Genomic DNA, 280,832 nt, shown 5'->3' with positions numbered 1-280,832 from the left:
TAGGGGGGGGCAGGAGAGAGTCTGGAAGTGCTGGTGAATGTTGCCGTTGTTTGCAAGTCAACCACGTGAATAGGACTAGAGCAAGCCTGGGGCTGAAGGACACACCGTCAGATCCTTGCCTTGCTACTGATCTGCTAAGGGCCTTGGCAAGTGATTCCACTTGTAGGAGACTTGGTTTCCCCGTCAAGGAAATATGAGGCTTAGACCTTAGTGGAGCAATGTGTAGGTAGCTTTCAGGGTGAACTAGTCAGTTTAAGGGTCACACTCCTGTCTCTAACACATAACAACACTTACTCAAGGGTTTCCACACCGCTGTATTTTTGAAATATCTAGTTCCTTGAAGGATATCTAGATATAGAAGCCTGTGTTTTAAATCTACACGAAGGCTGCTGTTCTATTATGTCATTGCTAACCAGTTCCTAATTAGATGTCAATTCCATCACGTTATAAAGCATACAAACATTTTAAAGGATTATTTTGTGGCTCTGTGCACATGTGCTTTATTTAGTTTTCCCTTTATTTTCTTCCCCAACCCTGATGAATCTCTCTGCACAGCCACCCCGCTGAAGACCATGAAAGCTCTCCAGGAACTAGATAAAGAGAAGCACAATGGTTTAAGAGTGTCACAGGCAAACAGCCAACCTAGCAACGAGCATCTTAAACTCACAATGCTGCATGGCACCCAGTGATACCCAAATACCAAGCAATGCAAGGTACTGTGCCCAAAGAAAAGGTGGATGATAAGGGAGGAAGAGAAATAAGAGGAGAGGGAAAGAAAGAGAGGGAGGAAAAGGGGAAAGTTGGAGGGGGAGGAGAAAGGGGAGAGGGGGATGGGAAAGGAGGAGAAGAAGAGGAGAAACTGAGGGAGAGAGAGACTGCTTTTATCTTCCCGTGAAAGCCTATCTCCACTGTGTCACATCAAAAGGAAGCAGAATGTTTTTAATGAGAACATCTGACAATCTTCAGTAAAAAGTAAAAGGTAGTTTTAAAAAAATCTTTGCTAAAGGTCTCAGCTGAAGGGAAGAAAGTCACCGATCCCACGAGGAGACTTTATCCTTTCTGTGGAAATACCAAGCCCCCCTCAAACCTCTCTCTGAGCCTTTCAGACCAACACTTCACCGGCTTGTACCCTGGCATCCTCTCAGCCACTGCCCTTTCTACTAGGATGACTCAGCCTGTCCAACCAGCCACCAGCCCTCCATTGTCACAGTGTTACCGACCTCTCCCCTCAGCTTCTTCTACCATCTGTTTCACCAAAGAGAAAGCTCAGCCTGGGATCTGCCTTCAGTGAGAAGGAACATGGAGAGGTCATAGTGATGCCTAATGGATGTGTAAGCATGGATATCAAGAAAACGGGCAATGAAACCAGGTCTGAGAGTGTAGGCCTATGAAGCCAGCGACATGTGAGGTAGAGGCAGGAAGGGCACACATTCAAGCCCAGCTTGGGCTTCTAAGTAAGTCCAAGGCCCGGCTGGGAAGATTAGTGCGACCCTTTCTACAAATACACAGTAAAAAGAAAGTCGGGTGTAAAGCTCAGTGCTAGAGCACTTGATTGGCATGGGTTCAGTCATCAATATGGCAAAAGAAAATAAAGAAAGCCAGGATGAGGTGGGGTCAGGTGGGGAGTAACCTCAGGCAATAAATGCAAGTAGCCAGAGGACTGGAGTTCTACACGTTCAGAAGGGGGAAGAGAACCCTGGTCCAATCACCAGAAGAATGTCTGGGGAGAGAGGGGAGCCGAGGAATGACAACCTGAAGAAATCATCGACCGCTGGACAGTGGGGTATTTCTCTCTTTCAGGAAGAAGATCTTTTCTACAAGGGAAGGCCAGATCCAGCGACAGTACCAGATGGCTTTCATAAAGGCAAAGAAGAATGAGAGACGGTTACAAGTGGGTCAAGAATAGAAGACTGAAGGTTTAGGAAAATACACATCACTAAAGAATTTGGAGAGCTGGGGAGATGGCTCCCTGAGTAAGGGTGCCTGACGCCCTGACCTCAATTCCCAGGACCCACATGGTAGAAGGAGACAACTGATGTCACAAGTTGCCCTTTGAGCTCTGCATGCATGCCACAGCATGAGTGCACACATACGTGCATACATACATACATACATACATACATACATACATATGTACATACATAAAAATAAATGAATAAAGTATATTTTTTTCAAAAAGAATAGGATAGGAGAGCATGGTGGAATATTGCTTAGAATCTCAGCAGTTGGAAGGTAGAGACTGGAAGATTAGGTGTTCAAAATCATCTTCAGGTACAGAACCAGTTGGAGAACTGCCTGGGCTACACAACAATCTGTCAGTAAAAACAATGAATGAATAAAAATGTGGATATATGGATAGATAGGTACATAGATAAATAGAGACATATAGGTGATAGATAGATAGATAGATAGATAGATAGATAGATAGATAGATAGATAATACACTGGAGAACATTTATGCACATATCCCACACAAAGAAAGAAAAAGGAGAGAAAATGAATCCAGCATCTAGTCTTAGTGGTGAGAATGTCCTCCAAGTATGTGACAGCACACAGGAAAAAAGAATGGGAAATTATAGTTCAATTTCACAGTAGAGCTGTGACGCCTGAGTGAATAATTCGAGCTGAGAAGCTACGGACAGGGGAAAGCCAATGTTGACACAGATTTGAAACTGGCTGTCTAGGGAGCGGACAACAATGGGGAGGAGATGGAGGCAGAAAAAAATTGAATTTGGAAGGAAGACTATGAGCCTGCCTCGTGCTCCGTGGCTGTTCTGAGGAGATCCCAGTGAGGAGACTCAGCAGGCACCCAGAGGTGTCAACTTTGCCAGTAGACAGAGGCAACGCTGTGTTTGTGGAGAGGCTCGGGGTTTGGCTGTGTGAGCATCTGTAAATGAATTATATTTACCAGCTCTTTCTAGTTGTTTTCCGCCATAGTTTGATTTATATTAGTCCTACAAACTGACCTGGAAGAGAGAACCATCTTGACAGCCAAAATTTATTCTTTGAGTTTCAGATTCTCATGGGAAGGGGTAGAAATTTTGAGTAATTATGAAGGAGGGACACCCTGCAAATACCAGAAACAGACTGGACTGCTGGCAGGGACTAGGAGAAGAAAGACAGACATTTCTCCCCCTGGCACAATAGAACTGGGGGAGGAGAGGTGATAAGGGTTTGTTCTGTATCGCGTCTGGGTAATCTCTGAATGAGAAATAGGACAGCTGCGTGTGGGTACCCAAAAGACTAAAAGCAAGATGCTTGTGTGTTTCCTTTGAACAGAGAATTGTTTGTTTAAAGCCAGCCTAAAACACACAATCACACAGGTACATTTTGAGTTCTTAATTTAAGATTTGCATCTATATTGGGACTACTGCTGAGGGATTGATGAATGTGGTCAAAGGATGTGACGAACCCATAGAAAATGCTCCTAATGAAAACCTCTGCTTTGTACAATGAATATACACTTAGAAATTTTAAACAGAATCTCTGCTGGTTTGGGTACCTAAAAATATACTTCATATTTGTAGAGTACAAATGAACACAGGCCTGGTGGTGGAGGCGGTGGAATCACGCCTTTGATCCCAGCACTCAAGGGCAGAAGTAGGCAGATCTGTGAGTTAGAGGCCAGCTTGGTTTACATCTCTGAGTTCCAGGACATCTAAGACTACAGAGGGAAAGAAACCTGTCTCAAAAAACCAAAAAGAAGCTGGGCGTGGTGGCGCATGCCTTTAATCCCAGCACTTGGGAGGCAGAGGCAGGCGGATTGCTGTGAATTCGAGGCCAGCCTGGTCTACAAAGTGAGTCCAGAACAGCCAGGGCTACACAGAGAGACCCTGTCTCAAAAAACCAAAAACGAACAAACAAACAAACAAACAAAAAGAAAAAGAAATAAAAGAATATGGACATAGTGTAGGCTCATAATTTCAGCTACTCTGGAGGCAGAAACAGGAGAATTGCAAGTTCAAGGCCTGCCTTGGCCATGTAAGGGGTCCCTATCCTTAACTAAGTATGAGGAGGTGTGGGGACGTAGCTCAGTGGTACAGCACTTGCCAAGCCTACACATGACCCAGAACCAAAATCAACCCCCAGAATCAAAAGGGAAAGAAAAAAAAAAAACATTTGTTTTTACTATCTAGGAGCTTATTAGCAGGAGATAATGGATGCTGACCCAGGCAGCTGGTGTGGTTAGTTTGGGAGAAGAGTCACTGTTTTTAGGATCTTGGGCCCTTTTTGCTTGCCTGGCGGCAGTTGGGCCCTTTACAGGGTTATTTCTCTGCCCCACTCTACGACTCTACAGATCCCTTCTGCTCAGCATCCGCTTTTACTCGAGCCTTATCTCACACTCAGAATATGTTTTCTTTCCTAAGTAGATAAGGCGGTTCTTTGCCAAGATCTGCTTGGCTGGGCCTGTGAGCCCATCCCCCATCCTTTGGGCTATTAACTACTAACAGTTCCCAGCTGTGTCCCTCACTGAACACTACACTGGCCACAGGGAACTGCCTAACCCGAGATGATGCCCTGAGGGTGCCGCCCAGTTTTTTTTGTTGTTGTTGTTGATTTTTTTAACATTCCTAAAAGCCTGTTATGGATAATTCAATGCTTCAAGATTAAAAGGAGATAAAAATTACCAATATCAGATATATGTGAGATATATATATATATATATATATATATATATATATATAGAGAGAGAGAGAGAGAGAGAGAGAGAGAGAGAAAATAAATATGGCAACTTAAATGGAATGAGAAAAATTTCTTGAAATTATTTTGAAATTACCAAATGGATGAAATCATAGTAAAAAGGCTAAAGAGACCTCTAGAGGGGTAAAACTTGTAATTAAAAATATTTCCACAAAGCTGGGGATGTAGGTCAGTGAGAAGGAACTACCACAGCAAGCATGAGGCCCTGGTTCAATAGCTTCCTGGCCACTTAAATTCAAAAGATAGGAAAAAAAAATTCTAAAGACGGGAATAGTAACAGCTTCACAAAGACTCATTCAGAAAACAGGAGTAGATCGAATATTCCCCAATTGGTTTGAATTTATTTTATTTGAGACATTGCCTTACTGCATAACTTGGGGTAGCCTTGAATTCAGAAAAGTATAAGAAAGTATACTAACGAAGGAGAAGATAGAAAAATAAATGCCATAAAAAGAGCCAGAGGCAAAGTCTAGAGCGGTTCCTACAAGTATGGTAACTTAAGAGTTCCAGTCGAGCTAAATGGTAGACTTGAGATGACAGAGGACAGAGTCAGGGGCCCGGGAGGTGGCTCAGTGGGCAAAGGTGCTGCCACCAAGCACAGTGAGTTTGGCCTCCAGGTCCCACATGCGGAAGGAGAGAAGAAGTGTCTCCCACAAGTTGTCCTCTGACTTCCATATTCATGCTATGGCATGCACGCATGTGCCACACCCTCCCCGACCAATTAGTAAACACGTAACTTCAAACAAAGGGGGAAATAGTGAGGAAGCTTGAGTATCAATCAATAAAAATTATCCAATATGAAGACAGCACAGAGGAAAAGATCAAAGATTAAGGAAGGAGGGAAGGAGGGAAGGAAGGAAGGAAGGAAGGAAGGAAGGAAGGAGGGAAGGAAGGAGGGAAGGAAGGAGGGAAGGAAGGAAGGAAGGAAGGAAGGGCTTCCCATGCCTATGGCACCATACCATAAAGTCTAGCATACATGCATTTGAAGTTATAGTGAGAAAAGAAGGAAGCAAAAACATAAAAAGTTTCGAATAACTTCGTGAAAAAAAAAAAGCCCTTGTTTGGAAAGCTCTGTATATTGATATTCACCAAATGGAAGACAAATAACTACAAGGAAAATCCCACTTGCATTTCAATAAAACGGATATAAAAATATTAAAAGGCGCCAAATAAATGATAAATTACATAGACAAGGACAGTGATGTAAATAGAGATTGTCCTCTGTGGTGTTTTGAATAATAATGGCCGCCATAGACTCATACATTTGAACGCTTGGTCCCAAGATGGTGCAGCCATTTGGAAAGGATTAGGAGGTATGGTCTTATTGGAAAAAGTATATCACTTTTTGGGGTGAGCTTTGAGGTTTTAAAAGCCCAAACCCATTTCTCCCTCCACTCCTCCCCAACCCCCCACCTGGTAGTTTGAAAAGCTGGCTCCCATATGAGAGACTGGTGGTATACCTAGTCCCTAGTTGATGAAATGTTTGGGGAAATTTAGATGTGGCCTCGTTGAAAAAGGTATGCCACTAGGGATGGTTTTTTGAGATTTCAAAACCCAAGTTCCCCCCCCCCCCCCCCCGCTGCCCCAACCCCACCCCCATCTCTCTTGCTCCCTTCCTCCCTCCCTTCCTCCTAGCTACCAAAAAGGATGTAATCTCTCAGCCATTCCTCAGGAAAAAAAAAAAAACTAGGATCTCTCATCAAAAACTAGGAGCTCGGAGCTGGAGAGATGGCTCAGAGGTTAAGAGCCCTGGCTTTTCTTCCAAAAGTCCTGAGTTCAATTCCCAGCAACCACATGGTGGCTCACAACCATCTATAATGAGATCTGGTGCCCTCTTCTGGTCTGTGAATACTGTATAATAAATAGATAAATAAATCTTAAAAACAAAACAAAACAAAAAACTAGGAGCTCTCCAAAAGACTAAGCAGGCTGGTCAGAGGGATCCACCTACCTCCACCTCCCAGTGTCACCACACCAAGCTGTTTAACACGGGTGCTGGAGATCACACTTGCTGTGCATCAAGGGCTTTATGACCGAGCCATCTCCCAGGCCAATGAAGCAACATCTGTAGACTGATGAACAATAACAATACAAAATGCATTAGTTGAGGGAGCTGGGAAAATGGCTCAGACAGCAACAGGCTTGTCAACCATGGGCCCTAAGTTCATCTCCTCTGAGCCCACATTAAAATAGCTAGGTATGATGGGATGGGCACATGCCTATAACTCCAGTGCCAGAGGGCACAGATAGGCAGATCCCTAGAATTTACTGGTCACTTAGTATGGCCAGCCATTGAGTTCCAGGGTCAGTGATAGACTTTTGGCTCACAAAATAATGACAACGAAACAAAACAAAAAACCATGACAGAGGAAGATGCCTGGCATTGACTCCTGGCTTCTGCATGCATTCACATACACTGTACTTGTACCAACACATACAGTCACATGAAAGAACACACACATTTAAAATACTATTTTTAAGGTGTGAAATGCTTAGGGAAAACAATAAAACTTGTGTAAGACCTAAACATGTAAATAACAAAATACTTCTAAAAGAAGTGAAAACCTATAGAAAGATGTGTCTGCAGACTGAGTGACTACATGCATATTGAGGTCACTTTTCCACAAGCTGATCTATAGATCTGTAACCCACAAACCAACATAATCCCAGTTAGAGCTACAGCGAAGTTTTATGCAGAAATAAAGGACTGAGTGTCATGGCCACCGTGGTTGTCAACTGACATACCTCAGGAGAAGGGATCCTCCTAAAGAATTAATCCCTGTGAGCATATCTGTGGAGCATGCTCTCTGTCTCTGTACGTCTGTCTGTCTCTGTCTGTCTCTGTTTCTGTCTCTATTTATCTTTGTTGGGGGAAGAGTTCAAGACAGGGGTTCTCTATGTAGCCTTGGCTGTCCTGAAACTTGCTCTGTAGACCAGGCATTCCTTGAACACTCAGAGATCTGCCTGCCCCCGCCTCCCAAGTGCTAGGATTAAAGGTGTGAGCCACCACTGCTCATCCGCAGAGCATTTCTTGACTGCCAACTGACCTAAGAGGGCCTACTAGCCCACTGTGATCAGTCCCATCCCTAGACAGATATTTAAACGGGAACTGGAGTACAAGGCAGTAAACAGCATTCCTTCAGAGTTCCTGCCTCGGTGAGGAACTGGCTCCTGTGAGCTAAAAGAAACTCTTCCCCCTCAATTGCTCTTGCTCTTGGTGCTTCTATCAGCAACAGGAGTGCACAGCAGAACTTCTGCCTTAATTTCCAGGTCAACCCAAATCATGCAGGTTCTTCCTCCCAGCCTCTTCCCCTTACAACTAAAAAGTTGTGAATGTCATAGCTACAGGCACACACAGTCTCTAACATGTAACAACAATAAAGAAAAAAAAGGTGGACTTCATAAACTTCAGAACATAAAGGGAAACATGGTGGTGAGCTCTCCATGAGTTTCTTTACTGATCTTATGTGGAACACGTGAGCCTTGTACTGCAGAGGGCTCAAGTCCAGAGGTAAAAGTCTAAAAGACCCTTCATCAAAGAACAGGGGAATGGATGGCCTAACAACAAAAGTCCTGTTCAGTAGGACCCACTGTGGTGTTTAATCTTGATTGTCAACTGGATGGGACTTAGAATCACCATAGAAACAAATCTTACACGAGGGATCAGCTACATTAACTTAAGTACAGTAGGAAGACCCACCTTAAGGAAGCATTCCTTAGGTACCGGGCACTGGACTGCATAAAAGGGGAAAGCCAGCTGGGTAGCAGCGTTCACCACTCTCCACTTCCTGAGCAGGCAGACAGTCTGGCCAGCTGCCTCCTGCTCCTGTCACACACGCTCTACCGAGGTGGACTGTGCCCACTGGACCTGTGAGCCAAAACAGATCTTTCCTTTTTAAAGTTGCTTTCATCTGGTATTTTGTCACAGCAATGAGACTAGTAACTATCCCACCAATATTACTCTTTCCAGATGCCAGGGGGAAACAGACTCCTTTCCTCATCCCTCAGGCACAAGTAGAGTGCTTTAGCTCAGGTGTCTTCAGGCTAACCTAGATGCTGACCTATCAAGTGAATTAAAGTGTGCTGTGTCTCTCATACCAGGACAATATCACCAGCTCCATCAGTGAGTTGATCTCCACACCTATTTGGAAACAAAAAAAATTAGTGAGGCAAGAATCTCTGTACGGCCAGGCGGTGGTGGTGCACACCTTTAATCCCAGCGCTTAGGAGGCAGAGGCTGGTGGATCTCTGTGAGTTCGAGGCCAGCCTGGACTACAGAGCAAGTTCCAGGACAGCCAGAGGTGTTATACAGAGAAACCCTGTCTTGAAAAACAAAACAACAACAACAACAACAAAAAAATCCCTGCACCAAATGCTGTGATCTGTAGTCCTAGCACTGAGTGGTCAAATGGCAGGGCTAGGAACATTGCCATGAGTTCGAGGCCAGCCTGGTCCTCATAATGAGCATTTCTTGGCCTCCTTTGGACTAAAGAAAGATTCTGTCTCAAAGTAAACAGCAACAACAAAGAATAGTTAGGATTCAAGAATACTTGAAATTCACTTAAAAGAATTCTTTAAATGTACAAAATATTTCTAGTTCACAACAGAGCCTACGCAAATGGCACACAAAAAGGCGAGTAACATCGTGACTCAAGAGCAGAGTCAGACAAAAGCCAGCGTGAGATCACTGCACACGGGAGGAGCCTCGTTTCACTGAGCGGAGCTGTGAGACACTCAGCTATAACGGGAGAGATACAGTTTCTATAAGCAATCCAGGCTGGAAGTTTGGGGACAAGGCTCTAGTTCTCCCGACCCTCCTGCCTAGCTTTCAAGGCCTCCAAATTCTACAATCTGAAGTTTTTAATAATAATTTTCAACATTCACAAATGCCTTTTAAAAGTATTTATTTATTCTTGCATGTATGAGTGCTTGGCCTATAATGTATGCCCGTGTACCATGTGTGTTCCTGGTACCCAAAGAGGGCGGGACAGGGTGTCATATCCCCTGAAACTGGAGTTGCAAACATTTATGAGCCTCCATGTGGGTGCTGGGAATTGAACCCAGGTCCTTTGGAAGAGTAGCTAGTGCTCCTAACCTCTGAGCCGTCTCTCCAGCCCCATAAATGCTTTTCTTGTGCGAGTGTAAGACTAGATTTTGACCAGGAGATTCTTGATAAAACACCACAGATGGACCTAGCTGGGAGAAAAGGGAAACATGACAGGCACTACATATAACAGAGGCCGAGCATACTGGGTGTATGTTTGAGCACTTCCCTGCAAGCTTACTTAAGTTTGGGAGCTTTTTAAAGACTTGCTTGTATGGGTATGAGCTTTTTGCCTGCATACATGGCTATGTATTATGAGCATGCCTGGTGTCCTTGGAGGTCAGAAGAGTGAGCCCAGACCAACAGTTACAAATGCTTGTGAGCCGCTAACTGGGTGATGAAAGTTGAACTCAGGTCCTCTGCAAAAGTAACATGTGATCTTACCCACTGCGCCACCTCTCCAGCTCCTAGCTTAAGTTTTTAAAAGTTTTTGTGTTGCCTTATTTTTTAAAGTACCATTATCAGAGTAAAGAACTCTTACCAATATGAGTGAGTTATAAAACTCCTGGCCATTGCTTAGGTTTTTCATCTTGCATAAATTACTTGTCTATAAACCAGTTTCTCCTAGTTTGAAAAAATGAGATTGTTGAGATTGTTCACTGCCACAGCTACTCCTAGGGTGGAGTGGAGCCTGTAATCAAACTCAGCAGCAATGTCTGACCCTAAGGATTCGGACCAGTGTGAAAATAGCTCAAGTGAGAGCTCTGGAAAAGAAGGGAATCCCAGCAGGATTTGCCTTGCGTACTGGAGAGAAACCTATGACATCCCAGCTTCACAACTCGTGGAAACGTGGCAGTGACCACAAGAGAGCTGTGCGTGCTACGCAGGGAGATTTAGAAAGCACACTCCGGGCTTATCTGTAAGAAACTTTCCTGAGAAGAGAAGATTAATTAAAGGAGAGAAGCTGCCCTGAATGCAGCCAGTGCCATCTCACAGGCTGGGGGCCACACAAAATATCAAGAGAGAAGGATGCCCCAGCCCACAGAGGGCTCTCCATCTCTCTGCTTCCTGGCTGCGTCCAGGAGCTGCTCTGCCCACCATGATTGGCTGAAACCTTAAGCCAGAAGCAAAATACATCTTTCCTCCCTAAATCTCTAGAAGAAGTCATTAACACACCACGCACATATGTTCAACAGCAGTGCCTACACATATTTATGCAAAGTGAACAACAAAAGTACGTGACAAAACACTGTCGTTGTGATGAGGGAATTATAGCAGGTCTTATATTTTTCTCATTTAGATCTAAATCAGAAGTTCTTAACCTGTGGGTCACGACCCCTTTGGGGATTGTATATCAGATATCCTGCATGTTTACAAATGTTTACATTATGATTCATAACAGCAACAAAATTATAGCAACAAAATAATTTTATGGTCGGGCGGCACCACAACATGAAGAGTCCTGTTAAAAGGTCTCAGCATTAGGAAGGGTGAGAATCACTGATCTAAATGATTTTTCTACAGACCCTATGCACTGAAGATGAATTAACAGAAAAGTAATGATTTATTAGAACTTATGCCTGTAAAAGCCATAGCCGAGTTTCTTTCATTCTAGAAAAAAAAATCTTTTGACCACTATGATTGCTAAGCACTGTCCCAGTTTTTCTCTGTCACTTACCAGATAAAATAAGCAGTTTAGTTTAGTTCGAAAGTTTAGTTCAAAAGAGAGATGATAAAGTTGGTTAGAACAAAACTATGAGAATTTGATATTTGAGGGAACTTTCTGGAAATGCAATGTGTGCAATAAGAGCAAATAGCAACTGTCCACCCATGTCCATGATTGTTGATACCTCAATATTGACTTGAAACCACCGAAAAGATATTTTATATGTTCCATTTCTGTGAATTTTAGCTTCATGATGAAACCGAGGAAAAAGCATTGTTCAATGACAGCTGCTTCAAAAATGTGTCAGTTATTGTAAACCCTGGGAGGCAGAGATATAACGTTTTCTGGGGAAAATGAGTTCATATTACAAGAACTTGTCATTAAAGGGCAAAAGTTACAGCTCAAGCTGGCAAAGTCTCTCAGCTTTTCTTTGCTTTGGTCGCCTGGGAAGGTTCAGGGCCTAGCCACCCAGAGACTGCGCATTTTTCTAGCAGGCTGGACCAAGATGACTTTGGAGAGAAAAGCTGCTCCATGCAAAAATGCCAGAGACCGTGCACGGGCCACTGGTTCCTGGATGGCAGCTAGTATCCCAGGAAAGACCTGAGTTTCAGGATGGTAGACATTTAAGTCCTAAGCAGAGGTACTAGTGACAGGAAGCCTGCAGCCTTGCTTTAGTGGCAGAACTGAGAAGGCCTCTAAGGAAAAGGGCTCCTTGTCCCAGCTGTTTGTTTGTTTGTTTGAATGTGACAAGTTCTGGAAGGCCCTCTGATTCTTCCCTGGCAGGCAAGCAGCACAGAACTCTTCTGGACACAAAGTATCTCAACCCCGGGGGCAGGGCATATGGTGAAGGGATGTGTTTGTTATGGGGCTTAGGCCTTGGAGGATACAGGCTGTGCACAGACAGGCATGGGCCAGAGCTCGTGATCTCTTGCCTGACCTCGGTGGGTACAACCATCCTGCACTGGGAAGAGAGCGATGGCCAAGCCATGCCGTTTACTCTTCTGTGGCCTACCAAATTCTGAGTCTGATGATCTTCAAGGTCATGTAAATCTCAAAATGACCAGATGTTTTAGCGTGCCTTAGACATGCAAAGAAACCGAGTTTGATGGGGGTGGCGGGGCAGGCTTTTCTATCACGCATGGATATTGGGTAAAAAGGAGCATGCTTTCCCTCTGCCCTGAGTGGAGTCTCTTGGCTTTGGAGAGCAGCGAAGCGAAATGAAAACTGGCCCCTGTGCAATAACTCGCATCTTGTGAGTTAGTTCAGTGAAAGGATTGCTTTGCACATCGTTCATTAAATTGCTCCAAAGTGATATTAAAAATATAAAAGAGACAAAAACTATCTAAACTTAAATTCAAAGAAAATCAATAAATGGCAGTGCTGTTATTTTGAGAAAATATGCAAATGTTTAGATTTCTTTCTTATTTCTGAGGTTTGCATGTTCTGTAAAACAATTAGACTTGGACGGTTTTGATACCTAGTGGGACACTCGCGGTGTGGTTTCTGTATCTCATATGTGACACATAATGATGACAGCATATGAGGTAATGTTATACAATACATAGCGCACACAAATGAAGACAGAAATAAACACATAATCACTCAGTACTCAGACTCACGACAGTCAATTTATATTCACCAAGGAACAGACTTTTTAGCTCATTGAGTTTGAAGCTAAATATATTGCCAAAGGATTAGAGCCATATTGCATTTCTTCTAGGCAAATCCCTCCTCATGTTTACAGCTGTGACTCTTCTCCGATGTACACACATGTGAAGTCTGAGCTCTTGGATATAAAAGCACCTTTTTGACCTGAACTTCTCCAGGAGACTAGTTGCTTTTTTTCTGAGAAGACAGGATTACTAGACCTTTTTCTTTTTTAAGATCCAGCTTCTTTCTTTCTCCCCCGCTTCCCCCCCAACCTCCCCCCCCCCCCCCGCCCCCGCTGCTCTGACACAGTCTCACTGTGTAGCCCTGGCTGTAGCTAGCCTGAAACTCACTTTGTAGATCAAGCTAGCATCAGTATCAAAGAAGCCACCTTTCTCTGCCTCCCAAGTACAGGGATTAATTTGGTTAACATTTTCAAGTGACTAAAAATGATGTGGTCAGAAACACCAAAGCAAAGCTGGGCCTGGAAAGATACGATGTATCCATGCACACAAATGTGAATCCTCCCGTTCAGCAGCAGCAGCAGCATATTTGATGGGGGATGGGTGGTAGTAGAGTCTCTGTCAGCTTGTGTTGCTATAACAAAGTACCCAAACCTGGTCCTTGTAAAGAAGAGAATTTTATTTCTCCCACAGGTCCAAGAGCACAGCACCAGGACACTCTCAGCTTTAGGGAGATCAAACCACATAGTAGTGAGGAGAGAAGAGACCCTCGGGAGACATGCAGGGTTTATTCAGAACAGCTCTATCTTATTGGACTTCCCAGGAGACTAACAGCATACCCATAAGGAGAGGATACCCTCTTAAGAGTCCAGTGATGTCTCTTGAAGGCTTACCACCTCGACCCATGGCATTGAAGAAGCAAGCTCAACCTGAGCTTTGGCAGAAACAAACCACATGCAAATCATAGCATTACCAGAATACAGGTTCTTTATCACAAACCTAAAGGCTTGGGTACAAAAATGTAGGGAACAGTGCAGTGTACAGAACTGTACAGTGTAATACAGCAACCTGGGAAAGCTCACAGGAGGCCCTTGGACAGCAAAGGTCCAGGGAGGAGGTAGCAGTTGAAGTCTCCTTCATGTAAGTATGTGATCTATTTGGGTTAGAGAAGGAAAGACACCCTCAGGCTGGGAGGAAAGGCATGAGCATAAAATGAAATTGCTTTTGTGCCTTTGAAGGAGATCGACCTTGCATGGTGGAGATAGGAGAGCAGTGTTGGACCGGAGAGGAGGAGTCTTGGAGAGCAGTGCCTCTGTAACCTGACAGATCTGCTTGACAGAAGCAGGGAGCTGCAGGGTAGATGATCTGAGTTCAATCCCTGGAACTCACACGGTGCTGGAGAACACTGCTTCCCCATATACGCTGTCCTGTTACCTCTCCATGTGCCATGGCATGTGCGCACCCGCCCATATGCACAGATAAAAATAAATGGATGTAAGAGGCTCGAATGTCAACAAAAGACTGCCAATAGCTTAGAAAGTAATGGCAAAACCTTAGACCTTTTCAGAATCCAGCTAGAATGTAGGTCCCATGAGGCCAGGGGCTTTTCTTTTTTTTCTACCAATCCCAAGCACTAGGATGTTGTCACTAAATAAATCTTTTGGTAAATAGGCAAGTAAATGAATGCGCAGACAAGGAGGGTGGGCATTCCCTTACTCAGAGCACACGGGTCACTTTGCAGGACTGGGTGGCCTTTCACACCTCTACTCTAGAGAATGTGGAGTGAAGTGTCCTGTATCTGGGACCAGTGTCCCACTAATAGGCTCCTGTGCGGCTGGGAAAGGAGAAACATCACTGGAGGGCGAGGTGAGGACTGACTGGAATTTTGACAGTCCCCCTTTCCAACCCTCTGTTACAGATAGCAGGCTGGTGTGTGAAGAGAGCCCGGCACAGCGGGGTGACCTCATCCTCAGTAGAATTCCCTGAAGCATGCATAGTCACTGTTTCAATCCAGGCCAAGGCAAGATCACCCCTCCCAAGGCTGCGCTTCAGCTGGGACCCAGAAAACCCCACGTTCCAGCTTCACATACTTTCTGCATGTGTGATACGAGGGTCTCCCCCAAAAGGGTGGAGTCTTAGTTAAAAGGGGCCCTTTATTCCCAGCCCTTAAGGGGGGGGTCACCATCTTGATCTAGTCGGGTGGTTTCCGAGAAGTCACATTTAATAAGCTGACTCTGTCTTTACTCAGACGTTGGCCTCTTTGAGTTTAGATGACTAAACTCGTGTGATTTCTTACTCCCATCTGGTTTGATGGGTGGTGTTCCTGCCAGAAGGAGGTAAGTCTGTCCAAAAGGTTCTCTCTCGCCATCAGGAATCCTGTCTGTTGTCCAAGTGCCTGATGAGAAAAGACCTGGGGTGAGACACTGGGAGGTTGGGAGGCATCTTGGGGACCTTCTGTCGTGAGAGTCTTAAACTCATGCGAACAATGGCTGGGCAGAAGAGTGCCGACAGATAAGATGCGTTCATATCAGACCTGATGCTGCACCCACGGCGTTCACAGTGGAGCATTTTACAGTACATTTTGGTTAAGCAAAAACACATGTGTGAGCTGATGAAACTGTAGTGCACCAAGAAAACGCACCACACTGGGAATTATGAAGCCCAAGTTTCTAGATACTTACTATATACATCAAATGACTTTTTGCTCAGGCTGATCTCTTAGAATCCCATTTCTTTATCTGCACAATGGTTAATTTCCATAAGATCTTCCGTTCTCTAAAATCACAAGAGTTCTTCATCTTTACTTCTTGGTGAGATTTCCTCAGTACGTGGACATGCTGGGAAAACAAGGCGGGGGAGGGGCCCTGGAATACCTTGCAGCTATGTATGCGGCATTTTTTTTTTTAGCCTGCCTCATTTGAGTGTGCACAGGAGAACTTCCAAAGGTGGGGTCTCAGAAGTTCTCAGCATTTCTGCTCTTCCCCACTGAGTTTGTGTCAAAGAAAACACACACACACACACACACACACACACACACACACACAAGACAGAGAGAGACAGAGAGAGAGAGACAGAGAGAGACAGAGACAGAGAGAGACAGAGAGAGAGACAGAGAGAGAGAGAGAGAGAGAGAGAGAGAGAGAGAGAGAGAGAGAGAGAGAGAGATCTTTGTTTCATTTCTGTTGTTTGTAGATGTTCCTGTTGTTGGACTGTAGAAAAATAAATGACTACTCATGAACATCTACTCCAGCCCAAAATACATTCTCACTTCCAAGATTCACACTCCCACTGTCTCATCTTATCCTCCTGGCAAATGTTACTCTATGCAAAGCCAACGTGGACACCCTGGCACTGAAAAGCTGGCCACGTCTGCCTCCATACAAACTCGTTTCTATCTCCTTTTGTACTTTCTATTGTTCAAAATGTGAAAGTCACTCCTAGGCTTTGAGTTTAGGTATAACACCACCTCAATCCTCAGAGGTTTTCCTTGCCCTCCCCCTCCCCCAGGTCACTGTGTAAAAGCTCTTCCCTTGGGTCTCAGCCCAAATGTCAAGGGGAGTTAACTGCCATGGTGGTTTGAGTAGGAATGGCTGCCATAAACTCATGTGTTTAAATGCTTGGCCCATAAGAAATGGCACTATTAGGAGGTGTGGCCTTTTTGAGTAGGCGTGGCCTTGCTGGAGGAAGTTTGTCACTGTGGAGTGGGCTTTGAGGTCTCAGATGCTCAAGCTAGGCTTAGTGTGGCATTCACTTCTGTTGCCTGTGGATCAGGTTGTTGAATGCTCAAGTAAGTCCATCTCCAGCGCCCCGTCTGCCTGCATGCGGCCATGCTTCTTGCCATGGTCTAACCCTCTGAAACTGTAAGCCAGCCCCAACTAAATATTTTCCTTTATGAGAGTTGCCATGGTCACATGCTTCTGTTATATGCACCATTGGGATGGTCCTTTCAAGTGGAAATCATCCTTTATATTTATCTACTTGTTAGCCTCTGTGCCACCCACTTATATGTGATTCTGGTGAGAATTATACCATGTCTTGTCTTGTTTACCATAATATTCTCAGTGCCGAGAACAGCACCCAAGTGCTGAGGCACAATGAACAGTTGTTGAATTAAAAATATCTGTGAAAGTTTCCATAGCTCACTTTGTGTCAAAATTCCTCAGTTCTCCATTTCCCCCTGAGCCAACCAGCCTGGGATCAGACGTGTCACGAGGACCACTGAGAGAAGAAACTACTAAATCTAGGCTTCAGGATGGCGTGGGCTGAGGTAGCAGTTGGTCCAGCTGTAAACCAAGTTCTATTACTCACCAACCTGCCCAAACCATTGAATGTTAACTTTAGACAAGAGCCCATCTAGCCTATGGGCTTTTAACAGAGATGCAGCATCAGAAAATTACAGCAAACACAACCTACACTGAAGCACAGCATCTGAATAACACAGAAGAGTCCAGAACCTGGTCTCCAGGTACATTCTTCCCATCTGACCAGTGTCTCTGGAGCACTTCTGTAAAAACACAGTTTGAAAACCACTGAGCAACCATCTAGTGCAAGAGCCACTCAGCCAGGGCAGCCTGTTCTCTTTGGGGATAGTCGCTAGACAAGTCAGCTGCTTCTTAGATTACATATCCATCTCACAAAAAGAAAAACCACTCCAGTACAGATCTACGTCATCAGTTAGAAGACAAAGAACAGTACGTTAGGGCCTTTATCCTGAACAAGACATGGGTCGGCTCTAGGACCAGATATAAGTTGATCCTCAACAGCCCTAAGTACCTGCTCTGTGAGCTGATGCTGACAGGACCTCACAGAGCCATCATAAGGATGGTGAAGAGTTCTATCACAGGGACCTGCACTGTTTTTCTTAGACTTACTATTTTTATGTATATGTGTGCCCGTATGAGTGTATGAGCACTCAATGTGTGCAGGAGCCTGCAGAGGTCAGAAGAGGGCAGTTGGATCTCTGAGAACTGAAGTTACTGGGCTTGTGAGCCATCATGGAATTCAGGCTTTCTGCAAGGAGGGTGGAGTTCTCTTAACCACTGAGCCAGTGATTGGGCCTTCAAGCTATCATTGCTTTATAAACAAATATTTTTTCTTTGCACTTCAGAGATTCTGTTACCATGGTTCTTGTCTCAAAAGATAGACATGCCCTTGAGCCTCCCTGGTCTCTGTGTGGCCATCTTTCAGACTTCAGTCTGACCTATAGTTATTAGTAGTCCTACTCTGCTTCATGGAGGGCTTTCAGCTGGCCTCATGATTTAATGGATTTAAACACATCATTATTGCCATTATTTCATAGCTCGTGTGCCTAAAATAATATATGACACATTTTTAAAGTGCATCGTAGGGCTTATTTTTATGTTTTATTATCTAGGAATTAATAAAAACCTACTCATTAAATCTTGCCACCTAGGATATTGATGCAGTCTAAACTAGCAGTTGGGTGGTCAGGACACAGTTTAAGGGGGTGCGCTCTGAGGCATCCCAGAAAAGTTGAAGCCAGATACCCCCAGGAGGTCAGGAAATGCTATGTATCAGCAGAGCCAGGACCCTCTTAGGTGGCCCAACACAAAAACAAATGACCCAATAGCTCAAAGCCCCCAGCTGACCTCATGAAGCTGAAATATGTAGGCACAATTATTAAATACTTCTAACCATCTTTAGAGGGTCTGTTGTGATTCATATGTTATTCAGGAAATATGAGAGAAGTGGAAAGAGTCAGGAGGTAGCCTTGGAAGGGAGAATTACAAGGAGCTGTGGGATTCACCCAGTCTGCAGCACACCATCCCTCTAGGTACCTAGGTAGGATTTATCAGCTATTTGGTCTCCGTTTGCTGAGGTGAAGGAGTTGCTGAAGGAGAAGCAGTGATACAAATGCCCAGTAGTGAACCCCAACACAACCACTCTCTTCACTGCCTGTGGATCCCAGTTTCTATTATAATAACCCCCATTTTGTTCAGTAGCTTCTGAGTATGGCCCATTTCACATATGGATTATGCTAGAGCAAGAAAGGCTGGGAAGAAACACGAGTATTAGGTGTAATAGAAATTTTGGGTTCTTTGTAAATTCAGTTATGTTATATAAATGTGTTTTTGTTTTAATCCCAAGTATGGGGTTTTAGTTTGGGCTTTAGTCTGTCCAGAGCTGATAATTGCCTCCTGCGGGGCATGATCTTTGCCAGCTGGTAATGGTCAGCCTCTTGCTGCACAAAGAGGGGTATGATCTAGGACTCTGAGGGAGATAAATAGGAGAGACTGGAGAAAGTGAGTGTGGCATGGAGAGACCAGAGACAGACGGTGTGGCAGCTTGGAGATAGATGAAGAGAACGTTTCAATGCAGTGGCTTGGAGGAGGCTGCTTGCTGCATTTGCTTCTGATAGAGATTGGTATTGGCCCAAGAGAGTCCATTGACCCTAAACAGCCAGAAGAAGAAAAGAAGTCTGTGTCTCTCTACCCACTAATCTTCTTCCTCTTACCCAGGTTTAAGGGGTTGGTGGAAGGGAGGTAGAGGCTTCAATTCCCCCAAATAAAATAGAGTCAACTAGCATCAACACTTGGAGCCATGAATAAGATCGCTGGTTGGGCATGTAAACATTGGCCTAACACCCATGTACTCCAACAAGAAAGATGATGCCTATCAAATTAAAGTTGGCAGCAAACCCAGAGGCAATAAAAAAAATCTAGGCATAAGAGCATTGCTGGAGGGCATGGCTAGGACTGCCCTGAACCTTCAGAACTGTTCTTACTTGGCCTTCCTTCCTGAGATAAGTTAGAATGGCTCTTTCAAGGCAGGAAGCATGCCTGCCCAAAAATGACAGCCTGGGAAAACAAGTGCATGTGGCCAGGAAGCCTGTCTCCCTGTGTTGAATGAAATGGTTTCATTTAGAATCTGAAGGTGTGGTGGGACTGTGAACTGTTGGGACTATGAGCTTTCAAAGAAAAAGTTTGTCTGAAGACTCAGTAGAAAAGACAGATGATCATACAGACTGAGGAAAAGGGCTTCTGCATCAAATGGTCAAGTCTATCTGTTGCAGCCATTTTAGTTGTATGAGTCATGGAAATTTCAAACTGATATGCTACTTAGATATGTCTATAAGTCCGAGAGTCTTTTAGTCTCTTCATATGAGCTGACGTTTCCAGTTAACAGACACAGTGGGTGGGAAGATCTTACTGAGACTGGCAGTATCAGCATTTTATGATTGTCTTTCTAAGGGAAAAGTGTCCACGTACACATTTTAACAAACAGTTGTCTGTATGAAGCATTCATAACTGTAATTCAATAATCCATAGAAATCCCAAAACAAACATTCCAGGTCTATATGGTGAAGTCTAGGCCTGCCTAAGCTATAGTGTGAGTGCTTATCTCAGAAAAAAAATGTTTCAATATATTTTAAAACAGATCTACACATAAATTCTCCAAGTACAAGATAGATTAAGTTTTAAGGTGAGAGGTATATAAATATCTTCTATGTGTTACTAATCTAAACAAAGGCTATGACTAACTAGTGCCCTACTTTTCTGGTGCATGGCTTTCCTTCACTTCTAAAAAGTTTGTTACTTAAAAAATAACTGGGCTTCTTCATAGGAAGGGACTTGTGTCTGGTGACAGAAGTTTGGACAAGAACTCATGAGCAGGGGGCCCTGGACGCTAGGAGAACCCTACTACCATTATCCATTAAATGGACATAGTATCAGACTGGCCTCTAAAGTGACATCTCTGTACCCATAGGTCAGTGCAACCCTCAGACCTCTTCAGAAGAACATCTTTGTGCAATGGATGGCATTTCATATAGACTCACAAATAGTCAAAGTATAGAGAATAAGTGTCTATATAGACTGCTCAGCCATAAATGGGGTATCTGCATCACACCCCTTTCCCTCAGGGCTCATGGAATATTGGCAAAGAGGAAACAGAGAGAGTGTGAGCCAGAGGTTAGGGAGAACCCAAGTGAACGGTATCTGCTGGACATCACGTGACCACAACTCAAGAGCTCAGAGCATCTGTGGTTACCTGCACAAGATCAATCCAGTCAGCATTGCAGGGTGGGGAAGGGAGGGGCTTATGAGGCTCCACCCTTAGCTGAGGTGCTATTGACACGTGGTGGCTGTTGGGAAAGAGAGAGTCAGTTTTCTTTTGGGGTGTGTGGTCTCTGGTAGTTTTACTGTGCTGCAGTGGATGACCCAACATCCAAGCATATACAGGCACCACTAATTGGACTCTATGGATTATTTTTTAAAAGTGGGGGAGTGCACTTGAGGTTTTCAGAGAACATGGAAAGGCCACAAGGAGCTGGAGGCAGTAAATATAACTTGAAATGCATCGAATGATGTATGAAATCCTCAAATAGTAAATAGACAATATTTTAGAATAACTGCACTTCTTGTTTCAACTTTAAACAAAGCTCAAGCAGAGACGCTCAGACATTCTTAAACTTCATTAAGTGGCTTCTAAGTGCAAATTTTTATTACAGACAGTATTCCCATTTCAGAAGAGAAAACAGTTGTGTCCTGAGTGACATTCTGGAGTGGGACTACAACACTTTGACTCAAAAGCCCATCCATTTCTGGTGTGTGCCTATTAGCTTCCTTGTCAGAACTGACCCTCTAGGTAAACAGCCACTGCCACTGCAGTCGCACAATTCACCCTTGCAAACCAAGATGGCAGCTTGATTTTGTATCGGCCGCTTTTCTTTGGAAATGAACCAGAAGAAACGGCATTCCTGCTTCCCACCTGTGGGTTCTATAGTTGTCCCTATTCCTCTCTGTGTCACCACCAATGGCCATGGAGGTGTCTCTTCCCCCTTAGGCTGTGATAGTGAGATTCTGTAAATAGCCAAACACTTTTAACAGCCCCTTGATACTTCGGAACAAGAAATGAGCATCACTGCTTTATTCTTTGTTGTTTTTGTTTGTTTGTTTGTTTGTTTTTGAGACAGGGTTTCTCTGTGTAGCTTTAGCTGTCCTGGACTTGCTTTGTAGATCAGGCTAGCCTCGAACTCACAGTGATCCACCTGCCTCTGCCCCGAGTGCTAGGATTAACCACCATGCCCAGCTAACTGCTTTATTCTTATGTGCCTTCCTTACCAATCCAGCCCCTGGACTTCTGCACAACTAGAGGGATACCATTTCCTTTCTATTTTTCAACTTCCAGATTGATTATCAAGAATCTGCACATGTCTCTTCACCCATCTTCTTACTCTCTATTTGATTTGCCTCAAGAATCTGTCTTGATGGGTGGTGATGGCACACACCTTTAATCCAAGCACTCAGGCAGCAGAGGCACGACATATTTGTAAATCCAGCCTGGTCCACAGAGCTAGTTCCAAGACAGCTGGGTTACATAGGGAAATCCTGTCTCAGAAAACCAGAAGAAAAAAAAAAGAATCCATGAGTCTCTTTGGGCTTTATCCCCATGTGATTAGCAATTACCTCATGCACACAACATAAAGTAGACCACTAGGGTAGCTTCCTGTGTGTTCAGATCTCTAGATCTTAATATATCACCTTTGCTTTCTTAAAAATCTCTGCTGAAAGTTAGTAACAGACATAGGTAATCAAGGGTGGAAAATATAATACACATAAAGAAAAAAAATCATAGAAGATGGGACTCAGGACATTTATAATGAAAATTTCAAACAACTATCAAAGACCTAGAAGATTGAGAAGGGCAGGAACCCTGTACTAACTCAAGTCAGAAGACAGTAGGGTAAAAGCTCCCAGAGCAGGGGAATATTGGAAGAAGGCATCCTTGAAGTGCATGGAGATGCGCATAAGACAGAAGTCAATCCACAGCCCCATCTCCTGACGATCTCGGGGTTCAGTGAGATTCTCTGGATGCCATGCCCTCAGGCACTTCAGTGCCTGAACCAACAGAACTCTGGCATATCAACAAACAAGTCAAGAAAACGTAACACACAAATCTTTGAGGATTACAGGTTGTTAATAGTACACAAATGGAATTGTACTTTTTAAATTAATAATGAAACTAGCTATTGATAAGTTCACCATGCTGGAGCCTGCAGAAATGTCCTAGTCGACACAGCCCAAGTGTTTAATAATGTACCCTTTTAAACCATACATGTAAGGGCTGGGGATGTGAGTCAGTGGGCAGAGTGCTTTCCTAAAAACACATATGTTAACATATGAAAATATTTTTATATAATGCAGTTTCTCAAATTTTAGCAAGAAATGTTTGTGCCAAACTATTAGCATCTGTGCAACATCAGTTCAGAAATGGTGGAATGACTGTATGAAATCATCTAAATACTTGAAAATGTGTGAAACACTGAATGTCCTCTTGGGGACTTAAAGTTATAGTAACTTAATAGAATACTGAAAATTGTTCCTGGATTTATGGGGGCAAATGAGCTGACCGACATTTGTTGGGTGTGGGAAGCGAAGGCAGATGCTGCTTAATGCCCAACCTTCTTGTGCTCACTAGGAAAAGCGGCAGGACAGTTCCAAGGATTTTGTCACTCTGCCTACTGTCTTCCAGGGCAGCCATCTTTCTCTACTAGATATGGTGCTGGATTCATTTCATGTAGTTTGAAAAGAATGGACTCAGCTCAGTGACAAATAGTTATTAAAAAATAATCCCATATTGTCTGCACAGTTAGCATGTTGATTCCTCTGTGACAATTGAACTAGAAAGCTCAAACAGGAAGGTAGGTTGGCCAGGCCCCATTCAGAGGATGTGCATGACAGAAGGCAGAGAAGGCTCTAGAATACCATGCACCAGTGACAGCTCTTTAAAACACCCCATAGCAATCTTACAATTTGACATTATGTCAAACTGACTCCTTCTATCCAATGGGGGAAGTCAATAGCTGAGTCTTGAAGCTTTTCGGCATAGGCGTTTACAATTAGACTATTCCAGTAAGTGTGGTGCAAGCTAGAAGTGGCCAGGTATTCGTGTGAGTTGGTATCCTAGAATTCCAAGACATAAACCAAATGATTCTTTTCCCTCAAAGGTTTATTATCAATGCTACGCAATGGAGAAGAAGAAAAAAAAAAAAAGAATGAGGCTGAACAATTAATGAAGTCTGCCTGGCAGGAATCAATTGATCCCTGAACAGTCAATGCTATGTGGATTCGATTCCAATAACTTGTGCACAGGACATTGGTGACAAGGAGTTACGTGTATGGACCTAATTTGAAAATTGGAGGATTCAGGAGAGCCACCCATTCTGCACTTAACCGAGTAGGAAAGTAGAGCGAGTGTCATCACTCAGAGAACAAAACTCTGAGGTCTAAAAGCAGCAGATTCCATGGTGCATGCATCATGCTCCTGTGCTGCAACACACTTTGCATTTCCTGGGATGCTGGGGAATAGCGGAATGCTAAAAACATTTGCTTGGCTCTATCCCTGGGGGATAAAGTAACAGAGCAGCCATTAATGAAAAAACAAAACAAACAAACCCCAAAACAACAGTGGAACTGGAGATTCTTGGGATAAGCCATTTTAAAGGCAGACAATCCACACTCCAGTCTAGGGGAATTTTTCCTCTCTTGGATGGGTCCCTTCAAGAAGTCAGCAAACACACCGTCATCCCATCCCAAATAAAAACATACTATGTGACCAGTACACACCATACACCAGTTCAGAAATATCACATTCTAGCCCACAAATCCGCACAATTTATATGTGTCAATTGAGAATAAAATACATTCTAAAATCAAATTTAAAAAAATTTAAAAGCCAAGTGTGATGCACACTCAAGAGGCAAGGGGATCTCTGTAGGCCCAAGGCCAGCCTGGTTTACATAGTGACTTCCGGTTAGCCAGGGCTCCACAGTGAAACCCTGACCCCTCATCAAAAAAAAAAACTAATAATATTTTTTAATACTTTACGGTTACCTTTGTGTTGAATTTCTCTGTGGAACATTGCAGAAAAGCCAGCACTGCTGTAGCTGCCTAGCGCTGCTATTTGCATAAACATCTTGTTCAAAGTCGCAAACCATTTCAACATTATCAAATTCAGTGATGGTTCCTGGTTTATTCAACTGCTGGACCAATCTCCGCAGCAACCATCACAGTTGATGGGTAATGGTGATAGTGCCCTCCATCGCCTTCCCTTTGGTCTGGCTCTCACCTTGTCTTTGCTTCCTTACATTATGGTCCCCAAAGCCACAGTGACCTTCCAGGAAAGAGATCCACATCATATAACCCTGTCAAAATTGTCCCTCGATGTCTTACTCTGAATCAAGTTTGTCTTTATCAGGGCCTATGAGACCCCGTATGATCTTGCCTTCGTCAACTCATGCCATTCCTAACCCAGCCCACCTTCATATCACTGCCCTATTGGCAGCCTCCTTGCTATTTCCCAAAGGACCTTTATACCTGCTCGAACCCCTACCCAGAAAGTGCTACCACTTTTTTTTTTAAGGTCTTTGCTCAAAGGTCACCTGATCCTAAAGTTTTCTGGAACTGCTTTCGTAAGATACCTTACACACTCGTGAACACAGGAAGCTGCTGAGGTCTGCAACACTGCTCTCACCGCACTTAGGCCAACGTTTCCCACCAGATGTGCCTGGTTGAATTTATTCACGTGTCCCTTCCAATAGGAATGGAAGCTCCATTAAAGGAGGGTCTTCATCAATATCCCCACTGTCTAGAACTCTGCCTGAAATGTACTCAAAGGATTTTTAAAATAAATGAACAGCTAGGAATAACTAGGAACATTTATGCCTTCCAACTGTAAATATGAGCTTGCAGTGTAAAGGCAAATGTCTTGAGCGATTGTGACCCAAAGGGGAAGTTTTTCTTGGCCATCCACATAAGCATTTTGCATTTACAGTATATGACTGTGGAATCTTATGTCATGGACCATCGACCACAGAAAAAATTAAAGTAAATCTCTGGCCACAAGGAAGCAGAAAGCAACAATTAAGGGCTAGAAACATGATTAGACAATTAGTCACCACTGGCTTTTGCCAGGGTAACTGACAGCACTGCCTGGGAGCAAGACAGAGCTGGGCTGGAGTTGTTGCTGTGTACTGCCTTACTCTGAAAAAACGGCGTTCTTTACTCTCCATTGCTCTGAGAACACTGATTTGTAAAATTCACCTAAAACACCTAGAATGGCAAGAATTTCATGGCATGATGTCCCCGTCACAGTTCCTGGTACAGAACAAAAATTTAATATACACTGGCTTTCCTATTTTTTTATTTGTTAATTATTTACTTTACATCCTGATCATAGCCCCCTCCCTCCTCTTCTCCCAGCCCCACCCTCCCTCCCTCTTCCTACATCCCCCCCCTTCCTTATTCTCCAGAAAAGGGGAGCTCCCCCACCATCTACCAACCCCAGTTCATCAGGTTGAATCAGGACTGAGTGTATCTCTTTCCAGGTGACCTGGGAGGCAGCCCCTGCCAACAGGGAGTAATGGGGTTGAAGACCAGATAGTTTAGTCTTACAATTAAGCTTAGTGGGTTAGGGGTTAAGATGTTTTTAGATCAAGATAGATGTTTTAAGTTAATAGAGATGATATATGATAGATATTGATCTTCCTTCAGAAATTCAGACCCAACAAGATAGGAAAGATGTTTACTTCAAGTTTTCCAAATACAAACAGCCAAAATCATTATGAATGTAACATTTATATAATTCCTGATTGTCTTGTGGTTCTTCCTGCTGTGTGTAGTTTATTTCATTTCATGTGTAATAAAATAAATATATGCTAAAAAGAAAAATAAATAAATAAATACCAAAAAAAAAAAAAAGGCAGACAACTGAGTCCATGTCTGAGACAGCTTCTGTTTCCCTTACTAGGGGACCCACATGTAGATCAAGTGCCCATCTGCTACATCTGTGTAGGGAGCCTAGGATCAGTCTATTCATGGTCCTTGGTTGGTGCTTCAGCCTCCACAACCCCCCTGGGCCTTGATTAATTGGCTCTGTTGGTCTTCTTGTGGCACTCCTATCACTTTCAGGTCTTTCTATCCATCCCTCAACTTTTCGACAAAACTTCCTATGCTTCACCCAATGTTTGGAGGGGAACATCAACCCACTCACAAAAACTTCAACCCAAAGTTCACTATGCCTACAAAATGTGCAGGGATAAAGATAGAGCAGAGATTGAGGGAATATACAACCAATGCCTGCTATACTTGCAGACAGGAGCTTAGCGTAGCTGTCCTCTGAGAGGCTACATTCAGCAGTGGATCCAAACAGAGGCTTTACTATTCTTTAATATATCATCCAACCACTACCCTGCTCACTTTCAAGTTATTTTAAAATAACACAACTGGTGACACACATCTCCCTAAAGGAAGTCTCTGAGGGGAAAGTGTGTGTTTATTGGCATTGCTCGTGAGATTTTTGTTTTTGTTCTTCATGCAGACATATTTTCACAGAAACCTACATGTAGCACTATTAAAGAGCTACTCCAATCAAGACAGTAAGGACCATATAGAGAGTCACTGAGGGCTGGGAGGCCGACCGCAAAGCAGATAAAGCTCCTGCCATGCAGTCATGGGGGCTGGCTATGCACAAACCACCTACAGCTGGACAAGAAACTCACAGGCAGGCAGATCTTTGCGAGTTGGAGGCCAGCCTTGTCTACAGAGCAAATTCCAGGCTAGCCAGGAGTACCTAGTGAGATCCTGTCTCAGCAAATAAACAAATTCAAAAAGTTTGAGAGCAACTGAGGAAGACATCCTAATATCAAACTGTGGTCATCACAAGTGCATGTACACATGCGCACTCCCACTCATGTGTGCTTATACACAAATGTATGCATAGCGCACTCTCCTCTCTCTCTCTCTCTCTCTCTCTCTCACACACACACACACACACACACACACACACACACACACGTGCCAGATCTGTGGCCAATCACCAACAGATAATTTTCCACTCAAAATGAGAAAACAGAATACTAAATGTTCCTGAAGTGAATACATGTTATTTTCTCTTGCCTTCTGCCACTGGGATTGATTAAGAGAGACTGGGAACCAGCTTCCAAGTCCACTTCCTCCTAAGTGTTTTCTTATAGTGCATGGACAGGAAAGGAAACTGTTTCCCCAAACTCCCTTGCGGGGAGGTTCTACACTTGAAACGGGACCAGCCAGTTAGCTGAGTTTGCAAGGGTAAGTTGGAACCTACCATGATGCCATCTTGCTGGGGCTTCTGGGAGCTTACAGCTGTAGACAAGGTCTCCACATCAGTGAGCACATGCATGGTTCTCCCACCACTCAACAGCTTGGGATACTAGACATAGATGTGACCATCGTGACAGACACTTTCTGACCCGTGCTTTGTGACTGTGGTATTATAATCTTAAATGTAATGGTGGCTTCTGGTTCTTGATCCTTCTTAGAAGGACCTGATTCTCTGTGTCACCCCATTTCTTCTTAAGTCACTTGAGCCATGCCTTGGGACCGTTCACCCAGAACAGACTCTGAAATGACAACTTACATGTGATTTATGGAAGAGGTGATTCCAGAAGAGACCAATAAGGTGACAGGAGACATGACAATGCAAAGGGGAAACGCTGAGAGAGGTTATGACTTTAGGCACAGCCCGGCCCCAGCCAGTACCATGGAAATGCCCTGGAGGGTAAATTACATCTCGAAAGTAGAACTCAGTTGAGCCAGTCTGCCACTGGCCACGGGCCACAGAGAAGAGAGGGAAATGATGCTGTGTTTTTACAGAACCCTCCAGGGCTCCAGGGCAGTTCTCTGGAGAAGCTCCGACATTTCAAGACCTGAAGGCATGAGGGGAAAAACACACAGAAACATCCCAGTAATCCTGGGGAGTAGGACACGCATCAAACAGAGGGGCTTTGGCAGGGTGATGTCTATGACTTACACATAAGCCATAGATCCATCAGTTGCTGCCATTGGGTGACAATGACAGGTACCACATATGCTACTAAAGTGCATGAAACCTACAGTTAGAGTGCGTGTCCACAGATGCCATGGATGTGTGACCAGGACTAAGCAAAAAGGCTTGCTGAAGCAAACCCTTTGGGCTCTAGATTTCTACCCCTTATAAAGGAGCTTTTTGAACATGTGGGCATTTTCTTTCATATTTGTGGGAATCCAGCAGGGAAAAATCCCAAAACAATAGCAACCCAACATTGGCGGGGGTCTTGGCACCCTACCCGTAGTGGGGAATGCAGCCATGTTAAAGCCTCAATCAAACGCCACCTTGCCAAGCAGACACCAGGCATGGGTTGTCCAGTGATTTACTCTGGGTCAGAGTGCTTCCTCTACAACAGAAATCAGAAGAATTTTTTTCTATTTATTTCAGAATCTGATGCAGATTTACGGTTACACAATGTACTTATTTACCCAAAACATTTTTCCTTTTTCACATCATCATTCTGACAAGCAATGGTTTGCCCTAGCTGATCAACAGACCATCACTAATTCCCTTTTCTTCCACTGTTTATTAATTTCCAAACCTAGAAAAATTGGATAAGGCATGTCAACAAAATTTTTTATAAAGTAATTATATTACCGATAGTGGAAAAGAGCTGAAATTCTTTGTGATTTTCTGATGAATAGTCACATCAAATCTTTTCTGGCAAAGATGCACTAACAGCAGAAACGCCGGCTGGGATGATGTCTGCAGAAATCGGGAGCCCAGCTTGCGTGAGAGGCGGCAGTGTGAGTGCGCGCACTGCTGGGAAGAGAAGGAAAAGGCATTTGTAAGACAAGTTGCTTGTATCAAAGGACTTGAGATCATTAATGCCTACACAATCTCATTAAGAAACACACACACACACACACACACACACACACACACACACACACATACACACACAGTCTTAAACTTCTGCGGACAAAGAATAAGCATGTGGGGGCTTGGGGAAGGATGGGATAATATTCATTATATCTTTGTATAAATCATCATGTTCTTTGTGGTCCTTTGCTCGGCCTCCACTTCCCTTGTACTCCGCTGAGACATCAGTGAAGTATTCTAAGGGGCGGCACTCCCCAGGACATCTCTACCTCTGCTTGCTCCGGCCAAGTCCATGGACATCTTTTGACCGTCTCCTTTATAGTTCACCCTGTAATATTACATTAACTAACCAAAATATGTCTGTACAGTCAACCTACAAAGGACCTCATACTTCACTGACTCAGACAGCTTTTGATTGAAAATCACACTAAGTTCTCAAATTTATAACTGAGTGTTAGGTTGAAAAGTAAAAAAAAAAAAAAAAAAAAGACAGGAGGAAAGAAAGCTTTAAATTTTTATTTTCTGTAAAAATATAAAATGTGTTAAAATATAAAATGTAGTGAGATGGAGAAAAGAAAATAACTTTAAGCATGAAATTCTGCCATAGCTGAACTAAACAAAATCTATAGTTTTAATGCACCTTAATATAAAAAGTTATTGTTTAACCCAAAACTCTAGGGAAAAAAATAGCAGCAAAATAAATCAGAAAAAGTAAAAATGACAAATACATTCTTTCTAGAAATTTTATCTATTACATAAAATAAAAATAATAAACCTTAAGAAATGGCAGGCTTATATTCTAGAAGTGTACATTTAACTATAGACAAGTTTGGTTTTTTTAGAGATTAAAACCACACAAAACATTGTTGAGATGAATGTGTGTTCACACAAAGCTCAGCACGGGAGAGTGTTAGGCACGGGGAAGGGGTGTTAGCCCTAAAATAACAAGAACTGTAGAAAATCATAAGAAAGCACATGTGAATATGTCACAGTGCACTCTTAAGTCTCTTTGTCAGAGCTTTTTCTCGAAGAACACAGAACTGCATTAGCAAGCCACTGCTGAGTAACAAATACAGCGTAGAACAAAGGGCCTGTATGTCAACAAAGGCTCCTGTGTGCCAGGTGATGTGTTCCATGCTGTCTCCTCTGCAGTCCCCACTGGCTAGCTGTGCTCTGCTGGCCCTGCCTGGGACCTCCTATAGGCACTGTCTGGAGCGGTCTTGGATGGCCTACTGGCTTTCTCCAGGTGGTCTCTCATTTTCCAGCCAGCCAGCAGGGGGTGGTTCACGTAGAGACAGCCGATTTCCAAGAATGAGAAGAAATCGCATGGGCTATTTTAGGCCTGAGCTTTATAATACACAGATCACTCTCATCCAAGTCTATTGGACAAACCAAGTTGCAAATTTGGCTGAATTGAGATGAAAGTTGTGAATGGCAAGGATCCATTTGTTCATCAATGTGATCAAACTGCTGACTCATCAGCCGCGAGAAACTCTAGGTGGGCTAGGAAGACTGGGGGGCTTCCTACTGTCCACTCCATGGTGAAGACCACTTACCTCTTCCTCTAGTCAGCGCTTTCAAACTCCTCAGAAATTTACACAATTTTCAAACTCCCCCCAAAATACCCCAGGATATTGTAAAACTATAATTCTTGTCAGGGTTTCTGCCAACTATGAAAAACTCTAGTTCATTTTATGAAGCTGATGGTATGAGCTGATATTGATATTGATATATCAGAGGAAACTAGAGATTATTATAACATCTGACTATAAGAGTTGAAAAACTTTATCTATAATAGTAGCAAACAAAATATGGAGGAACAGTAAAGGAACAAAACCCGTAGCCATTGAATGGTTTCTTTTAGGAATTCAAGAATGGTTTAATAACAAATATATTAATATAACTCAACATATTTGGCAAATGAAAAAATATTCAATCATCTTGATTAAAAACTAAAAATAAACATCAGGCATGGTGGCGCATGCCTTTAATCCCAGCACTCGGGAGGCAGAGGCAGGCGGATCGCTGTGAGTGAGTTCTGGTCTACAAAGCAAGTCTAGGACAACCAAGGCTACACAGAGAAACCCTTGAAACCCTTGGTCTTGAAAAACCAAAAAGAATATATATATATATGCTAAATTTAGCATTTAATTATATTCAAATAAGAATCAAAGAGATTCATCTAATTTTGTCTTAAAGATGATTTTGAAGTAATAATAGTCAACAGAATGCTTAAGCACGCTGGAACTGGGTCAGGTAAATAGTACAGACGAAATGGTTGGGCGGGTCATGATTACTGAACACATTTAGGAAGTAGAAGCAGAGATAACTGTGCTTAAGCCTCTTTTCTACAGAGATTTCAGACTCTAAGATACTAACATAAGCCAGGCATGGTGACACACGCCTGGAATCCAAGCATTCAGGGAGGCAGAGGCAAGCAGATTGCTGTGAGTTTGAGGCCAGCCTGGTCTACAAAGTGAGTCCAGGACAGCCAAGACTACATTGAGAAACTCTGTCTCAAAAAACAAGCAAACGAAACAAAACAAAACAAAAGGTACTAATATACTTCTGTAAGAAGCTTCTGTAAGGCAGGAGACACTGTTAAGAGAACAAAGCGACAGCCTACAGACTGGGAAAAGATCTTCACCAACCCTACATCTGACAAAGGTCTAATATCCAAAATATATAAAGAACTCAAGAAATTAAACACCACCAAACCAAATAACCCAATTGAGAAATGGGGCTTGGAACTAAACAGAGAATTCTCAACAGAGGAATATCAAATGGCTGAGAAACACTTAAAGAAATGCTCAACCTCCTTAATCATCAGGGAAATGCAAATCAAAACAACTCTGAGATTCCATCTTACACCCATCAGAATGGCTAAGATCTGCTAACATTCTTTTTAAGACAGGATCTCACTAGATAGCTCTGACTGTCCTGGAACTCATATTTGAACCAGGCTAGCCTGAAACTCACAGAAGCCCACCCTCTGCTTCCTGACTGCTGGAATTAAAGACATACACCCCCGCATCTGGCACTGACTCTCCGCTTTTTTAAAAAGTGGCTTTATTGTATTAATGTATATTCATATTCATTGCACATAGATATGTTGCACACAGGCAAATTCTTCCAATTACATCATTATTATCTTGTCTATTTTCATCCCTCACATTCTCCCCTTTGTCCCCCGACCCGTCCCAATTTTGTTCTTTTACCTGGTCTCCTTTCTGCCTCTGTATCATTTATAGATTTGAATGATTTTATATATCTATATAAATTTAAGATCCAAAATACTGAGAGAAAACATGATATTTTTGTTACTCAACCTCCTTAAATTTAAAATGGTCACCTTTAGTTGCAGCCATTTACTTGCAAATGACATAATTTAACTAGACTGAATAAGTCTTTTGTGTATATGTTGCAGATTTCCTTTACGTGATCATCTGTTAATGGACACCTAGGCTGATTCTGTGACTTAGACGCTGTGAATAGTGTTTCAGCAACCATGGATGTGCAAATATCTCTGTGGTAACTTGACTTAGTGTCCTTTGGGCATATAACTAGGAGTACCACCGCTGGCCCATATAGTAGGCTTTCCGCCTTTTATTGAAAATAGATTCTTTTCCCGTGCAATATATCCTGACTACAGGTTCCTCTCCATTAAATCTCTGCTCTCAAGCTCAGGGAATGCCACAAAAAAAGAGGCAGAAAGAATGTAAGAGCCAGAGAGGATGGAGGACACCAAGAAAACAAGGCTCCCTAAATCAACTGAGGGAAGCTCGTAAGAACTCACAGAGACTGGAGCAAGCACACGGCCGCACAGGGCCGCACAGGGCCGCACAGGGCTGCACAGGGCCGCACAGGGCCGCACAGGGCCGCACAGGGCCGCACAGGGCCGCACAGGGCCGCACATGGCCGCACAGGGCCGCACAGGGCCGCACAGGGCTGCATCGGCTCCTCTGTGTGTATATTATAGGGTTTCAGTTTAGTGTTCTTATGGGTCTCCTGATGCTGAGCGTGTGAGCGGGTGTGTCTCTAGTTCTTGTGTCTTCTCTTGGGGCTCTTCTATTTTTCTGTTGGCTTGGCTTGTCCATCTTCGATGTGATGTTTTTATTTGGTCTTAGTATATTTTATCTTGTTGTACTTTGCTGTTATCTCTTAGAAGCCTGTTCTCTTCTAATGAATGGAAGGAAGAGAGTGGACTCAGCTTGGAAGCGGGGTGGGAAGGCACTGGGAGGAGAAGAGGAAGGGACAACTGTAGTCAGGGCTCTTCACTTTTAAACCAATACCTTAAGAAACTCTGGGAAACACTGCGATAAAAAAAAACTTCTCTTTTCAGTAAGGCAGGAATGCTCTTGCCATCACTAGGAGCTAATGCCATTCTAGAAGTGCCAGCCAGTACAACCGGAAATGAGAGGAGGGGGGCAAGCAGGCGGGGGAGGAAGAAGAGGAAAAAAAGCAAGTAATATATGTGGTGTCTGGGCAAGAAAAAGCCAACTATTATAATGACATACTGACTCCCCGTGCGGCTCTCCAAACTTCCGGGAACACCACTTGCAGTAGCTTATATCTAGAACTTCCCCCAGGTGCCTCGTCTTAAAGACTTGGTTTCCAGCTCATGGTGCCATTAAGTGATGCAACCTTTGAGAGGCAGAGCGTAATGGTGGTTTCCAGGTCACCGGAAGCATGTCCTCAGAGAGAACATGAGGGCCTGGAGAGAGGGCCCAGCGGTGACCAGCACTTACTGCCCTTGCAGAGGTCCCAGGTTTGGTTCCTAAGACCATGTTGGTCAGATATTCAAATTTATTCTTTCTGTCTAAATTATCGTCTTCTGTAATATTGTAGTTCAACACTCTGAAAGTTAATAGAGTAAGATAAAAAGGTTTAGGAATAGCTGTATTTTAGAAATGACTCTGGAAACCAGAGGGACCTTTATATTTCTGAAGAAAGAACTGGCCATTCAATAAAATGCACTGTGACCACAGGCTAACTCCTTGGGAATAGATTGACCAAATCTATTCCTAAGGGGGAAAGTGAGGGACCTGAGTCAGTGGGTAAAACAGTTGCCATGTAAGCACAAGGACTTGCATTTGGATCTCCAGTGGCCACGTAAAAGCCACGAGTATCTGTAACGCTGATATGGAAGGCAGGCATGCACATGACAAGAAAACAGGACCAGGGCATGATGGATGATGATAGACAATGCAGCCTCACCAAAATGGTGAGCTCTGGGTTGGATGAAGAGAGATGGCCTCAAAAATTAAAGTGAAGAGAAATTGGGGAAGATGCAAGGGTACTGACCTCTGGCTTCCATAGGCTTCCACACAGACGTTCCTGCATATACCCAAACTCACAAATACACACACACACACACACACACACACACACACACACACACACACACCGGCCCATAGATGCATGCACAGAAAACAATCACATCAGACAACCATAGAGTAACAAAGCTTCTAAGAGCTGAGGGATGGCTCAGTGGATAAGGCACCTGTCGTGACCCAAAGGGCCACAGTCCCAGCACTTCTAACAGCAGAGTGCATATGGGGGTGGAGTTGTTCTTGACACACTGACTCCCTGAAAATTGACAGATGTATAAAATCATCTCACCCTGAGAAGCATCTAACATGCTCCTGACACGTACAAACATGATACGCTGGCAGTAGTGGAAGGGGAGAAAGTGCTGTGGGTTGGGTTTATGTCATGTGGCATCCTCTGAGGGAAAAACTAGATACAGCCTTGACACATCTCAAGAGTAGCCAGAAGCCTACGGTATCTTAAATAAAATGCAATGGTATCAAGGGGCTGCTTTAAAAGACCACAGGAAATGAAGCTGTGTACAAGGGAGGACAAGACAGACCCAACAGCTCATCTGCGTTCAGCTCAACAGGAGCATCTCAAGCAGACCCCAATTCTGACTAGCATATTGCCACCAGGGCAACCGTTCAGCTGCCCACAGGCAGGCCAATTGTCTCATCCAGTGGACAAGGTGACCACCGATTCCTCGGTGACTCTCAAGCCACAGGAGGAAGCTGTTCAGGGACCTCACCAAAAGATGCCCTGGAACCAGTATGAAGAGGTTTGGTCTCTTTGCTTTATTCCATTATTTCATGGAATCATTCATAGAACAGGCAGCAGGGGTTCCTTCCTGGTGCATCTCCATGGTGATGCATCCCTCTGGATCTTATTTCCCCCCAAGTGCATCCTGAACCTTCCAACTGCAGCCAAGCTGCCCCTCTGGGAGTCCTCTAAGAGGCAACTCCAATCACTAGAACCTGCTTTCTCCCAGACAAGGTACTGACACAGCACTACTTTGCATTCCGGGACTCTTCCGGGCTTCCACCTCCACCCCTCCTGTATGTTTCCAGCGTTGCCAAGCAACAGGTCATGAGCCCACCTAGCCAGATTTCTAGACCATTAAAAGCAAGCCAGCATGGCTATGGGAATTCCATGGGTTTTATCGTCTAAGTCAGCGGCCTTTAAGTGGAAAAGGCACTAGATCCAAAGTGCCCAAATCACTATCTTTATTTCCCCTTTACTCTAGTTTTCTCCAGAGGTCATTCGAATTAAAGAGCCTCTGGGATCTTTGACAAATGTAAGTTTTATAGTTGCTGAGAGATCCTTGGCCCCGTCCTGTGGCTGCAGGCCTGCCAGTCACCCAGCCGCTATCAATTAACATTCCATCAGTTTCTCTGTCAGTTTGGGTTAGGCTAACTGAGTCACAGGTACAGTCTGCTTGGCAACATTCTGACCTCACAATGCGCTCACCGCAGAGCTGGAATTTCTAATGAAGTTTCATTCAAAAGAAAACAATTTAATGAGCAGTTATTACGTGAAAATCATTACTCAACAAATGTGATCTAATTCCAATGGCACTGAACCTCATTGTCCTAGTTAGTGATAAAGTTTCTAAATAGATATTATTAAATCATTTTCTGTATTAGACAAAGAACACTTTTAAAGCCCGTGTTTAAAAGGTCAACTTTTTAAAAAAATAAATAAAAACCATAAAGGACGGCAAAGGAAAAAAGAAGCAAAATAAAGAACAATAAAGAGAAAAAAGGAGCAAATATCAAGAAGAAAATTTAAAAAATAGAATGATAGGAAAGAAATATATGTACATCTCTATAAAAAAAATCAACTGGCTATAGATGTGGGCTTTTGCCTGGGTCCTACTCTATTCCATTGATCCATGCATCTGTTTTTGTGCTACTACCATGTTGGTTTTATTATTATAACACTGTTGTAAAACCTGAGGTTAGGAATACTCATATCTCCAGCAGTACTCTTTTTGCTGAGGGCAGCCTTGGCCACCCATGGTTTTTTGGTGCTTTCATATGAATTCTTTGTGTCTTTACTTCCTTTTTGTATTTGTTCTTTCCTTCTCTTGTCTTATTGCTTTTGCTAAGACTTCAAGAACTCTATTGAATAAAAGTGGAGAGTTTTGGAGCCATGTGATGGGGTGGGGGTGGGGGGTGGGGGTGGGGTGGGGGGAGTGGGCAGCGGGGAGCTGGCCTGGATTAAGAGTGAAGTCGAGGCATGTCCAAAAATCTTGTCCTGAGACTAGCAGGAGTAGAACTTCCTGTTCTGGGCCTCTATGTCCCAGCTCACGTATCCTTACGACCCCCACCTCTGCCACGCTTGACGTGGTCTTGTAGCCTGCCTGCCAGGTTACAAGTTAAACTTCCTCTCCTTATAAAGTCATGTCCAGCAAGCACCTGAAATTCCTTCTCATGGAATAAGGCGTCCCCAGCACCTTGCCCCTGGCTAATGATGTACTCTCCCTGAAAGCCTCCCAAAGGTTTAAATAGCCTTTGTTTCCTGCCCCTCCCCCAATTAAAAGGGCTGTCTCACTGAAACTGCTTCTCAAATGCTCGCTATTGACTGAGGTCTCCATCCCCCTGCTGTTCCTGCTTTGCTCCCCATCCCAGGACCTATACTGGTTGTGATAGCTGATGGTCATGGTCATGTCGAAGTGAAGCAGGACCAGGAAAGGCACAGAGTGCCTTTATGACCTTGGTGAAAAATCCTTCAAATTTTTTTCCCATGTACCTTGATACCGGCTTTGGGTCAGTTACGTACAGCCTTTATTAAGTCAGTGGCTTGAATGAGAATAGTTCCCATAGGTTCATATGTTTGAATATTTGGTACCAGTTGGTGGAACTATTTGGGAAGACTTAGGAGGTATGGCCTTGTTGGAGAAGATGTGTCACTTGGGGCAGGCTTTCTTCAAAAGCCTTCCTCCATCCCCATCACTAGTTGAGCTCTCTGTCTCCTCCATGTGGTTGTGACGTGAGTGCTAAAGCTGTTGGTGCTGCCATATTTTGCACCATCATCATGAACTCTAACTCTCTGGAATCTTAAACTCAATTAAACTCTTTTTAGAAATTGTCTTGGTCATGGTATTTTTTTATAGCAAGAGAAAAGTAGCTAGTGCAGATAATGTCCCCTGTATTCCTCATCTCTTCAAGGTGTTTATTACTAGTTTTGTTCAATTATTATCTTTATTTTCTGTATCTGTTGTTGAAGTGGTTGAATGGTTTCTGTCACTGAGCCCATTTCTGTGATGTACCACATTTATTGACTTATGTATGTTGAACCATACTGCATGTCTGGAATGAAGCTGATTTAAGTGTGATGAATTATCTTTTTGTGTGTGTTCTTAAATTGAATATACAAGTATTTTATTGAGAAGGTAGTAGGAGGAATAAAAGGAGGGAGAGAGAGAGAAAGAGAGAGAGAGAGAGAGAGAGAGAGAGAGAGAGAGAGAGAGAGAGAGAGAGAATATATTTCATGGTTCTGCCTGAAATTGCTACCTGAGGAGTGTGAATCAGGCATGTTTCATTATCCTCTGGCTCCTCTGTGGGCCCTTGTTTTCTATTCTGTATTTTTCTAGTAAGGTGCTGCCTGCCAGGGTCCTTTATGCTGTGTGCAGGCCTCTGGTGTGGTTCACCTCTGACCGCCACAGATATATCCTCACACATGCACCAACACTATGCATACATTTATACACACACACACACACACACACACACACACACACACACACACACACACAGCGTTAATTTGCTGTTGGCTTAGTCAGGATTGTTATTGCTGTAATGAAATACCATGACCAAAGCAACCTGACCTTTCAATATTTACTCATCTTTTAAAACTTTTTATTGATTTTCTGTGAGTTTCATATCATGCACCCCAGTCCCACTCATATCTGCCTTTTGCCATTGCAACCTCCTCACAAAACAAACACATGCATACATACAAACAAACAACAAAGACAAAGCATAGAAAACATCTCATGGTAGAAACTGTAGTACGTCACAGTGGGTCTCACAGTATATGCCCTTCTGTCCATACATCTTTCCTTGCAAATGTCCATTGCAATGAGTCATTGGTTTGCTTCAAGATCTCTGGCTTCTGTGACACCATCAATACTGAATCTTCACTGGGCCTTTTCCCAGGGAGAGCTAGCCCTAATCTGTTGCCCAGTGGCAATGCCCATCGCCCCCCCTCCTCACCACTAGCAACAGTTGGGAGAACTGGCCCTGGGGTCATGAGAGCAGAAGAGCTATCCCTGCCCTTTCAGTGGCTGTAGCACTCAGGACAGTGGAGAGCCAGTCCTGCACCTCACCTGGGCAATACAGTGGAGCTGGCCCTGATGGCAAAGGCATAGCTGAGGCAGCCCCAAGGGTAAGAAAGCAGGAGAGCTGTCCCAGCCCCTCACAGGTGCGGCACTTGGAAGAGTGGGCCCCACATCTTGATTGGGTAGCACAGTGGAGCTGGCTCTGAAGGCATGGGTGTCGGTGAGCAGGCCCTGAGTGCATAAGAGCAGGAGAGCTGACCCTGCCTCCTGCCAATAGCCACACTGGGTGGCCTAGCTGGAGCACTGCTGGAGAGCTTGCCCTGGTTGTGTGGATAAGGAAGAGCTGATAGGCTGACCAGCTCAGCTACCACCCCGGCCCAAATCCAGAGCTCTAAATTGACTGACTCCAACATCTACATTGTCTGCAAATGGTTGGGGTGTGTGTGTGTGTGTGTGTGTGTGTGTGTGTGTGTGTGTTAAAGATGTTGGGATGAGACTCAAGATTAAACATGAAATTTACTTAATGTTATTATTGTTAGTTAAGGTTACTATTGCTGTGATGAAACAGTGTGACCAAAAGCAACTTAAGGAGGAAAGGTTTATTTTGCTTATGATTCCCACAACACTGTTCATCATCAAAGGAAGTCAGGGAAGGAACTAAAATATGGCAGGGGCCTGGAGGCAGGAGCCAATGTGGAGCTGCTTACTGGTTTGATCCACATGGCTTGCTCAGCCTACTCCCTTAGAGACCTCAGACCCAATAACCCAGGAATGGCACCACCCTTAATGGGCTGGGCTCTCCTCCATCACCACTAACTAAGAAAATGCCCTACAGGCTTTCATATGGTCCCAACTTACAGAGCATTTTCATAACTGAGGTTCCTTCCCCTGATAGACTCAAGCCTGAGTCAAGGTGAGATAAAATCAGCAAGCACTACTGTCTCTAGTCCTACTATTTCTGATGAGATTTAAGTTACTTTCCAGATCATTATTGCCTCAGAAATAATGTTTTTCTCTAGGTATTTGCAGGAGTTTCCATGTATTTTTAGCTTTCGGAAATCTCATTGTGTTATTTGCCTTTTAAAACCGTAAATGTAGTTTACACAAAATTTGGGTTTTTGCTGGCATAACTTAAAATGTTCTATTACCTTTTTCTTCTCCCCTCGGAATTTACTGTTTGTATTTTAAGCCTTTGACACAGTACTACAAACATCCAAGGTTCTGTATCTTTTAAGTCATTGATTACTGTGCTAAAGATAATTCTACAGATCTGTTTTCAAACTGAGTGACTTTTCCTGTTATTCCCTCCTGTTTAGTTAAGCCCATCAGGTGAATTTTATATTTCAGATAATTTAATTTTCACTTCAAAGTTCTGGCTATTTTAGGGCTTATTTCATTGTTGAAAGGACCTATCTTTTCATTTATTATAAGCATATTTTCCTTTACATCATTGTGTATAAGTATTAAAAGCCACCTTGAATTTTTTTTTTATCTGATAATGTCAACAACATGATCAGCTGTGTTTGCTCTGTTTTGCTTCTCCTATACTGGGCGATACTGGATCACAGATGGACCCAGTATCCATCTGTGGCCATGAGCAGGGCAGGGCAGGGCTAGGCTCTGTTACATTCCCCCAAAGAGCATTCATAACCCCTTATTTTGTTTTATGTCAGCAGTTTGTTAGACTCAATCTGTAAAGTCCGATTTCTTATGCAGCACCCTGAAGTGTTAGTTTCTGGTTTCTTTGAAGACTCAGTTGTATGTGTTTTTTGTTTTGGTCACAAGTGTGAGATGTGGGAGTGTTTTTCCACCCCTGAAAACATATTCCTGATCTTTGTTAACTGAAAACAGACACATTGCGGGGGCATGTGATGTTTTGCTGGAAGCTGTCTCTTGTGAGGGGCATGACTTTTGCCAGATGCAAAACTTCCTTGTGTGGGCTCTGAGAAGGGATAAATAGAAGAAGCCCACAGACAGTGAGACAACGCTTTTGCATCAATACACTTCGCAATGGTTCACATTGCTTCACTGGTCTTCGCTTTTTTCCTACACTTCACTTTGCAGAGAGAACTTCTGACGCTGTGGCTGAGTCCGCTGACCTGTGCCGATTCGGCAGAGTCTGCTGTTTCTGCTGGATTGTGCAGCTGATACTGATTCGTGTTGCTGCTTGGTGTTTGCTGTTTGATTGGATGGGTGGTATCCTGACAACTAAGAATGAAATCGCCCCAAGGATCTATCCCCTTTCTTCCCTCCTTCCTCCGCTACTCTGATCAGTGGGTTAGAAGGGAGGTAGAAGCACTTAAGAACCCTAAATAAATCTAAGCCTACAGCAGCCCAAATCCCCCATCTGTTACTTCACCTTTAACTGAACCACCTAGACTCTGCCCTGAGATTCCCACAGTAGAACTATACTACAGAATAGGGGTGGCAGGAACTGAAAGTCTTCACTGAGCAAATACTGCAATCAGCAGAGGCTAAGGAGGGCCAGTGCAGAGCCCTCCTGGTCAGTATTTTCATCTCTAAGAGTTCCTGATAAGTCTTTACTCTTTCCTTACTGGGACAAGGCCCTCCCCTCTGAGAGTAGCAATACCACCAGATATACTTACTAAATTTGATTTCCAATTTCCTCCAAGGTATATGCCTCCCCTGGGTGAGTTGGTGAGCATCTGAGTGTAGACGTTCTACATCTGTGGGCAACACATACTTGTACGTTAAACACTGAGATCTGCTGGGAGAAGAGCAATCAGATGCATATTCAGCCTGGGAAAGTCATTCCTCCTCTAATCATTTACCTGAGAGTGTGTGTGCCGAGTGGGGGCGGGGGGCAGAGAGGCGAGAACTAAACTAATGATGGTGAGGAGGGAGAACTGAACCAATGATGGGGGAAACTGAACTAATGATGGAGGAGAGAACTGAACTAATGATGGGGGAGGGAGAACTGAACTAATCATGGGGGAGAGAACTGAACTAATGATGGGGGAAATTGAACTAATGATGGAGGAGAGCTGAACTAATGATGGGGGAAATTGAACTAATGATGGGGGAGAGCTGAATTAATGATGGGGAGAGAACTTAACTAATGATGGGGAGAGAACTTAACTAATGATGGGGAGAGAACTGAACTAATGATGGGGGGAGAGAACTGAACTAATGATGGGGGGAGAGAACTGAACTAATGATGGAGGAGAGCTGAACTAATGATGGGGGAGAGAACTGAACTAATGACGGGGAAAGCTGAACTAATGATTGGGGAGAGAACTGAACTAATGATGATCTTTGTTTTTTGTACTGACATTGTATAGACTTGAAGAGAATTCTACAAATATAAGCAAGCTTTAAACGCATTTTAAAATTGCTCCTCTAAAACCTGCCATCCTATGCCCAGGATATCATGTGCTGTATGAGACCACTAGAGGGGAGTAAAACATTAAATGAGAATATAAGTCTGTGTGGCACAGACTTGCAGGTGTTGCCTGTCTGCTGCTTCCAATCAATTACGTAACTGCTTCAAAACACAAAGAAGTGAGGGAACCCCACTTCCGTATGGAAATCGGCCTGGTGCTCTCTGAGAGCACACATTCCCCAAGCAAGAACAGTGCCTCAGACACATATCCTATCTTCATGGTGACAGTAAAGCCTTCTCCAAAGAGCCCGAAGAACAGTGCCTCAGACACACATCCTATCTTCATGGTGACAGTAAAGCCTTCTCCAAAGAGCCCGATCTTGAAAACAAATCCTTATGGAAAGCAACCACGGCATCGCAGGCCTTGTTTGCAGAGCTCTTGGAGCGCTGTCTGAGTTCTAAGTTCTTCCCGTTAGCACAGTGGTCCTCACTCTTCCCGGTGCTGCGACCCTTTTACACAGTTCCCCATGTTGTAGTAAGCCCCCACCAGAGAATTATTTCATTGCTACTTTGAAACTGTAATTTTGCTCTGTATGTTTTCTGATGGTTTTAGGGGACTCCTGTGAAAGGGTTGTTTGGAACCCCCCACCCCCACCCCACGCAAGGGGTCAAGGACCCACAGGTTGAGAACTGCTGCCCTGGGTGCTTATTCTGGGAAGCCAGTCTCAGGGGGAAGAGCAGTGGGTAGAGGAAGATGGCTGCCCTGTTGGGGTTGCACTGAAGCAGCTGAGGGGGTTCAGGTATTAAGAGAATCCAGGCGCACATGTATTCTTTGGTTTCTATTACTTGGTGGGGGTGGGGTGGGGTCCTCGCTTAGGTTCCTAATAGTTACAAAATGATGAACTCAAGACACCATTAACTTCTAAGTCATTGGCCAGGAGTTTGATCAATTAGTTGCTTTCTAAGGTGTGTGAGAATAATGCAGTCCTCTTCAGTCACATGTGACAAAGGTATGGATGGCTACAAGAGGCAGGACCATCAGGTCCCCCTCTCCTCACACCTCCTGTACGTGTATGCTTCTTCCTCTCACTCTGTATGTGTGTGTTTCTCTCCCTCCCTCCTATCCCCCTTCTTCTCTCTATGTATGTATGTATGTATGTATGCATGTATGTATGTATGTATGTTTCTCCCTCCCTCCCTTTCTCAGACAGCAGTGGTTCCCTATAGTCTGAGCTGTGAACTGGCTCATGAACATTTAAAATTAGAGTCAAGTCTGTACATTAATCTCACAGATGTCCACCATGTTGATAACTTATATATTCTCAATTTGTATGGGCAAAACGATAGATCCTCAGAATTCCCCCTTTTAATATGTTTATCATTAAGAAAAACTCCAGATATGTGGTCTTACAAGATTTGGATAGAAGGGAGCAGCAGCCATATTGTACTCACATGCTTCTGTTACTCAAACCTGGGGTTTCTACAGGTGAAAAGGTCCCACATCAATGAACCCAGTTACGAGCATCATCTCATGTGAGCCTCAGCTCCCTGCCCAGGTCAGAGCACAGGCTGGTAGAAGAGCTAGAGGTGAGACAGGTGAGCGCAGAAAGTGGGACAGGAAGAACAGGATAGTCCAGAGGCTGAAGGGCGGTCTGGGAACAGCAGCCGGAGTGACAAGGACACTTGCACTCACCTTTGCTCTCACCAGCTACCCTCCCTGTGAGTCAGGAAGGCTGCCCACACTTGGCTTATGAATCTTTTGTCTCTGTGTGTAAAATGTGCAACTATATGTGGGGAAATAGCTCATCTGTGAATCCAACTTTTACTATTTCCAGGTTGTTTTATTTCTTTTGAGAGTCTCTAGCTAGCCCTGTCTGTCCTGAAACTCACTATGTAGACCAGGCTGGGTTTGAACTCACAAAGATTCACCTGCCTCTGCCTCCCTAGTGTTGGGACCAAAGGTTTACACCATTACACTTCTAGGTTCTTTACTAAAAATTGTGACCTGTCACTCATTTACTGGCTTTAAAGATACAGAACAGTGACTGTAACACGCTACCGCTTATAAAGCACAGCACTTTATGTGTACCTGTGTGCACAGACTGAACACAGGCTGTGCTTCCAGGGTGGGCTCCAGCTGGGGATTGGCGCAAGCAATGGGGCTTTCCATGCACATCTGCTTATAGCTCCTATTACCGATGTTAATTCCAGAAACATGGACTTGCTTATCAACTTATCACAAATGTGATTCTAGCTGCTGCACATGCAGCCGGCTGGATGCCACCATGCATTGAAGTGACTGCTGCCATCTGTGCCTCCAAAACTTAAATCTGTGGTGACAACGACACAGCCCCTCCCCAGGAGGCATTTCCACTGATGATTCTATCTAACCCCAGCTAATAATGACATCTGTCACTCACACACCTGGGCACAACCACTCATTGGGAAAGGGAGAAACCACAGAGCACAGAATCAAGGTTTCTAGACTAGAAAAAGAACACAGCTGTGTACCCACGTAAGAGGAAGCCAGGCATCTGTTATGGGGGTGTATCTTAATGAAGAAAACAAAGTCACACTTGCCCCTAAGGAGGCAGGGTCCTATGGAAAGATCTTCCCCAACAGAATAGCATGTGAAACTGGGCCTGAACAGTTATGATCTCTAGAATCACGGATGCAAAGGGCAAGGAAGGTAGATCAACTAATGTTGTATTCTTAAAAACCCACAGAGAAACTCTGTGATTGCAAACTGAAGGATCCAGATAAGAGTAGGTTGCCAACAGGAACCACTGAGGGCAGGGGAAAAGTAACTGCATGTCCTGAGAAAGCGAGTATGTGTTGTAGACTCAGTGGAATTTGCTTAATAAGTTGCACATTTGACATTGTAGGTCAGCTCTACGGATGCCAGGAGACAAGGCTTATTATATAATCGCATACTTGTCCTTGCTGGGAATGAGCACTGAGGAAAGACAGTCTCTGTTGTTTCCAAGCTTTCTCTGCTCAGCCCGTTGCTGAGGTGAGCAGCCATGAGAGGCATGTTTTGAAAGCTGAGTCTTGTCTGGGACATCTGGCCCTCACTTACCTTATGCTTTCTCTGTAGGAGCCAGTGCAGGTCCTGCCTGGGGCAGGCTGTCTGGGGGCAGGGGAAAAACAGGCCATTCGATCTTGACCTAAGCCAGGGGTGAGAAGCTAATGACTCCAAGTTTTTCAGCTTACAGATTTCTGGTTGTTTGGCCACAGATTTTTTTTTCCCCCAGCTACAGTAACATGTTCTGTGGGACTAAGGACAAAAGCCTCTCCAGTTCTGGCAGTCTTTGCTGCACATGGTGTCCATATCCAAAGCACATCAAACTCCTGTGTTTGTTTCTGAAGTCTTTACAGACTTTTTAAAAGGACAAAGCTTTAGCGCTTTACTGAAGGGAGCCACAGGGTAGGCCCGGTATTTTCTGAGATGATTTTCTTTCTTCCAGTACTAAGTGTGTACTTGGGAACAGGTAAATAAATGTAAATAATCCCTGGAGGAAAGGTCGTGTGAAAGTCAACTTGGTTGATGCTTACTCAGGAGGTGGCTGGAAGCAGCTCCACTGGCTTGGAGCAGGTGACACTCTGATCTCTAGGTAGAGATGCTGCCACCTGTTCTTGGCAACGGGCCAGGTACATACCAACCCAAGAAGGAAAGAGTTCTCTTTTCTCAGAATTTAAGATTAGGTCAACCTCTGGGCATCCTGGGAACACAAGTTTGCTTGGCCCAAAGTTGATACACTCACATGTCTTTTTTACCCAGTGCTAAAAACGTGGATGAAAGGGGCCAGGGGGGTGGGGGGGGATTTCACATCTGGAATCTTGAGGAAACTAATGCCAGCTTTGCTTTATTCACTCAGAGCTAAGATGTATCTGAGTGTCATCAGGCCCTCAAGATCTCAGTTGAGCTTTCAACCCCACGAAACATGCCAAGCCGCAGGTCACAGGAAGGCTCCAGTTTTCCCACCAAGGAGGGTGTGTGGCATCTCATGTAGTCTGGGGACACTCAGCAGAATTTGCCCCTCCTCACTGGTTGGTTTCATCTTGAGGTGACGTGTAGTGCAATAGACGCAGAACACACAGCTGGACACAGCAGCCTGCAGCGTGCACTGTTCACGAAGCATGCCTGTCATGTGCCAGGCCTTTTCAGTGTGGAAGGGCTCTTACGTTTTCTAGAGCTTTTCAGCCATTCCCAGGCTGCATGAGGGATGTGAACCATCCTAAACCAAGTAGGTAGGCATGAGGAACTGAGACTACTATGATTAGCTCAAGCCAACAGACACACTCCTTCTTGCTCTAATAGACAATGCTTAGTTTGGCAGAGGACCAACAACATTACCAACACATCTTCATTCCTCTTGTACGCAATCCAGGTGCTCCAATAAGTGATGTGATACAGAGTTCAGATATGTTCCATCCCAAATTATATCCAGAGATTTTGAAATTATATTACCAGAAAATATCTAAATTCCTTTTAATTCTTAAGATGAAACAAAACAAACTGAAGTTTAAAATGACAAAGATGTTTACAACAGGCTTTCCTGCTGGCTGGTCAATTTCTAGTCACAACATAGCCCACACATAACCTCCTAGTCCATAAGTTTAAACACCATGACACATATAGCCATGTGACTGCTATCAAATGAATTCAGGGGTCAAACTGAGGTCATCAAGCTTGGTGACAAAGCACCTTTACGTGCTGAGCCACCTAATTGGCTCTTAGTCCATCAACCTTAAACACTGACTAAAATCTCCCCACAGCCCTGGCATCCTACAAAGAATGGTTCAACTGATCTCATACAGGAAGGCTGCTGAACTCACTGTCTTCTTGAGAACGTGGGGAAGAAGAGGAAAAGATAAAGGGCCAATGAGACATGAAGGCAAACACAAACAACCCGGCAAAACAACTGGGTAAAACACCAACTCCAAAGTTGCTGCGAAGCCATTAGTGTTCAACAACTTCATGAAATGTGACTAGGAAAAGGTGACCTAAGATAGTAGGAAAACCGGAAAACCGAACACAGGTTACTCACAATTAACAAATAGTGGTAAACAAGACAATAAAGATTTAAAAAAAACAAAAAAACAAAACCTCATGGCACAGCATGGTATCACATATAGACAAGGAAGAAGAAAAGTATAAAACACACACACACACAAAAACTGCATATATTTCCCCAAATCGCCTTAAAAATTTTTTTAAATATCAAATTTTATTATCTGGTAGGATACGCGCACTACTTTGATAGTGGCACAAACGCTATAGGAGCAACCACGAGCTTCTGCGTCGGACAACCAGCTACTTTTGGGTTGTGACAGCATGTCCAAGTTCTGCACAAGCTCAAGCCAGCTAAAACAATCCCAGTATTGGGATGAGGCAGGAAGTCCTACCCCTCATCAAGGAGCCACTGACATCTGCAACCGCTGGGCGAGGGAAGAGGTAGTCTGGGGTGTGACCCCTGGTGGGTTGACAATGCTCTAGGGGGGTGGGGCAACAGGAGATACACACTGACTCAAACAGAAAGGAAGAAAGGAGGGAAGGAGGGAAAGAAGAGGTGGGGGAGGAAGAAGAAGAGGGAGGAAGAAGGGTCTGGAATAAAGCAGGCTCCAGGGATGTGCTTCTGGAGACTCTCATTACATTAAAAGGTAGAACAACAGGGTGAAGGGAAAGGAGCAGAGGAGAGACACATAGCCGGCAATAATCATGAAAGAGCCCAAGTGGCTACGGTCATTACAGTGAAAACCAACTTAAGATAAATATTAAATTTTCCAAATACATGAAATGAACAAAAAAAAGACAGAACGGAAAGAAAAGCTATGTAATGGTTACGGTCGGAAATTAACAGAGGCCACGCAGTAGGAAAGTGTGTTGTTGTACACTGACATGTGTTTCTGCGTGGGCCAGAAGGCAGCTTTGGGTCCCTGGATGGAGTGAGCATTAGACAAACTTTACATGGGTGCTGGGAATGTAACTTGAGCATATGAAGCACTGAGGTCTCACAACAGCCCTCCATGTCCTGTGCTTAACAGAAGAAAAGGCAAAAACATCAGCACAGTCATGGCAGGCTTGGCAGCGCCACTGACCAAAAGCCTAATGCATGTTGAAAACTATTGGTGAACAGGAGATACACTCTTGTCAGCTAAAAAGGGCTCCTCCACAGACCATAAAACAAGTCTTAAAAAAAAAAAAAACAAAACAAAACAAAAAAAAAAACAGTATCTCCCAAAACAATGGGAAAATAGGGGAAGACTTGTGTGTGTGTGTGTGTGTGTATGTGTGTGTGTGTGTGTGTGTGTGTGCAGGAGTCTCAAATTCTCAAAAATAAAATATTTCCCAACTACTCATTGATCAAAAAACAAGTCAAAGAAAAAGAGTGAAAACTAATATGTAATGTATTAATATTTATGAGTTGAGCTTAAACACTACATTTGGTTGGTCATATGCACAAATAATCTAAGTCTATATTTTTTTTCCCCGTTGGAGTGGATTTCAAACAAGATATCAATATAACATTTTTAGATAATAAACTACAAAATAATTTGAGGGAGAGATAAGCATGTTTTTTGTTTAGATAACAAGTGGGGGATGAGAAAAAGACTTGTGAGAGAGCAGATGATGTTTATCTCCTTAGAAGTTGAACCACCCTGTGGGGAAGATTGGTTATTAAGTAGCTGAAAAACATCCTTGAACAAATTCTGAGAGAAGGTATAAATGTGCGTCAAAAACAAGAGGCAGGGCCTTTGGAGACTTGGGATAGTTTTGGCTTCGAGAAGCTCCTAGAAAGAACCGCTCAAGGGAAGGCGTCAGAGCTCCTGGCTCTGGCTGAGGTTCCGGGTTCTGGTTGCTCCAGGTTCCAGCAGAAGAAATCCTGCTGATTGTGCCAGGACAAACGTTCCTCAACACTGATACCTTACAGTTTCATTATTGTATTCTTGAATCTTCTTTTCCTATTGTTTACGTTTGTCGAGTTATAAGTGAGGTATTCTCGGTTAATAAGTTCATAATAAAATATATTTGTTAGGAAAATTGAGCCTCCAATAAGTCATGACAAATTGGCAGATTACATACAATTTTATTAAATACTTTAACACTGCAAAATAAGTTGGCATATAAATATAAAAGTAGAGAGCTGAGCAACCAAAGAAAGCACCACACAGTAGCAGACCACACAGCGTATCGCTCAGGCCTCCAATGCTAAGGCAACACAAATACCTCAAGTAACTTCATGAGAACACTTCCCTCAGGAACAAGGGTATCAAGCCCATGAAAACTGGCAGGCAGACCTCATAATGGTTTTTTCAGCATAAAGTATTCCTGTCCAGTTTCTTGTCCAAATAGCAATGATTCTTCTGAAATATGGCACGTGATTAGTCTAGACTGGCAAAGGGGCTGTCAAAGCCACTATCTCGCTGGCTAGTCAGGGGAGCAGTTAACTTTATCAAGGGCTTCTGACACACTGAAGATGGTCCTGTGCCACTCAGTTTCCCGAAATCTGGCTTTAACTCCTCAGTGTTCTGCAGAGACAAGTGTCCGAGAGTTGAACCCATCTTCCCTTGCTGGGTATGCAGGGTTTCCTTGGGCAGATCTGGAGCGTAAGTACTCCGACGGACCACATTACTCTTCAGGGCATCCGGAAGACAACTGGCTGCTGAGAACTGTTTCAACTGAACAGAGTCACCCAGCATGTCTAGAGTCCTTTGTGACCTATCACCAAGAAACTGCACAGCACGACTGCCACAGGGTAAAGTACTGCCGGAAGGCCAGCCTGGAGAGCTGCTGGGCCCACCTCCATCTTTCACTGGGGTGTCCTGAGTGCCCACAGCCTGATTCATCTCCAATGCAGCACTTTCTGTTTCTCTTAGAGAACCACACATAAATGCACTTAACCTTGGTGTTTCAGTGGGACATCTGAGAGCTGGGGGTGTGGACTCTGAGATGTACTTAGGTGAAGATTTCTTTCCAGCAGTTCCGAGGAAGGGGTGCGCGGCTGGAGTAAGAGGGGACACAGAGGCAGCGCCACCAACGGTGTCTTTCTTTTCGTGCAAATCAAAGCCTCCTTTTCCCTTGCATGGGGCAAACTCAGGAGCAACAGTCTTTGCCAAGATGTCTGGGGGCCTGCAACTCCCATCCCCTGACTGACAGTCTGATGGCGAAGCTCTGGAAATCACAGGCTTTGTCTCTCTGTGTTCTGAATCCTCCAACCGCCTCTGTGAATTAGACCCAGCCCTCCTCCCAGGAGCTTGCTCACACACACTTCTGGAGATAGGTTTTCCACTGTTTGCTTTGCTTTCAACGCAGTGTGGAATACTCTGACTCACACCGCTCCTTTCTGATCTTTCAATGCCCATCGGCATCTCTGCAGTCAAAGGAAAGGCTACTGTGTGCAAAGGAACACAAAATTAGAGGCACCAGAGTTAAGAGAGAATTTACACTTTAAAGAGAACGATATGTTTATAATTGTGTGTATTATCAAAGAAAATGCATCAGTGCTACACAAGTAAAAAACATTGTTTTACTCATATGCATGGAAATGGTAGTTTTTGTGGCTGAAATGTTAGTTTGACACAAGCTGGAGTCACTGGAGAGGAGGGAGCCTCGTTTTCAGCTACTCCATCTCTTTTCTTGGTAGGTACTACATTTCAAGAGCTGACTGCAATGCAGCATTGCTGGGTCTGATGTCAAGCATGAAGGATTTGACATCTGTCTAGTGCTCAGGGCAAACATCCCTCTGTAAAGGCCAGGACATGGTCCCAGATCAGAGGAAATCAGCCACAGCATGAAACTCAAAGACGTGTACCCCTGAGTGGGGATCTTGTCAGCCTGAGTGGGGATCTTGTCAGCCTGAGTGGTGATCTTGTCAGCCTGAGTTGACAGACAGAAGCTGGTGCTAGCAGAGACATGATTTGGAGGGCCTTGCCCCAGACAAGAGGACTGCTTTCTTGTGACATACCACCGCCCTTTTGTACCTCAAGTGCACCTGTGACATATGTCTCAGGCCTGAGTAAGCTCTGCTTCCAGGTGACCAGAAGGTCAAAAGCTGAATTTCCACACACACATGTTAAGTGTCCAGTTGAGAATTTGGCAATTTTCTTCTTGTATTTCTCCTACCAGTGCTTAATTTTTCAGTAGTTTCATGGGAGGCCATGCCATTGTCATCTGCCCCTTTAATGTGCGCTCTGCTCTTGCCCACTTGTGTATTTACCTTTATAATCTAACAGCCGCATTTCACCTGCTTATTGTCATTCTCTGTCACCCTGAGCATTTGAGTTCTTGTAAAAACACCAAGTATCACAGACCCCACACACAGCCAGTGGCTGCTGATGTTGCACAGATAGTGATGCTGCTGTCTACTTTTAGTGTCCATTTATGTATGCCTTCTAGCTTTTCTGCTCTTTTGATTTTATTAGACTAAACTTTTTCTTAAAAGGCTTCCCTCTAGTAGCTGGGCAGTTCTATATTCATTTCTACTTCCTTGTGGTGTCCCTACAGTTTACATCTTTCTAAGACACTCAGTACACTTCTCTTTTGTTTCTTTATGTATTCTTTCGCCTTAGGTACATATTCTGTCAGCTCTGATCTGTGTTTGGCCTCTCCTTCACAGTGATGATGTTCTTAGCATGCAGCATGACTGAGGAGCTGGCAGACGGGAATGTTGCAAGGAAGCGGAGAGACCTGACAGCTGACACCATGGGCACAGAGGCTAACAGTGCATCCTTGACGTCCTGGTACCCAGAACACTACCCTGGGCCCACTAAGCCAAACACTAGGGTTGGGGAAGGAAAAAGAGAAATGGGAGGGGGGAAGGGAAGGGAGGGAGCTGGAGAGGAGCAGAGGGGAGGAGAAGCGAGGGGAGGAACTAAAACTGCCTCCACATGGGCACTGTTCCACCACCAGCTCCTCACCCACAGGCACACAGATGATCCTGCAAGTGAAATATTGCTGTTGCTCCTACTTGTACTGTTATGGGACGGTTTTGAGTTGAGGTTTCCCATTTCCTTGAGTTCTACCTTCTTTGTTTCAGGGGTTCCCTAGTCTAGCAGCTGAAATTTCTCAAAAGCCAGTTAGTTATCTTTCTGCCATTTCGCATGCTCTGTCCTCTAAAGTCTTGTCCATCACTCCTGGGGATGGATGCAGCAGTGGCAGCTGGCAAGGCTGTGCAGTCTACCTTCTCATGCGTAGACTTCAGAGAGGCAGATAAAGAGGACAGAGAACCAACCTGAGCGGCCTGCCGGCGCACACCTGACTCCACAGTCAGCCTCCGCGATCGTTCCCAGCAGCTCTGCCATGGCGGCGAGTTTGCTAGCAGCGCTCATTATCTTCTTCTCAGCTCTGGGGGAATTCCAGGATACACAGTTAAACCAGTTTAAATGAAAACCATGAGACTCCTTAGCCCTGGGATTGCCTCCACCAGCTCTGCCAACAGTGAAGGAGACCCGGCCTAAGCTTCTCTTGTGATCACATGAACAGCTCTGTGGCTAACGAAATGACAGCACCCTGTCCTGGCGCATCGGGACGCGCAGTGGACACTGAACTCACCCCTCTTCCCTTCCATTATCTTGCAGGATCTGCTGAAGGCAAGTCAGATAATACTTGCGCATCTTCCGGGCAGTTTCCTGCCGTTCCCGCAACACTTCGTATTTTACCATTTCCGCAGCTCTTTCCTTGCTCTCCTGGATGTATCGAAGCATGTCACCTGCAGTGGGTGAAGAAACCCCACAATTTTCACCGTCTCTCCAAAGACAGGAGGGACAAATTTCAGACCAGTTTTCTGGCAGATGAGGTGAAGGAAGCATAGTTTAAACATACTTTCCATGCGCTTTAGAACGGAACCCTTCACAGTGCCAATTGGGTAGACTCAGGAAAAGCACTGTCAGCTAAGCTGGTGATGGCTGCACATGGGAGACAAACAGGTGTATCTTGTCTTATTCTAACTGACTCAGGTAAGAGAACAGGGAGCAGCAGAAAGGCAGACCCTGAAAAGGAAGCAACCGCTGTATTCTTCCCTGTGCTTGAAAGTCTCCCGGCTGTTCTTAGCCAATGCTCCCAGTAGCAGTTACAGAATCATAGTATACTCACAATGGGGGCCGGGAGTGGGAGGAGTCATGCCCCTCTCTGAAATTCATGTAAAATCATAATACGTACCTTTCTCTTGGTCAACATGGCTTTCATTTGTACTACTGCCGGTTAAAGTCAACATTTATTTATTTGTTTATTTATTTATGTATGTATGTTTTTCAAGACAGGGTTTCTCTGTGTAGTCTTCTGTCCTGGACTCACTTTGTAGACCAGGCTGTCCTCAAACTCACAGCAATCCACCTGCCTCTGCCTCCCGAGTGCTGGGATTAAAGGTGTATGCAACCACACCTGGCTTAAAGCTAACTTTTAAAAACTAAGTCAGTGACTACATTCTATATCTAGAGTTGGCCATTCTTGCTATATTAAGAATGCCCACCCACACAGGCCTTGCCCTGTCAATGTCAGTGAGCATCTGAAAATCAGAAGCTCTGTGTACAAACGCTAACTGGGGTCCACTTTTCCTTCTTTGAGATAGGAAAAATTGAGATTGTATTGCCACATGACCTGCGGCTAGCCTTCTAAAAGGTAACTAAAATATAACATGCACGTTGTACTTCTCTCTGGAAGCTTGTAAGAGGTGTTTGCTGTATCTATGCCCTTTGCTGGCACGAAGAACAACTGAGAAACAAACCTCACTGCCGATACTGCAGGGCCTTTCACATCCACAAGCCACTCTGATACCCAACAGCTTGGAATCTGAGACCTTTACTGCCTACTGTTTAAAAGTGAAAGCAGTTATAGGAGGAAAGTATGTGTCTCTACATAAACCATGACTACTGTACTGAGACACACCCATGCCATGCACTTCTGTTGTTAGAATGCAGGAGTCTTTACTCTAGAAACACTCTGGAGATGCTCTACAAGGCGGCTAGAACGGACAAAGTTGTTTGGAATAAGGAGAAAGAGTACTAACTGGATTCATCCCCACACTGCTCATCTGACTTAGGTCTGGGCCCCACTCTGCCCTTCCCTCTGCACCAGATGCCCAGGCGCTCCCTCCTACTGAGCTACATTCCAGTATTCCCAGGACACGTTCTTCCCTACAGGCTACTCATGTTGTAAGCATATTACATTTTAAGAGTTTGAATCCAATGTCTAAACAAAGACTAAAAACTAACAATCAACAATATAAAGTAACTACTCTTGAGAACTAGAGAGATGGCTCGGTGGTTAAGAGCACTGACTGCTACTGCAGAGGACCAGGCTTTACTTCCCAGGACCCGCACAGTGGTCCATAACCTCCCCTAACCCCAGGGCCAGTGCCAGGGCATCTGAAACCATCTTCTGGCCTCTACAGGCAACAGGCATACACACGCGCACGCGCACACACACACCAAACAAACAAAAACAACCCTACTCTTGTGTCAAGAATAATCTATTACTGTGTATTGAGATGGCATCAACAGTTTCTTCTAAGGCTGAAGAAAAAGGCAATTTGGAAAAGTCACTAAAATAGCAAACCCTGAGTTCCCATTTCACAAGAGTACGAAGGGCTTGTACCAGCAAGGATCTTGACAATCTCTTTGGGACTTACGTTTAATTTTTTTCACAGCTTTAATGTACTGCCCTCGGAGTTCTTCCAAGGCCTGCCCACTGCACGGCAGCCAAGCGCTCTCAATGGCTCCTGTAGACTGTGACCTAATAACAAAGCAGACCGTAGAACCAGAGTTTATGGGTGAGGAGCTGCACTCGGAAGGCTAACGTGCATTCATGTAACCAGTAAGACGACCTGAGCTGTGGCCAGGACGTCCCCTGAAGGAACACCAGTGTTCAGTTATTTCCAATCAGAGGAGGATTAGGGAGGGGGCTCAGGGGAGAGGGGGAGAGGTGGGGGGGGGGCGGGGAGTGCTTGCTTAGCACCCAGGAAGCCTGGGCTCCATGAGGCTCAAAGTCAAGGCGATCCTGAGCTACATTTGAGGCCAGCCTTGGGAGCCATTACACCTTGTTTCAAAAAGAAAGAAAGTCAACAAATGACCATTATGACTGCCTAAGTAAATATCAGCAAAGCCACATGATGAACAAGTACCGAGCTAATAAAGAGCACATGGTAGGAGGTTCCTAGAAACACGGGAAAATGCTTGTGTAATCATATTAGCGAAGGGTTACAATAATCCCCAAATCCCAAGTTTCTGAACACTGTACACATGACATGTATGTACAGACAGCCTAAGTGATATAAAACAAAATAATACACAGCCCTTCCTGTGAATATAATTTATGTGAAATAACACAATTCAGGGCGGCATTTCTAATCTTAAGGTACTTAGAAAATGAACTGATCTTTAAACTGTAAGTTTACCGTGGCGGTGCTCTGCAAAGGGCCTTCAGTGCCTCCAACTTATTCTTCATGTCATTGTTTTCTTCTATTAACTCCTCAACCACCCTGCTGTTCTCTTCTGTAACAGAAAGTCAGCATTAATCTCCTGCCTGTCCTTGAGTTCCTCCCATACAGGCGCCTTTGAGGGGGGCCTATTTCCACCCTCTAGTGTCCTTGTTCCTTGGTCAGCCCTGTGCTGAACCTTCCCTTATGCAGCTTTCTCAGCATTTAAAATCTGCTTCATCTTTCTCTCCGCCTCAGACATCCTGAGACCTGTGCCCAAATGTCTGTGTGTATGTGCTGAGCTCCAGCTAAACAGAAGCTCTCCAGAGAGAGTCTGCTTTGTCTGGTTTTCTGCAGTGCAACGGCTGGACCTCAGCAATGCACATGGCATGCAAGAACTCCACTACCAAGCTGCATTCCCCATCAAGATCTAGTGTGTCTTCTAGTGCTAAGTAAGCTTGGCTCCTAGCTTAGAGTTTATATTCGTATCCCTGAGCAAGAACCTCAAAATAAAATAAAATAAATGTAAAGTAGGGACCATTCAAACATTTACTGTGTAGTCTATTGTGGGTACTATGACTCTGAAGATAAATAAGATGAGGCGCATGCTGTATCCTCAAGAAACAGTCTGAATGGGTCTCTGGCAAGTAGAGTGCAGAACAGCAACAGAGTGAATGGAGAAACCCATGCAGAAATACAGGACCCCATGGCTGTGCCCACTTACCTCAGTTGGGAAAATCAAAGAGATTTTGGCAGAAACGGCATTTTGTGAGTTAATTTTAAAGCACGAAAGTTACACCAAAAGTCAAACAGCATGGCAGAGTGATAACACACAGGCAAGGCCCAGGGGCAAAGAAAACAACTGCAAACATTTCAAATGCGCAGTCAAGAGCACAGGGTAGAGGTTAGTGGTGAGGATGTGGATAGCAGAGTATATAAGGCCAACAGCTCTGAGGAGCAAGAGAAATGACAGCTGATAACCTTGAGAGCATGCATGAAGGGACCGGAGGGAAGCTGGCCCAGACCCACATGCTTTATCTGTGCTATTTCCACCTCTAGAGCAATGCTGTACTTGACAGAACTTCCATAGCCAGTGCAAAGAGCTCTGTCTGGAACTCAGGCCTTCGATGTCTGATCAATGAGGAAAGGAACAATAAGCTCCTTAATCCGAATAGTAAATATTGATCCAAACTGGTTTATATCGACCCCAAAAGAGAACTGGTGCCCATGTTAACAAAAACCAGCCGTCTGAGTGTTTCAGCCGGGCCTGGCCAGCCTCCTACAGTAGCAGTGAGCCTGAAGCGCTAACCTCCAAGTCTCTCCGCTGCAGCTCTGTGCATCTTTTCTAAATGCTGAAGGTGCCTATGGCACTTCTCTAGTCTCTTTTTCAGATCTTGACACTCCTGCTTTTCCTTTTCAAGTTCTTGCAAGCACTGTCCACAGCATAAATCTTTAATTTCAAAGATCTTTTTATCTGTAAAAAAAATTAAATGATACAAGACCTTTTCATAAGACTGTTTGGGTTAAGGGCAAGCAAGGAAAAAGAAACCCAGATGGCAGACGCATGACCAAAGGCCACAGCAGGAAGAAATGGGGTCTAGCTGCAGCCCCATTACCTGCCCAGATCTTGATATTTAATTCCATTCTCCATAAAGGGAACCAGAATTGTCTAAGAAATGACTAACTTCAAAAGTAGAAGATGATAGATACAAAAGGAAACAGAAATATCTTGCCAAAGCAGAAAGTAAGAAAAGAACTAAAAATCAGAACAAAAAAACAGAACAAACAGCAAAGACACGGGTGATAAGCTGAAGGCCTCCCTAGATGGACCTGGGCACTCCGAGTGCTGACTGAATTATAAAGTATTGGAAAATAAGAATATGAATAATGACACAGTAGTAGGAACAGAATAAATAGTTAAATGGATGATCCAGCAAGCAAGGATGTTTTTAAATTATAAAAACATGCTGAATGCCAATTGGTAAATGTAGAGAGATGTTTAGAGTGGAAAAAAATTCATTTTACAACCAGTACAGTAAAGACAATCAGGCAAGAATCAGCAGTGACTACCACATCTAAGAGAAAGCTTTAATGAGAAGGCTGTTTGCACGGTCCTCAAAGTGCCTCTCTGCTGACTGCTTATTGGTTGCAGATGAAGGGAGGGCAGAAATTATATAAAGAATAAACTGGACACAATTTTGACCAGGTGATCAGAATTAACTTCAACAATAAAAGGAAAATGGCCACTATGTGCTTCCAGATGTGACAACACCACCAGTGTGGTCTCCAGCAAGAAGCCACGATCTGAATGGACTCATGAAGAACAGAAGATAAGGGAAGAAGTTCTGTTTTTAAAAAAAAATGAATAGGAATAAAAGAGAATATTAGTCCTCAACATTTCAAAGTGATACAAGACAAGAGAGGTGTGGGAAGGCTCTATGTCAAAGGATGCAAAGGGCACAGACAAAACAGTGTAACGTACAGGGGGAGGGAGGGCTAACTAGACATCCTCTGGGTCAACTGACAAAGTCAGAACGAAACAGCAGCTTGATTCTTTAATGTTAAATATACTGTGCTAAGAATATGCAAGGGGGAAAATCCATATTCTTAGAGAACATAGATTGAGGCACTTAGGCATAAAATACTACAGTGTATATCCCACACCCTCAGATAGTTCTAGAATGAATACTTCATATATATACACATAAGGAAACAACAAAAAAAATGTCATCAAAAGGTATAGCTAGCTAAATGAGAGTTCTATGAAACTATTTGTATTCTTGTAACTACTTTTTTTGTAGGTTTGAAACTATCTCCAAATTTGAAAATTTATTTAAAAATTTGGGAGCCATAAATAAAAAATCCTTTGGCAAGAGAAAGAAAAACAAATCTTTGTACAGTGCTGCTAGTCTTCAGCCCAGACCAATTTCTCTCACAGGAAGCCAAGTCATATGTAAATTTTATCTCTACCATTTATCAGATTACAATGCAACTCCCAAGCCACTACCTATGGGATACAAGAAACAAAATATAAATCGGGGTCTAACTGTCCACCAAACAAATGGCCAGTAAGGTACTTCCAGCCACCTAGAGGCCAGAGGTAAAGGGAAAGGTTCTGATGAGGACAATGACAAAAACAACTGCCAACTCAAGGTCAATGTAACATGTCTTAAGTGCGTGCGGATGTGTGATACAGCAGCTGCCAGTTCTTTCCAGGCTACAGTGAAAACAGCAGTTATGCAGCAGGAGGCTGTGCGCAGGACAGGAACACTACAAAGGCTCCACACACTGAAGAGGATCTTATGAGTTTGCCAGTTCCTAGCTCAGAAATCTCAGTGACTAAGCAACAGCCTCATATTCCCAGGTAAACTCTTGACTATAAAGAGCCGCAGCATAGTCTAAGAGGATCTGGGTTCGATTCCCAGCACCCACACAGGGGCTCACACTGTCTGTAACTCCAGTGACAAGAGATCTGATGCCCTCTTCTGGCTTCTGTGGTGCACAGACAATAAAAGCAGGCAAAAATATTCATACATATAAAATTAAAAAGCACTCAGAGGAAGGACAGCAAGTTACCAAGAAGAGACTTGATACCCTATGAGCATATACAGGGGGAGGTAATCCCCCTCAGGAACAGTCATAGGGGAGGGGAATAAGGGGAAAATGGGAGGGAGGGAAGAATGGGAGGATACAAGGGATGGGATAACCATTGAGATGTAACAAGAATAAATTAATAAAGGAAAAAAATAACAAATAAAAAAAATAAAAAAAATTTAAATCTAAAAGATGCTATTTTAAAAAGGTAAAAGCTTACTGCATCAAATGCTTATGCGTTACACATACTCTGCTATGTGTTAGAACCTAGTAGACTAGCACCACTCCTGCCCTAAAATCTACGCAAAAAAAAAAAAAGAAAAGAAAAGAAAAGAAAAAAAGAAAAAAAAGAAAAGAAAAAGCCCAAAATGCATCAGAAAGATTTCCACGGAAGTCTCACACGGTCCCGCCCCTAAACAAGACTGCGGGAAACTAAGGAATGCAAAAGAGAGGGAGGGAAGGAGAGAGGAGAAGAGGGAAAGAGGGAGGGAGGGCGAGAGGGAGAGAGAGAATGGTCTGTCCTGAAATCATACACATAAATAACACTAAGCAGATTCGACAGGTGGCATCTATCTACACACACATATACACACACACACACACACACACACACACGCACACGCACACGCACACAGGCGTGCACGCACACACACAGTAATAATAAAGACACCATATGTTTAGGGAATGGATGGGAGGAGTTGAAGGGGAAGCGGCTAACTGATGTGATTGTATTTTAATTATATAAAAGAGAGAAACAACGGAAGTGAGTCTCGGTGATTTGGATGTATCATCTCCACTACTCACTCTTTGGCAATTCTCTAACGTGAAGCCCTTGACTTCTCAACAGTTAGGACTAAGTGTGTGACCGGTGTCTCTGAGCCTCATTCTGTAAGAACCACTTGTAAGTGGAGGGAAGCACATCAGGCTGGAAGAGGCTCCAAGTGAACTCTGCCCCCGGATACAAAGCGCAATCTAGACAGGAAACAAAATCAATACCAGCTTCCACTTCTGGCAAGGCTGAAGACCGAGCGCAGTGTCCGGAGGTGGAGACAGGAAGGGACGCTGGGACCCCAGGGTCTCCTTGGCCAGTGTTCCAGATGACCGCATCTGCAGAGGTCTTGACCACATTTCTCTGAAAGAAATTGTCTTCATACTTAATGCCTGGAAAAAATGTCTACAAATATTGTTTAAGATCTTAATGTTCGCCTGTAGTCCCAGCACTCTGGAGGCAGAGGCAAGTGGATCTCTGTGAGTTCGAGGCCAGCCTGGTCTACATAGTGAGTCCAGGACAGCCAAGGATACACAGAGAAACCCTGTCTTGCAAAAGCAAAACAAACAAACAAACAAACCAAAATAAAATAAATAAATAAATAAAATCCAAATGTTAAAGAATAAAGAAATACAATTCTAGTATTAAAATTACCAAAAGAAAGCAGTGTCTGCCAACAACCTTGCTTGAACTAGAGCAGTAAGTGACATTTAGAACGGCATTTGAATGGCATCCTATATGCTAATGGTCAGGCCTCCCTGGCTGGCTATAACACAAGACAGGAGACAGGGAAGAGTGTCAGAATTATTCCCAAAATCTAGCACACTTTCACTATAACAGGAGTCAAGTTCACTAGCAACTATGATACAAATATTTTACTTCCTAACATATTCAAAATAAGTATTTTAGCATAGTCTGCTACTAGGTAAGAAAGACCAATTGAGTGCCAACTAAAGACAGACTTGGTCTACAGAGACGAGCCTGCTGCACAAGGCGCTTTCTTCACTAGCACTGATGGAGGCTGTTAGTGCCTGTTGCTCACGCAGCAGGTGAACTTACTAGTTCACTGCTTCCTTTATCCTGATGCTTTCGGATTTCACAAAGCACGTGGCGTTGCTATCTAGCTTTAACTTGTCTCTGAAAGGGGACAGAATGCTCTGCCTTAAGTTTGCATGAAATTCTCCCAATAATATTTCCATTTTCTCCTATCCATTAAGAACCATTTTATTAACATCTTTTGATAAAACATTTTTCTTTAAAATTGTCTTGGTCTCTTCCTGCATCCTTTCCATCTTAGCAAGGTTTTTGTCTACTTCAATCTCCATGAACAACTCTAAACCCTATGGGTTTAATAAACGATAAATCAGTCTTTCATATTTATGGGAGGCGTACTGCCAACTTGGAATCCCTGAGTGACCCCCAGTGTTCTGGGCTGTGTTGGCTACAAGGCGGCAGGTCAAGTGCTGCTTCTATGACAAACTGGAGATTAGGCGTTTCGAGTCATCTTCATCAGGAATGGAATGCGACCCACCCAAAGACAGCTGTGAAAGTCTAAGCTCTTAGCTGCGTTGTCTCACGTCCGCAGGCCGGAGCCAGCGAGCTCCCAGAGAGGAGCGTACACTGCTTGAGCAACCACAAGAGCTTCAGCCTGAGTCTGTACTGACAGAAAATAAGAATGCCTTGAATATCTGCATTTTCACCAAAGGAAAAGTCAAGCTCTTAAGCAACTAAACTAAGAATGTTAATAAGCATCTATAATAAACAGTCGGAGAAAAGCAGTGTCATTCTTTCATCTGTAAAGCATCTTTTCTAGACAGATTTGGAAGCATCAGTGTGATTTCTTCATCACCTCTATTGCTAAAATCCGCTATTCTTCTTACTTTTCCCCAATATTGTCAATGAAGTATTAAGCAATGCTCATGGGAACTGATCTTGCCAGTCGTTTTATGGATGGCAACTATGTAATAGGAACAGTGTTGTAAAATCAGGGATAACGTATGAACTGGGATGAACTGGAGTGAAGTGGACCGACCAATCATCTTGGTCCATCTGGCTCTAAGCGTCTGTCCTTTTTTGTATGTAGGATGCAAACAGGCCAACAGATACCACAGTTAGGAACCGGGCCAAGGAGTTGGATTCTCTTTTTCTGGGTAGCTAACCATAGCACAGGTTTGCCCAAAACAACTTCCTAGTTTGTCTCCTACACTGGAACGCCCACCCCCAGCTTACAAGTATTTCTAGTAGACATTAACACCAGACGCTCAAAAACTCTAGTGCCTACACCCTCCTCGGAGAATCTTATCAGGCACTTCCCCATTTCTGGTCCTAAACACTGAAACAGGCCGGCCCCACACTAGAATGCAATTCCAAAATTTTCATGACTGCTCATTCCTTCAATCCTAAATTAGTCAGACTGGTTTTATCTGGTTTCAGACAGTAGTATGACCAAAAGAACACAGGGAATTCATTCTATAAGCACAAACAGGGGGCATCTGTGAAACCGGACTCCAGGAATTTCAGCAGAGAAATCAAACCTTTTGTTTGTTTGTTTTTTTAACAATTTTGAGACCTCATTGGCACTTTTTGTATTAGACAGATATAAATTCATTGAGGGCCAGAAATCGACTTCTAACATCTTCAGAAAAACAAATAAACAAACACACCAAAAAAACCATAACAACGTTCTATCTTAATATGATGTATACTTCTTGGAGCGGTTGGGGACACAATTATTTATTTCTAAAATGTTATGTGTCTACACAAATTAACTCATATATGTTTAAATAAAAGATGTCTAGAGGCTAAATGCCCTGCCTCATAGTAGAGGGGCTATGAAGCAATTAAAAAAATATAATAGCAAATGTAATCCATTAGCTCTGCAATACAGCTTGTAAAATCATTGGTGAAAACACACATCTTAATCTATTAATCATGAGATGGAGACAAGAAAAGGCCACCATACTCACCTTCTGCGATCACAATCACCCTGAGTAGCCTACAGATCCCTGTAAGAACATACCTTTTCCAGCTCTGAGGTAAGGCTGTCCATAAGCAAGGATAGCAAATCTTGAAGAGCTTTTTGTATACAGGCTTTTACTTTCTCAAAATACTGCACAGACATCCATTTTGACGAACAAGCTGCCATGACTTCTGAAAGCTGCCTGTCCTGTGAGTCACCAGCACAGTCCAGCTGGGTGTCCCTCAGGAGGAAGTCCAGCACAGTGAGGATGTCTTCCTCGTACTGATGGACTTCCAGTTCTGTCCGCTGGGCCTCTTGCAGGGTCCACTCCCTGCGACTCTGGTCCAGACAGGCCTGGAATTCTGTCTCCTTCTGAAGAAGCAGCTCAGCCTTCTGCTTCACAAAGTCCTCTTTAGCTGCCGCAAGCACCTCGTTTATCTTGTTTCGATGGTCATCTAAAAACTGCCGATAATCTTCCTCGTTTTGTTCCTGAATCCTGTGGATTTCTTCCTGTTTTTCTCTGTTCCACTCAGTTCGGGCCTTGGCCAACTCAGCCCTGACAATGGCGGGGGCTTCCTCATCCCTCAACTCCAGCTCCTTCTGCAGAGAGTGAATTTTCTCTTCCAGGTCCTTGACACCTACTCCATTTGGCTTCGTGTTTTCAAGCTCACTCTTCCATTTCTCCTTAGCTTCCGAGAGTGCAAGCGACAGCTAAAAGGTACAGCAGCACATATTTGAAAGCCTGACAGCTTTATTATCAACACATCCTGAGTATCTGGGCTAGCCTCCCAACTAAACAAGCAATTAAAAATAAAGGAGAAAATGGAAAAATAAATCTAGATGTGACATTTCTAAAATATGCTTATGCTGGAATTAAGGATCTTCTCTATTTTAGTGTTGGGGGGTAGTCTGTGTCGTGTGCTCATGTGCGCTGTGAAGGACCCAGAGGCTGCCACTGGGGCTCCCTCCTGTGTCCATCTTATTCTTCAGAGGAAAGGCTCTTACTTAGCCTTGAACCTCAGCATTTCCACTAGACTGCTGGCCTGCAACCCCTTGCTCCTGCCACCTCCAGCCAAGCCCAGCACTGAGGCTACAGGTGCACAGGCATGGCCTCCAGGGCCCAGGCTACAGGTGCATGGGTGTGGCCTCCAGGGCCGGGGCTACAGGTGCATGGGTGTGGCCTCCAGCGCTGGGACTACAGGTGCATGGGCGTGGCCCCAGGGCTGGAGGCACTTATAACCCCAGCACTCAGAAGGCTGAGGCAGGAGGTTCGCACATGCTTCAGTGGGGAGACTGCTTGCTGTGGAAGCATGAGGATCTGAGTTGGAGTCTCAGAGCCCACATAGGCCACGCCCATGCACCTGTAGCCCCAGTGCTAGAGGCCACGCCCATGCACCTGTAGCCCCAGTGCCTTCTGTATTCTTAAAGGCCTTTAGGCTATCTATCTGTGTTTTACGTTCTACCCAACTTTATTATTTTCCTAGACTACGGGTCTCATCATCATACTGCTTCCTTGTTCTCTTCAAATATTTCCTTTGAGATATTTCAGACACATACACACACATACATACGCACGCACGCACGCGCACACACACACACACACACACACACACACACTCCTCAGTCTCCAGCTCTGAAAAACATTGATAAACATTTACTCCTGGCTGGGTCTACCCCTCTAGCATGTCTTATATGGACTGTGCCATGATCAAGGCAAGTTTTGCTTCAAATACACTCTGTTGTGTGGACTACAATACCTCTTCCAGAACAGTGGGGAAAAGTGTAGTCCTTTATTTTTCAAAATAAATAATAGAATTACTGGGTCAAACTTTAAAGTTATTTTCAGTTTGCTTGCCTTTTGATTGGCATTAGTTTAAGACCCATAAATTAGGGGGGGGCATATAGTTGCACATCTGGAGTTCCCTTTGAAGAGCATGAAATCTCTAGATAGCTGGGTATTTACACACTCAGCATGCTCTAAGACGGCAGGCAGCTCAGGGAGTCTTCACACGTATGAAAGGATGATGAGAAGCAAGGACCTGTTCTCGATCTCAACCAACAGTTGGTGATAAGATGGGGTTAATTTCTAAGTACAGCCATCTCTCTGATGATGAGAGACTTAAGGCGCTGAGATATACTGTCTTCTCCTCCAGTGAGATAAGAGCAGATTCCACCCGCTTAAGCTCAGTGTGCAGTATGATGACTCAATGCCAGGAGCAGGTGCACATTCCAGCGTGGAGGTGGGAGGCCGGCGATGGAGCTGAGCAGCACTCACCCGCTGGGCCACGGCCTGCTCCTGCTGCTCCGCCCACTCCTGCCGCTGGGCTCTCAGCAGGGCCTTGTACTCCGCAAGCGTGGGCAGCTCCTGTAGCCAGCGACTGCGGGCATTCTGCACAGCTGTTTCCACCTAAGGAGATGACAAGAGAGGCACAGCAAGGGTAACATTTCACAGGGCTCAAGCTCACAGCAACTACGACCTCGTACATATTTTGCATTATGTCTCCCTGTGTTACAACCACACTGACTTTATACCAAACAGTAAGGAGCAATGCTTCTTTCTAAATTTACATTTTGCCCCCTGCAAACAGCAAAACAGGAAGTGGGAATCTGTTTCTGACAAGCAATGCAGGCATCAAAAGCTTCACACAAAGTACTATCTGTCATTTCCAACCAAGTTCTATTTGTCTTGGGAGAAAAAAAGACTAGTACACACTGCTGCTGTCAAGAATGAATCTGGACATAAGAATGCACATGACCGTTTGGGTTCAAACAAAAACTTTAAGTATGATGAACTTCTTTTTTGTTTGTTTGTTTTTTGGGGTGATCTGGCTGTAACCTGTCACCAATCACATGGGCATGGCTTATTAAACTTTTTGCTTTCTTTCTTTTAAAACAGATATGCACATACCAGTGCAGAGCGGACACAAACACTTTCCAACAAAAGCCCAGTTGCACGTCAAGTAACCTCCAGGTTATTAAACTGTGGCAAGAAGGTAAGAGTTCCTAGAGAGGCTTCTGTCCTTCTGGAGACATTTTCTCCACACTGCTAGCTTTTCTTAGATTTCTTCAAATGATCTAAAATTTCATATGTACCAAAGAAGCACTCTTAAACACTTCTCTAAGCAATGTGTTCTTAACTGCAGTGAAGACTTCAGAAGACACCTGGCTTGGGGACTTATTACGCAGTTCTGGCCAGCCTAGGACTCACTATGTAGACCAGGATAGCCTAGGACTCACTATGTAGACCAGTCTGGCCTGGGACTCACTATGTAGACCAGGATAGCCTAGGACTCACTATGTAGACCAGGATGGCCTGGACTCACTATGTAGACCAGGATGGCCTAGGACTCAATATGTAGAGCAGGCTGGCCTGGGACTCACTATGTAGACCAGGATGGCCTGGACTCACTATGTAGACCAGGCTCACCGGGAACTTGTGGTAATCCTCCTATCTCTTCAAGTACAGCACCAGGACCAAGTTCAAGAAACTTTAGCTGATGGAAGGTGTCCTTGATATGTCACATGTTTATTTGCCTAGGTTCCTAACTATAAGACAGCCTGCACTATGAGGAAAAACAATTCCTATGTACAACCTGCTGAGTATTTATCAACAGAAAGGATATTTACATGTTTTACTTTGGTTACTATTTTTGGCTTTTGCTTTTTTTTAGCTCTGGGACTGAAATGAGGGTCTTGTTGTTCTAGGCAAGTCTCTATCACTAGTCTGCACCACCAGCCCCAGGTAGCCTCGCCTCCTATTTAAAGTCGAATATCTGAAATAATAAATGTTTAACAGGTTTTTAGGACGCTACCTGCCTTTTGTATCCTGCTCTCTCATGCACAGACACTGCAGCTCTCCAGGAGAATCACTACATTAACTAACCTAGATACAGGAGGATAAGTCATCTTTATCCTGTTAGCTGGATTATGCTTTCCTAAGTATGGTCTTGCTTTGCAATGTTTCACCCCATTTAAAGTGAGGCTGTGAATGCTTCAAGGGAAAGGCAATGGCACCCCTTTTTGGCCACTGATGGGAATTACAAAGCTCCACCTCAGGGCATACCTACAGACCCAATTCTGCACAGAAGTTCAACACTAATGCTGTTAAACATCTTAATCTAAAATTACTATTAAAAATTCACTAGTGGAGTATTTTCTATAAAACTAGATGTGAAAGAGTCTTAATTTGGAATATTAAAAACTTACCCAAGACAGAAACACAAATAGACACACAACTACATTCTACACTTAGATCTGAGAAAGCAAGCACTTTAAAAATGCAAAGAATACAGAAAAAGAAAAAAAAAGTTTTATAACAGAAATGAAAAAAGCTTGAGATAACTGCAGTTCCTTTTCTATTCTAGAAATGGTAAAATGTTTAAAACATATCCAGTTACAATCCAGTTCCAGGCAGCATTTCCCGGAGTTTCACTATTAAGCAACCCCAATTTGACAGTGTCTATCACCTGTCGTGCAATGCTCTCACAGTGCTTGAGCTCTGATTCGACTTCAAGCCTCCTCAGAGCCTCCTTGACAGCATGTTCCTGCTCCTGCTCCTGCACCTGCTGCGGCTGGTCTTGGCGAGCCTGCTCCTCTCCTAGGACTGCTGCCTCTGCCTTAGAAATGGCAGCAGGAAGGGCCACCTGGTCAGTCTGGCTGCCGCGGTCTGACGTTGCCTTTCTCAAAGCCTTTACGCCGTGATCCAGTTTGGACAGCCACTCCTTTTCCAGCTGTTGAATGAGTTTTTGTTTGCTCTGTTTTCAGAAGGAATGAAAAGAAAAACACTGATAAAGTTAAAAAAAAAAAAAAAGAAGAAAAAAAAAAGCAAGTACAGGTGTACTTAAAAACTGTGGAGGTGTGGAGAGCCTTCTGACAATGTGATGCACGCTGTCATTGATAAAGTTCATGGTCCAGAAGCCCACAAATTATCTTGTGGTTTAGGTAAGTTTAACGTTCTGCACACTGGGCAGATGTGTCCTGCCGCAGCCACTGAACACACATGATAATTACTGCATAGTAATTATATGAGGGTTAAAAATGCAGCCCAAAAATACATTCCCATGCAACACTTGAAATTTTCTCTTTGTCTTTAGCTACAGGACAGAATGCACACAAAGACTTAATTATTGCACTGAGGGCAGACTACCTCAGGGCCGTATGTGACCGAGAAGCTCTGAATCTGCCACTGTAGAGAAGCCATGACGAAAGCTAACAAAATTATTTCCTATTGACTGGGAAGTTTCTCATTAATAATAACTATTTCCACAAAACAAGTGCTGAGTAAATCTAATCAACAAGTTTAAGTTGAGTGGTGTAAGAAATAGTCTCACTGGCCAGAACACCCTGGAATCTTACTTACTCCTATAAACTGGAGTTTACCAGGTAGTAGACTACACCCAAGAGGGAGGTGTTATGGAGAGAACCTCTTCATGGTCCCCCGCTCTCAGCAATGCAGTGGAGTCTGAGACAAAACTCTAAAGTAGCCTTTCCTTTTCGCCTGTTCCCTGTTGACTATATGGAGTTCTGAAAGGACTTCCTGGCCACCATATGAACATAACAGGCAAGCTTGTGGCAGACTCCACCTTAGACAACTAGAACTCCGGTTTTGTTGTTTTGCTTTTTTTATTTTTTATTTCTCCATGTTTAAGATCATACTTTGGTTCCTCCATTTCTATGAAACTAGGCAGGCACGGTAGCGAGGTGCACCTTTTGCCCCAATACTTGAAGGTAGAGGCAGATGGATCTGAGCCCTAGTCTACATCACACATTCCAGGCTACAAAGTGAGACCCAATCTCAAAAAGAAGGTGAGGAGACAGAGAAGTTAAGTAACACATGCTGGCAAGGATGCAGACAAAAAGGGAGCTTTATCTACCGCTGCAGGAAGGTTAAACCCAGTCCAGCCACTGTGGAAGCCAGTATGGAGGATCCTCAAAAACTACAAATGAAGCTATGAAAATGCCCAGCCATGCCACTCCTGGGTGTTTACCTAAAAGACCCAAAAACAGCACAGGGCAGAGAGACACTGACACAGCGATGTTTCACTGCCTTACTGCATGTGACAGCTAAACGTAACCTAGACATCAGCATCAGGGTGACAGACAGGCAACCAACACACAACAGAGCTCCACTCAGCCATCAGGACCACTGGGTTCCAGCATTGGCAGGGAAGCAGATGCAGGTGAAGATAATCATACCCAGCAAAATCAAGTCCGTCTCAGAAAGATAAATACATCACCTCTCATTTGTGGGCCTCAGATGTGTTCCACAAGGACACATCACATAAAGCAACAGAGGAAGCATGACAGTACAAGGCGAGCTGTCTAGAGAACAGAAGGGGATAATGGGATGGGCCAGGCGAGAGGAGTTGCGCAGGGCCTGGCACTAGATGCTAAGTACATTCTTATACTTGTAGGAAAATGGCCTAAGTAACACACATTTTTAATTAATTGAATTAATTTCTTAGTTTTTGCTACTGAGTCTGCCCATCTTTTCTTTCTAATCCAACACATGAATTATTTATGCCTGTAACTACGTAACTAGAGACATTGGTGTAGACTTATTAGAGTCATTTCATTATAGAAAACTAGGCCACAGTTTCATTTCTAGGAATCAAATAAATATCCAAAAACCCTACCTCCTGAATTTGGATAAAGATCATGGAATAATTTGGAAAAGTCAAAGTGCTACGATGGGTGCTAACAGCCAGATTACGAGAGAGACTGACAGCTATCTACATATGTGCTAATTAAGTATGAGTCACATAGTCAGGAAGAATGATCTAGAGTTATTAATCCATAGAGTGACCAGAAGCCAGGTATGGTGTCTCCTTCCTTTAACCCCAGCACTCAGGAGGCAGAGGCAGGCAGAGCTCTGTGAGGTTAAGGCCAGCCTGGTCTACATGGCAAGTTCCAGGCCAGCCAGGGATGGGAAAAATAAGAGTGACCAGAAAAGAAACTTTGACCCATCCCCTTTTCCCCAGCCATGCTGCTGTGCTCCAGCTGACGTCACCTCTTTCTCAGCCTGCTGTTTAACACCTGCTTCTTGTTCTTTCAGCCAGTTCTGTTTTTCCATCTTAAGAGTTTCTTGGTACTTCTCTTCAAGTTCTGACTTCAGTTTGCTTACATGCTCTTCTCTGTCTTCCAAAAGCTGTCTCTGTAAATAAAGCGCAAGTAAGTGGCTCTGTAGTACTAACAGCTGCCAAGTTAAAATGTTTCAGTGTGGGGGGTGGTGGCCGGATGAGGTGTTCAAGGTCACTCCTGGCTTTTAGCAGGTTCAAAACCAACCTGGGCTACAGTATAAGCCTGTCTTGATAAAATAGAAAACAGCATGCATGGCACAGATCTTGGTCCTGCACGTTTCCTAAGTTCTATATCCAGGCTGAGTTCCCAACCTAACACTCGAATCAGAGACTGTCTCCCTCTCTTAATTTTTATACAATCACTAAAAGGTTGAGACAACGTCTAAATAACTGTAACTCCTCTATGGCCAACACTGATTAAAACTGCTCCCTTTAAGACTTCATTTTCCATTGAGTGACATGTACACACAAGGCATGCTTTCCATCAGGTTTATCTGCTGAAATATAGCTAAAATATTACATGAGTCAAACACCCCATCTGCTCACTACTGCCCTTTGCACATGTGTAATGGAAAACCTGCTTTAAGATAGCATATTCTGAACGTCAGGACAGAATCTTCAGGCAAGGCTCTGCACCTGGTCTCTAGCTTTGAAGCTTTCAAACTGGCATCTGCAGGCTCATCCAAGCAAGGAGCCAGGCCTCCTGGACACGCAGCAAGGGCAGCAGGGAGGACCATTCAGACAGAGAACACACTGCTCTTTCTCCAGCCCCCCCCCCCCCCGAAAGAGCTGGAGAAGCACACAAGCCTCTGCAGAGCCTCCCTTCCTTGGCCTGAGAACACATTCAAACCATCCTTCCCCATGAAACAAAATGACCCTTGTCTACTCGGGGTGCTACAGGTGTAAAAGGGAAAGCCACTGAAGGCACACTCTGTGCAGCTCACAGCCACTGAAGGCACACTCTGTGCAGCTCACAGCCGCTGAAGGCACACTCTGTGCAGCTCACAGCCACTGAAGGCACACTCTGTGCAGCTCACAGCCGCTGAAGGCACGCTCTGTGCAGCTCACAGCCACTGAAGGCACACTCTGTGCAGCTCACAGCCGCTGAAGGCACACTCTGTGCAGCTCACAGCCGCTGAAGGCACGCTCTGTGCAGCTCACAGCCGCTGAAGGCACGCTCTGTGCAGCTCACAGCCGCTGAAGGCACGCTCTGTGCAGCTCACAGCCGCTGAAGGCACGCTCTGTGCAGCTCACAGCCGCTGAAGGCACACTCTGTGCAGCTCACAGCCGCTGAAGGCACACTCTGTGCAGCTCACAGCCGCTGAAGGCACACTCTGTGCAGCTCACAGCCGCTGAAGGCACACTCTGTGCAGCTCACAGCCACTGAAGGCACACTCTGTGCAGCTCACAGCCACTGAAGGCACACTCTGTGAAGGCACACTCTGTGCAGCTCACAGCCGCTGAAGGCACACTCTGTGCAGCTCACAACCACTGAAGGCACACTCTGTGCAGCTCACAGCCGCTGAAGGTACACTCTGTGCAGCTCACAGCCGCTGAAGGCACACTCTGTGCAGCTCACAACCGCTGAAGGAACACTCTGTGCAGCTCACAGCCGCTGAAGGCACACTCTGTGCGGCTCACAGCCACTGAAGGCACACTCTGTGCAGCTCACAGTGGCTGAAGGCACACTCTGTGCAGCTCACAGGCACTGAAGGCACACTCTGTGTAGCTCACAGGTGCTAATGGCACTACAAAGGTTTTAATAATAATTTCAATATTTTTTTAATTTTGTGAGCTGTGTCAGTTTGATATAACCAAAGGAGCAGGCCTCTGTGAGCACCTTTGCCACAGTTCCCCAGAGCAGGTGTCTTCCTGTGAAGGATGGAGGCCTGAGAAGGAAATGGTGGGAGCATGTTACCTTCTGCTCCTGAGCCTTGTCCAAGGTCTTCCTGAGAGTGGATTCTAGCTCCTCCTTCTCCTTGCACACTTCCAGGTAACACTCCTGCACAGCAGCCATCTCCTTGTTCATCTTATCAAGGTCACACCTTTGAGACACAGAAGTGAAAGTAAGGCAGTGTGTGCTTGAGGCACATACATGCACATGTGCGTAAAAACACACACACACAACTTCTGCATAACAAGCCATTTCCTCCAAGTTACTGAGCAAACAGGTGACAGAGGCCTCTCCTACCTGAACTGTGACTGGGTGGCCTCATAAACCTCAAAGAGGTGCTGCTTCTCCACAGCATGCTTGGCTAGCAGGCTATCTCGGATCTGGGCTTTCATGGCTTCGTGGTGCTGCTGGTAGGTCCTCTCACACCTGGCAAGAGAGGGACGCTAGAGCCATGAGCATCAGGGACAGGACAGCTGTCCAGCGGGTCTGCCTGGCCACTGCCTTCCTCTCATTTTTCATCAATGTGAATTATAATTAGGTCAGACCGCTTTTCCCCCAATCAAAACCAAGAGCAATTCATTTAAAACCAATGACCTTACAGGAATTTTTAAACTTTTCTTTCTTCGTGTTTTTAGAGAAAACTGGACACTTGAGTGTGAGAATATCCTAAGTAGGATGTCTTCAAACAGAACAGTCAGCCTATTCAGAGGACTGTTGCTTATAAAGAAATAATTGTTTAATTGAAATAACTTAGAAATGGTCCCTGAATTCAAATCATAATGTCTAATATATGAATACCAACAGTCTCCAACTTACAAGTCATTTTCCAAAGCGTTACCTACAAATGTATAACTCCATGTTGGGAGGACAAAACCCTTATCCTATTTCCCAGATGAGCCTTGGGAGCACTCAAGAATTTCAGTGAACTGCAGTGGTGCTAGAGTTGGGCTACACCTCACACTGTCTCAGCATCCCACGTTATAACCCAGCAAGTAGGGGCTGACCTCTGCCAACCTAAAACCTTCACAAGAACAGTTCACTCTATTTCAGGGGAGGAGGCTACAAGGATAGAAGACTGGGCTCTCCAGGGAGTCGACCCAGGAGACAAACACAGACTCACCGATCCACAGCCTCCTGTTTGTCGTGGTCAAAGTCCTGCACCATCTGTCGCATCTGATTGCATAAGTCTTGGTTTGTACGTCTCAGTTTTTCCTCAGCTTCTTTAAGATCCTAGATACAAGAAAACAAACACCGCCTGCATTGATCAATCTGACATCTTAAGACCCTTGGCCTTCTAGCATTATCTGATACAATCTCTCACTCATAATTCTACAAAAGAAAAAGTGTTTCCATACTTAATAAGATAGATGTATTTCTGTGGGAAGCAGCATTCTAATAGGAGCAAACAAAATCTTGTATTTGTTTTGAAATGCATTAAGTGGAAATATTTAACCAGACTCTTCGAATTCAATAATTGCCATCTAAACAAATGAGGTTTTACATTTTGGGCAAGAGCTGGCTAAGAATAGAGGAGCAGATCTACTGGTCAGGCTACACACGAAATAGGCCTCGCTTAACCTTCTAATAAAGCTACCACCCAAAGTACCAGTAAGGGGAACAGCTGGAAGCCACAAGCACTTCCTGATCATGTCCACCCACTAACCCTGCCAGCATCTGTTACGGAAGTCTGCGCTACCCCTGTAGTCAATAAAGGCCATGAAAAGTCTCACTGAAAGTCAGGATGTTTAGTCACCTGATTCTGTTGTTGCAGAGCCTGAACTTCATTTTTCAGTTGCTCAATGTCTTTCCTGACAGTGGCCTCAGAAGAATCAAGCCATAGCTGATCAGATGTTTTTTCAGAGGTATCTGTTTTAGCCTAAAAGTTTAAAGTGATTTTAAGTTTAAAATCAAACACACAAACAAAGAACTATACACTTTGAAATAATTTCATTTATTTAAAAAAAAAGTCTAAATAGCACGAATAATTTCTACGTCTTTTTCTCCATCTTTCTTAAACGCAATCAATATAGTCCTCTGAGCAGGAAGTTAACACTGGTGTGTGTATCACCCACTCTACAGACTTTATATAAACGCCTCCACTTTCCTCTAAGATCCCTTTCTGCACCAGGATCCCACCTACACTACACTGCAGTCAACTGCCATGTCTCCTCCCGGCTGTGGTAGGTCTTCAGTCTGTCTTCCATTTTCTAGGAGTGCTGGTCAGTCACTTTGTAGGATGTTTCCCTTCATTTGTTTTTTTCCAAGAATGTTTGTTAAATTCAGGAAAGGCGTCTTTAGCACGAATGCTAAGAAATGATACGTTCCTGGTAAAAGCCTTGGAACGAAAACATGTCTCATCGTCCAGGCCCCGCCCCCAGCGCTTGCTGGCATCATGCAGAATTAGTAGGGCGTATCTCAGCAGGAGGTTATTTTGAGAATAGGCAAGATCTCATTTTTGGTTACACTTCTACTCAGTAGGATTAGCACATCTTCTATTTATGTATGTGCTTCTTTGTACTAGCATTGCCTCACGTACGCACCTGATTGAGTAGACACTATTTTTAAGACGCATGATAACCTTTGGTACTTTACTTTCTAGACAAGCCATGAAAAGGAACACACGGCTAGGTGATGCAGGATCAGACCCAATTCTAGGCCTCTAAGGGCAGCAACTGTTTTCAGTTATTGAACTAGATGGGAAGGCGACGCCGACAGTTTTTTCACCTGCATTGTGCTGCCACCAGAGTGGGTCCCTTCCATCTGAATGTCTCTAAAGGACAGTCAACACAGCTACTCAGCTTATGACAGTACCTGAAGTCAATCCCATGATGCTATCTGGCCACAGTCGTGAGAAGACTAACATAGATTGTTACAAGGGGCACTGTAGCCTGGATACATGACCGTGTGGCTAATAGGCTTTTTGGACTGGTTTGCCAGAGAAACCTGAGAGGCTTTTGAAGCTGTGAGCTGGAGAACTGCTGTAGGCAGAGCTCACCGGGCTACTCTGGTAGAATCATGGGCAGGCCTGGAGGCGAACAGAAACCTCGACAGGGGAGTCTGGCTCTCCGGGTTTCAGCTGGCAACTGGACTATAAGGCCACTCGTGTAACATTCTAGAAAAGAACCCGTTTGCATTCTGTTGTGGCCTGAGAATTTGAGTGAGGCTCAACTTGAAAGTAATGGCTAATCGATTCTGGGGGAGAATTTTTAAGAGATCACAGCATCTGGGCTGAGCCACGGTTCCTACTCACGGACCTGCTCTGTTCTCATTCAAGTGCCCAGTGAAGAGCAGGCGAGGCAGAAAGAGACAAAAATGTAGTTTGGGAGGAAAAGGAGTGTGAACAAATTTAAAGCTTGGCAGGTGCGGGAAAAACAACTGTAACCGTTACAGATTATTGGGAGGACCTCACACACTCCTCACCGAGTGTATCTGAGTGAGAGTTTAACAGAGATCAAAGGTGGAGCTTACGGTTAAAACTGGTATGTTTGGGTATCAAGTTGAGAAGGGTGGAACCATGATTATTCATCGGAACCATCAAGCTCAAAGTATCTAGAATCATCTAGGAGGCATGCCTCTGGGTGTGCCTGTGAGTTTAACTGAGGAGGACAGGAAGCTCCACCATGAACATAGGTGGCAACATTGGTGGACCACAGACTGGGCATGAACTGAAAGGAAGAGGAAGCCAGATGAGGGCCAGCATCCATCTCTCTGCCTGCTGTGATGGCGTGCCATGGCCAGCCGCATCACCTCTCTCACCTCTGCCTCCTGTGATGGCGTGCCATGGCCAGCCGCATCACCTCTCTCACCTCTGCCTGCTGTGATGGTGTGCCATGGCCAGCCACATCACCTCTCTCACCTCTGCCTGCTGTGATGGCGTGCCATAGCCAGCCGCATCACCTCTCCCTCCTCTGCCTCCTGTGATGGCGTGCCATGGCCAGCCGCATCACCTCTCTCACCTCTGCCTGCTGTGATGGCGTGCCATGGCCAGCCGCATCACCTCTCTCACCTCTGCCTGCTGTGATGGCGTGCCACGGCCAGCCGCATCACCTCTCTCACCACCTCCATCCCTTCTCCATCATGATGAGCCACACCCTTTACCATGAGCTAAAACACATTTTTCCTACGTTGCTTCTTGTCAAGGATGGTACCGATACCCTGGATATTACGGCTGATTCCTCAGTAGTCACTTTCAGTACACTGACAAATGTGCACATCCACATGAACACAATTTACTGGGGATCAGATACAAAGAGCCTTCTGTGTTTTATGTTCACAAAGAACTCAATATATGGACTCTAACTGTTGGTAGGTTTTCCTAAGATCTTTACACATTCTATCTTTACATATATATGCAATGCCAAAGGAGTCCACAGGAGGGCACTATATCCCATGAAGCTGGTCAACAGGAGTGCTGGGAACCAAACTCTGACCCTCTGCAAAAGCAACTGCACAGCCTTGACCACTGAGCCATCTCTCTAACTCACTGCAGTCTATCTTAATCCCCCAGTTGGTCAACTGGAACGAACAGCATATCACCTGATCTATACTCAAACACTGCCTACTGCTGTGTATGAGCCCTCTCCTAATCTCTATCATACAGTAGCCTGGAAGTGCCATAGAACAGTATGCTTTGACTGTTTGTTTTGTTTGAGACAGAGTCTCACTGTGCAGCTTGGCTGGCCTTGAACTCTCTAGGTAGACCAAGCTGGCCCAAAATTCAGAGTTCATCTGCCTGTCTCTGCCTCCCAAGTACTGGGATTAAAAATGTGCACATCCAGCTGAATGTTTTAATAGAAACAGTTTTTAAAATGTAGATGTGTAGTGACAATTATGTAATTTTGGATTACTTAAACTATTATACACATTACAATTGTAATTATACATCACATACACAAATGGTAATTATGCATTACATATACACATACACAAATTATTACAAAAACACAACATATTATAAGAATATGCTTTTGTTTTAATACCAGGTTTGGAATATGGAACTGCTTTGAAGCAGCTGGCTATGATTTGCCTCAGGCTCCAGCAGAGGCATGGTTTAGCCGGCTGCAGATAGTTTCTGCAATTGTGTGACATTTGAAATCCTGGGGACTTCTCAGAGACTATTTAAATGCTAGAGGCCCAGTAGGTGGGTTGCTGGTTGCTGTTGGTCATGGTTTGTTAAGTCGTCATGCGCAAAGATGAAACAGCAAGAAGAAATTAGATATCCTGACAGCCAAGATGGGACTTTCCCCAAGGAGCTCGATGCCCCTAATCAGCAGGAAGTGGTCTCATGATAACGCTGCCCCCCTTTCTGACCCCTAACTTTCTTCAGGGATCCCTAACCTTTCCCCTCTCTCCTTCTTTCTCTCCTGCCTAGTGACGGGGTGGGGGGTGGGGGGAGCCATGGGGACAAGGAACAGAAGAACAAGGGCAGAGAAGGCTGCAAGAAAGACGAACCCACAAAGAGGCAACACCGGCCACCTACATGTTCCATAGTGCTACAATCACACAGGGCTCTGCATACCCAAACTACCGTTTAAATGCTAGTGCGCACCTTCTACTTCTATTATCAGTGAAATCTACAACATCTTACACAGATATATCTTTTCAAAAACAAAAGCAAGTACCAATTGTTTTCTCTCTCTCCATAGTTCTGTTATAAAGGTTCGGGAGAGAAAGAGTCTATGCAATGTTTGAAGGGGAGCTACTCGCCATATAATACAGCCCGAATGTGAACATTTAACAAAAACAAACCAACTTTATGGCGTTTATAGTAGCAGAAGATATTACGCAGGGTAGAGGAAGGAGAGTCAATCAACAGTCCCATCAGCTGCAAACACTATCAACTACAATATTGATTAGAATGGCAAGAGACGTCCACGTGTGCAATTGTGGCACAAATGTCATGGAGGGTACTAACTTTTTTAATGTCATAATAATTGGCACCTTAGAACATTTTACATACTTTGGCAGGATTTGTCAATGAACAGGGCTCCCAGCATAAGAACCAGGAGATAAAAAAGCAATGGTCACATTAAAACTTACATCCCTTCAGGAGAAAAGGAATATACTCCCTACATTCCTTTTAACCTTCCATTTCCTTGTCTTAATTATACATTCATTTCTGCATTATTTTTCTTGGCAGTACAGATGATAAGTTTGTGAAGATGAGGGAAAAAAGGTTGCTCACAAGATCTGGGCAGCCAACCGTGGTGGTTCACATCTTTAATCCCAGCACTTGGCAGAGGTAGAGGCAGAGGCAGGTGGATCTCTGTGAGTCGGAGGTCTACAAAGCAAGTCCATGACAAACAAGGCTAAACAGAGAAACCCTGTCTCTAAAAACAAAACAAAACAAAACAAAAGTGCTGATGGGAGCTCCAGCAGTGACCCTGACCCCTGTCAGTCACCTAGCGTAACTTCAATTTCCTAGGATTGACTATGAAGCCTTAGATGGGTCACAGACTCCCCCACCTTCATCTTCCTCATCTATACAACCCACCAAAGAACACTGAGGCGGACGGCAGAAGCTGGGCATGCTAGCACACGCCTACAGTTTCACTACTCAGGGGCAGAGACGGAAGACTACAAGCTGAAGCCTAGTTGGGCCTGCAAAGTGAAACCCTGTCTCAAAATTTAAACGACACAACTCAGAAGTAGGTATCAACTAGTGTTGTGTACCCCAAAATTCCTCACAGAGACCAACTCTTGTACAAAGAGAACAGGGAGAGCTGGGGAGCCGAGCCTCTGAGGGGTCTCACTGGAGATGACTAGTAGCAGGGTTTGAAGGAGTGGGTTCGAGCAACCCTGACAAATGCCCACACCCTCTTAAAAAGCACTCCTTTCATTTGGAGACAAAGAATTTACCTAACTGGTATCTCACTTACTAGGTGCCAAGAACAAGCAAAAAACCTCCTATCAAGTGGCCTTTTTCCTGTAAGCTTTACTTCTAAGAGTTGAATCAACGCAAGGAAACCAAAACCTTAAGTAACATCTACAAAGAGTAAATGCTCTCTTTAGTGTATGTTTCAAAGGGGCTTCTGAACTGCAGGTTCCGCCGACCTCACCTCCGTGCCTTTGTCACCACCCTTTGATTGCAGAAGAGCTTCCGTTGTCCCCTGGCGGTCTTTGAGATCTCTCTGTAGCTGAGACACCAGATGACGCTTCACAGAGTTGCTATTCAGCAAGCGCTGAACTTGTGTCTTCAGCCTCAGGATGACCTCATCCTTCGAAAGCTCTTCATCTGGGGCTTCTTGCTGTGCAGTGCTGATGGGGAAACTCGGTTTAGCACTGAATCAAGTAACAAATCAAACAAAGTTACTCCTTAAAGCCCTAACCTCGTGATCATGTTTTTATGCCTTTACAGTCACGGCACTTTGAAACAACTTCCTTTTTAGCATTTTCCTTCTTTGGTTTCTGGTACCTCATACATGCTAGGTGAGAGGTCTAACACTGAAACACACACAAACTCTGCTAAAGGAGCTGGGCTGGAGAGATGGATAGCTCAGTGATTAAGAGCACTTGCTGCTATTTCAGAAGGCCCAGATTAATTCTCAGCACCTACATGGTGGCTCGCAACCACCTCTAACTCCAGCTTTGGGGACCTTATGCCTGCTTCTGGCCTCCACAGTTGCCAGGCACTGATGTGAGCTGTATGCCAGCCTTTAAACTCAACTCTATTTTCAGTAAGCGTAAGGCTTAGAATGAGAGTCTAATTTTTTAAGTCGTTTTATTATTTTTGTGCATGTGTGTGTGTGCGCGCACTCGCACGCCTGAATCCCCCCCCCCACCCCGCCCCGTACAGGGGGCAGATTCGGAGTCCCACAACCAAACATTAGGCAGAGTTCACGGAGTCCTGTGAAAGGGGGAGGAAAGGTCGGAGGAACCTGAGGGGTCAGGGACACCATAAGCACACAGCCCACAGAAATCAACTGATTGGCACCCATGGGGGCTCATAGAGATCAGGGAGCCTGGAAGGGTCTGACCTAGGTCCTCTACATATGCGTTATGGCTGAGTAGCTTGGTGTTCTTGCGGGGATGCTAACAGTGGGAGTCAGGGATGCCTCAGAGTCTTTTGTCTGCATATGGGACCCTTCTTCTCGTCCTGGGTTGCCTCATCCAGACTTGATGTGATGGTCATGTGCCTGGTCTTATCATAGCTTGTTATGCTATCGTTGGCTGAAGTCTGTTGGGGTCCGTGGGAGGCCTGCTCTTTTCTGAGGGGAAGTGGGTGGAAGTGTGGGGGAGGGTGGGGGAGAGAGAGGTGATGGGGAGAGGAGGGCGGGGGGGGGGGAGGAGAGGAAACTGCAGACAGGATGTACTACATGAGGCAAGAATAAAAAAAGACGCAGTTAGGAGGAGGTGGGGTGAGGGGTGGACATGGGGAGAGTTAGGGAAGGAGTGAGGATGCGTATGACCAAAATATATTGTACGACACATGAAACTCTCAAAACACTAATAAATATAGTATGTTTTCAAGGGAAAAAAGACCTGCACAAGATCAAGGTAGTCACCACTGCAGCAGGAAGAAGAGGGGTGCTTCTGAGGTCCCCACTCAGCTGATGGCTTTTGGGGACAGAGGGTCAGTTTTCCTTAAGGGTACTGACCCATCCTTGTCATCCATGCTTCAGTGCACAGTCCTACATCCTTGAGTATATGGTCAGCACAAACTGGACTCAGCAGGTTATTTCAAACAAAAATAAAAACACAGGGCAACAAATTGGAGTGGATGTAGGCAGCACTATGAGGAGGAGAAGGGAAGCCAAATGTGATCAAAATACACTGTATGTAATATGAGAGTCTCAATTAATACAAGTGTCTCTATTTCCTAATTGGAAAGTCACATAAGTTTCTATACAACAGTTTCATAGTGGCTGGTATGTACTCTAAAATCACAGACGCTGGGTTCAAGCTAAGGACAGCCACGTAAACCTCAGCCCTTAGTGACAATGCAAACATATCAGCTCATTAACTTTAACAAGCAATGTAAGATGTTAATAAGGAGCATGGGAACTGTATATACACAACTGTGTAAAATCTAAATCTCTATTTCCGAAATCTCCTAAAAGAGAAATCTACCTTAAAAAGACACAATGGTATCTGAATTAAGGTTTTCACTCTTGGAATTGAAAGATTTCAGATTATTTTAAACGGGATGTTAGAATATAGCTCATTTGTGAAGAAAGAATGAATAAATCATTTGTTTTATTTTTAAATTTATTTTTATTTTTTTAATTTTAACAATATAAATGAAACTCTTTAGGATGGACTGTGTGTGTGTGTGTGTGTGTGTGTGTGTGTGTGTGTGTGTGTGTGTGTGTGTCTGCGTGTGTGTAACTATAGATAAATATATTCTGTGTATGTTTGCACATATAAAACCTTACCTATTTAAATCATTTCCTTTTCAACAGAAATAGAATCCCAGAATCATAACTGTAACAGATGTAGTTGTGTACGAGACAAAATAGGTAAGAAAGCATCTGCTCCCTGAGGAGGTGACTGTGAGCAATCAGTTTACTCAGCTAACGGACGAGGCCCCTAGTTCCTCTTCTAGCTGAAGGCGGGCTGCTGGAATAGCACACTCTGTACTCCTCGAGGAAGCCAAGCCATAGTGCAGAGAGAGTGCATATGAAATAATCTCTCCCCTTCCTCTAAAGGAAAAAGTCAGTGCTGACCACTCTGCCCGTGGGCCACAGCACCCCATGGAGACTGGTTCCCTGGAACCCAAATATAACTGTAGTCTCTTAGGAAGCCTGCTGAGAAGAGCAAAGGAAAGGGCGTTCTACTTGTTAAATGCTTATTATTTGAGCTTAGCAGCCAACTATAATAATGGAGAGAGGAAGCCGTCTGCAAGCTGTGTACAGATTTAGCCTCTCAAATTCCATTAATGTAAAATAGAACATTAAGGCTAACCCCTTCTACTAGGCAGTAGCCGGAGAGGGTGGTGGTTGCTAGTAAAGGCTGGGAGCCACTGACACCTGAGCCAAGGGATTCAGCTCTCTAGGCTCTAGTAAAGCCAACATTTGTCACAAGATTAAGGACAAGATACTTTATACAGTATATGTTGAATTCAAAGTAGATTAATGTAAAATCTGATCAGTGGTGTATTTTAAACAATTATCTATAAAATAACAGAAACAGCTATCCTTTTTTTTAGTACTTCATAAGTGCTAGGACATATCTCTGGAGATACACATTCATTATCTATTTTAATTATCACTTTAAGTTCCATGAGAGAGCAAGCCTGATAAAAACAGAAACAAAAAAGCAGCTCAGAGAAAGTTTACAAGTTGGCACAAGGCCATTTATCTAGCACTAAAAGGCAAAGCCATTGTTCAGACCAGCCTGGATCCCTCACTAGTCCTGAAAATTCACTTGGCAGTGACAAAAAGTAAAGCATTCCCAGCAAAGCGTCTTCAAGATGATCACATGCAAGTTCAAATTCTGGGTTTCCAGGCATAGAAATAATAATAAAAGACTTCCAACCATAGTGAAGCCTTTGTTCAGCATCACGTGATTGGGTCAAAATACTCGTACTGAGAGCCACTTTGTTACTGCTTGGTTTGCCACACTTGTCGCCCAGCTAAGGCTGGGTTGACCACAGTTCTCCCCACGGGGCTCAGCCATAGTGGCCTCCATTTGTAAACCAGGTAAGTAATGGGATGAAATGAAAAGAAGCCTGGGGCAACATGCCCTAGATGAGAGCCGGAGGAGCGTTCCCGCCAACACGGCCATCTTGTTACACTGCTTTTTCTTTGCTTTCTTCCCAGCACAGCTGCTGTCTGTAGTGACGAGAGTCCCAGAAGACAGACACTCAGGTAAACGGAGCCTTGCTAAGCTAGAGAACAGCATCTTCCTCTGTAGCATCACTTCATTCCTTCAGATTCCAAATGACTAAATCCCACCTTACAGCTCTAAAACTGTAATGGCATCTGGGTGCGGTGGCACGCACCTGTAATCCCAGCACTCAGAGAGGCAGAGGCAGGTGGATCTCTGGGAGTTCGAGGCCAGTCTGGTCTAAAAAAGTGAATTCTAGGATAGCCAAGGCTACACAGAGAAACAAAAAAAAAGCAAAAAACAAAAAACTGTAGTGGCAGTGTTAAAATATAGTCTTCCCACAGGCCTTTGGAGAGTGAACTTGTCAGGAGATGTAGGCTTGTGCTTGGTTCCTTAATACTTTACACAACATGCATGAAACAATGCAATAAAGACAGTGAACACAGTCAGTGCTGGTAAAGGCCAAATGCCTTCAAGAAGGACATTCTTCAGAGGTGGAAATACAGGTCCGTAACACGGCACCTTCTCAGAGCGAGGGAAGTCCTAGGCTCTGTTCCTCAGCAAAAGCAGCTCTTGCTGCAGCTAAACCCAATCTCCTGACAGGGTCCCCTCTCTCATCCCCTAGTGCAAACCAGCATGAAGAGTGGATAAATCCTCCTGGGGCATGGGTCAAGCCCAGCACTGCCCACACAGCACTTTGTTGTTTACTGGGTGTGACTTGTTTCGTCTAGCCAGGGAACTGTGAACTCCTTGGGGAGGGACAGTTTCTACTGGATTTTTTTTTTTTAATTCTATTTCAGGACCTCACAAAGCACCTTCCATGTAGCAAGGATGCAAAGTTCACCAAGTGTCTAGAACAGTGGCTGAGTGCCCAACTCAACTCTATAACTAGCTCTTCAAGCCTTTCCACTCTCTCCCCATCACTCTCACCCATATGTCTGAAAAAAACTATCTAAGTAGCAGTAGCATAAAAGGACCTCTGTTTTAAAAGTGAGATCTCAGGGCTAGAGAAGCAGCTCAGTGGGTTCTTGCAGAGGACCCAGGTTCAGTTCCCAGTTCCCACACGGCAGCTCACAACCATCCATAACTCCAATTCCAAGGGATCTGACACCGCCTTCGAACTTCCATGGGCACCAGCATGCATGTGCATATGCATGCATGCAGGCAAAACATGCACAACAGAAATAAACAAATCTAAAAACGAATGATTTAAGATCCCAGTACGGTTCCAAAGAAAGTGTAATGATACTGATATGCTTATTTTCTCACAGATGACTGATTAATGCAAGATATCTATTTTTAACACACAAGGCTAACATATTAAAAATAGGCATTCACTTCAATAGTTCAAACGCATCCATTGTCTGTATATTTGTGTGTATGTGTGTGTGTGTGTGTGTGTGTGTATGTGAGTGGAGTATGCGTGTGGTGTCTACCATGTCTGTACACAGATGTGTGTGCCCACACTTGTGCATCAGGTGTCCTGTCCTACCACTATCCACGTGAGGCTCTTACTGCGCCTGACGCTAAGCTGGTGGCAGCAATCCTTAACTATCCTCCTGTCTCAACTTCCTACGATGCTGAGATTATAGGTACATGTAGCCAAGCATACCTTTTAATGTAGGTGCTGGGGATTTGAACTCAGGTCCTTATGCCTACATAGCAAGCTCTCGTACGAACTAAGCCATCTCCCCAGTCACATAATCTATGTATTTAACTATATAAATAAACCCCTTCTCAGCTTTCTGTAACTGGTACCTATCTGCATGATGAGGACTACAGCAGTGTTAATACTTCAGATTTTCAGGCATTTATAACTCATTAAGAATTTCTAAAACCCACCGTCCCCTAATCAAGTCTTTATCTTATGCATGGGTCCACTGCATCCCATGCCTCCATCACCAGCTTCATTAACATAAATTCTTCTATAGTAAACTATTCATACAGTACCTGTTAGCTTTGGTTTGCTTCCAACTGGCTTTTTTAATGCCCAAGTGCACACATGACTCAGTGAGCTCTATACTCGAGTCCCCTTCTGAGTCCCCCGGAAGGACTCCGAGTTCTGCAGCAGATTCATAGAGAGAAATCTCATCCTTTAGCTCTGTTAGTTCCTCCTAGAGCAAAATATAAAAGCTAACTATTATTTTCTTGGATAACAAAATCAGCCATTCTATGTTTCAAACCTTATTTTAATGATCAGTAGAATGCAGAAAAGCTCTTTGAAACTTTCTTAACATTCATTCTAAATAACTTCATAAAGGCCACTTCCTGCTGTATGTTCAAATGAATGTATTTTTGAATGAATGAAGAAGCAAAGGCAGACGGTTCTTCCCACAATGCTATTGTTTATTTAAAAAAAAAAAACCTTAGCTGCGATGTCTCTGGTGTCTGGCCTCACTATAGCAGAGGACGAAACAGATAGCCCAGCCAGGAGCGTGCTACGCTCTCCCTGCAGGAGCGTGCTATGCTCTATCTGCAGAAGCATGCTATGTTCTGCCTGCAGGAGTGTGCTATGCTCTGTCTGCAGGAGCGTGCTATGCTCTGCCTGCAGGAGCGTGCTATGCTCTGTCTGCAGGAGCGTGCTATGCTCTGTCTGCAGGAGCGTGCTATGCTCTCCCTGCAGGAGCGTGCTATGCTCTCCCTGCAGGAGCGTGCTATGCTCTCCCTGCAGGAGCGTGCTATGCTCTATCTGCAGAAGCATGCTATGTTCTGCCTGCAGGAGTGTGCTATGCTCTGTCTGCAGGAGCGTGCTATGCTCTGCCTGCAGGAGCGTGCTATGCTCTGTCTGCAGGAGCGTGCTATGCTCTGTCTGCAGGAGCGTGCTATGCTCTCCCTGCAGGAGCGTGCTATGCTCTACCTGCAGGAGCGTGCTATGCTCTCCCTGCAGGAGCGTGCTATGCTCTCCCTGCAGGAGCGTGCTATGCTCTCCCTGCAGGAGCGTGCTATGCTCTCCCTGCAGGAGCGTGCTATGCTCTGTCTGCAGGAGCGTGCTATGCTCTGTCTGCAGGAGCGTGCTATGCTCTCCCTGCAGGAGCGTGCTATGCTCTCCCTGCAGGAGCGTGCTATGCTCTGTCTGCAGGAGCGTGCTATGCTCTCCCTGCAGGAGCGTGCTATGCTCTCCCTGCAGGAGCGTGCTATGCCCTCCCTGCAGGAGCGTGCTATGCTCTCCCTGCAGGAGCGTGCTATGCCCTCCCTGCAGGAGCGTGCTATGCTCTCCCTGCAGGAGCGTGCTATGCTCTCCCTGCAGGAGCGTGCTATGCTCTCCCTGCAGGAGCGTGCTATGCTCTGTCTGCAGGAGCGTGCTATGCTCTGTCTGCAGGAGCGTGCTATGCTCTGTCTGCAGGAGTGTGCTATGTTCTCCCTGCAGGAGCGTGCTATGCTCTCCCTGCAGGAGTGTGCTATGCTCTCCCTGCAGGAGTGTGCTATGCTCTGTCTGCAGGAGCGTGCTATGCTCACCTTGCAGGAGCGTGCTATGCTCTGTCTGCAGGAGTGTGCTATGCTCTCTCTGCAGGAGCGTGCTATGCTCTCCCTGCAGGAGTGTGCTATGCTCTCCCTGCAGGAGCGTGCTATGCTCACCTTGCAGGAGCGTGCTATGCTCTCCCTGCAGGAGCGTGCTATGCTCTCCCTGCAGGAGTGTGCTATGCTCTGCCTGCAGGAGCGTGCTATGCTCTCCCTGCAGGAGCGTGCTATGCTCTCCCTGCAGGAGCGTGCTATGCTCTCCCTGCAGGAGCGTGCTATGCTCTCCCTGCAGGAGCGTGCTATGCCCTCCCTGCAGGAGCGTGCTATGCTCTCCCTGCAGGAGCGTGCTATGCTCTCCCTGCAGGAGTGTGCTATGCTCTGTCTGCAGGAGCGTGCTATGCTCTGTCTGCAGGAGCGTGCTATGCTCTGTCTGCAGGAGTGTGCTATGTTCTCCCTGCAGGAGCGTGCTATGCTCTGTCTGCAGGAGCGTGCTATGCTCTGTCTGCAGGAGTGTGCTATGCTCTCCCTGCAGGAGCGTGCTATGCTCTCCCTGCAGGAGTGTGCTATGCTCTGCCTGCAGGAGCGTGCTATGCTCTCCCTGCAGGAGTGTGCTATGCTCTGTCTGCAGGAGTGTGCTATGCTCTGTCTGCAGGAGTGTGCTATGCTCTCCCTGCAGGAGCGTGCCAATGCTTTCCCTGCAGGAGCGTGCCAATGCTTTCCCTGCAGGACCAACAGGCAGAGCACCTCCTTCAGTGGAGCTCCTTTCCTGCATCTTCCTTACCCTTCAGGGAGACTAATGTGGTGGAGGATGTGAGAGAACCAGAGCCCAGTTAAATATTCCCCACACCTGTAGATGCCCTGCTCCCCAGGATACACCTGCAGAGGCAGGAGAGACAGTAGACAGAGGAGGCAGAGGCCTGGCTCTGCAGCTCATCAGAACTGAGCTGGAACACCTAGGTCTAACTTATGGTGCTGTGGGGAGACATCCTGAAAAACTTCCCTGGCTGGTCTGAAGACGGTCTAGCCACTTTTATTACACAGAGAAACCCGGGGTTCAAATGAGGGGCCGTAGCACTGCCTACGTCTCTTCCCAGAGATAGTACTCACTTGCAGGGCTTTATTCATGCTCTCACTTAGGACGTGGGCCTTCTGGGCTTGCTGCAACTGTAGCTGTAGCTGAGCCACCTCCTGCATGGAGCCTGCAAGAGAGAGTCAGAGGCTATGTAACTGAGAGGAGGCGCAGAGTCCCGTCTACAGGACTGGGACCCACCAAAGCTGGAGACGGAGTCTGCTTTATTCTTATGATTTTAGGGCCACACTGATCGGTAGCATGGGAGACCACAAAGACCTAAGTCTGATCTGCATGTGGCGCTATCATCACTGATCCATCTACAGACCACAGCAGTCATCTAGAGGGGACACAGGTGCCAGCTCACAGAAGCTGAGAAGACCTACCCTTTCAGAGCATAGCACACTCCCTTAGTTAAACTAGTAAACTGTTTAAACGGTGTCTTGCTATCTCGTAAAATGCTTTTATCTCCAACATCCATCTCCGTATGGAACAGGTGTACATTACAGCTGTACTTCTGAGGTTTTAGCAAACGACTACTAGTTTAAAGATTTGTGTGTGTGTGTGTGTGTGTGTGTGTGTGTGTGTGTGTGCGCGCGCGCGCGTGCGTGTTCCCCTGGAGCTAGACATAAGAGGCACTTGTGAGCCCCATGGGTGCTGTGACTGGACTCTAGTCCTCTGCAGGAGCAGGAAGTACTCTTCACCTCTGAGCCACCTCTCCATCCCCAACAGACTCGTAGGTGAAATGTACTGAGAGACTCTACTCTAGTTCAAAGGGCCCTTTGAGGGTGTCTCTAAATGAGAACAGCCCTCTCAGAACAGCAGAGGGAAATGATCACGGTTCAAAGCCTCATAGCCAAGGAAAAGACTCACCAAGTCATGGCAAGGGGGCAAGGGGCTGTAGCTAAGCAGGGCTGGAGGAGCGAGAACAGGGTCCAAACCTGGTCCCTCGGCAGAACACGCACGGCCACAGGCAGCCTTTAACTTTAGCACTTTCACCATGTAATTAAACCCCACTCCCATGCCCTGGACCAGCCATCCCACTAGCTCATTCGCCAAAATGTGACTTGCGTGTTTATTAGCTAACAAAAAAACCCACTGAGTTTGTCAACCAGAAATGAGGTTGGCATCTTACTGTCTTTAACAGCAATTTATAAAATTAATTAAAAGTACCACTACCACGAAAAGTACAGGAAGCATGTTTCAAATACCACAGAGACCACACTAGAAATATTAACAGTGACACAAATGTAACTCAGTGTCCAGGTTAAGAAGCTCATCATTGTGGGGCAATTTAAAAAAAAAAAAAAAGACAGAACTACTGAATCAAATACTGGGTCTAAAACAGGCAAATGAGATCTCATAGTCAAAGGTGGCTGAGGACAGAACTCTGTGTCTTCAGAGCAGAGCACCACCTGGCATGTGTGTTCCTTCCTTTCCCTCAAGGGAAGCAGTTTCAGGCACCACAGCACTGATTTCGAGGAGGAGGGGGCTGATGTTTACTTGGAATGTTAAACCTGCCTGTAGTTTCCAGATTACATAACGGAAGCGAACTGCACCTTTAATATGAGTTGCACCTATAATCTACTCTAAAAGAAAGTGACCACCAGTGAACTTTTCTGTGGGCTGCAGGCTGCTGAGGTGGTGTGGTGGGTAAAAGTACTTGCAGGATAATTTGTGTTGGGAACGGGAGGCAAGACGGCCTGAGTTTGAGCTCCAGACCTCAGGTCAAAAGAGAGGACCGACTGTGAAGTATCCTCTAGTCTCCACACGGGAACCGTGACGTGCACACGCAATAATAGTAAGTTCACGGATCCAGCTACGTGCTGCGCCCATGCTACGGTGGCCTCCGGGGGCCACCCACAAAGCACACACACCTGACTGCAGCAGGTGGGCACACTGCTTCTGACTGTCCTCGAGGCTCCTCGTGAGCCTGTTAATGAGCTCCGTCTTCTCTAGTTTGACTGCTTCTTGGTTCCTCTCCAGCTGCAGCACGTGATCCTTCAGACGCACGCAAACATTTTCCTGAACGGGAGAAAAGTCGGCACGTCATTTTCCTGTTTAGGGTTAGTAGAAATTGCACTGTCAGATGTGAACTCATCACCTCACCGGGTAGTATGTTCTCTTTCCCAGGGTTAACCTGTGCACAGGAGAACAAGAGAGCACGTGAGCTGATGGGGAGGCCCGGCTAACAGAGGACACTGTTAAGATTCTGTTACTAAAGGAAAAAACACTACAGTCCCGTTTGCATTTTGTGCTGTGTTAACAACATACATATGCAAACGTAGGCAAGCCACTGTGGAGTCACGGAATCCACACCCTCAGACAAGGAAACAGGCGAACACATGAACTCCATTCTGAGCAGCCAAGAGTAGCCAAGAATAACCCTTCCCTTCTCTGACTTTCTCTTGTTTCCTCTATTTCTCTCATCTTCCTTTCTGCCTTTTACACATCCTTCTTCTCCTGCCTCCTGAAGGCATCTATGCATCATGCTACGCATGGCAAGCATTATGATGAACACGTGAAACGTAAGGACAAAAAAGACATGGTAATTGTTGAGTGTGACTGTACGAGGATATATAAAAATATACACTATGGGATAGATAAGGATCAGTCTTGCCTACATACGTCCATGGAGAGAGAAAGACACTGTGTATACATATTTGGACATAAAGAACCATGGAGTTTGGAGCCCAGGGAGAAGAAGCCATCACTGTAACAGTCATTACTTCTCACCTAACGCTGCTCAGGCTGAATGTCAATCAGAATCAGGAGAGGCAGGGGCAGCAGGGTGGCAATGGTCTTAAACTCCCTGAGAAGCCCTAGGAAACCCATTGGCAGGAGCTCTGAGGTGAGAATGCGTGGGCCTGTGGTACCAGGTTTCCTAACACAGCTGGAACTTCAACAATGGCCTCAACACAAACACAGGGACGTCCAAAATGCCAGAAACAGAGTGTCCCTGTGCAAAGGGACGAGGCTCTGAAGGCTCTCACTTTGCCTTAAAATTCCTGTGAGCGGTGTACTCTCTGTCATAATGCAGCTGTGTTTGCTTAAATTTTTCCTACCAGAGTTTTAGCAAAATGAAGCTTCTGGAAAGCAGTCCATGTTTATTTAGTGCTGCAAAGCTCTTGGCGTGCTGCTGCGATTTCCCAGGCCAGCTCGGGAAGCACAGCTCTAAGGAGCCAGCACAGCATGGCTGATGTACAATGAGCTAACAAGAATGCAGCACAAATGCTTGTCCTGATGGGGTGGCAAGACACTCAAATACATATTCTAGAGGTCACAATAGTTCCGAAATTGTTATAATATGTTGTATAAGCAGTCTTTTCTACATAGAAAAATCTGATGTTTAGGAAAGCACTACGTAAAAAAAAAAAAAAAAAAGGAAAGCACTACGTTAATAATATATTAAAACCATGTATTTCTCAAACAGCACTAGGTCCGCAGACACTCAAGAAACTTGGCTGTGTCAGACTGCTGTGCCACCCATCACATGCGATTAGCAGGCAATCCCTGTGCTGAACCCTGCTGCCCTTGAAATACAATGAGCAACCATTTATGATTTAAAAGAAAAATATGCCTTAAGAACATTCTAAATCTATCATACTTAACAGAAAAACCTGAAACTTTCCTACAAAGATGAGGACCATGGAAGGGATGACCCTTCTTGTTGGAAGTTCTCGCCAATGCACTATGACAAGAAAATGAAATAAAAGGAATACAAATACAAAGAAGACAGTTAAACTCTTTATCCATGAATGACATGATCTGCTACACAGAAAATAAGAAGGGAAAGCCTACTAAAATGAGTAAGCAATTACAGAATGCCGCTAGTGGGGGAAAATCACTTTCCTGTACATCCCAAGGAGCAAGGAGAATTTAAAATTTGAAAAATGTCCTTTATAATACTACTCCAAAAATAAAGAAACTACAAAAATATGACTAAATCAATAAAGAACTAAATAACTGGACAGATACTCTATGTTCACAATAGAAACACTCAGTGTCGTCAAGATGTCAGTTGCCCCCAATGAGACCTACAGAGTCCGTGCACTCCCAGCACCCAGCAAGTCATTCTGTGGGTGTCAACAAACTACCCTACGGATACATGAACGGTTCCACACATCACCATCACACTGTGGGCACACGGAAATCGTACTGTGAGAATGCAGGAAGTAAGCACAGAGGGCAGGAGGTGAAATCATGGGAAACTAGGAAATTCTTTACCTTTCTCTCACTTTTAGTGAGAACCTGACTTTTGTGGCACTATTCCAATTAGTAATACCAATTGGATTATAAAATTATACAGCTTGGGTATAAGTATTTGACTCCTTATTATAAATACTGCTAAGCCAATTGATAACAAGTTTACAAAGGGGATATCATAAAAACCACCTGGGGGTGGGGGTTAAGTCAGAGTAAATACAGCTCGTGGTTTGCAGTCTGAAGCCCACTCTGGACAGAACCAAAATTCTGTTTGACCCTCTAGTCTAGGGACCCTCTCCTGAAGTGGTGATGGCAACATGGGACACATAAAGAAGCCAGCGGCACAGGCTTCGAATCACTGCCACAGCCTGAAGGAACTGGCTATCCTAGAGCGGGCTGAACCAGGGAGGTTGTCCTGAGAGACATTTGGGGCTCTGGAAAAATGTATGCCAATGATTCTTCCAAGAAAGGATTCCAAACACACTGGGAATCCCTCCCACTGATCCCAGTAAGATGGTATCAGGTCAGCAGAGGCTATCTCTTCATACACTCCACAGGAGCTGACAATCCCACTATGTTTACCAAGGGCAATATGAATGAATGCTTTAAAATAAAATAACAACTGACTTCAAACTGTATAGAAGGTCACTGAAATATATAGTATTTGAATCTGCTTAAATCCAGTGTGTGATATCTTTTTATAATAAAGTTTATTTTAAAATTAAATAAGTAAAAATTCCTTAGATGATTGGGGGAAAAAAAGGAAAATAACAAAAAAACTGCAACTCAAATTCTAGCTAAATTTCTATGAAGCAGACTCTTTGATTATGCATACTTTATTTTTCTCCACTCCTAGAATCCTTCCTTTATAAAATTCACAATAGTTTCTATGTAAATGGAAAAAATAATAAATTGAATAAAACACATGAATACACATAAAAATAAAATGGACTGGGGATGAGTTGGAAGAATGCTGGCCGAGCACACACCAAACCCAGGCATAAAGCCAGCATCGCATAAGAGCATGGTAGTACATGCCCATAGCCCCAGAACTCAGACGGCAAAGGCAAGAAGATCAGAGGTTCAAAATCACCCCTGGCCTCATAGCAAATTCAAGGACAGTTCGGGCTACATGAGATGAGGTCATAAGTAAAATATAGCATATAACATAAAATAAAAATAATCACGGAGCAAGATGTTACACAAACAATTACTCTGTCATAATCGATCTACCAAACATGCAAAAAATAGAACGGGCCCTCAGAGTCAGAGCTGGCAACCCGAATCAGAGGGAACTTTGGGTGTGAGAGGTTTGCCACACCCTCACCTCTTAGTGTCCTCCCTTTTTCTCTCGGGCTAAGTTAGTTCTTAAATTATATCAGGAAAAATTCATCCTGAAACTGTATTCATTCAATCTAAGGTTTTGGACACAAGGCAGGTAACCAGTCACTCAACACCTGAGCCTTCAATACTCACTCCTTCCTGGACTCGATCTTAGAATCACAAGCTGTTTATTTGGATCAGACTTTCTTTCTTGTTTTATACATCATACAGACTACTGAGTGCTTTCAGCATGGGACACATTTCAATTTGGGAAAATTTGAAAATACATACAGTTATGTTAGGGATGAGACTCAAGATCAAAAATGGAATTTACTTAAGTTATTATTGTCTTAGTCAGGGTTACTATTGCTGTGATGAAACATCATGACGAAAAGCAAGCTGGGGAGGAAAGGGTTATTTTGCTGTAACTTCCACATTACTGTTCGTCATCAAAGCAAGTCAGGGTGAGAACTCAAGCCAGGCAGGAACCTGGAGGCAGGAACTGAGAGGAAGCCATGGAGGGGTGCTGCTTACTGGCTTGCTCCTCATGGCTTGCTCAGTGTGCTTTCTTATAGAACCCAGGACCACCAGCTCAGCAGTGACCCTACTCACAATGGGCTGGGCCTCCTCATCAATCACTAATTTTAAAATGCCCTACAAACCTGCCTACAGCCAGTCTTTGAATGCATTTTCTCAACTGAGGCTCCCTCCTTTCAAGTTGACATAAACTTGACAGGTTGGAAGGACATACATACATACATACATACATACATACATACATACATACATACACACACATACATACACACTCACACACACACACACCCCACACACACACACATAATACACTTAGTCCAAAGATTTTTTTTTTTCTTATACAATAGACTATGATGCGTCTATAAGAGGTTTGGTGTGTGATTTTCTATCTGAAGTATCTGTCAGCCATTAAAATACTGGATTGCAGATATCTAACTTCTATTCTCAAAAGAACCATTTCTCAACACTCCTTGTTGAGAGGTGAAAGCTCAGAGACCTACAAAAGGCTCCCAGGTCAACCTCAGGGTCTGGCCAGTGCCAGTACACTCATACTTTCAGTTGGCATTTACTCTATGACAGTTTCAACAATATGAAGAAATATTATTTAAAAAATGCAGTTTGTCTAGCACTATGAGGTCTGAAAAGGTACTAACTGGTCCTACCTACAAGAAAGGTATCCAAAGACAAACTTTCAGATATACTCATTATTTTTAAAAAATCAGGGTTTTGTTTGGTTTTTTTGGGGGGGGGAGGTGAGGGGGTAGTGTTCAGTTACCATTTTATACCTATTAATACCAACAAAATTTCTAACTGGGGGACCACAAAATATCCAACTTTACTCAACTGCTAGTTGCTCATTAGGAATCACTGACCTGTTCCTGAAGGGCTGTTGTGGTGGCATCCAAGTTCCTCTGTAAGGCTAACACCTGCTCTTCATACTTCTGTGTGAGGCCCGCGACGATGCTCTCATGCTGCTCTCTGGCTCGCTGAAGTGACTCAGAATGATGGAGTTCAACCAGTTGCTGCTTCAGGTTTTCCAGGGTGATCTCAGTTGTTCTGGCCTTCTTGGTCAGCTAGCACAAACACACACAGAGTATCCATGTTGACAGCATCTTAACTCTGCTCCTTAAGACTGTCCCGGGTGCTGTCCACAAGCCCACACTGCTGGGCACAATCACTCCCTGACAAGCTAGACTGCACAGCTACATGCAGAGGGCGAACGAAGACTCTGAAGGGCAAGGCGACTCTGCTGTAGTACTAGCTCCGGCATTGTTTGCATTGGTCTATGAGTAAAGCGAAGAACAAGCCAACTGCAGGGTCACAGAAAATGTGCTGCTCCCTTAAAGGCTGCAAGCCTACGATGGTCATTTACTAAATAAGAAGCTGTTTGGTTTTCTTTTTTGTGACAGGATCCCACTGTCTGCCCAGGCTCAAGTGATCATCCTGCCTCAGCTCCCTAAGTAGGCTAGGAGAGCAAGCATAGAGCTCTGAAAGCGTAGCTGCGACTGTGGGTACAATAACGCCCCACAGATGGTTTCCCAAGGCCCCAAATCTGTGGTTATGTAGGCTTTACAGCCAGAGAAAATGAAACCTGCAGCTGAGAGGAAAGTTGCTATCATATAACCTTAAAATAAGGAAACTCTGAAGGGAACCATTTGGTTCAAGATCTTTACGCTTCGATAATTTGTCAATAACTGACTTTATACCCTTGGGCAAGTAATCTGTCCTTCTAAGAACCTGCATGACACATGTATAAAATTGTAAGGCATAAAAATCTAAAGAAGAAAATTAATATTTTATTGAATAGAGACAATCCTTGCTTGTCAATTTTAAAATACACTATAAAGCTACCGTCAGGACAGCATTCAAACAGGAACAGAAAAACACGTAAAAAGAAAACATATATGCAACGTAATTTTAAGCAAGACTCACTCAGAATGTACTAACCACCAACTATAAGCTAACTACTGACCTACGTAGCAGAGCTACAAGCATGAGGCTAGCCCAATGATGCCTTCAAGAGACTCTTTGTCTGTCAAAGAGAGCAATCACCCTGAGGAAAGAGACTTGGCAGTAAGAGGCTGGAAGAAGGACCTGGTTAATCAAACGGCACTGGCATGGAATAGGCAGTGCTGAGAAACAGCATACAAAAATAAGATTGAGGAGAGAAAAGGGCCCATGGACAGAAGGTCACCCTGTCCCTCGGGTAAAGTAGGTCATAGAAAGCCTTTACGTAAGAGAGTAATACAGTCAGAACTGTATTCTGGAAAGATTATCCAGATGGCCACAAGAGAATTTGCAGAAAGGGCAAAACTAGAGTAGTTGAAACTTTCGGAGAAAGCATAAAACCCATAAAAGGACAGACATGCCGGTGTAATCAGAGAAGAACTGCCACCTCCCCCTGGCACACGCAGATGGCCCAGGTGAGTGGCAGGGCATCTATGAAACAATGCGCTTCTGAATTTACTCTCATACAAACTAAAGGGTTTCGTTCTTTTAATACGTATTTATTATTTAATCTGTGAATGTTGTACCTGCATGAATGTCTGTACACCACATGTGCCTGGTATCTTCAGAGGCCAGAAAAGGGCATGGCATCCCCTGGGACTGAGGTTACAGCTTGCTGCAAGCTGCCATATGGGCGCTGAGAACCGAACCCTGGTGTTCTCAGCGCCCTTACCTGCTGAGCCACCGCCCAGCCCCAAACTAAAGTTCTGACGAGTGAAGATGAAGTTTACCTTCTCTTCGCTGACTTTGAACGCTTGGATCTGGGTTTCCAGAGTTTTTATCTGTGCTTCCAGCTGGATCTCCCTCTCCTTTCCATTCTGAAAGAGTTTCTGGGATTCCCGAAGGCTGAGGGTCAACCCATCCTTTTCATCTGGAGTGTGAAAGACATTTACATAAATACTGTCACTGCTGAGGGACCGTAATTGTCACAACCTCTATAGATCTATATCTGAATGAAATTCAATTCAGACAAATGAGTTTTAGTTGCTTTAGAAAAAAACAAAACAAAAATTATTTAATGGCAAAAATAAAGACCCGGAACCACGGCCTGTAATCCTTATGGCCTCCCTCCCTGGGCAAGGATTCCCAATACTTCTTAATATACTTATGAAGCTCCACAGACAGACGCTTGTGCCAATCAAAAGGGGTCCTAGAGCAAACCATAGCTGTACACACCAGTGATCCCAGGACTCAGAAGGCTGAGACAAGATCACTGGGCCACACAGGGAGACCCTCACCCCTTCAATACTTGTAAGGAACTCTTGAATTCCCCAGGCTTTGGTCCTTCCCAAATACTTCACTATAACATTTCACAAGTTCATCTCTCCAGAAAGATCTTATGAACGAACATTACAGAGAGCACCTCTGCTTCACTCTGAATTACATGTGAAGTGTCCAGTCCAGCCGTGAAATTACTCTACAGATGGACACTGAAATACTGACTAAAGCTGGAGCGCAGAAGAACAAGCAGTCAGGACCTCCATTTGGCCACACCAGAGATGACAGCTAGGGCCCCTAACTTCTGCTGCATTACAAACTACCCTATGACCTATATCAAGGGGGGGGGGGGGGGGGGTGTGTGTGTGTGTGTGTGTGTGTGTGTGTGTGTGTGTGTGTGTGTGTGTGTGTGTGTGTGTGTGTGTGTGTGTGTGTGTGTGTGTGTGTGTGTGTTTCATTACCAATGTAATGATATAAACGTGAGGAGCTGTTAGGGCAGAGCACCGTCAGCACAGTTAAACCCACATGCTCACTGACTCTAACACCTGAGAAGAGGAGGGAAACAAAATCAAAGGAAAGGAGGAAAGAAAAAAAAAAGCCATGCCTGAAAACGCTAGTCACAGAAGTCCTGGGCTTGGGCTCTGCTCCGACTATGTGAGCCCTCTGCCCAGGTCAAAGGACAGTACTGGGGACAAAAAGCACAACAAGCTAAGCGAGAATAAAATAGACGCATTCGGTACCAACCGCCCGGCTCCTGCACAGGTGGTGGGGGCGGGGAGCTCCAAGCCAGGGGCTACCTCACCTTGGATTATTAGCAGCTGGTGGTTCAGATACCGAATCTGGCGTTCACTTTCGTTCAGCTTTTCCACTAAGCTGTCCAGTTGTCTCTCCTTTGCTTTGTTAAGAACCTGGAGTTGAATAATATGTATATTTTCTGCAGAGTCTGCTTTGGAATTAGAGACAATTTATTAGAGAAAAACATACTAAACTCTGTGCTTAGCTATGGTAGTGTACTTCAAGCTTTTTAAACAACTTGGTAGAACATCATGAAACCGACTCAGCAGATGGCGATTTGCATCCTTTCGATTATGAAGACAGATTATCCAGAATGTGTAAAGAGCATCCTGCAGTGAGGATGCACACTTTGTGAAGCTTTGGCTCCAGGTGTGTGGACATACTACTGAAGGACATACTACTGAAGGCCATACTACACGTTTCACTACAGGTCACCTCCTGGAGGAAAGTCTCACCATCTGAATGTGGACCACTAACACCAGCTACAACAGAGCAACGTGCTATCGAAAAACAGGGCCAGACAGGCACAGAAGCTGCTGGCACACTGGCTGAAAGAACACTGCTTGATAGCCTTGTCAATATGTTCTCTCTAGCAGACAGGTGAACGCACTGTTTTATGTTTACAGTGGCACATAATGGCTGTGGAACACTGCTGCCTTCTTCAGAAGCAAAGTCATTATAGAGACCACTCAGATGAGAGGACCAGGGAAAATGACAGGTGTAAGTAGTGAAACACTTCAACTTCATGATATTCTTTATTTGGTTAATATTGTCATAAGTATTTATTAACAAAGTAATCTGTACTCTTTTCTAAACTAAAAAACAAAACATAAGGCCAGGCATGGTGGTCCGTGCCTTTAGTCCCAGGACTCAGGCAAAAGCAGGCAGGTGTCTGTGAGTTCAAGGCTATCCTGGTCTACACAACAAGTTCCAAACCAGGGCTTTATACTGAGACCCTGTCTTTAAAAAAATTTTTTTTGAAAATAAAATATAAAATAAAAAATCTGAATATTGAAAGCATCTCTCTGGCCTTATAGAGGAAGGGAACAGAAATAAACTATCTCAAACTTCCATCTCTCCAAATTCACTTTACTTTTAAATTTTAAACCTTATTATTAAAAAATTGCAAATAAAAAAAAATTACACACCCAAATCAACCAAATCCACAGTCATCAGATTTCAGTGAGCTTCTAAACAGTTAAGAGTAGTCACTCAAAACAGAAGTTGCAATTGCCAGGCGTAGTAGCACACACCTTTAATCCCAGCTCTTGGGAGGCATGAGTTCTAGGCCAGCCTGGAGTCCAGGACAGGCAAGGCTACACAGAGAAACTCTGTCTCAAACAAACAAACAAAAAAAGCTACAGAACTGCACACTGGATTTTACATTTCACTATCAAATCTATTTTATGCACTTACCCACCATTAAAAATAAAACGTCCCAGACAGAATTAGGAATAGGTAAGCGATTAGCTCATGCCCTCTTTCAGATTTCATGTTCATTACCTGCATTCAGTCTTTCCCTTCCCCTGTTAGCCTTTCTTGTTCTCTTTCCTCATGTTTTACTGTACCCACATGTGCACTTGTTTACATATGTGCCATATATTACATATATGTCTAGGTTCCCGTAAGAAGAACACGCTGATTTTTCTTCCTGAGCTTGTGTGGCCTCCATTGGACTCATTCTTTAACTGTTGTAGCTGAGCAATTTGGCGATACTATCAAGTTACTCAAGTAGCTTCTAAAAGCCAACTTTAAAAAGATGAACAATCTTGGAAATAAATTAACTTGATAACATGCAGATTCATAGGAACAGTAACAGAAGACAAAGCATGTCACTCCCAGGGGACTGCAGGAGCAGACACAGGAGCAACTGTGATGACTGTCACCCCACCCCAAACCACCTCTGCCCTGTGCATCTGTTACTTCTTCACTGCACTTCAAGTAAGGAGAAGCCTCTCCCACACTTGCTGTTGACGCCTTTCGAGGCAAATGAGCTCTGGGACCCATACAGCAATCCTGCAGCCGGAACAAGCCTAAAGCAATGGGACTCCCTCAGCTGTCCTGCAGCCGGAACAAGCCTAAAGCAATGGGACTCCCTCAGCTGTCCTGCAGCCGGAACAAGCCTAAAGCAACACTGTGTCCAGTCAAAGGAGCCCGGTGTCCTATCTGGCCTAGCCCAGATCTCCCATCACTCTAGAGTCACACTGGCTCATCAAAATGCACAATAGTTCAAAGTTAATTTAATTCACCAGGAGCAGGACGATAAGAGCTTCAATCTATGAAAACACTAAGGATAGTCACTGTACGTCTTTTTTGTTTGGGTTTTCAATTTTTTTTTTTAAACTAGCATTTCATCTCAAAATCCTCTAGTGGCTTTAAGTGTTTTCCCTATAGTCACATTTATACACACGCTACATTAAAAAAAAAAAAGGCTGGGGTGTGTGGTGGCTTGAATAAGAAGAGCCCCATAGAGTCCTGTATTTGAATGCTTACTCTCCAGGGAATGGCACTAACTGAAAGGATTAAAAGAAGTAGGAGGTGTGGTCTTGTGGGAGGAGGTGTGTGCCACTGGGGATAGGCCTGGAGGGGGAGGGGTTTCAAAAGCCAATGCCAAGCCTTGAGTTAGTCTCTGCCTCTGTCTGTCTCTCTCTCTGTATGTGTGTCTTTGACTCTCTCTCTCTCTCTCTCTCTCTCTCTCTCTCTCTCTCTGCTTTCTCTGTCTCTGTTTCTCTCTCTCTCTGTATGTGTGTCTTTGACTCACTCTCACTCTCTCTCTCTGCTTTCTCTGTCTCTGTTTCTCTCTCTCTCTGTATGTGTGTCTTTGACTCACTCTCACTCTCTCTCTCTGCTTTCTCTGTCTGTTTCTCTCTCTCTCTCTCTCTCTCTCTCTCTCTCTCTCTCTCTCTCTCTCTGTGTGTGTGTCTTTGACTCTCTCTCTCTCTCTCTCTCTCTCTCTCTCTCTCTCTGTGTGTGTGTGTGTGTGTGTGTGTGTGTGTGTGTGTGTGTGTGTGCATGTCTTGGACACACTCTCTCTCTCAGCCTACAGATCATGATGTAGCTCCCAGCTATTGCTCCAGTGCCAGCATGGATGCTGCATGCTCCTGCCATATGATAATGGACTAAAGCTCTGGAACTCTAGGCAAGCCCCGATTAAATGCTTTCTTTATAAAGAACTGCCTTGGTCATGATGTCTCTTCGAAGCAAGAGAACAGTGACTAAGACAGGGGCAAGTAACACATAACTAAACCCGAGATCAGCATCAGTTCTGATTATAAAAAGTAAAAGAAAAAATAAGGACTTCATAGCTGATATATTAATTACATGTCTTCAGAGCAAGACATCTAAGACTGGGGAAATAAGTGTACTCATGTTCCAAAGCAGACTAAGCTGGGGGGTGGGGACGGGCGCGGGCGTGAGGCCTGAAATACACAGTGCACATTTCCCTGCCATTTTAGTGTCATGTACTGCTACATGAGGGAGCCCAGCATGCTGAGTCCCAAAGAAGCAGTTATTTTTAGCCCTCTAACATAGCTCCCTACCAACATTCTCTCTTGTGAGGTGCCAGGAATGAAAACAAAGATCTTACAAATCCCACACATGCCCCCTACCATAGAGCTGCAGTCACAGCGGCAATCCTTGGATACAGGGTACAGGGTCTCACCAGGCAATCCCAGCTGGCCTTGAGTGCTATCTCTGTGTACTCAGGCTGACCTGGAGTGCTATCTCTGTGTACTCAGGCTGGCCTGGAGTGCTATCTCTGTGTACTCAGGCTGACCTGGAGTGCTGTCACCATGTACTCAGACTGACCTGTTGTGCTGTCCCTGTGTACTCAGGTTGGCCTGGAGTGCTATCACCGTGTACTCAGGCTGACCCTAATTGGTGACAGATCTTCCTGCCTCTCCTCCTAAGAGCTGGGATTGCAAGTGAACCACCACTCCCTGGCTCAATATACTATTTTGAAATTAACATTCAATTGCTTATTATTTTGTTTATAAATATCTCAGTATATTCCTTTAAAATAAGGAAACAGGCTCTTTGGAAGTTACTTTAAAAAATATTAATTCTTGAATGTGTATACAAATATTCATTAAGTGTTCAAAATTTCCCAATTATGTTAACAAAAAATAGCATAGCTGTGTGTAGTAACACAGGCCTGTAGTCCTTGTAATTGGGAGGTTGGAGCAGGAGGATTGCTATTAATGCGAGGCTGGCCAGAGCAACACAGCAAGGCCCTCGCTCAAAACAAAATAACAAAAGCAGTCAAATAAAGGAACACAAGCAGAACACCTACTTTCATTAGCTCCTAAAAACTGCTGCTGCAGGCCTTCAAACACGTCACTTCCTGCCATCTCCCGGGCTGGTGAACTATTGCTCTGCACAGAAGCGTGGTAAGGTTTATAGATAGCTTTATATGGAGCCAAAGCTTGGCAGTTGGGTCCTTGAGATGAACCAAATTGCTATTAAGAGATGACAAATAAAATTAACAATTAAGATTCGGTCTTTTCTTCCAAACTTATCTTACTGGACCCCTCCCTCTACTCTCTAAGTGCTGGAACTACACATGTGCACCACTGTGCCTGCTTCATGCAATGCTAGGGATTAAACCCAAAGCGCCATGTGCGCTAGGTGAGCATTCCACCAACTGACCTACAATCCTCAGCTCTTGTCCCACTTTTCATAGATATTTTTCTCAAAAACAGTACTCACTATATTGAACACTATGAATTTTTGAGCACACAATGGCGTCAACTTCAAAAATGAAACCTAGGAATTACAATGAGATCGTATCACAAATTATTAAGATGGTATCATGATCTTGGGAACATCAAACATGCACAGGCTCAAGAAATGAGAGCAGGTGATACCAACTCACGGATAATAAAGTCTCAATTAGTGTTTAGTAAATAACATTCTCCAGAGATAAAGAAAACATAACTACCTTTCAATGAACAAAAGAAGAGTAGTAACAGTAATAGCAGCAGCAGCAGCAGCAATAATAATAATAATAATAATAATAATAATAATAATAATAATAATGCCATTGAGTGATACAGAATAGCAATTGGGAAAATGAGAGATTTCTTGTCATTGAAAATTTCTAAGACATACTATGTCCTAATGCCTTTTTAGAACTCCCCACAGTCATGGCACAGTGTGTTCCCTTAACAGTCACCCCATCTATAGCTGTGACAGCACACAATACAGGAATTGAATTTGAAGCATTAGACTTAAATTCATTATGAAACTGGCGACATCAACATGAAGGAAATTAATAGCTCCGGTCTACTTGGAATTGCTACTTTAAAATTGTATGCTTCTCAGGGAAGCAGGCCAGGAAAGCCAGAAGCAACAGGAAGTGAGGAAGGAGCCGTCACAGACTTAACCTCTAATGTTTAAATAACTATTTCCAAGAAGCTTCCATTTTAAACATCAGGCTTGGCATCACAATTCCATTAAATTTTAAACAGAAAACAGTCTAATTTATCATGAACCTGGGAGAGTAGATTCAGAGAAACTGTTGTTAAATCATGTTACTGCTGTATTCATGTGTGTCCTTAAACAAACACTGCGCACACGTACATGTACACACACAAATGCCTCAACATCAGATTCTTACAATACCTGAAAATTGTCCCTCTGAGGATCTGAAAACGTAATGACACCAGCTGCCTGCTTGTGAAATTCCTGCTTCTGACCTCCAGTGTATGGCCTAAAGTCTTCCGGCAGGTGATATAAGTCAGCCTGCTCATGTTTACTTGGAGGGCTATAGCCACTTCCGCCTTCATCTCCACCTTCTCCAGGATGGTACCCAAGATGCTGGTCTTCAGTTGTACTTCGACTTTCTTCCCAGCCATTGCCACACTGCTCTCCAAAATATAAGCCCAGTGCAGTCCTGTTAGTCCATCAAGAGTAAAACAAAAGCACAAAGATCTACCCAACATGCACTAGTGCTGTGGCCACCAAAGGCACTTACGTTCACACCGTGAGGTTTGGGCAGTATGTCACGCTCAATCCACTTCCCCTCCAGTTGCTCAGAAGGATGCAGTCTTGAGAAAAACCAATACTTTAGATCTACACTCTATCATATTTAGCCAGAAATAACACAAAGAAACCCAAGATTTGTTTTTCCCTCAACCTTAAGGCAAATGATTTTAGAAATCCATTTAAAGTTTCGGTTTACATGATTATCAGCGGAGACTCAAGGGAAGGTTTATGGAGTACAATGGACAAGAGGAAGTGACCCCAGGGCCTTACTCTCCCGCTATGCCATCCACACTGCAGTCAGAATCATGGCGCTCCGAAGAGGAGAGGTCGTCGTCCAGCATGTCGTGAGGGAGGTCTGTGAGCAGCTGCTGCAACTGAGTCAGGGGAGTCACATCAGTATCACACTCACACACACACACACACACACACACACACACACACACACGAGGCACTACCCAAGCTGCCCTGGCACCAGTGAGTGACAGTGCGGACAGCTGCCCTACGCCTCCCAGTGAGTTTCTTTCATTGCACATGGCTCGTGTTCACCGTTTCCCTAGCATAACAGCGGGGCTAATGATTAACGGCAAGCCTTCCTTTCTCTATAAGGGTGTCGGGTTTAGGTGCGCACACACCGCAACTGAAAAGCTTCTTTATGGAAGCACAGCCGACCGTAAATCATGGTGCTCGTTCACGGGCTCGGGTTCCACAGAGCAGACCCGCCTTTCAGAATCCCACTTCACCAGGAATCAGACCCTGGACACGTGAAAATGGACTTCCCACAGGGCATCTGAGTTGCCAGACGCACTCTGCCCAGGTGGTGGGAACAGCAGCAACAGCATATGTCCTGGGACCCTTACGCTCTGGTAATGCGATAGACACCCTCTAGGGAGTCACTGATTAGAGGTAATTACCTAGCCCCAGGATGAAGAGATACGTGATACTCTCTGCTCTTAGAAGATGCAGAAGCACACACTAAAATTAACAAAGCACGGCTAAGTTCCATATCTGTACGCAACTGCAGAATGACAGGAGTGATGGGGGCTGGGAAGACGGATGCCCAGAACCACGGACCCATCTTTCCGGCCCCCACTCCTCCATCACTGAAAAGTCCAGCATCATCAACCAGGCTCCAAGTTCTGCTTTGTTGAAGTTTAATGAATTATAAATCCCTTCAAAAGTGATAAGAGATGCCATAACTATGACCACGGGTTCGAGGGCTTTTTCCCAAGTAACTCACCTCTTTTTCCCTTTCATAATCTTCTTTGTCATATTCTTCATCTTCATTTTGTGTCTGCAGTGCTACACTGCCAAACTCCAATGACATGGTCCTCCTGGGGAGAATTGGGACTCATTAAAAAAAAAAGCTATACGACAGCAATTCATGGCAAAGAAAAAATGCAAATAGTCAACAAAACGGTGACCAGGTTTCCTAAGTGGCTATTTACAGCAGTAAAAGGTTTGTAAACAAAAGCTTAAAACACTAACAAACTAGAAAGACCTTAAGAGTAAGCTCAAGTGAAGCCTCAAGTCCATGCACCGGCTGGAGTAAGGAGCCCACGGAGTCTGCTCCGTGCCCTAATTCCACAAATACGAATTTCATGCTTTCCAAAACAGAACTCCCCAATCCTGAGCTAGTGACTGTCACCCAGAATCTTTTTACACATCAAAAAGCTTAGGGTTCCATGACGCCCTCTTCAGCAAGCGAGCTGGCAGTTACTACAGGATAGAAGAGAAGGCTCGGGATGGTGCCACCCTGAGGCTCGGAGGCTCATGGAAGCAACTAACACTGGATAGGCTTCTGATTATTTAAATTAAACACCGAGAGCCTGATACTCTACCTAATGCCCCCCAATTCCTGAATATTAAATTATTCAGACCAAAAGGAAAAATGTAACTATGTGCTAGCAGTGGCCTAGGTAATGCTGTTATTCGATCCAGGCTCCTCACACCTGGGAAATGTACTTCTGTATGTGACTAAGCCGTACCTCACTCACTACAACCTCCAGGCTACAAAATGTCATTCAAATGAGTCACATAAGAAGCACACGGGCCCAGCAACATGAATGCACTTTGCCATAAAGAAAACAACTCCCTTTTGTTAACAGTTGTAAACTACATCACAAACTTTGTAAGTGTTAGCCCTGTACACACACACACACACACACACACACACACACACACACCCTTCATCAGATCTAAGACACCCCTGATTGTATGACATAGTCCCACTTATACACTAAGAAAAAAACAATGCAATTATGAAACAACATGACTTTTAAAATACAGACTATTAAGTAGCTATTAAAATGTGAACACAAAATGTGTGCTTTTAACCAGACATGACACAAAACACACACGCACACTCTCACTGGAGAATGGAAGCTCCGTCTCTACTCAGTGCCTGCTAGAATGCTCTTGTATCAATCATCAGATAAAGATGAGACTATGACAACCCAAGACAGCTGGCAGGGTGAGGCGAATATGGCTCTCACACCTCTGGGTTCAGTTCATTGCTCCACTGGACATCACGCCTCCACAGAGTCTCAGACAATGAAAACAGGGATACACTTTAACCTGTCACCCTAAAGATGTGGGACGAAGTTGAGCCAAAGGCATCCATCCTCCAAGGAGAAAGAAAGATGCTTCCAGGGACTGGAGAGTGGGCTCAGTAGTTAAGAGCAGACATTCTTGCAGGCAAAAGACCCATGCACATAAAATAAAGATACATTTTTTAAACTCTATAAAGCAAAAGACACCAGTCAGAAGTCAAATAGTATATATATATATCACAGAATACATTAACAAAGTCAAGAGACAAAATTACAAAAATTGTAAAACTACTTACAAATCACTTAATAAAAAGTTATCAATAAACAACTTTTCCAATAAAATGAGAAAATGACAACTTAAGATGGGAAAATAGCATGAAAATGAATTTTCGAAAGAAATATAATTGCTCCTTTAACAGTCTCAGTGTCTGAGATCAGGCTTGGGAGATGGCTCAGTGCATCAGAGTTCTTGCCATGGGAGTACACAGACCTGAGTTCAAATCTTCAGAACCCTCATTAAAAGCAGATGCAGAGCATAAGCGTCTGTAATGAAAGCATCTACAAGGTGGGAGGCACAGACGAGGCTGTCCTGAAAGTCACGGACCAGCCAGCATGGCCTAAACACTGGAACAGCAACAGACACCCTGTCTCAAGGTGGAAACTGAGGACCGACACCAAGGTGTCCCCAACCTCTACATATAATGGGATGACACCAGTACACACACACACACACACACACACACACACAGCTACACACACATAGAGAGGTTAAGTCCATGAAGAATTCAGGAAGTATCAAGTAAGTAACAATGTGACACTTTCAACCACTACATTGAAAACAGTCACACTTAACACTGACTATGTTTGTCATGGTTTAATAAACTTTTGGTGAAATATGAGCTGACAAATCATGAGAAACAATTAGTAGCAATGGACATTTGCCATAGTACAACTGCATCTCGGTTAACATGGCAAAATCATGCCATTAGTAGAAACAATGACCTACTCCTAGATTTGACCAGAGAGCTGACCACTTGAATAAATAAAAGATCAAGGCATAGACTACATGGACAGTGTGCTTTCTCAAATATAGCTACCTGTTTACTTTTCATCCTAGCCAGGACATTTTTCGTAACACCATTAACAAACATATAAAAAAAAGCATGTCCTCCCTTACACTCGGATCAGACAGACCTCTGACTCGGCCTGTCTATACTTGGCTGATAATACTTGTCAGTGTTGTCCCTGGTAGTTTTCTGGACACACACACACACACACACACACACACACACGGATAAATATCACCAGAATCTTCTTTTTGGGGCCAAACTTTAACACATATTTTCTTTTTCAAAAAGATTTATCATCATCATCACTACTTAATTATGAGTGGATATAGCCAATGGGTCACAAGCCTTCACTCCCTTGGAGCTGGAGTCACAGGGGTTGTGACTTATGCAATGCGGGTGCAAAGAAATGAATTCACATCCTCTTGGAAGAGTAGTGACAAGCTCTTAACCGCGGAACCGTCTCTCCAGCTACCGTAGAAAGGGTCTTCAGATGGGCCTTACAGGATGTAATATGGCTGTAAGCAATTAACTACTGGGAAGTTCTCATTCAAAAAACCTAAACTCTGGCAGCTGTGCAATTTTAAACTGCTTCCATTTCTTTAGTAATGAAACCAGGTAAAAACAGCGGAGGAATGAGGAAGAAGTGGCTGTCACTGCCTGTGAGAAAGCTGACAAATCCGGTGGGAAACCTTACAACTCCACGCCAAGGACCCCGCCCTCCAGGCCTGCTCCATTAAACAGTCCATCCCGCGCACCTCCTGGGCGCACGTCTTATCTCCAAACTTTAGCCTTTATTCATACGAAAACAATCAAGTGTTGTGAAGCTATAAAGTGAGACTCAGTGTGAGTCCCACTAAACTTCAAAACTACAAGATGGACTAAACGTAAATGCCCTGCAACCCCCTAGCTTACGTGCTAACTTCTCTTTCAGAATGGAAACAGCCAGAACGCAACAGGCTGTTCTAGACACTTCCTAGGTGCTGTTCCAACTACAGAGCGCACAGAAGTACTGAGGGCAGGGGCAAACGCAGCCGTAGGCACAAATGATGACAACCTCTTGCCATCGGTGGTACCGACAGCAGCTTGGACAATCCAAGGAGGGCACAGGACCGCAACCCTAAAATACAGAAAGCTCCCCTTGCTGAGCGTACTCAAGCAGCTCCCTTACCAAAGACCTGGGCCAGGCGTCCGGGAACCCCAGGAGTGCTCGGGTCGGCTGGGGCAGCACCGGGGCCGAAGGCCGAGCAGGGAACCAGCAGGGAGGCAGCTCCGGTGCAGGAGACTCGAAGGCAGCTCCCGATACCGCAGCAGCCCGCCGAAGCGTCCTCCAGCAATCAGCAAACCCGACTTCCAGCCACCAGGCACCTTCCCGGTACAACCTAGCCCGCGAACCTCGGCGCTCGACAAGCATCCGCCTCCTCCAATCGCCGCCGCTGCTCGGTGGGCTGGCCGGCTAGGCGGAGCTACGGGGCGGAAGACCCGCCTCCCACAAGGTCGGTTGAGAGGTCGCCTGCAGTTGCTAGAGCGCGGCTGTTCAAAGAGGGCGCCAGTAGCGGCGGGAAGCTGCCTGGAGCCCCCATTGGGGAAGTCGTGAGCCAATCAGAGATACCTCCTAAAGGGTTTACGGTTGCCTAGATACGGCAGAGCGTTTGCCCGCCCAGAGATTAGTGAGTACATTCTGTTTTCTCCCTTAAACCCTTAGAGGTTTCTGCCATTGACCTTTTTTGTTCTCTGAAGTACCAGCCTTGCTGGTTATTATATTTGGCGTTATCGTAAGACTCGATTTGTTGTGGGTTTTTTGTTTGTTTGTTTGTTTGTTTGTTTTTGGTTGGTTGGTTGGTTGGTTGGTTTTCAAGACAAGATTTCTCTGTGTGGCCTTGGCTGTCCTGAACTTGCTTTGTAGACCAGGCTGGCCACAAACTCAGAGGCCTGCCTCTGCCTCCCCGAATGCTGGGACTGAAGGCTTGCGCCACCACGCCTGGCTAGACTTGTCTTGTTTAGATTTGTGTTTCTTTACTGATTAGATTGTACGTGCCCCCAGATGCCTCCTCGCTGCATACTTGAATTTCCATGGATGTTATTGGATGTTAGTTAAATCCCGTTATACCATCGAACTTGGAGGTCACAACCACATTGAATAAATCTCATTTTTGCTTTCCACTTTTAATTTGTCTCTCTTAATTGGCAATAGTCAGGGTGGCTGGAGCTCCTGAGTCCTGGAACAATTATCATCCCTGACCTCTTTGGCAGGAAAGTTCCAGTGAATGCCAAGAACGTAGTGACATAGATTCTCACATCCTTTTAAGTCTTTCCCCTGTGTACCACGTGGAGTAAAATACTTGCCCAAGGCTCTTCCAAATCTGGCCAGTTTTGCTCTGCCACCTGCCATCCCGTCGTTGTGATGCCTACATGGACTCTCAGATGGGAGGTCTGATACAAATGAGCTTGGGCAAGAGAAACGGAATAAAAGCACAAGGCTCAACTGCCAATAGTTAGAGGATTGCTTGTGTTTCACCTGCGCTGTTTCTCACTTCCGTTGTCCCACCTCTACCCACCTCTAGCCCTCAGGAGACATACCGCGTCACGTAGCAGAACTGGATTTTGCTGCCACTGTACACAGTGTGCACACCTACCACAAGTGAAGACGAGTCTCTGTTTTGTTATAGTCAGTTAGGGTGCATCTGCCATGAAATTCTGTAGTGACTTTTTTAAAAATATTTATTTATTTTTATGTATGTGAGTATTCTATCTGCATGTACACCTTTAGTCCAGAAGAGGGCACCAGATCACATTATAGATGGTTGTGAGCCACCATGTGGTTGCTGGGAATTGAACTCAGGACCTCTGGAAGAGCAGACAGTGCTCTTAACCACTAAGCTATCTTTCCAGCCCCTGTAGTGACATTTTTAAAGAATTATGGCCAGGCAGTGGTGGCACACATCTCTCAGGGAAGCAGAGGCAGGCAGATCTCTGTGAGTTCGAGGCCAGCCTGGTCTACAGAGCAAATTGAGAACATCCAAGGCTACACAGAGAAACCCTGTCCACACAGAGAGACCCTGTCTCAGGAGGGGGAAAGGGAATTCTGGAATTCTGTTTTGTTTTGTTTTTTTAAACAGGAATGTTTAAGAATGTGCTTTTGTTTTAGTTCCAGGTATAGGGATGTGGGGCTGCTTTCGACCGTCTGCAGCAGCTGACTATGGTTTGCTTCATGCTCTAGCAGGGGCATCATTTTACCGGCTGCAGATAATTTCTGCGATTGTGTGAAGTTTGGAGTTCTGGGAACTTTTCAGAAGGTACACAACTGTGAGGGCCCGGAGAGGCGGAGGGGTTAGTGGGTGTTGGTTGCTTAGGGAGGTTGGTTTGCTAGTAGCCGTGTTCAAAGAAGAAACAAAAGGAATGAAATTAGAGTCAGGGATTTCCCTAATACCTCCCTCCCCTCTGTCCTTGTTTCTCTCCTACCTAGTGTTAGGGGGTGAAACCTGGGACGGGGGCTAAAGGGTGAGAAAAAGAAGACCCCACACAGTTGCAAAGACCAGCTGCAAAGTTCTGTTGGGTCTACCTGCCTTTGTGAGTCCTGACTCAAGCAGGTGTAACTTTTCCTTTTTCTTCTCATCTTTTGCTTTTGGATGCTGGCCAGAGCCCATGGTACGTTTTCTCTGGGACTTTGAGCTTTTTCATTCTTCCTCTAAAGCTCTCCCCTCCCTGCCATCTGGCTGCTTGTCTGCCATGTAGTTCGCCTGGACTCCAGCCTAACGGCATGGCATTTTTCTCCTCCTCTGGGCAGCCACCAAGATTTACAGCTCGCCTACTCTGAAGTTTTTCTTAGACCTCTAGTCCAAATGTCCTCAAGCTTCTGTTTGGATCCATTCTTAAACTGTTTTACTAAGGAGACTAAGAACTGTAGGAGAGCCTCTGCTTTCCCTGGCGTCGCTCCGCTGGGCCCTGGGAAGTGACGTTCAAGACAACATCAATCAACTCCCGCACTCTGTGTTCTATCAGTTGGTGAACGACCCCAGCAGATCAGAGACAGGGGTAGAACAAGGCGGGTTGTTAATGACCTGAGCCGGTCTTCTCTTTTGCATCGTTCACCAGCATCAGTTGTGACGTCAGTACAGTACTGTCCACAGTTCCTACATGCAGTCGTACCGCTCTCCTCCAGAATCCATCCATACCTGCTCTCACCCTCTCCCTTTTTCTGGACCCTGGAACACTGTGGTCTCTCTAGACTTTGCCCACACCTTAAATATCCTTTATTACTCTCTCAAGTTAACCAGTTACCCACTTTGAGAGAGCCACCTGTTTTCTGCCAAGACACTGCTCCACTACACTTATAATAAAATTTCCAAGTCCCAAATACAAGACATTGTCAGTTGTCACAAAGCAATAATCATTTATTTTATTTTTTTTTAGAAAAGTCATTTACAGACATTTATAGGCAAATGAACCACCATTTTAAAATAGAGGTTGAGAATATGAGGGTAAAATAGCATGCAGACATTTCTTGCATCTCTTCAGAGTGTGTGAACAGTGTCTGTAGTATCTGAAAGTGCAGTATTTGCCTCTCTGCTACGCCAGCACTTCAGTCAGTGCTGAGCACCACACGTGCTGCCCACACAACCCGTGCTCCCTGCGTCTGCCCTGCCTCTGATGCAGGCTTCCTACAAGCTCCTATACCTATGCTGATAGCTTTTATGGAGAAAAATGATTAAGACCTAAGATTATTGGGGAAAATCAATGAAATACACTTTGTTTTCTAGCTGTGGAAAGGAAACAAACCTACCCAAGGAGCCAATGGCTGCAGAAATAAAACGGTGAGCTGTTACATAAAAATGCCAGACTTCAATGTACTTGATTTCTGATTGTTTCTATGCAAAAGAACTATCCCATGTTGTACTTAAAACTTACCAAATATATCACGATCACAAAGGTTAGGTTGTATCTTAGTGAAAATGAAATGGTATTGAGAAAAATATCTAGAAAACCCATGATTTATAATCTCTCCCTCTCTCTCTCTCTCTCTCTCTCTCTCTCTCTCTCTCTCTCCCTCTCCCTCTCCCTCTCCCTCTCCCTCTCCCTCTCCCTCTCCCTCTTCAGTGACAGCAAGAAAGGACTATTTCTTCTATTATTAAAAACAACCAGATCCACTTGGACCAACATTACGTGCTTTATACTGAAACACTTGGGGTCAAACTATATGAGCTCTGATTTGGCCAAACCCTTTATCTGTAGAGTGTAGACACAGAATAAAAAGAAAGTCCTAAATGTTTGTCCTTAACTACACAGGCTGCTTATCAGTATTAACTTCTAACAAAAGAAAAACTACTGTGTTAGGATGGCGGGGACCTCTGAATGAACCTCTGAGCTCCCTCATCTTATAAACAAGAAAACTGGAATCCAGGCAGGTTTAGCAACCTCCAAGAGTCAGAGTGATGAGTGGTCTGAGCCTAGAGCTTCTCTGAGAAGTGTTAACTTCACCACTGGTTAAACCATTAGACAGTGTGTGGCAGGCCTTTCCACGCCCTTCACGCCATGTGTTTTCTCACTCTGCCTTTTGTCTGATAACAGATAAAAAAGGATGATAGGACAAATATCGAGTTGACAGGAGGGTTCAGTGGCAGCCAGTCAAAAGGAAAGTTTCCTATACTTTAAGTTACCTTCTGACTCTCAATAGGAATGGAACCAGTTGGAACCAGTGTGGACTGAGCAGGATGAACACCAGTTTTGTTGCCATCTTCTCTACCCATTTACTCAAAATCAGGGATAACAAAGAGATTTGGCCTCGTGAACTTGTCCTATGCTGCACATGAAGACTTTAGATAGCAAAGAGTGAGGAATGCTGGACAGTGAATTTGGGTCCCAACCTTTTAATCAATAAATGCGACAGAGTGAAGACATCATCAATGGCTTTTGCTTTCGTTCCACAAGCATAGACACAGTCTGAATTTAATGTCAGTATCATATTTAACATGGCAGCAAAAAGTGCCACTAAACAGAAAATGTAATAAAGTCAGCACTATTAGTCAAATTGCTTCTTCTTGCTTTTTTAGCAAGGAAAAACTTTTTTTGGCAACTGGCTCTGCAGCTATAGGACATGAAGACACTTGGAACTAATCTCCCCCATATGAAAACGTCCCCAGATTATCAAGTTGAAGGCACATACCACTGCCTGAGCAGTTCAAGTTGTCTGTAGCATATGAAATTGTAGTTGTGCTTTTAGCTTTTAATAATGCAATGTGACCTTTAGAAAGTGACCTCCGTGCATATGGATAACTCCTTTCCAAATGGATTAAAATCCTCCTTCTCTGATTTTAATACTCAGAAGATGTTTTATTAGTTCTCTGTTTTATAAAAGAGCCCATGGGTTCTAAGAAAGACATGTTTTATGGTTTGTGTTCTTTTTTATCTGGAGAAAAGGTTTGAATTGTCACTGTTCCTGGCACAAAAAGGATGATGTTCTGATAGCACTGCCACCATGCCTGGAGCTGTCATTTCTTGGAATGCAAAGGTCCTGTGTTGTTATCTTTTCGTACTGGTTGTTTAAGGCTTACTTCACTTCCAGAAGAGATGATTGGCAAATGATTTTCCATATGGTATTTGATAAGGTGGCCGACATTATCAAACACGTGGTCCTTGGTCCTCACCTGGAAAAAGAAGCACAAATACCCTTAGGTTGAATACTAACAATTCTGAAAAGGCACAAGCAGTGGTAGGGGAGTGCCCCTGAAGTAGATCTGAGTGAAGGAAAGGTGCTTTTCAATTTTATGTTCCTTAAGTCACAATTTTATCATCCCCCATTACTCTTTACAGGGTCAAGAAATGGCCAGCACTTGGCATCCAATCCAGATGAGCACTCTGCCTCTCTGCTTGATGAGTTCCATCACGTCGCCACTTTGAAACCATCTAGCTGATTTGTGCACAGGCTCGGTCCCAGGATTGCAGTCATCTTCCATAGAGTGGAGCGCTTCCACATTACCCCGTCTCTGCCAAACACAGGCTCCTGGGAGCCTCAACACCAAGCCTACCTCCTCCTTCCTAACAGGCATTCAGGCTGCCTTCTTGCAAGCTTCATTAACAGTTGCTGGCTCATTCATGTCTGATTCATGGTGTTCACGGTCCGCATGCTGACGGGAATGGACCTGTAGAATGTCCTCCTCACTATCGTGCACCTCCCCTCTGTGTTCTTTACTTTCTACCGGGCGCCACTGGCTTTAGTCACCTCCGATGTGGAGGATTGTGCAACCTCCAGGACAGAGAAGGCCTGCAGCCAGCACACACCTCCTTAATAGTTCTGCCACCTTCCTGCAGGAGATTCGGAGCTCTGCCTGCATATTGGTTTCAGCATATTGGAATAACTGGCAGAATTTGAATATGGACTATAAATTATATAATGAGATCTGTAATGGAATGTCCTGGCTTTGAGGATTATACTAGAGCTAGGAAAGAAAGGGCCCCTGATTTTGTAAGCACACAAGACAGGGAAAAGGAGATGATGACTTTACTGTATTCTCTAAGGCCCTTCTGACCTTAATGAAGTTTTTGCATCTTCCTGATCCCAGTGTAGCTGCCCAATCCTGCGTTCTTAATTGCAACTCATTCTGTCTCTTCTCCCTCATGTGTCTCTAGCCAACATTCTGGTCCAGGATCTCACAATTCCCACCCCGAGGCTCCCAGTTTTGGTCTGTCTGCCCCACACCCTCCACTGCGCCTTCTCTGATCAATCCTGCAGATAGGTGTTAGGCTAACCTTCCTAGTACAGAGACCACAAACTAGCCACTCTCAACAAATGCACCAGATGTCATTGTACCAGAAGTTTTAAAGGAGTCTAGGCTGAAAATGAAGAGAGTGCACAGAAAACTCTATTTGGTGGCTTTTTGGAAAAATAAGCCTGGCCCTTCTGGGCCCCTACTCTGAATGGCAACAGTTAGGTAGAGCTGAGCAGTGACTATTTTTTCAGTTCAACAGAGAAGAGTCAACCACACCCTCTGTTGACTCCAATAATCACCCAGTTCTGCTTCCTTATATACTGGTCAGGCCCTGTAGACATTCGCCTTTGCAGCCCTCTCCTCAAAAGCTTTTAAGAACTGTGTGATTTTTTTAAAATCCATTAAATGAGACTTGAAGCAGCTAGTCCAATACTGCCAACTCCAACTTTGTCCGGCTGAAGCTATGCTACTTTCAGAAGCATGATTCCCCATCTCTCCAGACCACCGTTTTACTTTGTGTATTTAGGAGTCTGGCTTCTTAAGATCCCTCATCTAAGCAGAATCATGTGACATTTGTCCAGGGACTGGCTGGGTTTTGCTTTAACAAAGTCAACATCCTTGAGAACAGGACAGCATGTGACACGCTTGTCCTCCACAAGGCTGAACAGCATTCCTTTGTACGTGTACAGCATTTCTTCTTTCTCTCCTGCATGAGCTCTGAGATTATTCCCACTTCTTGGCCACTGGACTGTCACTGCTGGATACGAGCGCACCTCTCCTAAAGATGGTGATTTCCGTTGTTCCGGACTATTGTCCAGAAGTGAGCCTGCTACTTTTTTTTTTTCTGAGACAGGGTTTCTCTGTGTAGCCTTGGCTGTCCTAAACTCACTTTGTAGACCAGGCTGGCCCCAAACTCCATTGATCCGCCTACCTCTGCCTCCCAAATGCTGGGATTAAAGGTGTGCGCCACCACACCCGGAGAGCCTGCTATTTTGTGCAGCCATTGTAGATGTTTCTAAGAAACTTTCAGACTATTTTCTGTTTTCTTAGCCTTGGATAATAGCCATCTTAATAAACTTGAGGTGAAAACTCATGGCAGCTTTGATTCATATTTCTTATTGGTTAGAAGTCTTGGGCACCTCTTCACATCTGCGTGCCTTCTCTTCTCTGGAGGACTGTCTTGCCCTGAAGGGAATGCTGTGTTTTGCTTTGCCTTTGTGAACTGCAGGATTTCCTTATGTGTTTTGAATATGAACTCTATTACATTCACAGTTTACAAATGTTTACCTCACTCTGTGGGTTGACTATAAACCTTGCAGCTCAAAAGCATTTAGCGTCGTGCAGACCCACTCTCTACGTTTGCTTTTTGATGCTTGCATTCTGACAACCTTACCTAGCAAACAAAAGCCAGTGGACCACTGTGATGGAATCCCCCGCCTGCCTCCCCTGCACTTTCTCCTCGGAGCTTCGTAGTTCCATGTCTTACAACTGAGTCTTTGGCCCATTTGACTTCGTTTTGATTAATAGTGTAAGAATCCAGTTCCGTCCTTCTGCACAGGCATATTCAGCTTCCTGTCAGCACATGGAGGCCATCCTCTCTCCAGTGTGTGCTTTAAGAAGACCTCCTGATCGTCTTTAAGATGACTGAAGTGCACATGTGACCTCATCGCTGGGCTCATCATGCTGTTCTGTCAGCCTAGACCTTTATGTCAACACTACTGTTTCCATTAACATAGATCTGTAATGTGTTTTGAAGTCTTCAGTTCTATAAAAAAAAATTGTTTTTGGTTATGCAGACTTCTTTGTATATCAGTTGACCATGATTTTAGGATTTTCTGGATCTATAAAGAAAATGTCGCCAGGAGTTTTACAGGAACTGCGGTTATGCGTGTGGATTGCTCTGGGTGGTGTGAACATTTTAATAGCGCTCACTCTTCTAACCCATGAAGAGAGGTCCTTTCCCTTATCTGTGTCTTCTGTAGCTCCTTTCATCGCTGTGTTACAGTTCTCACTGCAGAAGCGTGCCTTGTTCTCGCCTGAGTTTATCCCTAAGTACGTTTTCCCGTTGGTGCCATTATACATGTGACTATTTTCTTTTTTGAACGGTCCTCATTTGTGTGTAGAAACAACTAATTTTGAATAAATAAATGCACCGTCAGCTGTGAACTCTTCCTCTATCACATTTACTATGCTCCTTCTACTGCTGCTTGTGGCATTTTGTTACTATCTGCTTCTTCCTGCTTTCTTGCTGTTTTAAAGTGCTTCCGTCAGAAAAAGGCGGTGTGCAATTGTGTCACCTGCCTTCTCTACGTTCATGGAGATGACCATGCAGTGTTTCCTCCTCTTCTACGTTCATGGAGATGACCATGCAGTGTTTCCTCCTCTTCGCCCCGTTCGCGATGGTGGATCTTGGTCGTCAGCCTGACCACACCTGGAATCAGCTAAGAGCCAAGCAGCTGTGCATGCTGCACAGTGACCGCTCGATCAGATCACTTCATCGGATCATGTGAGGTGAGAAGTTCCACCCTAAACATGGCCAGGGTGTCAGGACAACGCTCACCTCAAAAAGTCAGAGCAAGTGTTCCTTTCAGCATGAACTTAAGAAGGCAAATGCTAGCTGGGCGCGGTGGTGCACGCCTTTAATCCCAGCACTCGGGAGGCAGAAGCAGGTGGATCTCTGTGAGTTTGAGGCCAACCTGGCCTGCAAAGAGTCCAGGACGCCAGGGCTGTTACATAGAGAAACCCCATGTTGAAACAAAACAAAACAAAAACAAACAAGGCCAGTGCTAATTCTCTGGCTACTGCGTATCATTCCCCAGATAAAGAGCTTGGCCAGGAGCCATTCTATGTGGGGGAGTTTTGGTTAGGGAGTCCATCTTCCTGTAAGTTTTATTATGCTTAGAGCCTCCATTTTCCCTGTGCTTTAGTCCTGGGGTGTGGTGTATTTTTAGACACCTGTCCATTTCTTCTAGTTTATTCCACTTGTTAGTAATATGGTTGCACATGGAAATCTTTTCTGTCGGAGGGTGGTGACACACCCCTTTCATCTTAGCACTCACGAGGCTACAGGCTTGCCCCACTGAACTGAGTTGAGAAAAGGCGGAAAGATGCTCCAGGGTGGCTTCTAATTCTAACCACACCACTAGTTCTGGCCATGTGGTTTAAGGCTTAGCCTTGACCTCTACTGAATACTGTCTGTGGTTCCCACGTGTGAAGCAAAATGAGAGCTCAGTCGTACCTTGCCTTCAGGGTCCACCAGGAGAAGGTGCTTGGCCTGGCCTCCTTGCAGTCCGCTCAGTACATACTGGCCAGGAGATGTTACACTCTCTCGCACCAAAAAGTCCCCATCCTTCACCAAAAGTTTCTCTGCTGCCCTCCTGCTCAGCCTGCCATGGAAGCATTCTTCATTCCACAGTTGCCGCCTAATGTGTGGTAAAGAGTGCGCACTCACAGGCTGGGTAGTGGCTCCTGGCTGCACAGTTTCTGGTGCCTCTGAAGTCAAAACACAAGAGAGATATCACCAGGTTATCCCCAATCCGTCCACCCATTCTTCCTTCAGTGTGCAGGGCGCTGTTTAAACAACACTGTGGACCAAAATGTCCTGGCAGGCTCGAATTTGGTGGTGAATTTAAACATTATTTTTGGCTTCTGTCACAAAAAGAGGTTACCAGACACAGAAATTACTCTTTCAGGAAGTAGAATCAGCCCATGAGAGCTGATGGAACTGTGGAAGGGGCCCTTCTTTTCCAGGGGCCACATGCCAACAGGGAAACAGCTGGTGCTGAACCTGGATCATAACAACTTCCACAATGTTTCTACAATGTTTCCACAACCTTTTTAAAAATTGATTCTTTCTGAATTTCACATCATGCACCCCATCCCACGCATCTCCCCGTCCCTTCCTATCTTCCCTCTGCCCTTGCAACCTCACCACAAAAGAAAATAAATTTTGTTTTTAAATTTTAAAAAAAAGAAAAAACAGGGGCTGGAGAGATGGCTCAGAGGTTAGAGCACTGTCTGCTCTTCCAGAGATCCTGAGTTCAATTCCCAGCAACTACATGGTGGCTCACAACCATCTATAATGTGATCTGGTTGCCCTCTTCTGCTGGGCAGGTACACATGCAGGAAGAACATTATATACATAATAAATAAATAAATCTTAAAAATTAAAAAAAAAAAACAAAATAACTTGCCATGGAAGCTGCTTGGTGTCATGGTGTGTCATACAAACAGCTTTACTTGCAAATGCTCACTGCAATGAGTCATTGGACTGGTTCAAGGCCTCTGGCTTCTGCTACACTATCAGTACTGGATCCTCACTGGGACTCCTTCTAAACTCTTTGTAAAGTCACAACTGAAAGTTTGAACTATGCTTACTTTAAAAATACAAAAAAAAATAGCTTTTATTTTTATTTTTATTTTCATGCTAGTTTATACATCAACATTCTTCTTGGTAAACGCTTTAGCTTAGCATTCCTGCCTTCTAACCCCACTGGGGTTCGTATCAGTTGGATCAGCCACTTGTCTGAACCACAGAAGTGATGAGAGAAAAGCAAGTGCGGTGGTAGTAGAGCTCAGCCTACGGTGGCTTCCCGGGGTCCTAGAGAAAGGGTTGTCCCAAGCCAGGAGCACTGAGCATGAGAACACAGGTGTGTCCAGTGGACACAGCACTAGCACTGAGCATGAGAACACAGGTGTGTCCAGTGGACACAGCACTAGCACTGAGCATGAGAACACAGGTGTGTCCAGTGGACACAGCACTAGCACTGAGCATGAGAACACAGGTGTGTCCAGTGGACACAGCACTAGCACTGAGCATGAGAACACAGGTGTGTCCAGTGGACACAGCACTAGCACTGAGCATGAGAACACAGGTGTGTCCAGTGGACACAGCGCTAGCACTGAGCATGAGAACACAGGTGTGTCCAGTGGACACAGCACTACTGCGGCTCATAGTGGTGATGATGACAGTGTGGCGGGCAGTTGCCAAAGACTTTACATAACTAATGCTATTTTATTTTTGAAAGCAGACGGGTCCCCAGATTGGGTTTGAGACGGGCTAAGCAACTTATCCAAAGCCACACTGCCAATGTTGTAGACCTGGGATTTGAAACCAGGTCCACCTGACTCCAAAGCTTGAGCGTTTTAGTAGCAAATGCCAAGACACTGGCATTGGATGTAAAAAACTTTCTGTTGTCCGTATTGGTCTAGCTGCCCCAGCTCTGTAGTACCCACAAAGGTCCCTTGGAGACTGCAATGCTGTCAGAACAAATGCACATAGCACACCTATAACCCAGGAGGCTGAAGCAGGAGGATTGCTGAGAGTTTTAAGTCTAGCCTGGGATATACAGCGTTTGAGACAAGCTCAGTGAAGCTTTGCCTCAAAACAGAAAAGGCTCAGAGTTTAAGAGCATTCGCTGCTCTTGCAGAGGACCCTGGGTTGGATTCCTAAAACCCACAAGTTGACTCATTAACTACCTGTAACTAGTTCCAAGGCATCTGGCTCCCTCTTCTGGCCACTACAGGCACTACATGCATGCGATGCCCCCTACACCCAGGCAAAGCACTCATGTATAAAGTTAAAATAAATCTTTTTTTTAATCCACCAAAAATAGTTTTTAAAAACAACCATAGAAACCAGCACCATGTTTTGAAATGCAAAGGCTCTTTTCATAGAGACCACTTTCTATTCAGTAACAAAATAGAGCACTTACAGGCCCCACGGAAAGTCTCACCAAGAGAACTGCATTGGGCTCTAACTGTGCAACTTGCATTCCACCACGCTGTGACATCGTCGGTGTAGGCACCCTGCAGTGCCCTATGCATAGCCCAATTCCCATGTCAGTGCACTGGGGCCCTGCCCTACTTAAGAATGCCTATTTGACATAAGAATGTGATATGACAGTTACAGCTAGCACCGCAAACATATCTCGTAAAAACATCTTCAGCCTAAAGCTAATGACTGGAAAGAATGACGCCCCACAAATCATCATCTCTCCCCACTGCTGCCAGAAAAGGCCTGAGGAAGTGTGTCCAGATGTTGACTAATTCTTGCAGTTGGCCTTGGTGCTGCCTGTTCTTGGACACAGTGGAAAACGTCTAATGAGCAGTCCCGTGTGTGTGTGTGTGTGTGTGTGTGTGTGTGTGTGTGTGTGTGTGTGCGCGCGCATATGTGTGTGTGTGTGTGTGTGTGTGTGTGTGTGTGTGTGTGCGCGCGCGTGTGTTTGTGTCAGGGATAGGCTCTGCATGAGTGTAAGGCAAGGCAGGCAGGCATGCATCATGTCAGAGACAGAGCATGCATGCAGGCATGCATCGGGAGAGCACAGGCAGCTTAAATGTGGTGTACACTTTTGGTTTGTCCTGAAATTATGGATGCCTTTTGGACAAGGACAAAGCAAAAGAAAAACAGACATTATATCATCTTGAAGAGTCAACAGCTCGTGGGCCAGCCTTGGGGTTCCCAGATTAAGACAAGGACAAGACACAGTGTGCTAAGCAATTTCAAATGTTCCCTTAGCATGAAATTCTGTTAGGGAAATAAAAAAATATGTGGTAGATTCTCCAATTCATTTGAACTTTAACACTTATGTTAAATTGGGAAATAAAAACGGAGAAGTCCTCTCTGGTCTCCTCACCGACCAGCACGGCTCAGTGCTGCAGTAATCTTTGTCTTGTTCCTCTGTGACAATTGACGCTACTGGGGGAGTGTGTGTGCTCATCTATGGTAGGCTCATCTCTGCCACAGAGGTGGGTGGGCAGGTGCAGCGGGAAGCGCTCATTTTCCAAAGAAGCAGAGGGGTGGGCAGTAGACACTCAGCCTTCATCAGAATTTGGAAAGCATCACAGGATCACTATCTGGAGTGCTCGGCACACTACTAGGGCTGAGGAGGAGTTCATCTTTCAACTACGCCATTTTTTTTATCACTTGCATTCTATGAGCAGCCACAGTACTTTTGGGTTTTAAAAAATGTTCTATAGGATTTAAAATGCTTACAAAAGTCAGCACAGTCCCGTAACTAAAAAATACAGCCGGAAGATGCAAACTTTGAGGAGACTATCATGTTTGAAGGGCAATTTTCCATTTTCTAAGCTCACTGTAGTCTCCCATCGGCACGTGACCTCATGTCCTGTTTCAAGGAACCGGGAGCGGGATCAGCTCTGGCTATTTGTAGTCCACACTTCAGAAAGTTGCTGTAGCTCCTGAGTTAATGAAAACAAACTTTCACTCCTACAGGAAACACGGGGTCTCCTTTCCAATACACCTCAGGCCACAACAGTCTCTTCAGTTAACACACAGCCTTATTTTGTGTGGGTTTTGGGTTAAATATACAAGGTTTAGCGTGCTTTGTTAACACTGAGATCATAGCCAACAGCACTAGACCTCATACTTGATTAAGGGTTTTTTAAACCTGTCTTTTCTCATGAGGGCACTTGTTGGCTCCAATTTTTTTAACAATTTCACTTTATTAGGAATTTATGAAAGGCATGTACCTCCCTTACAATCCGACTGCCCTAAAGAGATTAAGGAGAACAAGAATGGAACCTTCTGGGTATCACTTCCGTGGAGCACTTCCTGGTGTAATTCTCAGGAGTCTAGCAGATCCGTCTGACAGAAGAAGCTGCACCATCTGTGGACCGAACTTGGAGGTACCACTCCTGCCTCCCATCAACCCCTCCCCCCCCCTGCTGGCCCCTCACAGCCACCCCTGTCTTTTGTCTTGGGCTGATCCTTCCTCCCTCTCAGTCTATACTTAGGTGTTTACCAGTTTGTAGAGATAAAGTCTCAGTGGGGTCAAGCATCCCAAGACTGTTTTCACCTTGGGCCCAGACTGAGGTAAGATTGCATTCTCTTCACAGGCACTTTACCGTTTTCTTTCACTTAGGACCACTACATGGTACTTTAGTAGCAATGCGTGGGAACTGTTTTAAACAGTTAAACCATTAAAAAAAAAATAGCACAAAAATGTGAAGTGGGGGAAGTGGCACTGAACGTCGCACAAAAGGACACTTGAAGTTTCTGTTTGTTCAGGTTGGTCTTCATTTTGTGAGACAATTTAACTATGTAGCCCAGGCTGTCCTCAGGCTCACTGTGCATAGCCCAGAGAAATCCTGTGGTTGGGACTGTGGGCCGCACCCCTGCACTTGGCTTAGACAATGCTTAGAGCTCGGAAACCAAAACAAGGTAGAGCTTTCCTTTGCTGCCCTCTGCCCAGACCGTGTACGTTAGGCGGCTGGCAAGCTCTGTGGCTCTGCAGCAGGTCGACAGATGGCAAGGAGAGCATGCTGAGCACTGATGTGAGGGACACAACTAAATTTTGCTGTGCATGCTACTCCTCAATTGTGAAACCTGTAAATACCAAGAAACGACAGGAGGTTATGTAATAGGAATTCACTTGTGTTGCTGAAAGTAAAAATACACCTCAATAAAGTACCTGAAAATGTGTTAGAAAATTCTGACCAAACAACAGTTGTGTTTAGATGAGGTGTTAAGATAGTATACCCCAGGGCCAGGCATGGTGGCGCACGCCTTTAATCTCAGCACTCAGGAGGCAGAGGCACTCAGGATCTCTGTGCATAAAGCCAGCCTGGTCTACATAGTAATATCTGTCTAATGATAATAATACCAAGAGAAAAATTATTTGTAATATAAAGAAAAAAGTTTGTGTCTGCTAAAAAATTAGTCAATTTAGTATATAGTAATAAATACAGTAGCTTAGAACAGAGAACTGGCCCAAGACAGGAATTGTGATGAGGAGCGCAGAACAGAGTGGCACTGGGGGGAAGGAAAGGAATCAACAAGTGTTTGGAAGGCTGCGTCACGTAAAATGAAGCTAGCGTCACCATCTCATGTAAAGTATAAAGGGTCAAGAGGGAATACAAGTATAAAGCCTGTAGAAGAAAATGCGTCAGAAGCCAAACAAAAGAAAAACGAATCAAAAGGATGTAAGTTGGAAACATAGTGGAGATAAAAATGGAGCTGAATCACATAGGAAAGAAAACAGAAAACCACAGGCTTTAGCAAGATCAATACAATCAACAATCCTAACAGAGGCATACAGCCCAAGGGAGGATACGTTTCCAGAGAGCCAGGGGGCAGGAAAGTAATGATCAAGGACTATTCTGTACCGAGTTTCTGCAGAAATCACATTGCCGAGGAATGTACATGCCTCCCTGTTATATGTTTTGGCTCCTAAAACAAATGTCAAACTCTCATGCCCATGACAATGAGAAACAGGCTAAAAAGAAGTCAGACTCCAGAGAAGTGCACACACCACAGACACACACACACACACACACACACACACACACACACACACACACACACACACACACACACCTGCCCCCAGCATCTGGTCCAGATGCTGGTAGGAAGACGCCAGCAGGCACAGCAAAGCCCATAGACAGTAACGGGCCAGAGTCATCTCACAAAGGGGAGCTGGGTATGAAGCAAGCGGTGTTGTCTCTGCCTCACAAAGTCTTCAGAATTCCTTCCCATTGGGATTCCAGAGACTGCTGTCCCTTTGTAAACGTGACTTTACAGTGCAGATGTATTCCTATGTCACCATCAGGTTTGAGTGCAGACAGGGAAGGTAGTTCAGCAGGTGATAAGGACACGCAGCCATTGGATGCCGTGTGTCATGTTGCACAGGGTGCCACTTGGATGTTTGAGAGGTAGAAAGGTACAATAGCAGAGACAGAGGAACAGCTAGCTAGTTGTCCACAGATACTGTCCCCCCTGCCACCGCACTACAGAACCCCTAAGCCTTATCTAGGCACCTACAGTAACTTCTGGCTTCCCTAACAGGGAGGTGTCTGGTTCTGCAGTGGCAGGAGAAGAAAAGAGTGATGTCTTCCAGTGGAAAGAAATGATGTCTGCTACTCCGGGTCACACCCTCTAAAGGAACATTCACGCACTGCTCTTGCCTTTCTCCTACCTGGCTGGATACAGACGAGGCCCCGCACAGGCACCTGGAAGCAGACATGGAAGACAGGTGTCAAGAATAATAATTCTGCCTTGTCCGTGTCCTGTGACAGCAGGGTTTGAACAAGTAGGTAGAAATGCGTAAGCCAGGCTGTCTGACGCTGCAGTATCTGGGAGCGTTCTTTGTTACGGAAGCTTATATTGGCTATAGCAGAGCTAGGGGACCCCCTCTGCCACTGACAGCACGAACAATGAGGCATCCTCAGACTGCCTCCTGCTTACAGGTGCTGTGAAGGACTGAGGATTCCTGCTGGTCAGGACTCTGGGCGTGTGTGTGTGTGTGTGTGTGTGTGTGTGTGTGTGTGTGTGTGTGTCTGTATGTGTTCCGTGTATGTGTTTGTATGTGTGTGGTCTGTGTGTGTTGTGTGTATGTGTGTAGTCTGTGTGTATGTGTGTGTGTGTGTGTGTGTGTGTGTGTGTGTGTGTCTTTATCCTAAACAAATCAGTATGCTTATCTGGATAAAGGAAGCTAAGCCTGGATAAAGGAGACTAAAGGATCTTTAAGGAAGAGGGAAGCAGGAGGAACGATGGCAGGAGAGGCTGGAGATCTCTTTAAGGCATTTCATAGAGAAAGTAAGTAGAAAAACGACCACTGCTCTATCTCATCATAAGATGTTCTTAAACCAATATTTTAAATACTGCACTTGGACTGGGACTGATTTTTGGAGGGAGGAATGGCAAGCTGACACTAAGCTCATGGGGGCCCCAGGAGCTGTGCACACTGACTCTAGCAGGAAACAAAGCTTGGGGGAGCATTAGGAGAAGGACCCCCACCAGCGCGGGAAGAAGGGACACGGCGGCTTGTTCCCAGCTGTGAGAACAAAACTGAGCTGGGCTTCATTTGGCTATGGATTAACACTGCCCCTTCCAGCGGACAACCGTGTGAATTCACTGCCAAAACATATACCCCATCACCATCTCACACCGGTCCCTCTGTGGTGGACAGAGGTGCACTTCCTTCAAGAAGAACCAACTGCCCGCCCCTCCCCCCAGGCCCCGCCCAGCAGTCCGCTTCCAGCCAACTAACCCTTCAGGGCCTGACTCAGCAGCCAAGGGCTTGCCCTGCCTCACGTGGCCCACATCCAGACAGATTCTTGGGGCGAGACAGGCCCATCCACTTGGGCCCTGTGTAGGACAATGCTGGCAGAACACACAGGCTCTCTGTGGAGTTGGCCAAAGCCCGCACAGGCCTGTAGTGTGTTCCACTGCCCCCTCCGTGCAGTCACACTCTCTTGTTTTGCATCCAGATACTGGTGCCCACAAAGGCCTGATATGCCAACCTCCGTCTTAGTGTCTACTTCCAGAGAACAGGCCTGGTCAGAGGGAGTGTGAGGATGGTTCTGACTTCTCTACCACAAGACAGACCACCTGTCACATGGCCGACACTGAGGGCTCACTTCATCCAGAGAGTTAACGTTCTGTTGAAGGCCAGGCCTAACAAAATCTCCTTTGAAAGGCTCAGCTCTCAGCTGCCCTGGCTGAAAAGCTGATTTTGGCAGCTCTGCAGAAGCCTCCTGGGCAGTCACGGGGCCTCCTCGGGGTAGCTTCTCCAGCCTTGGAGCAAGCCAAGGCTGATACCCCACCAACCTCTGAGCACAGTATTTTGTGGAGAACATTGACGTTTATTTTTCAAATGATTTTAGGCTTTGGGCTTATTTAGTTTTTGTTTATCTGTGTTCCTACTTATGCACTCACTACCCTAAACAAGTTGACAAAAATACGATTGTTCACTCCGTTGTGTTTGACCCACGAATGGCTGGAGAACAGAGCGTCTCATTCAGTGCTGAGTAGATCACTTATCAAGGGATTTGAGGTGATTAGAGTTAGCAATGCCACTAAGCAGGACAGAAATAATGGCCATTTCGTTTCTCTTGCAAAGGAACAAATACAGGATTATCATCTGGCTTTGAGAGCCCTTCCTGGATCAGACACACACATCAGAGGTAAATTCAGTGTTGAGAGGATTATCTAAGCCGGTTGTAGTCGTGCACTTCTGTCCTCCCAGCACTTGGGGAGGCGCAGGCAGGTGAATCTCTGTGAGTTCGTGGCCAGCCTGGTCTACAAAGCGAGTCCAGGATAGCCAGGGTTAACACAGAGGACCTATGTAATAAATCCTTAAAGACTCTAGCATGTACACAAAAATCTGATTCATCGTTAACTATGGCGAAGGACTGAAGTCAAGAATTGACAGTGAAGGCACTTACCTGCCTCCAGGCCTCACAAGCAGGTGTACTGCCCAGCCCAGGAGGTGGACGGGAGAACCCACTCCTGAAGATTGTCCTGAATGCCTTTGTATATATTTGTGCGTGTGTGTGAAGACACAAAACTAAACAAATGTCATACCCCGAACAAAATAACAAGAGAAAAAAATATTGTTTTTTGGTTTTAAGAAATCTTTTTAACTCCCCAAAGATGAAGCCAAGGAAATAGTTTTGTTTTTGTTTTTGATAAGACACAGCGCCTATCCATAGTGGTCCCTCAAAAGATGTGTTCATGTCTTAATTACCTGTCTAATTTGGCAAAAGGATCTCTTCAGATATAATCAGAATAAGGACCTTGCGCAACCACCTAATCTCACCGTAATGCAGTGACTTGTCCAGCCACAGGACGTGGAGGGTGTGAAGTCAGCACATTGACTGAAGTGCCTGTAAGCCAAGTGTTGACAGTTACCAATAGCTGCAGACGCAAGGGCTGGGGCACTAGGTGGATGGCTCAGGGCTCAGGAGAGGTGTCAGCGCTTCCAAGACCTTGACTTTGGACAGGTGACCTCATGCGGGGTGCTGTTGTGCTCAGACGCCAAATGTACTGGCTGCCACAGTACCAGGGAATTAATACAGGTAGTGGGAAGGCACTTACTTTGAAGGTGCCACGGGCTTCCTAGTGGCTGAGTTGAGCTTTGCCGTCCAGCGTAGCCACAGGCGCGGGCACTCTGAAGAGCCTGCGTATTGACATAGCAGGGGTCATCAAAGAGATCCACCCGACAGGAGTGCTTCAGGGATGCTGCGCCATCGCTCTGCGTGCCTCTCTCATAGGGAATACCTGGAGTGGTTAGCAGTGAGCAGCACGTTATATTTTTTTGCCGTGTAAATCATGCCTGAGTTGAAGAGCAACAAGAAGTTGTGTGTCGCGCATGCCCGTCCCAAACAAGGACTGAATGCTGACACTTAGGTCTTTTAGAGAAAAAAACAAAACAAAACAAAACAAAAGCAGAAACAGCCCCTCTCTATTAAAAAAAAAAGCCCCTCTCTGTCCCATTCCCTTTGTCAGCTGCACCACTGACAAAAGCAGATGGGAGCGTTAAGCAGGAGGACCCGTGAGAGCGAGGCCCCACGAGAACAGAGCAAACAGCAGCAGCTCAGGGCGATCACCGGGGAGAACTCGAACACCTATCTGTAACTGCCTTTTAAGGACTTGTTACTTAATACAACGTCTTAAACTTCCTTTTCACTAAAGGAACTTAAGAGTAAGTCAGTGACTGAATCGAGTGTAGTCTTAAGGACAGAAAGTCTCGCTCTTTTTTCCTCTCACAGCCTCGCTCTGATGGCGGGTGTTTATGTACATGGTGGACTGGCCTCTACCCTCCCGCTAGTTCCACCTCGCCTCTGCATCTCAGTTTACACACTGTGGCCAAATGCTCTTTTAACCCTGAAAATCCAGTCATATTCCTCAGAGAGTTAGAATCCCCCTAGTTGCTGCCAGCCCTTCTCTACCTGCCTGCTCTTGCAGAGTCTCTGCCAGGGGCCACACCGGCCTTCTGCGCTGTGATCTCCACGTAAACCTCGGGCATCGGGCGTCAGGCGTCAGGCGTCAACTCAAACCTCTCTGCAGCAGCAGAGCCCTCCTTTCCCCTCAGGACTAGACGGCTCTCTGCTTTCCTGGAGGCTTGGACTCAAGCTTTGAAGGCCATCCGTGGGAGTAATTAATTGCATCATTTCTGTTGCTTGCTTAGGGTCTGTACAACATCTAGGCTGCACATTCCGTAAAGGCAAGGGTAGTGTCTGCCTTCTCACAGACGCAATGCTTCAAATGTCTGGCGCGCGGGTGTTACCGGATGCATGGGATCAGCACGATCTGTCATGATCCGATAGCATGAAGGACTCAAGATCATCTAGACGGTTGTGTGTACGGGTGTGTGTACGTGTGTGTACATGTGCATGGGTGCACGTGTGCGTGAGTGTGTATGTGTGTGTTTAAATGAGCACATTTATAAGTTTCACATATACGCGCTCCAGGATCTTTATGAGGTTGCATCCGCGGCAGCGATGATGCCCTGCCCCTGAGGCTGAGTCTCTTGACTGCTCTCCTGTACAACAGCATCCCTTCCTCTTTTGCTTCGGTCACTCATCCCCATTGACGTGGTCCAAACAGGACAAGCTCACACCAGACTTCGCCTGACGGTGAAGGGAGCGGCCCAGTAGGGCAACCACCCTTGTGACACCTGCTCCTCTTCCCATCTTCCCAGAAACCTGCTTCTGTTTGCCATCTACTGCTGTTCTCTCACCCGCTGTCACACTGGGTGTGATAAGTAGGAAATCCTGAGGGGGGATGCGGTCTCTACAGAGGGAGGGGCCACCAGGACACTGTATTTGTGCATTTTGTGACATATGACTGCTTGCTTGATCAAATGGAGTTACGGGTTGGGGCCCCTACTTTAAACTTTTGTTCCCAAACAAACAGGCAAGGCAACCACGGCAGGCCTGTGCTTCCACTTGAAGGACAACCTTTCTAAGCAACACCGTGAGCTTAGAAACAATAACAACCTAGGCAGATTAGGCTCCGCCCACCCCCCCCCCCAATTTAACTCTTCTTATATTCAAAATTTTCAAGCTCCGGGATGTAGTTGTGCATCTACTTTAATAACTAAACGCTGGGAGAGGCCTCAGTAAGTCTCACTGAGGGAACTGTTGAGTAAATGCAGACTATGTGAGAGACAGGCCAAGGCAGCCTCTGCACGGGAGAACAGCCTGTGAAGACGCAGAGGGTGCAAGGTGCATCCCGGACTGTCAGGAATTCCCAGGAGGTGGGAGTGGGCTGCAAAGGAAGGAAGTAGTCACAGGTCCAAGACAGCATGGCTTTGAGGCATTTGCACTTAGCCTTAATATCATTTTCAGCCATATAACTAAGAATTAGTTTAGAGTTTTACATTTGATCTCAGCCAAAAGCTGAGAAGTAATTAACTTTGGATTTTAACTGACTGTAAAGAATGGTTGTGAAAAAAAATTTCTTTTTTAAGAAACAGTCTTGTTATATAATCCTGGCTGGCTCAAAATTCACTATGTAGCTCAGGCTGGCCTTGGACTCCTAGAGCTCTACCTGCCTCTGACTCTGGAGGGCTGGGATTTAAGGCAAATGCCACTATGGAATTTTACTTTTCATCAAAAGGAACTATAGCTCACCGATCTTTAGGTACAGCATGTAGAATTATAATAATCAGAGGGAAACCCAAAACAAAAGACGCTGCTGTGTCCTTAGTTGTATAAAAGTGAAGGCAAAAATAGATAAGAAAGATGATAAATGGTTGGCTGAGTCCTTAGAAGTGATTACCCAGGCCTTCCCCACCTGGCCTGAAAGACTTACCTTCCTAAAGAAACAGATAGTCCGGACAGAAAGAATGAAGCTATTGGCTGGGAGCATAAGTGCTTTTATAAATGTGTATTTTTTTTCTTTTCTTTCTTTTTTTTGGGGGGGGCCTGTGGGTGGGTTTTGAGACAGGGTTTCTCTGTGTAGTCCTGTGGACTCGCTTTGTAGACCAGGCTGGTCTTGAACTCACAGTGATCTGCCTGCCTCTTTCTCCCTGAGTACTGATATAGGATTACGGGCAGGTGCCACCGTACCAGGCTTTTTAAACATATGACAGTTGAGGCCGTGTGTTTGACTGACTGCCCCGTGAGGTGAGCACACACAGGGGTGAGCACAGAGCTCCCAGGCAGGGAGGATGGTGGGAACTATGGGTGCACTTACACCTCAGCTATGTCTGTCTCTCCTGTTCCCTTTGCCAAACTAGAGCACTGGTCTGTCTTAACCACAGTGGAATCAGCGTCTGTGTCCATTCTAACTCAACGTCTAGTCTTTGAGGTGGAGTTTCCTTTCGCTCTGCACAAAAGACATCCCTTTCCAGTGAGAGCTTTTGTGGCATTAATGCAGTGCAAAACACCAGAGGCGCAAGCCACCACCTTGGGGATCACATGAGAGCAAGGGGGGTGGGGCTGTTGAACATTACACGACAGCATTCTGGCTTCTCTGGGAAGCATGCAGACCAAAGACTGAGTGCTTTGTTCCATGTCTGCAACTTGAGAGCAGGGGCCTACACGTTCATACGACTTAACAGCAGCTGGGGGTGGCAGCTGGGAAGGCATCATACCTACCTGTGGGCCCGCTCTGCTCCGTACAGTTCTCATACACACCGCTGCACTTGGAGTTCCCAGGCTGTACAAACGACAGATGGCAGGACGGTTATCAAGAGTGCACATTCGTAAAGAAAACCCTGGCTCCCAAGAAAACATAGCAGGCAACTCCATGTTCTGACACGGGAGATGTCTGCAAGTTGAGACAGAATCTGGGTGGGGAAGTACAGTACTTGATGGTCATCTTTTGGGGTGACCTGAAGGTTGGGGGTGTCAAAAGGACTGCCCACCTCCTATGTCTTTAGAGTCCCTTCCTCTGTTCCAGAAGTCACCCTCTAGCACTCAAAGGTCTCAGCTAGAGAGTGATGTTTAATTAGTTACTTCATGTGTGTATGTGTTTGTATGCATGTGTGTTCACATAAGCACAGAATATTAGGAGGCATTCTTCAGGAGCCATCTACCTGGTTTTTGTTTATTTTGTTTGTTTGGGTTTGTTTGTTTATTTGTTTTTTGAGACAGGGTTTCTCTGTGTAGCCCTGGCTGTCCTGGAACTCACTCTGGAAACCAGGCTGACCTCAAACTCATGGAGATCCACCTGCCTCTGCCACCCGAGTGCTGGGATTAAAGGCGTGCGCCACCACCGCCCGGCTCATCTACCTGGCTTTTTGAGATATAGCCTCTCACTGAAACCAGGGGCTCACTGAGATAGGCCAGGCTGGCTGGCCGGAGAGTCCTGGTTAGCTGTCTCTTGCCCCCCTCTGCAGCACTAGGACATCAGCACATGCCACCTCACCTGACTTTCTGTTTGTAATGTGGGTTCAGGGGATACGGCTCAGGTCCTCACGCTCACACAGCAAACCCTTTACAAACTGAGCTACCCCAACTGCTGCCTCATTTTGAGATGAGAAACTAGAACACTACTCTACTGAGGCTTCTGCAAGACTCACTTGTCATTCTTGGAAACCTCAGCCAATTAGGAGGCTCCAGCCATCCCCATCTTTACGTGTATTTTCTTCTGCAATGGGATGAAGATGTGCAGATGCCTTGGAGAAGTGCAACATGCATGCTTTAGAAAGATTTGTCTAGGGCTGGAAAGGTGATGGATAGATGTCTAAAGTACTTGCTGAGCAAGTGTGAAGGTTGGGGGTTTGGATCCCCAGAGTTCATGCAAAGCCCTATGCAGCAGAACTCTAATCCCAGGGCATATGTGGGTGAAATGGAGGCAGAGATGGGCAAGGGCACAGAAGCTCGTAGAGCAGATAGCCTGGCAGGTGTGGTGGGTAGAAGTTCCCTGCACAAGCAAGGACTCAACCCGCAGATTGTCCTTTGAGCTCTGCCTGCACACTGCAGCATGCACATGCCCTCACACATGAATGTGTACACAACTCTGAGAGTACACATACTACACACATCTTTAAAATTTTAAACGAATAGATTTATCTGGCAATAGCGTGTAAGATGGTTTGAGGGCCTGAAATCAGCGACAGGCATGTGGCTTTCAGAATCATTTAGGCAAGTAGGACCAGAACTTGATAAGGTTCACTAAAATCTGAGTGGGTAAAAAAGATACTCACATGGTAGAAGCCTAGATATTAGACACAAGTTCATAAGGGCTCCAAGATGTAAGAAAACACAAAGCCTGATGAGTGTAAGAGGGACGGTAGCAGAATAAACATGACGAAATAGACAGGGGAGTTGAATAGGGCACGGTGGTGTGCCTTCAACCCCTCACTCACGGGGCCAGGGCAGGTGGATCTCAGTGAGTTCAAGCCAGGCGTACATACTGAGAACCCAACACAATGAAATTTGGCATTAGAGTTGAAGAGACAGGTAAGGGCTGAAGACAGAAGTAGAGGGCAGATGTGTACTCTGGCTAGAGGCAAGATCTAAGCCCAGGAGGAGCCACTGAAAATGTTTACATGGTGCAGTGTAGGGGCTGGGCTTTCAAGGGGGAAATGAAAGAAAATATAAGAGAAAAGGGAAAGACTCAACTTGCTTTTGAAAGTATCAGAAATAGGTAGGGCGGAAGCTCAGTGGATAAAAGCTTTCCAGAAAAGCCCAAGGGTTGTGGTTCAGATCCCCAGCACCCACACAAATGCCACACAGCTCCCATCAATCCCAACACACAGGAAGAGGGAGAGAGAACCCCTTGATCGAGCTGGGTGCTTGGCTAGGTGAACCGGCAAAAGACCTTGCCTAAGTAAATCCAGTGATGTGTGATGGGCATGAGCCCCTGGCCTCCTTGAGTGCTCACACACCTATGATCACACACACACACACACACACACACACACACACACACACACACACCATATACAAATATGCAAAAAAATTCAAGATGGATCATGTGTCAACCCATTCGATAAAACAAATGCAATGAGTCAAACATTGTACATGTGAGGGTTCACTGTAGGATTATTTCAACCATAATAAAAAATGTTGGACAGAGAGAGGGGGGGACCTGGGAACAGAAATGAAAGTTTCATGGAGGAGAGAAAATAATATTTAGGAAGCCAACAGAAGGGGACTCATGGAACAGCATCCAATAGGCGCCAGGTCCAAAAATAGAGAGAGATTGCTAAAGGGAGGAGTCCACTTAGCAAGTAAGTCACAAGTGTGACTTAATTAAGTCACATGAAAGTCACTTACCTCTGACTGTCAGGCAGAGTTAGGATGTCCAAGTGTCTGTGTGAGAGCAAGGATAAGGACAATGGTCCCTAGGAGTGGGAAGGAAAGGGGGTGGGGTGGGGTTGCAGTGGCTAAAGCTTGTCCACAGGCAGAAGAGATGGAACCAATGCGGTGGTTCTGAGACAGACACTGGACAGAACAAAACCACAGGGCTGGTGGGGGGAGGGGTGGGGGACAGGGGGATGAGGGTTGGGGGAGGGTCAGAGTGCAGGGGAGGATTCTGTTCAAACAAAGTGGCTCAGGAAGAGAGAAGCAAGAGCTTGGGCAGACGGGGGTGGGGCGTTGGGGGGAGTGAGAAGGTAAAGATGAGAGCGGTACATTGGGTGGTTTTAGTTTTCCTGATGAAGACAGATGTGATGTCATCTTCAGAAGCTGTAGGTAGGGTGTCAGGAATAAAAATAATCTGGTGTAGACTGTGATTTACCCCGCTTTTGAGAAAGATGGTACTTTCACATTTAAGAACCCTCCAGTTGTAAGAACAGAATCACACCTCTGGTACCAGTAACAATAAAGCATTACTTACCAAATAGCACAACTTTTCACACCGGATAGGGCAGTAACCCATTTGGTCTATAGCTGGAGCCTTGACCCGCACATCTGAAATGCCACCCACAGGTGGCTGCTTCCCTGGGATTGCATTGTAATAGTCATGATCTCTGTCTTCGGATGCGCCATCAACATTTACCTCCTCACTGTAAGGGGAAGAAGAGACGCCCCAAGAGGCTGGATGGAAAATCAAAGTCTAAGGGATACAAAGAGATCAGAGCCAAGCAAATCATCCTGAAAACCTGTGCATCTGTGTTTTAAGTTTACTGCTGTGCTTAAGTGATGTCAAATGCCTGGCCTGCCACACTGGCTTGTTTAGAGGTCTGCAGATAACCCAGATGGAAGAAGCCGGGGAACAGTGTCAAGGGTAAGGCTTCTGCACTTCTCCGCAGTTAATGGTAGCAGTGATGATGGTGGTAAACAATGATGTGCCTGAATAAAAAGGCTGTTTTAACACAGCATTATAAAATACAAAGTCTTTTTGTGGGTCTCTGGTTCACTTCAATTGCTTCATCTTAGAAATGTTTTGGCCAAAGAACATTTAGATATTGTTCTTTGGGTAGAGGGCCTGGCCCAGTTTACTAAACTAAGATGAATAATAATAATAATAATAATAATAATAATAATAATAATAATAATAATAATAATAATAATAGTGCTGTGGCCATCTGTCTTGTCTGCACAAATCTAGACAAGTATGGTGTTCATAAAGAAACATTAGCTTCACACGCGGCAAGCGGGAGACCTCTGTAAACATGCAATTGTTTTACATTTTCAAACAGGGTTAAAAACATTTAGCAAAAACTGGCTTTTCTTCCAAATTGGAATTAACAAGTATATTTTTTAAATTTATATATTTCCAATTGTAGCCCCCTCCCTCCTCTCCTCATTGGTCCCTCTTTCAAACCCTCTCCCTTCTATTCCCCTCCCTTTGTCCTCCGAAAAGAGGAGCCCCTCCCTTCTACCAACCCATCCCACCACATCAAGTAGCATCAGGACCGAGCTCCTCCTCATCCACTGAGGCCAGGCAAGGCAGCCCACAAAAGTGTCTTATAAAAAGAATAATGCAAAGCAAATCTCTTTATGATTTTGCATGCATGTAGAAGAGGCAGGGGACAATGTGATTAAAAGCAGACGTGTGTGTGTGTGTGTGTGTGTGTGTGTGTGTGTGTGTGTGTGTCACACATGTGGAGGTCAGAGGACAACTTTGAGGGAGTCAGTTTTTGCCTTCATTCTTGTTTTGAATGCACGGCTCTTATTTCCGCTGTTTCACTGTGGACTCCATGCTAGCTTCTGTTTCTAACTCCCATCTCACCAAAGGAGTTTGGGATGGCAGATGCATGATACGACATCCACCTTTTCACTTGGGTTCCTGACATCAGAACTCAGGTCAGCAGACTTGAGTGCTGAACACTTTTGCCCGCTGAGCCATCTTCCCAAGCCGAGTCACTTCTCTTTGGAATGATCTAACTCTACCAACCCACATGACTGTGTATCATTGTAGTAAATGTAAACGCGTTTTTGTCTTGATCTCAAGTGTGGGATGGGAAACAGATTGGTGTGAGGGCACGTGATGTTTGCTGGAAACAGACTTTGTGAGAGGACTTGTGATGTTTGTCCACTAGAAAAGGAACTGCCTCTTGCAGTTGATAAACATTCTGGTACAGATTCTAAGAGTAGATAAATAAAACCCCAAAAATAGAGCCTTGGCTTCTGCATTGCTTCTCATCAGCAGGTTGTTCACTGCTCCACTTTGAGATGCTCCTAGAGAGGAACGCTCCAGAAAACACTTCTTGGTTCCAGCTGCTTTGGTTGCAGTCGCTTTTCCTGAATCTCTGATTTGCTATTTAACGGGTCTTCTGGAATCCTGACAGTGAAGAGTAGAACCAGCCCAAGGAACTGAGTCTAAAAAGGTCTCCTCCTGCCCTTATGGACCTTCTTTCTCTCCTACCTAGGGTAGCAGGTGGGAAGGAGGGTAGAGGCATGAAAAAAAAAATCCCAAGTATAGTAGGTTTTAAAAGATCAAAGCCCACATATAATCATGGGTAAAACTTGTCACCAAGGCTCCTGGTACCCCTTTGCTTTGTTGCTCTGGATGACCTACCTCAGAAAGAGGGATCACCAAACCCGGTGCTTGTTGATACTCAAGATGACAATTTGGAGAAGGGTACATTTAAAATACCCAAGAATTTCATTACTTGAGCAGTGAACTTGGTGGCCTGAAAGAATCAGCTTCCGTGGCCTCAGACGGAAACACGCGCTCCTTGGGCCCCATCTGCTTCACCCCACACACTACAACCACCTTCAGTGCCCAGCAGCAGCTCACAGACCCCTGCAGAGAGCTTTGATTCTTATCGTTTTACTCTTTGGTTTTAGTTTGGTTTTTACTAGTGTGCACAAGATCCAAGGTTAAAGAAAAATCTCAGAAACATGTTAACAGTTATTATTTTATAACTCTATCAATTCATAGTTTTGTATAACACTGGAGACACAGGGTCGATTCCTTCCGACATTTAGGGTCAGAAGAATATATGGATAAACACGAGTGGAAGAAAAGTAAATCTCTCGCTTATTTTTGTACTGAAACTGTTACTTGTAAGGGGAAAAAAATCACTTCATTAGTGACCTTCAAAACATCATAGTACTTTTTTTGGTGTTTTGTTTTTAAACAGGGCTTCACTGTGCAGTCTTGACTGGCCTGAAATGTGCTGCATAGACCAGGCTGGCCTTGAACTCACAGGGCTCCCACTTGCCTCTGACTCCCAAGTGCTGGGATCAAGGCATGCACCACCTACCCTCCCATCACAGTAATGCTTTAAATAGTCAGAAAGACAGAAAGTTAAATAATTATGGAACTCTTGACTGACCTTTCCCATGTGTTCAAGGAAGGATTTTTCAAGTACTGTTTGAACCGGAGTTCAAAAGCCTGCCCTATGGTACTTATGACATCTTGGGCTGTTCCGCTATGACACTCGAGTATGTGGCACGCTGTAAGGAGACACATTAAAAATTAAGTATGGTGAGAACATTACACAAAATCAATAATAGTTCCAGAACATGAATAAGTAGTTGCATTAAAAAAAAATCAGGCTTAAAAACTCACTTCATTTCTGAAATAGCATTATCAAACTCCATATTCCATATGAACCAACAAGAAAAAATACTCAAAATCTACATATATAAACATTTAGAAATCTTGAGCCAGGTGTGGTAGTGCACACCTTTAAACCCTAGCACTCAGGAGGCAGAGGTAAGTCAGTTTGAGGCCAGCCTGGTCTACAGAGTGAATTCTAGGACAGCCAAGGCTACACAGAGGAAAACTGTTTTAAAAAAGAAAAACTTAGTAATTTTGGTATTAAGGCAGATATTTAGGGTTCGGCTTGGTAGCAGGCATCCTTGCCACTGAGCCAGCATTCTGCCTGTAAGACAGTCTTGAGTAAACGATATTACTACCAGCTACATGCTAGCTCCTGAATCCAGTACAGGAGTTGAGAAGGGCTGTAGTCATATAGGAAAGCCAGGTTTGAGGCTGTGTTGCATGGTAGATTACAGAAGACAGGAACAAAAAGTAATTCCCAAGCCTGTCCCCTAAGGAGTGGCTGGTGAGGACACAGGTGTGAGGAGACCCCGTCTCTACTTGCCCTTTGTCTTGCCTTTGCTGCTGTGAACCAGTGATGTGGGCGAGGAGCCTCACTGCAACCCCACTGAAGAACTTTGCACTAAGACTTAAATTCCAGATTTGGTGGAGGTGGCACTACCAGAAGATAGTGAGGGTTTTACCAGATGTAGTCTCATAAAAGCAGACAACTAAGGCTAGCTCTCACTAGATAGAAGCAGTTAACAGCATGTCACCACAAACAAATCGGGTGTTACTATGTTGCCATATGCAACTGCCTTCTTGTCTCATGCAGCACAGGCGAGCTACCACCCCTCGGTAGATGACCTTGCCTCCTGATCTTCTCTGCATCCATGTCCAGGTACTGAAATTGCAGCAACTGCATCCAGCTGTGACATCATTCTCAACTTGGTTAGTGTGTGTCATGCTTAGGGCCTTGCAATATGGAGAGTTAATTACCTGAGCTTTCCTAAGGATGACTCAGGAAGAATACTTAGGCTAATTTATAGACAGAATCAATACTAGCAAGAAGGTTTAAAAGATGGGGGGGGGGGAGGTCCTATGAGAATTAAAAGATAAAAATGCAGAATATTTGGATAGTTTAAAGAAGTGAGGTAATGAGGGAAGGTTTGATAGCAGCTTAACATGTGTGAGAATGCTGTTGCTGTTGGAAGTGAGGTATTTTCTGAGACTAGGAAAGGGAGAGAAAGTGGCAGGTAAGGAATTAGATGAAGCACTGGGAAGACCATCCGGGTGTTCCTTATTGTTACTTTATCACTGCAACAAATTAACCACAAGGAAATCTATGGAAGGAAAGAGGTCTGTGAGACCTTTAACTGTTCCAATCTGCAGTGTGAGCTTTGGGACAGACGTCATACATCTGAATGTAGAAAGCCATTCACTCCAACAGCCCCCGGAGCTGGAAGGCAAGGAGGCACAGTAGAATCTGTAACTAGTTTTTGTTTTGTGTGTTTTGCCCTTCTTTGAGACAGGGTTTCTCTGTGTATCCCTGACTGTCCTGGAACTCGCACTGTAGACCAGGCTGGTCTCAAACTCACAGAGATCCACCTGCCTCTGCCTCCCAAGTGCTGGGATTCAAGGCCTGCGCCGCCACCACCCCGCGGTAACAGTATTTCTTAACTCCAGGTTGACAATAACTCCAGGGATCTCCCATATTCTCATCCCAGAATTAACCTGCCTTTTGGATGATTTTACTAACTTATATATTTTATCTGAATCTGATAAATCTGAATCTTTCTTTTAATATTTTAGCAGTGTGCATGTGTTGTGCATACTGCTGGGTCCACACAGCTTCCTTCAAGGGCACCACATAATGTGACCACAGTCAAGGCCTCCCATTTCTTCCTTCAGTCTTCCTTCCCCATCCGTTGCTCACCAGTCTCATCCCTCCCCACAGTCTCCCGTCTGTTTTCATGCCAGTGTGTGTGTGTGTGTGTGTGTGTGTGTGTGTGTGTGTGTGTCGTGTGTTGTGTGTAAAGGTTTTATCTATCCATAGAGAATCTCAGTGCTCACAATTGTGAGAAAACATATATTTATCTTTCCACACATTTATTGAAAAGATTTATGCCTCTGAACACCTTCAGGAGAAATGTGTTCTTGGATCCTAAAGCATACTTAGGAGCTAATAATAATTTTGAAAACTCAAAATATCTTTAAATTTACATAATTTCTACTCTCAGAAAATATTTGGTCTCTCTTTACTGCCATTTTACATTGGCTCTATATTTTTCTTTACTGGAGCTTTTTAGGGTAAAAAACACATAGAAGTTGCTTTAAGAATATTTTGTTGCTGGGGTTGGAAAGATGGCTCAGCAGTTAAGAGCACTGTCTGCTTTTTCAGGGGTCCTGAGTTCAATACCCAGCAACCACATGGTGGTTCACAGCCATCTCTAATGAGATCTGGTGCTCTCTTCTGGTGTGCATGAAGACAATGTACTCATATACATAAAATAAATAAATCTAAAAAAAGAATATTTTGTTGAATGATTATTTGAGTTATTCCATCAATATTAATCTGTGAGAAATGGTTGTGGAGCTTATTGAAGAAAGAACTAAATGATAAATAATTGCTTGCATTGCTTGAGGAAATAGAAGTCTCTCCTTCCTGGCCAAGTCTCATACACTGAGAAGTGACAAGCACCCTTTGAGATGTGCTCTGCCGAAGGAGGGAGGCAAGTTATTTTGCATTTTATAAAAAGGTTTACTTGAGGTTTTCTTGTTTATTTCTAAACTCATATATACATGGCTTAATTTAAAACGAAACCAAGACAAGAATGATTGCAAAATAGAACTTTTTTTTCCCTTTGGGTTGAAAAGATGTCAAGATATAAAGATGAGGAAGACTGGGTGGGGGGGGGAGTGGTCCACCAGCACTGAGCTTCTGTGAGTGAGATAAGAAAGTGGGTTACTGAAGCACTCTGTGAAAAAGAGGCAAGTTCACACTCCAGTCATGCCACCACCTGTGTAACCCCGGATGTGTGCTACTCGCGGTGGCTTGAATGAGAATGTCCCCCATAGGCTCACGTACTTGGATGACATCTCAAGTTGGTGGAACTCTTTGGGAAGGATTAAGAGGTGTGGCCTTGCTGGAGGAGGTGCATCACTTGGGGGGGGGGTGCGGGTGGAGGTTTCAGGAGCCATGCCAGGTAGCTTTTGGTGCCCTGTGCTTGTGGATCATGATGTGAGCTCTCAGCTACTGCGCCAGTGCCATGCCATGCCTGCTGCTGCCATGCTCCCAACCGGGATGATCACGGACTTGCCCTCGGAAACTAAATCCTCCACAAACTCTTTCTTTCGCAGTTGCTTTGATGATGTGTTTTGTAACAGCGATAGAAAAGTAGCCATGACTCTACTCCCCATGACAAGGTCCTCACTTACAGGGACAATGGGCCAGGCTACTTCTTTACTTTGGAGAAAGCCTAGCATGTATTTTTCATAATAGACTAAGCCCTCTAAGGAACAGGACAAGAAATCTGGGCACAAGGAAGAATTAACCCAATTGCCCACCCCCCACCCCCTGCCACTTGAGCACACTTTAAAATGCTTTGGCTTTTTTTTTTTTCAGCTTCTCTGACTTGAACGCCTAGAAGTTTTGGTTTTGTCTGTTCATAGGCAGAGTCTCCAAAATAATTTTCTGCTTTGTTTTGGTTACCCTGTTGCTTGCCTACTACTTTTAAAAGAAGACTGAATAGAAAGAAAAGAGAAACAGAAAGAAAAAGGAAAGGGCACCTGTCTCTCTCCATGAAAATGGCAGGCTGGCCCTAGACCGGTGCCATGCCCACCTCCTCTTAGGAAACACCCATATTTTGACAGTGCTGTGCTGTGAGCTCCCTCGTAGTTTAATCACAGGGCAGCAGCTTAGGAATAGGCCGTGAGTCACACACAAAAATGTCAAACCAGAAATCTTGGTCAGGAACTAGCCCATCTGCAACTACTAGGCAAAGAAAGACCACATAAGAGGTTCCATGTCCTCAGGCAGAGAGTGATTCTTGGTGACATCCAAACAGCCATGGCAGACTGAGCTTTGCTGTGCACATCGGGAGTCGCTGTAGGCCTGCTTTCTTTCCCACGCCCACAGTCCTACCTGCGTCAGTAAGGGACAGAGGGCGTACTAGGAATCATAGCAAATCCCTTCACATGGGTTCCTAACAGTACTATGACACAAAAGAGTGAAGATTACTCTTAGTGGGTAGAAGGCTTTTCATGAAGTTTTGTTTCTTTAAGTTTCTCGGTGGCTGAGTCCATGACCATCATGGCTAGGAGTGTGGCAGCAAGCAGGCGGCACGCGGCATTGACACGGTTACCTGAGGGCTCACATCTTGGTCCACAAGCAGCACCAGGAAGAGAGAGATAACTGAGAGTGGTGTGAGCTTTTGAAACCTCAAAGCCCACCCCCAGCGGCACATCTCCTCCAAGATCTCACCATATACCCCCGGTTGTCCTGGGACTCGCTCTGTAGAGAGGCTGCCCTCCACTCACAGAGATCCCCCTGCCGCTGCCTCCTGAGTGCGGATATTAAGGGCATGCACCACCACTCTCTGCTAGCAGGCTGTTCGTTTTTTCATAAGGCCCAACCTTTGTCTAAAATTAGATCTAGAAATAAAGGTCAGTACCCCAGATCATCCACCAGATGGTGCCGTGGGATGCAAATGGAGTAGCACATGCCTCCAGGAGCCAAAGACTCAAAAAACAACAGTAGATTCACAGACAGCAGCCTGTGTACATTATAACCATAAATATAAGCTAGCCGGTCTATTTAGGTTAGCTTTCTCTGCTTGGGGCATTGGTTTTACAATTCTCTTTCAATAATCAGACCCCCGCCTTTCTGTACACAAATAGTCCAGGTAAACTGAGGCCTCTTCTCAGGCTAAATTCAGACAAAATATGAAAACCTGCCACGGCTTTGGAGAGCGGAGGACGGCGTGGACTTCCCCAAATAGCAGCTACAGAAGGCTGGACTTGCCACTGACACTTTTACTGGAACTTGCCTTCTCTACTAAGAAGGCCGTTCATAAACTGAAGTGTTCATCAAAGGGCCTTAGCCAAGATAGGAAAATATGATACCAGCTTGTTCTGGATGGAAAAGTCGAACTAGGTATCCGTGGGTGGCACACTGAGGAATATTAGCAGGAAACCCTGTGCCCACCTCCACTTCCTGTCAGCCATGTTTTCCTCCTCACCCTTGCTATCTGGCTCCCACCTTTCCTTCAGTCCCCTTACTACTCAGTGTGTGACCATCCTGGTGTCCTCTCTGGGAGAAAGTGTTCCTCCTCCTCCTCCTAAGAAGATGATTCTTGTCTGACTTGCTCCCCTTCTCCTCTGACCTCTCCTCTCTCCTGGATTCCTCTGTAGGTGAGGAAATTCTAGTTTGCCCAACCCTGCACATGCAGCTGGTTCTTGTTTCCTCTTTTCCTCTTCCTCCCCTCTCCTCCTCCTCCTCTTCACTCTCTGGGTCTCCCTCCCCTCCCTCTAGCTCCCCCCCCCATCCCTCAAGACCTGTTCCTGGCTGGCATTGGGCACTACAGCGGCATTAAGGGCAGATGCCCATCCATGGTGAGTTTTTGGGCTTCACCTCTCATTTACCAGGTGAAAAGGTGGCGGTATCAGGGCCGTATCGAGGCCCATGAAGGGAAAGCTACTTTCTCCTGGCCTGCGGAACAGAATCCGGGTGGACACATGGCATTTCCACACACCCCGGTGACTAGAGCATTGTATAGTACTGAATCCAACTGGGCCTACCAATCACCTGGTCACCTGGTCAGCAGACCAGCCCTCAGGAAAGCGGGAGATAAGCTGAGCAGACAGAAGAGATAATTAACTCCTTAAAAAATAATGTAGCCCCCAGAAGTTCCTCTACCTGTAGCCCCCTGGGAGTCTCTCCCTCCGTGCGGCTGTTTGCAGATCTCTATTGCTAAGCCTTCTGCTTTTCTGAGTTCTAACTAAAAAGCCTAACTACCCCACCACCACCACCACCGCACCCCCTTCCTGTCTCTTCACTGGAGCCAAAGTCTTAGGCACATCTGCTTAGACACGGCAGCTGCTTTTCTTTGCTTTGTTTCTCTGTTGCACGGTTTGTCCTTTGCCTATTGACAAGAGTCTCTATCTCCTTAATGGCAACTTCACTACAATTCCCTGCTGGACGGTGCTAGGCAGCAGGGAGGAGCCGGGGGCCAGGCACTGAGCTATTGGACTGCATACGTTATCTCACCGAGCTCCCCAGGGACATGCAAATCCTATTCCTTCATCAACCCTTCCGTGTAAGTGCTCGCCAGGCACCGCTAGCGCACAGATTTGGTCCCTTCATCCTCTAGGCAACTTAGACCATTAATGACCTTTGTCTAGAACCAATGAGACCTTATCTGAATTGGAATCCGAGACCCCAGAACTGCTTTTCTGCTCTCTGCTGTCACTGTAGATACAACTGCAAGAAGCAGCACCATTCTACAACTGCAGTGCAAGGGCAGAAGGCATAACGCTTCCTTTAAAGCTCAGAATCTTTGCTGGTACCCAGTGAGCTCCGGGCTTTCTCCATTCTCTACAGTCCTTTTCTGGCCCATCTTTCCCCTGAGGCTCCTTGTTTTCCTTCTCTGAAGCCCCAGCTTTCCGGAAGGCCTCACCAGCCACACACACAGTTGTCGCATTATACTGCTCTTTCAGCTGCCCAAATCCTGAGTACAGACCCTGAGAAAGTTCTGGTTCCTCTGATGCCCTTCCTCTCCTATGCATGCCCTACAGGTTCTGTCTGTCCCTTCCAAGAGATAACTTGGCAAGAGTCTCTGCATACTTTTCCTCCATATCAGTTAGCTCACCTTTTTCGAATTAGGATGCAATTAGTTAGGTGTGTGTGTGTGTGTGTGTGTGTGTGTGTGTGTGTGTGTGTGTGTTTGTGTGTGTGTTTGTGTGTGTGTGTACCCAAAAGCTGTGGTGGTTCTTCTCTGTAGATACACAGGACAGGAAAGGAGGGAACAAATGATGGGGAAATAACTAAATTTTAAACCCAGGAAAAATCATTCTATGACTCTTAAGTTATCTGTTCTGATAGACCTGTTTTCCTGAGAAAAGAAAGGTGAAAGAAAAAACAAATGTGCTTTCTAGGTCTTTTCTGTAATTTATTCCAAAACACCAGAATCTATACTTAAAAGATAACTGTGGTCTGGCAAGATGGCTCAGCAGGTAAAGGTGGCCGCTGTCAAGTCTGATTAGTCACCTGAGCTCAATTCCTGGGCACCCTATGGTAGAAGGAGAAAATGACCCTCACTAATTGTCCTCTGACCTCCATGGCACATCTGTGTGAACATACAAAAAAAAAAACCAAAAAACAAACAAACAAACAAACAAACAATACAGGCCAGTTCACTGAGGCTTGAGGATTTGAATCAATCTATCATCTCACACACTGAAATGGGGGAAACATCGTTTCACCCAGTCTTTCCGATTTCTGCCTTGCTCTTTGCCTATAATAGCAAGCTGATAAATTAAAAAGCAAACTGAATCCTCTGGACTCATGCACGACCTCAGTCAATAGTGCTCAAGAACACGCTCCCAAAACCCACATGCTGTGATCCTGTGGGCTCCTTCACACAACCCAGATCAACTAAGCCCCTCAGCGCAGAAGGACCTTTCTGAATGAACATGTTGTATTACAATGTTTTCTGCTGGATTCACTTAATTAATCAAGACACGGCCCTTCCTCTCCACGCCTAACTCTGACCTTTGAACTCCTCACTAGAGTTGACCCAAGAGCAAAAGCAACAACATGTCTACAGATATCCACTTGACCCTAACGTTTCTGCCAACTATCAACTTGACAACCTGGCAGGTGGCTTCTGGGCATGCGTGTAGGTGAACTATCTTGATTGTATTAACTGAGGGGGGGAAGCCCCAGCCACGATGATGGCTCCGTTCCCTGGCTGGGATCCTGGACTGTACATAGAGAGAAAAGGAAGTGAGCAGCAAGCATACATTCACCACTCCCTGCTTCCTGATGACCGAAGTGATACTACCTGCCATGACAGCCACCGGTAAGCAGGGGGCCAGAAGAAACCCCTTCTCCCTTAAGTTGCTCTACTAGGGTATTTGATCATAGCCACAAAGAATCAAACTAAGACAGGGACAGATATCCAGGCAAATTCCCATCTGGATTCCAGATGCTTTCCTTTATCCTTAAAAATAAGAATGGGGTAGCAGGTCTCAGTCTGTAACCCAGACTGTCCTGGAGCACAGCACGTGGCTAAGACCGGCCTCGTATTTGTGGCAATCTACCTTCCATATGTGTGCTTCCTATGGTAGGAAGACAAATGTTATTTACAGGTCTTCCCAAACACAGCAAGCAGTTAGCTGGGTGGCTCCTCGCTCGCACCTTCCCCGTGCTCGGCTCTGTCAACTCATAGCCACTCGCTCACCATTACACAGCTCAGAGTGACTCAGTTTCAATGGGCTATTTTAAAGTGTCTGGCACCTGCTCTTTCCTTTCCACATCTGCAGGATCGTGTCCTTCTGGGCAAGCGATTGCCAAGCATCTCCTATGTGCCAAGCCCTGTACCAATGAGGGCTTTTTCTCATAATTTCACCCTGACAGTCACACTGTGTCCATGGCTCCACTTTCTCCCTGAATGCACCCTATCACAGCCTTCCAGACCAGTCTTTGTAGAGCTCTGCTTTGCAAACAGCACCTCTACGCATCTGCCCACGAGATCAAGCCCCTGCTTATTAGGGCTTTCTCGTCTGCCCTGGTGGAGTGTCTTCCTTCCTCCATATGCAGTCTGTCTGTAGTTGTGCTTCTGAGCGCGCCACGCACATTTCCACTTCTGCGAGTGAGAGTTTTTTTTTTCAATTGCCAAATACCACACCATGTTAAATCAATTATTTGGGGACAAATTCCATCACTAGGGTGGCAGAAGTCCCCCAAGTCTCAGGTTCTACTTAAAGGAAACTGGCCTAAGCGCACCTCTCAGCAGAGTCTGAATGCCTCAGAGTTAAGGATGTAAAACGGTGCCAACCCTGTCTGTTCAGAGAGGTCAAACCTTCTAAGGAACCTCAGGCCCTTGGCTCAAAGCATGGCCAGCAGATGCGTTTCTTAGGCAGCCTCGTTATACCCTAGGACGAGACATCCGTTCGACTCCTCCACTCAGTCAGTCAAAACATAGTTTCTGTGCATCATCCGTGCCTGAGCCGTTGTGAAGAGTGTCTGAGAAACAGCAGTAAGATAGATAGGAGAGGTCTCAGCCTGACAGAAAGAACGAGAAACATTCAGACAAGCACGAGAGAAAAGCAGGCAGCCAAGTGTGGCTTGTTCATAAGAAGAGAAACACGGTGTCAAGATGGGTGTAGGGAGCACGTGATTAGAGGAAGGACGTGTGGCAGCAGACGGCCTCTCAAAAGAAGAGGCATTGGCGCTGAGACCTAAAGGCAGGCAGGGCTTACCTAGCACCCACAGCCCCACTGACTAGCCCCAGCACTACATAAAGCTGGGCATGGAATCCCACTCAGGAGGTGAAGGCAAGAGGGACAGATCAGAAATTCAAGGTTATCCTCAGCTACATAGTGATGAGTTTAAGACCAGCCTTGCCTCAAAAAAAAAAAAAAAAGAAAGAAAAAGAAAAGAAAAGAAAGAAAGAAAGAAAAAGCCACGTACTCAAATTCAAAGAACATTCTAGGCTCTTCAGCAGCAAGTGCATACACACACACACACACACACACACACACACACACACACACACACACACCCCAATGCCTCATTGAGTTTTATGTGCAATTTCTTTATCGCCCAGGGATATGGGAGCCCCACTACCATAACCAATACAGCTTCTTTTTTCATAAGCTTTTTAGTTTGTGAATCTTTCAAGTGACTGGGGTTTAAATACTGCCTGTGAATTTTTCCACTTTTCTCAGCTGTCAGGATTACTTATTTCCAATTCAGATTTACATACTTTTCTTAGAGTGATGGTGCACCACTGCTCTGTGCGACAGTCATTATTATGTACATTAGAAATAACCATTGGTTTTTAGAGTTGGTACCTAATGGCTCTTTTGAAAACCCAGAAGTTATTTTTCCATACCTCGTTGGTTGACTGGATCTTTAGCTACGTAGGCAACATAGTCTGTGGTATCCTATAAAAAAAGAAAAGCAATTGCATTTAAAATGAATGAATCGTAACCACTGGAGGATAAGACCTCCTTAGGATCCAACAATGAAGCAAAGTCTTAGACGTAATTGTCTGTATGGAAGTGGTTCTCAACCGCCCTAATGCTGTGGCCCTTTAATACAGTTCCTTATGGTGTAGTGACCCCCAACCATAAAATTGTTTTGTTGCTACATCATAACTGTCATGTTGCCACTGTCTCAAAATGTAATGTGAATATCTAATATACAAAATAGCTGATATCTGGGTCCCCAAAGGGGTCGAGACCCACAGGTTGAGAAGCATTGCTCTACGGCATACTTTGTAAAGTTTAACAATTAAATTTGTGTTTTCTGATCCGTATAGAAAGAGTATGGAGACTGAAAGTTCAGGGTCTGATTATATCATTAGGAATAAAAGAGAACACAACTCAGGAATTCCTTAAAACTGTCTAGGAACTGACTGTCCCCAGGCTGGGTTGAGATGTGTGTAAAACCTTGCCCGTCACAAAGTCAGCAGGAGCCGGGATGTGGCATCACCACTGGCCTGTGTCCAAACAGACTCATGTGCATCGGAAAATGAGTTGATCAGAGACCTGTTGGTTTCTTCGGTTGCATGTGTGTGATGCAAGCTAGCTTGCAAAAATACAAATTGTTCCATCCATAGGCAGAGGGGAATCGTTTCAAAACAGAGAACCTATGGATAACTTAAGTCCAAAAAGAGATTTGTTGCTGACTTTGTGAGAATAGGCAAAAAGGCATTCGGAAATTCCAGCTTTTATGGAAAACAGGGAGCTGATGAATGGTATGACCTTAAAATTAAAGATGCGTTTGTTATCTTAATTCTCAGAGGGAAAAATACCTACAACGCCACTTCCAAGTATAAAGATGTCTCTAGAGGAGAATGCAATTTCCTGGCAGGAAGTAAAAGCCATGTTGGTAAAGCCCTCCAGGACCGCCACTTAACAACCACAATGAATCATGCCGGAAGACGATCTCAGGGGCAGCAGAACCTGTCTTAAGTCATTTTCAAAAATAGAACACACCTAACTAAATGTCTCTGGCAAACAGAAAGATGTGTTGGAATGGCTTCTAAATAAGTAAGGATCCTATCCATGAGCATTGCTTTCTGTTTCTTAGGAGCCCCGGTCAGCGCCGACTTGACCTCTCTTGTTAAGCTGACAGGTGAGACAGTGTCGGCCTAGAACAGGTGCTGATGAAGAAGGAGGAGGAGGAGGAGGAAGAGGAAGAGGAGGAGGAGAAGAAGAAAAAGCAGCAGCAGCCGTGAGGGCCCCCTCCCCATTCCACCTCCAACCTATTTCCTCATCTTCCAAACGATCTCCGACTTTCTAATTGGTTTTTAAGTTCTATAACTATAAATATCTGGGAGACATTGCAGAATACATAAGAGGAAAGAACAAATGTCCAGAGAAAATATCTTAAATATCTCTACCTTTTCACAAATCTGCAGCATGTTTTGAAGTAGAGAAAGCACGGGTGGCTATAGAAGTGTTTGCGAGAGCCGCCTGCCCAGTTACTAGGGAGACGCAAACCTTTCAAGAAAGAAGAAACTCAAGGAGGGGGAGCAGGCGTCTCGGTCAGGAAAAACAATCCATGCTTTTGAAAGGCCGCGCTAGATCACACAGGACTTTTAACTCAGCTTCCCCTTACCCTGGACCCAGCTAGCTATTTAGGTGAATTAGCTCAGTGGGCATCCTAAAGCAAATACGGATAAAGATTCTAATGCCTCTTTCTAACCGCGTGCCCCGTGCCCTGTCACACTGTGCCTGGCCCTAGTGTGCATCATCTCACTTGATCCTTGCAACACGGAAGCAACAGGAATTAGCCTTATCCTGCAAAGGAAGACCCCAACCCTTAGGAAAGTCAGCATGTCAAACCTACTTGACTCTACTGCTTAGCACTAATCTACCTTACTTAACCTTTCTGACAGGAGGGTAAAACATGACTGGGGGGAGGGGACAGGGCAGCAGATGGTCATTAAAGCCCAAGCCAGTGGAGCCCAAGCCTTCCACTGATTGTACTGGTATACACAGTTTCCCACAATGGCTGCAGACAGTTTGATTCTGGCAAGGACAATGCTTCAATTAATTTAAAGCTTTGAAGCTATTTGAAGACAGGATGGGCTGGGCATGGTGGTGCACCACCTGTAATCCCAGCACTCGGGAGGCAGAGACAGGTGGATCGCTGTGAGTTCGAGGCTAGCCTGGTCTACAAAGCAAGTACGGGACAGCCAAGGCTACACAGAGAAACCCTGTCTTGAAAATAAAATAAGATGAAGACAGGATGGAAAGTCTTAATCCGAAAAACAAAATAGAAAGAAAGAAAGAAAGAAAGAAAGAAAGACATCATGTTGGATGTAGAGTGAATGAGGGTCTGTGTACCAGCCCTGACATGAAAGCACACACACACACACACACACACACACACACACACACACACACACACACTCCTGGGCTTACATTGTGAAACACAAACCATTTTACACACCCTGTTTGCTAACGGATCAACAACTCATTAAGCGTGTGTGCAGCCCCTCTCTCAATGCTCTGGTCCAGAAGTAAAGCGGTGAAGAATCAAGGGATGACACTCTGAATCGTCTTCTCAGAGAGAAACCCAGAACAGTCTGTGGGGACTGAGCCCTGCACAGCCTCTAGACAGAGAGGAACTGCAAATTCTCCCTCCATGGCTGAGCAGTGTCTCCATGAGGTTATGCAAATCTGGATGGCCATTATAGACTGGCCTCGGCTGACACCAGTGACAGAGAATGTGATTCCGTACGTATTAAATCCAACTGATAGTCTGCTTAGAATGCTGCTATGCTGCTGGGGGGGTCCCTCTGGAAGAGCAACGGCAGTGCACACAGGACACACACTTCTCGTGACTTTGACGTTAATTAAAAACTTAACAAATGATAGTCAGCAACTACAAACAGCACAGAGCACTAGCAGTCCTTCTTGAGAGCCCTAACCTTTTAAAACCCCGGCACACGGGAAACATTTGCTAAAATCATTGGGGATTTTGTTTTGTTATCTACCTGATACATGACATATTTAACAAATTGCAATATCTAGAGAAGACACGAAGTAGTTAACATTCTGCATATGAAAGTTCTTAGGATTTATAAAAAGAACTTTTACAGATCTATACTTACAGGGTCCCCTCCAGAGGCAAATGAAATCGATTGCATTTGGTGATTTGCAATAATCTGGAAGACAAAAGCAAGTTAAACATGTTTAATGCTATCTATAATGTGTTTACTTTGTTCCTACCTGCTTAGCAGCACTTTAGAAACGACTCCTCTGTCTACGTTCTAAAATAAATTTTTTTTGGTTGTTTTTTTTTTGCAATAGGGGTTGAAACTAAAGCACTGCATATCCTAAGTATTTACTCTACCAGTAGTCCATGTATCCAAGCCCTAAATAATCTCATCTAACTCATGGGTTTGACGTGCCTTGTTCTCTACCTTGAGGGATATATGGTCAAGGTCTACCCATCCAATCAGCATATACCAATCTCTGGGTACAGCCAATCAGTGTTTTGTGGGAGGAACTGAGAACAGTAGTAGAAAGTATGTCTCTCTCTGCCACAAAGGACCACACTGACCCAAGGTTCCTAGGGGCCATCCTTTGCTGTCATGTGGGCAAAACCTGCTGGACTATAAAATTTTCATTCTGGAAAAACTGAGAGCTAGAGTTAAAAACAGAAAAAAAAAGTGATGGAACATGTATTTCATCACTTTAACCAGTACAAATTCCCACTTCCTTTTGTTTCTATTTGTTTATTTCTATTCACTGACTTACGATATTTATTTTTGTTTTAGTCATTCACAACCATGTAACCAAACACTAATATTAAGACTTCTAACATGGCGGCTCGAGAGGTGGCTAAGTGGTTAAGGACCAGCATTTCAGTCCCAGCACCCACATGCTGGCTCACAACCATGTGTAACCCTGGTTCCAAGAGACCCAAAACCCACTTCTGGTCTCTAGGGGGCACCAAGTCTGAACAGAGTACACAAACATATGTATAGGTAAAACACCCACACACATAAATCTAAAACAACTTAAAAATTTAAAGACTTCTCATATGAAGTATGATTAGATAAAATCTGCACTTATTAGCCCCAAGTGATTGTTTTATTTGTGATACTAATTTGTTTGCTTGTGTTTGGAAATCACAATACAATGACTGGTTTGTAGAGGTTATTTGTTATACAGTTTTAAAGGTTAATTAAAACACCAACTATGCAACAGCAATTAATGATTGCAGAATCCTGATTGCATAACTGTGTAGCAAAATCTACTAAGGCCGTACATATAAAACAGTAAAGCAAATCTACTCCAAGACAGATACTCAACAATAACTGAATAACATTTGCAATAAAATGTATTCTCAGAAAATAAATGACTGTGCTATTTATTTATTTTTTAAGATTTATTATTATGTATAGAGTGCTCTGCCTGCATGTACACTTGCACACCAGAAGAGGGCATCAGGTCACATTATAAATGGTTGTGAGCCACCATGTGGTTGCTGGAAATTGAACTCCGGACCTCTGGAAGAGCAGCTAGTGCTCTTAACCTCTGAGCCATCTCCCCAGCCCGGACTGTGTTATTTATAATAGCTCTGAACTTGGAGGAATCCCAAAGGTGACTACTGTGATATTCAAACAAGTAGACTACTTACAATGTAACAATATGTTTGTTGGGTTAAAAAAGAAGTCAACACACACAAAAAAACATCATTTCATTTATCAAAAATGGCAATTTTTTTTTTTTTGGTTTTTTTGAGACAGGGTTTCTCTGTGTAGCCTTGGCTGTCCTGGACTCACTTTGTAGACCAGGCTGGCCTCGAACTCACAGCGATCCGCCTGCCTCTGCCTCCCGAGTGCTGGGATTAAAGGCGTGCGCCACCACGCCCAGCTATTTTACACTTTAAATGAATAGTTCAATAGGGCAAAATTTTTATTGAACTATTCATTTAAAGTGTAAAATAGTCATTCATGAGGCACAAGAAAAGGGAAGAGTGGTTTTCTGGAATCCTCAATGATGCCTTTTTTCTGAGTAGTAGGTAAACAAATATGTTCAGCTTGTGATCATTAAGCTGCACACATTACTTGTTCACTTTTCTATATTAACATTTCAGTAAGAACAAAACCAATGTGCAAAGATCACATATCAATTATAGCTCATCAGAAAGTGCATTTAATGGGTAAAGAGGAATATTTCATACAAATATGTCCAAGTATAAAACCAGCAAGAATCATGTAGCACTTTGGGGACAACTTCGTTGACGGATATTTTTTTTTAATGACCTTTTGCAAAAGAGAAGGCGTGAATCCACGAATCCACAGCATTGGCGGTTATCCTCACAACGCCCGCAGGAGATCCAGCCAGCCCGAGTTCCAGCACTGGTGAGAGGGGAGCTCTCACAGCCAGATCCCTGACTGAGGAGCCATCAGCGGTTAATAGCTTCTGGGAGAAGCAGCATTCTTCTTTGGAGGGTGGTTACTGGGGAGCCGCCCATGTTCCAGTGAATGGCCCCACATTCAAGTACTTATGGGCAGCGCCAACTGGACTTAGTGGGTCATTAAAAAAAGAAACAAACAGGATATTAATTTTGGGGAGGGATATATTTGGAAGACTGAAGGGGAGTTATCAGAGGGACATGAACAGTGAATAGGATCACATGTCATTATGTAAATGTATGAAATTCTCAAAGAATAAAAAAATTTAAACCTGATTATTTATATATATATATATATATATATATATATATAGAGAGAGAGAGAGAGAGAGAGAGAGAGAGAGAGAGAAGAAGGCAATATTATTGTAAAGATATGAATGACTGTCCCCTAAACTTGTTTACAAATACCATGACATTCTATTAGAAACTCTACCAATATCATTAGTGTAGCTTTTTAAAAACTGCTTTAAAAATGTATATGGAACCATGAGGCGTGGCGCAGGCCTGTAATCCCAGCACTCAGGAGGCAGAGGCAGGTGGATCGCTGTGAGTTCGAGGAGAGCCTGGTCTACAAAGACTCCAGGACAGCCAAGGCTAACACAGAGAGACCTTGTCTCGAAAAACAAAAACAAAAGCAAAAACAAAAAAATGTATATGGAAGAATGAGTATGGAAAAAAAAAACCCAGCTAAGGTAGTGGTTTTTTTTAAACGAGTGAACAAGATTTACCTTGTAAGATAGCAAAGCATATTATTGAAGTGATTTATTTGATTACATAAAAACTAATTTAAAGTTTTACATAAGGCTCCTTAAGCATACAGACAGCAATGTATTCATACAGTTCTCAAGAAAGCCCTGTAAATCAGCAAAACTAACATAAAATAAGGCCGGTTAATGCATTGAAAAAGAGCAAATGTTCCATATACTTACTGAAAGATAATCATCTTTCAATAAACTAAAGCTATGGAAAGATTATAATGATACAATCATAGCTAGAGAAATGGCTTGGCAGTAAACAACACTGGCTGCTCACACTAAGGACCAAGGTTCGATTCCCAGCACCCACAGGCAGTGCACAATTGTGACTTCGTTTCCAGATCCAACGCCTTCTTCTGGCCTCGACAAGCATGATGCACATACACGGCACACAAACATTACATACAAGCAAAACACCCATACACATAAAAGAGAGAGCGAGAGATCAAGTTAATAAAGATGATGTTTAATTTTATTGATTCAATAAAACAACACGTGGCAAGGGTGTGGATATTCTCAAACACTGTTGGCCACAGCTTAAGTTTGTAGAGCAAGTGTGGAGCAGGATTATCTGCATTTATTTAATATATGCAGAGCCTATGATCCACTTTTCCCCATCCTAGGAAAGTACTCATGCATGTGGCTTCTGTTTCCCCATGGCGTATGTATGTACACACACCCACTTGTCCATGATTAGGTCAGCCTTAGTATACTCGGGCGGTGGGAGGGGAGAATGGAAAGCTGAAATTTCATAGTGTACAGGCCAGCAGGCGAGATGCCTTTGAAATGAGAGGTAAGGGACACTCTGATCACATGCGACGCTGGGGAGGCAAGGAGGTTTAAAAGACACGAAGTCTGTCCCAGAAACCCGTTACTTTCCAACCTGAGAAGCGCCTCAAAGCAAGTACTAGAAAGAGCTGGTCTCCAGGTGGGAAGTTCAGAGCCAGCGGAAGCTTCCCGGAAAGGATCGAGCTCGCGCACGCGTACCACGCCCACCCGCGGGCCAGGCCGCCCACTCGCGTGCGCACGCGCGCCGCACTGGCACGCGCACCACGCCCGCCAACTCCGCTCCGAGCGTATACGGTGCCCCGCACGCGCACCACGCATGCCCACCTTCCTGCGCACCCACCCCCACCCCGCCCGCACACTCACCCGACCCGCCCACTCGCCTGCGCACGCGCACCCCCGCCCAGTCGCGCGCCACGCACGGGGGGGCCACGCACGCCCTCTTGCCGGCGCACGCGCACCACGCCCCGCTCGCGCGCCCATCTCTGCAGAAGCCTTTCTCCTGGCATAATTGCTTGTTCCCACCATGGCGGAGATGGCAGAGCTTTGCGAGCTGTACGAAGAAAGCAACGAGCTGCAGATGGACGTGCTGCCCGGCGGCGAGGGCGATATGGAGGTAGGCCGCGGGGCCCGCGGGCCGGCCCCGGAGGAGGGCCCCATGGAGGAGGAGGCCGCGCCGCTCGCCGCGCGCGCCCAGCGCGGCCTGTTCCCCGAGGCTGGCGCGGAGCTGGAGGGCGACGAGTTTGACGACTGGGAGGACGACTACGAATTCCCGGAGGAGGAGCGCTGGAGCGGCGCGATGCACCGGGTGTCTGCCGCGCTGGAGGAAGCCAACAAGGTGTTCCTGAGAACGGCGCGAGCCGGCGATGCCCTGGATGGCGGGTTTCAGGCTCGCTGCGAGAAGAGCCCTTTCGACCAGCTAGCTTTTATCGAAGAGCTGTTTTCGCTGATGGTTGTCAATCGACTGACCGAAGAGCTCGGTTGTGATGAGATCATTGATCGGGAGTAAATGCTGACGAAAGAGGAGGAAACTACCTGAGAGGGAGGAGAGATTCAACATTCTGCTATTCTGGGGGCTCATTCCAAATAGTTCTGTGCAAAAAAATAAAAAAACGGTTGGCTTTTGTTTCTCGGAATAGAAGACAGGACAGTGAGTGGCCGTGCATTGTGGAAAAGGAGAATCAAGCAAAGAGTGTTAAGCCTGAGAATCGCGAGGAAAAAAAAGACCAAATTATTCCTGTTTCGGTCTCCCAGGGGCTCAGCAAAAACCTTTGGCTCAGACTGTTGATTGAGATGGTTTTCCTCACGTTGGAGAACTTTCTCATGTTAAGCTTGTAAAGATGGTTTTGCAAAAGTAAATTGTGACTGCCGGTACAAGAATCTAATTAAACAATGAGAAAGAATACATCCACAAGACAGCTTTGATTCAAACTGAAAGTCTATTGAGAAAACTTTCCAAATTCAATTGTATGGGTTGTGCAAATCATAGCCATCAAAAGCTAAATTTGAAATTTAAGATTGAGTATTCATCAACCCCAGAGGATAAGCAAAGTAAATATGTGTGTATAAATGTAGACAGTTATCATGTGTGCTATTACCTTAAAATGTGTTACAAAATCTTCTGGAATTTTGGCTGCACATGTGTCATGATTTATAAAGCTACTGTGATCTATAATTTGGAAAAAATCCATTGTAATGAATTTCAAAGTAAAGAAAAAAAAACCAGGATCTCTTTTTAAAGTTTTAAGTTCATACTTTAAAATGTATGGGAAAGCCCAAAGACAAACTTTCTAATACCCTTTTATATTAGGGAAGTTTTGCTTGCTGGTTTTTTTGTTGTTTTTTTTTAACCTTGACAGATGGTAAGACTGTAACTGAGCTTCATATTGTAAGAACTGTTTGTGAACATTGTCAAGTAAGAGGAAACCCTGCTGGATCTATAAAAGACTTAGGAACTCTTATGCTGTCAAACTGAAGGGTTTGAACCTGCCCAGACGTCCACTGGGCACCTGATTACTCCTCTCTCTCTCTCTCCTTCTCCCCATCCCTCCTGATTATGCTTGTTAGTCTTTATGCACCAGCATTGGCGATAATAAAATTTCTTGTTCTGAGTATCTTGTTTCGTCTAATAGCTTTGCATACATGCTTCGTGCAAAATTCTCTTGCTGTGTGTGTGTTCCTCTGCCCATCTTAACATTTAACCAGCTAGTGCTTACAACATAGAGTGAACCAGTTTCAAATACCTGACAAGTGGATTCTGAGAAGTTTAAGTAAATTTAAGGATTTTCCAAAGGAAGTGGGCAGCCTACGAAAACCTGCTCTATGAATATGTCGCTATGGGTTATTTGGTGCTGAAGTTCCTTGACTGGTGATTTCATCGAAGGCCGTGCCAAGAAAACGGATGCATTAGCAGGATGTCCCTGCTAATGCCATGTTGGCAATACAGAGCTAGTATAGTAGCATGCATGACTCCTTGAGTTCTTATGGGGTTGGTTGGTTGGTTTTGCATTCCCCTTGGTTGGGAGGCTGGTGAGGTAAAGGCACCCACCCTCTGCTGTACTGCCAAGCCCGATGACCCAACTTAGATTTCCGGGGACCATGTGTTGGAGGGAGAGAAGAGAACGCCCCAAGGATTGGGCCTGTTGGTGATTTTAGACCCTCACCGAAATTCTAGTCCATCCTCCACCTCCAGAACACCTGTACATAATTCTCTGCCCCTGTTGCTTCTGGTTTCAGTAGGTGCTAAAATGCAGGAAAGGTGGGAGGTTAACTTGACAGTGCAGACATCTGGGAGGCCCATGATAGGATGGGACTTTTAGTGCAACTGCAAACACTTCTATGAGTAACCCCCTAGCCCTCCAATAAATTCCCAGGCTCACTAATTGGACTTGGGGAATCATTCATTTGATCTGTTACTGCCCAGTGTGGTGTAAATAGACCTTTGCACACATCTCCCCTGGAAAAATAATACAGTGTCCATAAATTTGAATGTATTTGTGTTTGGGGACTGAAGTGTAACCTTGGAAGTTAAGAGGAGAAGCCATGCATTGGCATTTCTTTGTATCTTTTTTATTTTTATTTTTAAGATTTATTTATTATGTATACAATGTTCTGCCCGCATGTGTGCCTGCAGGACAGAACAGGGCACCAGGTCTCATTATAGATGGTTGTGAGCCACCATGTGGTTGCTGGAAATTGAACTCAGGACCTTGGGAAGAGCAGACAGTGTTCTTAACCTCTAAGCCATCTCTCCAGGCCCTCTTTGTATCTTTTTAAAATTTTTACATTTATTTATTCGTGTATATATGAGGAGGTTGCATGCCACAGCAAGCAAAGATCAAAGGATAACCTTAAGGCTTGGTGGCAAGCTCATTTCACCCACAAGGGCATCATCTACACCATCTTTACATTTATTGTTTTTTGTTTTATTTAGACAGGGTCTCACTGTGTACCCCTAGCTGTCTGGAACTAGACTAGGCTGGCCTCGAACTTACAGAGCTCTGCCTCCTGAGCTCTAGGATTAAAGACATATGCTACCATGCCCATTGTCTTTTATAAAGACATTTTTATTAGATTTTATGGTTTGTGTGTGTGCACTTGCACATGCTCACTCATGCCATGTCACACATGGAGCTCAGAAGACTTGTCTGAGAGTCCCTAAATAGCCCAGCTAGGGCTAGCTGTGCAGGGAGCCCCAGAGATGTAGCTTTTATGAGTCCTCATCTATGCTGGATGCCCCACCCCCCACCCCCACACCCCACCCCATGCAGCTGCCTTTGAAGTCATCCATGCTCCTGTAAGTAACCCCTCACCCATTCTGTAAGTAGGCTCAACAAATTCACTGCTCAGTTAACTAGAATTGGATGGAACTGATGGGTCTGTCATCGGTGCCTTAACCTGGGACACCACCATCTGCACCACAACGTCATTGTTTTTACACACACACCCCCTCCCGTTCACTTTAGTCTCCCCAGGAAAGAGACATTTAGAAAGCAATTAGCTAGACGTGGTGGCATGTATACACCTTTAATCCCAGCACTTAGGAGGCAGAGGCAGGGTCTCTGTGAGCTAGCCTGGTCTACATAGCAAGTTCCAGGACAGCCAGGACTACTTAGAGAGACCCTGTCTCAAAAACAAACAAAAAAACAAGAAAGAAAATGATTCTTAGATTCTGCATATAAGGCTGTCACCACAATATCCCCAGCTTTGCCTCTTACAATGAGTAGCTCAATGAGATGCCATCCTTAAACATAGTGAGTCCCCATGGTACCATATGCAAGTAAAATCACAGCTGCAGTTATGTATACAGGTACCTGAGGTCAGAAATATAAGGATGTGTGAATGAAACTTTCCTTGTGTTGCATCTTCTACATTGGCCCCTCAAAGTTAGGCAACCATTACACCCACTCTGGGTATCACCTACCCTTGGATAGATGATCTACAGCCAACCAAACAGAACTCTTTAAGTTGTTTCATATTTAACAGTGCCCTTTGAGGTATCTTGCACTACTAAAGGAGCTGGGCATTTCATCCTGGTGTTAAACTTGGAGAAAAAAAAACAGCAATGAAGTTGTTGGCAATTTTACATACTATGCTTTTGCCCTCTTGAGTGTCGGGTATGTATCTGGCAGGGCCTTGGAGAAAGAATGAGTAAACAATATTGGGCACTGCGTCGCCAGCAATGTGCTGAGTAATTTGCATTCATTACTTCACTTAATCCTCTAGGTAACCTTATAACACAGCATTCAAATCCAAGAAGCCTTGTAGATAAGCACTGTGACCAACAGGCCGCCGACGAGGAAAATGGAAGCCTCATGATGGAGGGTAATTGTCACCATGTGGCAGAGCCTCTGTGGTGTCAAACATCTTAAGTGGCTTGCCATTGCCAACAAGATTGAACCACCCATGAGTCCTTGGCGTACAGCACTCCCTACAGCAAAAGTGACCTTGGATCACCCTCAGTTACCACATAGCAGACACAGAGCATCATGAGGCATGAGGACCTTAACGCTGTAGTCCCCGTACATATTTAGCCCAGCGTCTGTACGTCTTTTACAATTGTTGCAATAGTGTGGCTCCCTAGTGAATAATGTTTGCAGGAAAAACCAGGCTAACTAAACCATCATCAATCATGAACGAAGAAAATGAGGCCCACACTGTTACAGCTTAGAGAGCTTTTCAACTAAATCACCTGGAGGGTGACACTTTCTGCACAGATTTTGGTGAGCTGCTTTTGTTTGGGGCGATTCTCTGAGCCCAACTGCCTCCATCTTTAAGAGTTCAGCTGTACCCATTCATAAAAGATCAGTCAACAAGACCGGTGACGTTACCTCACAAGAAAGGGACAGGGAGGATCACAGGACCCTCAACAGAGTATCCAGCCCCTCCTCACAACTAGTTGAATGCCATTTGCAATTCTTCCCGAGTTGCACGTGGAGATGCGCTAGAACTAGCTCTCTCTCTCTCTCTCTCTCTCTCTCTCTCTCTCTCTCTCTCTCTCTCTTAAAAGATTTATTTGTTTATTATTTATACATATTCTGCCTGCATGTGTGCCTGCATGCCAGAAGAGGGCACCAGAATTCATTGTAGATGGTTGTGAGCCACCACGTGGTTGCTAGGAATTGAACTCAGGACCTTTGGAAGAATAGACAGATGGCTCTTAACCTCTGAGTCATCTCTCCAGCCCCGGGATTAAACTCTTTAAGATGGAAAGGACTAGGTAGGGGACTCCATCAACACAGCTATAGGAGAGTCTTTTTGGATGCAAACCTTTCAGTGTGACTGTTTTAAGGCCATCCATGCTCCTGCCCTTTGCCCTTCACCTATGCTTGGTAAGTGAGCCTAATAAACTCGTTAGTTCCCCAGGGTGAATTTTGGTGGAACTGGACCTCGGTTTCTCAATGGGACCTTATGAGGAGAGGAGGAAAATGTTGCCTAGTCCCCCCACTCTCAGAGAAAACTTTCATAACACCATCCCCTAATACATTAACCCAACACCACCGTTGCTCTTGGTCCTTCATCTGACCCCAGGCCAATGACCACACTGGGGATTTTAATTGGCAAACAATATTAACCATTTCCTCTTATCTTTGGTTCTTTATACAAAGCCAATCAGGTGCAGTAAGTGGCTTTGTAGGTAGTTAAAGTCCCCAGCAATAGTTAATAACAGTGTTAGGAATTCTAATTACTGGTGTGCATAGGCAAAAGGCAATTTTTCCCTTTGTGGCTTATTAAATTGTAAGCACACTCTGATACCTTACTCTCTTTATTATCCATAGATTCAGGGTGTGGTGTGTGTGGTGTGTGTGTGTGTGTGTGTGTGTGTGTGTGTGTGTGTGTGTGTGTATGTGTATGTGTATGTATGTGTGATATGCTAAACTGTGTATCATTTGGCTAGCTTACCTGTTGGTTGTCAAGGTTCATCAGTGTCAGGCTGCATGTCGAAACGGTGAGTTTTATATTCATTCCTGAAAACTGAAGATTGCTTTTGCCAAGAACCGTTGACAGGAACTTAACGGGAGCCTTTAAAAATAACAAAACACCGCTGTAAGGTACGGACGTGTAACACCACTTCTCTGTTTCATTTTACATAAAAAACATGAGCTAGAACAGTTGAGTGGTAGGACTTCATCGAAGCCTTGGTTCTCCATGGGACGTGTGGATATGGAAGGACAGACGTGAGACCCACAACACCAGCACATGCTGCCTTAAACATCTGGGCACAGGGTTAGAGCACATGCTATGCTATGGGCACTGCAGTATCTCACCAAACTTAGAGAGTTTTCCACTCTTACGAAAAGCCCTGGTTTGACTACAGAAGGGAAAAAGGCTCAATATTTTCCAACTGCCATTCAATACTATCAAATTAGTATATCTTTTGAATTGTATTATAGTAAAATGCTGGCTATGAAAGAAAAGTGTTGTCTGGGTCATTTACTTGAGCTTCATAAAATATCATTAAATTTTGGCTTGAGATTAGGTTAAAACTTCTAACAACTTTTGAAATGGCCCCAGACATCCTTCTGCCCCTTACTAATAGTGGCATTCTCAGCACTGACTATCACAAAATAAAATATTGATCAAATCTGAAGAATCTATACGATGATCTATAACCCGTATTATCAAATATCCAGCCAAAATGTACTCCTTTACATAAAAACAAATAAGCACATTTTTCTCATTAGCTTTCACCATTAATAAGTGTTTTTATGTTATATGTATATCAAACAATTTTAATTATTTTATTTATTATTATCATTTATATGTGTTTATGAATGCAGACATGGGTATAATCCCCACAATGGGGAGGCAGAGACAGATCAATTCCTTAGGCTCACTGGCCAGCTAGCCTGGCCTACTTGAAAGACCCTGTTTCCAAGATAAATTAATAAATTTATGAATAAAGACAAGAAGGCACCCAGTACGGGGTGCAGGGGGCTGACACATGAGACAACCCTGGAGCCTGGAGAGGGAAGCAGGGGCGAACGGGCAGAGAGACAGATTAGGAAGACCAAGCCTCCACAGCCACAAGCACACATATATGCTCACATTCAAACATGCATGCACATACATGCATACACATACATAAAATTCTCAGGCAAAAGGGGGTTACAAATGAAAAAAAATTAAAGAATCCCAGGAATAAAGGGTCTATTTTGATACCATTTTGCCATAGTTTAAAGGACATAAAACAAGAAGCTCACGTAAATATTCACCTTTCGCTTCTTAATGGCTCCGTGGGCCCCAGGGACAGCTTCACACAGGCGGCTTATTGCTTCCCTAAAGACAGAAACCAGAGAGAGTCTTAGCATCTCCCTGCAGTCTGTAAGTGGTCACGACCAGCGTTCACACAGATGCAACGGTGTGGCTGGCATAATGACATCTTCTCAGTCCCACACTACAAGGCACCATTCCTAGTTCAAACCCAGGAAGACTTAGCAACACTCTAGTACTGAAGGGAAAAAAAAAGTCTTACAAGGAATCTGTGATTCGTTCTATTGATCTTTTTTTGTCCATTGGATTTTCAGATTTATTTCGGTGTGCTGTTGATTTTTAGCAAGCCAGGGCGAACCATTCTTTTCCTGGAATACATCGCAATTCTACCCAGAGCAAAATCCTCACCATGGTGTTGTGAATGGAGGGAGGTCATATTGTTTCACCATAAAAGGCAATTAAATATGAATGAACCTGACAGTAGAGGGTGTGTATAAGGGATGGGAAAAGCACCGGACTTGAAGGTGGTCTCGAATGGAGCCATATTGACTCAGCTGCCGCTGCAAGCGGTTGAGCTGTCATGTAATTTCACGGAGCGGAAGAAAATCAATACCAAGTTCCCTCCTGTGCTTATTTTCTGACCTCACTATATACTGCACTTCCTGAGGAGCACGCACCACTATTAATAAATTAGAGTTGCTGGCTAATGGAGGTGCTGAAGGGGCAGGCGCTGTCCTCCTCAGAAAGACCATTATGATGAGACCGATCTGCTCTAGGGTTGAATGAACATTCATAACAGACAAAGCTTTCACTCTGTAACATGTGCCTGTTCCCAGAGCAAAGGAAACACGACCATTGTTTAAATGAACAAACCACATCTGTGCATACATTGTAATGATACATCATATTTATATTTTATGATATATTTAATATATTTCATGATAACTCAAGGAAAAGGAGGAGCCATCAGAACAAAGACTGCAGACTCGCTTCTAAAAAGCCAGTTAGGGCAGGTTGGGGCTCAGTGCTCTAGGGAACACTCTGCAGCAGGAAGCAGAATGTCAGAAGAGTCTGGGCATCTTTCTAATAGCATGTTCTAGCTCAGAATCTCTGTCTTTCTCTGAGTAAATCGGACTTTTTCCCAAGGCATTATCTTCTCCTTTCCCATAACTGCTTGCATTTATAACTTACTGAAGGAAAGAACTGTCCTTTGGCTCAGTATATTCTCTTGGGAGCCAAATACATTGTTTCCCCAACATCCCAACCTTTGTTCTCTGGAATTAACAGAAGGATGATGCAGGAAGTTGGGCTTTCTTGTTTGGTTACTTAATGTTTTAGTCATTTAAATGATCATTTGAATTGATGAGATTCTTATAATTGAACCAAGTTGACCTCTAGAACCTGCCAAAATAACTCGCCTAGCCTCCCCACTGTATTGGTAGAATTCAATAGAGTATTATAAGAAATGGAAGACTGTCTGCTCCCCCAGAGCCAATGAGAGTCCCCAGTAAGTGGCTTAAAATAACAATAGAAATGGTGATGGATGTTGATGCTCCTACATCCAAAAATTGCTAATTAGTGTTAGAAGTTGATGCTTTTATATAGTATCTTGTAGTTTCGCAAAGGGTCTTCCCAAACACTCTGGTTCTCCTACATCAACTGTCAGTATCTTTTAAGGAAACCAGGATTGTGAGTCTGACTCAAAGGGAATGGTCCCTCTCAGGTGTACGGTCCTGGCAGAGTGGCCATTGGAATCACAGACACAGATGCACGCGCAAAGACAAGAAGACACCCAGTACGGGGTGGAGGGAGCTGACACATGAGACAACCCTGGAGCCTGGAGAGGGAAGCAGGGGCGAACAGGCAGAGAGGCAGATTAGCAGCTCAAAACACTTTGTTAAAGCCCTGATAGCAAATGCATTAGTGTTTAGTTCCAACAAAAAGCAGCCGGAGGTAGTATATAAACAAGTGAAGACGGCTGTGAGCCAGTAACATTTTATTTTTAGGAATAAGTGCCGGCCAGAGATGGCTGCTGGGCCATAGTAGCAATCCCCTGCACTAAACCACTTACACAACAGAAAAGTTTAGTCTTAAGAAACAAAGCAGGAGCTGGAGACATTGCTCAGTGGTTAAGAGCATTTGGCTGCTCTCCCAGAGGTCCTGAGTTCAATTCCCAGGAACCACATGATGGCTCCCAACCATCTGTGATCTGATGCCCTCTTCTGGTATAAATGAAGATGAAGCACTTACACATTCACAAAATATGTGAATTAACAAAAAGAAAAGAAACCCTGTCTCAAAATAAAATTTAACAAAACAAAGCAGGGCAGGGTAGCTTCATATTCACGCACTCAGGAGACTGAGACGGGACGATCTCCAGTTCTAGGCCAGACTGAGCTATGCAGCAAGACACTGTCTCAAATAACAAGAGGAAAAAAAATGGGAAAATGTTCATATCCATTATGATTTTAAAACTGAAAATTAAACCAACTACAAGATAGCTCGTGCACGTTTGAATTTTAAAAAAGAAAGTACAAAATCAGTTTTTACAAAAAATGAGAAGTTCTAGTAATATATTTATCCATTGTTAGGGACCCACCGATTCTAAGTAATTTGGTCAAGTCTGATAGATATTGGGCCTGTAATGTGACTCAGTTAATAGAGGCATTTACTGCCCAGCCTTACGCTCTTAGTTCAATCCCTGGACCCCACATGGTGGAGGTAGAAAACTGACCCCTGCAAGTTATTCTCCGACCTCCTCAAGTGCACTGTGGCGTGCGTGCCTCTTGGGATGACCTTCCTTCTCACTGACAAGGCACGCTTCTATTTTCAGTTGCCAATTACTGTACTGGCAGAGAGTTAGGTGCTGGCAGGAATTCGCTGTTGTCATTTTTATGGCCAGTCACTGGGCTTCCTATTTGTCAATGCTTGTCCTTCCACACCTGCCCAAAACATGAAGGTCAGGCAGCCCTCTATGCCTTAAGTCAACCCAAAAGATGGGTTTTACTTTACTGCTGATTGGCTATAATAAAAAGCCGACAGCCAGTAGCTGGGGCAGGAAGTAAGATGGCAGGACTTCCAAGCAGATGCAGGGGAATGGAAGGAGGGGCAGGAGAGAACAGGATGGTGGGGAACAAGAACAGGGAGGTAAAAGAGCTAGCCACATGGCTGCGACACAGGCCAGGAAGTTGGGTAAGTCCCAGCGAAAGGCTGATGGCTTTAAACTACAGAGGCGTCTCCGAGTCTTAAACCACTTGCAGGTTGCAAAAGTCGCACAATACATGCCACCACCCCCACCCCCACACACATATACACATTAAATAAATGTAAGTGTAAAACATTTAAAAATAAGAAACATAAAGTTTACTGAGAATTTGATGGGAGAGAACATGATTGAAATAGTTGAATACTGTGTACATAACAGAAACACTTTAATTTTAGAGTAAAAATGCTGACCCACAAGCAAGTGATAAATAACATGTAAAGGCTAAACACACTGATTTGGGATGGTAGGTATGTGAACTACAAAAATACTAGGAGGAGATCTATAAAGCAGTGGGAATAGGGTATGTTGGCATGTAAGCGGCCTGCCTCTAGGTTGCTTAGCAGCCTATGACTTCATCACCTACTGCCACCAAGTGTGTGTCAGACTATAAAAGGACCAACCTGCACCTTGTCTGTCTGTCTGTCTGTCTGTCTGTCTGTCTGTCTCTCTCTCTCTCTCTCTCTCTCTCTCTCTCTCTCTTTCTCTCTCTCCTTGGGGCACCCCTCCTTCTTCCCTCTCCCCTCTCCCGTTCTACAATAAATATCTCCATATCATATCGGTTGCCTGACATCTCATTTTTAATGATAACAGGGTAGACATTCAAATCTGACGTGCTGTACATTCAGGCTTTGGAATGTGACATGCTGGTACATTCATCCTGTACAGTCAGCACTACAGAAAGCGCTTATGAAGTTATGTGGCCGTGCTTCCAGCCTGTGAGCGAGCTCAGCACTTCATCAAGGAGACAGAAAGAAGGTTGGGAGTTCACAGCCAACCTGAACTACATTGCAACATTGTCTCAAACAAAATAAAAACAAGCTTACAAACACTAAGTTGCTTATTGGTGTTTGTGGCTAATGGCTTATTATTTCTCTTTCTTTTAAATGTTTATTATTTATTTTATTTTTAAGCCTATACGTGTACCTGAGTGTATATATGCATGTATACTACATATGTGCAGAAGTCCACAGAAGTGAGAAGAAAGATGGCATCAGATCCTCTGGAGGCAGTTGTGAGCCGCCATGGGGGTGCTGGGAACTGAACCTAGATCTCCTCCGGAAAAATCAGCAAATGCTCTTGACCAGTTGAGCCATCTCTCGAACACTGTATTATTATTTCTTGTTTCTGATGCTAGTATATTTAGTATAAACAAGATAAATAGTGTTTTGTTCCCATGTGAAATTGGTTGCGATCTTTTTTAAATGTTTCCGGTGGCTGTGATTTGCTTTGTTTAGGTTTTGTTGTATTTTGAGATACCCCCCCCCCCTGCTGTATTCAGGCTGGTCCTGACTTCCTGACTCCCTGGCATGCTGTCACTCTCTGCTCTGGCCTCTGCTACATCAACAACTTCAAGGCAAGTATTTGACTTCATTTTGTGAAGAAGAATCTAAACCTGAACAAATTCAGTTTTTACCATCTCCTAATAAGGCAGCAGAGGACGCCAGAACTGGGGAGCAAATCCAGACCCACACTTGGCAAGGAAGAGACAGGAGAATGAGCCTCCAGTTCTGAGACTAGGGCAGTGTGAGTTGGTTGTTTTTGTTTTGTTTTGTTTTTGTTTTTTCTTGCAAATGCCCCAACGGAGAGATGGGTTCACACTCTGGACAACCCGTACAGCAGCGAGGCTATAATGAACTGTTAAAGGGGAAATGGTTGCAGAGGTCTACTCCATATAGACTATGGTTGACTAGCTTTCTCCCAGGCCTGGCAGGTGCACTCACATTTGTGCAGTGCACTCACACAGTGTAGGCCCCTTGAGATTCCTGTGCCTTCTTAGAGTGTAAAGGTCTCTGGCTATCGCAGTCTTCAAAAGAATAAGAAGAACTTCTGTCTGTGCCTATAAACTTGTTTTCTTTTTCTTTCCTTATTTTTAAGATTTATTTACCATATTTTTCGGACTATAAGATGCACCTGACCATAAGACGCATCCAGTTTTTAGAGCAGTAAAACAAGAAAAACAGTAAAAACAGCAATCAGACCATAAGGTGTACCCTAATTTTCCCCATTTCCTTGCCCCCCACTTTTGGGGTGGGAAGTGAATCTTATGATCTGTATTATTATGTATACAGTGCTCTGCCTACATGTACACCTGCAGGCCAGAAGAGGGCATCAGATCACTTTACAGATGGTTGTGAGCCACCATGTGCTTGCTGGGAATTGAACTCAGGACCTCTGGAAGAGCAGCCAGTGCTCTTAACCTCGGAACAATCTCTCCAGCCCAAAAATTGTTTTTCAAAAATACTTCTTTTTGGGTGGGTTTGAGGATGGCACATACCTACAGTTTCAGCATTCATGAGGCAAAGGCAGGGGAACTGCTGAAAGTTCAAAGTCAGCCTGAGCTATATAGTCTCTCCTCTCCTCTCCTCTCCTCTCTCTCTTTCTTCCTCCCTCCCTCCCTTCCCCTCCCTCCCCCCCCACTTGGATTTGAGACTCCAAAATGAACCATAGGCTATCTCTCCCAAAGTTATACAAACTTTATTCAGTTTTAAAAGATTCGTTTCCCACACCAGCCTCCCAGAAAACATTTTTTTTAAAGATTTATTTATTATTATACATACAGTGCTCTGGCTTCATGTACACCTGCAAGCCAGAAGAGGGCATTGGGTCACATTATAGATGGTTATGAGCCACCATGTGGTTGCTGGGAATTGAACTCAGGACCTCTGGAGGAGCAGTCAGTGCCCTTAACCTCTGAGCCATCTCTCCAGCCCCCCCAGAAAACATTTTAGAAGCCGCTTCTGAATAGCCTCTCACATTTCTGCCTTCTTTACTGATATCTGTGTTAGCTAAATCAGAATCCCAGTCGTGGGATACAAAGGAGCCTGCGTTTACTGCAGTTCGTTGCTTTTTTTCACAAAGATCTTTTCTGTCCCTGAGATGGGGACCCAGAAATTAACTGTAACACTGTCAAGGACGAGTAGGACTCTCTGTGACTTTCGGAACCTTAGCCACACCCCGAGCCCAAGGCACTGACTGTAGAAAGACTTACAGGGGACAGGCGGGATCTCGCTCAGGGTTCAGAGTGCCATGCTGCCTCCAGCCTGTCCACCCAGCCAGCTTTCCTGCACAGGCCTTTTAGAGCTGGGGTGGGAAAGGGAGGGGAATAGGGGAGACACACACACACACACACACACACACACACACACACACAGAGAGAGAGAGAGAGAGAGAGAGAGAGAGAGAGAGAGAGAGAGAGAGAGGGAGGGAGGGAGAGCCTGACTCTGAGCACAGCATCAACAGTGGCCACTTTGTTCATTGAATTCTCCACGTGAGAGGGAAAGAGAGAGTGGGCTGATGTAAGGGAAGGAGAATGCAAATGCAGCTGAAGGTTTAGTGTTGAGACTGCAAAACCCTGCCCACGCCAGAAGACCAAAAAAAGAAATTTTGCCTATCTCCACAAAGTCCAAACTAATCATCCAAACAAAGCCATCTTTCTTTACAGACTCTGACCACGGCGGGACTTAAGTTAGATTTCTCTTTTCTTATGTCTCTAGCCCGTACACGGTTGTCCTCTGGAAGCCATGTTGCCTAGTCCCCGTGCCCCACCCCCTCTCGAGTTTGGAAGAAAGTAGCCCAGTCAGGAGGAGGGCAGTGCATTTCAAGGGAAGGTGCAGCAGAGCAAACCTTTTGCCTAGTGAAAATGCAGTTCTTCAGTAAATAAGAAAGCCACAAAACAAGCCCAGGGAACCCAGGTAAAGGGCCCAGCAGGCATCATTTAAGGTTCCTCATCACCCCCATCCCACTCCATAGAGAGAGATGGACTATGTCTGCCCCCCACCTTCGCACCTCAGTTTTGTCTAGGCAAACAGATTTGAGACTCAAATTTCAATCACAGCAAGAGGCTTAACAGATTGTTGTCAAAAATACTCAAGCAAAATAGAATTGCCTGTGATTCCCAGGGGGCATTCCCTGACTTTTCATGCCCCTCCCCGCCCCCCCAAATCTGGAAACTATGATGGGTGTCTCCATCTGTGCCACCTTAAGCTATTGGGATCATGCTGGGGATGCAAGAAATCTTTTCCTCCAACACATCAAGACGTGGTGACCTATGTGTTCGATTTTTGTCCAGTTTGGTGGAATGAAGGGCTGGCTGTGAAAGCCCTCAGCCGGGACACCTTAGAACCCAGCTTGCCTTCGTGGAGATAAGAGCACAGTGAGCACGGTCAGGGTTCACAGAGTGGGAACAATAGAAGACCTCACACTCCCCCTGCGCTGTTATCAAGAGGCATCACCAGCACCTAAGGAAGGGACACCCAGCTCTTAAAATACATCCTTTCACTTTAGAAACTGGCCTCTCCGGTCCCAGAGCTGCCAAATAAAGCCTTTCAGTGTGCCGAGCATTTACCCTCACACTTACTTATCACCCCCACTCCGTCCACTTGAATTGAATTATGCTTAAAAATCTGACTCCAAAGTGCTTTTGCCATCTGACCTAGCTTATTGTCCACGGTTGTTCTGTCTACCCTGAGCCTTTTTTTTGTTTTGTTTTGGCGAGGAGGCAAATGTAGACCCACGAATCACGCTAGGACCTGGTGGAAAAAATCATTTTCTCCTAAGTATCACGTTTCTCCAAGTCCCTCAAACTTGGTATGATTTCTGGCACTCCTTCACCATGATGTCTCAAAAGAGAGTCATATGGTTCAATATTGGAACACCCACACCCACAAACTGATGGCTCACAGGGTTTGCAAATGGTGAAGCCTTGCGAAAATGGCAATAAAGAAGCGGGATTGGTTCAAACAAACAAACAAAAAAAATCGTCAATCCCAAAGAGTTTTCCTTAACTTTGGAACATGCTGGGCTTCCTTAAAACAACTCTGCTTTACATAAAAATATTCAAAGTATTATACATCTTTGGTGTGGGGCGTTAAAGACCGTACTGATTTGCTGTGCGACTGTTGACATGATGCTCCCTTTGGGGTGGGGGGAAGTCAAGGTGTATTGGTGTCAGAGAACAGGCCGTGCATGTAGGAAGCACAGGTTCAATTCCTAGCTCTGTAGGGGGTGGGGAGTGATGGTGGAGGGGAAGGCGATGGCTTATTTTTAAAAGGCAAGGCCAGCTAATTCAATCATCCACTTTTTTCACCCCAATTCATTCTAAATGATGAGTATGTGCTTCTAAAAATTAGGCCTATCTTTAAAGAAGGACGATGTGGCCCCATTTAATCATGCTTTGGACTGTTTGCCATAGAGATAGATGCCTGCAATATTTAGAGACAGCAACTGGTGGGATGAACGGGTAGCCTCTGCTATGTCTTTCCTTTTAAAGAATGAGCTCTCCTAAAGCACAGTTGACGGATCTGCCACAGACGTCACGTGGGAGCTCCATCGTTTCAACGTATACATATGTAGCCCTGAGAGGAGGTGCTAAGTGGCCTGGCTAATTAAGTCCAGTGGGAGAACAACCCTGATCTGCACATCTGCTCAGAGTTCCTATCATAGCCCTTTAGGTAAGCCATGACCTAGCTGAGAAGGTCTTAGTAGCCCCACCAGTGCCTGGTTCAAGTGCAGGTATCAGGAGCTATTCTTAGAGATACTGGCTTTGCACATCTGGGCTGGAGACTAGCAACCTGCAGCTTAACAAGCTGTGGAAGCAGCTTCAAAGCACAACCCACGGACCCGATGACACAGCAGATGACAACATTCTCTCGGCAACACTGCCCAGGATGACTGGCTCTGCTCAATAGCTTTGACCAGATGGCTGTATTTGTGGACGTGAAGGAATTAGGGTACCCGTTCCTAGAGGCTGCGGTAGGGAAGGCTATGTTGCTTGTACATTTAATGAGAATCCATTGTGGAGAAAATTTGTTTTCAGTTCAGTCACCCTTTATAGTAGGATAGATATTTGGCATGATTTTCCCCCTGGCTCTTCCCAACCTGCTCAGGTAGAGGGATTATTTTTTTTAAAGTCTGAACCTCTTTGGTCTCATCACTGTTCCCCACACAGGTGGTGACAATGACCTGAATTCTCTCTCTTACCTAGCAGCCTGGGGCAAGAGGCATCCATCTGCCCCTCCAAATGCTTGCAAGCACTAAGCCCTGTTTCTTGGCCTTGGCTGCTCAGAGCAGAACACCAGAAAGTGTTAGTACACGTTGCAGCCAAAAAGCTCATCTCCAGGCTTTCTGAGTTAATTAGTGCAGGCTAGGCCTTGGGGCCTGTGAGGTTTCTGTTTGATTCTTTGCATTTGAGACCGACTCTAATGTAGCCAAGGCTGCTCTCCAACTTGCTATAGCTAAGGATAGACTTGAATTCCTATTGCCTCTGCCTCTGTTTCTCAATTATCAGTCTACAAGTTTTCAACCCCTCTTCCAAGTACTTCGAACCGAGCCTTAGGTGTACAGCACTCAAAGACAGCAGTCTGCAAAACTTCTTTTAAAAAGTCCAGATAGTAAATAATTTAAGTTTTTCAAACCATACAGTCTGTCACAACTCTGCTACGATGGCTCTGAGGGAAAAACAAAAACAAAAACCAACCAAACAAACAAACAAAAAACCCAAAGATCCCAGCCATAAGCAATATATAAAGAGTAGAAAGGCGCAAACAACATGTGAACAAGAAGACATGGTTGTAATACCAAAAGCCTACACTGACAATGCTGTGTAAATTTAATTTCTTCCTTCTTGTGGATTGACAAAGAAGGAAACCTTCCTTTTTCTTTTTTTTCTTTTCTTTTTTTAGGTGGGGGTGGCGAGGTCTTTAGCATCAACTAACCTTCATTAAGCTATACCACACACACCTGTTCAAAAACAAGGGCTTTCTGTGTGACACACAATCTAACAGGAGACCCTCATTTTCAAATCAATGAATAGGCGTCCTTTGCAGCTGAGTCTCAAAGTGTGGGCATCACCTAGGACCTTAGACACGCACAGGCTGGAGTTAAAACTTCAAGGGGTGGCTGGAGAGATGGCTCAGAGGTTAAGAGCACTGTCTGTTCTTCCTAAACGTCCTGAGTTCAATTCCCAGCAACCACATGGTGGCTCACAACCATCTATAATGAGATCTGGTGCCCTCTTCTGGTGTGCAAACACATATGGGGGCAGAATATTGTATAAATAAATAAATCTTTTTTTTTTTAACTTGCAGGGGGCATCCTCCAACATTCTGTTTCTAACAAGCCCTTTTGTGATAGCTGAGAATGTCTGTACCCAGGCAGTGGTGGCACACATCTTTAATCCCAGCACTGGAGAGACAAAGGCATGCAGATCTCTGAGTTCGAGGCCATCCTGAATGTGTCTAAGGTTATTTTTAGTTCTCCTTTGCACAGATCAAAAAAGAATGTTAAATATTCTCAGCTGCAGATCTATGAGCCTTGTGAAGGTGTTTTAGAGAGAGTCACACATGAGGAAAGAGTTTGACATTTGAAAGCCAATTCCAACTGGAGATTAAATGTCCTCTTACTCTGTCTCTTCTGGCTTTTAACATTTTCCTAAGATTTGTCCCTTCAAATTTTCTCCCTTGGAGGTGAAGGGCTGAAGATTGCCAGACCCGGTTTCCACTCCTACCGTTTATGGACATGAGGCTGCCCTTTGGAAACTCTCAATACTGCTAAGCCTTGGGATTGGCATGGCTAGCATGATTCGAGTACCATTTAGCTTATGAAGGTTAGGGTTTATATGATGAAAATGCTGATAATGGTACCTGCTAATTAATAACACACTTCCAGCCACTGCTTGATAACTGGACACCACATTTGGTCCCTTCACTCAGAAAGAGGTTGAGGCACACACAGCTTGTCGCACTTGACTGAGAAGTCACTCCTGCTGCTCACAGTTGCCTTCCCAGACTTCAAGTTCATGAAAACCAGACTGAGGGGCCCTTGGTGCATTTATTCTTTTCCCTTGTGCAAAATACATATGCACAGAACCAAACGCTGTGCTGAGCAGCCAGAGACCTGAGCCTTTTCCCAAAGAATCGTTATTCTCAAATTCTGGCTCACTTCAAGAATCCAGATCCTATATCTTAGCCTCTTTTTCTCTCTTTTGCCCTTTTTCTAACCATGAATGATCATGAAGCCTTGAAGACCTTCAGAGTTACCTGAAGGTAGGAGCTCTAGAACCAAGAAGTAATAAGTATTTACTGCTGGTCCAAACGGAATGGCTCCCATAGGCTCATATACATTTGAATGCTTGATCCCTGCATGGTGGAACTATTTGGAAGGATTAGGTGTGGCCTTGTTGGAGGAGGTAACACTTGGGGGTGGGGGGGGGGGCAGGGTTGGCTTTGAGGTTTTTTTTTTTTAAGATTTATTTATTGCATATGAGCTCTTTATCTGCAGAAGAGGGCATCAGATCACTTACAGATGGTTGTTAGCCACCATGTGGTTGGTGGGAATTGAACTCAGGACGTCTGGAAGAGCAGGCGGTGCTCTAAACCACTGAGCCATCTCTCCAGCCTGGCTTTGAGGTTTTTAAAAGCTCATTTCCAGCCCAGTCTCACTCTCTCTAGGGGAGAAGCTGGGGGTAAGATGTGAGCCCTCATCCTTTCGGCTCCCTGCCATGATGGTCACAGCCTCTCTCTGAAACTCGAAGCCAGCCCCCCTACTAAGTGCTCGAAGCCAGCCCCCCTACTAAGTGCTTCCTGTCATAAGTTGCCTTGGTCATGGTGCCTCTTCACAGCAGTGGGACAATAAGTAAGACGCGTGGCCTCTGCGATTTCCTTTAAGCTCAAAGTATCAAGTTGTGTTCTTCAGGATGAAAGCTGCGCCTTCCTGGCCTAGCTCTACTTCTTGGGTTTACCCTGACGCATCTACTCCTCCTCCGTCGCCAGGCAGGTTCCCACTGAGACCTGCACGATGAGGCGCCCTGAGGAGAGCGAAGACTGTCGTCTGTCATGGCTGAACTTCATGTGTTAATGACTTACTTGATTTCTGATTTGTCTCTGTGTTTTTGATTTAGGGCAAACTGAGGTCTTTTGTTTAACTCCGTTTTTTTTTTAACGTTGCAGGGAGGGCATTTTTATGGAGGAGAGCAGAGGACCACACCACCTGCCACACGCTTTTCACTTTCCCCACGCCTCTCTTTTCCGTTTGCTTCTGATTTCCAGGCAGTTTGAAGACAAATGCGACTGTATGCTTTTGCTTCCTTATAAAGCTTGTACCAGCAGGAAGTGCCTTTTTACGTGAACCTTTTTTTTTGCTGACAACTGAGATCTGGGCCAGCATCAGGGCTGGAGGCCAGGATAAGAATGATGACAGAGGGGAGAGAGCGATGGCTCGGTGGCTCAGTGGTTAGGCACAGTGGCTGCTATTTCAAAGGACTCTAGTTTGATTCCCAGCACCCACATGGTGGTCCCACGGGACCTGAGCCCTTCTTCTGGCCCCCACTAGTACCAAGCACGTGGTACACAGACACAGGCCTTGAGACTTTCAAGAAAAGAAGGAAAAAAATAAAGAGGGGAGAAGAGTAAGCACTCAGGAAAGACAGATGCTATAGACAAGGTGAACCTATTTTTTTTTTAATAAATTCTAATATGAGAGGAATAAATAAGTGGTTCAGGAATGAGAAAATGGCTCAGGGGCTTGACGTGACTTCAAGATGCCCACTCGACTGGCTGTGCTGGTCTAATGTTTATGGCAGAGGGAACTCAATGGAAAGATTCTGGACTCAGATAAAATATTTCCATCCAAGTAATACACAGGGTGAACATATTATTGTATTCTAACATCCACATGAAAAATATCTCAACAAGACCTGTATTTTCAGAGAAAATTCTACCTCCTCCCACCCCAATGGCATTACTTTTAGCAATGTGTGAGCTCTTTGGAGGCGAGGGCGGGAATGCAAAATATTTTTCAAACTTTTTTTTTTTTTTACAGATTGTTTCACTATGTAGACCAGGCTGGCCTTGAACTCACAGAGATAGTCTTGCTAATCAGTACTAATATTATGAAATTGTTGTTCTTGTTGTTGATGATGATGGTGGTGGTGGTGGTAGTGGCTTCCTTCTTTCTTTCTTCTTTTTGTTCTGTTTTGTTTTGGTTGGTTGGTTGGGTTTTGTTGTTTTGTTTTGTTTTTTGTTTGGTCTTTTTTATTTTTATTTTTTGGTAGTACTGGGAATCAAATACTTGTACATATTAAACCAAGTTGTAGCCAGCCCCTAGAATATATATTTTAAAATAACATATGGCTAATAAGTAAGATTATAAACCATATTGTTCAGAGCAAACTAGCAGTACAAATCAAAAACTTTTCAAACATTTAAGCTATTTGATCTAGTCAAGACTCCAGAGACAGAAAGCAGAGAGTGGTTGGCAGAGACTGTGGGGGTAAGAAGGAAGCGAGTGGGGAGTTAGTGTTTAATGGGTACGGGATGTTGGTCTGGGGAGATGAATACATTCTGGGGGTGGATGCTCATGATGGTTATACAACAGCATGAATCAACATACATTTCCTGAACTTAAAAAAATGGTTAAAATAGTAAATTTGTTTTATAGATTTAACTACAATTAAAGAAAAATTGGAGCACTAACAATATGTTCAGTTGTGATAGAGATATTATACAATAGTGTTTATATTTTTGTAATCTCGTGTGTAGAAGTAAAGGCTGAAAAGATATTCTGACACAAAATAATAGCAGATACCATCTCTAGGTGGGAGTGTAAGCTGCCTTTCCTTTGATGTGTTTCATGTGTTAATGTTCTTATAACCACTCAGAATCTATATAACTAGGAAACAATAAAGTTGTATAACTAGGAAACAATAAAGTTAGGAAATGCTCTGCTATCTCCTGAGCACTATTGTTAAAGCCGAAGTACCGGCTTTTACCTGCAAGCACATTGTGTAATTCTGTTTCCCATCTCAAATGTTAAGTTCCTCAGAGAGCACACCCTTGTCTTTCTCACGCGGGACCCATAATGCTCCAGCAGTCTCCGGGACTTAGCGGGCCCTTTATAAATACTCAGGTGAAGAAGGAATGGGTCTGTGTGTAAACAGATGGGTGAACAGGAAATAAGTTCTTGCTCTCTCCGTCTACGGCTCCTGCTTCTATAACACATATTAAAACTGAGAAATTTATAAATCGTGGGAATTTATGTCTTACAGTCCTGGAAGCTGGGAAGTCCAAGATGAAGGTACCAGCAGACTCAGGTCTGGCAACATCTCCCTCTTTTGTAGAGGAAAGCCTCACATGGAAGAAGCAGCCAGCAGCTCCCTGTACCCCTTTGAAATGGGCACTAATCCCACCTGCAAGAAGAGCTCTGTCTTTGCGATTTAACCACCTCCAAAAGGCATCATATCTTAACACTATCACACCATCCAATAAGCGTCACTGTATCAATGGGGCAATTCAGACTGTCATTTACGTGGGTCAGAAGGGTCAGCATTTTTTTTTTGAGCCTGTGCACCGACCCCAAGCACCTGTAATCCTCCCTACAGACGCCAGGAAAGGTTTTCTCAGGTGCAGGCTTGTTGACATGAAACCTAAATAGGTTAACAGGGTGCAAAGTAGTCTAGAACCTGTGTCCTTTGGAGGATGGCACAAAGGGTGCAAGAATGTGAAAAGTAGGGTATAAAAGGGGAGGGATGCTGTGGCTACCTCCAGACACTGGGCTTGCAGCCAGGCAGAAACACACGTTTAGTCAATAACTATCCACCAAGCCTCTTCTATAGTTCAGGGCCTGAGGTAGGTGTCACGAACACAATTATATGTCATTTGTTTGACATCTAATAAAAGATGCTAACATCTTCTTGATGCCACTAAATTCGGTGTTTATGTGCTGTTACAGCGCTTAAGAGATTAGACATTGATGTGTTTGTCCCCCATTTATTTCTGCTTCCTCTGACATTTGTGCAATTATGACTACTAAGCAAGGCTCTAAAAGGAACACCAACAATGAGTGAGGAGAAATCCAGAAAGGCCGAATTGAAACGCTTCCTAAGATAAGAGTCCAGCTCAGCATTCCCTAGATCGTTTCCAGGGACCCTAGGGATATATGGGTTCATTTTATTATATCAAAACCTATTTTGGTCTAAATCACCGAGGAACATTTTGAGATGAGGTGTTTTAAGACTGCAGCACAGGAATTAACACGTTACTGTGCACCTCGAGTCTCACAGACCGGGAGAAGGGTCTTTTTTTCCCTCAGGCTTCTGGAAGGCAGGACATGTCTACGTCTGGGATCGCACGAGATGAGCACCAGGAAAGGCTATTCTCTCTCAGTAATGAGAACAGTCACCTTTACACAGGTGGCTTGCAGTCATGGATCCAGATGGGAGCTGTGGCAAGCCTCTGAGGTACACTTGGCACCCTGTGCAACAGACGTCCCAACACTCATTCTGCGCCATCAATCAAGCCATCCCTCTCACCTCAGCCCCTTCCCACCACAGCTTTCTGTTGCAGGATATCTGAGCCCATCGTGATCCCCGAGGTTGTGAATTGTGAAAACCTATATTTGATCCCATTGTGATCCCTGAAATTGTGAATTGTGAAAACCTGTATTTAATCCCATTGTGATCCCTGAGACCATGAACTGTAAAAACCTGTATTTGATCCCACTGTGATCCCTGAGATTGTGAATTGTAAAAACCTGTCTCTTGTTTGGTGTGGCTAAACCCTAACACACACCATTAACCCAAGAGCTATCTGTACACAGGATTTAATAAAGTTAACCCTAGGTCAAGAGGTGGAGCAAGAAACCAGCTGACAGGAATTAAAGAGTAGGCGGGACTTTGAGTTTGGGTAAATAAGACAGCATGCAGAAGTAGAAGGGGCTTTAGTTCTCTAGCTCCTCAGCTCCTTGGCCTTTGGGGCGTTTTGAGCTTTGAGCTAGCAAGCCTTTGGCCTTAGGTTTGTTGGCCTTTTCCTCTTGGGCTGTCAGCTGAGCTAGTAAGCCTCTTGGGCCTTTTCCAGTCAGGACATGAGCTGAGTAGGAAGGTCAGCTAGGTGCTTTCTCTACCTCTGTGAGCTAGTAGGTTTTCACCCCCACAGCTATTTCCTGAATCTCTATTGGTAAAATAGAATGACTGGAATTTTCTTTTCAAACAACAGTTTTTCCAGAATTCGGTGTCACTTACCTCCCTTTCAGTTCTGGATTTAAAGTTGAACCTAACAAAGCATGACTTGTACTGGTACTCCGCACTTGAGCCCTGTGTTATAAGGACTCTGTTACTTCTACTAAGCTATGTGGGGTGACTCTGGGTAGCGATCCATCCACTCCATTGTACAAAATGGAGAGCTATCCAGGCTGGTTCTTGTGTCAAAGACAGAATAAATAGGGTAGCCTGGCCTTTATGATGTCAAAATCTCTTGCTTGATCTATTCGAGCAACCTCTTTGATGTGTTGGACACTCTTCTTTCTTTTCTTTTTTTCTTTTTTAAAGATTTTATTTATTTATTTTATGTTTGGGTACTCTATCTTCATGTGTATCTACATGCCATAAGAGGGCGTCAGATTCCAGTATAGATAGTTGTGAGCCACCATGTGGTTGCTGGGAATTGAACTCAAGACCTCTGGAAGAACACAGACAATGCTCTTATCCGCCGAGCCATCTCTCCAGCCCCTGTGTTGGAGACTCTTAATGCCCTATTTCTAGGTACACTTTTAAACATATTGGTACCTGGAAAAACACTTATTTCTGTGGAGTGGACCACGATCCACCTTGTAAGTCCTCCTATGTAACACTACTGCTTTCCCACACAGGTCTGAAGCTTTGGCACAATGAGGTAAAGCCAGCCATGCAGTCAGTGGGGCACTCCTCCCTCCTAGGCACACTGGTGACTTTGAAGACATCATAAGAGACCCACAGGTTTAAGCTCCAGCCCCTTAAAGCCCCTCCAGTTCTACTCTCATACCTTGTAACTTGGGTTCTCATTCCAAAATCCAGCGACCTCATTGATTGCAGCACTTCAATGCAGCCCATGTACTAGAAAAAAGAAAAAAGAAAAAGAAGAAGTAGGACACAAATACCACAACACAATCTCTGAGCTACACGGTGACTTCCTGGGCAGCGACTACATCAGCTCCTGAGAGCAGCTGTGTGTATGAACATCATCTGTGCCAATATTTCTGACCACCAGCGTGCACGTGTGTCCCCTTGGCTATAAATATAAAACATCAGCTAACTACAAAGTATGTACAATCTGGAGTACCGGGAATGTAGGTGACAAGGATGGCCTTGGTCTCAGAGGTTGGAAGTGTGCATCTGAGGTCTTCACACTGTGCGTGGTGCACACTCACACACTGGCTTTGCTACATCTTCATTTAAAAACCCCAGCTTGTGACCCAACTTTTCCACATTGGTTTTTGTCCTTGGTAAAAATTAAAATACCATTAGAATTGCTGCAAAAGCTAAATTATTTCACATACAGAACGCCTTTTTAGGACAATGCTTAGTAGGCAAAACTGCCCAAGTGTCAGAGGAAGCAGAGGTAAATAGCAGACAAATAATACAAGGATCTCCAATCTCCTAAACACTGGAACAAGTGTATAAATGCACAAAAAGACAGAATTTAGTAACATTAAGACAGTCTTATCATCTCTTGTAAGATCACTGTAGTGCAAGGCTGGGCGTGGTGGCACATGCCTTTAATCCCAGCACTCGGGAGGCAGAGGCAGGAGGATTACTATGAGTTCGAGGCCCGCCTGGTGTACAAAGTGAGTCTAGGACAGCCAAGGCTACACAGAGAAACCCTGTCTCAAAAAAAAAAAAAATTACTGTAGTGCAAAAGAAAAAAAAAAAGCATGCCCCAAAACAGTGCTTGGTTAAGTTTAGCTTGAACAGGGAGTATTAGAAAAGGAGTTGTGACTTCTAAAACAAAGAGAGGGCAAACTGGGGTAAAGAGGCTGAGGTCGGTGTGAAGTGGGGAGCAGTGAGAGTGTGAAGATGCTCCCCGAGAGAAGGAAGGCATGCTAGCCCACCTGGAGGAGGGACGGTAGCAATGAGCATGGGACAAATCCAAGTGACGTCATGGAAAGACAGAGCACAGGATTCAGCAGTTAATTGGCTACCTAGAGTAGAAGAGTGAGTCAAGAATGACTCAGCCACTTCCAGCCAGGACACAGAGGAACCTGGAGTGCCATTAACAGGACCAGGAGGGACAGGAAAAGAAGGTTATGAATTGCTCAGGAGCCCATTGAGTGCAAGACATCAGTTGGGGAGCCAGGAAGTAAGCGGCTGACAGCTGAAAATTGAATTCTGTATCCCCAAGAGGACAAAGCAGGACAAATGAGAGGGAGGGACACAGTCCCAGCTTTCTAAGCATCTCTGCAGGTGAGGCCATGGGGTCCTCTCCAGGAGCAGCAACTGACTCTGGAGAGCGCTACACTGAAAATTGCCTCGGAAAGGTTATGAGTGCCAAGTGGTGTAAATGAAAGGGCTGTCGGGTGTTCAGAAATGAGGTGCCTCCGGTTTTGCTGGCCTTTGGAAGTCACCCAGTGTCCCTTGGTGTTGGGGAGAGGAAAGGGTGCTCTCCAGATCCTTTTTCGATAGGGATTTCTGAGTGGACTCCATAGATGGCTCATCCTAAAACTGGCTTGGTGTTCAGTTGCTGCCACAAAGCTGCTGTTAGGGAGACATTCTCAGGCAGAACACGCCACCCCCCCACTGCCCGGAGTTTTACTCACCATGGGGTCTCCGATATCAACACTAGATACATTCTGTATACTTAGTTCTTAACTCCCTAAGGCTCAGGCATCACAGGAAGTAAAATGTTTGGAGACTGGGACTGACTGACACCTAAGACTCACTAGAAGAGGGAAGGTTGGTGGAGGGGCTCTGTCAGAAACGCATGTCAGAATCATGGGGAAGGAGGATGCTGGGGGTCCACGCTCCACAATGAGTCAGATGGGAACAACATGGTCCTCTCTACCCTCCTCATCCAAGAGCCTGATGCATTCGCCCGTCTCCTACACACCAGTCTGGGGAAGAACGGAGTCTACACACAAGTCGGGGAGCAGGTCTGTGCTACATTTCTAATTCGTCAGGGTGTGCCTAGTGGGTACTGAGGTGGCTGCCTTCCCTGACAGTTATAAATCGCTGGCTCAACAATGACCTATCTGTACATGTCTGAAAAGCGACAAGCACTACATTTTCTGACTACACTCATACTATGACACAGGGATTTCTAGTGTGTGTGCGTGTGTGTGTGTGTGTGTGTGTGTGTGTGTGTGTGTGTGTGTGTGTGTGTTTACCTTCCCTGTTTAAGTCTCTCCACATCTATTACCAAAACAAAGTCATTACTATCAATGCCTAGATCTTGGCTTTTCTTTATTGCCTTTACTAAGTGTCCCATTCTTTCATCCTTGGCCTCAAATCCACCCAACTCTTCCCAATGGCAGGGCTTCCCACTTGCTGTTCTCCCTGACTAACTTTTCACTCTACAAGCCTAATTCTTCTTCATCCTGCAGGTTTTAACTAACATGGAATGTCCTTAGGTCATCTCCTGTTGCCCGTGAGCACACTTTTACCTGTTTCTTCCATGCCACTGAGTACCAGATTTGTCTCTCAGTTTGCTTGCTTATTTCCTTGACTGTAAGCATTGTACATAGAAGAGCCTGGGACTGTGCCCAGATCCCAAGAGTACTCAGCAAATACCAAGAGAGAAAAGGAAGGAAGGAAGGAAGGAAGGAAGGAAGGTCAAATCTGTTACTCTACAGTAAGCATCTGGTGCTCTACAGTATGTACCTTTATTGTTTTATCTTTTTATTTTTTTCCTATTGTATCTTTAAAATGGGTAGAGAGAAAAGAGAAGTAGCAGAGGGAGGTGAAGGTTTGGTCAAGTCTCTTCACCTTGTCCTAAAGGAAAGTAGGAGCACCAAGGTCTCAGAAAAAGAGTCGGGGAGTGCCTTAGTTTCTTTATCTTGCTATAATAAAGACCCTGACAAGAGCAACTTGAGAGAGAAAGGTTCTACTTTGGCTCTCAGTTCAAGGGTACAGTCCTTCGTGGTGGGGAAGTGAAGTCAACAGGAGCTTGAAGCACCTGATCACAGGACATCCATAAAGCAGAGAATGATAAACGACTGTTCTCAGATTTCTTTGTTGCATGTATGCTATCTGGAATTCTAGCTAGGGAATGCAGCCACCCATGGTAGACAATGAAATAATTTGATGCTGGGGGGGTCACCACGACATACAGAACTGTATCAAAGGGTCGCAGCATTGGGAAGGTTGAGAACCATTGCTGCAGAATCTGCAGCCTATTGCTGGGATGCTGGGATGCGGTATGACAGTAGAGGCACACAAGGCTCCCATTCCTTGCCTTTGGTCCATCCAGATAAGAAATAGTGATGAGATAGAGCCCATGATGGTGACTGCAGACACTGGGAGATGCTTGGTTAATGAAGGAAGAGTGAAAATGAATCCATATTTTCATGTATTGCCCCTTGTCTTCAGGGTTCTGGAGATGTGGTCCCTTTGCTGAGCCCTGGGATCACTGAAACATAGGACTGGCTTTTTTAAAAGTAAGTCTGTGGTATTCAAGTTAGAAATTAAATAAAAAGGCTTAATATTGCACTTGCAGGTACCACCGCTTATTAACGAGAGTTAAGGACCTTTAACCTTTGGCAAAGTCCCTTCTGTGATGGTTGGTTTTTGTCAACTTGACACAAACTGGTATCATTTGAGAAAACGGAGCCTCTATTGAGAAATCACCTTCATTAAATTAGCCCATGAGCATGTTGGGGCGCATTTTCTTGATACATGATTGACGTGGGAGGGTGCACAGTGCCACCCCTGGGAAGGTGGGGACAGTGCCACCCCTGAGCAGGTGGGCCTGGGTTATATAAGAAAGCAAGCTGAGCACGTTATGAGAGTGAGCCAGTAAGTAGCGATCCTCTATGGTTTCTGATTCGTTCCCTGCCTCCGTGCTCCTGCCTGGAGTTCTTGCCCTGGATTTCCTCAATAATAGACTCTAACCTATAAGCCAAAGCAAACCGTCTCCCGCTGCGGTTGGTTTTAGTCTTGGTGTTTTATCACAGCAATAAATAATAAACTAGGATGCCATCTTTACAATAAACAATCCATGAGCTCAGAGTAGGGGAAAGTACTATGCTCATGGGAGAGAAATTGAAGTGACAGGTCCTGCAGTTGGCAAGTGTAAAACCAGACAAAGAAGAAACACTGAAGACTGCCATCAAGTACCACACAACAAGGCTGCCCTGGCAGCAGATGCCCATCCAAAGTAGAGGCCACCACCCTGTCAAGACACTGCAGGGTTCTCCTGCCACCTTTAAACAATTCCTAGACCTCGTCACAGGGGAAAAACACCATAGAGAAAGAAGAAGAGCATCTCTTCATAACTGCGAGGCGGTCCGAACTTCCAGTCCTAATCCTGTGTGGAGGAGTAGACACAATGAAAGCTTTGGATTTGTGCAGGACTGTAAAAAAGTGCAGATGCTCGCCCTGTACACTGCCCTAAACTGGCTGAGCCACCAACTGCTTCCGCCGCACACACTTGTCCACTGCTTGCTTTCTCCTGAACCTCTCTTCTTCTTCTTCTTCTTCTTCTTCTTCTTCTTCTTCTTCTTCTTCTTCTTCTTCTTCTTCTTCTTCTTCTTCTTCTTCTTCTTTTTTAATTTATTTATTTATTATTATGTATACAGCGTTCTGCCTGCATGTATAGCTGCAGGCCAGAAGATGGCATCAGATCACATTACAGATGGTTGTGAGCCACCATGTGGTTGCTGCGAATTGAACTCAGGACCTCTGGAGGAGCAGTCGGTGCCCTTAACCTCTGAGCCATCTCTCTAGCCCACTCTCTTCTTTCTTTGGCTTTGTATCATCTTTTTCTTTGGGCCATCTTTCCTCCGTTTCTTTTGTTGGTTTCTTCTCATCCCTTCTGTGTTCTCTCTAAACAATGATTCCTGCTCATTTCAGCCTGCACAAATGTTTTCCAGCCCCATTAGAATCACTAGGGAAGTTTTTTTTTAATGTCTGAGCTGAGCCAGTGAGATAGTTCAGTGGTTAGAGCCTCTGCCATCAAGTCTGACAGTCTGAGTTTGAAGTTTCCCCAGAGTCCATATTTCAGTGGCCAGTAAGAATATGGGAAGATATTGAACATAGCTCATCAGTTAGATAAATGCTAACCAAATCACTTCATACCCGTTAGGTGGCATAAATTTAAAAAAGAAAGTAAATATTAGTAAAGATGTACAGAAATTAATGTTTGAAACAGCATTCACACCCCTAGAAAAGACCCAGGAAAACTGAAAATACACAGCAACACAAAAAATGCGCACAACTGTTCATAGAAGTTGTATTCATAATAGCCTCACACTAGAAACACCCCAATGTCCATCAACTGATGAGTAGAAAAATTACTTACAACTATGTCTCAATATGGTGCCTGACAATGAAAAGGAATGAGATGAGGAAGCTATAACACAAATGAACTCTGAAATGGCAGTGACAAAAGAGTGCGCATTGGGGTTTTTTGTTGTTGTTATTCTGAAGATTTATTTATTTATTATGTATACAGTGCTCTGCCTGCATGTACACCTGCAGGCCAGAAGAGGACATCAGATCACATTATAGATGGTTGTGAGCCACCATGTGGTTGCTAGGAATTGAACTCAGGACCTTTGGAAGAGTGGGTGGCACTCTTAACCTCTGAGCCATCTCTCTAGCCCAAGAGTGCATATTGTATGGTTTTTTCTTTCTTTCTTTCCTTTTTTTTTTTTTTTTTTTTTTTTTTTTTTGGTTTTTTGAGACAGGGTTTCCTTGTGTAGCTTTGGCTGTCCTGGACTTCCTTTGTAGACTTGTAGACCAGGCTGGCTTCGAACACACAGTGATCCGCCTGCCTCTGCCTCCGAGTGCTGGGATTAAAGGCGTGCACCACCACCGCCCGGCTGTTTTGTTTTTCAATTTTTCAAGACAAAGTCTCTCTGTGTTAGCCGTGGCTGTCCTGGACTTGTTTTGTAGACCAGGCTGACCTTGAACTCACAGTGATCCACCTGCCTCTGCCTCCCGAGTGCTGGGATTAAAGGCGTGCGCCACCACGCCTGGTGTGTGATTTCATTTATACAAAATAACCAAACTCTTGCTATCTTCCCTCCCCTCCATTCTCCGCCCTCTCTTTCTCTTCAGGCACCTCTTGCTGAAATGCCGCATTTTTATCCATTTTCAGTCTCCTGCACTTCAAGATGAGTAGCTTGGAAATAGAGCTGGGAAGGATGGGGGCAGCGTGTGGCCGCTGGCAGGTGCGGTTCCTTTCAGAGCTGATGTCAGTGTTCTAAAGCTGGTAACGGTTGTACAACTCTGTGCGTATACACCCCAATGCATGACAAACTTTGAGTAAATAAACCATACTGCATGTGAACTACATTCCAGTAAAGCAATTGTCCAGAGACAGTGACAGCTGAGAGGCCAAGCCAGCAGTATCTGCAGGCAGCACCTAATCCTGGAATAAACCACTCAGGTATGAGTGGCTGACTAACGAATAAATGAAGCAAGAATCAGAAGTTATTATCATCTGAAATGCTACCCAGTACCCTGGAGGCAGTGTTCTCTGCTTGCCTTTTGGGGTCCCAGAGAATTCTGGTCACACCTCCATGCTGCCCTGGCCCAGAGAGGCTGCAGCTGGTTTCAGTTTTTAAAGCCCTGCTGAGCTAAGGGAGTCTCAAGGACAGCAGAGGGGGGGGGGGCGGGTGTGTGGAGAAGGGTGTCTTACTCATCATTTTGCCTTGCACCTCTGACAGTGCAATACATGATTTATTTCAAGGAATTGGCCAAGAAATGATGTTCAGGAAGTCTCAAAATAGCTTGCATCCTGGCTGGACCACCTAAAATATGTTCATTCTTAAAGGAGTATGGCATCTGTTAAGATAAGCCTGGAGTTAGGTTGCCTGAAGCTCTCTTGGCAGCTTTGATTTGAAAGGTGGGTTTTCCAGAAATAGATGGGAAAATCCTTCCTCGGGACTGGAAAGACGAGCCACTAAGAATATCCTCTTCAGAAAACACCCCTGATGGACAAACACTGCTTCTCTTAGGAGTGACGTAACATCTAGGAAAGTGGAAGCCACCATCTTCTCTGCCCTCTTCTATGTTTCTCTTCATACCCCTATTGCTGAAAATACTATGTATTTGTCTGTTTTCTGTTTTCCTCCCTTGGAGATTAGTAATGAAAAACAGGAACGCTCTAGTGACATCCCTGGAGTACTTCCAGGCACCCAGCAGTTCCTCAAATACATCTTGGTTAATTAAATTGAACCTTATTCTTTCTTTCCTTCCTTCCTTCTTTCTTTCTTTCTTTCTTTCTTTCTTCCTTCCTTCCTTCCTTCCTTTCTTCCTCTCTTTTTTTCTCTAAACATGAACTGAAAACTCCTCTTTCTACACCAAGCTCAAAGCTTAAAAACCTGGATTTGCTCACCTCCTTTACAGACAGGGACTTGTTGTACAGGGGGTTTCACACATCTGGGGTCCTTAGTGCTCACAAAAATGGGACCGTCTAAAAGTGCATTACGTCTTAAAGTACATTGTGTCTTCTGCTTGTTCTACCAAGAGAGAGATCCCACGTCTGGGAGGGGGGTCTCAGGCTGAATGGCCAGCCTGGAGCTGAAAGGTCTGCTATTCCAGGCCCAGATCCTTGCCTGTCTCCTTCCCCCCGGAACAGACTCCTTCATGACAGAGGGAACAGTGTCCACTCTATTTCCATTCTTGGTTTGCCTGAAGAAAGCAGACCTGGTGACATCTAAAGCATAATAATTTCCCAATGTTTTTCAGATATAAGTAAGGCTTTAAGTTGACTCAAAAGAGCTTCTCTTTGGCAGAGGGAATCCTAGGATCCTTCAAACAAAATAACTTTGTGGCAGAAACCGGAATATATAAAATAAAAACCTTAGTCTTGATGTCACCTGAAGATGGCGAATTAACTGGGACAGGAGTTGTCTGGGATTGTACATAGAAAGCTTCTAATTCATCTGAAAATGGCTCTCTCTGGTCATCAGTGGGCAAGGCAAGAATGCCGGCCATTTCTTCCCTCATTCCAACCATCCTACTCCCATAGAAAATCCCTTACGCAGGAGAAATGTTTTGAAGCGAGGGAGGGTTGCATCCCTGCCTACAGACCTGAACACAAGACGAAGTCGCCCAATTTGAGGTCATCCCTGAGGCAAATACCACACTGGGAGTATTTTCAGGGCCATGACCTCTCCTAGGAACAACACTGAAGTCACAAATGGTTCTTTCTGTTGCTACGCCTCGGCCAAACAGCCGTCCTATGTTATGGTGTGCTTTGGCACAAACAGGGATGCACTCTGTCGAGTCTCACGAGTATCGCTTCATTTGATCCTCAGAATAAAACTGGGGCAGGACCTATGGAAATGGACGATCCCTTTTGACAGCTGCAGAAAGTTACTGTCAGAAGCACCATGCTCTCCTCAAGGATCACGGAGCTGGTTAACGCAGAAGTCAGATCTTCTGAGGTCTGAAGCTGTCTATATCATGACATTGCCCTGCACCAAAGAAGCTTATCATGTAGGAGAGATGCGACACTGTAGGTCTATGGAAAAGTACAAGACAGAGACTTGGAAGTTTGAAAAACTGTAAGACGGGATGTGTGTGTGTGTGTGTGTGTGTGTGTGTGTGTGTGTGTGTGTGTGTATGAATGCGCACACACTGGTGCTGGACACTGCTTTAAACTCAAGATCATGACAGCTTACCCATGAGACAGCTATTAATAACAGTTCTCCTTGGGGGTCTGCATCCCCCCCTCCTCATGACTACCCTCTTGAAGTGAACCATGTACCAAAATATATATAATATAGAGAGATATGTACTGAAGTTTGAAAGGAGGACCTTCTGCTTGTAAAGCAGAGGTGATAAACACTACACTATGAAACCTCTGAAAGAGATCTAAAATGAGGGGCTGGAGAGATGGCTCAGGGGCTAAGAGCACTGACTGCTCTTCCAAAGGTCCTGAGTTCAATTCCCAGCAACCACACGGTGGCTCACAACCATCTATGATGTGATCTGATGCCCTCTTCTGCCATGTAGTGTCCATGCAGGCAGAGCACTGTATAATAAATAAATATTTGGGGGAAAAAAAGAGATCTAAAATGAAAATGAAGGTAGTAACCTGAACATCTGTAGATTAAAGACACTGCACTGTGTCTCTCCTCCGTCTGTTCATCCAATAGGCCCCAAACTAGCACACTAGGTCTGTCTCAGCGTGTCATCCTCTTTGCCACATTATGGTGTAGCAAGATAGCCCTGGCCAGATGCTAAGCAGATGTCAGAACCATGTCCTTGGACTCTCCAGACTCCAGAACAAGATGAAAATAAGAATTTTAAATCTTTATAAGTTGTTCTATCTTGAGTGTCATGTTACGGTGTGACATTCCTGTCAAGACTGAAGATATCTAAGTAGAGACACTTGTGCCCCTCCCTTTGGCGATCAGATTATTGACTCAATGGACCCCCAAGAAATCGACTTTTCCCAGGAATCTCATGCTGTGGGAGGGGAAAAGAGAAACTGAAGCCCAGCGCCAGCCAGAGGAGGAACTTGTCTCCCAGGAAGAGATCCGACAGTTCTGACAAGCTCTCAGACCGCTTTACAGGAAGGAATTGGAGCTGAGCCAGTACTGGCCAACGGTGGGGAAGTGCACACCTCGCCTGGGTCTGCTTGGTTGTGCATACGCCCTGCCTACCGCTTGCCCACACACGAACCTAATGCCAAGACTCTGGAGAAGGACTTCGGAAAAATCTGGACCCTCTTCGTTCGTACCTCTTACCAGCGTGGCCAAATTGAACACGTCTGCCTGCTCTGTTTTCCACCATTGCTCTGTCCCTTTATTTAGTTGGCCAATTGAGGACAGGCTAAAGCTAGGTTGGTACCATTGCTTGTACAGTAACAACAGTATCCGAGTATGTTGGATGTATAAATACATCTTCCGTGCCACCTTATGCCAATCATCCTTTGTGTTCCAAGGAAGCAGACAAAGGTGAATTCTCTCTGACCAAAAAAATTCTCCTGTGGGGTCCTTTGTAGAGAAGTCCCGGGGCCTTGTATCTACTATTCAGTGGTTTTGGTTTTGTGATTAAAATTCAAAAGTTGCAACTAATACCTTAAAGCAGGTCTTTGTGGCACTGCGCCCAAGCCCAGCTATTAAGAGATTTTTATCAGTGGGTAAAGGCCTAATCCAGAGAGACCACGAGCGATATCGCTGTCACTCTGGGAGAAAGTCCTCAAGCTTCTGAGGCTGGATGCTCGAGATACAAATGTGAATTGAGATCCTGGCTTGCAGAGCCTGCCTGCCCTACTTAGGTTCACGGCTGTGATATCAGTTGACTGCTTTCTCCTGGCCTCTCCTGATGGAGGCAGGGGAGCCCCTGGGTGTGTCAAAGAATTAATACATTCAGAGGAGAAAAGGCTTTAAAAGCGCTAATTTAAAAGGGGGTGGGGGGCAAGGAGAGGCAGACCGCTGAATAATTGATGCCAGCAGCTGCTAAATCAGAAGCCTGTGGTTAGAAAGGCAGGCCTTTCTTATTCCCTAAAGTCTTTCATTCCTTCTCATTCCTCTAGACATAGGGCTTTTCTTTTCTTTTTTATTTTTCTGTTTCTTCTGCTTTTTTTTTTTTTTTTGTATATGTGGGAGTAATTAGTGCCAATCCAAAAACATTTCCAACTTTTTCCTTCCCGGCACGTTGGCTTCTTGGAAGCTGAACACAGCTCCTCGTGTGGTCGATGACGTCACACGACAGTGGTCTGTCTGTCCTATTTCTTTCCTCTTACAATTTGGAAGTTACTGTGGAGCCCAGCAGGGGAGTGAGAATGACACCAGCCAACCAGAGCCTCATCCAGTACGCTGTGAGACACAGCGAGAGGAGCAAACACTGAGCCACTGCACTGACGTGTTGTTAACCAAGAACAAGCTGACTGGCCCTGCCAGGGTCAACCCGGGAAGGAAGCGAGACTGTCGCAGAGTCTAAGAGTGTGGACCGCGAAGCTCAGACAGGCTAGCTGGGTGTGGTGGCCCACGCCTTTAATCCTGGCACTCGAGAGAGGCAGAGGCGGGTGGATCTCTGAGTTTGAGACCAGCCTAGTCCACAGGAGTTTCAGGACAGCCAGGGCTACACAGAGAAACCCTGTCTTGAAAAACTAACAAAACAAAAAGAAAACAACAACAACAACAAAAACCCAAAAGCTCAGATAGGCTTGGATTTGATCTGAGCTTTGCATGAACTAGCTACTCAATGCTGTGACTCGTGTATTTAGCCTGTGGCAGGACTCAGCGAAGAGTAGTCACCGTGTTGGGATGCCAGGGTTCTTCCTGGACACCTTCAGTTTCACGTGCTTCGTTTGGAGAGGTGATGTAACAGGAGTTGATAACAGGAGGACCGGAAGCTGTGGGGCTGTGTAGGAGGAGGAGCTCCGGCTAATGTCGCGGAGCTGGGGAAGATTTCTCAAAGAAAGGGATGTAGGGGAGAGAGTCAGGAAAAGCAAGCCAGGAAGGTTGGAAGAGGGGGGAAGAGGGGTTCCCAGGCAGTGGGCACAGCAGATACAAAAGCTAAGGGCAGGAGCGGGCCGTGCTCCCCAACTCCGAGCACTGCGATGAGACTAAAGTCTGGAGCCACAGAGGGAGTGTCAGCGGGGATTCCAACTCTCCTGATGAGCTAACTGTTCAGTGCACTGCTCGACTGTGGACGCTGAGTCTTATGCTCGGAAACCCGAACAGTGCGGAACCACTGTGGGCTTTCTGAACAGTTGCGGAATATTTGCTTACTATTACCAACTTTTAGCCACCCCTGGCTTAAATGTTGATACCAATCTCTCTCCTCATCCTTCCGTGAGATTCCAAACTACATTTCCTTCCAAGCCATTTCTTGGACCCAAATAAATAAAAGCTAAAAATACAGCAAGGGTCATGAATCATAAATGAGATGGAAAAGCAGTGACTCACAGAAGTTAATCTGTTCCCCAGGAGAGACTTGCTGGATGTCCTTTGCTCTGAAAGGTTAGGCAAAAAGCCAGCATCATGGTGTTCAGATACCCAGCGTGATTCTCAGGACTGCTACAGGGAGCCTAAGCTTGCCAGGTCCAGATGCAAAGAGCTGGCACCATGAGCAGGCCAGGAGAGAGCAGCAAAGAGGCAGGCTCAAGGGCAGGTGCCGGTAAGGATGCCAAGGAGTGTAAAAAGAAGTGGGAGACTATTGTCCTAGTGTCCCAGCGTGTTCATTATGGGTTTTTTTTCCCCTTCCTTTTGGCCATGGCCTCAATACTGTTCTCTCTTGTAGTCAAGGAAACACCATAACTCAGTTCATCACTGCAATAGTTTAACGGATGACCTACCAATTATATTTTGTATGCTTGTTTAATTAAGTTGGGATATAATATAACCTAATAATGATGTGTGTGTATGACCTCTCCTGACAACCCATAATCCCATCAAAGTGGAACATCTCTTTTATATGACATTATTTCTCAATTCTAAGTCCTTGACAAAAAATAATTATGCCTTATAGCTACAAATCTGACTCAACCTTAGTAAGTGTGGGCCTAGAGTATGTGTTTGTATCAAATAATGCTTAAAAAAACAAAAAACAACAACAACAAACTTGTGTGTTCAAAAATGGACTTTCACTAGTGCTGCTCAAGGCAAAGGGCACTAAGGGCACCAGCAACCTCTTTCATTCCCCCTTCCTACCCAGAAGTGTCTGTACCCTTGGCCTTCAAGGGCCTTTCATCTATAAAGCATTGCTCCTGTCCATGCAATGATACAGAACCCTGCAATTAGTAACAACCTGAAGCCTTGGCTGGTGGTAGATATAGCTAAATTATCCTGTCACTACACCAGGCATGATGGCGTACACTCAAGAGTTCCTGGCCAGCCTGGTTTGCACAGAGCCCCTTTCTCAAAACAAAACAAAGAAACAACAACAATCACATCGAAACAAAAAGCTGCAGCTGCCATATATAGCTAAGTGCCACTGAGAAGGGACAATTGAAAAAAAGCTAAATCATTTGTTATCTGTTGCCAGGTTTAGTGAAATATGTGTCTCCAGTAGAGCTTGAGGATGGCACTGGCTTCATTTTTCACCATGCCCCATGAGCTGCAAGAACCACACTGTCTTCCCTTCAAGTTCAAGCACGGAAGTCCTACATGGACAGCCAGCCTCATGATGCTGAGACTATGTAAGCCTCGTGCCAGTAGGTCTCCTATGAAGCCTTCAAGTGCTGAGTGACATTCAGCTAATCTTCAGCTTAGATGACTTCTCTGAAAAACAAACGGCCAACAGGCCTTTGCAGACTTGCATGCCAGGCGCTCACCACGCATCATGGTGTTTCTTTTTAAAGGAAATACAAGTGTTCTGTAGTGGACTCTGCTTCTGGCGGGAGGCTGAAGGGGAGCCCAAGCTTGCAGGAGCTCAGAGATCACCCGTTCCAACTCCTCCACAAGATAATCATGGTGCATCTAAGCAAAGGGGGGGGGGGCAGAGAGACGCTTTCCCAAGACATGAGGATCTGCTTTGGTTTTGCTTGTAGGGATCTGTGTTTCAATGAAATAAAAGATAAGCTAAGGAGAAGAGTGGTTTTAAGGATATTATAGCTTGGGCATGCTCGGTGACAACGTTGACAGTAACTGGAAAGAGGAGAGATCATGGTAAATTCACAGTCCCTGGGAGTGACCGGGTGTGGTGGCGCACACCTTTAATTCCAGCACTCTGGAGGCAGAGGCAGGTGGATCACTGTGAGTTCAAGGCCAGCTTGGTCTACAAAGCTAACAAAAGCTAACACAGAGAGACCTTGTCTCAAAAAACAAAACAAACAATAACAACAAAAATAAATAAATAAACAAACAAACAGTCCCTGGGAGTGGCGAGAGTGAAAACATTCACAAAACTTGCAAGGAAGGCCTAACTCAGATAAATCATCTTTAGTTGAGTCAGGTCCAACCTCGCTCCTGGATCAACTAGCTTCCAGAGTAGGAAGAAGCACCTGCCCTTTCTGTCCATCTGTCTGTCTGTTTGGAGGAATCTTATACCGCCAAATAAGTGGGACTTATAAGAAGACCAGAAAAGCTGCTGTAGGGCGTGGCAGCAGGACCCAGGCCTTCAACAGCCACAGTGCTGCAGGGTAAGAGCAAAGGCTCAGTGATTTCACTTCAGAAAGGATATTCTTGCTGGTCGGTATTTTTAAAATAGGCAGTATTGGGCCTCAAATGGCTCAGCAGATAAAGGTGCTAGAAGCCAAGTCTGATAACCTGGGCTCAATCTCCAGGACGACATATTATGGTAGATGAGCTTCTCCTTTAACCTCCACACACAGGCGAGGGCCACAGGCACACTCAGGTGCTTGAGCACACACATGCACTTGCAAACACATGTACACACACACACACACATATAGACATACAATGTGCATGTGCGCACACACACACACACACACACACGAGCATACACATGAGCATACACACATGCATATACACACACTAAATAAATAAACAAATGTGATTTAAAACAGAGAAGCAAAAACCCCACTTGAGTCATAAACCTTTTGTGCTTCTGAGACAGGAAGTGAGCTAAACAATGTCACCATCTTTGGGCTCTAACTGAGCATGGATGTTTGTCAAGTTATTCCTTTACCATAGACAGGGAGTTCCCAATGAGCCTACCCTACAATTGTGAGTCAGACTTAAATAAATGCCCTTTATTAGATCGGTACCTTCAGAGTGAATCTCAAATAGAACCTTAGATTCAATTGTATTTTTGGCTTATACTCCTTAGAGGGAGGAAAAACAAAACTAACCCAGCATTTTTAAGCTGAGGAGAAAGAAAGGATATAAGAAAGTGATCTGTCTCTTTTTGCTTGGCTGGCTATGGTTGTTTCATGTTTAGGGCTTTTTGTTTCTTTGTTTTGTTTTGCCTTTTAAATATTTTTTTTTAATTTTATGTACATCAGTGTTTTTTGCCTGCATGTATGTCTGTGTGAGGTTGTCAGATCTTGGAGTTACAGACAGTTGTGAGCTGCCATGTGGGTGCTGGGAATTGAACCCCGAGTCCTTCAGAAGAGCAGTCAGTGCGCTGAGCCATCTCTCCAGCCCCTTTTGTTTTGTTTTGTTTTTATTGTCCATTTTGAAATAGAATCACTACATATCCCTGGTTGGCCTGGAACTCCCTAGGTAGACCATGGTGGCCTTGGACTCAAAAAGATCCACCAGCCTCTGCCATCCGAGTGCTGAGATTAAAGTGTTGCCACCACGCCTTGCCCCTCCTGTCTCTACAGTCCTTTAGAGTGTGGTGACTCTCTAGTGTTACTAGTTATGACACTGAGTAATACTTTTGTAGAAACATAATTCAATGTAAGTCGTTAACGACGCAGGTATGTGATGGTGGGTAGATCTGCAGTGACACTTTGTTTGGATTTAGACTCACCCAGGAGACATCCCTCTGGGCTCATTTGTGAGGATGTTTGCAAAGAGGCTTAACTGTGAGGGTGCCCACCTGCAATTCAGGCAACAGCACTCCAGAGGCTGGGGTCCAGGGCGGAAGAAGGAAGTGAGCTGAGCAGATCTGCCTCGGACGCAATGTGAGCAACTGCCTCATGCCCCTTCCACCACGCCTCCTGCCATGATGGACCATGTCCCCTTCTTCATGGTGAGCCCAAATAAGCCCTTTTCCTCTTAAGTCACGTATGTCGCACATTTTGTCATGGTAATGAAAAGACACAAAAGGAACGTTCAAGCACAGCTCCAGGGCCTGAGAGAGGTCAGGGAGTTGTAAGTAGCGAAGAGTCCATCTCAAACTTAGCTGGAAGTCAGGCAGTTTCTTTCCTTCCTTCCTACTCTCCAAACCTATAGCTACGATCCCTGACTGACGGCATTTGTGAATAAAACAATAGGAACCGTGAAAAGTAGGTGACAGCACGCTGTGTGTAAGCAAGGCATCCCTGTAACCTCCAAACACAGCTCACTCCTTTAACATTCTTCTGAAATAGCCTGTCTTGCAGAAAGTCCGCTTGCCCTCTCACTGACGAACTGAGACGGACAATTCAGCACTTGCCTTGTTGGCAGACTCTCTGTGGGTTTGGTAAGAGCGTCTAAAATCTAACCGCCTTAGCAAATTTTCAGTATCCAAATATGAAATTACTAACCTTAGCCCTGTGCTGACTGCCGTAGCTTTAGACCTGTCATGATTCTGACCCATAAATCTGTGTCCTTGGACATGTATCTCCCAGTCCCCACCCTTGCTCACTCAGGTAACTACTGTTCTACCTTTCTTTTCTGTCTTTTCAGCAAGGGGTGCTGAGGGCGGGGCCTGCTGTGGATCGAACCTAAGACTTCGCTCATACTAGGCAAGCACTTCACCACTGCGCCACATTCCATATGAGTAAGAAATGTACCCCAATGTACCCCCAACTGTATGCATCTTCAAAACAACCATTTTCCAGCTTCCTTTCTTGAAATCGGGGAGACAAAGATAGAAGGATGTCATTAGGTTAGGTAGGGAAATCACTTAAAAGGGGGCTAACTGACCCAGACACAGACAATGCAACATTTTGCCTTTACCCTTCCTTTATCCCACTGCCTAGGAAACGAATGTGGTTGGGGTTGCTCCAGCAGCAATGGTGCAACCTTGAGAGAGTCCGAGGAAGGAAGCCATGTGTTAAGGATGGCCAAACAGAAAATGGAGGAGCCTGTCAGAGGATCCTGTGGCAACCTTTAACTCTGACCCATCGGCCTGTGAACATTTTTGTAACAAAGTAAATGAGGCAACTCTCTGACTGGGGGAAACCTATCACTCTCATGTCTTCACCCAGATGACCAGAGGCCTCTTACTCGGTTGCTCGGCAGCTGTTGGTGGAGGCTCCTCTCAGTGCCCCCTTTCCAGAGAGTTCTCCCAAGAGCTTTCTCACTAGAGGCTGGCCAGTTCTTATCGTCTGTCTTATGAAAGTAGAGCCTGTCCGTGGCAATGACTGGCTATTACAGACACACAACTCTTCCCGTCCTAAGCTTGGCTCATACAATCCCCTCCCCAGAAAAACATAACAATGAAAACCTTAGAGTAGACAAGAAAAACCTAGGAAAGTTAATGTCATTGTCACCCTCCTTTTGTTAGCCAAGTGAGACAACATCTCCTTCATCAGGAGCCAGAAGTCTGTGTCAACAGCTGGAATTCTGGGGTCAAAGACAAGTTGCCATACATTGCACATTATGGGGTAAAGCGGCTTGTGTTTTGGCAAACAGATAAGGAAGAGCAAATTGGGTTTGGCTAAAGGGTTTTTGTTGTTGTTGTTTGTTTGTTTGTTTGTTTGTGTTTGTTTTAGTGTTATTCATGTGTACATATATTTTAGGGCTGACCATTTGGGATTGGATAACCATTTAGAGTGCTCATCTCTGGGGAAGACTAGATTGTTTTTTTTGTTGTTGTTGTTTTGTTTTTTTGTTTTTTACTAAAGGGTATTATTAAGTGCTAACACTGTCCTACCTGAGAAAAGTATTGTTTAATGTTTACAAAATGCTAGGGGGATGTAAAGGGCATTCCAGAAGACACAAGGCTATCATTAAGAGAAACAAAAATCATGCCTTTTGTGTTTTGTGGTGGTGGTGGTGGTGCATGCCTTTAATCCCAGCACTCCAGTGGCAGAGGCAGAGGTAGGTGGATCTCTGAGTCCAAGGTCAGCTTGGTCTACAGAGTGAGTTCTAGGACAGCCAGGGATACACAGAGAAACCCTGTCTCAGAAAAACTGATAATGATGATGGTGGTGGAGATGATAATGATGATGATGCTGGTGGTGGTGGTGATGATGATGATGGTGATGGTGGTGGTGGTGATGGTGGTGATGATGGTGGTGGTGGTGGTAGTGGTGGTGATGATGGTGGTGGTGGTGGGGGTGGTGATGATAAAAATCAAGGCATCTTCTCTAAGTTTACAGCAGGTAAAAGTAGAAGAGTGAAGGAAACTTACAGCCCCTAAATAAAGGAGCAGGCCCTTGAGGAACTGTAGATCTCAACTATGGGACAACACACATCATGACAAAAGCTAGAAGTGCCTCGTAAGCCATGTCAACAAATCATGGGGCAGAGCTGCTAACACATGACACTACAATAAAATTCTCCCACTGGGTTTGCCTTGACCAACCTCTTGCATTGATCAGGGTATTGGTGTGTCTTCACCTACACTGAAATGTGTTTCTAGGCTGATGCCTTTGGCTGGGAACCGTGGGTTCACTGGGACTCTTCTGTGTTTGTACCACATCTTCCCTCAGCAGTCACTATATAGTCTAGGCAGACATTGCACACATTGATACGGTGTGAGTGTTGGATTTAAATTTTTTTAAGTCATTCTTTGAAAATAGGTCAAAGCTTGATTTAAAAAAAAAAACTGCTTCATGATGGCAAGCTTTTAAAAATATGTGGGAGGAGAATAGGGCAGAAGAGGGAGGGAAGGTAGGAATGGGAAGACACAAGCGAGAGGATAAGAATCTGGGTGTAAGATGAATGAATTATAATAAATAGTTTTTTAATACCATAAAAATAATGTTAAGTTGAAGATAGCTAATACTGTTCAAAAATATAATAAAATGTGATGGGGGCTCTGCCCTCATCTGCTTTAAAGATGTCTGCAAGAGTCTTTCATTATAGAGAAACAAATAAGTGTGATGCAGGTGAGATGCTGTGGGTGGAATGTATTAAAAAGAATGAAAAAGAATATGAATCACTACATATAGCAATTTAATAAAGGACCTTGACCTCACATCACAAATATATACTTAGGTAAGTTACCTATGTGTCAAAAGTATATATGCAACATTTTTTTCCCAGTCTTTAGGATATCAGAGAAGAAGCCTTCTATTATGCAGCATGAAGAGACACTCTAGTCTTTACCACTCTCTGAAATCACCTCCATCACTCCATTTAATGGACAGTTGTCAGGTGAAGATCACTGATCTGAAAAAACAACACAAGCCAGGCAATGGTGGTGCCTTTAATCCCAGCACTCGGGAAGCAGAAGTCACAGAATTCGAGGCCAGCCTGGCCTACAGAGTGAGTTCCAAGACAGCCAGGGCTAAAGCAGAGAAATCCTGTCTCGGAAGGAAAACAACACAACACAACACAAAACAAAAGCCCCCACACAAAACAAGCAAATGTTTTCCACATTTGTACCTGCCTCTGGTCACCTCCCTTTCATCTGGATGACTCCACCACGCACGCTTCCTCCCCTGCTGGGTCTCCATGCCTTTCACTGGCACCTCCTCCACCCCAGTGTATGTCCTGTGCCTTATTTGAAGGCATGATCCCACACATTAGAGACCACCAGGACTCCAGCAGGAAACTCTAAGGTCTGATAAACACTTCCAGCAGAGTGTCAGCACACAAAACTGCCAATAAAGCCAGTAGCCTCCCTACACAATTTCAAAACCACTCTTCACAGAAACAGAAAAACATCGTACAATTCCTACGGAACCAAAAGGTCTCTGGGGTAACCTAAGCAATTCTAAGCAAAAAGAATGATGCTGGGAGGCCAGGCATGGTGGTGCACTCCTTTAATCCCAGCACTCGGGAGGCAGAGGCTGGTGGATCGCTGTGAGTTCAAGGCCAGCCTGGTCTATGCTATACAGAGAAACCCTGTCTCGAATAAACAAAAACAAAACAAAGAATGATGCTGGGTCCCAGGGCAGTGGTGGCACCCGCCTTTAAATCCAGCAGTCAGTGGGCAGAAGCAGGTACATCTCTGTGAGTTCCAGGCCAGCCTGGTCTACAGAGCAAGTTCCAGGACAGCCCAGGCTACACAGAGAACCCCTGTCTCAAAAAAAAAAAAAGGTGTCGGTGTCATCATAGTTGATTTCAAGCTATACTACAGAACTACTAAAATAAAAATAACTTAGTAATGGCACAAGAGCAGCCATGTAAATCAATGGAGTAGAAGCACCAGCTATAAACCCACACAGCTACAGCCACCTTATTTTTGACAAAGATGGCAAAAACATTTATTGGAGAATAGACAGCACCTTCACACAGGGTCTGAAAGCTGGACATCCACATGTAGAGTGATGACACCACATCAGCATCTTGCACACCACACAAAATCACCTCCAAATGGACCAAAGACCTTCACACAAGACCCAGAGCGCTGGAGCAACCAGACAGGAAAACTCTTCAAGATATAGGCAAGGGCTTTCTGAACAGGCCTTCAGCCATTCAGGAAATCACGATGGCAGTTGACAGATGGGACCCCGTGAAACAGAAAGGCTTTGGTTCAGCAAAGGAAACAGTTAATCGATTGAAGAGAGTGCACAGAATGAAAGAAAACCTTTGCTATTTATAAATGTTATGGGACACTAATATCTAGAATATAGAAAAAAAATTTTAAAGCTAAACAAGGACCCAAATAACTCAACAACAAATGAGCTAATAAAACAGGTCTCAAAAGATGGAATCTAAGTGGCTCACTACAGTTAGAGTCTATCTCACTCGAGGCAGAATGGCGGTCATGAAGAAAACAGCAACTGCTAGTGAGGATGTGGACAAAGGAAAACCTTTATACACCGCTCATGGGATTGTAAACTAGTCTAGCCTCTATGGAAATCAGTATGGAGCCTCCTCCAAAAACTAACCGTAGATCTCAAATATGACCCTGGTACACCACTCCTGGGTGTCACTCACAAAGACACTTGCCCTTCTTGTTTATTGTAATACAACAGCTAAGTTGGGGAACTACCCTAGATGCCCATCAACAGAGGAAAGCGTGGTCTGTGCGCAGGTGTGCATGAATGTCTGTGAAGACCAGGTTGGGGACTCGTGTCCTCCTCTACTGTTCTCTTATTTTTCTTTCACTGAGCCTAAAGTGCATTGATTGGCTAGGGTGGCTAACCAATTAACCTGATTAAACATACAATTCCAACTTAATTGGACGCAGGTCGTAAGGTGGTTCACTCAGTAAAGCACTTGCCTTGCTGGCTTGGGGACCTGAGTTCAGACCCATAGAATTTATGCAAAAAGCTGTGTGTAGAAACACATCTACAACTCTCTCTCTCTCTCTCTCTCTCTCTCTCTCTCTCTCTCTCTCTCTCTCTCTCTCTCTCTCTCTCTCTCCCTCTCCCTCCCCCTCCCCCTCCCCTCCCCCTCCCTCTCCCTCTCCCTCTCCCTCTCCCTCTCCCTCTCTCTCCCTCTCTCTTCCTGCTGGGTGCTTGATGTCCTGAGGGGGACAGGGTGCTGTTGGATAGGAAACAGGGGGAAAGTATGCGGTTCAGGAAATGTATGCATTAAGAGAGATGAAAGAAGACCATGAGACAACTTAGGTTGCAATTTCTAGGAATCCCTAGGTTATTCCTTCTTTTTTAGCTCCTGACCCACATCCGGGTTTATCTGCTTGTCTCTGAATGACTCAGCACTATTGGCAGGTTAGGCCTCACAAGGCTTGTTATGGAAGCTGTCTGCATACTGAGAGATGTTTGGCTGCGTCGAAACACTAAGGGCAGCAGCGCCCTTTCCCTCTCGGTTACAACCAAAACCATCTCCAGGTATTGCCAAACAGCCTGAGAGGCAAAAATCATCCCTGGCTGTGTGTGAACCACAATGCTCATCCAAGTCAGCCAGCGTTCTCCATTTTTATATGCATAAGAAGCCTGCGGAGGGCTTGGCAAAACGCAGGTTCTGGGGCTCTGCCTCAGATATTCCAGTCCAGAATGTAGGCTAGAAATCTGCATTATTATTATTTTTTTAACAGATGTAGAGACTCCTTGGAAGACTTTCGGAAACAACACAATGAAGAGTCAAAAGCTAAACCAACGTCTTCACAGTGAGGAAGGTTTCCACTCTACCACTCTGAGGGATCAGAGCAGACCAATGCATGATGGGTTATTCTTAGAGAAGACACAGCAGAGACTTAGGGAGAAGAGGTTCCACTAGGACTAAGGGAGGGGACGTAGTGAGGTACCAAGGGAAAATTTAGACACACACACACACACCTACCCAGCTTCTAATATACCTATGAATACTTAGATCTTTCAATGTCCAACCCCCCCCCACCCCTTTGACAAATTCTGTACAAAGCTTTGCATCCTTTTCTCATCTCAGCCTGTGCCTAACCTCATGAGAAAGTTTATCAAGTTTAAACAAAATTTCTTTAAGAAGTGTTATCGCTCCCAAACAATTAATGTACAAAGTAACTCGTAACACACAACTTCTTTGTGAAGTACAGTTGGCCTGTTCCAGGATACTGCCACATTTATAGGACAGAAAGGGCTCTTCTCACAGAGGAGGCCGGATCCTTCCCTCACTTTTGTCCCCAAGTACTCTTTGTCCCACTACATAAAAGAAAGAAACCTCAGTATGTTCACTCAAAAAAGGCATCTCAGCTTGTCTATCAGGTTTTCTCCTTTGGAAAAGGAAAGACAAAGGTGTTGAGAGTTTTCTCACATGGGCATGCCCCAGGAAGATGTGCACGCCTAGCCATCTTTGGGTATAGACAGCCACTGGGCATGAGTGGAGCTGGGTGGCAGGGGTGTAGAGCCACCTTGAACTGACCCTTCTAACGCTTTTTTTCACTCCAAAGCTTCTTGTGTCCTTTACTACAGTTCTGTTGAATAGACCACACGGTTGGTGGCACTTGCCACCAGAGCCCTGGGATTCTAGTCTGGGGCAAAGGCCTTGGAGAGACTGGGCAAAGAGTCTATAATCATGCAGATATGCAGGAACAGGCCCTGAGAGACAGCGACTCCCACACAGCAGTGCCCTTTGTCTACCTTGTCCCATCAGCACGTTCCTAGCCAGTATGTCTTGTGGGTAGAGAGCTATTGGGAAAAAAAGGGGCAAAAGTGAGGCGAATTTGGATGGGAACCTACTAGCTGTCAGGTACAGACATCATACATTCTCTGAGCTGTTTGTTTGTTTGTTTTTAGGGTTTTTTGAGACAGGGTTTCTCTGTGTAGCCCTGGCTGTCCTAGACTCGCTTTATAGACCAGGCTGGCTTTGAACTCACAGAGATCCACCTGCCTCTGCCTCCAGAGTGCTGGGATTAAAGGAATGTGCCACCCCATCCCATTACTCTGAGCTATTCTAGAGAGACCAGTCTCCTGCAGAGGATAGCCTCGAGGACCACTGGTGGAGGTCTCCAAGGTGCCTCCCTCTGCCTTGGTCTTTGGACTATGTTAGGGTTGGAGATGGGTGGGAAGTAAAACTAACTTTTCAAAGGAGAAAGAAGGGAGGAAGGAGCCTGGAGCCATTAAACACCAGTGCAAGAGGGTCTCAGGAACTCAGGGCTCATTCCTTTCTATTCCTACTCTCTGTAGATTGTGCTGGTACCTCGGAGACCAACATGAGTGTCTGTTGATGAGTAAAGTGCCCTGGGAAGACCTGAGAGTCCTGAGACTTTGCCTTACAGTAAAGATGAAAGTCACCCTCTGACATTATGTAAGGAACGTACCCCACTCCAGTGCTTTACCCAGGCTACAGTCTTGTTCCACTCCTGGTTTGGTACTTCACAAAGACTGGGTTGTTAGGCCACCTCCCCTGAGGAACTTCCAAGAGAATAAAAAGGAGCTCAAAGGAGAACATTCCTTAAAAATAGACACAGGAGTCATAGAAAAAATTTGATAGCATTACTAATTCCACACAGGAAGAATCTTTTTTTTTTTTTTTTAAGAAAGAGACAGTTTAACCCAAAGCCAACTCTAACTTAGGGTGGACGGAAAATGGACTCTCTGTTGCAATGAATGAAGATGCCATCACAATGGTGATCATGACCACAAGGATACAGCCCTCTCCACCCGAATGTCACACTCTGCAGGGCATCACTAACTGACTTCTCTATTAAAAGCTCCACTGGGACGAGCCCTATTCGGATGCTTAGAGATAGTCCATTTGTTGACCGTGGTCTACTTGCTACAGCAGTTCCTGCAATGCGATTGGCTCGCGATATGTGTAGGTCAGACAAATGAATGCCTGGGAATAGAGGACAACAGTCACCTATGTGGGTAAGGAGGTGGGACATGGGGGCTCCTTTCACCTATAAGAATTTGTACCCAAGTCCTCCCTGGCCCCGTGTGCACTTGCCATTCATGACATTGCTTGATCTTCTGACCTGAATCTATAGCCCCAAACAAGCGTTTATGCGCATCCCCAGATGCTCCTGTGGACAAGAGCACAGCAGTCGAGCTGCGTCTCTCTCGATACAATATTTTTTTCCAGTGAAAATCAGGAAGTGGATGCTTCATCTTAAATAATTGGTTCACATCCCAGTAGAACTCACAGGAACAGAACGCCACCCAGGGTGGGACCCTATGGAGAAGAGAACTAAGAATGGTACCCAGAAGACCTGAGCTCGGATCTCACTCTGCTCCTGACTTGAAAAATTACTCCTTCGGGATTCAGTTTCCTCAGAGACATTTTAACTTGATAACCTGACAAATGCAGCCCTTTTGTCTTCCAAATTAGGATCTATGCACATTAAGATATTTTAGGTTTTGTGAGAAAGGCAGCTGAAACAAGAGCTGCACATGGCACTACCAGAGCAATGGCGTAAGCTCCTCTGGGTTGTGGGGGCATCATTTCTCCTGGGGTGAGTTATTACCACTGTGAGAGGACAGCGGACATCCTCACTTAAGACCCCAGAATCACCCCGTAAAGCTACCTCCCAGGGAAAAGGGGCAGTACCCAGCAACTCTTTTCCCAATTAAAATTATACAGGTGTGTGACTGTGGGGAGCCTGCAGGGGGTGCAGGACAGAAGGAAAGCTGGGGCTGGGGGTAGAAATCTGGAGGCAAAAGGCAGGTGCCATGAGCTGGGGTTTGGGAGTCGCTCCAAGCCATAAAGGGTTGGCACCCTACAGCCTGACATGTGCAAAGTGCTTCCGGATTTTCCATAAACACACGCAAGCCTGGTCAGTGTGTGTAACTCTCTGCTTCTCTTCAGGTGCTCTAGGCATCGATTAACCAAGTCAGGGCCCCAAGCCTGTGCTCTCTGCAATCCTTCCAGCATTAAGCCTTCCCTGAGCTCCATGCTGTCAGCTTGCAATGAGGTCACTCTCTTCAACACTCAGCTTTGACTTTTTGAGCTCGGTGCTGGGGCTGACCTGCACACCAGCTCCCCGAGATGCCTCTGTTGTGATCTGGCAAAGCAAAAGCAAACCTGCGAGCCCGCTCTCCTCTGTTCACTCTGCTGTCCCTGGCATCGTGAGTGCCATCTGAGGCGAGGCGCCACTTTAGAAGTTGCTCGTCATTCGCCAGTCTTCACCCTGTTTCATCTACGCCCTCCATGGATAGCAGCAAGCATCCTTGCTGGTCTCAGACGTTTCTTCCCGCCTCAGCACAAGTTAAACAAGGCAGCAGATGGATCATTTTAAAAACTACATCCGTGGTTTGCCTGAGAACCTATGAGGGTTTTGCTCACCAGTGTTTACAGCCTCTTCATTTGATCCTCAAGCAACTTTGAGGACCACTCTCCCTGGTCTAACTTCTTCCCTTCCGGATGACTATGTGCTAGCCAGCCCCGCCCTGCCCCCTCTCCCTCTCCGCCCTCCCCCACCCCACACACACACACACACACACACACACACACACACACACACATCCCCCCTCCTCTCTCTCTCAGGACAAACTCCATGCTCCCCTGCAGCCCCACAGTGACTTTGAGCCTACTTCTTGCACCTGTCCCAAATCTGCCTTTCTCCCCTGGAGATTTGCTAATTGTCACGACACACCTTCTCATAAATCTCAGAAGCCAACTGCATCCCGGCTTCCCAAGTGCCCCCGCCCCCCCAGTAGTCTCACAATATGCACCACACTGCTGAACACTGCTCTCTCATCTAGTCACACATGTGTAAGTTGAGATCTGAGCTCGAAAAGACAGAATCTGAGAAGCTGCATTTCTGCTTACTCAGATCTTGTTTGGGCAAAGGCAGAAACAACACCAGAGAGGACCCCGACTTTCGACCTCGCACAGGGGGAGCAGGCCTACCTCCCGCTGTGTGGGCAAGTGCTAAGGCCAGCTCTACCTATATAACACTCAGGACTTGGCTAGCCTTTCAGAAGCGCTTGTTAAGTGTCAAATTCAAAAGATTTAAACCAAGTCAAGTCCCCTTTATACCACACTCTCCTCTGTCTTAGCACAGAAGTCTCCCCTACAGTCATCTCAAGTACAATGGCCAGTATAATCTATGAGGCTTCAACTATAAATCCATTGGGAAATCTTTGACGCTGCGCCAGAGGAGGCCAGAAGTTGCCATCTTGTCTGTCTCTATGAGACGCTGTGTCTGCACTCCCAGCTGCCTACGGGTTAGCAACAGTTCACACCCTCGGACCAAAGGGGGGGGGGGGGAAGGTTTGACTCTGGTACACAGCAGATCCCTGTAGGACATCTGTAAGGACAACTCTCCCTTCTATTGAGCCAGTGGCATGTCTTCATGCGACCTAGGGTCCCGCCAGGTAAAGGGAAGTCCCTGCAGAGAGCACAGCGGCCCTTTTCGGCAGTTCTCAGAGAGCAGGCCTTAAAGGACTTACCCTTACACAGTAGTTCAGACCGGTCCCCAACAGGTGCTGCAGAGAGTGCCTGGCCTGCTTGCTGCTCCTGGGGATTGGTTCTCCAGGACCAGGCAGTGGGCAAGTATCGGGAGACAAGGGGGTGGCCCTTCGTCCCACCTGGTCTGGATGCGGTGTAGGTGCAGGCCCGGTCCTATTTAGACTGGTTTCTGGGGACGCTGGGCTGCTTGGAGCCTGCTCCTGGTTCTCTCGAAGTTTCAGCCGGGGCACCTCTTTTGTACCCAAGCAAAAGGTTTTCAGACTCAGAAAAGTGACTGGGTTGGCCAGCTTCATGCTTGCCATGCGGGGGATCAAGGTGCACAGCGCGGTGGGGCTCTCCTGGGTGGGCACAGTGGCATCTTCAGCCGGCAGGTGAGGGGCCAGGGCTGTGTGGGGAGGCGGCGACGAGCCCTTGTTTCCAATCGAGCCTCCGGGGCTCCCTTCGTCCAAAGACGTGATGGACTCGTTCCGAAAGCGGCTATACTTGGCCCTGTGAAGCATCCCCAGGTGCCCAAAGAGTCCTATATACAGCGCGAGTCCTGCCTGGCTGTCCTGGTTGCGTTCTCGCATGCCTCGGCAGTACTAAGACGGGCCACCGAAGCCTAAACTGCCTCGCTGTTCGGTAGACCCACAGCACAACCACCTCTCACTTCTGCTCCGGCGGCCACCCGCCCCAGTCCTTGGCTGCTCAAGGATGACAGGCCAGGAGGACGCCTTCCCGGTCCTGGCAGAGGCCCCAGGGGGGTCCTCGCCCCCCCGACTTCCCCGAGCTCGGGTAGCCGGTGCCACCACGCCTCTAGCCTTAGCAGAAATATTTACCCCCTTTCCTGCTGCGCACAGGAACTTTCAAACCTGCTCCCTCCAGCTCCCACGGGGCGGGGCAGCGATTGGCCCATTAACCCTTTATTTGTTCCCGTGATTGTTCATTTCAAAGGGAAAAATAAAAAAAGCACGTAAGAGTAAAAGGCCCTTCTGTATGGGCTGGGGTTATGACGGCTGCCCTCTCTCGGAGGATCTTGGTTCTGGGCCACCAGCCAGGAGTCCTAGCGACGGGCGCTGTTCCGCATTGTTCCTCCCGCTTGAGGTCCCCCCGGCGTCCGCGGTGCAGCTCGGGTCCGATCCTGACCCGCCCACCCCTTCTCAGGGCTCCCTTCCCTCCCGGACCATCCTTCCGTCTCTTTTCCCGAGGAGCCTGAGCGCCGCAGAAGGCTGAGTTGAGCGGATGATACGCAGGCTGTTGAAATTTTTATGAATGAACTTTGCCGAATGAATTTCCCTCGTTGTGTGAGAGCTAATAAATCTGTGAATGGAGCTGAGAATAGCTGTAATTGACTGACCGGTTTGGGGGCGGGGGAGGGGGGGGGAAGTGCTGCTTGGTTTTCGTCCAATCAGGCTGCAGCTTCATGAGTCACGCAACGTGAATATACTAAACTAGTAGCCAGGAGAAACGAAGCTGGTTGAGAAAAGGGAGGGTTAAAAGTAAAGGCAGTCTTTGCTCCTGGATTGTCAGTATGCTGGGAAGCAAAAGATTAAAAATCTATGTCCTTTCTTGTTAGGATGGGGAGGGGAGAGAAAACAGCTAAAAATTAGATGTATTGTTCCATGGACATCAGGGTATATAGTACACAAGCAACTCTTGTACGAAGCCTAGATTCATTTTTCATAGAAACGTAATTCTTTTTTTTTTTTCCTAATTGATTGCCGCTCCATCTTCCGTCTGGTGCAATTTCCTGAGCCCATCAAATGCCCCAGGAAGACGACAGTGAAGGCTGAGCGCACAGGAAGCCGGAGCCCCAGCTGGGCAGAGGAAATGCAGGTTCATTCAGGGGCTGAGAGAGGGAACTGCTGAGACCTTGGGGGTGGGGGTGGGGTGGAGTTCTCAGGGAAGACGCAGCTGAGGTTGCATTTCTCTGTGAGCCCTCGGCTTGAGTACCTGAGACGATTCATGATTTCAGATACTGAGCCAGCAGCCAAGAGAATCTGGGAAGAAGGCCACCTCATCCTTCTCACTGACCGCAGGCTGCCTGAGCTCTCGAGGTTTGAATGAAATGAGGGCAGGTGATCAGGAGAGAAGCCGCCGCCTCACCTCAGAGCTTCCTTTGCACGCAGGCTCAGAATGGTTTTTCAGCAACCCGTCTGCCAACTTTGTTAGCATTTGTTTTTTCTCTGGGAAGGCCTTTCGTAGCTTTATACAACTCTCTTTCAATCCTTACTGGCTTTCTTTTTTAATTATCACACTTGGAGAAACTGAAGGGAATGGCTAAATCAGACTCATATTTCTGGGACCTAGGGGGACAGAGTGGGGGATGGGGACTGAAATAATCCTCTTGGTACCGCTGACTGCTACCAATTTCTCTCTTTCATCCCTCTGGGTGCCTCCCTTACTTATGCTGTGCCGAGGTACATCATACCGCCTTGAGGAAAGTCACTTGTCCTCTGTGAGCAGTAATGGCCTTGTCTATGAGAAGCAACTAGCAAATGGTGTGAGGAGGCTTATGGCTCAGGTGGTTAGGAACTGTGCTTGCTCTCCCAGAGGACCCGGGTTCAATTTCCAGCACCCATGTGGCAGCTCACAACTGTCTTGTCACTCCAAGATCTGACACCCTAACACCAATGCACATAGATTAAAATTAAATAAATTATTTTAAATAGGGAGATTTATTTAAGCCCTATAAAGCCTTGGCATGATGCTACCAACCACCGGACAGCCTTTTTTAAAGGTCACTGGGGGGCCTGGAGAGATGGCTCAGCAATTAAAAACAGGCCCTGCTCTGGCACGGGACCTGAGTAGAGTGTATGTCAGGCAGCTCCCAGCACCTCTAGCTCCAGGGGATGTGAAGCCCTCTTCTGGGCTCCATGGGTGCCTGCACTCACACTGACACACACACACACACACACACACACACACACACACACTTAGACACACATGCCTAGTTTTATGATTAATATAAAGAGAATGATAACAGATAATGAGGTATCAGATATTATGTTGTAGAGGAGTTTATTAAATGAGCATGGGGAGAGAAAGGAAGGGGGAGGGGTAGCCCAGAGAGAGAGACAGAGACAGAGAGACACAGAGAGAGACAGAGACAGAGAGACACAGAGACAGACAGAGACAGAGAGACACAGAGACAGACAGAGACAGAAGAAGAGAGAAGAGTAAGAAGAAGAGTCTAGAGAGAAAGACTAGGAGGAAGGCCTGTCCTTTTATTTAGCCCTGGACAGGGCCACGCCCCCCCATGGCAGGTAAGCAATGACATCATAGGTAGGCCGACTGAAGCAGAATCCTAACACCTATACTTAAAAACAGTAGAGATAAATCTTAAATAAGTAAGTAAAAGGCCATTGGAGCCAGGGTGTCCTCATTGAAGCAGTGTTCCAACTGCTAGAGGACACTATGTCATCTTAGACAACTAAAAGGAAAAAGTACCACAAAGTAGGGGACACCAAGAAAGGAACACTGTCTCAAGAAACTATTCTCAATACTCCCGTGTGCCTGGGAAACGGTGGTGGCACTGCTGGCTACTCCAAGGCCTGGGCAGGCTGTCTTGCCTGTAGGTCTGAGTGACCTGGAGGGCCCTCTCACCCAGCTCTGTGTTGTGCTGGCCAGACCAGCTGCAAACAGAGCTAGGTGGACCAGACAGATGAGAAAGCTAGCACCACCACTAGGTGGACCACTTCTCTGTCCTGGGCACATGGAAAACCTTGAACTGCGTCTGCCGAAACGCTGTCCAGCAGCCCCAGAGAAGGTGGGTTAGGCAGGTGAGCGGGTGGGCAGAGGGGCCAGTATATCATCTCCCATTAGAAACAGGAACAAATACAACACTAAGTTATGGTCATCAGAGTTAGGCCACCAACTAGTGGTATGCCTGGCAGCATTAGCAACTTACACATGCTCAGACACGAAGGAAAGCAGGTTCTGCTTGACCCCAGCTGGTGAGCAATAGTGAGCCCGGAGGGATGCTGTACCCATTGCTTACTGAAGACCAGAAACCCCACATCTGGATTCTGGCTCCTGTTGAGACCATGGACACCCAATTGTTCCCCAGAACCCTGGCAAACAGTTGCATGGGAAGATGAGGTGGTGTCTCTTCTTACAGATTCCAGAATTGTGGAGAAGCCTAAGTCTGCCTTTCTCAGACCAGCTCCACCACCTACTGCTTTCCTACCTCTACTCTGCAAAGTGGCCAGGAGAAAAGAAAGTGCAGGTAGCCCACCAAGGAGTCATTGTAAGTAGAGATAACACTAGACTAGAGGTTATAAGAAACCTTGATGGCCTGACCACTAACACCCCCACCACCACCACCACCACCACACACACACACACACACACACACACACACACACACACACACACACTATGCACTTGGCAGCTTCATGTAGGAAAAGCACCCTTAGCTGGGTTGGCTTGGAGGAACTGGCCTGTGATCCCAGCTACTCGGAAGACTGGGGTAGGAGGACACAAGTTCAAGCACAGCCTGGACTAGAGTGAGTTCAAAGCGAATGACTCAATAACTTAAGAGAAGGAGATATAACCCAGGTGCTTGCCTAGCATGCATGAGGCCAGGCGTTCAATCCCCACTACCTCTAAGCGGGAGGGGAAAAAAAACGCCATTAGCTTGAGAGTTAGAGAGCCAGGGGTGGGCTGTTCGGTAAGCTGTTCCATTTTTTTTTTAAGTCTATAGGACAGGCACCATAGGGCTGGGGACATAAGTAGGATGAGAGTATGTGGCAGGCTCTTACTCCAGACCAGTTTCTAAAGTAAGTGCTTCACAAGCGCACCTACCAGCAACTCTAGGGTGCCTCGTCCAAGCCACTGTGCCAGTGAGGGGCAGGGTGGGTGATGGAAAGAGTCTTCTGGCCATCCTGATGTAATCTAGTATCCCTTAGAAGGAGGGACGTGACTAACAGATAAGAAAAGCCACTTTGTCAAGAAACTATTCAAAACCCATCAGTGTTCTTTGCAATAGAGTTCTGCTTTGACCCGTGCAGGGCACTTTGTTTGCTTTGAAGCACCCGTCCCTGGATCCGTTCTGAGGGTACAGCATGCAGGAGCGCGGAAGAGCTAGGCTAGGCTGGGTCTGTCTAGAGTAAGTCATGGGAGAATGGAAGAAGACTCTAGGCTAGAGCAGCTGCTGCCAGCTCTGAACAAGCAGGGTACAGAGAGTGAGGGCTACCAATGTAGAGGGGACAGAAACAGGTCAGGGGACATAGGCACAGCCCACCGCTTGCACTTCTCATAAGGCAGAACCTGTGGGTGTCAAGGCAGGCAGGAGAAGGTGAGAACAAAAACTTGGTTCAGCCTGACTTAGATGAAACTTCAGGAGTCTGATGCCCGGTAGCTTATTGCCAGCATATTTAAACACAGTACAATTTGGGGAAAGGGGTTGGTTTGTTTGTTTATGCATTTATGTAGCTTCTGTATATGAGTAGGCTATCTGCATGTACACCTGCAGGCCAGGAAAGGGCATCAGCTCACATAATAGATGGTTGTGAGCCACCATGTGGTTGCTGGGAATTGAACTCAGGACTTCTGGAAGAGCAGACAGTGCTCTTAACCGCTGAGCTCTCTTTCTCTCCAGGCCTGGAGAAAAAAAGTTTTAAGGCAACAATCATTCCAGTTCTGGGTAGACAATAAAGCTGAAGGTGTGACAACATAGCAACTCCTTTGCCAAGTGTATGTGACCATAAGGATGGGTTCTATAGCTTAAGAGCCTAGGATCCGGTGTGGCCTCTGACCGAGACAGCACAGGGGTCAGCAGGCTATGAAGTACATGTGACCGCTCCCCCCTAAGGATGGGTTCTATCACCTGGGAACCCGTCTGTGATGAGCATTCTGGGGGGTTGGAGTGAGGTCTCTACAGAAAGCAAGCCGTTGCCAAGTCCTTAACACCACCCACGCACAGCATTCTGGGTGGCATACAGTTATTTTCTTTCCTCCATTGAGGAGACACTCCCGAATGTTGAGCATTCCTGGTTTCTCTAATGCATACCTGTGAATACAAGGACCTTTATGGCCGCAACACATACACACAAACCAGGACAGGAAGCTCCCCAAAATAGTATTTATACAAAGTTCTTGGCAGCATGGAACAACCCCCACCATCCTCTCCGAGTTTACTGGGATAAACTGACAAAAATGAAAGGTTTATTGATGTATTAACAGCAGGGAAACTACAGTGGAGCATGCTTACAGTCGCTTAATACTATTTAGGAACTTACACATGTTTTTTCTCTAGAGGAGGAGGAATATAGCAAGCCAGAATGTGTTTATAAACACCAGAAACATACATGCACACATACATGTACCTGCATACATATATATGCACACATCTACACACACACACATCCCTACACACACACACACATCACACACACACATATACACACACACATCACACACACATATACACACACACATATCACACACACATATATACACACACACACATCACACACACATATATATATACACACACACATCACACACACATACACACACACACATCACACACACCACATATTACACATACATACACAGAGACATACATAGGCAAGTATACAGACATGTGTGCCATACCACATACTAGAGGGCTTGTTCATCTGTTCTAGCCTTGCCAGTGAAAGACAAAAATTTATATCAAAGTATTTAAGCTAGCCTGAAACTGAGAGAGTACATCCCATGCCATATGATCGATGAGTGAGAAGCATGAGAGGTTTTTTGTTAGGAACACACCCCACTGCTCTAACCAAAATGGATAGAAAGCACACAAAATGAAATATGGCAGTCTGTCTTCCACAGGCAGAAGACAGACAGAGAAAACAGGTGTAAACACATGAAAAGAAAGCAAGTGAGGTGTCAAGAATGTTAGCACACATCTGTGGTCCAGCACTTCAGAGACTGAGGCAGTAGGACATTAGTTCAAGGCCAGCATGGTCCACACAGACAGAATTTTTCTATTTCTTTCTTCTTGCCTAATCACCAAGTGTTTCCTGTGACCTAGCACTAGGCTGCGTACACTGTAAAGCATAATTATAAATAAATAAATAAATAAATAAATAAATAAGTAAAAAAGCAAAGAAAGACTCAAAGCTGAAGGGAGACAGGCACTCCCCGTGTTTCTCAGCAATCCTCCTGAAAACCACACCTGGACCTAGTTGCCATCATTGCATCCCACATTTACGATGGCAAGAATTTTTTTTCTATTATAACATTATATGGGAGTGTGTTCATGTGAGTGCAGGTGCCCAGGGAGGCCAGAAGAATGTGTCAGGTCTCCTGTAGCTGTATGTGGGTGCTGAAAATAAAAGTCAGCTCCTCTAGAAGAACAGCAAGTACTCTTAATTGGTGAGCCATCTCTCCAGCTATTGCTCTTTTAAAACGTATGTATATGTGTATATGTCTGTGTGAGAGAATGCCACAAATGGGCAGGTACCCACAAAGGCCAGAAAAAGACATTGGATCCCTTGGGGATGGGATTGGAGTTGTAAGCTTGTAAGCCACCCAACATAGGTACTAAAAACCGAAACTTAGTCCTCCGGAAGCGCAGCAAACGCTTTTAACCACTGAACCATCTCTCCAACCTCTGAATCAAGGTTTTTGTTTTTGTTTTGTTTTGTTTTGTTGTTGTTGTTGTTGTTGTTTGTTTTTTGAAAGAGAAGTTTTAAAAGGCTAAGTAATGAAAGGTTAGGGTACAGTATGGTCAAGAGTTGCCAGGGCAGAGGACTTGAGCCTTAAAGAATCCAGCTCAGCTCTGGCACTTCCTGTCACTACCTGTAGGATGTCACACCATACGTTTCCAGACAGCACATCAGACTTGGCTGCCAGCAGAAGGGGAGCCTATGCCATGAGAGCAGCTAGAAAAGAGACACTTTTTGAGAGGAGAGTTGAACCTCCAGGTAGAGAATAGTAAAGGTAGTTCATACTCTGCGTTAATAGATTCTCAAAACTCCCAGGTGTGTGCTTCTGGGAACAAATACTAGCCAAAGGACATGGTGGACTTGGACAGATGGACATGGTGATGGCTCCTCTGTGATACCCGACCACAAAAGCCGCTTTGCTGTGATTCCATGTCTCCTGGAAGGGCCGCTGGACTCCAGGCTACCAAGCCAGAAGTTCAGGCTTCTCCTCCACAGGACGATTGGAGCGCCATCGCTCTCCAGGCAGAAAAGGATGAAGCATTGGGTCCCTGGCAAGCTCAGAATGAGGTCCATGTCACAAGATCTCCTTAATAGCTGCTACTAGCTCTTTTAGCTGGGCCGCCAGTACCCGGCCAGATTGCAGCGAGGAGCTCAGGGCTCTGAAGTGGCAATGAGGGCCCACTGCGGTAGGCGCATGGTGGCCAGTGACCAAGGTGGTTCTTCAGTGACTGCCTGGCTGGCAGTTGAGTCCGGGAGGTCCAGTGGTGAATTCTTTTCCCTGTTGCTACAGCTCAAAATAAACAACCAGTCTTGGCTGTCCTGGACTCACTTTGTAGACCAGGCTGGCCTTGAACTCCCAGCGATCCATCAGCCTCTGCCTCCCGAGTGCTGGGATTAAATGTGTACACCACCACGTTCGGTTTAAACAACCAGTCTTAGAAGTCCTTCAATGAAGCAGATGGTGCTCGCCTGTGAAACAGGGACTTAGAAGCTTTGGGCAGCGGGGCGGGGCTTTGAGGATGAATGAGGCTCATTGGCTGGGACTTAGGATGCTGGTGATGCTCTATTTGCATGGGGAAAGATAACAGGTGACAAGCTCATGTGACTGACCACTACCTGGAGGTTGTGTCACGTGCTCCTGAGGCAGGCAGGGAAACAAGGAGAGAGCTTTGTCCAGCACCTTCTGTTCCCAGGATGAGATTTTAAATCCTAAATTATAGATTTCCGGGGTTTGAACATGCCAGTTCCGCTGGAGACATGGTCTACACGCCCCACACTTTGTTCCACTGAGGCCCATGGAGCGCAGGGGTGAGTATGAGGCCCCTGCTAGGTCTCTGCTCCACTCCCAGGGAAAGCAGGTGAGGGAGGGGCTGGAGTTTTCTCCAGTGCTACAGTCTTGATACTCTACTAAAAAAAAAAAATCTCACTGGCTCCTTTGACTAACACAAGCTAAACCAGGAAGCTGGGGATAAAACAGAACACAGGGGACAGGTTCCTTGCCGATCCTTTCCACCTGCCGCGGTCACAAAGGAGTTATCTTTTCTTCTTGAGAATCACTTTAAAGCATTAAAGAGTGAGCTGCTAACTCTGCAAATGGAAAAATGGCTGTCTCTCTCTCTCTCTCTTTTTGCAAAGTGACACCACCGTCCAACGGGATGGGATTCTGCACTGTACAGAGATGCCAGACCCAAGACTGCAGTAGTGGGACCTGCCCAGTTTCAGCTCTCCTCTTTTGCAGTCAAAGATAATTCCCACAGGGACTTTGCAATAAATAAATAAATAAATAAATAAATAAATAAATAAATAAATAAATAACCATCAAGGCTAGAGGGGTAACATAACACTGTTTTGTTTCATTTTCTTCTAATGCAATTCTGCTTTTCCTATAGTGTGTCAAAGGCATGGTGTGAGAAAGCTTACTCACTCCCAAACAACCCATGGGCTCCTCACATGTGTACATGTCTGCAGGAAAAGCCAGCTGCCTTTGCCACAGTGCACCGGCAATTGACTGCTTCTAGTCACTCCTGAATTTTGAGTCAGCCCAAGTTATCTCCACTGTTGACACAGTGTCCCACATGTGCCACTTTCTCTGGTGAAGAGAATGTTAGCCAAGTGTATTTGATATTGCTGTGTTCCTAGCCTTGGGAAGATCCTGTGTCTGCTAGGAATCAGCCTGTGGACAAACCGGACACCCGGAATGTCATTATCTCACATTGCTGAACACAAGGTGAGGTCAGTCTCTTCCATGTTCACCTTCCACAGAGATAACCTCTCGTCCTCTGTGCCTGATGTAAGACTGTCTCTGCCCGTGGTGCCATGCTGCCACAGGAGACATCTGGGACACTGTCTGTTTACTGAGATATGACTAACTAGTAATTTCTGACATTGTTATTAATACGTAGATTCCTTTAGGTTACAATTTATCCTTCTCAGGTCTCTGATCACGTTGATGGCTAAGCTGATGTTAGCTTGATAGGTTAAAAAAAGAAAAAAGAAAAAAAGACAATTAGCTCCTTAACACAAAGTTCTTTTCCCAAGCCTGTGCTACACTATATGTCTACTGCCTTTTCCTACAATGTGCTCATGTCTAACAATCAAACAGTGATGATGCTATGTGTCTGAAATTTATCTCCCTTTATGAACTTAAAAGGATTCTTGTAAGCTTCAAAATCCATCTCTCAGGTCAAATGGAATCCAGATAAGAACTGTCAATCCAAAATCTAAGTTTCTCACCTATTGCCTTTCTCTAAGGGTGGGATTCCTCCCCTTTTCACTGGTTTTGGGACTCCCCTCACCTAACTACCTGATTGTCACCTTTCTGCACCCAACACCAGCTAAATTGCCCCTTCCTAGTCATGTAAACACTTCCCCCGGTTGGAGACATTGCTGGCCCTCTCTGATTCACTGGAAGTGGAGGTACCCAACCCCAAACCTCTTTGATGACCTACAATTAGGTTGTTCCCATCGGGAACAAATGCTTCCTTCCCGCAGCTGTCCTCGCTGTCCACAGCCACTGTCCTCGTCATCCACAGCTGCTGTCCAAATCCCAGTGCACTGAGTAGCTATGTCTCCAGGCCAGCTCGATCTGCCATCCAGCTGTGCTCTTGGTCACTGGTCAGGACTGATGAACCATTGACCAGACTGTACTTGTTCCTTGGGTCACTATCCATTTTGGGAAATGCCCTAATGGATTAGTGATCTCACCTCCCCATGAAAAAAAGTCCAGACGCCTGTTCTTCCCAGCATGCTTTTGAGATGTCTTTTAGGGAATCTCAAATCCCTATGCCCACAATAAGGGCTTCTAAACTTACATGCCTCTGCAACCAAACCTAGACGGATCCAAAACTAAAGCCAACAACTGGGTAAAATGGAAGGAAGTTCCCCATATCCAGACCTTTTCTTTGCTCTCCCAAAATTTTCAAGCATTGGCAGCATTGTCTCTTTCCTTGTTTTCAAGCCTTTTCTCTTTGCTCCCCCAAGAGTTGCAAATGTACACCTAAAGGGAATTTTCTCCCTAACCTACTAACTTTGTCTTCTGCCCACATATATGGTCCAGTATCCTGCCAGACTTCCTACATCTGGGACATTGTCAAAGCAGCTACCCACAAGTGCTGCCGTCCAACCTCAAAAATCCTGCCAGCTGGACCTGCATTGCCCTTCCCAGTTGCAGAGGTTCTCAAACCCTGGACAGCAAATGCAACAGCCTGTTCTTTCAGAACCTGGCCAACATTTCAGCCTTTTAAACCTCCTATCGCCACCCTACTGTCAGCAGGAAGTAGTTAAGATGATTACTTCGCCCTTTATCCATTTGCAAAAGGCTGAAATGGTGTGCTCCAGGCCTGGGACAGACAGCTCCAGGTTCCCCCAGCACTCCTCGGTCCCTGTCTGCCTCAAAACATGGCTGACACAGCCTGCCCTCCACCTTAAACTTTCAGAGCAGAACTTTTCCTTCCTCTTCACCATATAATTTGGACATTTGTTGCTATTGCTTTTTTTTCTATCTCTTTTCTCCCTTACCTTCATTTATATACTTTAACTCACCTTATATAAAAACTATCCAATGTTCCTCATTTTTTAATTATAGGAAAAGGTAGGAATGTTAGGATTCTGCTTTAGTCTGCCTACTTGTGATGTCATTGCTTACCTGCCATGGGGGTGTGGCCCTGCCCAGGGCCATATAGAAGGACAAACCATCCAGGTGGCTCTCTCTCTCTACTTTCCCTCTCCCTCTCCCTCTCTCTCTCTCTCTCTCCCCCTGGGGTACCCTTCCGCCCTTTCCTTCTCTCCCCATGCTCACTTAATAAACTCCATATAACATAATATCTGGTTCCTTATCTATCATTGCCTTAATTTTTATATATGAAACCCACTTGCTTACATAGACCCAGAGAACCACTCCCCGGACTCATCTTCTAACATTCCTGTTAGTGTGGGATCTGCCCTCTGTCATCACTGTCAGTGTTCTGGAAATGCTGTCTTCATAAAGACCGATTTTTTGTCCTGCCCCCCCCTCCCCCCAACATTCCAGGGTGGGGGGGCTGCTATTTCACTATCCTCCTGACCCCACACTGAAGCCTGTCATACCACGGCTGCCAAAATCGCTCCTATCTTCAGTTCGTTCAAGATGGCAGTTTTGGGGGGCTGCATCTAAACCGAGAGAATCTGCATCTCCTTCCCCGCCCCGCCCCCTCCCCCCCCCACCCCCCCCCCACCCCGCCCCAAACACATTTTAAAGCAGATTTTCAAAACTGTTCTCTGCCGCAGCTGAGTTCTGAAACCTGTCACTGCTGTGAAAGTCTCCACCAAGATGGTCACTGATGCTTCTATTCTGCAGCTACCATCTGCTTTCTATCTTTAAGACAAACACCCTCAGAGGACAGACGCACAGACCTCTTACTGACATGTTTGTTTTTTACTTTCTTCTTTCTTGAAGCTGGGTTTTACCAGCTGCTCCCCCATGCCTTCTCTACGGTTATGTTTTAAGAGCAAGAAGTGTGCTTGTTCGCTTTCTCAGGTCCACAAAAGAGCATACTTTGTCCCGGGGTCCTTCTCAGCCGTTCCTAACTGAGATGGCTTAGTGAGATTTGGGACAGCTGAGCAGATGAATTAGATGACGGTCTAGACGCTGACTTGGTCGGATAATAAGCAGGGAACTCTGAGGACCTTGGGATGTGGTGAACGAGGGTTGCACATGAAATATGGGGCCCTGCAATGGACAGAGAACAGACTTATTAACCTATAAAAATTGACATGTTTGTATTAGTTAAGCTGCTAAGCCTGTGACAGATTTTTTTGTTTTGATTTTTTTTTTCAAGACGGGGTTTCTCTGTGTAGCCTTGGTTGTCCTGGACTTGCTTTGTAGACCAGGCTGGCCTCGAATTCACAGAGATCCACCTGCCTCTGCCTCCCGAGTGCTGGGATTAAAGGCGTGCACCACCACGTTTGTTTTGATTTTTAATGCCAACGTAGTGATTTTTTGTTGTTGTTACATTAGAAAGAAAGGAACATTTTGCGCCTGATATTAAAAACAAAAACAAAAACAAAAATGTAGGCCCAGCCCAGATTGGAAACTTGACTCTTTTCCTATTATCCATCAAGTCAGAGCAAGCTGAAGAGAAAGCCCCACGTGGGAACTTCCATCCACAAGCCTCTGCCTTGAATTCGAGTGCTGACCAGGTGTTGGAGCAGCTCACAGGCCAGACCTCTGCGTTTTCCAAAGCCACCTACATTCCCAGGTCTTTCAGCATCAGGAAACATTGGAAAGATCTCAGGCTGATACAGGGTGTGTGGGCCACGGCCAAAGAACTCCTGAGCCAGGTCTAAAGGCATACAGGCACGAGTTAGGAGAAATAAATCCCAGATGCTGGGAAGCTTGGTTTCGATCCAGGAGTGCAGGGATCTGGGTGTCAAATGTGAACCGAGCTGCAGTTTATGGCCACGCCTCAGCTATGCTGTGTAGGCAGTTTGCAGCATTATAAGACAGAAAGCTCAGGCTGGGCGGCTCTGACTGAGGCCAGATACACAATCAGCAGTGAGGCGGCCCTGGCTCGTTTGGCAGAAGTCTTACGGACTCATCCTAGCAAATAAGCTCTAGCCAAAGGCCAATAAAATGCTTTCAGTGAAATGTTGGAAGAGATGGGCGGGAATAAAAGTCACACTCACAGCATCTGGCATAGCTGTGCAGGTCTATAGCCCCAGCTAAGTGGAGAGGCTGCAGCAGAAAGATCGTGAGTTCAAGTCCTGTCTGGCCCTATATAGAATTCACGGCCAACCTTCACAACGTTGCAAGAGCCTGTTGCTAAACGAAAAGTAAGACAGCTGGCAAGCCTGATGACCTGAGTTCAAACTCTGGGTCCCACATGGTGAAAGAAGAAACTGAATCCTGAATTTTTTTCCCCCTCTGGGCTCCACGAGCATTCACACATATACAACAAAAATAAATACACAGCAAGTGACTGGGGCTAGAGACATGGCCCAAAGTGACAAGCGCTGGACCTGGATTCCTACCACCCACGTGGCAGCTCACAGCTGCCTATAACTCCAGTTCCGGGGAGGTTGGTTTGGTGTTTTACCACAAAAAGGGCTCAAACTCTTGAAGACTATTTCTAGATTCGAGAGAAATCATTTCTCAAATGCTGTCACTCTATTACCCTGTTACCCAGTTCGGTCTCTTAACTTGGCGGGTTCACTTCACAATGATTCTCCTGATAGACTATGCGAACTTTGTGTTTCTTTCATTTCTGTTTGAAACCTACCGTATGGGGAGTTTGTTGTCTCTTTTAGGATTTTTGTTTGTTTTCACTCTTTGAAGTAGGGGTCTTGCCATATAGCTGGCTGTTCAAAGCATATGGAGAACGCAGGGCCCCTTAGTACTGCCTCTGAGCTAAGCCAGAGAACTGTTTATTTTATTTTATTTTTGGTTTTTTTTTTTTAGATAGGGTTTCTCTGTGTAGCCCTGACTGTCCTGGATTTACTTTGTAGACCAGGCTGGCCTGGAACTCACAGAGATCCACCTTCCTCTGCCTCTGTTGGGATTAAAGGCCAGCGCCACCACAGCTGGCCAAGCCAGAGCTCTTTAAGGAGAAGTTTTCCTTCTACAGGGCTCAGTTGGCCCCTCCCTTCCTGAGGCTGAGGCTAAGGCTGGAGGAGACTCAGAGTAGGTAACAGAGGGGAGGGGCACACAGTTTGTGGAGATAGTGGGGGGTGGGGGGGAGTGTGCGGTCGGGGCCCAGACGTGGTGCCCTGATCTCTGCTGGCCTGCTGGAAATGCAAATGGTGACTCAGCCCCTAGAAGAGGCGGCTTCCACCAGCGCACTGTCATAAAGCTTGCTGCTATAATCCCACGAGCTTTTTTAGCCTCTTGAGCTGACTTCATTTTTAAGCCCTCTTTTCATTTTACATAGAAGTACCTTATTTAATTAAATTAATCCACAGTCTAATTTAGGCACAATCCTTGCTGACATTTTAGTCTCTTGCAAAACACATCTACATATCCTCCCTCATACCTAACCCTAGTTTTTTTTTTTCTTTTACCACCACTACCACAACCCCCACCCCCACTACCAATAATAATAATAACAATGATAACAATTAAAAAATAACATTGCACACAATTTTTTTTTTTTACCTATTTTGTTTGTCAAAATCTCCATATTTATCAGCACTTGCAGATAGGTTATTTTCACGGCTATCTGGTGCCATTGTGCAAATGTACCATAATTTACCACTGCGACAGTTGTCAGTTGTGTAGAAGGCATGTCCTTTGGCCAGATATGATCAAACGATGGAAATCCATGGCTCCTTATCACTGAGGTTCACATGGAAGTTCACTGCAGTATCCAAAATGCTAGTCACGCCTTTGATCCCAGCACTCGAGAGGCAGAGGCAGACGGATCGCTCTGATTTCGAGGCCAGCCTGGTCTACAAAGCAAGTCCAGGACAGCCGAGACTATACAGAGAAACCCTGTCTCGAAAAACAAAACAACCTTTTATGAGAGTCCAATCTCCCTGGCTTTCATCTTTTCAACCATATTTGATTTGTTGGTGTTGGTGTTGTTGCTGCTGCTGCTGCTGCTGTTACAATAAGATTTGAATGAGTTCCCCCTTTCTTAATAACCTCGCATAAGCCCCTGGTGTCTTGGGAAGACTCTCTCTCCAGGTGTGAGAGCCTCCTCCCAGTGCAGCGCTGCGCCCCCTGGGGGCGGTGGCGGGAACTGCTGTCTGGGCTGCCATTGGCCATGGTCTTGGCTCTGGCAGATGCTGGGCCTGGCCGGGGAGGCGCGGCTCCGAGCTTTTGCACGAATTGGGATGGCGGGCCAGGCGACCAGGCGCGTAGCACTGAAGCTGCAGGAGCCGGAGAAGAAAGAGCCAGTGTGCGCTGGGCCAGTCCAAAGGCTTCTCCAGGCGCAGCGACTGGCGGGGAGGGGCGCGGGCAGGGAGGCCACAGTCCCCCGCCAGGACAAAGGGGCCTCAGTGCTAGTGAGCAGGCGGCTCCCGGGGCCTGGTGGTAGCATAAAGGGAAGCTGTGTCTCCCCAGCACTCAAGATCACCTTTGTCTTCTGAGCCCAAGTCAAAGAAAGGTTACAGAAGGAGCCTGCAGGCGCTCCTCCCCCTGCAGGGGTCTGGTCCAGAGGAAGAGCCAAGTTCTTTCCCAAGATGCTCGGAATTGAGATGAAAATAGAAATGTGCTTGCCTGGTTGCTGCTGCGACAGTGGTCAGTTGTGTAGAAGCCACGTCCTTTGGCCAGGGCTCCTTACGAGGGAAGGCCAGATCAGATCAAAGGATGGGAATCCATGGTCCGGAAGGGGCCCAAGCACACGAGATACACACGCAGCAATAAGAATTCACCCCCGTTGGGAAGTGAGGGAGATCTGGAAATGGGCCCCCGTTTCTTCTCAGCAGACTCTTTAACTAGGCAGCCATTCACTTGTGGCTGCTGCCTCTTCCCACAAAGCAGCAGCTCTGTGCTGGCCTGATGACTGCACGCCTTTGTCCAGTAGGGGGAGGTCAACCGGACAAGGGAAAAAGCCACCATCCTTACATTTGGTTCTTGCATGGTCTCCTAGAGCTGGCACAAGATTAGGTGTCTTGGACCAGACCTCTGCTGACACTTAAGGCCAACACGGGCAAGGTGCTCTTGGCTGAAGCCTACATCACCTCAGTAGCTTGCAATGAGCAACATGAGCCCCCCTCAAGCCCCTCCCCTCCGTGCCCAGTACACACCCACACACCCAAATGTGCAACAGGGCGTCTTTCCACATTCACTCATTCATCCCCTCTCAGTCTTGAGATGTGAGCAAGGCCACTGTTCTGAAAATGGCAGAGCCCAGATTCCAGATGTTTCTACACCTGAATACCAGCTTCCCTGACACTGAGTTACATGGGCAATTGTAAAGAGACATAAGAGGACAAGTGACCCACTGCCTTATAATGATAATCTCTATTAGTTACTAAAAAGCTGATAAGAAACTGAATTAACAGAGGGCATGTAAGTTGGTCATGGGGCAATGGTTTGGCTGAGGGTAATGAAGGGGCAGGCTTAAACCGTTGTGACAATTTCTCATTTACTACCCTTCATGAAGATGTGCTTTACATAGTCAGAAGGTTCGCACTGACCCGCTGAGCACATCTGTTGGTAATATGCACTCATTTCAGCTCCTAGTGTCTTTATTTCAGTAAACTTGCCAATGTTTCAAATGTGTTCATTGCCCTTACATTTGTACTAGTGATCTGGGCTCAGGACATTGGATGGTGCTGTGTTATGTAACTGTTTTGAGGTGCCCGTGACCCATACCTGTGTAAGGCAGAGAACCGCACATCAGTAAATACTGCCCATCTCCTCGGACCTCCCTATTTCCCATGATAGAACAACACTGAAATTAAGAGCCATACAATGCTTTGTAAGTGCTGAACTGAAAGGAGGAAGTACACATCTCCCACTTTCAACCAGAAGCTAGAAATTATGAAGCTTGGAAAAGAAGATCTGTGTAAGACCAAGCCAGGCTGCAAGCTGGGCTCCTGAACCAGCTGGCCAAGCAGAGAACCCGAAGGGAAGGCTCATGAGGGAAAGTGGAAATACTGATTCAGTGCGTATGCCTGACAGGGAAGCTATAAGCACTGCTGCCATGGGAACTGAGTGGAGTATTCAGAATCAGCTGAAAATTGAGCAACAGAAGGGTTCACTCTCAGTTGTGTTTTACACTAAGATGCCAGCGAGCAGGCTGTGGCTTAGCGCTGGGCTTGCCTGGCACTCAGCAGAGTATGGGCTTCATCGTGGACTCCACAAAAACAAGAGCATGGCATTCAAGAGAAACCTTTTGTAAAAGGAAGAGCCGAACCGAAGGATGCAGTGATTTCACTGCTATATATACACAACTGTCGTAGGTACCCCAACACCAGAACCAACACTTGCCATAGGCACCCCAACATCAGAGCCAACACTTGCCACAGGCACCCCAACATCAGAGCCAACACTTGCCACAGGCACCCCAACATCAGAACCAGCACTTGCCATAGGCACCCCAACACAAGAACCAGCACTTGCCATAGGCACCCCAACATCAGAACCAACACTTGCCATAGGCACCCCAACATCAGAACCAGCACTTGCCATAGGCACCCCAACATCAGAGCCAACACTTGACACAGGCACCCCAGACTCATTTTTCCAGTTACAGCTCACTGGAAGGGGTTTTTGGTAGTAAAATATTCTGAAATGATGTCACTGAATTATCCAAACACAATTCTATCACACGCCTAATAAACTACAGCACAGTGTAAACGTAACTTCCAAATGCATAGAGAAACCAAATGTGTCACATGACTTGCTTTGTGGTGGATTTGCTTTCTTGGGTGGTCTGGAACTGAGCTCATGAGATCTTGGTTTAGAAACTTTCAGCACATTAACTACTCAACAGATGGTCTAAATGCCCTCTTAAAATGAACCACCCCCTATGGACGCGGTGTCTAAGTTATAGCATGCCAGACTCAGAAATAAGCACATGGCGCAAGACCTACTGTTGAGCACACTTCCTGTCCCTTCTCATCAGGGAAGCAGTGCTTCATGGCAGCTGCCGACTCTTCAGGAGCTATGCAGCCTTCTGGTTAATTTGAACAAAAAAAACTGAGGGACAAGTTCCTCAACATTTTCGTGGGACAGTGATCAACAGGTGTGGCTGCACCCACTGCTCACAGTCCATACTGCCCTGGAAGCAGAGTACACCTGGGCACTCTAAGACACAGTAGGGCCACAGCTGGGTTCGAATTCCGGGTCTCCCACTTGCTGACTGTGGATCTGGGACAGGTTCTTAATTTCTCCATCACTGCATCATTGAGAAAGAACAGTACAGCCACAGTGACAACCTGGCAGGGCTTCTGTGATCCCGAGGGTCAACAATAGGGAAAGGCGGGATCTACAGGGGCCTAACACCAGGACAGTTTACACAGAAGACAGGCGAGTGCCACACATCAATCACACCGACCACTCCTGGATTGCTATTAGCTCCTGTGTGAGAGTCTTGGCAACGCCAGGTGAAGGTAAGAACCACAGCAGGCAGACTCTTATCATCCACCTGCACAGGGGAGGTGAGGGAGCTGGGCTGACATCAGAACACATTTCAATAACCGTTTAGTACAGAAGACCCACTAGTGCTTATACTGTGCAAAAGGGCTGTTATTAACCTCTGAATATGAGATAACTTTTATTCTTCACACAGAAAAAGAACACAGCAGTCCTCTCTTGGTATAATCCACTAATTTTGCTAGTTTTTATTAGAGCATTACAATTAAGACATTAAATTATAAATTCAGGTGGCATATTTAGGAATTAAATTACAAAACAATACAAATACTTTTAAGGTGTGATGTGCCAACAAAGTTTAAGTGTTATCATTAACCAGGGATCAGTTTTAGATTCTGCAGAATCTATGATGCGTTCAAAGGTTTAAAGGGACAAGGGAGATGGAAAAAGATTTGCAATAAAATATTCCACAGGAAAATTTTTAAATAAAAAGATAAGCTTTCAACAAATTAAATTAATGTTCTAATCTGTTGGCACAATGTACAGAAAATACTTACATGATAATTTCTTAAGCAAATAGCAGCTTTACAAACAATAATACTTTATACATATATTAAAGTAACAATGTGTTACGATTTAGCAGTTTTGTGTTAAGAGTCAAAAATGAATGCAAAGATCGCTCTTTATTTGCACACTGTAATTCCCACATCCCACTTTCCCCAGGTTATTAAAAAAATCACAAGTATGTTATTTGGATATTAATTTGTCAATATTTAAATTACTTGAATTCCTTTTGACTAATTCTTTTCCAAACACTGGAAGCTTATAAAATACCGTCTCTTCAAAAATGATTCCAGTCAAAGCCTGTAAAAACTTTTCACTGTATAACACACGTTATTTTTCCATTTTAGTCAAAAGAAATTATATTACATCATTTACAAAGATTAAGACCAAAAAAGTAAGCTATTATGAACACCTGTCTTTGAGGAGTAATCTTCACAACCAACAAGCCTACAAAGAGAGAGCCTAACCAGGGCGTGTAATTTATAGTGTAATTCATGTACTGGTAGAAACCTAACACTAATTATTGCCAGTTAAACTACATCTACACAGTAAAAAAAAAAAATCAGTTTTTATTTCTTGTGCCGATAAACTCTTATTCTTACCATTCGACTTATTTCTAAGACTCCAAAGAGTGAATCATATCAACTTCCAAAAAATAAAACTTTCCTATTTCTCATACCTCCTCTAAAGCCTGGAATTCAATATACACAAACAGCCCCCAAAGTTACCCAAAGGAAACAAATTATAAAGACACCATGGGAGCGCACTTAAGGATGTGCTCAGCGTGGCAGCACTTCCTCCACAGGTAAGCAGTCCCTGTATAAAGCCTGTGGTCCCTTGGTTTGCAGCAGGGAAGCCACTGCCTGTGAGAGGGCTCTCACTCAACTTCTGACAACTAAAATTAAGTCACCGGTGTTCTCAAGATTGCCTTGACTTCTCTTTTGGTACAAGTGTCAAAATTCTAAAATGATGATTCGTGTCCAGAAGAGAATAAAATACAAGAAACCTTCGAAACGCCACTACCTCAAGATCAAGGGCTACTTGAACCACTGACATCAAGCATGAAGCAATATCATGAAAAGTAGGAAAAGTTCTCAAATCTACTTTCAAGACTGTCAGTTGTTCAAAACCTCTATCATTTCTTTAAACGAGCTAAGGCTTCAAAATACACAGACAGTAAGAATCCGCCCAGGTAAGTCTACGCTTGCTGTGTCAGCTTCATTCCTTACGTCTCACTGAAGTTGCAGATAATTAGTGCCTAAAATCTACACTGGACAAGTTTAGATTGGACAGTCCACTACTGTTGCCTTTAGGACACTAATGAAGTAGACAGACTGACTTTTTATAGAGCGATGCACCTAAACTTTCACAATTCACAAATACTTTAACAGTAGCCAAGAATCTCATCTCTCCAGCATTAAATGCCAGCATTATAAAACCCGGAACTATCACAGTAGGTCACAATTATTTCAAGACTTCCTCTAACTTGTCTCTTCTGCCTCTGGGAGGCAAAGCCCTGGCCCTCATGAGCAGGGGGAGGAGAGAGGGCCCTTGCTGCTGCCTGCTTCTGGGAGCTTGTAGGTAGAAAGCTCATGTGTCCATCTGTGTACTGGGAGCTGGAGGTGAACGAAGGGGAAGATGGAAGACAAAAGATGGGTGATGTACGATTTGCCCATCTTACTGAAACTTGTTGAAGACACCAGGCGGTGGCTGGACAGAAACAAAACAGCTCATTAAGTTACAATTCTCCCAAGCAAACATACACACTCCTACAGAAAAGTAGAGATAAATAATTATGAATAAAATTAATTTCTGTATATATTTGCATATGATAAATCATCTGAAGGATCTGCACAATCAGAATAACCTTCCCTTTTCTTCCACAGGTTCTTCAGCCTCCCTGAACATGTCACAGACTGCAAAATTCCTTTCCCTGACTTCCTGTAACTGTGGTTCTTCTATAAGGAAGGTGCAGAAATGTACATTTTTAAAAAGATGAAATGACTTACAATGTGGATGTGTTTGAATATGCAAACAGATCCATGCCTCAAACTAAGAGGGTTCTAAAGTAAAGGCAAGCAGCAGAGCACAGCCGGACAGCCTTGCTTCTGGGTGTCCACAGGGAGGCGCTGTGTGATACACACTGCTCTCCTGTCGGAGCTTGCCTAACTTGACATACCATGTACAAGAGCGTTCCTGAGCTAGGAGGCAAGTGTTAGACAGGAGCTGGCAAACCCTACCATGGTGACTGTTTGCTCTTACCCACCTATCCCTTTCCACAAATGAGACCAGCACGGTGGCCACTCTAGTGCTCGCCTAACTCCTGCAGGCTGTTTAAGTCCATCCTGACTTTCATGGGTTACAATGACCAGTGACTTCTGAAATAAACATTGTGGACCATGTAAAATCTGCATCCATTTCTTAACGCACAGTGCTGGGCAGCCATGCTTGCCCTCGGCCTTTTAGCCCCTGCTGCTACCTCCAGCTCTTTTCACAAGCAGCTTCCATAGCTCTGATGGATAACCTTGAAGGAGATAGGTCTGCAAGCAAACACTGGTCCTTAGAACCTTGATCTTTAGTTTGTAAAATAACTTTAAATAGCCATTAGATTTTTTTGTTTTTGTTTTTGTTTCGAATTTGGTCTTCTTTAGTTATTTTTTTTTTTATTACAAAGTAAGGTTAAACAAGTCTGAATTTTCTACACAATTCTTAGAAATAGACTTGGACACTAGTTAACAGTGAACCTAGAGATCATAACAAAATAGGTAAGAGTTACAAAAAGTGTAGGGAATTAAAAACACACTGAGTAGCTGGACAGTGGAAGATGTTGAGATGGAGCATCAGGCATATGGCTGCAGCTGGATCCAGCTGGAGACAGCTGGCACTTCCTGAGCTATGTACTTTGGGGAGCAGAACTGGCATCAGTGTGTTCTTTGCTCACAGAGCTGCTGGGCCTGGGCTGCTGGTCAGGAGTCCAGGCCTCGCCGTCCACCCCCGACTCAGGCCCCTCAGGCGCTTCCGCTGCTTCTTCTCCACTTTGCTCCGCACTGTCTTCCTCGGAGCCAGGAAGGGCCGTGCCGAGCTGCAGGGTCTCCATAGTCCTCTGGGTCTCAGAGACCCAGGACTCGATTCTACTATTGAGCTGCACTTCTTCTGATGTGGGTTCATGAGTATAATCCTCCTCCTCCTCCTCTTCATCATCCTCTTCCTCAAGCATGCCGGGTACAAGAGTGCTGGTGGTGCTGGTGATGGAGGAATTCAGCACATCTCGGCAGCTGCCATCCAGGGAGCCCGTCTCTGTGCTCTGCTGGGAGGCCCACTCCAGGTCATCTGGCTTCAGCCCGTCCTTGTCACCTGTGGGTGTCCCCTGGCTTGGGGCTGAGGGACAGCTCCCTGCAGCTGGTGGAGGCTGCTTGCCGACCAGGGTCGTGTCGAGGGTGAGTTTACTGGGCTTCTCAGAAGGGCCGTGCTTACAGGGAGCTGCCTTCTCACTTCCTGACGTCTCCAAGCCATCTGAATTCTCCACCATGCTTCTCCAGTTAGTCTCTACAAGCAGGAAGCACATTTGTGAGAACCAGAAACACTATTTTAGAGTCCCGGAACTTATTTAAAACACCAAAATAAGAGGCAGAAACAGAAATAGAAACTGAGCAAGCAACTGGATCAGCAACTGAGTAAGAAAAGTAAACATTTACTTTGCTCTATAATGAGTTTAAATATAATAGGGAGAGTAATAATGTTCGAAACATTCGATGTGTATTCAAATGAAGAACTAAAAGGTAAGATGCACCACTGTGTCAGAAAGTGGGAGACCATATGCCAGCAGAGCTACTGGTGCTCATGAACAAACCCATGATGAAAACCGACGCACTGGCTCTTGTGCTTGTGTCCCCACAGCTACAGTGACTTCAAGGGCCCCCAATTCACAGACAGTAAGTCAAGATGTCCAGCACAAACAGCTCTGATGTCAAGGGTCTGGAAAAACACATCACCTAGGCCAACCAATCTAATCATGAATTTCTAGCATCTGGGAAAATCTGATTTACATTGCATGTAACTTGGCTTGCACAGGAAGTGTTATATAACAGTGTTCACAAAAATCATCTTTAAGGACTAGGGCTCCATGATAAATGTGGCTCTCAACTTCTCTGGGTTTATTATTAAAATAAAAAGAACCAATTATCTTAAAATAATCTGCATTTTATAGGAGTAATAGTATTATCATTTTGTAGTGAGAAGAGAAAGCTATACACACATAGCATTCTTAACTCGATTACTACCCACAGACTATACGTGTTGATGCAGAAGGCATTGAGCACATCAGTCAGGACACAGTTTATACAGGAAGGGAAAACAAACAAGAAGCCTTTCCTCCGCCCGCTCCTTGAGCAGAGGAGAGGTGACTCCCACTCTAACTGCTATCTCATGGACACAGTCCACGTCTCTAGCGACACAATCACTCAGCTGTAGGCCTCGTCTGATCTTTCCTGCTTATTCTATGCCTCCAGCCATGGAACAAATTCCCTTGTATCACTTCTAGCTCAAACCCTACACCTGGCCACTGCTGTCTTAACTCAGGTCTTGATCTTTCTGTCCTAAATGTTCTTTTCTATGCTTCTAGTTTATTTTGCAAGCTAGTTTTATCTCTGCCTAACTGGGTTTTGGTGACCTTAAGCTTAAACTCCTTAGATAACACCCCTAACCCACCATGACCTGAGTCTTGTCTGTCTTTCTGCCTCTGACTATGCAAGCTCCCCGAGTATCACTAAATCCTCACTGTCCACGCAGTCACAGTATAAGCTGTGCCTTAGCATATGCCGCTCTGTGCAAGCTGTAAACACAGATGCCTACTTATCCTTGATGAGCACTCCTAGGAGCACTTCTTCCTCATCTTCCTAATGTCCACTGACCTGAACCCACAGCCTTTCACGTAACTGCTGCTCTCCCCTCACCCCTCCTCACTCCAGCACACCCGCGCTCCTGTAATAACATTTAAAGGCTGGCAAGATGGCTCGGCAGGTAAGGCATTTTCATCGCAAGCCTGGTAACCTGGGTTCAGTCCTCCACAAAGCTGTCCTCCGAGCACCACAGAACATGCTGTGGCACAGGCGTGCCACACCCTATCATGCACACATACATATAATACAATTTTAAAATAAGTTATCATCACATATCTATTCAATTATTGAAAATAAAGCCTTAAGGCACACCAACATTCCCTCCATCAGCTTTTCTTTTTCCTGAAGAGAGGCTCACCATCTAATGCTTCTTAGGTAGGTATTAAAAGCTAAGGCTTCTTCCATCTTTGAATGTGCTGCTCAGACTCTGAGATCTCTTCGGGCTATTTTACCATTTATCCAAACCCAGAACGCTACAGACTTATCGTGTAGTGTACTTTAAAAATTGCATTTTACACACACACACTTGATCTGTCACATACGTAGCCCGTTGTCTTCGTGCTCAACTAGTGTCCTGGCACAAGCATAGCTACCTCCTGCAGCAATACCCATTAACAACAACTTCTTAAAGGCAGACAATTCAGCTCTACTGAAAACATCCCCACACACTTAGCTACACCAGAGACAAGGAGACCTGCAAAGAGTTCCTTACAGTGGAAATTCAGGTGACAACAACCCACTTGATAAGCTCACAGATAAGATTTAAATGAGATAAAATGAAAAAGGTGCCAAGACAGGGGGTGACTCTATGTGATGGGTGATCCTGATTCTCAACTTGACACAGGAATTGCAGAGTTGCGATTAGGATACTTTAAGTGGGAAGACTTAACCCTATTTATGCCTGCCATTCTTCCTAGGCTGGGGTCCTGGACCAAACAAGGAGGAACCCAGCTGACCACCAGCATTCGTGTAGACCAGGCTGGCCCTGGAGCTCACAGAGGTCCACCTGTCTGTCTCCCAAATGCTGGGATTAAAGGTGCACACTGCCATGCCCAGCCAAATATTCTATTTTTAATAATAATGTTTAAAGTAATTTTTAAGCCAAAGTAAGTCCTGGGCTTCCTTCCTAGCATCATATAAACTACATGTGGTAGCACATAGAGGCAATCTCAGCACTTGGAGGATAAAGACAGAAAGATCTTAAGGCCAAGGTCAACCTTATCCACATGGTGAGTTAAAAACTAGACTTTGAAGAAAAAAAAAGTATTAAAACCAACAGGAAATAGGCTGGAAGTTTACTTACAAAATGGTTTTAGTCATTCGAATTATTTCACTTAAAATGGTATGGGACGACTTACCATATTCCTTTTCATTTACTTCAGAAATGGGTTCAGAAATAACACTGCAGAAAGAAATGGCGCTCGCAGCGGAGGGATTGCGTGAGTGGCCCATGTGGTGAGGCCCTGTCTTCACACTCCTCAGGGCTTCCTCCGCCTGCTCCTGCTCCGTCGCTGCAACCATGTCTTTATACGCCTTCCTGGCTTCCTCCGTAAGCTCCACTAATCTATCAAACAGGCTCTGAAAGACAGACCCCTCTGTGACTACTCGATTTTTAAAAAATTATTAAACTTCTTATATTTTTAGTCCAGATGAAATTTGGACAGTGTGTAAACCAAAGAACCTCACAAAATCACTTAACACATATGTGCCTTCCAAGCACTGAGATTAAAGGTGTGTAGTACTACGCCTGGCAGTCCTGGTAAATGTTTTAACGTTCTGGTGCCACACTGCTGCTTAAAGGACCAAGAACAATGGAAGATTGTTCTTGGTAAATGCTGCAACTAGCTATCAAACACATACTCATGACTTGTTTTTATAGAGAAAGAAGAATGGGTAAAAGCAGCCCCTTCAAGCACCATTAATAATGCAAACTTTATTTGTAGTCTGTAACAAAGCATACATTTAAATAAAACCAGTAAAAAGAAAATTATTTTGAGACTAACATGGGCATTATAAGCAGGGCAGACAGAAACAGTTAGAAAAAAGGACGTAAGAGAAGGGATGAAAATATTGAAGAGAGAAGCGCTGGTCCACTCCTTGAGTCACTAACTCACTCCTAGCACGTGTTAACAGAAAGAAGTAAAGCAGTTGCCTCCTAAGTTATTCTCGTGTGTGTGTGTGTGTGTGTGTGTGTGTGTGTGTGTGTGTGTACCTGCAGATGCACTACAGGTCAATGGCAGGTCAACTGTTCCTCAGAGGCCAGTTAACATGTTTATTAGGCAGATCTCTCATGGCTCCCCAGTGCTGTGAGTACAGGTATGAATACCTGGCCTGCCTGGCTTGAGGTGGGTCCTTGAGAGTCCTTTACTGACTCAGCCACATCCCCTGCCCTGTCTCCTAAGTTCTTACCTCAGCACCAAAATAGTTGAAAATTCCCACAACGCTAACAGGAACCAGCTTGTTCACACAGCGTCCCAGAGCTTTCCTTCCAAGGGCAAATACAAAAGGAATCTCCTGTTCCCGGGCCATGGCTATGACATTGTAGAGGGCCTCATCCAGGCCACCTAAGGAAATCAACACATGGAGAGGCCTCCACTCAGCCACCGACATGTCGGAGCTAACTTAGCTAAAGGAAAGACTACTGAAACACAAGAATGCCTTACTCACACTACAACACACACACACACAGAGACACACACACAGAGACACACACACACACACACACACACCTCACTTGCATATTTGTCTCTCTCCACAATTAAACCCCAAATTCCTTCAAACCCAGTACTTTAGTTTCTCTGTAGGGATTAGCATATCAGGAATCAAGTTTCAGTGTAACAAACATTTATTATGAAGAAATTAGTCGAAACTGTTAACAGTAACTAATTTTTTAAGCTCCAGTAACAACTGGCCATATTTAGGGAGACAGCTAACCATGTGGCTTACAGATGGTTTCTCTGTGCATGTGTCTATAACGCTGCCTAGATCTGTCTGCTCCCCTGAGGCTGCACATCATGTGATGGACTCACATGCTAGCTTGCCCAAGGGCTTCTCTGTGTGCTGGCTAGGCTTGTGTCAACGGGACACAAGCTAGAGACATTTGGCAAAAGGAAGCCTCAATTAAGAAAATGCCTCCAAGCTGGGACGCCTATAATCCCAGCACTCAGGGAGGCAGAGGCAGGAGGAGCTCTGTGAATTTGAGGCTAGCCTGCTCTATAAAGTGAGTCCAGGACAGCCAAGGCTACACAGAGAAATCCTGTCTCGAAAAACAAACCAAAAAAAAAAAAAAAGAAAGAAAGAAAAAAGAAAAAAGAAAGAAAGAACAAAAGAAACCACCTCTGTCCCCACACTGGCTTATGGGTAAGCCTATGGTGCACTTTCTTAGTGGCTGATGTGGGAGGGTCCAGCTCACTGTGGTGAGGATACCCCTGGGCTGGTGGTCCTGGGTTCCATACGAAAACATGCTGAACACGCCATGGGAGCAAACCATTAGGCAGCACTTCTCCATGGCCTCTGCATCACTTCCTGCCTCCAGCCAACTGCCTTGAGTTCCTGTCCTAACTGCACTGGATGATGAACTGTAAGATGTAAGGTGAAATCAGTCCTTCCCTCCCCAAGCTGTTTGGCTATGGTGTTCTGTCACGGCAATGAAAACCATAAGATACTATGCAACTGCTGGTTTCAGGGACATACACCTCTACCCTAAGCAGAATTGAGATCTTCACATTTTTCTAATTCTTTTTCTCAAGAGGTAGAAGTCATTAAAGAAAGGTTATGTAAAGGTTTCAGAGTACAATATACAGATGCAAAATAATGCACCCTGACTAGTTCCAGTCTGACTGCATAAGGAGACCGCTGGTGGGCCCAATGGAGATGCTTAACCATAGCTCACACGTAAGGATTCCCCTTAGAATCCAGTCTTCAGCACCCCTCCTTCATTGTAGGTGTTGGGGGTTTCCTCTTCTCAAGCTCAGTACTTGATTCATAACTCTACTGTAGAGGCAGACACGGCTGCTGGCTGCAGGTCTGTTTAACCTCCCTAACCACGGTAAACACTGCAAAGCAGCATACACACCCTTTGACTGGATCTTCTCACAGTTCGGGGAAATGATGACACACTTGATCTTGCTCAGCTTCATGTGCTTGGTGACCTCCCGCAGGCCCATGACCAGCCGCCGTCTGGCCTTAGCTCTCACAGGGTCCTTTTGGTAGATGCGTTCCTGGAAACTGACGAGCTCTTGCAGAAGGAGGGTCACACACTCATCGATTTCTTTAGAAAGAACCTGGTTACAATATCTGTAAAACAAGCAAAGAGCTAGGTAATTCCATCTTAACTTACTGTCTTGAAATTATAGACTTACATTAGGAAAATATCTTTGAGGGCGAATATATCCAACAAAGCATTTTTATAAAAAATCATCAATTTCTAAACACATCAATCAGAAAGACAGAAACGCTGATTATCTTTGCTTGTGAATTTCAATGAAGTAGCTCTTAGTTCATGACAAGCTGCCTCAGGAAGTACTACTGAACTCCTAATTTTTTTAATTTCTAAAGATATAGTTTTTATGCCACTGTAATAAATACTAGAGGTGCTTCTAGTAAGAAAGAAATGCAATTCTTCTGAATTTTCAATAACAATTCCTCCTCTGAATGAGGAGAGAGGTGTCCTGACACTGCTGATGTAAACTGGCACAGCCACTGCGGAGACCCGGACTCCACAGGGTGCAGCTACGTAATTTCTGGGTACAAACCTGAAGGGCTGTAAGTTAACAGACCAAAGAGATCAACGTGTGCCCATATTTATTATTAGACTATTCACAGTAGTTAAGAAATGGAACCAGCTGAGATGGTCTCCGACATGAATGGCTAAGTGAAAGTGATAAAAAAATTTAATATATACTGGAATTTTATTCAGCTGCTGAGAAAAATAAAATCAAGACATTTGCAAGGCAACAGATGGGCCTAGCAACCATTATGTTAAGTGAAGTCACACAGACTTAGACAAATACTGCATGCTTTCTCTCGTGCAGAATTAGATTTAAGTTGTGTATGTATGCATGCACATACATGAGTAAATCATGCAAGTAGAAAAGGACCATGAGACAGCAGAAGAGATCTTAAGAGACAGAAGAGGGGGATGGAAAGTGGTGAAATATTTGGCTTGGTTTTTTAAGACAGGGTCTCACTATGTAGCCCTGGCCTCCTGCACAGCCAGTGAAGGTGATGATGGAAGTGGCATAGGTCGAGGACTACGTGGGACAAGAAGTAAAAGCAGCAACAGGTGGCTGTGGGGACAGGAGAGGCAGCTGGAGAAGGGCATGAGCATGAAGCATAATGACACGTATGTATGACATGACGTGGCGAAACCCACTCCTTTATATGCTAAATTAAAGAAAATAATCAAGGCTGTGGACAGCTTCTTACTGCCCAGCCCTCGAGTCTTACACTGTATCTAATAAACCTGCTTTCTTCTACTACAAAAAAAGTTCCAAAACATGCCAAGAAAACTAAGAACACTCAGTCCTCTGAGCCCGGATAAGTCTCAGCCATGTACACATTTTCAACCACAAAAGTCAGTTTGGTTAGATGCTCTGAAAGCTCACGGCTATAGGTGAGGAGCTCAGGAGCTAAGCTGGAATCCTGCAGTAAAAGTCACAGGCTTTTACACTCAGCAGAGAACTGAGTGAGACCTCAGAACAAGGTAAGTGTGCCCTCGCTGCGCACTTAACTCCAGGGCAAGGAAGTCATGCAAGTTTACCTGTGGACCATCCGCTCTGCTAAGTCCACCTCACTCCACCAGAGGCAGCAGTCTACATCACACAGTGGAAAACATGGGCCTGAAAATATGCCCAGGGAATCTCATGGTTTATGTGAAAATGTTTAAGCAAATACGACACAATTTTAGAAGATAGAAATGGGTGGGTTGAGGAAAGATTAAATGTCACAAACACTCAAAATTAAAGAATTCAACATCAAACTACAGTTTTCTTCCTGTTTCAAGCTGTTCGTTTCATACATATGTAATTTCTTTTCCATGTGTTTCAGTTGCTCCACATCTGCTGCCTGACATATAATTAGCTGCTCAGAGCCTGGAGAAAGGCTCCTGCTTAAACGTTAGAGCTGGGGAGGGAGCAGAACAGAGCAGTGGCTGCCGGACCCACACTGGAGCTCACTCCAGGACTCCCCACATTTGATAGAGCTCACTGCAGGACTCCCCACACTGGAGCTCACTGCAGGACTCCCCACATTGGATGGAGCTCACTCCAGGACTCCCCACACTGGAGCTCACTGCAGGACTCCCCACACTGGAGGTCACTCCAGGACCCCCCTCATTGGATGGAGCTCACTCCAGGACTCCCCACACTGGAGCTACTCTAGGATTCCTTCATAAGTCATTTTTAAAGGTAAACACTAAAATAAATCATAGCTGCTTTGTGATTCTCTAATTATCCTAATTCGTTAACATAGACATATTTGCTTAAAAGCAAGTGCTTGGAGTTAACTGTGTGGATCAGTGGTCAAACACTTGACTAGGAAGCAGGTGGCCCTGAAGTCAATCTCTAGCACTACAAACGAGAACAAAACAGCATGGCTTTATGTGACAGGTTCAGGGTCTCAGACAAAGAGCTCTCCTACATGTTATTTATTGATTAGCAGGCTTTTAAAAATACCTATATTATATGCATAAATATAAATTTTGAAGGTGCAAAATCCACAGAGCATTACCTTCTATATACACATATTTGCAACATATATACACAGGCTGTAAAAGGTCAGACTACTGGGATAGAAGCTCTATTTGTGGTAAGAAAACATCCCATTCCATGGATGCTGACAGCAGGAACTGCTATAAATAGACCCAAATCAGCTGTTAAGCAAGAGGAAGAAGAGCAGCACAAACTCCACGGTCCACCTTGCTGGGCTTTCTAGGTTAACAAGGGTAAATTCAGAACACAACCAAGAACCTTCAACTGTTTGACCTCAGTACTAAGAGGAAAAACAAACGAACAAACAAACAAACTTACTCTCGAAATCGTTTGCTGTGGATTTTGGTTATAGTTGACGATGCCATTGGACTGCCTATGCCAGAACTAGCAGGTGAGCCTTGTGACACAGGTGTCATACAGTATGGAGAGTTCTGACTCGCTGGAGAAAGTGAAGCATCACTGGGCATGCTCAGTCCAGTATCTGTGGAGATGCAAGGTGAAAGGGAAGAATCTGGAAATCTCAAATGCTAAGATGCTCCAGAGGGACATGGACAATTTAGCTGGCAGTCTTTTCTCAGGTCATACCCTAATTCCTTGAAAGCTAGTAAATTAGGCATTTTCCTATCACAAACTATTAGTTCTTACAAACTAAAATAATGAAGCATTCCTACTACTATCTATTAGAGCACACCCAAGAAAACGCAAGCATTGCTTATAAGTTTCCACAGAGGAGATATGGAAGCAAATTTACCTAAGACACGTATGCCCATGGATATGTACTTCTCTGCACAGCATTGTTACACATCTCTACTTAGCCATCTATTTCTTAAATCTTTCCTTCTAGCTTTACCTGGTACTAGCAATGACAATCCTAGGTCACCCATTCTCTCTTGACTCTCCTTATCCCACACGTGCTCACCCTCCCCAGCTCTCCAGGTCCCACACCTGCTCACCCTCCCCAGCTCTCCAGGTCCCACACCTGCTCACCCTCCCCAGCTCTCCAGGTCCCACACCTGCTCACCCTCCCCAGCTCTCCAGGTCCCACACCTGCTCACCCTCCCTAACTCTCCAGGTCCCACACCTGCTCACCCTCCCCAACTCTCCAGGACCCACACCTGCTCACCCTCCCTAACTCTCCAGGTCCCACACCTGCTCACCCTCCCCAACTCTCCAGGTCCCACACCTGCTCACCCTCCCCAGCTCTCCAGGTCCCACACCTGCTCACCCTCCCCAACTCTCCAGGACCCATACCTGCTCACCCTCCCTAACTCTCCAGGTCCCACACCTGCTCACCCTCCCCAACTCTCCAGGTCCCACACCTGCTCACCCTCCCCAGCTCTCCAGGACCCACACCTGCTCACCCTCCCTAACTCTCCAGGTCCCACACCTGCTCACCCTCCCCAACTCTCCAGGACCCACACCTGCTCACCCTCCCCAGCTCTCCAGGTCCCACACCTGCTCACCCTCCCCAGCTCTCCAGGTCCCACACCTGCTCACCCTCCCCAACTCTCCAGGACCCACACCTGCTCACCATCCCTAACTCTCCAGGACCCACACCTGCTCACCCTCCCCAGCTCTCCAGGTCCCACACCTGCTCACCCTCCCCAGCTCTCCAGGTCCCACACCTGCTCACCCTCCCCAGCTCTCCAGGTCCCACACCTGCTCACCCTCCCTAACTCTCCAGGACCCACACCTGCTCACCCTCCCCAGCTCTCCAGGACCCACACCTGCTCACCCTCCCCAGCTCTCCAGGACCCACACCTGCTCACCCTCCCCAGCTCTCCAGGTCCCACACCTGCTCACCCTCCCCAGCTCTCCAGGTCCCACACCTGCTCACCCTCCCTAACTCTCCAGGACCCACACCTGCTCACCCTCCCCAGCTCTCCAGGACCCACACCTGCTCACCCTCCCCAGCTCTCCAGGTCCCACACCTGCTCACCCTCCCCAGCTCTCCAGGTCCCACACCTGCTCACCCTCCCTAACTCTCCAGGTCCCACACCTGCTCACCATCCCCAACTCTCCAGGACCCACACCTGCTCACCATCCCCAACTCTCCAGGTCCCACACCTGCTCACCCTCCCCAACTCTCCAGGTCCCACACCTGCTCACCATCCCCAACTCTCCAGGTCCCACACCTGCTCACCATCCCCAACTCTCCAGGACCCACACCTGCTCACCCTCCCTAACTCTCCAGGTCCCACACCTGCTCACCCTCCCCAGCTCTCCAGGACCCACACCTGCTCACCATCCCCAACTCTCCAGGTCCCACACCTGCTCACCATCCCCAACTCTCCAGGACCCACACCTGCTCACCCTCCCCAGCTCTCCAGGACCCACACCTGCTCACCCTCCCCAACTCTCCAGGTCCCACACCTGCTCACCCTCCCCAGCTCTCCAGGTCCCACACCTGCTCACCATCCCCAACTCTCCAGGACCCACACCTGCTCACCATCCCCAACTCTCCAGGTCCCACACCTGCTCACCCTCCCCAACTCTCCAGGTCCCACACCTGCTCACCCTCCCCAACTCTCCAGGTCCCACACCTGCTCACCATCCCCAACTCTCCAGGTCCCACACCTGCTCACCATCCCCAACTCTCCAGGTCCTACACCTGCTCACCATCCCCAACTCTCCAGGTCCCACACCTGCTCACCCTCCCCAACTATCAACCACTGCTCACCCACCTGACTCTCTTTGACCCCACCTACTGATCTGGCCTTTGTGTCTGTGCTCAGGAAGCCACACTTGTAGATGCAGACTATTTTCTTTTTTAAGATTTATTTATTTATTAAGTATATAGTGCTCTGCTTGCATGTGCACCTGCACACCAGAAGAGGGCACCAGATCTCATTATAGATGGTTCTGAGCCACCATGTGGTTGCTGGGAATTGAACTCAGGACCTTTGGAAGAGTAGACAGTGCTCTTATTGTCTGAGCCATCTCTCCAGCCCTAGATGCAGACTATTAACTCTACTGCTTCTTCCTAAGTTACTGCTTGCCTTCAACAAGTGAGCTCAGTAAGTTTGCATATTCAGTCTCATCATTAGCAAAGTTACACATTTACCCTGTTTGCTGGATTATCAGCCTATCACGTCAACCTTCAATCATTTTGTTTTCCATCCTCTTCTACTATTTATGAACACATTTGCTAGCTACTCAATCAACATCAGAGGGATAAGTGGATGGATGAGCACACATAAATTTAAGGAGAATCATGCTGAGAATAAAAGGAAACCCCAGCTAAGCATGTCCTAGATAGCTAATACTTGGGAATAAACTAATTTTCCTAAAAGTACTGAAAGAAAGACTCCTGCTTGGTAACTGTGCAAATCAGAGTCCCCTTGCTGATAAATAGCCGTGTGGCTACTGCTGTACCAGAGGAACCCTATCTGCTGGAATCAACATGCTGGGAATGACGCGAATCTCTGCTCTGCTCTGCAGTTCTCTATTCCCTGTGCCTTAGGTATTAATTCTCCCAAGGCAAGAAAGAAAATCAATAAAAAAATATTTGAAAAAGTCCTATTTAAAAAAAACTATAATAGAGTTCCCCATGTAAGAAATGTTGAGCAAGAGCTCTTATGACCATCCCAGGAGTCCCGGCACTGGGAAGACCCTCATGTTTGAGATGTCACTACAAGGGATGGATCTGAGCCTCCAAACTGTCAGAGACCTGCTCTGTAACACCTGCCCACCCTCTCAGCTATCTGCCTTCAAAAGAAACCACATAAATCAATGTACATGAAATACAGTGTGCAACTCCCATTTGAGGCATAGCTAGTGAGGCTTTCCTCTCAGTGGCAACACCACACACAGCCATGACAGAGGGAGAACATCCTCACCTTCCTGGGAGACAGACTCCTGAGGTAAGTCATTGGCAAGGTCCAAATGCATCTCTGTCGAATCCTCAGCTCCCAAAACACTGTGTTCCACAGTCAGACGTCCCTTTTTCTCCTCTCTTTCTTTCAAAATCACCTGAAAGCCATTACACCAGTCTTTAATTACGACTCACTCTTCAAATAGGCTCAATAAACTATTACAGTGTTACATTAAACGTGGGCTCAGCCATGAGGAATTGGCTACACAGAAGCTGATCTGCAAAAAGGTGACTATTATTATTAAAACTGTAAGTTGGAAGAAAAGCTGATCAGAGAATACACAGAGTCTGCTAAGAGTTACAGCCAGACTCACTTTGTCTGCCTCCATCTTCAAATAAAGGGAAGCAGGAAGCTGAGCGCACACAGGCAAACACTACACATCTTTAAATCCTAGGTGGCCAAGTAGGATTTCAAAAACAGTGACTAACTTTAAGTTTGAAAACTGACTCATTCAGTTCATGTGATTTACACTCTACAGTTCTCAGTTATTTGGGCATGGATTACTTCATCCTGACCCTCTAATCCTAAACCAAAGCAGACACATCAACAATTTAGAGGTAAGGAATATGAAGGTGAAAAGGTGGGCCTAAAGGTGCTCTACGCCACACAGAGGAAACACCGAGGTAACCAAGGTCCAGGGCTAGCTAGCTGGGCTGTCAGAGATGTGACACTGAAAAGAGAGAAGAAACAGGTGGGACCGTAAAGGAACGGAGAAGAAGATTGGCCAGATGAGGGGGGAGAAAAGAAAAGTAAGGCATGGCTGTGAGGTGGCTCAGTGGTCAAAACATAAGCATAATAGTTGGAGCGTGCATCTTCAGAACACATGACGTGCCAAGTGGGTGTGGCAGCCCACCCATGAACTCGAGGCCCAGAGGACTGAGATGTAATTCCTGAAGCAAGCTGGCTAGCTAAGGCAACCATATTGGTGAGCTCTGGGTTCAACTGAGAGACCCTTCCTCAAAGAATGGGGTCAAGAGCAACTGAAAAAACTCTGGACATGAACCTTAGGCTTCCATATGCACACCCCCCATACAAGCATGCCCACACATGCATGCTACAGCAGCATGCCCACACATGCATGCTACAGCAGCATGCCCACACATGCATGCCCACACATGCATGCCCACAGAGCATGCCCACAGCAGCATGCCCCCACATGCATGCCCACAGCAGCATGCCCTCACATATACACATAAGAAAAAAGATGCCAAGGAAGGAAAGACATGGGCTTCTGATTCATAAGGAGGGTCTAATGCTTTTGTCTATGAACTGTTCAGCTATTTATTTTTCAAACATTATAGAAAAACCCACTTTGCAGGGCCTTCTTACATACGAGACTGCCACACAATTCTGGTTTTGAATTAACCAGTCACATATAGCCATGAGTATAAATATATTACAGCATCTGCTTCCCAAAACACAACTAATTTTGGAAAGAAATGAAAAAAGTAAACCCTTAAGTATCCTCTACAAGAAACATCTCCAGATTCAGGGTTACCTTTTTGAGCGCTGTAGGTCGTTTCAGCTTTGCAATTTCCTTCTCTTTTCCTTTTTTTGCTTTAGACGAAGTGATGTCCAGAGAGTTAAAGGATGTTAAACATGGCTGGCTTTTGGTTAAAGGCTTTCTGTTAGCAGAGTCTTTAGTGTGAAAAGCAGCTGCAGTGACGACTGAAACAAACGAGAACATTAGTTTTACTACTGCAGCCAGATCCCCACACTTGCACAATTTCTGATAATAAATCGTCAAAAACAAAACAAAACAAAACAAAAAACAAAAACAAAAAACCAACAAAGACAGCATAGTAACAAGCTCACCAGTGGCCTTCAGACACAGCTTCCTTCCAAGTCTTTCACCTCCCAAGGATGAGGAAGGTAAGCCTACACTCTTAGCCAGCCAGAGCTCTGAAGTCAGCTAGACAGTTCAGCTCAACCGCAGCGACCCGAGCGTGCACACTCCTTGCAACTAGCCTCTAGTCAGAGCCACCCTCGCTGCTTCTGACCCGGCCACTCACCCTTACCCACGTACTGCCACAGCCTATGACTCTCTGCTGAGCTCAGTGTCAGGAAGGAAGGCCCGCTGTCTGCCCCATGCTCAGTGCTCCCCAGCAACTGTTGCGCACTGCTTATACCTTCTGATACTCCTAAGCCTCCACTCTGCATCGCTCCACTCTAGCAGAATGTTCCGATCGTTTCCTTGAAAAGACACTTCCCAAATTACAAAAAACATCCAGAAAGGGGACAGATATCCTTCCTCCTGCCCAAGTGTTCGGTACTTTCAAATAAAGACTGGGAATAGAAGGAGTCCTGCCTTCCACGAAGTCACATGTAACCTTCATGCTCTTCCTCTACTGGATACACCACTCCCCTCTGCAGCTCACAGAACTGGTTGTATCTCTCCTAAGACGCCGCTGTTCATCAGTTATCTACGTACCTCTCCTCTCCTATAAGACTGTAAACATTTTTTAAAGATTTATTTTATTGTATGTGTATGAATGTTTGCCTGGATGGATGGATGGACGGATGGATATGTAGATGCTTGGTATCTATGTCAGAAGAGCATCAGATCCCCTGGAGCCACAGTTATGAATGGCTGTGAGCTGCCTGCCTCTCCAGTGCTCTGCAAGAGCAAGCTCCTACCGCTGAGCAGCGTCTCAGGTGAGCCACTGGGAGTTTCCTGAGTGGGTCTGTCTCCATCATCTCCATAATCCCAACAGCTCCAGATAGCACATCCTACACACTGATGTTCAGATTTATTTAACATTACGTTATTAAATCAACTGAAGTTGCAGAGCTAGGGCTATAGCTCAGTGGCAACGCGCTCGCCTCCTATGCAGAAGACCTTAGGTTCCAGTCCCAGCACTGGAAAAATGTTTAATATATTTATGATTATATTACACACACACATATAAAAATACAGTGGTTGGAGATCTAGTTCAATGGTGAAGTGTTTGCCTAGCCAAGCACAAGGCCCTGGGTTTAGTTCCCGGCAACTAAAGAAAACTAAACTGTTAACATGACACAGAGCTGGGTGTGGTTGCTCACCCAGCAGTTTCAGCATTTGGGAAGCTGAGGCAAGGGAACTACTTCAGCCCTGTTTCAAAAAACAAAAACAGCAGGAACAACAAAAATCCCAACCAAGTTGTAATGGTCACGGTTAACAACCTCTTCTTCATAATAAAACTCACTAGTGAGTGACTCTAGTCCAATTTTCTAAGCACTTTACAGCTATCGCCTCAAACAGCCTTGAAGTAGGGGCCATCACCACAGCAGGATTCCAGTCTCCCAGCTTGGCTCCAGGTCCAGCTATGAGCTGCAGGACCACACTTCCTCCATTGGGACTGGGGGGGGGGGAGGGGGCACTGCCACTGCTGCTACCGCAGAAGCTTCAGCTATGCATTCACAATCACTTCGACCAAGTTACTCAAGGCAAAGGTTCCCACTAGCTGAGGAACAGCTACAGGTTTCAGTATTCTGCAACAGCCACAGTCACATGCTCCTGGTTTTGCCCATTCAGCAATAATCCTGGGACTGTGACATAGGACAGTTCTGCTTCTCAGCATTAGTCCTTTTAATTGGTGCCCCTCCCAACTTTGTGCTATCCTATTTCTATAAAAGAGGAGGGGGATCAAACACTGAGCTCTAACCCTGACACAGCTGGTTAAAACAGGAACAGTTTCAGTGGGGAGCCAGATCGGTGTCTCCTTCACACATATGAAGCTATCAAAACTTGCCATTTAATTGGATACTTTCATAGTTAACAGAGCCAAATTACTGGGCATGGTGGCACACACCTTTAATCCTAGCACTTGGGAGGCAGAGGCAGGCAGATCGCTATGAGTTCGAGGCCAACCTGGTCTACAAAGTGAGTCTAGGGCAGCCAAGGCTACACAGGAAAAAAAAAAGAGCCAAATTACCCTGTGATTTTAACCTCTGAAGAAGAAAAAAACAAAAACCAATGAGGATTCCTTGCTCAGCGCTGTCTGCACTACAAGCCTGGTGACCCAAGCTCAGCTGACAGCCTCCTGGAAGCTGCCCTGACTCACCATGCCTGCTGTGGCATGCACACACACACTCAGAGATGGGGCACAAGCAAGTGCAGAGTAGGGAGAGCGAGTAAGCGATATTCCAAAGGCTGCAGCAAGCTGCTCAGACTAAGGAGTCACCTGGATATGCGAGCGGTCTGGTGTTGGTGATCTGCCGTGCTTTCATTGCTTGCTGTTGCTTCTCCAGAGCAGCGAGCATATCCCCTAAATCTAGCTGCACAGGGGTTTTATTCTTTTTTCCAGCTGCTTTTGATAAAGCTTCCTAAAAGGTGGATAAGACAGGGTCATTCATCTTTGTGTGACAGGGCCAGCCTGTCACTTGGCACTCTGTACATCCCACCAAGGCCAGCAGACCGTAAGTGTGCAGAAAATGACTTATACCTGCAATTTCTTTTGCTCCATACTTATTTCTGAGTATTCCTGTGCTGTGGCAAGGGCTGCAGCTAATGCTTTCTTCTTCTGACTCTTGGCTCGCTTAGGAACGGAGGTGGTGATGGGAATCGGAGTCTGAACTATATTGATGGGTGAGTTTTCAGGTAAGTCATCCAGCTATAAAACCAGAGAGAGACATCTGCGTCACTTCACAGGAGGCGCAGAACTCAGGTCGTAAGAAGAGGGTGAACAGGAGGGCCCTCTTAGAACGGGAGGCCAAGGAGTAAGAGCTGAATGTAACAGGTGATGCTTGTCTGGAGAAAATGTCTATAGTTCTAGAACATATGTAAACATCTACATATTTCTAGATTGCATGTTATATGACAGTACTTAAGATTTTCTCATCTAATAATAGAACTGCAGATTTCCCAAAAACTACGTTTGCTTAGGAAAGAGACATTACGGTTCCACAGGTACAGGTGTCTGCTGCCAAGACTGAAACCCTGGTTCCTGTGAAACGTGGACAGAGAGAACCAGCTCCTGCAGGTTGCCCTCTGCTCTCCTCAAGGACAGCGTGCACCCCCAACCCATGTACACACAGAATAAATACAACTGCAGTAAGAATTGTAAAAGGAGTGCTGAAGATAAGCTCTAAGCCCACTGTCCCCACACACCATGCTGCCCTCTGTCCTTTACACTAACCCCACGACGTCTTTCCACATAGCCCAAGTTGAGAAGGAGTTCTATTTTTCTTACAGTTTTGAAAGGGGTTACTTACTACTTTTGAAGAAAGCTTTTGTTGAATAGTCTCATCTTTAGAATTTCCATTCTCACTTAGTTCTTGAAACCCATCTTCATCCTGAAACAGTTTCACGATGTCAGTAAAAATGTTCAGTGCTAACCCTACAAAGGGATGTGTGAGGGTGTCTGTGCATGTCTGCGTGTCTGTGTGGGGTACATGTTGCCTGTATGTGTGTGTGGTGGTGTGCACGTTTACATACCTGTTGTGAGGGCTGCATGTGCATGTATGGACATTTATGTGTGCGTATATGTGTATGTGTGTGCTCATGCACATGCACACATATGTGTTTTCTGGGAATCAAACCCAGAGCCTTACTTATGCTAGGTCACCTATCTATCAAACAGCAACCTCCCCAGCATAGAAACTTTCTATATACTGTTTGATAGTTCTGAAAGGTAAAAAAAATAATGTACCGTATTTTTTCAAACCATGGGATGCACCTTTTTCCCCCTCAAAAGTGGGGGTGAGGGGTGTGGTTAGAATGCGCCTTATGGTCTGATTGCTGTTTTTACTGTTTTTCTTGTTTTACTGCTCTAAAAACTGGGTTCGTCTTATGGTCAGGTGCGTATTATAGTCCGAAAAATACAGTATGTCCATACCCTTCTGTTGAACTATTTTAAATCAGCTTTAAAAAGAAATTTTATTTTTCCCATTCTAAACCTATTTTTTATTCAAGCATGAAGTCATGTCCACATCCACCCATGCTTTAGATTTCTGTAACCACTTTTTCATTTTTATGCTAATTCTATCCTAAGATAGGTAAGTAACTGAAAAGAATTCAAATGGATTTTTATCACACTCTGAAAACTTGGAGATTAGTATTCATTTTAAAAAATGTATTCCATTCCCTATTACATACAATTTTAAGAATAATGTTTAAAATGTTTTTATCCAAATTAATTTCTTAGTCAATATCCTTCCAATTGTATGGAAACAATCACACAAGTGGCCTATAATTAAATTGTATACTTAAACCATCTTTCTGAGATTAAAATTAACTTTTGTTAAAAGGGAGGAGTAGAAGTAATATTTTATCAATCACAAAAATGTTCAAATTGTATAAAATCCACAAGTGGTAAGAAGAAAGACTAGTCAGTCCAGGATTCATGGAACTCTGCCCAAAGCCCCCATATCTGAGAACAGAGAAATCAGTGAGTTCAACAGGTCCTGAGAGCTGGGGATGGCTTGCTTAGGGAAGTGCTAACTTTGGAAGCCTGAAGAGCTGATTCAGTTCCCAGAACCTAAGTAAAAGTAGCTGCACAGCGGCAAGCACAGAGATCCCAGAGATGACAACCAAAGATGGTCAGATCCACGAGGCTCACCGGACAGCCTGCCTCACTATACCACTGAGCTCCAGGCCAATGAGGGACCTTTTGTCAAAAAAACAAAAAACAAAAAAAACCCCAAGGTGGTGGTACCCGAGGGACAAGACCTGAGGTGTCCTCTCGCTTCCACACACCCGCACATACAGTAAACAAAAAAACATGGTCTTGAGAGCTGACAGCTGACCAACTCAGCTACCTTCCAGGCCCAGATCCAGGGCTCTGAGTTTGCCCACCCCAACATCTACCTCATCTATGATCCGCTGGAGTGTGTGAAAAGCCAGATCCTGCAGATGCAAAGCTGCAAGGTCTCCATGACACAGGGCAACATTCGAATAGCTGAGAGGAGTCTGGTGAGGATCCAGTGCTGATGGTGTAGCAGGAGCCAGAGGCCTCACCCAGACCAGTGACTCACTGTACTGAGCATTCGTATGTGTAGACCAAAGGCTTTACTGCACGCCACACCGCGACATACTACAGCTTCCATGACAGTATTTTTTCTTTTGTTTATTTTATTTTATTTTGGAGGGAGGTTGTAAGGGCGGAAGGCAGTTCAAAGAGATGAGGAGATGACTGGGATTGGGGTACATGATGTGAAATTCACCAAGAATTAATAAAAAGTTTTTTAAAAGAAAAGCTAGTATGTTAAGTCATTTACAACCTAACAAAGTAATATTTTAAGACATGAAAATACAATATTTATAACATAATAACACAGCAAATTAATTTCTTAACAAAGACTTTTTTAAAGAACAGTTTACAAATAGAATTTTAAAAATTACCTCAAAATATAAAGGCTCAGACTTTGAGTCACTCCTGTGAGTGTGAGTAGAGTTTAAGTGCTTATTGTCTTGTCTTTTTTGCAAATTCTGTCTTCTTTCTGAGGAAGTGCTGTGTCCTCGGCATCGGAATCCAACCTAAGTAAGCCCGGGGAGAGAAAATAGTATTGCCAAGTCACTGTTTCAATGACGTACAGCAAGCATGCAGAGAAGCACATGGAACTTTCCTAAAGAGCACAACTTACCTTCAACAGGTAAAGCTTCTGATAGGAGACCAAACACAAATGTGACCAGCACGGTGCACATCCCCACCCTACCCCAAAGCTGAACATCTTTATCAGCTTTAGTCACAAGAACCAAAGTCTGACAGCAAGTCCAAGGTCCTCTAGGTGGACTGACGGGCTATGTGCACCATACAGTAGAGTACTCTTTAGATGGCCGTAAGTGTGACTGGCTAGTAAATCTAATCACCTGAAAAAATCTACAGAGAACCATCTGAGTGGAAAGAGCCAACCCTGAAAAGATTACACAAACAAGTACAGGTAGAAGGACCAAAAATTCAAGGTTATCCTTGGCCACCCTGGGCTAAAAAGCATCTCTAAAGAAGATTACTCAGTAAGAGCCTTGTCCTCAAGGAAATGGGCTGAGGAGGCAAGGTGGCAGAGCGACCTATGACCCCAGCTCTAGAGAGGGAGAGGCAGGACTGCACAGTTAGGGCCAACCAGGGCTGCAACATGAAGGATGGTAGGCAGCTGAACTACAACACGATTCCACTCAGAAATTAAATAAAGAGCAACGAAGAAGAAGAAGGAGGACGAGGAGGAGGAAGAAGAAGGAAGAAGAAGAAGAAGGAAGAAGAAGGAAGAAGAAGAAGAAGGAGGAGGAGGAGGAGGAGGAGGAGGAAGGCTAAGAAAAACAAAACTCCATCCAATCACATACAGCATGATTTTGCTGTTACAGGAGCTGTTTGTATCTCCCCAAATTCCTGTGTTAAAATCCTAAGCCCTTGGAGATGGACTTTGGGAAGTGATTAGGGCAGGAGAGCAGAGCATCATGGGTGGGATTTATGAGGCTATAAAAGGGACCCAGGCAACTCTGAGCCTCTCTTTCACTTAAAGGCAGTGGCGAGAATAAGAAGCAAGAAGCAGGCCTTCAGCAGTCAGCTCTTCACCAGAAGCCAACCTTCTGTACCCTGACCTTGGCCTTCTACACCTTTCGGCTCAGAGCACCAAGTCCACGACACTTGTTTATAGTAGCCAGCAGATAGAGACCTCTTACTAATAAAGTCTGCCAACTACTTCACTGTCAGAGGACAAAGAAAAAGCACGTGTCCTAAGAACCTCAAGATACCTCCTGTCTCTTAAGAACCTACGCTAGCTGACATTAAACACCCTCTCGGAAGAAATTAAAAGACATGAGACGTTCCTCTCCATACACACCTCCCTCAAAATCCCAACAGTAAACAACGTGAGGCACTCATGGAGACAAAGCGAAGACATAAGCTTCTGAAATCAAACACACACAAAGACCTGGCCTACTTTTCATGCTTTCTGCTGTGAACCATTTAGTATATATGTATTAATGGTGTTAAAAATACTTAACGGTTTTTCTATAAAAAAAACAAATGCAACTTGATTCTTATACATGTTGATTAAAAGTATCAGGACTGCCAGGCATGACGACTCACACCTGAATCCCAGCACATGGAGGCAGAGGCAGGCAGATCTCTGAGTTTGAGGCCAGCCTGGTCTACAGAGTGAGTTTTAGGCCAGTCAAGGCTACATAGAAAAACCCTATCACCAAAAAAGAAACAGAAAAAAAGAAAGAAAAGAAAAGAGGGAAAAAAAGTGCTTGTAACTTAAAACTTCCAAACTAACAGTTTCAACAAGGTTTATGAGAACCAAATATTCCGACAGCCTCTGAACAGATCAATAACCTCATGATGACGAGTACTTCCTTCAATTCTTCTAAGTAAGTTTGTTGCTGAAAAAGCACAGCGGCAGCAAAAGTCCTATAGTCCTACTATTCAGGAAGCAAAGGCAGGCTTGCCTCAAGTTCAAAGATAGCCTGGTCTACATAGGTAGTTCCAGGATAGACAGGGCTACAGTCAGACTCTGCCTCAAAAGAAGGAAGCAGTTATAATAAATGAAACAGAGGGGTAAAAGGAGACAGGAAGGGGAAAGAGGAAAGGAGAGAGCCGTGTATGGCAACACATTTTGACCGCATACCCTAGGACACTGAGGTACGAGATGTAGACTACACACTGAGACCTGGCCTCAAGAAAAATCAAGGGAAGAAGAAGTAAACCAATCGTCAGAAAGAAAGCAAAGACATGGCGGGACAAGTTCACAGGAAAAGACAAAAGGATTCAAACACATGGGGATGCCCAAGTATATTAAAACCTTTTGAAAATCTTAATTAGTGTTAACTGTTTTGGTTATTGTCTCTCTCAAGTGCTCCTTTTAGAACTTGATTCCTGAAGGCTTTGGTGGCACTGAGAGGTGTGGGACTTCTAAGAGGTGGGGCCTGGGCTGTGGGAAGGGCTCAGGCGGTAAAGTATTTGCCTGTCACACATGAGGACCTGAGCTTGACAGCGGGAATCCATTTTGAAAGGCCAGGTGTGATGGCCCGCACTTCAAACCCTACTGCGGGAAGGCAGAGCCAGGGCATGTCTGGGGCATGCTGCCGGCCAGGCTGTCATGGTAGCCTCCAAGCTGACTCTAAACCCTTTTGTCTCCCTCTGGCTTTCTACATGTGGCATCTTTTCTCCTCTTGTATTTTAAAAGTTTAGTTTGTGAGTGTAGCATATGCATACATTTGTTTGAGCAGACGCATGTTTCTCTGTGTGCAGACAGAGGTTTGAAAAAGTCACTGGGTGTTTGGCTCTGTCATGCTCAGCCTTCCTCCCTTGCGACAGGGTCCCTCAGTGAACCTGGAGGCAGGCTGGACCAGCAGGCTGCAGCAGTCTTCTATAGGCATACATGTCCATGCCTGATGGTTTCCATAGGTGCTGGGACTTCAGGTCCTCAAGCCAGCACAGCAAGCATCATGACCCACTCAGCCATCTCTCCAGTTCCGAGGTCAATGAGCAAAAGTGTTTGTTGCTTCAAAATCTAGACCACCACATGTTACTACCATGCATCAAAGATAAGTCTCTGATAAAAATATCTCAAAACACTGTAGTATAAAAAGTAGCTAAAAGCAGTGGCGGCACACACCTTTAATCCCAACACTAGGGAGGCAGAGACAGGCTGATCTCTGTGAGTTCAAGGCCAGCCTGGTCTCCAGAGTGAGTTCCAGGACAGCCAAGGCTACACAGAGAAACCCTGTCTAAGAAACAGTAGCAAAAGGATCCGTGAGACAATCCAGCAGGTAAAGGTGCTTGCTTGCTGTGGACCGTGGTTGACCTGCACTTGACCCTGGAATCCACATGAAGGTGGAAGAACAGCACTGACTCCAAAGTTATCTGCTGACCTATACATGCTCGCTCGCTCGCGCTCTCTCTCTCTCTCTCTCTCTCTCTCTCTCTCTCTCTCTCTTTCTCTCTCTCTCTCTCACACACACACACACACACACACACACACACACGAACAAAGAATTATAAATAAATATCGATCAGTATTTTCTGTAGGATTTACCTTCTAAAAGCTTTTAAAGCCTAGATAAGAATTAGAACTTGCAAACGGGGATAATGTTTTGACTTAAAAAAAAAAAAGAATTGGTATTTGGGGGGAAAAATCAAGTATACTTAAGAAGAGTATGAGGACAAGGAAACATCTGTAGTTAACAGAATGCTACACTCTCAAAAATCTGCCTCTAGTGCTTTAGGAATGAAGGAAGACACAAGATAAGCAATCTGCTGGGTAGAATGGCACAAGGCAGCACCTGGGACACTAAGGCAGGAAGGTGACACGTTCAGAGCAACCTGGGCTGCAGCTCAGGGCAAGACTCTCCTCAAAAGAAACAAACAAAACACACCCAATGCTTGGCTTCTTTCCCCCAATTATCAGGCAGAGATAAAGCACTGAAAATCTTCTTCATCTCAGGGTCATTTCCTTCAATGGACACAGATACAAACAAACAACAAAAACCAGAGGAGGAACCTGGCAAGACAGGCAGTTTCAATTTCAACAGAAAACTCAGTAAACATCTTAAAAGTTTTGTTTAATCCTTATCATCAAATAAAGCTAATTCGTAAGCCAGGAACAAAAATGGCCTGGATGTGGGAGGATGCCAGGGAGGAGACATTACTCCTGTTTCCTGGCGGCCAAGAACTCTAAGAAGCTACCAAGAGCAGACTGCACTTGCTGTACATAATCTACTATCTTACTCTTACTTCTGGCCCACTCATATTTATATGGCAGCTTTAATCCTTTAACTGGTTGAAAGAAATCCAAGAAGTCTATCTAAAATGAAAAGGAGAAACAATGACCAACAAACAACTCCCTAACTATAGCCAAACAACACATAAAGATACAGTGTGGGCACAGCCCACTCTGTGTGACTGGCAGGCGACTGCCCAGTGGGGCCACACTGTGGCACCAGGTAACCATCAATGTGACAACAGTACTAGCATAGAAGAATGTTAATATCCATAATAATCAAAATATCCATTGAAGTTTGAAGAGATGGTTCAACAGGCAAAGGTATTTGCTAGCGAGCCTAGTGCAGGGGCTGACCCTCATCCTGTGAGCTGTGCTGCCAGCCTCACAGGCACTGCACAGTTAGAAACCCACAGACTAGGCTACAGTCCTTAAGCTTAAACAGACATTTTTAAGAAAAGAGATTCTAGGTTTTGAAATGGAAGGAAATAGATACAGCAGGTAAAAAGGATGTGGAGGGTGTTCTTTTCTAAAATTAAGACATGCTCACCCAGACATGAAATAGAAGTGTGGTACCATTTACACTGATATTCTCACAACCTTCACTCAACACACTGCCATTTCATTATTTACGCTTACTGACTAAGGCACTTAAAAGTTTTCAATATGGGAGCTTCCTGTGCATGTGCATGATGTACAGGGATGCGCACACCTGTGTGTGTGTGTGTGTGTGTGTGTGTGTGTGTGTGTGTGTGTACCCTCAGATGACAACCTCAAGTGTCTTTTCTCAGAAGACAACCACATTTTTTTTTAGACAAGGGTCTGTCATTAGTCTGGAGCATGTATGCCCAGGATGCAATCACATGTGTGTATAATCCTCTCTATCTCTCTTATTATTTCAAGACCCAGCCGCTCACTGAACCTGAAGCTCACTGACTCAGCGAAGCTGGCTGCCTCGCCAGCTCTGTGATTATTGGTATGCACTGTTTGTTCAATGACATTAGTGTAAGTAGGTGCTGGGGATCCACACTCAGGTCCTTGTGCCTTATAGTAGTTTACATGTAGATAACCTTACGCACCTTTGTAACTTAAACGTACTGTGATTCCTAATTGCCACACCATTATTATGATACATTTAATTTATACATTGTACACCTATTCCAACCTCATTCAAGGTACCTGTGAATTATTTCTTTGTTCAGTTTGCCTTCCGCCTCTAGAAAACATCTGGTTTTTTTCCATCCAAGGTCTTTTCTGAGTTGCCTGGCAAGTTACTTTGGGCCAGTTTACACCACCTGTATCAAACATGTAAAGATATTAAGAATAAGATCTGATGATAAAGGAGTTGTCACTAAAGTCATGGAACTCTTCTCTAAGTTTAAAGTGGCATGCATATTTTTAACACAAATGTCACCCAGAATGATCTTCCTCAGATTTTTTTCAACGTGTTTGGTAAAACTGTATTATGCTTTTCTATTAACTTGAAGCACTGGAGACTTACTGTTTTTGTTATAACACTGGTAAGCTCCACACTTAAAGGAAACTTGAAATGGATAAAGAAGAAAATAGAAAACAAGCAAACAAACAGACATACAAACAATCAATGTAAAAAGTAAGTACCTGTACAGCCCGACGATTCCGAATGCTAAAAAACACAAGACAAAAAAGATGCTTACTTTCTTTTCTTTTAATTAATTAATTTATTCTTTTTTTTTTGCTTACTTTCTAATTAAGAGTCAACATGAGATACTTTACAAATGTTTCTTAATTTAACCTAGTGTTAAATTTATTTATTACTAACTTAGAATGGTGCTTCGAACGTTCAAGAATAGTAAAGTACTATGGCTATAAAGAATTGCTTTAAAAAAATGCTTCAGCCAAGGACACAAAGTACTAGCAGCAGGACTAACAAAAAAACAAACAAAACTCAAAGAAACTGAGGCGTTACGCACATTCATGGTCCCAGAGGCAGGATCTCGCAGAGCCCCTGCCACAGGCTGGTTGTTGTGCTTGGGACTGCAGTAACCACTGTCACTGTCGATGTCAGCCTCACTGGCCCCCTGTTCGCTGGAAGATTCTACAGCAGGGTGGGACGCTCTTCTCCTCCTGCCTTTGGCTTTCCAGAGCATTGTGGCTGTGCTCTCTGACAGAGACTTATTAGCGATGTCTGATGGGAAATCTACAAGGCAAGGCAAGTGGACAATTCTCTACAATGACCAAGTTTATAACTCTTGTTAAATTATTAAGGTTCTAAGAAAATCAAAATGACAATTTGTAAATAAATATGTGACTCTTTGAAAAGATCATTTAAAACGCTAATATTTATAACATGGTTTCATTATGAAAATAAAACATTTGTATCACAAAATACTAAAATCATTAGCCATTTTAGAGAAAACGCCACTAATCTTGGGAAGCCACCAGCACCCTCCTCTCCCTGTTACCACTACTCTGGGATTAGTTTTCACTCACTTTTCTTTACAGATTTTCCATGGATTTTTTTTTTCTTTTTTGTTTTTGTTTTCCAAGACAGGTTTCTCTGTATAGCCCTGGCTGTCCTGGATTCACTTTGTAGACCAAGCTGGCCTCGAACTCATAGCAATCTGCCTGCCTCTGCCTCCCAAGTGCTGGAATTAAAGGCATGCACCACCACGCCCAGCTTAGATTTCTGTATTTCTAAAACAGAAATCATCTACTTTTACAGCTTTTAACTGTATTACTAAAATACTAGCTATATCTTCTTGTTCCTTGCTCTTTAATATGAGTTTTAAGATTCTGTTGTATGAAGCTAATTAGTTAATGCTGCTGTGGCACAGACGGCTTCTGCATGGATATAGTTATCCTTTCTACTGCTCACAGGACACTTTGGCTGTTCTGCTGTTAAAAGACAACACTATTGGCTGGATAAGGTGGCGTACAACTTTAACCCCAGCACTCAGGGGGCAGAGGCAAGAGGATCTCTGTGTGTCCGAGGCCAGCCTGGTCTGCAGAGTGAGCTCCAGGCCAGCTAGGGCTATCCTGCTGCGGACAACCTGTGGGAGTTGGGTCTCTTCTTCATTTCCGGTGTAGGTTCTGTGTGCAGAGCTGGGCTTGCCCAGTGTGATGGCAAATAGCTGTGCTTGTTTAAATTGTTCTTACACAGCAAGACGAGCTTGTTCAAAAGTAAAAAGCTCCTGCACGTGGAGAATCTACATCTGCAAAACCATGTGACTCTTATCTCTTCCTGAGGCCAGGCAGTCCTCAGAAGCTAAAACACACTAAGGACTGAAAATGCTGCTGCATATACAATGTACTCAAATCATGCTTCCAATTCTTAGGTTTTAGGAAGCTATTCTTTTGACAACTGAAGTGACAAAACAGTCTTTTCTTTCTTTTTCTTTTTCTTTTTTTGTGAGATAGGGTCTCTCTACATAGCCCTGGCTGTCCTAATACTCCCTCTGTACACCAGGCTAAGCTCAAACTCAGAGATCCACACGCCTCTGCTCCCCTGATGCTGGGATTAAAAACACGGGACCTGCCACTACCAAAATCAATCAATCAATCAATCAATCAGCCAGGCATGATGGCCCTTGCCTTTATTTAACACTGGCTCTTGGAAGGCAGAGACATACAGTTTGAGGCTAGCCTGGTCTACAAAGTGAGTTCCAGGACAGCCAGGACTACATACAAAATGCAGTCTCCACAAACAAAAAAGCATGTGCCACCACCCACAGATCAGACAGTACTTTTAAGAACCTTACTAGTGTTTGCAAAAGGATATAGAAATGGGTCACTATGAAGAGGAACAGCTCTGAACACCTGAATCCCCATAACTACTTCAGGCATGTCAGCCTGTCAAACTCATGGCTTTAAGCCCTATAAACCACACAGCACCAGACACTTAGTATGATGGCTTTTTAACCAAGTCCCAGATCCTCTTTCTGCTCATATGAAAGTCCATATGACACAATAGCCAACAGAAAAGACTGGATAACAGAAACCAATGATCCACCTCATTCACTTCAGTCCAGGCCCTGTCTGGAGGGTTCTCTTATACGTGACAATCTTTTTAAAAAGCTTTCGTGAGCATATATTACTTACAGGTAATAATGAGTTTCACTCTTACACTTACAAAATTTTATACATTTATGTTTATGTTAAATAAGGGGAAAGTAATGTGCTGTTAAGTGCAGAGGTATCAGATTCCACGGAGATGGAGTTACAGGTGGTGAGGAGACACCTGGCATTGCTGTTGGGAGCCAAGTGCCTGTCCTCTGCAAGAGCAGTATGCACTCTTAAAACACTGAGCCATCTATCTCTCCAGTCCTTACAATGTTCTTCTGAGACAGGGTCTTAGTATGCAGCTGAGCTGGTCTTGAGTTCACAAGGCAGAGACAGAATCCCCAACACAAGTGAGCTCGACACACTAGGCAAGACAGTGAGGTCCAGGTTCACTCAGTAAGAGCCCCTGGCCCAGTTTGTAGGGAGGAAAGCATATAAACACTCAGCATCAACTCTGAGCCCATACACTCACATCTACCCACACAAGTAAGAATAAACAAGTAAACAAACAAACAAACACACCGCTGCCTTACCAGTTTGCTGTGAAGCATCTACCAGAAGCACAATTTTCGATCTGCTATCCGGACCTGCTGCGCTTGTTTCTTTCTGAGTAGCCACATTCTTCACCTGTGGTCTTTTGTTCTTTATATGTTGTTGTAAAAGCTGTGGCTGAGTTCATTTTAAAAGATAAAAAAAGCAAAGAACCCAGTGAATGAGTGAATGCACTAAACATAAACTGCACATCCATTTCAAAAGACCTAAATGTACTCCCGCAGTCAGTGGCTCTTGGCTGGTTTTGTGGAGTTAGGCACTAAGGGGCATCGGAGGCTAAACAGTGTACCATAAGCACACTTACACATAGTTTTAGACAGCCATTAGCACTATAATTAGTAAAATCTGAGTTCATTCTAGTTTTCACCTGCATTTTTATTTTTTAAATCCATTATTAACAAGGTTTTAATAGTACCACATGAAAGATTATACATTTTTATTTTAAAAGGTAATAAAAGCATGAAAAGTTACTCTGTCTCTAAATTTATGCTCATAACAAAGATGAACAAAATATTTCCCTTGGTATCCAAACACAAAATATTAAGAAGCTGATTTCTCTCTTCAACAGTAATTTACATACCAGAACTCTGAATTTAACTTCAACTTTCTAAATTGAAAGTGCTGGGAAGATATTCTGAAAAATCTTATTCCTTCAACATCCAATTATACACTACTATGCTTTTAATACCTATTTCCTTTCATTTTTGGCAGTCCTAAAAAAAGAGTTCCCTTGACCCACAATGTTTCCATGAACCAAGGCAGAATGTTTTCAAAAGAATCTCTGCTGCTTGTTTCTAATTTTAAAAAATCACACCAAAAGGCAGCAAAGACTCTTTACTGAGGAAACTGACTAATGGAATGTGGGGGAGCGACAACTCCCAATGGTCCTAACAGCACAGAGATGTCCTCCATCAGCACAGCAGCAGCGACTATCCCCAGGCTTTCCTCAGAGCCTCAGGATGAGCCCTCAGCAGCTGGAGAGAGGACTCTCCTGTGCCTTGCAGGGAGCATCACCTTGCATCATTAATATGTACATAAAATGTAAGGCAAGTGCTGGTCCTGAACAGAAGTGTGGCTTTGTCACTTATTTGTGTTTTACTCCTTTAAATGACAAAGTGTGTTCCTTCAGAAGAGATAGACACTGAGGTTGAAGGGCTCCGAGGAACCACTAACATTCTTTTTTATTCTCTTGCTTATTTCAGAAGACCAAAACAGCTTGAGGTACATTAACATTCAACCATCTGATCCATTTAATGTTGGCATTCTCATTGTGCAATTTTAGCACTAAATTAAAATAATTTAGAAATAATTGTACATTATGTTTATGTCAAACTCTGAATCATCATGAAGATGACTTGAAATTACATTATCACTCAAGAGTGAGGGGCAACAAATACCACAAGAAAAATTATTTTTAAAACTAATATGCCTATAACACTTTCTATTAGTAATGAATTCTTTGGAGCAAAGTAAGCATTAAAGGCCAATGAGTACAAGTAGTAAATTACTTATACTAATAATAACAACAGAAATACCATATGTAAAAACTATACACAAAGGAGAGCTACTCACTTTTGGCACCACTGGCCCTCTGTTACTGGTCCTGCTGCGATGACCTGCCAGCGGGAAGGCCTGCCCCAGCTGATGTGGACGCTCTGTACACTCTGTGGTTATGGCATTGACAGGGTTTGCAGCCTGGAAGGTGCTGGAGTAAGGTGTAGGAAAAGGATGATAGAAGCCCATGACCTGAGCGCAGGGTGCTGGCATCAGCTGGTAATAGGTGTACTCTGTGGAAACAGGTGGCTGAGCAGATATAATGGGGTAGGCAAGATAGGGTCCAGCAGGGCTTGGGCTGGGCTGCTGCCATCGCAGATCATTGTTATATAAAGGGAACTGTCTGCAAAGCAAAGAAAACATAAAAAAATCTACTGACGCGTCCAAGAGTAATGTTAAAGCAGAAAAAACAACAGACATACAGAGCAGCGCCTTCACAATAACTCTAAGGGAAACACCGCCAAGTAAGTTTCCTTGCCTGCACTTGTAAGAATAAAGGAATCCAGCCTGAGAGATTGCTGCACTCCACATCCCTTTACTGTTTACAAACCTGCTCTCAAACTCAAGATCTGTTTGCCTAAAAGACAAACACCTTGCTCCTGTGGCTACATCACAGCTGTTCACAATCCGGGCGCAATGTTCACGACTGTGACAGCCTTCTAGAAGCAGAAGTAGAGCAAGGTGCTCATGGGTAATGTGGTCCTTACAGAGAAGCCTCCCAACACCTGCTCTTCTAATCATTTAGCCAACTCAGGTCTTGTCCTGGCTTCTCTCTTGGCAGCTGAAGCCACATCAGGAAGAAGACTGCCTGACCCCTTCACCTGTACTCAGTTCCTAGCTGCCCTGTCTCAGGAGCACCCTCCCCAATGGCTGCTGTTGAGGAATAAGGGGTCCTTCTCCTCACTTGCAATGACAAAGCAAAACAGAAGAAAAAGTTTACTATGAAAATCTTAAAAATACTTAAAGATAACCTGAAGGATGGTGTGCTCATGAGTTCTTAAGGACTACCTCATATAAGGCAAGAAAACAAACTTCTCATACCGCGCATGGCTATTTTGCTACAGAGAAAACTAGTATTATTAAGTCTAGTTTATAAAAATTCTCTGCACTATCTGACATAATGACAGTGCAATCTTTAAACAAACAAACGAAACAAGGTCTCACGAAACCCAGGCAATGACCTTGAATTCATGATCCCCCTGCCTCTACCTCTCCAAGGCTGGAATTACACATATACGACACCACATCCAGCTGAATCAAATATTTTTAATGAGCTCTAAGTTAGCTGAGAAGGATTCTTTAGAACTACTGTTTTCCCAATCTTGAAAAGTCTGTAGTAAGAAACTCAGAATATTCACTAGGGCATTTCTACTTCACAAGGTGGTTAGGTGGCCTCATAAATAGCACATACAGAATTATGAGTGAGCCACAACGGGCTGTGGACCTGTGGAAGTGCTTCAGCCCACAGGTGGTTGTGCAGAGGTGTAGAGCCACAGCACTTCACCCATTTATCCCATGGTGCTGAGAAATACCATTTCCTGTATGTGGTATAAATCAAAACAGGCCAAAAGTGCGTGTGTATGTCCCTACAATGACCTGCAGCAGTGAGGGCCCCATCGGATGTGTAGAAGGCTCAGCAGGTATACCGTCCCTGTTGGAAGTCCCACCCTAGATGCTAACAGGCACATGCTATCTGAGCTACCGAGAGTTTGCTAGATTAGGAAAACCAACAGATGCACACTCACCAACCATGACACCTCTATGTCTGTCCCTTGTATTTTTTTCTGGTGCCAGTGTTTTCTTCACTGTCCTGATGGATATGAGATTAAGCACCTAATCTCAAAAAGAAGTTTCTTTTTTCTCTTTCCACCTTCTTTTTTTTTTGTTTTTTGTTTTTTTATTTTTGTTTTTGTTTTGTTTTTACAGGGTTTCTCTGTGTAGCCTTGGCTGTCTTGGGCTCACTTTGCAGACCAGGTTGGCCCCAAATTCACAGAGATCCACCTACCTCTGCCTCCCTGAGTGCTGGGATTACAGGCATGTACCACCTCGTCCAGCAAAAAAAAAAGGCTTCTTATATTACACATACCCCTTGGGTCACTATATTGTCATGTTTTTCAATGACATGCTCAGAAAAACCCATTTCATCTTAGAAAGAGTAAGAAAATAACACATGCTGACAGCTTTCAAATTTCTGCATAGTTTACTTCCTCTTAAAAATATAAGTAAGTGATTGAAATTTGAAAGTAACACAAGAAAAAGACTAATATACATTGCCAAGTTCTATATCCCCACCAATAAAGAATAAAGAAATTACCTAGTGGTCTGGTTTTCCTGAACAAATGGATAACAAGTAATCAGGTAACTGGGGATTGGAGTTGGTTCGACACCCGAAACACTTGCATTCTCACTTGGGAGAGCCATGGGGAGCACAAAGGCATCCAGGTTCTTCTTCTGGGGAATAAACGGCTCTACTTCCGCGGAGAGCTTCACATTCTTCAAAGAGAAAACAGAGCACGGGTTACAAATGAACAAGCAATGCAAATGTGGCACTTACAGAAGAGTCTACACACAATCCCCGCAGAACGCGTGGAAAGGCCGCGAAGGCAACGTAAGCAGGGGGTAACCATAAACCAGGAGGGGCTCATCAAAAGCCCCAACACCACAGGGAGATCCCTTCTTAGGCAATCAAGCTGTTAAAATGATCAAGAGTTCACGGAAATCAAAGCAGCATGGTGGCGCATGCCTTTAGTCCCAACACTTGGGAGGAAGAGGCGGGCAAATCACTTGAGTTCGAGGCCAGCTTGGTCTACAAAGCCAAGTCCAGAACAGCTAGGGCTACACAGAAAAACCCTGTCTCGAGGGGAAAAAAAAAGAGTATATGAAGTCATACCTCAGATCTAATAGTAGTAAGAATCTATCTCTTGAGACAGAACTGTATTTTTTGCTAATGTTGTAAGGGAAGAGAAGTCCTTCAGCTCGGGTTCTGTGGAATATTACATTTCTTTGAGTAGTTGAAAAAGTAGTCTATTTCTGCCCATTGCAGGAAATTAATATTCATATCATTAAACTATGATGAAGGAACATGTCTAAGATGAATCAAAAACATAAGGGGGAAAAGTATGTTTCATAGTTAAACTTGGGAGGGAGAAAAATTAGAGTAACTTTTCCCAGTAGCTACTGGAACTCACTGATGTGACCCTAACATGGACTTCCATGTTAATCTCCTTGGTTCCTGTAACACAGCTCCAGACGGTTAAAAGCCATTTAAAACTCTACTCTGGGAAAATACACACAAGGAAATTATTAAGAAAATGAGCTCTGCAACTATCCGGACAGGTAGACACTCTTAGGACGGAGGGAGCTGCAACTCGGCAGAGGGACCTGGAGAGCTTGGGGGTCCCTGGAAAGTTTCGAATCTTAGATAAACTTACCAGCCATTGAACTTGTTATCAAGTTACACATTGATTTTAGTAGTTTTCTGAATGTTATATTTAACAAATTTCAGTTTTTGGAACATAAGAATATCTACAGGAGGTGGGCACCCTGGCTCACAGCTGTAACCCTAGTCCTCACAAGGCCGAAGCAGGCTGCCATGAGCCCTGAGGCCAGTCAGGGGGTTGGGAGAGACTGGCGGTCTAACTCAGTTGGTGGAGCAGCTGCCTAGCATGCACGAAGCCCTGGGTTGCTCCTAGCACCACATGCATTGGGCGTGGTAGCACGTGTTTGGAATCCAGCACCTGAGAGGAAGAACACAGGAGGAGCATGGATTCAAAGTCCTCTGACCTCTGCTACGCAGATCGCAGTGCCAGCCTGGCCTAGAGACCTTGACTCAAAAACAAACAACAGCACAACCTATAGTACAGTCCTCAAAAGCAGTGTCAGCCATGTAAATTTATAATCGAAAAAATACTAGACACGTTTTTAATAAAACAAAGTTGGTGAAATGCAAGTCAACATTTCAACCACTCAAAACAATTACCTTAAAAAGTAATAGTCCTAACCAGGACATTTTCCTAGTAAATTCATTAAAGTGGCTTTTGATAAAAGTTCCCCCGCTCTGAAAAAAAAAAGGTCTCATATATATATATAATAACAAGTGGATGAAAATTTAAAGATAAGGACTTACTCAAAATCCATATGATCCATAAACTGTCTGGGGTACACATAAGAAACGCTTGTTACCGTGGGAGGAGACAGATGTGCAGTCCACAGCAGTACAACCCGACCCCGCCCTCCCTGCCGATCTGCACTGTGGAGACTGCAGTCACACCACTAACCAACCCTGAAGGAGCAAGAACACAAGCACACTTGTGAACTGCGTGAACTGTGAAGGGTTCCAAGTGTCAGGGAGATGGCAGTTCTCACCTGGCCACTCCTTAGAACTAAGACTGAAACATAATACACCAATAAATGATTTCTTACTTGGGAAAGAAGCTGACTTCCAACAACAATGCCAATAATGAAAACTTGTAATGAAAACAGTTTATGCATATACACAAAAAAAGGAGATATCCTATCTTAATTAGACTGACATGTAGTTTTTAGGATTTCTTTTAAAAATCAGAGTCCTCAACATGGACGAATTCTGAAGCGTTGAAAGAATCTGGACTAATACTCATTAGTGTTTCATAAAGCAAAGAACAGGACTACGTAGAATAGTATATAATGGAAAAAAAGCCACAGTAACTAACTATAAATAGCTTTAAAGTAACACCTTTCTTGTCTCCTCTCCTGCGCCCCTCCCACCGCAAAAAAAACCCAACAAACTCTTCAAAAACAAAACAACTCAACCAATTACTTTGGTAACAAATTCAAACTCTTATTCAGATCAAAAGTTGCAATAAACTTCCACACACAGCTAACTGTACTTTATATAAATATGTTATGGCCCCGGATAACTTGTTCAGGATGTATGGCTGCTTAAGCTGTTGTGTGCCCACAGGCATGCAGGTACACAGACACACACAGGGGCATGCATGAATGCATCTTTGAAGACTAAGGCTTGTATCAGTTTCCCCTTTAAGTGCAATTCTAGATACCAAAGTTCAGCAATAAAATTCACAAACATTGAAATAATCCTTTGTTTTTTAGCAAAGAAAATGAGAGAAGCCAGTGTAGCCAACAGCTGCGCAGGCAGAAGACGTCAGCAGAAGGAACAGACTGACAGCTTTCCCTGCAGTTCCAACTTCACATGCCTCCCGACGTTATTCATTGTGATGTGGAAGCCTTCAATTACCTACCATACATCTAAACAGCCCAGAAAGCAAAGCTGAGGGTAAATAATCCTTTAAAAACTCAGTGTAAAAATGTAAATGTTGGCAACCTTTAATATTAGTATAGAAATCAAAGAAAAATGTCTGAAAATATTGAAAATTACACTAGTTACTTGACATAGTATTATTCTTCAGTTTGAATTTCCATATTTTAGTCGCTAATTTTTATTGCCATTTTTTAAGTGTCTCACTATTCCCAGGCTAGACTTTAACTCATGATTCTCCCGCCTCACTTCTCAGAGATATGCACCACCATGTCTAGCTCATGATCTATATATTTATATGTAATATTTAAGGTTTCTTTCCTTTTTAGTTATGCACATGTATGTATGACTATATGTGGTCATGTGCAGGTAAGTGAAGCTAAGTGGGTGTGTGCAGCTGGAGGGTAGAGCGCTGTGGAGCTGCAGTTACAGGTGTTCGTGCGCCACCTGATGTGGGTGCTGGGAACTGAGCTTGGGTCCACTGGTGAGTCCTATGCTCTCTTAACCACTGAGCCATCTCTCCAACCCTCGCTATCTACATTTTTAGAAATTAAATTTTAAAGAAGTGAACTGTTACCTTCTGTAAAGAAAGTGTAAATATGGGCTAGAAAGATGGCTCAGCAGGTAAGAGCATTAACTGCTCTCCCAGACGACCCAGGTTCAACTCCCAGCACCCACATGGCGGCTCACAACTGTCTGTAGCTCTAGTTCCAGGGGATCTGATAACCTCTTCTGGTCCCTACAGGCACCAGGCATGCACATGTGCACAAAAATGCACACAGCCAGAACACTCATATACATAAAATAATAAAAAATACAAAGTGTGAACTACAGTGACAAAACAACCATTCTTATATTACTGTATGCTTCAAACACAACTCAGTGGTAAAATTGTATTTCACACATTATTTCAGAATTTCCTAAATTAATGAAAAATCTGAGTAATTCTACCTGTGAAAATACTTATTTCATTTATTTTTATTATTGTACCTATTAAAACAAATGTCAATGCCAAGTGTGATGGCACACACCTTTGATTCCAGCACTCAGGAGGCAGAGGCAAGCAGATCTCTGTGAGTTCAAGGCCAGCCTGCTCTACAGAGTGAGTTCCAGGACAGCCAGGGCTACAAAGAGAAACCCTGTCTTGAAAAAGAAAAACAAAACAAAAATCCAAATGTCAATAATAAAATGCCATTTATACAAATCATCTAGAAAACCAAAGATGTTATCAGAGCATAAGAGCATAAGAAGTCTCTCTCCTTAAGAGAGTTCATTAGCCATGCACGGGGACCACGGAGTGCCTCATGACAATCACACTGGCACACGCTCAGAAAGCCACTGTAGCAAGATGAGCAGGGAACACAGGCGGAGGGCAGGCAAAAGCACGGTGCAGCAAAGAATACATATGCAACTCCTCACAGGGGCCTCTGGGAGAATGCAAATAATCTCCCAGATTAAGCGACAGAAAAGTGACACCCACCTAAAATCAAAAAAGTAGAACAGAAGGAGACATTCTCCCACAGAGAACTTCAGAGCATGTGCCACACACCCACAGGAAGAGACAATGGAAACCTCCGCGCTCTATGGTAAGGTGAAAATGCATCACACACTAAGTGCGTCTTACACCTCATGTACAGATAAAGTGAGTGTCTTCTAGGGGGGATGAATGGAGTCCGAGTTACCTGCTGGCTGCACTGTCCCAGAGTAAACCACTTGCCAAGACAAACGGAAGCAACCGTCGGTGTTCAAGACTTCAGAGTGACACCTACCTCCAGACCCACACACTTTGCCACAGCACTACTAAAGTCTGATAAAACTTGACGGTGTTTTCTTAAGACAAAAAAAACAAAACAAAAAACAAAAAACAAAAAAAAAACCTTACCCTTTTACATGTAGTATTAATTTTTGTAGTATCTAACATTAACTTCTGCTTTTACACTTATTGTCTTTCTTGCTTTATATAAAGTTTCTCCCCCAACCTCTTGCCTTGGATGGATAATTTTATTTTACTTTTAAACTATGCACCTCAGACTACACATCTGTGTCAGGAAACAACTTCAGCCATATGTCATAGTTTTATGTGTGATATGTAGTTATACTCTTCAAATAACCTATCATCCTGTTTTCTTGCCTTTGCCTTTCGATATTTATTTAATATTTTTCTAATGACTTGTCATTCTGTTTTTTTAATTTTGTTTTTGACATGAAAGCTTGGAAAATACCTTTAAATTTCCAAATGTTTTCTCTAAATGGACACACTCCTTAATTAAGAGTATTAATCTTAAAATATAGTATGTTAGTTGACTTCCCACTAAAAAAATGTCAGTTGTGTGACTGGATAATAAAGGTTTTATAGTAACATTTAAGGTATAGTTGTCCCTCACTGTCCAAGGAGGGTTACTGGGCCTCCACTACAGACACGACAGTCCACGGATGATCTTGGAGTTTGCGTGATATTTACATACAGGCCATGTACCCTTCCAGTGTCCTGTTTATCTGTCTCTCCACTTCCTGCAACAGGTAACAAATCCGAGGGCTATGTAGGTATCTCTTATACTGCGGTGTTTAGGGCATAACAAGGGCACAAGCCTGCACATGTTTAGCACAGATTCAACTTTCCCCCCAAAGTCCTTCTGATCCAGCTGGTTGTTTCGGAGGTATGGAACCCCCAGATGTGGGAAACTGACTATGCATTTAGTTTAGAGTGCTGCTACAAACAGTTCAAACAATTCTGTTTCTTTAGTGTGTATTTTATGCTCACGCGTGTATGTGGTGTGTATATGGGGTGTGCCTAGGAGGCTTTCAGGAACTGGTTTTTTCCTTTCTCCCTGGGTCCCAGATCAGCAGACTTAGGGGCAAATGCTTTTACCAACTGAGCCACCTCAGCAGCCCAATTTTACATTCTTATCTGTGACAAAACTGCACAATTCACTGCATTTGTTCTTCTAGGAATGAAAGAGGAGAATAACCAGGGATTTGTGTAGCTCTCTCTAGAAGACTGTACTGACTGACCCTAAGTTAAGATGACTTTACAGTTCTGGGACAATATAAAACAGCCTGTGAGCCTCGGTGTCCGGTCACTTCTGCGTTCATTATGTATTTAAAAAGTCTAACACACTCCTAGATTTCCTAAAAGTAGAGACACTGAATCCCCATAAACAAACGGAACCCATAATCCACTTCTCACGTCCCTTTACACAGCTTTATTACATCATCATCATCACTGACAAAAGCGAGGCCGTGGAGATAGCTTGATCAGTAAAGCCCTTGTTGTGAGAGAAGACTTGACTTTAGCTCCTTAGCACCCAGGGGCAAAGCTAGTGCAGAGGTGACCCCTATGCCAGGAGGCAGAGATGGGGGAACCCAGGGCTTACTGGCCAGCCAATCTCGCCAATCAGCGAGCTCTGGGTTCAGTGAGACACCCCATTACAAAAAGTAAGGTGAAGAGAGACTGCGGGCGCGTCTGCCCAACCTTGATCTCTGACTTCTACATTCACCCTATGCATGTAAGTTTACCTCCCCACTCCTACAACACACACACACACACACGCAAATATCACAGCAAGTAATAACTGTTTTACAGTGGCTAACTCTGGCAGTTAACACTGAGCTACTTATTTTGACTTCATAGAGCTGGTAGAAAAGCATACTCCTGAGAGGCTCTTCTGGTTGTAAGATGATCTCAGTTGTTATTACAATTAGGATAATCCATCTAGCACGATAGCACCAATGTCTTACTCCTTATAAACATATACGAGGCTTATCTTTTTTATAAAAAGACCTTATGTAAACGGTGACTTATAAAGCCTACGGCATGAACGCCGTCAGACATAAATGTTTAGATTTAAGTTACCCTTGTGCAGTCCTCCAAGGATTTATTAATTAGCTTAACTGGAAAAACAAGTCTATGTTGAGTACAATTTAAAAAAAAAAAAACACTAACTTATGCAAACTGCTAAGTTCTGCAACAGTTAATGCTGTAGGCATTTTCGGAAATTCTGAATATAAGCCAACAATGGTTTAAAAAGAAAAACAAAACATGGGAATTTGGCACGTACCACAAATACTTCTCGAGGGCTTCCTACCTATCCAAATGCTGTTTAGAAGTTCCCCCGCTGCAGGACAGGTTGAACCAAGAGGTGCTGGAGGAAAATAAAACACCTTTGATATGAAATGCTTTTGCATGGCTTCTTTCTAGCTCTTGGATTTCAAGGGTCTTAAGAGATGGTGGAGTTTGTAGGAGGAGGACGCTTTCTAAACAGTCTGGTACACTTGCTCTTAGGCTAATCACATGCAGAGAGCCATGGTAAATGTTACCATCTAAATAGGTAATTACATTTCCTCCAAGATGAAAGGAGCTGTGCACATACAGCATGCATTACTGGTTCCTGAGTGTCCAGGAAAGACCAAAATGTCCCACCCTTTCATTAGAGCTGCACATGCAAGGAAATTTCCTTTTTCCGTTGTCAAGGAATCTCCGGGGTTTTATTTTCCCCCAGTATTACTTTCAAAAATAATGTCTTAATTAAATTTACTACAGGCTGTAACAGAACACCCTGGGTCTCGGTGAAGTGTGTATTTACCAATGAAGGCTCTACATCAATTTTCCCTCGGCAATTTGTGCTCCTTAATAAAAACAGACTTGTATTCTCATGAAGCTTCTCGTTCCGTTTTAAATTAAAGTCTGTGTGGCAGGGCCCTGTGGAAAGTGCTGAGGCAGGAGGTCCGCCCCTAAGACATCTAGGATAGAATACAACGTACAATATGACAAGTCTCAACAAGAAGAGAAATGACGAAGTGTATTAAAACTAGAAAGCTGTGTTATGGCTTGAAAAAAAAATGCAATTAAAAAATCAAAACTGTCATCAACCACATATAGCCACGCACAGGAACTTGGGAGATGGTGTCTCATTTATTCGAGCTAATTTAAGTATTTGCAAAACTAACAGGCCAAGTCACCCGTGTTCCTTCTCCCTTCAACGATGTGACTAACTGACCAAGGCCCTGGAAGAGGGGAATTGACAGTGAACAAAAATCACACTCAGTCAAATTAAGTCGTTTCCAGGGAAGCTGTAAAATACTGCGGGGTGGAGGAAGCATGACACTATGCTTTTAAGTTATTTTTCATACTGTCATTCGTCCTTCCTTCCAGCACGAACTTAATGCAATCAAATAACTAAAGAGACCACTAATGCAACTACTGTACGAATACGAAAATGGGCTCAAAACGAACTCTTGCTCCATTTTAAGAGGATAATTATTAGCAAAATAACTAACTAGGAAAACAAGAGGAAGACACGGTAGCCTCTTCAGAAAAGGAATACACTCCGGAACGTTACAAGGGCAACGCTTGTCGCCGCCGAGCACGGACCACCTCCCCGGGCCTTCCAGCCGAGACGACGGCCTGGCCGGCCCGGAGGCCCGAGAGCAGCCCAGGCCCTCGCGTACCTGCTCGGCCGGCGCTCGGTCCATGGCGCCGGAGCCCGGCACCGGCTCTAGTCGGTGTGCACGGCGCCGCGGGCCGCTTTCTCCATGGCCCCCCGCTCGGTCCCGCCGGGCTCCGTCCCCTCCGCACCGCCGGCCCGACGCCGACTCGGCTACGCCACTAACCGGGGAGGCGGCTCCAGCTCGCGGCGGCGGAGGCGGAGGCCGCCCTAGGGAGGGATCATCTGGGACGGAAGCCGAGCTGGGCCGAAAGGGCGGGGGCGCAGTAGGAAATGGAGGTGCTCAGAGGCGGGGCGGCCGAGGAGCGACCCGGGGCTGGGGTGGCTGGCAGACGGGCCCCGCCGAGGCCCCGGGCACAGCCTGGTTGGGAACCTGGAGCTACACTCCTCCCAGGACTGTTTATCTAAGAGAGTTGGTCCGCCTCGAAACCGGGGCGCCGGTGTTCAGTTTGCCGGGACCTCAGAGATTCTTCCGGAGCCAAAACCGACACGGGATATTGGAAGAGATAGTAGCTCTTCGCCAGTCCTATGATCCTGCCAGGACTTGGAAATAATGAAAACAACAACCTTGCCCTCAGAAAAGTGCACAAATGAATTGCATACGCAGAGTAGCCGTGGAAAAGAAGCCCTATTTAAAAGCTCCACAAATAATGATTAATTAATGTTATTGTCCAAGTCCGCACTCATGGCTAGCCTCAATTCCAGGTTGATTTTGCGGACCCTGTTTGTACCCAGAATCTGTATAAACATCCAAGAAGTGGTTATCTACTCCGCTGCCTTCCCCTAGGCTTATGGGTAGTTCATTTAATCTTCAGATCATCAACTCCTTAAAGACAGAGTTAGCCTTGAAACTGGACCCTACTGTTAGAGTCCCTCTGGGGAGTTGGCCTCCAACACACACAAGCTCTCCTCAAGAGCCTTGGCTTGATAAAGCGAATCAGCTGAATTATATATACTTCAGTGAAGAAAGAGGGTAGAGTTGGCTGCTGTTTGGTTCACACCTGGTGAGGGGATCAATGTCGGGAAAAGGGGAAAGAGAAGTCTTAAGAAATGTGCTTTGTCATCATACATTAGGAGATGTTGGTTAGTCCAGGTTGTTAGTCTGCAAAGAGAGGCTGCTCTGTGAAGGGTCCTAACCATAAAGAGCTGTGTTATATGTCAACAAGACATAAGAAAGCTGGTATGCAAAAGACATGAAGAAGAAACATTTATGCTTTTACACGGAAAGTGTCATGGGTTTGGTTTTATTCTTCTGCCGCATACACACTTTTATTTCCATCTCACACGCATTTGCATTAGAAATGTGCAAGCCGTGTAAAAGCTAGATTCTTTAGTCTGTTACACACCCTTGCTCAGGATTCAATGGCTGCAGAAGGAATTTAAAGTTGTTCCACAAAACGAAGCTATTTATACAGGGTAGTTACATAAGCCAGCAGATGCTCACTCTCCTTTCCAGCAGAAAGATGAAGAGAGCTGTGTCCCTTCTGGTGGTCTTTAGTTGTGAGACATTGTCATCTGAGCAGAACGCCGTAAATGTGCTACAGTATTTGAGGTTTCCCCCTTCTCCCAAGGATCCGTAAGAGGAAATTTAAATGGAGAACATCTAAATATCTTTCCACATTATATGATTATTGCGACTGAAATTGTTCTTGTTGAGAATCTTCTAAGTCCAATTTGCCTGCAAATTATAAGAATTATAGAAACGAGCAGTGTTACAGTGCCATATTAATGTAATCCTAAAAAGGATAGCTATGACTATTAGAAAAAAATATTAAATCTATGAAGAAGGCGAAGTATTTCACACGTGATACAAATGACTTATTTCCTTTAGCAACAAATGTTAATATATTCAAGATGTCAAGTACAATGCTAATCCCTGGAGGTGCAGGAATTTACACACACACACACACACACACACAGAGCAAGTTGTCCCAAAAGAGACCTATTATGACAAAGAAGTTCAGTAGGAGTGGGGATTGAAACCAGAGAAGGTGGATCTGAAAGAACGAAGTCTAACCAGATCAAGCCAGCACTGTAATGGAGCCGAGGTCGAGGTCGCTGCTCCAGCTGCTAGGTAGAAAGAATGCAAGCTCAAGGGCCGCTGGCTACATAAGGAGGCAAAGGCTGCCCTGAACACCTTTAATCCCAGCACTCAGGAGGCAGAGACAGGCGGATCTCTGTGAGTTCGAGGCCAGCCTGGTCTACAAAGGGAGTCCAGGACAGCCAAAGCTACACAGAGAAGCTCTGTCTCAAACAAAACAAAACAAAACAAAACAAACAAAAAAAAAGAAAGAAAAAAGAAAAGTGGGACAGGGGTACACGGATATAGTTCAGTGGTCGGCTCTATGCCTAGCATTCATGAGGAATCAAAACACACACACACACACACACACACACAGAGAGAGAGACAGACAGACAGACAGACAGACAGACAGACAGACAGACAGACAGACAGGGAAGCATAGGAACAAACCCTCTGATGAACCTGGAGGTGCAGGATACAAAAACCACTGGAGGAAACTGGCCTGGGATGGAAGTAGAGAGTCCAGTGTGACAGAAGGAAAGGAAGAAAAGATACATTGTGGCTGGAGTTATATTTACTCTAAGTTTAGTGCCCAGAGTTGAAGGGAAATGGTTTAATAGCTTTTGTTTTCTCCTTTGAAATAGGATGCAAGGTTCACTGCTAAGGGTAAGGATGAGGGTGAGAGAGATGTGAGGCAGAGTTACGATGCTCATGCATTCTTTAAAGCTAAGAAAACAGGCCTGGCAGTGGTGGTGCATGCTTTTAATCCTACATTTGGGAGGCTGACACAAGCTGATCTCTGAGTTCAAGCCTGGTCTGCAGAGCAAGTTCCAGGACAGCCAGGACTACAAAGAGAAACCTGTCTTGGAAAAACCAAAAGTGTGTGTGTGTGTGTGTGTGTGTGTGTGTGTGTGTGTGTGTGTATGTGTGTGTGTGTGTGTGGTGTTGTTTTACCTCTTTTTTCCTTTGAAAGACACAAAGAGAACATAAAGTTGCATGGGTAGGAAAATGGGAAGGATCTGGTAAGAGTTAGGGGAGGGAAAAATAATCAAAATATATTGTATGAAAAATGTTAATTAAAAACAATAAATTAATATGTTTTAAAAGATGTGTGCACATCAACAGATGTAAATGTTACAACAGAAGAAATGAACTGCAGCCAAATCTAGTTCTAACAAATGCACACACCATTGTAGCCCAGTCTTTCGGAAGGTATAAAATACTATCATTGTCTCCGATGATTGTTGAGACCTCTCTTTTTCCATCAGGTATTTCCCTCACACACTGTAGTGTCTTCACCATCCCTACCATTGCGCAGCAGAGGAGAAGTATTTAGGGAGCTTCTGGGGGTTTGGCACTCTCAGTTAATGCCATGGCGACTCAGGCAGGCAGCCTTTTGAGGTGGAATCCTTTTTAAGAATTCTCTCCCATCAAACTCAAGGCATTGCTTTTAAACTTTCTAATCCAATGACTGTCTATTCGACTTTACCTCTCTCTGGCCATTAAGCCATATTATTTTAGATATATACCAAAGCAAATGGCAGACTTTAGTACACTTTTTTTTTCTCTGGGGAAAATACATACATCTACAGATCTACAGTTAGTAAGAACAAAGCTTATCCATGGTGTTTTCTGCACCCACAAATCTTTTTCTCTCTTTCCTAGGAACTTGGATATCTCAGTAAAAGGCCTGTATTCTCTCAGGCTCCGGGAGATGCTGCCAAAGTCCTCAAGTACTCCCCAACAGCTCCTCCGCCTTGGCTAGGAGACATGCTTGGCTAGGAGACATGACAATTCTGTCCTGGGGTAGAGGTGGAGGCTAACTCGGTAACAGACCCCTCTAAAGTCGTATTTACGAGAGTCACCTTGTCCACTATACCACCACCATCACCATGGCCTGGAGGAGAGTAGTGGGATAACAGGGCCATGGGTCAGAGGATTTCTTAGCTGCTCTTGAATGCAGACAAGTACTTAGCTTTAAGGTAGGAACCCCTGGTACCCAAGGTGCTGCTTTCGTCCAAGGACTGTTCTTGAATATAACAATACATGGTGATTTACTTAACAAAATCTTTTGGGTACAGTTAATGGTGTGGAAAAGACTGGACAAGGTAGTGAGAATGCAAGAGCAAATGAGATACTGTTTCTGCTATAGTGCAATTTACCAGCTCATCTGGGACATAAACAATGAGCATAGTTGTAAACAAGGGTTACAGTGACGAAGAGGAATACTGTGACGGAAATAAAGCCTTATTTATGGCAACTGCAGCTGGAGTCCCTCTAGATGGAACCTTGTAGATGGTTGACCTTTGAGAAGATGCTATCTGACCTGAGATCACGGGGGGGGGGGGGGCAGGGGAGAAGACAGAGGAGCCAAAAAGAAAAATGCACACTGGAGAAACAGAGAGGAAACCAATGAAGAATAGAGAATGAACGGTGAGCAGGGCTGAATACTGATGGACAGAGACTGTCCAAGCCAGATCTATGTGGTAGAGTATTGAATTTATAGTTAAAAAGTCATTTGGAATAGGGACAAAGTCAGTGGTCAAAGAGCTCGCCTAGTATGTACAAAGCCCTGGGTTCCATCCTTAACACACACACACACACACACACACACCACACAAAACACACATACACAAAACATGCGAAAGCTTTTTTAAAAGCTTGTTAAACTTATATTTGTCATAAAGTTGAAGGGGTAAATATCAGAATTATTACCTCTGACCTAAAAACGAGTCCTGGATGTTTGTCTAAGACTTAGTTTATTACATTACAGTTTTACTGTTAAAAAAATTTAAGTCTGATGAGATGGCTCAGAAGCTGAAAGTATTTCCCAAGCCTGACACCACCTGAGGTCCAGCCCAGAACCCACAGTGGAAGAACCAACTCCATAATTTGTATGTACGTGTACACACACACACACACACACACACACACACACACACACACACACAAATGATTAATAAAAGTAAAACAGTTCTGGGGGTTGAACCCAAGGCCCTGGGCATGTGGGACAAGCACTCTGGCACTGAGCTGCATCCTCAACCTATGGGAGATGTTTTTACAACTAGAAGACAACCTTTGTCAAGTAATGTGGCAATCAGATAGAGTAAGCCATGAAATCTCAAATCAGGCTGGCATCTCTGATAAGGCTGCACCATACCTCTGGCCCCATTTCTCTCTCTCTCTCTCTCTCTCTCTCTCTCTCTCTCTCTCTCTCTCTCTCTTTCTCTCTCTCTGATTTGTCACCAGCAGACTGGCCTCCAGTCTAGTCCCCCCAAACATACATTCTGGGCACACTTACTTTGAGTCTCAGCTCTGGCCTTGCTGCTTTTGCTGCCTGGAGTGCTCTCACCCCACATAACACACACACACACACACACACACACACACACACACACACACACACACACGATTCCAGCCTTTGCTTGAGGCCTCTGCTTAAAGATGACTTTTGGATGAGGCTCTCTCTGTTCAACATTTTAAAAGCAGCAGTATGCCTAAGCCAGGCCTGTAATCCCAGCTACTTGGGAGACAGAAGCAAGGAGAATTGCAGGTTCAAGTCTGACTGGGACAAAGTTGAAGCCTAGCACGAGCAATTTAGTGAGGCCCTGTTCCATGATTAAAAAAAAAAAAAAATCAAAAAAGCATGTGAATAAATTATACTTTGAAAAAAAAAAAGTCAAAAGAGGGCCCTTGATGATAGAACACCTGAACAAGGGTCTGGGTTCAAACCCCAGAACCATGAAACAAATAACAATAAAATAGCATTGCCTCTTGGTGCCCGGCCTTTTCTGTATGGCTCTTAGCACCGTCTGTAACGCTCTATCTACATCTTGTTTGGTGCATTGACCATCAGTCTCTGTGGAAACTCTTTGAAAACAAGAGTTTTGGATTTTTGCTTGCTAGATGTTTGGTTTTTGTCCGTTGCTGGATATTTCCCATGTTTAAACCACCACTGAGCACACAGTAGGCCTTCAGCGTATAGTCACAGTGGCTATTGCAAACAGAAACTCTGAGCATGTGTCTTAGTCAGTCTGAAACCCTCAGTGACGGCCTTCGTTAAATATGTGCTCTTATCTCCTTCACTTTATGCTGTGCTTCCTACTTAGCTGGCCCCTCCCAGGCAGAAGATTATTTCACCCATTTCCTGGACTCAGCCTCAAATTTCCCCCAGCGTGTGCCAAGTCTGAAAGAGTCTGCCCTAAAATTTCCCTCGCTTGTGCCACATCCTGCCTTAGTTGTTTATGTACCGTGCACAAATATCTGTGCGGTTGTTTTTTCTTTGAGTGTACACTCCTTGATAACAGGGTTACACAATGTTTGTTGAATGAGTGCATAAGCTCGCATTTATAGCTGACTCAGAGTCACCCAACATAAAGAAGAGAGGTAAGTAACTAAGTGGTAGGTTCTAATGGAATCTCTTAAACCCTCTGAGCTATAAGTTGTATGTGAACAAAATAAAATCAGAAGATAATAACCCCCTCCAAAGGATTTATAGATGATAATAAGGTCAACTACGCAAAGATCAGCCACAATACAATACAATATCCAAATGAGGTAGCATAGCTAACAGAGATTTGAAGAGGAAATCATCTGGCACGTAAGTGGACTCTAGAATCAGATTAAAAATATTAGTCATAGCATTTATTGTTTATGGCAGTGAGTTCTTCAGGTCAGGCTGGCTAGAAGCAGGAAACGGCTTCCAAGATTTACGACAGGGTACGGTCGCCGTGGTTTGAATGAGAACAGTCACCACATGTTTAAATACTTGATCCCCAGCTGGTGGGTCTGTTTGGAAAAGTGTCATAGTCCCTGTTACTGTTGCCGAAGAGAAGCCACGTGACCAGAGCCAAGGTGGGGAAGAGCGGCTTTATTGGCCGTACACTTCCACCTCGTCACTGAAGGGTTCCTTGAAGCAACATAAGAAACGTCCCTTAAATAGCCCAAAGTGGAGGAGATAACACTTCTGGAGGGGCAGGGGGTCGTTCTTGCTCCAAATGACAGAATTCGGGGTTTTCCTTTTCTTGGGTTTTAAGTAGTTTTGCATAAATACAACCAAAGCTATAAGAACAGAATAAAAAGGGAAATATCACCAGCATCTTGTCTTTCCAACATATAGAGGAGTCTTTATTGTTTCTGGTTTTTTTGTTCCCCCCCCCCCCCAATGCATAGACACAGCTACATGACCAGTTTTAGCCAATTAATTTGCAGGCACATAGACCTGCTGTTCAGCATCACTGTCTAGAAATAGGGTAGAAAGAAATCATTACTCTTGGTGCTACAGCCTGAGTGAGTGCCTGGGAGCTCGGAAGGAGCCTCGACTCGAGGAACCTAGTCTCTATGACTGATTCTAATGCGTGCCTCACACTTAGCTCTTTAGGCTGACCCCAAACAGGACAGTTGTGACCAGTCCCCATCTTCTGCTAAACTACTAAAGCTCTGCCTATGTTCTCTGTATGGGGGGGGGGAACTACAAGGTATCATCATATGTGTGTTTGAAGAACAATGGCAACCGTACAAAATTCTAAATCTGTTCTAGAGATGCACAGATTATGTCAAAAAAAACTCCCCTCTGCGGTAACCTCCGAGACCCATCTACAATCAAAGTCAGTAAGAAATTCCAGCTGCTTCTGAGCCCTCAGCTTCTCCCTCTGTCCTTCCGCAATCAGCAGGCGAGACACTCAAGGAAGACATCACCTACAGCAAACCTCACTTGCTGCTTGCTTCTGGCTGCCCTGCCCTGTGGCTTCACTTTTACCAGTCACAGAGGGGCCATTCATTTATCCAGCTGGCCCAGAGGTCTCTAGATCTGTAGCTGGGCTAAGTTCCAGCAGGTTACAAATCACAGGCTTTGAACAGGTCAAGATTTCTAGAGAAGCCATAGAAGCCGCAGTTCCTGGTGGTCAAACATCATGGCTGGTAAGGGCTGCACTCACCTCGTAACCAGTAGCCGTCAGTGCTGAGGCTGTGGCAGAAAGCATACCCTTTAGCCTTCACAACAAATCCTGAGGTAGGAATCATTGCCTGCTTTTGTTTGTTTGTTTATCCCTCAGAAGGGGGCAGCTGTGCATCTTAGTTAACTTGCCTAAACTCTTTGTGAGGTTGGAAGATGGCAAGGCTGAACTGTGGAGAGCAGCAAACCAAAGACCTTACACACTAACGAAGAGACTGCTGGCTTCTGAAGATGGAGCTACCACGGCTGGCATGTGTTTGCCTCGGACTCAGGAAATGGGCAAGCCTGCTAAATGCTGGGCCTCTCAACCTCCTCTACTTGGAATGTATGACTCATGCTAACTCTAGCATCGTCAGCTGCGGCTAGCTATTTGCTCTCTTGTGCTAGCCAGAACTGCCCTAGCATGAAAAATAACCTCGAATCAATGTCGTGACCAGACTTAGACAGAAAGAGGAAGTAAGGCTCCAGGGGAAAGGTCCTTCTAGCACTCGCCAGAACCCTCTGTGACATGAGGAAATGGTTTTGGATGGCCAGTTAACTGGGAACAGAGAGGAACGCAGCAGCTTCACCAAAGCTGCTTGAAAACAAAACCAAACCAGAGATCTGGGCATAAGAATGTCTATGGCCCGCTAGACAAGACGGCCATGTAGTCCTAGAGCTTGGAAGGGCTAAAGCAAGAGGGTCAGAGTGGGTTTGAAGCCAGCCTGAGCTACAGAGAGTGAGACCCTGCCTCAGACTGCTCTGTGGGGGGGGGGGGGGGGGGGAGACTATCTATGGTCCCCTTTGCAGACGATAACTTAGTGTCTGTATCTGTTTTAAATGATGGGGGGGGGGGAGGCGAACCAGAAGGAAAGCTGAAGGCCTCAGGTGGCCCCCGGCTAGGTGTGAAGCTGTCCAGCTGATAGGCAGTGTGTTTGTTCCTGGGTTCCAACTTCCTGGACACCTGGGGCCTTCAACAGGAATGAAGTGGGTGGGGGAGGAGCTTCCTGATAGAAAATCTCTCTCCGCTCCCCCCCCCCTCCCGCCACCTCTCTCTCCCAATTGTTCTTTCCTACTCAATTTTCCCAATCATAGTAGGCAGCCTGGCCCTGGAGTGTGTTTACTTTGCCATGTGCTAGGAATGAGACAAAATGTCCACAGCCTGCTCACTGAGGTCAGATCCTACAGGTCAAAACCTGACACCATTTCAGAACTCCTGTGGGGCAACTGTCCCAAGCCCTTGCCTCTTTGCCCAGGACCCTGTGGCAACCGTCCCTGTGTAAGTGAGTGGGAAAGATGCAGGCACGGGAACAGGATGTGATCTAGGGTACCATTCCATGTCCCCTTAGACCCAAGTTGGTATTTTTCACTTTTGTGTTTCATCAGGCATACTTTGTTTGGATTTGATCTCAGACACATGAAAGCTGTGGGTAGGGAATACGTCCCAACGGGAAATCCAGATGAAAAAGATGCAGTGCTAATTCTACGGTGTGGATCTTGGATGAGGAAAGGCCGCTTTGAAAGAGTGTGCTATCGAAACGCTGCTGGATGGATGCCCAGGGCTCATGCCATGGGGTCAGATCACCTGACATGAGATGATCAGGATGACTCACAGGTCACGGAGACCCAGAGCTTGCATCACACTCGGGAGTTAAAGATGTCTTGGGACACTAAGAGGACACGTAAGTAGACCAGTGGGTGAACGTAGCCCTACAGCAGGACATTTCCACAACCCATAAGCCCAGACTCCTTTAACGTGGCTGACTTTTGCCACGTTGTAGAAAAGCCTCCTGGGGAGGAGCAGAGAGGCCTGGGTACAGAGTGGTTGTCACAGCTAACTGAAGAAGGCGCCAGCAGATTTTCAAAGCATTTCCTATAATCCTGGGAGTTTATGGCTTACAGATCTGCTCTGGCCTCTCGAGCTGGGTCTCTTCTGTTTGGCATCTCTTAGCACAAGTTTCTTATTCACCAACTGGACCCATCACTCCACTCATTTGTTTAAGAAATTGACACGCACTTTTTTTTTCTCCATCTAGAAACACATAAAGAGTTTGGTTGTTTTATCAAGGTATCTTTATATCTGTTGTGCACTAGCGTGAACTGTATATATCTTCAGATCACTGATAACGGGCTTAGGCTTTGAATGAAACAGATCGGAGATTCGAGTCTTGTCACACCATGACCTGCTCAGTTGGAGGAACCTGTGTAAAATGGGGTAATAACTGCATTAGCTTCTCCATCTTACTGTGAGAATTAGGTGAGTGAATTCCCTCAGAGAGATGAGAAAGCATATGAAACAGAGCACTCTCTAGATGCGTTAATAACATCAGTTAACATCAATTAATAAACAATAAGGAAATTTATTTTAATTTAAATAATAGCAGATCAATTAGTAATCAAATAATACACCAGTTAATAACATCATTGATTTAGAGTTCAATGGTAAAGAGGGTTTTTGAATTATAGACTCAATACAGACAGGACACATGAAGTGTGACCTGTGAAAATTCTCCAGTTCATCTGCCTCAGCTCGGTGTAGCTCTCCATTGGGGTTCAAGGTTGTCAGTAGCTTTCCTAAGGTGATGCTCGCATGACATAAAATCAACCGTGTGTGTGAAGTCTAGTGACTTTAGAGCATTCACAGTGTTGCCCAATAATCAGCTCTTCCTGCTTCTAGAATGTTCTCCCTTCCGCCAAAGGAAAGCCCATCCACCCAGCATTGCTCTCCATTCCTGCCTCGCTGTGGGCCCCAAAACCACTAGGCTTCTTCCTCTCTCTGGAGGTTTACCCTTTGGGAACATTTCATGTAAGCGGGATCAAGAGATACCTGACCACAGAAGCTCTGTTTTCTCTCATACAGAGTCATTTATTATTGAAGATGAAACGACAGGCTCTCAAAAGAACTCTGCACCATCATCCCAACGATT

At 45.0% G+C, this 280,832-nt stretch overlaps 4 protein-coding genes across 11 annotated transcripts; 1 reads left to right on the top strand and 3 right to left on the bottom strand.

Moving 5' to 3' along the window:
• Positions 1 to 49,719: 49,719 nt before the first annotated feature.
• CEP152 (centrosomal protein 152) lies at positions 49,720 to 108,825 on the bottom strand. Of its 8 annotated transcripts, none has more exons than XM_084775487.1 (28): positions 108,512 to 108,825; positions 104,962 to 105,055; positions 103,995 to 104,098; positions 103,714 to 103,786; positions 103,362 to 103,601; positions 102,031 to 102,196; positions 97,747 to 97,890; positions 96,458 to 96,597; positions 94,592 to 94,792; positions 89,531 to 89,678; positions 87,692 to 87,783; positions 85,076 to 85,239; positions 79,417 to 79,615; positions 74,112 to 74,234; positions 73,479 to 73,588; positions 72,656 to 72,784; positions 72,383 to 72,509; positions 70,395 to 70,538; positions 67,852 to 68,139; positions 65,661 to 65,792; positions 63,446 to 64,096; positions 60,654 to 60,789; positions 57,373 to 57,537; positions 56,043 to 56,139; positions 55,278 to 55,381; positions 53,204 to 53,360; positions 52,884 to 52,996; positions 49,720 to 51,044 (listed from the first exon to the last, which is right to left on the bottom strand). In XM_084775487.1, exons 2-28 carry the CDS (start codon positions 105,046 to 105,048, stop codon positions 50,035 to 50,037), a joined length of 5,244 nt encoding a protein of 1,747 aa, XP_084631613.1. In that variant the 5' UTR covers positions 105,049 to 105,055; positions 108,512 to 108,825; the 3' UTR covers positions 49,720 to 50,034. The 8 variants fall into 8 exon arrangements, with proteins under 8 accessions (XP_084631613.1, XP_084631611.1, XP_084631612.1 ...); XM_084775485.1 differs by having other exon boundaries at positions 49,720 to 51,041; positions 108,512 to 108,643; XM_084775486.1 differs by having other exon boundaries at positions 67,948 to 68,139; positions 108,512 to 108,643.
• Positions 108,826 to 113,828: 5,003 nt separating this feature from the next.
• Positions 113,829 to 207,388, bottom strand: SHC4 (SHC adaptor protein 4; the record flags this gene model as incomplete). The annotated part of the gene is made up of 12 exons (XM_084775506.1): positions 206,239 to 207,388; positions 179,659 to 179,729; positions 162,606 to 162,669; positions 161,293 to 161,412; positions 151,035 to 151,088; positions 147,801 to 147,852; positions 137,474 to 137,594; positions 134,584 to 134,752; positions 131,394 to 131,454; positions 127,885 to 128,067; positions 118,285 to 118,538; positions 113,829 to 113,984 (listed from the first exon to the last, which is right to left on the bottom strand). The coding sequence occupies exons 1-12, from the start codon at positions 206,824 to 206,826 to the stop codon at positions 113,829 to 113,831; spliced, it is 1,893 nt and encodes a 630-aa protein (XP_084631632.1). The 5' UTR covers positions 206,827 to 207,388.
• On the top strand, positions 155,268 to 157,004 carry EID1 (EP300 interacting inhibitor of differentiation 1). The gene has a single exon (XM_084775529.1). It carries the CDS (start codon positions 155,417 to 155,419, stop codon positions 155,897 to 155,899), a length of 483 nt encoding a protein of 160 aa, XP_084631655.1. The 5' UTR covers positions 155,268 to 155,416; the 3' UTR covers positions 155,900 to 157,004.
• Positions 207,389 to 225,634: 18,246 nt separating the features above from the next.
• Positions 225,635 to 270,155, bottom strand: SECISBP2L (SECIS binding protein 2 like). The gene is made up of 18 exons (XM_084775505.1): positions 269,955 to 270,155; positions 261,564 to 261,742; positions 259,268 to 259,592; positions 257,677 to 257,812; positions 255,055 to 255,281; positions 254,723 to 254,747; positions 254,282 to 254,397; positions 248,784 to 248,918; positions 246,656 to 246,736; positions 245,887 to 246,054; positions 245,626 to 245,767; positions 242,961 to 243,130; positions 241,427 to 241,559; positions 237,906 to 238,068; positions 234,953 to 235,173; positions 233,287 to 233,441; positions 232,236 to 232,455; positions 225,635 to 229,525 (listed from the first exon to the last, which is right to left on the bottom strand). Exons 1-18 carry the CDS (start codon positions 269,976 to 269,978, stop codon positions 228,873 to 228,875), a joined length of 3,273 nt encoding a protein of 1,090 aa, XP_084631631.1. The 5' UTR covers positions 269,979 to 270,155; the 3' UTR covers positions 225,635 to 228,872.
• Between the last annotated feature and the right edge of the window lie 10,677 nt (positions 270,156 to 280,832).

Source organism: Acomys minous, assembly GCF_964271855.1.
Source record: "Acomys minous genome assembly, chromosome: 3".
NCBI classification, from domain to species: Eukaryota; Metazoa; Chordata; class Mammalia; order Rodentia; family Muridae; genus Acomys; species Acomys minous.
Note: the sequence above shows the minus strand (reverse complement) of the source record. Positions and strands in the feature narration are given on the sequence as shown.

Excerpts from the sequence above, each read along its gene's own strand:
- CEP152 (XM_084775487.1), bottom strand. The coding sequence starts at position 105,048 with ATGTCATTGGAGTTTGGCAGTGTAGCACTGCAGACACAAAATGAAGAT. Across the intron at positions 89,679-94,591 it reads CAACAGCCCTTCAGGAACAG|GAAAATGTTTGCGTGCGTCT; the intron begins GTCAGTGATTCC and ends TCTCCCGTTCAG. Across the intron at positions 52,997-53,203 it reads GATAATGGAAGGGAAGAGGG|AGCTGAGAAGAAGATAATGA; the intron begins GTGAGTTCAGTG and ends GAATTCCCCCAG.
- EID1 (XM_084775529.1), top strand. The coding sequence starts at position 155,417 with ATGGCGGAGATGGCAGAGCTTTGCGAGCTGTACGAAGAAAGCAACGAG.
- SECISBP2L (XM_084775505.1), bottom strand. The coding sequence starts at position 269,978 with ATGGACCGAGCGCCGGCCGAGCAG. Across the intron at positions 255,282-257,676 it reads AGATGCTTCACAGCAAACTG|ATTTCCCATCAGACATCGCT; the intron begins GTAAGGCAGCGG and ends CTTGCCTTGTAG. Across the intron at positions 229,526-232,235 it reads AGTAAATGAAAAGGAATATG|AGACTAACTGGAGAAGCATG; the intron begins GTAAGTCGTCCC and ends TCCTGCTTGTAG.